The 288,358-nt window shown below is 42.9% G+C and overlaps 2 protein-coding genes across 3 annotated transcripts in view; both read right to left on the bottom strand.

Moving 5' to 3' along the window:
- LOC114432387 (rho GTPase-activating protein 1-like) overlaps window positions 1-529 on the bottom strand; it is a 3,879-nt gene extending 3,350 nt beyond the window's left edge. The window contains exon 1 of the mRNA XM_028400385.1: window positions 469-529. The gene's annotated coding sequence lies outside the window, so the exon portion shown is untranslated. The remainder of the gene's footprint in view (window positions 1-468) is intronic.
- Window positions 530-49,767: 49,238 nt separating this feature from the next.
- LOC114432328 (neural cell adhesion molecule 2-like) lies at window positions 49,768-232,455 on the bottom strand. 2 transcript variants are annotated; one of them, XM_028400269.1, is made up of 19 exons: window positions 232,427-232,455; window positions 232,258-232,348; window positions 224,371-224,676; window positions 100,674-100,748; window positions 96,033-96,239; window positions 93,347-93,490; window positions 91,367-91,504; window positions 85,632-85,749; window positions 81,835-82,004; window positions 76,345-76,490; window positions 71,210-71,360; window positions 70,176-70,363; window positions 69,899-69,995; window positions 68,657-68,830; window positions 67,087-67,206; window positions 66,483-66,604; window positions 65,315-65,489; window positions 57,683-57,890; window positions 49,768-52,209 (listed from the first exon to the last, which is right to left on the bottom strand). In XM_028400269.1, the coding sequence occupies exons 3-19, from the start codon at window positions 224,420-224,422 to the stop codon at window positions 52,095-52,097; spliced, it is 2,400 nt and encodes a 799-aa protein (XP_028256070.1). In that variant the 5' UTR covers window positions 224,423-224,676; window positions 232,258-232,348; window positions 232,427-232,455; the 3' UTR covers window positions 49,768-52,094. The 2 variants fall into 2 exon arrangements, with proteins under 2 accessions (XP_028256070.1, XP_028256071.1); XM_028400270.1 differs by lacking the exons at window positions 224,371-224,676; window positions 232,258-232,348; window positions 232,427-232,455 and adding an exon at window positions 152,224-152,289.
- Between the last annotated feature and the right edge of the window lie 55,903 nt (window positions 232,456-288,358).

The raw sequence follows: 288,358 nt of genomic DNA, 5'->3' as shown, positions 1-288,358 counted from the left end.
TTCTCTTGTCCTTCAACCATAGCTGGTGGTTCTCTTGTCCTTCAACCATAGCTGGTGGTTCTCTTGTCCTTCAACTAGCTGGTGGTTACGTCAGAGCACAAAGGCTCTACAATTGGATGTTTGAGCCCCTCCTGATATTGCTCGATGGTCCGATTGGACACTGACTTGCCAATAGAATATTACAGCCGGGGTAGACATAGGTCCCCGAAAAGCCTAAAGTGTGTGTTCTTTTCGAGGAAAAAAACAGAACGTCTCTACCTATTACCATTCCTGAGATATGAGCGACTTTGTAAGACATACGCTAATTGGTTGGATACGACAGACGCCTCCCTAACATCTATGACCTGGAACAACCAAATGAATTGATGCAACAATACTAATGTGATGATCAGAAAATACATTCTAGTTCAGAACAATTGCAGCCTCCAGGAGTCACCGGATTCACTGCTTGTTTGTAGGTTCACATACCTGTTCTGTGTAAATGTATCTCAGGTGTCAGGATAATGTTCAGTGGGTCCTGATGGTTGATCTCTTCTTTGTATTGGATGACAGTCGGGTCAAAGTGGTCCAGACTGGAACTTTTGTCCTGGTTACAGAGCTGCTGGTCAGACAGGATCTCTCCCTCCTTAAAGTCATGTTGTTGAGGGAGACCTGGAGGGACAAATGGACACAAAGACTAATGTGATGATGGAAACATCTAAAACCTGGAACAACCAAATGAATTAATGCAACATTAAAATACAGAAACAGAAAATATCATTAACATTCAGGACAACATTTCAGACAGAAGACAGGAGCCACAAATCTTCTGTGGATGTTAAGCTGTCTTAACCTGGCTGTGGTCTGTGCACCACGGCACTGCGTGGAATTCAGCTACCAGCCAACATGTAATGGATCATATCAGTGCTGTACTGTTCAATAACTTGGGCTACATCGATAACGCTCAGCTCAAAAACTGATGACGTACACAGTGGTAATGTGCGAGCGTCTTCACCCAGCTTAGCTTAAAGTCATGAAGTCAGTGTCCTCCTGTTAGAAACACCATGTGTTGAATGTGCACTCTTTTCAAACAGAGACGTTGTTGTTCCGTGACATTGTCATGTTTACATACCTATTCTGTGTAACTTGATCTCAGGCTTCAGGAGGAGATCCAGCAGTTTGCGCTGACGGTCCATCTCTTCCTCGTACTGGACGATAGTTTGTTCAAACACTCCCAATATTTCAGCAGCAGCAGCAGTTAGCCGCTCGCTGATAAAACCTCTCAGAAACTCAGCAGCAGCCATTCAGATGTGATAAAACACTCACAGTAGTTACACTTCTGTTCAACTAGCGAACAAACTACTTCTTCTTCACATGTGGTGTGCTGTCGCTGTGCTCGTCTTTTTCTTTCCCCTACTTCCTTATTTTCTTCTTCTTCAATTTATTGGCGGTGGGAGCCACCCTGTAAGGCGCATTACCGCCGCCTACCGGACTGGAGTGTTACAGCAGCAGTACAAATAAGACAATGCAGTGTGCTACTAGAGAAGCATAAAAACTAGAAACAGATAAGTAACAAATAACCTAGAATTAAAAATAATTGTAAGAATTATTTTATCTTTTAATTAAAATATAATTAAAAATAAAAGAATACAAATTAAGAATAACCATGAGATATACAGCTAAGCACTCTTCACGTGTTGTCATGTTATCATTATGTTCCATGTTATCTGTTCCAGAGACAAACAGCATTGGGGGCCAACATTGTGTGGGGATGTGGAGCTAGGTGAAAACCCAGAGCCCAGACACTTATATAGCTGTTGTATGTATATATGTCATTTGTATAAAGACACAAATCTTTGACCTGTAAGCAGCAGGCCTGTCCACCTGACCTTTTATATGTCCCTCTGGTTCTTTTCTGACCTTTTCTATCTGTTCCCGTTAAGCACACTCAGAGTAATGTGTCTCACTGTGCTTCATCACACAATCATCACCTGTGTGTGTATTTACGTGTGCCTCGCCACTACCTGTAGCTTATGTGTGACGTATCATGGAAGTTGTTGTGGCTGTACTGAAATGAATGATAAGTTAATGCTGTCTGTTCAGAGCTGTCAGTAAGAGCTTGTTTAACAAGTGTGTTGTTGTTCGGCTGTCCCGCCGAATATTACACTGTGTATATATGGGGAATATATACATGCTGTTCACAGCTCAGTGTCTCAGTGTCTTCACTCTTCAGTCCATCAGTCCAGTCTGATCCTTTTTATGAGAGTCTGTGTCTGAGTCCTGCCTGCTTTTTGACTATGGAGCTGATTATTCCCCGTGTTTGGACCTTTTCAATCCTTTTCTCCTCCTTGTCCAGGGAGTAATCCAATGTAGAACCACCACTGGAAACTGTAGTGTAGTTTGTTTTATCAGTTTTCATGGTGCATATGGTGCTCTCGATGCTAACGCCATTTGTGGTGCTTTGATGATGCTACGAGAATAAACTCCACCTGTCGAGGCTGCGCCTCATTCTTCGAATCCAAAGGTGCTGCTACAACAGCTCTGATGGACTGATAAAACACTGTCTCATGCACAATAAAATGAGGAAAGACTGAGTCAAACTTACACCTCCTCACATCAGGTTTTAACCTCTGCTCTCCACCATGGTCCACCCTGCAGGAAGAAACACAGTCAGAATGATTTTCTGTCCAACATGAGTCCAAACTGCTGATCAACATGAAGCAGAGTTCCTCAGTTTGTCAGAGACACACAAACAGACTAAAACTCATCTGTGTCAACTCCAGAAGAGTCTCTCCTGATCTGCTGTTTTTATTCATGTCCTCCATTATGTGAAATATTGCTCTCTGTCAGTGCTTTACTTGTAAAATCCTCTTCATGCAGCAACAGTGTAGGTTTGATCTCAGCATTGTGCATTTATCCAAAGCAGCAAACAAGCCACACTGTCTCTGACTGTTTCTTTCACTCTATATGCAAACACAACCCTGGTTCACATGTGTCATGGATGGAAGAGTTTTCAGACACAGTTCAAATAAATACATTCACTCATTCATGTGTGTAGTTTTTACATTGATAATATTGTAGCGTCTCACTCAGTGAAGCTGCTCACTGCTCTCTGTTTCTGACTGAAATAACTCCTCCTTCTACCATTGTGTTGTTGTCTCCTTTGAAGCTTCACATGTGGATTGTTTCAGGAACATTTGTTTGTGGGATAATTCAGTGGTTCTTACAGCTGAGGAAATTAATAAGTAGGGCATCATTTTGTATTTTCTCTGCACTAAATATAGCTGAAAATCAGTCACATTGTAAAAACTGCCAGATGTGTTTTTATATGAAGAAAGTGTAAAAACAAAACTGAAGTTCGGGGTCGACCATATCGTATACGACATGTCTTACAAAGTCGCTCATATCTCAGGAATGGTAATAGGTAGAGATGTTCTGTTTTTTTCCTCGAAAAGAGGACACTTAATGCTTTCTGCTGTAATATTCTATGGGCAAGTCAATGTCCAATCGGACCATCCAGCGATATCAGGATGGGCTCAAATATCCAATTGTAGAGCCTTGTGCCTCTGACAGGACCATCAAATATGGTTTAAGTGACAAGAGAAGTCTCTCCCCTGACTAGCTCGGTCGTCTACACGGCTGAAAAGCATCTCTGAACCCAATAATAGATGCGCAGCGGACCGTTATCTCAACCAGAAAGTGCGTCGATCTGTATACCCGTTATACACCATTATACACTTATATTTCTTACTGGAAACGTTTTATTCGACATTTTAGCGTTGCTAAGGAAGTTTAGTTTAGTAAATAATTGTACAAAGTAGAGCAGTGCAATGACAAAAAACTATTCTACAACATGAAAGGATACTGTTGTCTAGGCTTAGTAATGTCAGTGGTTATAATTTGTAAATTATGTTTGTACATTTTTTATTATTAATCATCTGTCATTTCTATGGCAGAGAACAGGAATCAGCCAATCAGAAAAACTTTACATGCAAAACATGTAATTACATTACATTAACTACATTGATGCCACTACAATTGACTTTTAACTCAATAAAACCAATAGTAATGTCAGAAACCAACTCACGGTGAGGAACCCCTAATGAATACATAATGCATTTCAAACATTTATCATTTTGGAGGCACCCAATGACTCTTATATCTGCACAAACAATGGCATACATTTTAAATCCACATACAGATTGTATGTGATGATTGCAGCTTCATGGCACGACAACATTCACACACTGTGTGTACAACCTTTAATGACAACTAAATAGTAATACACTCCAGATCCACCACTCCCTGTGTAAAACACAAAAATATAACACATGCAATCATGTAAACTTCAAATCTGTCTTTATTTATCAAAACATACTACATTCTTCCAAACTCACAAATATGAGCAGAAGACAAAAAATTCCATCAAACACTTTTATTCAGTCATTTCACAACATGGCATTAGTACAAAAGGAAAGGTCGCAGGCTGGAACACACTGAGGCCAGGGGAGTGACGTCACCGGAACATCTGGAAGACACAAACATGTCAGTGACTCAGTCATTAACCAACGCAAACATACACTGCACTTACAATACACTTCGCTTGCCAGCTCCACTTACCATTCCTTGTTAACGGCGCCCCAATTGTCGACCACGTCACGCTCGTTTCTGCAAAGGCAAATTCTGGACACGGCCTTATTGACTGAAATGGATGCATTACATAAAGCACTTCTAAATCAACTCCTTTTACTTTGTCGTAACGCAAACCTGGCCAAAACTGTCTGGGTCAAGATCAGCCCTGTGGTACAGAAGACCATTGTTAAACAAGGTTAACATGACAAAGTGTGGCAAAACTGTGGAACAAACTGCCTTTGCACCTTAGACAGATTGATTCTTTTATGGTTTTTAAGTCATCACTTAAAACATATCTTTTTACTCTGGCTCTTAACTCTCTTTGAGTTGTTGACTTTTACTTGTTTTATTGTACTTACCCCTGACTGGTGCTTTGATATTCCTATGCTTTATCAAACTTATATTTATGTTATTTTATTTTATTCTATTTTATTAGTCAATTATTCTATACTTGATAGGCTGTGTACAGCACTTTGGCTGACCCTGTTGTCTTTTAAAAAGTGCTCTATAAATAAAGATGGATTGGATTGGATTGAAAACCTTGGAATACACATTTATTGACAAAAACACAAGCAGGTTAACTTTTGTCCCACAGCTCAGATTCTGGTCTTTACTCCACCTCCCACCACCCTGGTGTAAGGTGGAGTTGGGGTGGCAGTGGGTACCTGACCAAAACCAAAAAAGCACAGGTTTCTGGAATGATGTGACCCTGCAATGCTGCCACAAAACGCAAGGGGCGGGACCAGAAAAGGATCTCTGACCCCACCTCTCACCTGTCCAGGTGAAAGGCAGCACGAATCCTTGTTGACAACCCAGCAGCAATCTGCCACACCATGACACATTACACACCACACGTTGCGTTTGAATATCATGTTGGTCACAGAAACTGTACTTGCATTTCCACAGTTCCCTTGTGCAAGTACTTGATTCATACATTGCTGTGACACCATTGTTGTTTTGAAATGCCACAAAATTATTTCCCAGTTATCCACAGCTTTGATCCGGGTTTGGATGCGTTTGTTGTTGCAACTGTGCGTTTTTCATCCTTGCCATTTACTTTAGCAGTCATGCACTGCTTTGTTCCAACACCGTGTTTGTATTTGATTTGTCCACAATGTCTCCTTGCTGTCACCGTTTCCACGCATATGTTACATTGAGAAATTGTTGGTGCCTGTTGTGCGACACATTTGGCGTTCCTCGCTCCTTTTTTGTTGTTGTGTATGCTCTCAGTCACAGTCAAGTCACCCAAACCACACAAAACACACCTCAACCACAACAAAACTAATAGACAAATCCACACAAGCTCAAGTCCAACTATCAACATGCTGGCATTCTAGGATCTAAGCTACAAAATCCACAGTCCTGACCCTACATTGCACAACACAACACCACCCAGACCCTCAGTCAGTCAATAGTCAGGGCACGTTGGTGCACGCCGAATCCATCCAGAGCCAAACTCCTGGTGAGATTTCCAACACAGAGAGTCATTTGAAATTCTGCCCGTCAGGGTTCTGGAGACAGGGCAAAACACTCCAAGTGTTCGGCCAAACCTAAAACAAGTCCTTTCAAATTTCAAAACCCCTGAAAAACAAGTTAAACAAGTACAGTTTCAAAGGTTTTACAGTACCTCGGCGTCTGCAATACACTTTTGGTGCGGTCAGAGAGAATACTAAACCAGTTGCTGTAGACCACGCTGGCAGGCAGATGCTTCGGGGTGATCTTCATCTGCAGAGGAGAGGATAGACCATTTTAAGACAGTAACCTTCCTTTTGTTAATTGCCATTGACAACTGTGACACCAAGTTCATCACACCTGGTTGAAAATAAACTGCAGTGGCCACCGAGTCCCTCACTATTTTTTTGAGGCCTACGGGGGGCAAAACGGTAACAAAGCAATATTGTAAGTTGCTCGGGTAGGATGCATTACCATGACTTGCAGACTGTATGCCTCCTACACATCCAGGCTTCTAAGGTCACACAGCAGTATCGCACCCATCTTCACTGGTAGGTTGTGCTACGATGAGTTGCAGACACATCACCGGCAGAAATCCATGATGAATCAGTGGTCCTGTGAGGGCAAAAAAAAACATTGGTAAGCAAGTTTCTTCACTGAAAGGATGTGTTATAAGTTGCAAACACACTACCTTACTTGCAGAAATCCAGCCTTCCAGGTGACGAATCAGTGGCCGTGTGTAGATAAAAAATATAATAAAACACATTGGTAAGGAAGCATCTTCACTGAAAGTGTTTGTTAACATGAGTTCCAAATATACTACCATACTCGCAGAAATTCCACCCTCCAGGTCACGAATCAGTGGTCCTGCAAAGCAAAAAAGGCACACAGGAGCATGGGAAGTGGCACTGGTAGGATATCTTCACAATGCTGACATATTATATTATATTATATATATTACCGCACTTGCAGACATCCAGGTGTCCACTCAGCAGTTCTGTGGAACAATAAAGTCACAGAGTGATAAGCAGGAATCTTCACTGGAAGCATGTGTAGAGAACAGTTGCAGACACGTTACCTTCCTCGCAGAAATCCGGCCTTCCAGGTAACAACGTCAGTGGTTCTGTGAAGATGAAAACAGCCATGACACACATATTTCCTCCAACAACCCACTGTTCTGTTAAAGCCCGTCCAGTGCTCAGACCGGAACCTCCAAAAAGCCCATTTACAGCTAAATAATAATATAAAGCACCCATAGTGGCTGTGAGGACTGGACAAACACAGCTGTGCTGACACTACATTATCAATTCTATACATACAGGAGAAATGCACAAAAGAAAATTACATTTTACCCACAACTCCCAGTCCCATGACACTGGTACATCGGTCGTTGCCTACATAAATCTGAAGTTATACTACACTTTTGGCTGCCAGTCCATCCTATGTTTCAACTATACTTTCTTTACGCGCTCTACAGCTACACTTTTGTTTTTAGGAAGCATAGCTTGTTTTAAAAATTTACTTTTGTCGCATTTTAACTTTGTACGCTACAACTACACAGTTAAAGGGAACACCGACACCTCTCCTTTAACACATTCTATCTTTACGTTGATCTATTTAACACACTTTAATCTGTCTCAGTTCTATGACCTATTTTTATTGTTGTTGATGATTATCAAGTCATCCAGGTCATAATTCGTAGAGAAGGCCCTAAACTACTATTATTGTTACACTCTGTTAAACACTAACGACGCACGTCTTATCTAACGAACCTCATTTTGCCACCGTTTATGGTGATATACGCAACATATAAACTTCACTTTTAGGACGCCAGGTTTGGGCCACTAATTCTAGCCTCTACACTACCGCTTTGACTAGTTTGCCTGCTAAACTGTGCTATTTAATACTACAACAAACTACTCTGGGCATTCTACACCCAAACAACTCCACAACACAACTAACCCATCGTCAACAACCCACCTACAATCATCACACCAAACGCCCAGCACCAAGAGCTCCTACAACCACTATCTACCAGCTAACATAACGTCTGCATCAGTGTTAATTTTGGCAGCAATTTCTGATTTATTTTTTATTTTAGTCTTGTGACTAAAATCAAATGACATTTTAGTCACAAGACTAAAATAAAAACTAAATCAGAAATTGCTGCCAAAATTAACACTGATGCACTTTGATGACTAAAAAAAATTTTAGTCATCAACATTTTTTAACTTTTAGTCTAGTTTTAGTCGACTAAATATCAAAGAATTTTAGTCGACTAAAATTCTATGATATATTTTTTCATGAAATAATTAAGGTTTGAAGTGCAATAAAAACAGGCACAGCTTTAACTTGTGTTATTTGAAACAAACACCTCTTTATTTAATTGCTATGACCTTTTCACCAAAAAAAACATAACTACAGAAAAATACTTCAGTGACAACTTAGAAACAGGTCGCATGCTGTAAAACCATCAGCAGCGGTGTCTTCATTTATAGATTTTGTCACGTGTATCTTTGAGCGGAAGTTAAGATGACTCGTCTGCAAATGTCGCTTCAGGTTTGTTGTGTTTTTACCGCTGATAGTCGTTCCACACGGTTTGCAAACTGTCTTGTTTGTCTTGACATCAAACGTGTCCGTGTGTCTGTTGTTCTCCTGTGTTGTGTTACCATGCATGAGGACGCCTTCTTCCAGCATCGCGGGGTAACATCCTTACGCAGAGAGATCACTTCTGATTGGCTCTCTGTTGCCGTCTCCTTATTCGTCCCTCCCTTCCACAAACAAAATTTGCTCTGATTGGATCTCGTCTCCATCAATAATTTCGTCTCGTTTTTATTCGTTGACGAAAGTGTCAGTACATTTCGTCTTTGTTTTTGGCACCGCGTGTTAGTTTTTATTTAGTTATCGTCTCATTTTTATCAGCCTACTTAGTTAAAGCTCTAATTTTATCTTCTAGTAAATAAGGTCTAGGCCATGTTTTTCTGACGTCCATTTCTTATGCTGGCATTTTTCTACACTATCCTGCTAGAACGTGGCAACAAAGCACAGACTGTTAAATGCCTACTTATTTACATCACGTTTCATTGGATTTTTGGCTAGCGACGAATGCTTAGCAAAACTAAAGCTAATGACTTAATTTAACTCCTACCTTCCACTATCACTTGTTTGCTTATTCTACACTACATTGTCCTATTTTATACACTGCCTGTCGCATAACACCTAAATGGTTTAATATCCCACCTACTGTGACTGTAGGAATACAGTCACACCAACACCTCCCAAAGCTCCTACAGCAGTTCAGGAGCACCCGTCCTGCAGGCGTATTAAACGCCTGTCACATGGTCCCCATCTCCTCAAACATGGACTCCAAGTTTCCACAACGATTGCCGATTGATTGCAACATTGGTGCGACGCTGCTCTTCATCATGTTGACGTGGTACACACTTGAGTGTATGATCCAGAAGGTTTGTCCAGGTTCCGATACAATTGCTGAAATCATTGATCGTTCTTTCTCTTTAGAGATCCTCACAATGCTTCTTCCTTTTAATGGAGTCATGAGCTGTTTCATTTAATGCTTCCGATTTTCTGTCCATGTCGATTCAGTTTTTACGCGTCCTTTGCTGTCACCATTTTTATTTCATTGCTTCAAAACTGGTCAAGGCTGCCAGTTTTGTAGCATTACACACTATTCATTTCTCCCCTTTGGGTGTTGCCCATTTACAGTCAACAAAAAAAAAAAAAAAAAACATCAACCCACACAAAACCCCCAAAAACCACAGAAGCACATTGTAAGACACAACAGTAAACCAACACCACAACTCTACCACAGAACCACAACAACAACCACACTAACCAGATGCCGGCATCCACACACCCTAAACAACAACCACAACCTACACCACAACCTCCTAAACACCTGTCGTCACTAAGCACTAATTAAATCTAACCTAATCCTACCTTAACACTCTACTACTCTTTTTATATTACTATTATCCGGGGCCAGGTCGGTCATCTATTTTATTTTTGAGCCTATTTTAGTTATGTCTACCGACATAATCCTAACACAACATTTAGGTTAGGTTTATTTTTCGTACCTTTCCACTACGAATAGTTCTAACACTTAATTTATTTTATTTATCAACGCAACTGCTCAGCCAAGCAGCTTCATCAGTTCATCAGAACAAATGAAGCTGCTTGGATGAGCAGCTAAACGTCTTCAAGAAAACTCTACAATTCCAGACGCCTTGCTTCAATCTTCTCTACGTATTATGACCCGGATGACTGAGAATCTTCATCAACATATAAACACAACTGTTAAGTTAATTTATCTAATTATACTATGAATAATATAATTTCTATCACTACATAAGTATACTGCCTGCATGAGGGAAGTAAATATGAGGTATGCCTTACAGAAAGAACAAGAAAACCGATGACCTGTCACAGTGGGACATGAAGACGTCTCCTCAGACCACAGGCAGGGCCTGGTTGTTGGCTGACCAGGTGCAGGCAGAGGCAATGGTGGCGCTGGTTCTGTGATGTGATCATCAGCTGAGGAGGACAAGATAGACTATTTTTAACAACAAATAAAACGACACATAATCTGCAATGAAGATTTCATCACTCTACGGTTAAAACACTGCAAACATGAGTAAAACTAAACGCTGATGGTGCAGCTAGTTGTAGGCCTCGTAAGTAGTCGCATTTGAGGACAGTGGCAGAAGGGCCAGAGAACTACAAGGCCAACACACCTGATGTTGCCACTGTTCCTCCTCACAGGATGCTACTTTACTAGCGCTAATCCTCTGCCAAAGAATGTACCTTTACCTGCTAGGCAGGGACCTCTAGCTGATCTCTTCACAGGACAGCAGCTGAAATAAAAACAGCAGATTCTTCAGGTTAGTGTGTCCTAGTGTGACCATCAGCAGGGAAACTGCCAGGAAACATCCACTCCCCTTGTTGAGTTCAACCCACTGCGACGTCTCCCAGAAAGCACCAAGGGAAGCCTTCAAGGCTTTAAACAAAAAAACTTTTGAGGTGCATTACTGCCACCTACCGTTCTTCTCACCATTCGTTTACACATAAAAACCGGGAAAAACCTCTTCCTAAACACTGACTGTGTTTTTATATTTTTAATTTATTTATTTAGTCAAAGGTACACAGGATGTTGCTTTTATTTAGGGTAAAGTGCATCAATCACACAATTGGTTTTTATACATATAAACAATATATAAATACAGAGGAATGACTTAAACCCTGACTTAAACAGACATATCAGACCCCTTCTCAGACAGTACTGAGCCACCTACCGCATCACGTTGCTCTGCTTCCCTCTAGTGGTCATATTTTCACATTGCAATAATTTATCAATCAAACAAGGTCTGCTATATAATTCTGCACCCTTTTCTATGACTTTGGCAGGAAGGCAGCATTACATCAACACAATTAAACATGTTCAAATAATCTGCATTTGTCCCTCCTTATGGATGATAAACATAAAGCATGCTGTGCAGTATGATAACAAAAACAGTGACAGATAAACCTCAACCCAGGCTGCAAAACCCCAAAACCCAGAGGGCAGAACAGCACGCCTCTTTTCTCAAGCCCTATTGGACGTCAGATATTCACCCATTTCACTCTTCACTTTGAGTGTTGAAAAGTGTAAACTGTGACATTACATATATACATATATGTTAACATAAATAATAAACCACAGACGAGTACTAACAGTCATTAATAAAGAATTTTCTCTTATTCTGAAGACATGTATGTGTTATTGCCACAATAACTTGCATACTACAACTATTATTATTGTCTGTATTATTCACAATGTGTGCAATATAATCACATGATTCACACTGTTTTTGATCAGAAGGCATCATTTAGGTGGAACGTAAGAAAACACTCAGCTGGTCCCTGTGTCTCTATTTGCAGCAGCAACGATGGACAGGGAGAGGGACGCTCCGCTCCACTCCCCTGCACTCCTGGTATATGGATCCTGGATAAATCCTGATGCTGATGTATGCTGTTGTCTGCTGGGGCAGCAGTCTGAGGGTGATGGACATCAACAGACTTAACAGAATCATCAGGAAGGCTGGCCATGTTGTGGGAGAGGACCTGGGACTCTCTGACAGAGAGACAAATGTGTGCGATTTCATGTTGATCCAGTCAAATATGTGGAGATGGTGGCGAGTTAGAAAATAGGTTTGCTCTTTTCCAGTCGCTTCACCGTCTATATAGGCTGTGAATAAGGAAAAGACCGGCACTCTCCCCGAACAGCTGGCTCTACAGAAGTTTCAGCAGGAAAGAGACACAGGTTCTGGTTTAATTTTTTCCCTCCCACACTCTGAGTAATGACATCATCCACTCTGCCTTTGATCATGTTAAATGTGCGGAAACGATTCCGAATTACAAAATTCTGAATACAAGTTTGATAGAGCAGCATCTAATGAGCGTTTAAAGACTAAAATGGAGTCTGTAGCTTGAAATTTGTAGGAAGAGATACATTCGGCAGATGACCCTCGTTGAAGGGCTCTCTCATAGACTTCAATATTAAATGGATTTTGAATTTTTATTAATATTTTGAAACAAATTCGAGTTTAATAGCCCTTGAAGAGCTGAACAGAATGATGTTTGAACGGTTTCTGTAGCTGAAAGCATGTGGAACTAGTTACATGTCAAAGTTGAAGGTGGTTTTGAAGGCTCCTCCATAGATTCTTATGTTAAAAGTGACGCAGAAATTGCTTAATATTTGAAAAACTATAATTTTTTGAAAAAAACTTGAAGTTGACCCGGAATGTCCTCTATGAGATGAACATTTTAATAGTTGAATGGCTGAATCGCTGCGCCAACAAACGTACGGAAGAAGAAGAAGAAGAAGAAGAAAGAGGGTGAAGAACAACAGTGCCTTGCAGCAGTCAAACTAATGATCATGTGATGCAGGGTCTGCTATGTGATTCTGCACCCTTTTCTGGACTTTTTCATGACTTCGGCAGTCTGTACTTGTCCCTCTAAACATAAAGCATGCTGTGTGCAGTAGGCTATGAGTCTAAAAAAAATAAAAAATTAACAACAACAGATAAAACCTTCAAGCTATGCTGCGAAACCCTCAGAAGTCAAGAGGGCAGACCAACACCCCCCTTTCTCCAAAGCCCTCTGAGACTTCAGATCTTCTGCCTCTGGTCTTCAGCCAGAAATTGAATTTGGCTCTTCAGGAACACAAATCGCTCCCTTTATCACCTAAACCACCATCCCAGATACTTGGACATCCTCTTGGCTCACTTTTCACTCTCCACCTGCAGAGTATACAGCAACCTTACCAAAACACAGCACCTAAATTGGCACACCACTAAACTAATACTTTGTTGCAGAACCTTTGGCTTTTATTTCAGCACACAGTCTTTTTGGGTAGGAGCCCATCAGTGTGGCACACCTTGATGTTGTAATATTTGCCCACTCTTCTTTGCAAAATTGCTCCAAGTCTGACAGATTGCGAGGGCATCTCCTGTGCACAACCCTCTTCAGATCACCCCACAGATGTTTGATGGGATTCAGGTCTGGACTGCGGCTGGGCCATTCCAAAGCCTCAATCTTATTCCGGTGAAGCCATTCTTTTGTTTTAGACATGTGCTTTGGGTCATTGTCATCCTGAGAGATCTTCATCTTAAGCTTTCTAACAGAAGGTCAAAGGTTTTGTGCCAACACTGACTGGTACTAGCTAACTGTACATAATTCCCTCCACCCTGACTAAGGCCCCAGTTGCAGCTGAAGACAATCAGCCCCAAAGCATGATGCTGCCACCACCATGCTTTACTGTTGGTATGGTGTTATTTTGGTGATGTGCAGTGTTGTTTTTGCGCTAAATATCCCTTTTGGAATTATTTTTTAAAAAATTGGTTAAATCTGGAAACAGCCACATCCCCCAGTTATAAACGGGTGCAACCAAATTATCTGTTATTTATTTTTACTTCACCTCCTTAAAAGATTTCTGTTTGTTTTTCAATTGCATTGTACAGGTTATAGGTCACAGGAAAGGTGGAAAAAGTTGTGAAATTATTTATCTTGCTGTTATTTTTTTAGTTTTAGTTTTTCACGAAAACCTGCCATTTCAGCAGGGGTGTGTAGACTTTTTATAGCCACTGTACATGTTGCAGAACTGTACTTTCTTTTTTTTTACTAAAAACTAAGTTAAAGGGACAAAAAAACCTTTGAACATATACAAATCATAAATACATAATAAACTAAAAAAGACAGAGAAAAGAAAAAAAACATTCTGTTATAATTTCAAAATATTACACCTACAGCGGTCACTAGATGGCAGCAAAGCCACACAATACTCACATACGTTCTCTGTCTTTTTCATCAGATGTCTCAGTGTTCACCTTTGTTTTCACATCACTTCAATGACAGCTGTAGAAATACTCCAGTCGCTGTTCAGCAGCAGCATCTACCCACAGTGGAAGTGCGAGAACGTTTCATCAGCAAAAAAAAGACTTCTGGTCACATGTCTTCTGATCAGCGAGTCAGAGCTTTTAGATTTAGGACAGAAACATAAGAGGACACATTTCTACCAATACAAAGTGGCTGCCTCGCATGTGGAAGTCTGAGCCACCTGGTGGACGAAAACACAATCTACACCACCAACAGATCTGATTCTAGATCCCTGTCCAGCATGTGTAATCATCGAGTCCAAATCCTGGTTGGCACTCTCCTCGCTTTTCCCCCTCCTCAGATGCAGCGATGGCCGCTGAAGGCACTACAAGCACAGTGTGATTAAAACTGACCAGCCACTGAGGACGTGATCCGGCAGCTGATATGAAGCAGGCCGGCCAGGAGATGAGGCAGGAGGAGGAGGAGGGACACGGAGAGCTTTCACCTCTTGATTTCCTACAATGAACCCATCATAAGTCCAGGTACTAACTGCTGTGCTTGTTGACATATATTCAGATCAATACGTTTCTGAAGTGGGCTATGAATAAAATGAATCAGAGCTGTGCAAGCACATCATATTTATCTGGCATTTAACAGCGTATTAAAAGATCTGCGCACACAACTGCGACCAAGATCTGTTTATTTCTGCTGTAAAATTAAACCTTTTAGTGGCAACCGATTTTCTCTTGATCAATGAATAAATGTAAATGTTAACACTTGTTTACAATTAGTACTCTGTCCATTTGCACCTTCAAAATAAAAGCCTAAATGTTCATCATGTAGTACACATGAAGTAAAATTCCTATAAAAGGCTTTCTATGAACTGATGCTTTGCTGCCGGGACTCGTCGTCGTCATGTAAACAGACACGCCGTTCAACACCTTATGTCTATTACAGTGAACAGCTGGAGGCCCATTGAGATTGTTTTTTTTTATCCATTACAGAGTGTTCCACATACATTATATTCTGCCGTCCTCTATGCAAAACCACTGTGGTGATAGCTTCCTGCTAGCCTCTGGGTGAACTGCAAAGCAGCTAATCCTGTGATCGCCACCTTGCTGCATACTATATGTGCAGAAACTCTGTCAGCCGTTTACAGGCCCGTGGTTGTCCCCTTTAGAATAATACGGGAGCTAGAGTCTATTTAAACACTATCTCTGTGACCTCTTGGTGCACGGCAGCTCTGCTGGGATCTACAGGATTAACCGGCGCCTCTCAGGTAAGCTGAATCATAATAAACAGCAGCAACGCTTTGAAAATACCCATAACGGCACATTAGCATTGAAATGAGGTGGCACTTTTGTCAGTAGGTAGTTGTGGGTCACGGAGACACAACAGCTGGAGGTACTTGAGCACACACTTGCTGTCCTCTCGGCGGCCCAGCGCTCCTACACTGCTAATGTCAACAGTGTGTACGTGCTGGCTCGTTTGCAGAGGGAAGGATTTCTCGCAGACTGCCAGAAGCTGACCATGTTTGGAGTGTAACAGCCCGCACAAACCCATGGAGTCTATTAGATCTGCACCTTATATTCTTCACTTCAAGCTGCTGTTACCATTACACCAACCTGTTGCCTCATTTCCTGATGCGAGTGCATTAAAAAACATGAGAACACTTTTGACTCTGAGAGGCATGACTTTTATTTTTGGTCTTTTCTCAAGCACAATATGTGAATTTTTGCACAACAGGAAACACTTAAGTGGCAGCTGTATTTAGAGTCCCATATCCGAAGTACGTAAGAGCAAAATGGGCCAAGGCAAAACATGGCATAAAAGGTTTTCTGCTCACTAAGATGCACGAGGAGTTGCCACGCTGTGTGCCAGCCCACTCAAATTTAATCCCAGGAGCTAAATCATACCCTCATGTTCCTTACACATTGGTACACCATTTACTACACCTCACATTAATGCAGTCTCCATACAAGCCACCGCATTCTTCTAACACTTACAAGAAGTTTGCTTGGGTTTGAAATTAGCCCCATTACGGCTGCATGGCTCGTTCATGAATACAAATCGAACCGTGCGCCGCTTTAAAAGACATCCCTACACAAAGGATGATGTGACATGTTTCATCACTTCATCGTGCATCGAGAACACGGTGAAGTCATTATTTATGAATGCCAGATACAAACTATTGTTTAGGTGTTGGTGTGCAACGTTGCAAAAATGCTTTATGGCCCATTATCACGTCCAGCCAGGATCACGCTGACTGAGGGAGCTCACGTCTGAGCTGGAACGCTGCTCTTCTTCACACTAACGGCAAAAACAAACTGTCCTTGGCAGATAATGTTCCGTACAGTTTCTCCAAGACGGCAGATTTTCCTCTCCGCGAGACATTTGTCAGATTCTCTGACAGAGGCACGATTTCTGCTCTGTGCACGTACATCACAGTGTACAAGGTGATGAGTTCTTCTCTGAAGATGTCAGCCTAAAATAGCTGTGGTGACATTCCAAATATCACACAGCAGACAGACGAAAACTTTCCCTGTTACCCCTCTGCCCCGCCTGGACTCTGACACCGCTGTGCCTGACCGAACCCTCCGATACGGCACATGTGACTGAAAGGTGCTCTTTAGGTCCAGACACCTGCATCAGGCAGCCTGGCATTAGCTTATGATGGCCGCCGCGGTAGCTGTCACTACAACTGAGCGCCTGCACAACAGAATGCCATAGTCTCCGTCTCTCCAAACCCCTGCTGCTCAGGGTTCACATTAGCCATGAACATTTTGACATTTATCAGGGCCTCCAACACACCTTTTCTCCACCCAGGAAGAGAAATGGTAGGGTCATGTTTAACAGCTACTACTCCTACTCCTTTACTGTATAAAATATCATAATAATCATCAGTTCATCGTGGGTCTCAATATTAGACAACGCCAAGAGGGAAAGACATGTTAAATTACAAGAAGAAGTGCGGTTTGTTTGGATGGGTCACCAGGACAAAGACTCTTCGGTCTAAAAAACACATGAGGGCACGACTGAGGTTCACAAAACTGCAGCTGAACAAAGCACAGCACATGTGGAACACTGTCCAATGTGTGGTACAGTTAGAGCTGTTGGTGTCTTTCCACTGCTGGAACTGTCCAGAGGAACTAGACCCTTTTCAGGCTGTTTTGCGATGTAACATAGTGGGGAATTCCTGCAGTGGCAGAATATCTGTTTCCATGTTGTCAGTGTGAATCTGTAGGTCGTTTGTATCAGCTTTGAAAAGGCAGACAGACTCTTAGCAGATACATTTGCCCTATCAACAAAAGAAGACAACACATTTGCTGTTAAAGGACACCCCAATACAATGTCATATGAATATAAAACAACTGAGAATGGAGTTTGGAGGACCAGAGGCATGTAAATTACCGATATCTTAAAGGAGAAGGATTTCTGCATGTTAAGTCCTCTCTCAACCTTTTGGTAAACATGAGGCGTCGCCTTAGATCTATTTCTCATCATGTCCTCCCCTCTGACTTCCTCGAGGAGGGCTCATTGTTCTGAAGTGATTGGGTCTTAAAGTAGCAGACTCTGTGTATGACTGTTTATTTGTGTGTGTGTGAGAGAGACACAGAAAGTGTGTGAGAGAGAGAGAGAGACCATCTCCCGATCTAGAACCAATTTCTATGTAAATGCTACGACCTGATTTGGATAAAGCCGCCATTGTTCAGCGTGGGCTTAAGGTGTCGTAACACTCAGCAACCGACACACAAAGCACGGCGTATGCTCAAATTTCCTGAAGTGACAAATGCACTGTGTGATGCCTTTTAGTGCAGGAGAATGTGGAAAATATTCATCTTCGCCAATGGGCCTCAAACAGCACCTCATTTCTAAAACCCAGGTAACAAATGTCAGCATCTGCTTGTCGCAGCACGAGAAGAGAGGAGGCGGTCAGCCATTGTTGTCTCCTATAAAAATAGCACATGAAGAGTGAGCTGCTGCAGTATTTTCAAAGGAAACAGACTGCACAGGATTTGCCCAAAGATTTGCCGCCTCGCGTTTTTATTCACTCGCCACACACACACACACACAACTTTGTGTGACTACAGAGGAGTGCGGTGACCCCTATTTCACTTATGTGTTCCTGGATGAGTTCAGACACTAAAGCGTAAGCCTTCAGCAGCTGCAACCTGCATTTGTTATGTGTGATTCGGAACCCATCACACCTTCAGTGAAATATTCCTTATCGCTTTGCAAACATGCAGGGAGGGAAAAAAAAAGTTTTATAGTCTTGCCAGAGTGACCGACTCCTTCGGTTAATTATGGCCTCAGACGACACGTGTTACTGTGGATCAGTGGCACTCAAACTTCTTGCTCAGGGGCCACTCGCGGCCTGTGAAAGACTTCTGAGTGGCCCTTGAACATTTTTCATTTTTCAGCATGAAACGTACTCTCCCTGGGCTGCTGAAGCACTTCATGAAGGCAGCAGGATCCATAATTAATGTCTAACAGCTTCATCTGCACATCCAGTGTTAGCATTAGCATTCTATGAAAGGGTTCTCTTTAAAGAAGGTCACTTTACATGTAATAATAATATTTAAACATGTTTCTTATCAGCAAAAAAGCTAAAGAAAAATAGCAACCTCAGCATTTTTCTCCCAAAAACTGCAAAATTTAAGCAAAAAAACTCTCACAGATTGAAATCTAAGAAGGATGAAATGCATACATCTGCTTAGCGACGCGCCTGGATGTGCAAAATTCCATTCAGTGTCATGCATTAAGAAACATAAAACAAATAACCAAGAGGCATTAGAGCATAGAAATAAAGCATGAAACACACTCTGACACTCTGAATGTGAATTTTACACACAAACACTGACTTGTCCATGACAGGCAGATTGGATTAACACAGACTATTATAGAGAGGAGGATGAGAAGCAGTGACACATTTAGCAGCATTATTCTAAATGCTTCCACTTTATATTTAAACAGACATGCTTTTTAAACCTTTGTTTACACAATTTCACTTTATGGATGCAGGGTTAAAAGGAAGAACACACTTTTATTTTCAAATCAAGGACTTGTCTGCGAGTACCAGCAAGAGTCTCCTCCATGTGATGGCGCTTATTGAACCAACCAGTTCTGTTAACCTCATTGCATTCTCTGGATTAATAAGCACCAGAAGCATCTCAAGGTGCTGCTAAGAACTCCAGCTTAATATTGCTCGACCCTCTAGTAGCTCTCCATACATGGACATTTCAAAAGTCTTATTCAGGCCTCTACAAAAACAGATGTTACATCATAAGGAGTCTAATTAGCACCGAATGGTAGGGATGTTTATGTTTTCTTTTGTAGCCAAGATGGACTAAGATGATGTGTCAGATGCACATGGTACATGCACCAACAGAACATCTCCACACAAAAGCAACCAAACACTGACAAATGACACTTGTGGTGTGATAGTGACCAGCTGGAGGTCCTGCAACAATGTTATCATCAGCTCAGACAAAAACATTTGCATTGGCCCTGCATGCTCGCTTGGCAATTTTTACCCACAATCCTCTGCACATAGGAAGCCGGGTCACACGACTGAGCATTGCATTGCATCACAATTACGTGCATTATAAGTAAAAATGTCAAAATAACATGCCATAATATAAATAAGTTACACTTACATATGTCAGTATACTGTAATATGTATTCAAAATATGCAACAGGAGTCGTCTGGTTTGCCCACTGGTGACAGAGCCCTTCCTTTATCTGAAAGGTCAGTGCTTCTATCCCAGCTGTGTATCCATCTAAAGCCATTCATCCTCTAAAAACATCATCTCTCACCCACTGCTTCCTGAGTGTCAGCTCCAAGCCAAACACCTTCCAACCCCAGCTGTGTTAAAGCTGCAACGGTAAATTCAAATTAACAGGCTCTATTATTTATCTGCAGTCGGATCTGATCGACTGGCTCCACCGCAGCATTCGTCAAATGTCAGCTTCTTCTTCCAATCACTCTGCCTCTAAATTATGCACAATTCCAATATTTCTCCAAAAGCCGATGTATCAAATGACCCACTTTTATACTTTGTAAAGGAGGCCTAACTTCACAAGTAAGTAATGAGAATGACATCCATGCAGCCTGATGTTACAGCCACGCCAGACTGCTGCAAAAGGGGATAAAATATTGTTTATGGTCCCTCTCCATGAGGATTTCATCCAAGGTCCCCAGATGTGTGTACAGTTTTATTTGGCGAGAACCAAACCCCCTCCCCTCTCCAGCTAGAGACCCCGGTGACCCTAAATGCACTACCAAGATGCAGTGGGAGCCAAGCCTGAGAATGGCCCCGCTCCAGATGAAATTATTATTACTAATTATTAATTATAATGACTAATTATTATTCCTTCAAATAGAATACAACAGGGTGCCAGTTGCCAAGAGACCACTTTGGTTTGAACTCTTGGACAAACAGAAGAATCAGCATGAGCACCCAAGGGGGAAGAAAGCACAGAATGTTCCATATATCCAAAAAAGCAAAACTTCATGGCTTATTTAGTCAGTGGAGTTTGTTAGCTTAGCATAAAAAACTGTGGGATACTTTAAAAAACAAAAAATGCAACATCTGATGTGACCCTGTCCTCAACTGCAGTCACATGATCATCTCTAAACAGCAGTCCATCTTCATTACATGGAGTCTAATAGGATCAAATGTCCACTCTGAAATTGGCCATTAGCAGGAAGCACAGACATCACGCTGCCTTTAATCAATGTGTGTTTTTTTTTTTTTCATTTTTTTTTGATCAGCCAAAGGCCTTTTTTCACACACACACACACACACACACAGGGTTTGATTAATACATCTCAGCATGGCTTTTGGTTTTGATCAGCGCGCCTTGCTAAACAAACAGTGTTTTCAATCACCCGTTTTCACCGACACACCCTCATGAAGAGCTCCAATCAGCTTTGCATGATTTTGAATTGTTTGTGACAGAAATTAATGGCGGCCACGACTTTCTTTTAAGTTTGAAAATAGGGAAATGCAAAGAAATGCATCCAAGTCCCCGAGGCGCCCTGCAAATATGCCAAAAACCTGTGACCCCCAAGATGTAGAGAGAACTTCTCATCACGTCTTTCTGCAGAACAACAGATTTTTTACAACTTTTCCTATTCACATGAACGGCAGAAAGCATGCAGATTAGCTAAATACTCGGTCAATTATACCCTTCTACTTGCACAGAGAATCAGGATTTTGTTGACAATGTTTTTTTTCTTACTTAACTTTATACAAAATTTTAACTTTAATTTTTAGTGGAGGAATTTTGGTTCGTATTGTTGCAGAACACACTGGGGGTGAAGTAGCACAGTGTGACCCTCAGGAAAACACATCTCTGCTGGGATGCACACACTTATACACCCCTGTGCGAAGCATGAAGACGTTGTTGACACTGCGATCCGCCACGCAAAGAGGCGGCAGCGTGGTCCTGGAGCACTGATGGAGCACCAAGGGGTGGGGGAGGGGGTTATTGAGTGTGTGTGTGTGTTTGATTGTTGACCCCTGACTCGCACCCGGGGACAGTATAAAAACATACAGCTAAAGAGATTGGCTGGGAGGCAGAGTTGCCCCACTGGGAGAGGGTGATAGTGAACTCTATTACAGAGAGTGCAGATTGAAATGGGGAACAGAGCACAAGGAGGCAGCAGGCCTGAATGGGGATGAGAGGCTTAATGCGTTAGAGAGCATTATGGAAGTGATGCGGTGTCTGTGTGAGTGTATCAAGTGGCTGGGGTGAAGGTGGTGCACACACACACAGACACACCTCAGCAGTGCATGCTCAGGGTGTTTTTTGCTGCTGAACACACACAAATAATTGTTTAAACGGCATCATCATTATTTTTTCAGGAGAAAAACACATTCCTTTAAAATCTGGCTTTTATCAGGTCAAAGGTGCTGCTGTCCTTAGTCTGAATTTATGACCATCTCGTACCAGATGGTCACCTTACCAAAACAAAGTTATATGACACACTATAAAATTACTTCTTAATACATTCAGTATCCTCAAATTACTTTGATTTTCTAGAAAACACGCAGACCAAGGAAACGCTGTTATAGCTGCTCTTTGGAAATATGCACAGCAGCTCTACATCAGAGTGTGGAGAGCCTTGTAGATGTTCTTTACTGTGATTACAGGGAGATAAAAGCCTCCAACAGCTCTTAACCAAACCGCCGACAAACAGTATGGGCAATTACACAAGAACTTTTAAATGTCAATACCCACTGTGGGTTGCTAGGCAACAGGAGCAGCAGCACATCATGGTAAACAGGAAGTCTTAGCCACCCAAAGTGGCCACTCATGAGGCTGACTCAATGGCACATTTGCCCAAACAGTGTATGCAAGATCACCGCATGGATCCCACTGATACTGACTAAACATGAAGCCTGCATGTCACACATATCGCTGTAAACGCTGTTTACAAGGCCTTTCCTCTAATGTGAGGAAGAACAAAGAGCATGACAGGAACTCATAATAAAGCATAGACAGACTCTCACCCTAACACACGCAGACTGGACTCTAATTTCCTCTCTGTAAGGACAAAAAATAAATATGGCCTCTAAAAATACAGCTCTGACGCGGTTAGAGGCTGCAGACATTAAGGTCAGAAAACTGTACATTAATTCATTCCCCTCTGCATGCAGAAATTATCTTATTAATCTCTATTAACCAAGGACAAAACGCAGTGTGGTCCTGTAATTACTCCACGGCACACATTGGATGACAGGCCTCCACTGTGAGGCTTCACAAAGGACGGAGAAACACAGATTTCTATAATTTTATATTAGTCATTGCACTCCCTCTGATCTAATTGGCTGTCGCAGGTCATTCTTCACACAGGTCAGGCTCTCTCTCTATAGCTGCTGTACATCAGCACCGCGTCCATACATCAGCTTCCCCGGTGCCTCGTCTTGTTTGGAAATGAAAGTCTTTATTATTGATCTTGGCTCTGACTGTACATCCATCTCCAATTTGTACCGCGTTCCTCTTCGTCTGAGGTGCACTATATTAAGCCGACCATCCATCTCTGCTCATCGCTGTGCATGTGAGTGCTTCACCAGTGTTTTTAAGCCTCGTGGGTAAAACATATCCATCATTATTTCTGGGCTTTATCAGAACATTAGATGGGTGTCAGCAGTTAATCTGCACTTTATAGACACACTTCACTCATGCAGGAATTACAAGACAATATTCTGAGCACATAGCGGAAGCACCAGACAGGTTAGACACAGTGTGTTTGTCTTTGTTACCATGGCAGCCACGAAAACTGCTGAGAAGGATTTTATTGGATTAGTCACCTACATTTGACTAGTTTGGGTGGTTGGACTTCACCTTAGAGACAGGGTCAGGAGCTGTATCATTGGAGGAGACCTGCTGCTCCTCCACGAGGGGGTTCAGGCACATGTTTCAGATGCCCTGTGGGCACATATCCAGTGTGGTATTCTGGATGACTCCATCCAGGAGGAGACCTCAGGGCAGGCCCAGGAGGGATTATATCTGTTGGCTTGCCAGGGAACGGCTCGGTATCCCCCTGGATGAGGAGGAGGAGGTCTGGGTTTCCCTGTGTAGGCTGCTTTCCCTTCTGATCCGACCCCAGATAAGAGGAAAACCACATGAGGATGCCACATAAACACAGGCTTTATGCTAAGCTACGCTAATTAAAAAAATTGTCACCAATCCAAGCCTGTAAACATGTATTCTACAGAGGTACACACACTTTCAGTGTGTATTCCTGGCCGCCTGGAGCCCTGACAGTAATTTGTCAGGAGATTCCCATCACTGTCTTGAAGGACTCGGTCATTATTGGTTCTGTCGTTTAATCAACGATTTTTTTTCCTAGCTTATTCGAAGACTTCCGTGCTTTAAACTCACTGTAATTACCTCCTATGGGGTCGCCTGCCTTACACTTCACCATCTTGTGGGGGGGGGTTTCACCAGTGCCAAGGGCATTATGGTGAAGACAGAGGACGGATGAGGGATTAACCTCATCACAGGTTTCCTCTGAACGGCTGAATGCCATCATCTCTTATTTGTTTATGAACGCGAACATCCCCCCCCCCCCCCCCCCCCTTCCTGTGTCCTCTCTTTATTTAACGCAGTGGGAGTTAATGGAATTGTTGTGATGGTGATGTATGGGGGATTGTGCAAGCAGACAGATGGGGAAATGTAATTACGGATGTTTCAGGGCTGCGGGGAGAAAAGAAAACTTGTCACAAAGGAGAGTTCAAGAAACAAAGACAGCGCCATTCGTCATGCGAGACAATAGTCAGAGAAAATTAAATCAGCGGATTTTTACATAAATCGCTTTCTCTTAAAATTGTGTTTCACCGCTAGCACAACCAAACAGCATTTTGTCATTTCCTTTAGGAGCGTAACATAATACAGTTGAGTGGAAGCCTTTGTTTTTTCCTATAAAAACATATTGTTTGGATGGAGTGTGAGCTTATTAAACTATGAAAACAAAGAGGAGGTTTAGTTGCTTAATCCTATTTAAAAAAAAAAAACTACATTAAAGGTGATGGTAAAGGTAAAGATCTTATAAAAGCCAACAGCCTCATTTTTCTGTTCATACTCACTCACTTTATTTTACCGATATTTGAAATTGTTTTTTATACAACTAAATACAACACCAAAAAGCCAACAAACTGGTTTTCTAAAAACATACAAACTTTTTTATATTTAGTGATATTTTCAGAAGCATATCAGAAGCCTAAATAAAGATTGCAGGCAAGCCATGAAGGAGACAACAAAGACGAGGTCGCGACACCACTTCTCTGAACTTGTGGCTCTCAGCATGCTCCCCACAGACCAATGAAACTGAAACAGTTCCACATCCTCACTTCCACATCTCAGGCACTCTGTCAATCTTCCTGCCCCGTCCTCTTAACCTTTCATAGGACATGTTCAGAGGAAAGAGCTGCAGGGCCACAGAGGGGCCAGCGGGTTACTGTGAGGGCGGCTGTTTGCAGATATTAAAACACTGCAGGCTCGCAGATACTGTTTCTTATGTAAAATTGCTTTATCACATCTTCACATTGCCGTCTTGTCTCTCCATCACAGATGTGACTTCTAGCCTGCAGCTCATAGATATTCAAGTGGTGTAAGTGGGAGGTCATGAGGCTGCTGCACTTGACTGTCAAATGGGTATCCCTCCACCGCTAAAAATAGTCCAACATGGTGCACAAAAGTAACTGAGAGTGAATGTGAGGTCATGTCACCATGACCAAAAAAAAACAATTTAGCCAAACTCTATATGGTGCTGCATTCAAGACACAGTCCAAGGTTGGAATTTCCAACCTCTAAGATTTATAAGTGCATTCTTGGTGACAACTTTGCTCTCAAGTTTCAGCAACTTTGCTTTTGCTGAAAAAGCATTAGACCTGGAAGGCAGAAAACCCAGACTTCCAAGGGTTCTTGATGCAGCCTAATATAAAGTAAGAAAATAAAGCTCTTCTGTGTATTTTAGCCAACAAAAAGTATTATTTTTCATATTTCCCTGTAAAAAACTATTGTCCATTCCTGCAGACATGCTGCTCACATAAATAAAAAGAAACTATTTTTTAGGATAGTTTAACATGCTCATGAAGAATTCATAGTGAACACTCCGAATGCTGTGAATTGTAAATACTGCAGCAGTGTGGAGGCTCAGCCGGGCCCTCCGTGAGGTGTCCCTGGATAAGAAGGTGAATCTGTACCGCCGACCTCCACCTCTGCCAATTAAATCCTCCAAGAAAAACACATTAGTGGCTTTCTGTGGATGCTCGGCTGGGCTTGTTTTCCATCTTTTGTCCAGCAGAGCATCAGTGTTTAACCTCCGCATGAGGAATCAATGAGGCCCTTCATGTAGATGCTTCAGTGGGCCGGCTGGAGTAATGGAGCGCAGAGAGGAGGCATGCCAAAGATAGATGGAGAATAAAATCACTCGCCATCATTTGGACTCTATCTAGAGAAGCGAGACGTGACTTCGCCACTTTGCGCGTGCACACACACACACACACACACACTGCACAGCAGCAGCAAAGCCGAGAGTCAGTCAACTTTAAGGCGGGAAAAAACACAGCTTGAAGGTAAAATGATAAAAGAGCTCGGCTCATTGAGGTGTATTCATATCTCGTATCTCCTAAAGACAGCAGGAGATCCTGTGAAGAGCCATGGAGGCCGTCAGATAAAACTATGATTTGTAACTTTCACCTTCCAGCCACTGAGACTGTAACTCTGCCCAAAGGATCCACAGAAGAAGACATTGGTATTCATGCATTAGCATGGGAACTGGCCCAGTCATGCTGCATATATTTATGTATAGCAGGAGGTGTGAAGACAGAAAACAGGGCGTCGGGTGCAATTTGCTGTGTGGGTGTGCTGCCGTCTCTCTTGAACTGTCCAGACTGTGCCAGGTTCAACAGCCTGCCAAAGTGCAAATGAACGAGAAAGCTAACGCGCGATCCTCCTTTGATCGTTCTTCCTTCAGCACGCTGCACTCCAGACACAGTTAAAGCTGGAGTCTCCTTGCTCAGCAGAGAGGTAAAAAAGAAGCATTAATTCTTAACCCTGTGGGAGGAGCGGTGGCGAGCGAGGCGGGCAACTGCGAAATCCATCTCTGTCTCGTCCCTCTTGAGAGCCAAAAGGTCACACAGCTGTCAGGAAGTAAAATTCAATACCTTAACCTTTCAAGCATGTCTCTATCCTCTGCGTGCCCCCCCCCCCTCATCAGAGCTACACAATCCCAATGTGATGCACCTCTGACAGCCTGAGCTGTGTGCACCATCCATGTTCACAGCTTCATGGATGACGTGAATTACAGTCAAAAATGAGTCAGTCACCATGCAAATAAATAGGACAGCTTGGCAGGTGCCAGTCACCTATGATGTGGTAACTCAACAGATAGCAGTAGGAAGCTAGCAGTTAGCATGGCGATAGGTGATTTAACACACATGGCTACTTCTGCACAGGAAGTCTGGCTCCCATCTCTGCCACGGGATCAATCACTCCAACTTTGTGACACGTTCGCATCAAAAACGGACGACAAAAAGTAAACCCTAACACCGACATCTCCTGAGTTGCCATGCACTCATCAAGACTGGCCGTGAGTTTTGAAGGGCTGTGTTGCTTTGTCGTTGAAAAGAGTTAAAATGACAACAGCACACCAGAGAGACCGGGGCTTTGGTTGTTGCTCTTTGATTGTCAGGCATGACGGGTGCCTTTCATGCCACTTTGAAGGGAAAGGTTAGGGAGAAAAACACAGAGACAAAGTGTTACAAAAACACAAACAGCATCAACACAAACGCCTTCTGCTGCTAAAAGAAATGTCACTGTGCTAATGTACTTTCAGTCTATAAAGGAAGGGGTAGAACGTGCTGTTCTATCCAGGAAGAGCATGCAGCTACCCCAAGCTTCACCTCCTCTACCTCGCCTGGAACATTACAAATGCAGGCTGCATGCTCAGGATTCTCCGATACTCATTGAACTTTATTTTGAAATTCTGGTCAAGATTTCAGAGAGTTTCCACAGATAAAAAGTGAGCCTGGGTTAGAGATGGATCGGCAGTTTGCGATTGCTGTTGTGATGCTTTACATGAGCATGATTGTCCCTCTTAAAGGACAACAGCTTCACAGCTTCAGCATGAAATAAAGTGTTGTTATATGTGAAATTCATGTTTTCAGTGTTTTTTTTTTTTTTTTAAATCTGTCTCATTTTTTTAAGATACAGTTTCTCTGCACACCTGATCGTTGCTATGGACAATGTTCTGATCACTGTGGAGGATAACATCCAATCATCCAAACCTGGATTTTCAGAATAAGACACTCCTACATCCTCGCTCCCAAGCCAGATGTTAGATGTAACCCCTCCAGAGGGCCCTTGCGGTTTCCTCACAGATGGTGAATGGGTCGCACTACTCTGATGCAACCACAAGAGGGCGCACAGCAATTTGGACACTTTGAATTTTACACCATATTATCTTTGCTAGGTGATGCAGCATCGATGCCACAACCGCTTTTTGGATTGTTGTTGCCATGGCGAAGACACTGCTTTTCACACCTCATGTCATCACTCGTACGAGCAGCTCCGTATTCATGTCCACACTTCATCATCACTTTCATTAGATCACATTCCTTTATTCCAGCCACACAAAGCCTTTTAGTTCCACTTCTATTTTTCGTATCAGATGCTTTAATTACAGCTCTCCCTCTCCGCTGCGACGCCTACGTCTCTTTGATCCATTACCATGGTGGAGCCGTGACACTGACAGCCAGGCAGTCCGGCCGAGGCCCGCAGCCATCTAATCAAACCCCCTCAGCATCTTTGTGTGGATGCGGCACTGGGATAAGCCTATTGGAAATCAAGCCTCTTCCTACAGTTGCTGGGACAAAGGAGAAAGGCCTGCAGAGCAGCTTAAGGAACACTCAGAGCTCTGTGTGTGTGTTTACATCAATATCCCCAATCCTTCTGGAAGAAGAAGGAAACGACAGAGAGGAAGAGGAAGGAAGGGCAGGAAATAAGGGAAATGTGCACAGAGAGTTGAGGAAAGAGGAAGATAAGGACTGATCCTAAGAAATGGGAATTCAATGCTAAAGGCGGGGAGATGGAGCGAGAACTTGGAGATGAAAGGCGGTGAAAAGAAGAAGATGTGGGTGGCACTAGGAAAGAAGAAGAAAAGAGAGAATTCCTCTGGGAAGCGAGCCAGTTCAACTGAACAATGGGAGCGCCGAGCAGTACTGATTAGGGTGGCGAAGTGGGACGTGACAATATGCTTACTGCTGTTCTTTATCCGGACGTAAGCTCTGCCAGTGCAAGACGCTACTACACACTCAGCAAGGCGCTTTCTCTCCAAGCTGCACCGTGGGCAATTAACCCAACCACCTGCTGCTCCACAACAAATTGCCTCTCGTTGCTGCCAATCCTGCTGCTGCCGCCGAGGAGGCGAGTTAAAACATCACAACCCTGCTCAAAAATGTGTCTGAAGGAGTGTGTGTGCACTTAACTACAACCCACAATAATGAGGCCCAGGCTCCTCCATCCTCTAACTGGCTAATCACAATCAAGAAAAGGCAGGACTAAAAACATCAAGACTCTATGGGTTATGTGGGTCAAACACTTGCACTGCATTAAAACAATTACATCACTTCCTGTTGGAGCAACTACTTCCTGTTTTCTAGGTGGGTCGAAATGTCGCTGTAAATTTTCAAATCAAATCTTCAGCGTGCAACTTTTGCTGCTACCACCGGGTGGCACAAGTTATATTATAGAAGCTTTATGGAGAGGAAGCTGAACAAAGGTATTGCAATCATTTTAATATTATTTATTAAGGTGTGATTTTATGAATAACTCATAATTAATCCCACACTGAGATCTAAAAGCAGCAGAAACATTCGATCCTTTCCCCTCTGTGGACGTGATGGCTTCACAAACCCTGTGCTGACAGTCTTTTTAAAGCTTGGGCGTCATGGCCCTTCACGGCCTCTCTGCCGGCCTTGCGACACTTCCTCCTGTCCCTCAGTGTCCACACACTGATGAAATATGACCTGATCTGTCTTTGCTGCACTCGCTGTCACACCTTTCAACCAATCCAATTTCCACTTCTGTCTCACGTCTTTTTACTTTCGTCACCCGGAATCTTCCATTCGGCCTGAAAACAAACTGTGTCAGAGGCTAAGCCCTTCAGACTTGAATGAAATCTCCGTTATTGTGGAGCTCTGAAAAGCACCACATTCTTGTCTATTGTCACAAATACACTTTGCATTGTGATTTTGATGTCTGAAGGTCTCATTCCAAAATCCTTTCACTTGTGATAAAAGCCATATTTAAAACAGAAGAGAAAATCAAGTCAAGGCTACTCTCTTTCAGCTCTGTTGGCTTCCATGTAATTACACCACCAAAACACAAGATGCTAACATGCTAATAAAACAAGCAGTGTCTTCGTCTCTACAGCCTAATCAGATCCATTGTTAATATTGATTAGAGCAGTTTTGTTTCAACACTCACTTCTGTCCTGATGACCTCCATCCTTGCATTCATCCACACAAAGATGTGGAGGAAATCTAATGACAATATGAAGACTATTAGCGGATTCATCATGTGCTATTACAGTGGCCATCATCACGGCTGTTAATTTTTGGTAATGACTCATTATGTGAACTTCACACTTCTCTGCGGTTTCTTAGGAATCTGGGCTCTGACACAGCCCCATCGTTCATCTGTAAACACAGCACAGGAGCTGTCTGGTCCCCAGCAGACCTCGTCCACACCTAAGTCCATACACATGGACGGACAGCAGAAGAAAAGCAGCAGTTTTTAATCCGCAGTGGAAAATTGCTGAGTTTTTTTTGCATGAGGGAGATCAAAGTCTTCGGCCTTATTCGGCCTCTGGTGCTCAGGATTAAAGCTTCCTATAGACTCCTGCATCAAAACATCACAGACAACAATTTAACCAATGAGAAACAAGAAGAAGTGCTAGAATAAACGGTGAGATATGAATAACAACTTTCAGTGAGTTGGCAGGAGCTGCCGCCGAGCGGGGCTCCTCCAAAGGCTTAGCGAAGATCCAGTTGGCAGCAGACTGTCTCTGCAGAGCACAGATGGATTAGAACCCGACAGTCCAGACCACGCTAGCAGACGTCAGAATGACAGATGTGACGCTAAGGCCCAGCACATGCTTTATGGAGGTCTTGGATTAGCCTGGTGCATGGTGGGAGGATGTGAATAGTCATGTCTGCCACATTCACAGTTTTACAGTTATAGTGAAGAAATAATGATTAAAATAAAGTTACAACTTGACAGAAAATAAACAAAGAAACAAATACATCATCATCCTGGGCATGCACACGTGAGCCAGCACCATCAAACGCAGCCAATGTCGCACTGCCAACTGTGACCCGTCGGATTTAGCATCACTCATTAGCGGCGTCCGCTCTCATTAACCGACATCTGTATCTTAATTAAGCAAAAGAGGACAGGAGTAGATGCAGGTGGACGTCCAGGGCGGCTGCTTAAGCATCCAGGCGGTGCTTCCTCTCACCTTTACGGGCATTTTAACAGCTTTTATACAAAAAAGAGCAAAACAGAGGCAACGAGCGGAGGTCTGATTGGATTGCTAATACGGTGGCACCGGTTTATAGGAAGTGACCCTGCAGTCTTTTAAATCTCATGACCCTGACCCCCTTTTACTGCCACTTTGTTTACAACCATTTGGACTGCATGCATGAACTCAGATTTCCATTTCATTCTACATATAAATCAGTGATTTTCATGTAGCATTTTCATGTCACTAAAAGCAAATGTTTGCACAGAATCACCTTTACAACGGTTCTTTTTTCTAACCACAATTCTTTGCACTGACAGCTTAGAAAGTGCTAAAGGCCTTCTCCATGCTAATTAGGGTTCTACCATTAATATTCATTATGTATTAGCAATTAGGGATATTAATCAATAATGCAGCAGTTAGAGATTTGCAGGTTGTGATGAATTATAATGTCTTTTCAAAGACAAGAGCAAATTGGTTTTACGACGTTTATGCTGTACCGTTTGGCCGGAGGAATTTACAGTATGACGTCCAGGTGTGTGCATGTGTGTGTGTGTTGCCTGTTAACGAGCATACAGGAGCAGGTTTACAGGCTTTCACAGCACAGTCACATGCTGTAGCACTGCTACGATGCTAATGCACTAATGGGCATTTTATTATTAACTTTATAGGCTTCTCATGCAATGATGTAAAGTCATATTTTACACAAAGACCTCACCCTATAAAAATGTACACAACTAATAAACATCAGATAAAATACGCTTACACTGCATTTCCTCATGAGACAATAAGGTTATAGCATCACAATACGAGCACCAAAATGACACCGCTAAATGTATTTTTTTAATAAATACAACAGATCGACATCTGTTTCGATCAATAGAAAAACGCCTTCATAAACATGGCTTTTATTGTGCAACATTTGCAATAATAATGACGACATCAACCTCACTGTCTTGCGCATGTACGAGGAAATGCAGCCATAATGCACATAATTACAGCACTGCATGTAAACAGAAGGTTACAAGGAAAGATCCTGGATATGATCTCCAGCATGAAAGGCCACTAAACACACACACACACATCCTGTGTTGGACACATATTATGAGGTGAGGTATCATCTGGACAGGCTTGTGGGCACTGGAGCAGTAAAGTAAAAGCTCACTGGGGTAAGAGGAAGGTGCATGGTGGTGGCAGTATCATGCTTTCGCTGCATCTTAGCTATGACGGCTTGCTATCACTATATATTTGTCTATTTTTGGCTCATATTTATGCAGAATCACCAGTTTCCTTGGTGTCTGCTATAGTGTCGGGCTTCTCTCATGCATTTCCTGTTTTTCACTGCAACATCTGTCAGTACATTACACACCACAGACACTGTTATCCATCAGGTGGAAGAATGCTTTATGAAGTTTCCGTGCATCCTAAACGTGCTTTTGAGCGATGCTGATCATATCTACGCTGCCTCATCAGTCCTGTCCGGATGTGCATCACCTCCTCCACTTCCTGTCTGCCTGCTGTACCGCTCTATCGACGTTCAGTCATCCTGACAGATGCCTCAGTCACCTGGGATTAAAAAATGAGGCGGAGCTGATAGATGGCCTCCATTGTGAAGGATACAGTTTTTTAAATGGCCCAACAAACTGTGTAGTCACAGCTTTCAGAGAGAAGTTTAAGAACTGTCCCTACGGTCGGACTGTCATTCAGCAGCCGCCATGTAAAATCAGTTTTCTCACTTTAAAACCCAGCCAGGACCTTTATTGCTTGTTACTTTTGCTCTTTTCAGCGTACACTCCTTTTTTTACTGTCAACTGTCTAATAAAGCAAAAGTGGCATGAAAATAGTCTTTACCAAGGCATTTACATGGAAACGCCCAGAGGCACCATGTTCCCTTGAGGAGGACTCGCTGGAAAACTGCTTTTAAAAAGGTACTTTGTGGTGAAAATTTGGCACAGGAGAGTGAACGCGTGCCCTTTCAGGGAAATAAATGCTTTCATTTCTGCTCCTTCGCTCAGCAAGGGAACCTATAAAATTACACGGATAAATGAAAAGGTATTAGGAAAGCCAACTATGAAAATATCACATGCAGAACTCTGCAACACAGTATTAGTATTAGTAGTGATAATATGTATGCCTTTTATTGGATAGATGATAACACACATTAATCATAATCTGCAACTACTTCTAGTACTTCTAAACTGTGGGTTAGCTTGTTGCTGTATGTTTTGGCTTATTATCCACCTGCAATATGAAGCATATGGCTGAAAATGAGCAGAGAGTATAGATCTATACACACCAGAATGACCAGTCACATCATCAGTGACCAAGTAACTGATGCAAACACCTGATCATGCTCAAGACTGGACAGAAAAACAGCCGCCCAGGTCAGGAATAGGATTCTTTGGACTAATAAACCACGATGAACTCGTACCAAAAGGACATCAAGAGAAAAGTTGGGGAAGGAAGGGACCAGCTCGTGATCCAAAGCAGCACATATTCAGTCAAACATGGAGGAGGCAGTGTTATGACTTGTCTGTCTAGCTTAACATAGATACCAATAGAAAGCAGCAACTATGGATAACCATGTTAAACAGTCCCCATGTGTACATCCTAAGAACAGGAACTTATGATATGTTTTGCTAGTCTGCCATCTTGGATATGGACACTAGTGTTCATTGAGTCCAACCTGCAGTTAACACAGGGCCTACTAAGGTTTGTTGTGTCTCATAAACAGACAGCAGCACCTGTTTCGGTCGTCTTTTCTTTTCTTTCTTTTAGGACACTCCCGTCATAGAGGCAAAACTTGTGATGGGCAGATTTCTGGCATCAGCAACATGTGCCTCTGTTTACAGACATGAGAGTAATAGACCACTATGTCATTAACCAGTCCACTGAACTGGCTAATAATTTGACTTACATGAGGGGAGGACAAACCGCTGGGTGCCAGTTAGCTTTTCCTAACAATTTCACAGTGCGTGTTGTCAGACTGTGTGCCGACCTGGGATATAAAAAAGGTAATATTTGCAATATAATTTGTACTTTTTTTCCTTACTTAGGAAAAACTTTTGAAGTAGGAGACGCTTCCAGAAAGGTTTAGCAGGCAGAGGAAAGTGTGTGAGCTCAATTTAAAGAATTTCTGAGATCATACCTGAGTCCTTTGATTGCATGATGATGATTTACGAACGCCAAAAACAGAAAAAAACCTTTTGATTCTACATGAACACCGCTGAGGCCGAGCCAGGAAACTTTCCAAAACAACATTCTCCTGCTTGTCAAAGATTCCTCTAATTGATTCCCTGTGTAGTTGTTTCCACACACTGGCATGACATCAGACATGGTGATGCTGCACTGACCTGACGGTAATGAAGGAGTGACGGCTTCCTCTCTGCCCGTCAGTCTGCATAAGCGGCCGTTATCACAATAAGCAGCGCCCTGTGTGCATTCGCTGTGATGATAATTACAGAGAAATCCAGCCTGCCAGCCTGATCGCCCGATAAGGATGAAAATACAACATGAAATAACAAGTTGCTTAAGGATTATAGCAGTTTAACATGATTACCAAAATACAAATAAGTAAATCACAACGTTAAAGCAGCTTCCATCTATAATTTATAGGAGCCTAAGGAGAAGCAACAAGGCTCCGTTTCCTCCTGAGATCCATTCACAGCTATTATCTTTGATTTTCTGAGCATTGTTATTCATAAAACAAGCTCTTACAACACACTGTGATTAGGCAGGAAATAACACCCAATCAAAAATGAAGGTAGTCTCTTTATGAAGCTGCCATTATTAATAGAAATGACTAGGGCTGTAAGAAAAAATCGATTCTGTGAAATATTGTGATATTTTATTTGGAGATACTGGTATCGATTTAAGTTGTGGCCAAATTGATTTTTTATTAATTATTTATGCAATAATTTCAACATCTTACTTTTGTGGTGCACACCGTCTCTTTCAGCATAAAAACAACTTGAATGTGAACAGTACAGTTGCATTGTGCAATGTTCTTATAATTAAGCTTTCCATACTCTTAATATATATATATATATATATATATATATATATAAAATCGCAATATATACCGTCTTTGTTACAGTATCAGCATATATCGTATTTGTATCGTGACATGTGTATCGTGATATGTATTGCCAGAATCTTGCGAATACACAGCTCTAGAAATAACTATGTTTTGCAGACAGAAGGTCAGTGTGCAACGTTCACCGTCCCACCGCCCCCTCCTCAGCCAGAGGAGACGAAGACGTGGACGGGATGTCCCCCTGGTCCCCGCCAGTCTGGCCCTGGTGAGATTACCAGCGACTGTAATAGGATCGTCTATTTTCTATAATAGAACACAGAAAGGCTAAGCCCCCGGCTTGGGCCTTACTAGCACCCCGGATCACCACCAAGGCAACACAAAATAAATATATATAGCTCCGTCTCTCCTCTGGCTTGAAGGAAAAGAAAGCTTAGCCGCCTTTAGATGTGAGCTAAGGTACACAGTGAGTCCCGTGTGCTGCAGAAAATCCCTGCTGAGCCATAATGAGAGGTGAATGGACTGCGATAGGGGCGGCTTCGGCTCCGATAAGTCACATTATTTAATTGGCTCATATACACACAGATGGCGCATGTTCAGAGGACGTCGCTCCACTATGTGTGACTTATTAAGAGTAATTACTTGCTGTGTAGCAACACTTTTTTAATTTCCTGTGATGTTCCACTTCCACCTTTGCAATCTCATTTTAGGCTCCCCAGAGTACATCTCCTTCTGAATTTGTATTGTCAGTCGATGTTGTGCTTCAGCAGGGGAATTTTCAGAGGCTCTTCTATCTAAAAAAAAAAAGATTTATTGATCGAATCATCCTGCTAAAGGGAGGCTCTTGCAAAAATAAGAAAAAAAAATAAAAAGAATCCACCAGACTCTGACGGTCCTGCTGCTGCTGTCTTTAGGAGCGGAGAGGCTACTCCAGGTTAAACTTAATTTTGCCAACTGTCACCTGTCTGCTGGGTTGCCATAGCAACTGCATTTCATTCGTCAAAAAAGATGCAACTACAATAGGACGGAGTCAGATTCACAGAGCTACAGGAGGCATCATCGGAAATACATAAGAAGAAGAAGAAGAAAAGGAACAACAACAACATCAAGTCAGACGAGGGCAGGAGGAGCACCACCTAGCGACTGTAACCATGCAGATTGTTAAGCTATGAAGATGGGCATGTTTTCATGGAGGCCTATGGGGATGGACTTATTTTTGGAGGCACCCTCGAGTGCCATTTAAATTTAGAGCTTTCAGATTTCAGCCCTTGCACAGAGACACCTGTGCTCCCCCATGTGTTAATAATGCATCTCTGATTTTAGCCTTCAGATGCCTTCAGGTGCCGAGTTTCACTCTGGACTGTTGTTTTAAGACATGGGACATGCTGAGCTTGTGATGGAATCCTGCTTCCTGACTTCAGCTTAGTTGCTTCACTTAATTTTGCAAGAGAAACTGCCACATACTGTACATGAGGGAAGACATTGCAAGTACAGATGCACCCAAACTTACACGCTAATGAGCGAACATGCTAAAACCAACAGAAAACACACAAACTGCATGCTGCATACTGCAGCTTATTCCAATGAGTCCTTTGGCAGAAAAATCCACTTTATTCTAGATCATGTGGACCAGCGTTTGATCACACGTGAGAATGAACAATCTGTCACATAATCATGAACATGAATGGATCACCCCGTGTGACCGTGTCTGGCTTTTTCTATTTAAAACTTGAGCAGCGCAGTTCAAGTATCTCAAGGTCTTGAAGGAAAAAGAGAGCGGGAGGTTGACATGGAGAACTGGGCAGCATTTAGCAGTAATGTGGATTCTGCTCAGGTCTGAGATTCTAAATCTATGCTGCTACCCTTATCTATGGCCATGAGCTGTGGGCAGTGACCAACAGAACAAGATCATGAAAACAAGCGACCAAAAAACAGCTTCCCCTGCAGGGTGGCTGCTTTCAGGGCCAGGGGCTTAATCACCCAAGAGAAGCTTGGTGTACAGTTGCTGCTGCTCAGTGCTGGTTGCCCTGGAGGCCTAAAAATTGGGATGAGGCTGGCCTAGAAATAACTCCCTGCCACCCTGGATGAACTGAAGGAGGACAGGGAGAGGGAGATTTGGGGTTCCCTGCTTAGGCTGCTGCCCCCACACCCTGATGTGTGGATGGATGGAAGAAACAACTCCTTTTTCTTAGAAGGAAGATGCTGCTGCTAACTGCAGCCCTTTATGAAATCATAAGGGGCTGGATCTTTAGTCCATGCTGAATCTAATTGATACTCAGTAAAGGCAGACATCTTGGATGATGTACATACATGAGGCTCATTTCCATACTGCTCACTCTCTAAGTGTGATAAATGGATCAGATATTCTCAGATGTTTGTTCATGTAATTATTTTTGGTTGAATTCTCGGCATTAATTAGCTGGTGAGAGTTTTTGATGTTGTTTATCACAAAGACAGAAGCAAAGGAGAGCGAGAGTTGGTGAGATGAGCTCACCACAGGGTGCCACGTCCCCCAAAAACTGGCTCTTGACCTCCATCTTCAGGTGTGAGCGGGTAACGAGCTCCCAGGAGATAAAAAAATAACGTTTAACGTCTTATCTTCACATGTAGGAACAGAGGTAGATTCTGCACCTTGTATTTCACTCACTTATTATTTGCAGCAGCGCTCGCTGCTGAAAGAAAGACATCAGTTGACCTCCGACCTATCTTTGATTCCACCAAAGTACACTCATTACTGCAAACATTTTGTGCTCCCGTGTGTTTTGCAGAAGCAGAAAAATGAGCTCCAATCAGAGTCAGGGACTCTCACAAAGTTTGAAATTAAAGAGGAACAAAGAAAGGTGCTGCAGGCGCAGACTGTCAGACATGCTGCAGGGAGCACAGAAGTGTTTACTGACATCAAGACAGAAGACGACAGCAGGACGGATACATGGAGGAAAGAAGACACCTCAGTCAGTCCCTCAACCCTCGCTTCCACCCCACATACCCTCACCTAACCTCCTGAAGCCTTCATGCTTTCTGGTATACCTTAATGTATTTAAATAGGCGACCAGCTGCTGTGTGAAAACTCTCACATGGATGCAAGTAGACACTCAATTACCGTTTTTAATTATAGCTGAAATACTCCTAAATTCGGCCAACACTTTTGAAGATGCTGCTGCTGCTGCTGCTGCAGACGCTCTCTGAGGTAATTCTCTGATTCCTCTGACATGGCTGCCATACTGAAAACATCTGCTCATGTGTTTAATGATGTGACAACCCTATGCTTTGATTTAAGTGCTACAATAACACAGAGTAAGGGACTCAACAGAATGTGTGGTTAGAGGTAAGTGGAGCGTGACAAAAACATCAAAAAATTTAAATTAAAAAACAGAAAAAGATTCACTCAAAATAGTAGAACATGTATGAGAAAAATAATACATTTACAAAACGTTCACACTATTTTGTGAAAAATGTCAAAATTGAAGAAAAACATGAATTAAAAAAACATTTTAAAAATAAAAATTAGAAAAATAAACCTCTAATTGGGGAAGGCAGTTCCTATGTGACGATCACAGAACTCTTTAATACTCTAACATCCATCTGAGACAACATATTAGTGTGTGTGTGTGTGTGTGGGGGGGGGGGGGGGTCAAATGTGGTCCTGCCAGTATTAAACGCTTGGTTAATTTCTGACACTTCTATTTATCTCAGGAGCCAATTAAATTATGTGATGTGCAATAATTGCAACAGTAATTAGCCTTTATTGTGATTACAGAGTAGGATCCAGATGAATGACCCATCAAATGAGTCTGAGGCCACACAGGTCAAAAGTGTCTCAGCAGAAAAAGATTTCTAAATCTCAGATTTTACATTAACAGGTGTGAGAAAAACAGTCTGAAGTAATGGCGGAAATATTTTTTAAAGTAAGCCACTCATGTGATGCAGAGATAAAGCAGAGCGAGGCCAGATAGTACAGCTCTGCTTGTTTACGTGTGGCAGCTCCCAGATAAGTTGCACCGCCTTATCTGCAGTCGTGCTATCAAAGAATTCAGGAATTTCTCTGCAGAAAAATATGATGATATGTTTCTACTGTTAGAAAGAGAGAAGAGAAGACATTTAGCTAATTAGCATAAAGTGGTTTCCATCCCATTTGAACGGCTGGATGTGAAATCTCATCTCCAGCTTGATGAAGCTGCCGTGTAATGTATTCACACAGAGATGTCATCCTCGTATTTTTCCTTCCAAACGCGCCTTTGTGTTCAGTGTGAAGCTCATTAATGCAAAACTGCAATTTCCCGCTGCACGCCATTAAGATAAAATATTACAACAAGCAGCTGATAAACACATATTATTCATATCATGGGCTTTTAACACTCCCAACATCCCCCCAGGCGGCTGATACCAGATCCTGCTGCTAACTAACCTCATTTAAAAGTACCTGCGTTTAAAATGGCGGCTGCAGAGTCCGTGCTGATTCACTGCTGTCTGCATTTCCATCCCCTACATGAGAAAAGTCTCTGAGGTGCTCTGACATTTCCATATGAAATACATCTGGTCTGCCGAGGTTCACAAGTAACTTCAAGTCCCCCCCCCCACCCTCCTCCTCCTCCTCTGGGCTGCTTGTTGCAAAAAGCATTTGTGGGTTCAAACAGCAGCATTAGATTAGACCCTGAGGACACAAACGCCACGGCAACAGGAGAGAATTGTGAACTGACTGAAAGAAAAATCAATTATGTCAAAACCCCTTATTAACAATTAGTGCTGGTGAGGGGCCTTTCTCCTGCTTTTGTTGTGTCTGATTGTTTGGAGAGTGGCTTCTGAGGCAGCTGGGGTTGTTTGTCTCACTATTGTCTTCTACACTGATTGTCGATGCCCGACAGGGACGTCTTTGGCGAATATAATTTGTGGGTCTGCAAGTTTTCCAGGAGACAAAATTAAACAAGTGGGTCACAAGGTTGACTGAGCTTTACGCAGAGAAATGGGTGACTATCTGTAAAAAACACAGCTTATTACAACCAAGAAGCTCTAAAAATGCACATGTAGCATGTGGAGTTCAGATTTTTCATATGTTAGGTTGATATGTTGTATCTAGAGGCAGCTTCTCAGGACAGTCCATCTACCTGAGGGACAGGGGACACACCCATGAGTCCACATTTTGGACAGAGGAGGGGTGACATCAAGTTGGAAAACCAGTACCTATATTCTTTGCACCTCCAGACATTAAAATAGTGTAAAACTGTCACTTAAATCTGTCATGTTCGCCGTATCAACATGAACAGACTCAAAAGCAATAAGTCTGATTGCAGACACCTGCTTTTTTATCATTTAAAGATGCTATCCATCTACTTTGATGCTGCTCACAGAAAGCTGGCCTTTCCTTTCAGTCTCCCCTCTGATCTACTTTCATGTGGCAAAGCCAGATCACACGGATAAACTTTAAAAAACATCAACTCCTGATCAGCCGTTCCAGCATCAAAGTTCAGCAGCACAGTTCAGCTCACTTATCAGTGTAGAGGACACGCCTGATCCGCCCTGAGGCCGACCAGGCGACCCCCTTACATCCAGTCACAGCTGGCGAGAGGCTGGTCGAGCAGCGATGAGCAGCTGGTTCTGTCACATTAGTCGTGACCCGGCGTGGCTTGGCAGGCAGGCCGCTGTCTCACCGAGAGGGCCCGAGAAGCAGGTCAGAGCGGGGGTGGGGGGGGGGGGTGTGAAATGAGCCGAAGAGGGCAGCATCCGTGGACGACAAGCAGAGGAGGGACACATGGAGGTGTGTGCTCAGCACAGCGTGGGTTGGGCGGCAGCCAGAAGAGAAGCAGATGTTGTGTGGTGGACGCTCCAGGGATGGTATTTAGGAAAAGGAAGGAATCACAACTTCTGTGTCAGGTCCAACCATCAAGATGTCATGTGACATCCTAGCTAGGTGGTTAGCCCAGATGACAGCCACACACAGAAAATAGCACGAGACTATGAGTTAGCATGTCTGCTAACCAGCTTGGATCATTTAGCAGGAGGAAGTGAAGCTTGTGATGATGTCATAGTAAAAGCTCAGACAAATGGCAGTTGGTTAGCTTAGCATAAATGCTAGAAACAAGGGATGTCTCATGAGACTCTGGATCTTTCTTCTACAAATAAGCATATGCTTATTTGTAGAAATATATATTTCTAGATGATCTTTGGTAAAACAGGTTGACCTTAAGACACAAAGGAGGGCAAAAAAAAACCCACAAAGGGCCAAAAGACACCTACAGACTCCTTCAGAGTACGTTAAACAGATGAAAGTTCTGCTTTATCGCCGACTTCTTCACAGTTCATGCGACATCAGGCTGCTGTAAAGCACATCCTACAGCAGAGCTCGTACTGTAAAGTTAACAAGGTGGATTTAATCACCACCTGCTGCCTCAAAGATCTGCCTTTGGTTTTCGAGTACATTATCAGGAATTATTTCCACTAACCTGTCTGTCAGGCACTGTGTTAAAAATGTATTAGAAACACCACCCTGCGTGTCAGCGCCTCAGGAGCATCTCTGAAAGTGAAGTGGGAAAGAAACGACAGATGTTCCACACACACACTGCTGCAGCTCCTCAAGCACACGAGGGGTTCATTTTTATGACTTGCAAAAACACAATTACAAATATAAGTCTTCCTATATATGTTAATTTGTGCACGACAAGCAGAGAAATGCTCGCTTTCATGCATAACAGGAAGCTCCATGTATGCATCAGCGATGGTTCTCGAACAGCAGCTGTCACCCACTCACAGAGTGGACATCTCATTTTAAAGCAGCATCCACATCACATATGGCTGTGTGGTCGCTAAAATTAAGCTTATGTAGCGGTCTATTGAGTCTATTTCCCATCACATCCCAAGGTGACAGCATGATACTCTATAATACACTCTTATGTTCTGAAGAGAGGAGGAGGAGGAGGAGGAGGGCTGCGCTTGCTTCGTCCTTCCTCACACACACCCTGCTATTGCAGCCCCTCTAATCAGATTTGCCGAGCGAGGCCTCGTATCTCCACTGCTCTAAAGCAGCAGGAAAAAAAAGATGTGAGCATTGGAACCCTGTTTAGACCAGGGGGGGGGGGGGGGGGGGGGGGAATAACAGTGATCACTCCTGACAGCAGCGCATGAGTGGAACCTGCACTCACATTTGGCACGGCGCTCAGATGTCATTTCACCTCCGCCGCCACCGCCGCTGCTAAAAAGGTGACGGGCTTCATCCTTCTTGCTGCTCGGCCAGGCAGCTCTCTGAAAGGGGGTGGAGACAGGAGCACACACACTCACAGTGTGAACAGATATGACAATGATACACAAATGTCACACAGGCAGGGGTGAGACTCACATGAGCAGGGCGTAATTAGATGATATCTGAGGGCAGGTTGCTGATCAGGCTGTCAAATCAATGGCAATAACAAGCCTAGGACCAGGTTAAGTATCATCATCGTCCTTCTCACGGCCTGGACACATCCACCAGCCTTTATATTCGTCTAGTGTCCACAGGCTGGTATGTTACATGCAACAGCATCATCGCTAAACTAGCATCATGTGAAGACATGTAAGCTGCTACATGAGTCATCTCTCATCAGTCTTTGCATGCTGAAGGCAGCAGCCAGGTTTCATGAACAGCAGGATGAAGCGTAAAGCCGCCCAGCCTCCTCTCTGATCCCCACATCAAGCTATCAGTGAACCTTCACAGACTGTAGTGGAGCACCGGGCGTATATTCCTCCAGCTTTTTTTCCCCTCTCTTTGAAGAGTTGATCCAACCTCCCACCACACACAGCAGAACCCCCTCCCCCCTCTCTCTCTTCCTCTGATTGGTTCGTGAACTGCTTCTCTATCCATGAACATCTTTTCATATTATTCCTTCCAGGTGATTGATACAGCAGAGAGTGGAGACAATGAGATAAGGCGAGTGGTATCCATCATCATTTGGAGAAGGTCATTGGTGTGGACACTGAAGCCGCTCCGTCCCTTCACTTGGGTTTTAAATTTAGCATCCCGCCAGCTTCAGTCTGGACATTATGGTAAAAGATCTGGAACATTAAGTAACATGACCTTCAGGATTCGTCTCTTTTTAACTATACCAGACATGAAAAAGTTGCCTCGTTCTAATCTATTTATTTTCACATTCTTATGAACATTATTAAACTGAGCTCAGCATAGAGGCACACCTAGCTGAATCCACAACAGAAGAGCTGGCAGCTAGCTTCTCACATGATCCCTCAGTACACAAATACACAGACTATCACACATGACGCCATTCCTTTCCAAAAAACGCCTTCGAGAAATTCACAAACTCCCGGCTAGAGGATCGTAACTCAGTCTGCACAAGCGTATCACAACAGAGCAACCATGAGCTTCAATTAGTCTGGAATGCTGCAACCAGTCTGCTCACAAAAACCAAACAAAAGAGAGCACATTGCTCCTGTTGAAGCCTCCCTGTACCAGCTCAAACTTTTAGAGCTGGCTAAAATAATAATAATATTCATAATTTGGATACTCTTGTCAAAATGAATAAAACAATAGTAAGGATGAAATGATTTTTTCATTAATTAAATGCAGAAAGTTAATTAGATCAATACAGGAATCCTTTAACCCCATATTGCTCAATAAGCAGCTCTGCACATTGATTCAGTTATGCTATGCTAAAACATTAGCATAACAGACCTCATTTTTCCGCCTGTAACTGTCCTGTTTGTGCTTCTGCACATCAAGAGTGTTTGATGGAAATTTTTTTCCATCAAACACTCTTTTTTGATTATTTCTGTACTTCTCCTCCTCAGTAACACTCAGTCGTACAAGCCTAAAACCGTCACATGCTCTGAAATCACTGATGATTCAGGTGACGGGACCGACCGTGGATCTGAATATAGATATTTCATCTTGGCTGGATGCTTCCCCTCCTTTGATAGTCTTATGCATATTCATTAGCCGTGATATCCACCAGAAGGTTATTATCCATAAATGTCACTCTGTAATTAATTAATCCTGTCTGCTGGTTGCTCTCCCTGCCTCATTAATGAGCCAAGTCTTGCTGATTGTATTCATATTCATGTGTCCAAACACACAGCTCTATTTCACATTCAGACGCCAGAATATTTCACTTCATTAGCAGCAGGAATCGCCGGAGGGCCCTCTGACAGGCAGGATCGCCGTTCTGAGCTTCCTGTCAGCGGCGCGTGCACGGGATCCCGTTTGTCTGCTCGGGTCGGTACAGTAATGAGGGAACACGTGGCGGGAAAGCGTGGCGATGACGAGGCAAAGTTTACTCACAGTCAAATGAGAATCACCTTCGACGGGTAACGCGGTCCAAGGAGACAATTATGGGGGTAATTCTGTGCTGTTTAGCAAATTGATTTTTAAAGCTACCCCAGAGGCACATCTATTACCGGCGGTTTGAGTTTTAATAAAAATCCAATATGAATTTGCACAAAGCCGAGAGGAGTAACTCTGCCACATTAGGCTAATAGAGAAGAATACCACGGCTCACCGATGGCTCGCAAACAGTTTGACATTTACCCCACCATGCACTCAATTGTTGGAGAATTCTATCCCGAGGCTCCGCTCAGTTGAGTATGATGCTTTTCTGTGACTGGTAATAATCCATACCAGCTGTAAAGGACAGAGGAACACATGCTCGGCTGATACATGTGTCCAAAGCGTGTGCTTAGCAGCGTGGCTTAGCGCTACCACAGATAGCATCATAATTGGAAACTCACATGTCAAATCCTTCCTGACGCTTTCTGGGTTTAAAGTGTTCTTGAGAAAAACACCACTTCCTGTGATAGGAGCCGAATGTATTACACATAAATGTAAATTGAAAATCCAGAGCTGAGGGCTTCTTTTGTCTGCTCACGAGCCTGCCGATTTAAATCAGCCACAATTTTGAAAGTTAAACTTCAATCCCTCTTTGTGAAAGTTGACGAGTTATAGCCGGCTGTTTGAATGTTATGAAAGTCGCAGGCAGATGGAGGAACAAGATTATTCTTATTATAAGAAGTCAGCTAACCATTGGAGCCACAATGCACTTCAGCTGTAACCCAATGTTGTTGACCAATCATTTTCGTCATAGTTTTCGTTAACAACCTTTTTTTGCTGATAAAAACGAGACGATAACTAAATACAAAATAATGCATGATGCCAAAAACGAAGACGGAGTATTGAAATTTTCATCAATGAATAAAAACGAGACAAAATTATTGATGGAGATGAGATCCAACCAGAGGAAATATTGTTTGTGGAAGGGAGGGACGAATCGGGAGACAGCGGCAAAGAGCCAATCAGAAGTCATGTCTCTGCGTCGTAAGGACGTAACCCCGCGATGCTGGAAGAAGGCGTACTCATGAACAATAACACAAAAATGGGAGACAAACAGACATATGGACACGTTTGATGTCAAGACAAACAAGACGGTTTGCAAACCGTGTGGAGCAACTATCAGCGGTAAAAACACAACAAACCTGAAGCGACATTTGCAGACGAGTCATCTTCACATTCGTTCAAAGATAAACATGACAAAATCTATAAATTAAGACACTGCTGCTGATGGTTTTACAGCATGTGCTACAGCATGTGCTACAGCACAGTTTCTAAGTTGTCACTGAAGTATTTTGCTGTAGTTATGGAGTATTTATGAAGAAGGTCATGCACTGAACAGTGTATCAACAGTGTTGATTGTTGCTTTTGTGGAAGGTAATGGCAATTAAATAAATATTAATTAAATAAAGAGAAATATTTGTTTCAAATAACAAAAGTTAAAGCTGTTTTTATTGCACAATCAAACCTTAATAATTTCATGACAAATATATATCATAGAATGTTAGTTGACTAACATTCTTTGATATTTAGTTGACTAAAACTAGTCTAAAAGTTAAAAAAATATGGATGACTAAAATGTCACTAAAATTAAATGACATTTTAGTCACAAGACTAAAATAAAAACTAAATCAAAAAATTGCTGCCAAAATTAACATTGCCACTAACAATCACGTGTACGCAGAATGAGATCCCCTAAAAAGTGAAAACACACAAATGCTAACAATGCTAAGCTAACTATGCTCACCATGCTAACAAGACATGAGGGGGGCACATAACTTCCTGTTTTTGGTCAGAACACAGAACAAAATGAATGTTTGTTTGCAAGTTTTTTGTTAGCTAATATGTGGCTGTTAGCTAGTAGACATTTGACAAAGCTAATGTTTTAGCTATTGTCTAGTGAAACAACAACCTATTGTGAATATTACAGTGCTATGGAAATGAAATGTCAGCCCTGGACTTGAAGACAAAGCAAACCAATGACTTGATCCTACCTCTGCTGTGACGCACGCTGATCTTTGTGCCAGGTAGAAGTCTCGTTTGACCCCACGGACCAGGTTATATGACTTCACAGAGCCGCTGGGAAACGCCTCTGTGGACAGATAACAGCAACATGAACACATGCTCAGCTGCACAACACACACAGAGATGGCCGGTCATACCTGAGGTCTGCAGCACGGTGCTTTCATGGCCGCTCGGCTCCAGCAGGACTTTTCCAGGAAAGAAAATCTTTCTGGGATTATTTTCAAATATCTAAAATCAGGGGTCTTTAAGAGTGACGTGCAGTCGCTCATTAATCCTAAAAGCCATGAATTAGAGTGATTAGCAGACATTAGCTGCCTTTAATTAGGCTGCTTGCTGTGCTTAATACACTTTCAAACAGCTTTGGAAGGACTTCAGGGCGGGGGAACACAACTGACTTTCAACTTAACAAACTTGGCAAACTTAGTGAGCAGCGCTGCACTTCCTGTATTTATAGCCACGCCTCCTTCAGGCCTGATCAGTGTGAAGTGGCGCCACCTGTGTGAGAGCTCCAAACCTGCCTCTTCTCTTCTGTTTTCTTTTGACTTTTTGCTGCCAACTGAAATTAGAAACATTTTTTTAAAAAAACATCTTTTAGAAAGGTTATTAAGGGAAATTATGAATTTGATGATTTCTTGGTTGATAATAATTGAACACAACCTCAATCAAATAATGCAAGACAACATAATAATAATGATCATAGCTTTAATATTACATATCTAATATTAAAATTCTATTTTTATTCATAAAATAAATATAACTGTAATCTGTGTCTGTGCTGAACATATATATATATATATATCCTCTCTACGGCTGAAAGAGTTACAACCTGAAGTAATTCGGGCCTCTTTGAAAAATCCTCCCGGTGTGTCCTTGAACGGTGAGTCCCGTGGCGCCGGCGGCCATAAAGCTCTCATTTGTCATCTGGATTGTGTCTCTGCTCCCGGACGAAGGAAGAGACAACAGTTTTATTGCCGGGTGTTTAGCTGCTTTTAATAAGAAAAATCCTACAGCACTGTATGGTTCTTTAAAGATGGCGTGACCTCATCCTGGATTTATAAAGATACACGTTCCAATATGGAGGACAAACGTCCCTAAAGTTGAATATATGAGATGTCAAAACAAAATCCATCTCCCAGTATTAACCTGTATGAATCATAACTATGAGCTAAGTGATGTAATGCTGCACAAATGGGCGTGGTTTCACACAAACAGAGCAGATGCCAAAATAAGAGCCCTCAGCTGGATGGCGCCTGGCGGAGCTCCACTCATGTGTGAAAACTTCAACAATGGCGTTCAGATTACCAAACTTTTCTCTCAGCTGGGATTAAGGTGCTGTCAGCGCGCTGTGTCATGGGAGCGTCTGCAGGCGGGAAGATTATGGCAGAAATATTACCTGGAGGCTTACAGCACTATCTTCCTGGTGTATGTTTATAATCACCTGTAGCAGGCTGCCGGGCAACCGCAACCCCCCCCCCCCCTCCTTCTCCTCCCCGGAGCGGGCAGTACGCCCCCTCCCTGCTTCCTCCTCATCAGCAGTGTTTGATGTGCAGGCTTCCTTCTTTGAGCCGCTGTGGGAGATGAAGCTGAAGTTTGTTCCTCTTGTTAACAGGGGCCCCTGCAGCCAGGATCCAACAGGCAGCCCGCTGCTATCTGCTGCCTTCAAATGAGCGCCGGGGAGGGGGGGGCAACTTTGTTAAGGCTCCTGCTCTCTGTTCAGAATTGTTTTAATTCCTCCTTTGAGTTCTCAGACTTCTTCAGTTTTTAATCTTTAAAGAACCATTTCAAGAGAAGCGGTCTGGATCCTGATGCAGCAGGGTTACACAGTAATGATGGTTTTAGGAATGACCTTGATGAAAATAGCAGCCTGTCCTCTGGAGAGAGAGAAAAAAGCAGCTCTACATCAAGACGGAGACGAAATTAAAAGCTATTAGAGTGAGTCTCTTTGTGGAAAAAAGTATTTTATCTGAGAGCACCGCTCTCTTTTACTAAAGGAAAAGCTGCCACAATGCAGAGGATTATAATGAAACGTGCACCCAGTATCACTGCATCGCTTCTCATGGTGGCCAGCTTCACATTACAGCAGAGCTCATTCATAACAAGCTGCTGACATGAAAATGATCAACAAGAACTGAAGAAACAGTTCAGAAAAGAGAAATGTGGAAAAACTATTATCCAGGCCTTTATAAATTGGCCTTTGACTTGTATCAACTAGATCGACTAGGTGAGAGTATTTAGCCACAACAGGCCTTTGTTTTTTTTTGAAGGATGCAGCACCTACATCAATGAAGATTCTCAGTCATCCAAGTGCCGTAAGCTCTTGAATGCAGCACCTAGATTGAAACACACATTAAGTAAACACACATCAATGGTTAGCAGGTGGTTAGCTTAGCATCACAACCAATTCCTTTGACATTTTTGACTTGAGGCCTAAACAAACCTAACAGAAGTCAGAGTAATAACTGGAGGCAATGTGGGTAAAGTGCCTTGCCCAAGGACACACAACAATGACTAGGGCAGAGCTGGGATCAAACCGCCAACCTTCCGATTATTGGACAACCCTGCTCTACCACTGAGCCACTGCTGCCCATAAGCAGTAAGCTGCTAGTCGCTAACAGGAAAGTGCCTTTGTTTCAAATGCAGCACGTTAGCCTGCATGCTATGACTAGTTAATATTAGAGAGCCAGTAAAACACCACAAATGACGACGCCTCCCTCTCTTCTACCAGGACATGTTTATTTACAGCGGCAAATGATAAGGAGTCACAAGTGTTCCACAGGTACGTACAGAGAGACATCAATAGTTCCCACCTCCTGCACAAAGCACACTCAGCGGGGGGACAGTCCAGGGGGACACAGGGAGCGTGGGGACACAGAGGACACATACTGTACACTGAGCTCAAACACACCTGTTACACCCCCCGAGAGACACGGTGGAGGAGACAGAGAAGAAAGGAGGATGACGGAGCGGAGGGGGGAGGAAGGAGTGGGAGGAGAAGGGAGGAAGGAAGGGGGGGGACTCATATTCAAATACAAAAAGAACATGTACAAATCGTAAAGCCTCCAGGCACTGTGCTCCCATATTTACAGTGATCGTAACCGCTCCATGGCAGGACCATCCGTCTGAGATATGCAGGTACAAGAGCTCGCTGTGAGGAAACAAAGCCAGCGCTACGAGGTCTGAGATAAAAACCAGTGGAGTCTGAGAGAGCCGGAGGAGGAGGAGGAGGAGGCAGGGGGTGAGGAGGAGGGGGAGGCAGGGGAGGAGGGGGCTGGCAGACACATGCATGGAGTGCTGCAGCCAAAGGAATTCATCACTGTCAAGAACTACATCATCAGAGCGCTCTCGAACACGCTTGGCATGTGGTCATCATCACTGCTGTGTCATGTGATGTCATCACAGAGCTGGAATGTGATATCATAAATATACTCTACAAAATAAAACAATAAGTTATATCTCCATCCTTTAGACTCTTATTGTGAAAAAATCAAAACGGGAGCAAATACATTCAGCAGACATACATGCAACCTGATTCAAGTGTGTTCACCCGCTAAAGCATGTACGCACACACACACACGCACACACACACACACACACACACACACACACACACGTGATGATGCGTTTACATGCCATTCACACCTGCAGCCCACTTTGACATCAAAATCAGTGTTGTCGACTGCAACCCACAATCCTAATACTACGTTTCCCATAATTCACAGCATCACAATAACATTCGGTGGCAAAAAATAATCATAATCTGAGGTGTCAGGCCACGAGGGAGGGAGTGAGGGAGGGAGTGAGGGAGGGAGGGAGGGAGGGGAAAAGGAAACAAAAAAAAAAAAAAGAAGGCACATTAATGCCATAATTACTGCCTCCATTGAAACGCTGTGAAATAGCCTTCAGCCATGGGGGTTCTTCAGGGAGAGCAAATGACTAGAAAAGCAAGATTACACCATCACTGAACTTTTGACCAAAAAACACAACGTAAGGAGAAGAAGAAAAAACTTTCCATCTGAGGATGTACACAAAAAAAGCCAAGCCTTTTGCATTTGGAAAAAAACACACATCATATTTACATAAAAGCTTTGTAAAATATTCTGTTTTTTTTTATCTATGTACAACACATGACCACGTCAGGAGAGAAACCAAAGAAGAAGAGGCAGATCTGAGACGGAGAAATCGATGGCTGTCATTAAAAACGGTGCCGATTTACCGAGAACACCTTTAACTGGTTTGTTCCCGTGCCTTCAGTGCTGCTTCACCTGCAGAGATCCCTTCAGCACACAAAGCCGGCTGTGAATGGGCTCGCAGTGCAGTTAACCTCTGACAACACTGCACTGTCTGATGAATAAAACATACAGACGCTGCTGCTGGAGGAGGAGGAGGAGGAGGCGACTGAGGAGTGTCAACGATATTCAATAGAAAAGACTGCGCTAACAGTGACATCAGTGTGTTATATTGTTGACTGCGACACATTCTTTTTGTTTGTTTTCCCACAACAATCACAATAAGGTCCAAATCATACTTAACAATTACAACAAACTGCTGATGCTAAGATTAATGCTAGCTTGAAACCCATAGGCCTCTGGTTAGCTAGAGAGCTAGCTTGGTTTTTAAAATGAAATAAAGCCCAATTATTCCAGTGCGGTGACACTTTTTGGTATTTCTGTAACAGTTCCACTGCATTTTCTCTAATTAGCTTAGCTATAATAGCTAAGATGTTTAGCTTTTGGTGCTATGAAACCCAATCCTTCTGGTGCTAAGGCCTCCGCATGAAACACAATGCTACAAACCACATGTCCGTACTCACTCTGACAGAGAAATCCAAAGCATTAGCAACGTGAGCTTAAGCGGCACACCAGCATAAAACATATTATGATTGTATCTTGTTTTTTTTTTTTTAGTGTGTTTGCATGTAGACACAATAAAACTGCATGAAAATCTCAAAAACAAACAGATCATTGAAATTACACACGAAGTGAAAACAAAGGCATAAAGTCATGTACAATCATTGATCAACAGGAGCCTTCCACTGATGCTATGTTTGTCAGAACATGATACATTGATCAGGGCGTCGGGGCCCTTCCTTCCTTCTATTTTCTCTCTATTATTGATATTTACACGTGCCTTTCACTGGGGCGTTGTTATAAACAGATATGGTATTTTACTCCACTACTTTCCAGTGTTGTAGTTACTCTGGGTTTTGGTCTCGTGATCTGAATGTTCTTTTGGTGGCGACCATTTGTAAAACTTTTTTGTTAATTTTACGCTTTGCTGTCGTCGGGCCTCGTGTGGATGCTGTTGTCACTGTGCACTTTGATTTCAATCGTGTCCGGCTTGAGAGATTCTTTCCCGTTTTCTTCCTTCAGCGGTAGCTTCCTGTGATGAAAGGAGGAGAGCAGAGGAGTGAGGCTCGCTGGGTAATTACAAGCACATACAGCACATTAACATCTCATGAAGCACACAGAAAACACAAAGACAAGAATTACTGCCATGAGAGAGAGAGTGGACTTAATGGTTTTCTCCACAAAATGTGCTTTAAAGCCCAGCAGTCATCCACCTTCAGACCTTTTGGTGCATGAATGGGTTGCTTGTACTGGGATTAATAAAGCTGAAATTAATTGAAAAGAAGCGGCAGCAGGGATTAAGTATTACAGCAACTACAGGGCCACACAAAGGGTTACACATATTCACATCCTCGTTGCTGTGGATGGTTGGAGAGCTGATTGGTTTCTCAGATTCAGGTTTCTGTACATGAAACCATGCATGAACAGTCAGAACCAGAACCATCACCGACATTTTTATGAGATTAATTACAACTACCAGATGTAGTTTCTCCATTCACACAATGGAGGAAAACATACGTGCTTGTTTTACAAAGCAGGGGGCCGTCTGATTGGCTGATTGCATCCTCCTGTTCATGTTGAGTGAGGACATCCGAGCTTTATGTTTATGTTAATTTGAGATGAACAATATGGAAAGATGGGCTTTCATCTGCTGTATGAAATAATAACATTTCAACACTAACAACAAATAATGACAAAATGAGGCTTAAAGAGTTTCTTTCAATGTTCCATTTTGAGATTGTCATTTAAAGTAACACATAATTACAGAGGAGCCAGTGAACAGGTGCTGCATTGTTTGTTGCAGCTCGGTTTCAATCAGGAGTGACACTTCAAAATAAGGTGGTCAGGATTAGTTCGGTTACAGTTGAACCCAAATGCAGACAAACTAACTTCAGTAGAAGGAGAACCAGACTTTCAAAATAAAACAGGAAATAACCGCAGAATATCACAGCATGAGGGCGGAGACACAGTTGAAACACATTAAAGGTAATCAGTTGAGAGGGGAGGAGGAGGGTGTGGACCATTGACAGTAAAAACTATGAACAGAGCTTCCGTGACGTCACCCGTTTGTTTCTGAAGAGCCGTTTTGAGGCTCGGTGGGAGGCTCTGGGACGCTCTGACCGCCGCCATGTTGGCAGCGCCACGTCCGTCAAAAACTCCAAATGTGGACAAAGAGGGGGGAGCACGAGCGGAGTTTAGGGGGGGCGGGCGATGGTGGAAGCAGGAAACTATGTCAACCGCCTATCACTCAAGCAGCAACACCCATAATTAGGGGTAATTTTAAGTCTAATATAATTAAAACGAGTGAGTTACAAAACGATTCACCCCCCCCCCCCCCGTACAATTGACACTAGAAGAGAACCTATCATTTGAGACCAGAATGTTTTTTTGTACCAAGCTGTAAACATGTTTATTTCTGCTGTGAAGTTTTAACATGGGAGTCTATAGGAAATGACTCGTTTCTGGAGCCTGCCCCCAGTGGTTGCGGCGTGAACTACAAGTTTTGACACGACACAAAAATTAACAAACCTTTATTAGTCCCACAATGGGGAAATTGCTTAAGGCAGCCCAGCGAAGAGTGCCATACACCAGTGAGTACACTGGAGGCTATGCAGGTAAAGTGCCTTGCCCAAGGACACACAACAGTGACTAAGGAGGAGTTGGGATCGAACCACCAACCTTCCGGTTATTGGACAACCCTGCTATACCACTGAGCCCCTGCTGCCCTACTTCTGCATGGGCTTCAAGTCTAAGCCCCGAAGGCTGCTGCTTGGTAATCAGGTGGGGGAACGAGGGAAAAGGAAGACGAGCTACATCAATGGGAGCAGGGACAGGGACTTAACAAAATAATCCCAACAGAACCAGGGATCATGACACCATGAAAATACAAACAATACTAATATATACAGATAATACACAAGTAAGCAGTAAAATAACCAAGCAGTTACTCAGAGCAGCAGAACACAGGATCATCACAGCCACATTTATTGTCTGCAGCCACTCAAACACTTATTGACGGCTCCGCGGGGACGCAGTCATCACAGGGACCCCATGTGAAACACACAGTCATCTGTCTTATGTTGTTTTATTTCTGAAAATAAAGGACCAACGTTTCAGCGAGGGACGTCTCAGAGCAATTTGTCCCTCAGAAGCAGGCTCTCTGTAAAAATACAAACAATAAACAAAGAGGGTGCAAAATGAGAAACATATTGAATTGTAGCCTTTTTCTTTTACGCTTGATCTTTTGAGGGTTATGCAGATTTAATGCTGCAAATCAATGAGGCGCTGTGGCTCTCTGTGTGTTTGCAGCAGCTGATCCTGCTCGGTGTGCTTTCAGGTCATCTGTCTGTCTGAGGCTGGCCTTACAGCGCTGAGGGCTGCTCATGTCCAGAGTTCACCAGGTTCTCCCTCTGCTCCTGTTAATCATTTAAGAGTCGCCTTCCCACTGCTTTTCACTGCTTTTTCCATCCTGTCTTTGAGTGATAAAGCTGAATAAGTAATATTTTCAACCATCTACTTCACTGGACGTTTTTATCACACAAACAGCCTTAAAATCATCCGAAGCTTACAGAACTCTGAGGGGGTTTTCCAGTGAGATTCCGGTGAGATGATGAATGCTGCACACTAACCCGGCGTGATGCTGTACCTAATAAGCCCCGCTACTGCAGTTGGCCAGAGGGCGGGTTCCTTCTTCTTGGCTGATTGGTGGAAGTTAAAGTTTCTGCACAGAGGAGCCAATTTCATGTCTCATTAGCTTCATGCAAACCCAGATGGGACTTATGTTCAGATGGACACACTTTGCTACTTGCTTCCTCTGACTAAAGAGTAGATGCTAATGCTTCACCCCTTTAGCACCTATATAGCATGAGGACTGCAAGGTAACCCAGGGTAACCTGTAAGCAGCTCAAGACCTCCCCCACATTGACTCATGTTGATGCTGATGAATCCACCATCAGCAGAACACTCAACAAACACAGTGTGCATGTCAAAGCTCCAAGAAGAACCCTGCTGCCTGCCTGCAGCTTGATACAGATCATGTGGACAAACCAGAGGGGCTGCTGGGAAAATATTTAGTGGACAGATGAGACCAGAATAGAATTATTTGGCATACACGAGAAGCCTGACGATGGGGGGAAGGATGGCACTTTATCCCAGTATATGAACCTGTCCCATCTGTTAAACACGGTGGTGGTAGTATCATGGTTTTGGCCTGTTTTGCTGCTTTAGAACCAGGTGGACTTGTCAGCACTGATGGATCAATGAACTCTGAATTATACTGAGCTCACACAGGCGTATGGTAGCCATTAAATGCTAAGCTACATGCAAGATGTCATCTAACATTACATAGAATAATAATTTTTGCAAATAAACAATATAAGAAATTACACAACATAGACTTCCTGTAAAATCGGGAAACTGAGAAAGCTGCCCAGGTCCGCTCTGATTGGTCAGCTGAGTCTGCACAAGGATTCAGGGTTTATTTTACATGGAGCAGGTGAATGTGATAATAAAAAAAAGTAATAAAATGCTCATATTTTTGTCTCTCTGCAGCAATATAAGAACTATTCCTGAGCACTAAATGTTCTCCCGGTTCTGCCTTCCTGACAGGACAGCTGGTCGTGAGGATTTAAGACGCCATAACGCAGAAAGGCGCTTCAGATAGCAAATAACAAAAGACGCAAAGCAGTCTGGAGATTTAGTTTGACGGATGGATGGCTCTTCATCCATCGTGGCTCATCAGACTGGTTTGTTTTTACCTTGCTTGGATTTTACACACACATTCTCATGTCTCGTACACACAATGTACATAAAAGAAACAGCATGCATTTGGAGCTAGCGACATATCAAAGATGTATATGTATACAGGCCAACAAGTGTACAATTAGTTAGGGTGTGTATTTGTAATTTTTCTAGCCTATAAAAGATCAACTGTAACCGTGGATGAATGACGAAATTCAAACATCAAAACTGCCAATCATTCGGTGATGGACGTCAGTGTGCGTTTCTCTGTTTATTCACACTGCACAACTTAAGACTAGAGGCTCAGTGACAGATCTGACTGGGAGGAGGCCAGACTTCCCTGCATACCTGATGAGTTATGGCAGGAAACAGGAAACAGAATGCGAGATTACAGTTAAGGCTGCAGCATCCTGAAGAAAATCTGCATTTCCATTCAAGCGTTTTAATTAAATTTACTTTGTCCTGTGACAATATTAATAAAGACCCACAGTATTTTCCACTGGTGCATCTCTGATCCGCCACTGCACTCATGATAAACCTGCACCACTTATAGAACCCCCCACCCCCCGCTAAGCTTCAGCAAGGTGAGAAAACAGGCGGTGAGCACTGTCCACAACCCAGAATCCTGTCTGAAAAATCTCCAAGTGCACCCTGCAGATTTCTCTCAGCCCACACAACCCAACAAAAAACCTGCTCCACTTATCACCTGCTGAATTTACAGCTCCCTGTTCTCTTCATCACTGAACACACTGTTATCGATGTTGTTATTGATATTTTTTCACAACGTATTACCCCTCTGCACCTTAAGACCTGCACTATTGACACCTTGCAAACCCAGTAGGAGTGTCTGAGCTGCATATTATTTCAAGCGTTATCTCATTAGGTTGACTTCGGCTCAGTGGTATGACTCACTGTGCAGCAGACCGCTGCATTATTCCACTCTTCACTCCACACAAGCTCAAAGCAGGAGCTTCATTTTTGGAGCAATATGGGAGGCAGAGATTGTTCCAAAAGTTTCACTTTATGGCTGTTTATCGGCTTTTTGAGCCCTCTTTTATCATAATGTCCGGTTTACTGGGTGACCCTAGTAATGTCACGTTGATGCAACAAGCTTCTCCGGCATTTTTTTTTTTTTTTTGGTGACGATACCCGCCTTTATCTTGAGATTTTACATGCACATATTCATGCGCCCATGTGAGGGTGCATAATTCTTTCTAAGATAGCTTTGTGGTTATGATTTATGGGCGCCTAAAACATGCCTAGAACTTTACTCACAGGACTCTGACTGGTCCGAACCACTTGGTTCAGCCACAAGCACACAGACTGACGCCTGGCTGGATGGATTTGTGTTTTAACTACTTCCTGTAGATGGAGTGCGGAGCTACGGCACTGTATTTCTGCCTGCCAGCACTGTTTGCATCACTCTGCTGCAGTCTGATACAGCTCTGAGAAGCTGTAGTAGTAACTTGTGCATGATGCTGTTACGGTGTCTGGATGCTGTCTGGGCAGGCAGTCACTCAGCCTTGTGAGCTTAGTGACTCAGCATCAGCCACCCGCCTCCCCCTCCTCCTCTTCCATGCCCCTCCCAGACACACAAAAGCTGGCACCCTGCCAGCTGTTACACAAATATGGCAGCACTCAGGCCAATGACTCAGACTCCTGGCTGGATGAAACAGCAGGGCCTTGTGGGAAACATCAATCGCACGCACACATGCAAAGAAATAAAAGACATACTGTACACCATACAATATATAAACAACACTCACAGGTAGGCGGCCTTGCCTTCCTCTATCTCCTTGCCCTTGCCGCTGGTGGCTGTTTTCTTGCTGCACAGCGTGCGCGTGATGCACATCAGCAGGCCGCAGTGACGCAGGAAGAAGCAGCTGACGTCCACCAGCACGAGCAGCAGCAGCAGCGCTCCCAGTCCGAGGCCCACCACCGCCCCGAGCCCCATCCCGCTGAACAGGGATTCTGCTAAGGCAGTGAAACACACGCACACAGACACACAGACACACAAGGACAAGACACTGTTAGGTTAGATGCAGTCAGAGGTCCGGATTAAAGGTTGCATGCCTGAGGAATCGAAGCCAGAAGTTGGGTACGTGTGCACAAGCAGAACCCCAGAAAACTTTCCAAAGAACGCCAAGGTTGGTGAATTTCCTCCGGAGCCAGCTGGACAGTTTTCAGCTCTGATAATCCACAACGCCTCTCAATCCTCGGCGGAGGATTTCCACTATTAGTCTGAATCCACCAAATTTCCTCCAAAACAAATCAATTTCAGTCCTCTATATGGGATGAAACTTTAAATAAACAAGCTCACCAACGAAATCTTTAGTTGGAATATGAGCGGATTTGTGGCTTATTGTTTGTTTAAGAAATACAAAATATACAAACTTTCTGCAGTATTTGTCCTGAGGCTGTCTGAATGATGCGTCAACATCTCTGTGTGTACCGGCTGCCTCTTGTTTTGTAGCTCACAGACACAAATGAAGAACTTTCGCACACTTTTCTCTCAGAGGGGTCGAAACAAGCAGCCTTCAATTGAAAGTAATGAGAACATGAAGGTGGTGCAGTAAAGAGAAGCTCCCGGCGGGCTCGGCTGAACAGAGCTGTGCCCATAAGTGATCCTGGGGTTGAGCAAACGGAGCATCTACTGTAGGATCAATGCTGACAGCTGGAGGTCAGACCTTGCCAGGAGTAATCAGCGGTGGAGGAGTGAGAATGAACTTTTCTACTTGGGGGTGCTCTCATATTACGGCTTTAGTAGCCTATGAGTTAAGAAGCCAGATCAGATATATAAGGTGTAAGCATGCGGTCTGACACCTCCACAATTAGAAAAAAAAAACCTCCAGTGAGTGAGGAGTGAACGCTGCCAGAACTCTCTTCCCACCATTTCCCTCCTGGCAAAACAGGAAGTCAACGTGAGCTGAGTGCAGCACATGTCCGCAGGCTTCACTCACTTTTTACCTGGAAAAAAAAAACTTTTACCAGATTTTCTTCTTCAGTTCTGCTGAAAGGTGTCATCTCTAATAAGACTTTCTTGTAACAGGAAATTTGGAAGAGTAAAACTTGATAATTGCAAAATTTGCAGGAAAAAAGTTAATCTGTGGATAAAGCTCACAAATTACAATGAAAATATGGACAAATCGAAAAGAAATTGGTAAATTAAAAAAAAATACGTTTGCAGGAGTAACATCAACAAATCAACAAATTTCCATCAGAAAAACATATTTTTAAGAATACAACTTACAAACTAATGCCTAATTAAACCTAATACCTGTGCCTGTTAGGTTAACTGGTCACTCTGAATATATGTGTGAGTGAGGCTGTATCAGTGTGTTCTAATTAAATCTTCACTAAACTGCTGACTCACAACATAAAGGTCCAAACAGAAACACTGCCACAGGCAGACATAACACAGGTGCTCTCTGTATGCATGCATTACGCTGCTCTAATCCTGCACACACACACTGTAAACTGTGTGTGTTACCAGTTCAGCGATACACCCTCCAATTAAAGCCGAGAGCCAAGGCTTCAAACCTGCAGCCGGTGTTTTGTTTCAAATCCAGAGCGCGATGCCAAAGCAACACAAAAATACCCCGACACGGCTGCATGTCACAACCTAAACCACTCTCACGGCGGTGACTTTGTTCCTGACTCAGAGCTGAGGCTGGCAGCCAGTCAAAGAAGCTCTAATTAAAACACTTTTCACAAACCGAGGAGGAAGTGGGATTTAAACTTTGAGGCTGGATCAATACTTTCCCACTGCCATAGGCTACTGTTTTGTATCTCACCTTTTGAAAGTTTATCTGAGTTAATTTGGCTGCTGGAGCCACAGATTTAGAGGCGGTAAACAACAGCTCTGCAGCTCCCTGAAGCATCCACATATTCCAGAATACTAATCCACCCTTTTTAATCATGCAGCTTTCACATCAGTGCTTTTTGTTTTACACAATAATGCTAACAACAAACATAAATGAGCTTTTGATCTGCTGTGCTTTCAAGATAAAAGCGTAATTTAAAAACTGCAGGTTTTACGCCTTAAATGATTTTGGTTTTCATTTTTTATTTTGGGACGTAAGTAATCCATAAACACCCTTGTATTTGATAAAACCAAAGTGTGACACATGTTTTTTGTAGCTCTTTAGTTAAAAGGTGAGTCTTAGCTGCCAGGAAGAGCAGGCTGTACATGATGGCGAAGCTACGGAGGCCCAGAGGTGCAAAATTCAACACATACAACTGCTTTTCTTAGCCATGTTACCAACAGTTGTTGGTGGCAACACGCAGGGCTGGGCAATAAAATTGCAGTTCCATCTGTGAGCTCTTGGGGGAGGGGGGGGGGTGCTGGTGCCCCTAGAGGCTGCAGGTGGAATTGCAGTTACAGTGTAGACTTCAAACTGATCTGATAATAACTCCTGCCTCCCTCTCTTGGTCAGAAATAAGACTGTTTACATGCAGGGTGTAGGTCTGCCTCTCCAGCCCAGCGGGCACTTCATCACTGTGACCTGTGCTGAAGCTCCTCACCTCCTCTGTTGCATCAGTCTGAGTGCAGGTGATCATTCAGTACAGGAGCAGCGTTGCCCTCTATTTTCTCAGAGACCCTCCTACAGAAATGACCTCATTACTTTTCTCTACTCTCACATTATAAATCAACTGAAGGCAGACGCTGAATTTCAAAACATCACCATTTTTTCCCCTGTTTTTTTTTTAAGCAGCTTGACCGGCGGTCGGCCCTTTTATTAGATTCAAAGTTCAGCATTAAATGTTTACTTTTACACAAAAATACCAGCAGTCAACTGTAGAGTCTTATTCTTTCATGCTGAAATTTCTTAATTCATTCATTCTCTGCTCTATTAACCCTTTTACTGATTGCCTGTTGATATATAGACCCATTAGCAGCATCATTCACCAGCCAGAGATCCACCGGAAGCCATTCATACACATCTTTGACAGTACAAACTCATTAGGCATGAGCATTGATTGACTGTCTCCAGATTGGATCTGACTCAATTAATGATGACCGAAGTCATCGATTGTGAAGGTAAACATGATCATTAGAGGGTGAGAGTGAGGATTCTGTCCGCATCTGGGGAAGGCTTAGTGAGATGAGACGTGTGCAGCAAATAAAAATTACTTTAAAGACTACGGCAGTCCTAACAACCAGCTGACGACTTCAAAGAAATTCAGTCGACTTTTCTGTAAACTGTGGCTGTCTGGGGTTATTTAATGGAGCGATTTCACTGTCTGTCTCTGCCTTCGTCTTTGAAGGCCAAGATTAAGGACACTGTGCTACAACTGATCAGGTCATTGAGAGGATCAATACACTGACAGAGAGCTGCAGTTACAAATATGTGGTTTTATCTGCAGATTTGGCTGAGGAGTCCTTTTATAACAACACACGTCTGTCCTAATAAAGGTAATAATCCATTTTGTCCATCCAGTCATGTGCTTTGACTAAAGTAGAGCATCAGCAGAAACATGCAGAGAATTCCCACTGTCCTATCCACAGGGGGCGCTCTCAACACTCTCTAGAATAACCCATTAACTTGTCCTGGTGACATAAATGGTGCATTTAGGTGCAGTTCCTCTAACGTACACATCTAGCTAATCCCCACAGGCCTTCTTGCTTAAAAAAAAACAGGAAGTTAGGAAGGCTGCCCTACCTCTGGAAATGACAAGTCTGCTCTCATTGGTCCTACTTTGGTCCCGCCCACAACACATAATCAAATATGAGCACAGGAAACATTAAATGATCTTAAGAAGGACTTGATCACATGTCAAAATAATATATATACAGTGAGGTCAATAAGTATTTGATCACCCTGTGGTTTTGCAAGTTCTACTACTTAGAAATCATGGAGGGGTCTAGAATTTTCAGCATAGGTGCATTTCCACTGTGAGAGACATCTAAATCTAAAAAGAAAAAACCGGAAATCACATTGTATGATTTTTTTTAACAATTTATTCGTGAATTACTGTGTCAAGATTTCTGGCCCTCAAAGTTTTGTTATTGTGCTTTTAAATAGTCCGGCTACACTCTGTTTATGATTGTAAATTAGTAGCAACTGTTTGAGGTTGTTAGCTGTCATAAAGACTCCTGTGCACCCCACAATCAGCCAAAGTCTTAGTAGCAACATGGACAAAACCTAAGAGCTGCTAAAAGACACAAGAGACAAACTTGTAGACCTTCACAAAGCTGGAAAGGGCTATGGGGCAATTGCCAAACAGCTTGGTGAAAAAAGAACTGTTGGAGTAATTATCAGAAAATTGAAGAGGGGCTACTGATGACTGTCAATGTCCCTTGGACTGGGGCCCCATGGAAGATCTCTCCTCATGGGGTATCAGTGATGCTAAGAATGATGAAGAATCAGCCAAGAACTACATGGGAGAAGCTGGTCAATGCTGTGAAGAGAGCTGGGACCACCGTTTCCAAGGCTACTATCAATTAATTATCAATTAAGTAGAGCATGACTGGGGCCATGTATTGCTAGATTTTGGGGAACAACCTCCTTCCCTCAGTCAGAGCATTAAAGATGGGTCGTGGCTGAGTCTTCCAACATGACAATGACCTAAAGCACACGGCCAGGAAAACCAAGGAGTGGCTCTGTAAGAAACATATCAAGGTTCTGGCATGGCCTAGCCAGTCTCCAGACCTAAATCCTATAGAAAATCTTTGGAGGGAGCTCAAACTGAGTGGTCCCTCCTGCAGTGTGTGCAAACCTGGTGAAAAACTACAGAACCCGTTTGACCTCTGTAATTGTTAACAAAGGCTTCTGTACCAAATATTAAAATGTTTTGACTCAAGTGATGAAATACTTATTTGACACAGTAATTCACAAATATATTGTTAAAAAAATCATACAATGTGATTTCCGGATTATTTTTAGATTCTGTCTCTCACAGTGGACATGCACCTATGCTGAAAATTCTAGACCCCTCCATGAAGTAGGAGAACTTGCAAAATCACAGGGCGATCAAATACTTATTGATACTTACTTAAAATATAAAGTAAATGACCTAACAGAAAGACTTGTTTTTATAATTTTTATTAGACTGCTTTAAAAAATAACGACCTTCATTTTGAAAATTGACGAGGGACTTGATTAATGTAATGCGCCGCCATAAAAGTGTTTGATTGCTGGCTTCACTTATAGAAAAAAAAAAAAGTTTCAATCGAGTCCTCGCAGGAGAGAGAGGACAGAGGCCCGGCTGCATTATTTCCTCAAGTGCTTTGATGAGATTATTACATAAGAAATCGACGGCGCCTCAAAGCTTTTTATGGAAGGAGAGAGAGGATAGAGGAAGAAAAGGACATACAGCAGACATCACAAAGAGACACTGCGTCCTATTCTCAGCTTTAGAGTTGCAGCTGATTCTGTGTTATTTACAGACTTTATCAATTATTAAAATCTGTGTCACATGGCTGATGCTATGCTATCATTCAAACAATGATACAACAACCTATATTGTCTTGGCTAATTTACATAAGTATCCAAGCCACAGCTTAACATGATAAGTTCAAATGAGGTGCATTCAGTACTTCCTGTTTTCGCTTCAAGGTTGTCCAATTCTGATGGACACATTGGAATTCCTATTTCTGTGGCTCAGTGCCAGAGGTGCATTTTGTTAATGTATAAATGCATTCAAAGTGTACAGCTATGTTGGCTTTGCTGGGAGCCTGAGGTTGCTTCCTGCACTGCCTAAGGGCAAAGTTCGCACCTGATGTCACAGTAACGATGCTGACAGGAAATCAATTAAAAGACAAAAAGTCATTTTAAACAATAAAAGCAAAACAAAACAAAACGCTCAGAACACGACGCTGTAATCGGGTGGAGCAGGGAGAGACAGTGCAGTGATTTAGGAGGTAAAAAGAAAAGCTTTGGTTTTTAAGGAAGATAGTAGATTAAAAAGGAACCAAGAGCAGCATTGCAATCAATGGCATTTTTCTTAAAGGATTCTCTGTGAGCAGGAGGGGAAGAAGGTTATGCAGCCTGTTACAAACTAAAATAGGATGGAGGAAAAGGGGAGGAGGAGGGGCGGGGGGAGGCAATTCAATACAGTGTAGATGCATAATACATAAAGAGAGAATTGAAAAGAGAAATTGGGTGGTAGGAGATTGAAGGCACCTTTATGGTCTGAACATATTTTCTGTTTGGAGGAAAAAAGCATTTCTTTCATCTGGTGTTTATATGAGAGGAGACTAGCAGGTCTGTCACATCTGATACTGTGGATTGAGCTAAAATGTGTTTAACCTGTTGGAATTATTAAGACAGATCACTTCATGAAAATGCACCGCACATACAGTAGAGCCCCCTTCTGTCTTTTTCCCACGATGCACTGCTAACAAGAGAGGACAGCCAATCGAAGCGACCGCCTTAAGCTTGCCAGCTCCTGGGCTGTTTAGCCTGTGCCTCTAATGAGTGAGGAAAACACTGTTTTTTTTATTCATCATGTATGAACGTGATGTCTGCAGAGGGGGGCTATGCATGCTTCAAAGCATCGGGTTGCATTTCTGAATTAGCATGTAGCATCCAACTGGACCATTAAGTGTAAAACTCAACAAAGAAGAAGCTCCACAAGTGGCAGGAAACAACATAAGGACAACCATGACCAAGAGCTGAATGAGATGTTACATGACTGCATGTGTGCTGGCCTTCTAAATGAGAGAAGAGGCTGTGCCGAGGCGTTCTGTCTGCAGAATTGCCAAGCAGCACCGCAGGAGGGCTGCGCAAGAAAAACAGAAAGTGTGGTGAGTGAAGAAAAACTACAGCCTTGCAGTATTTGCACTTATATAACATAACATAATTTATAATCCAATTCATTTTTGCAATGTAGGTATGTAGCCCCTTATGACATCATAAGGGGATACACCCATTTGCATTTGAAGCCACATGCACAAATCGACTTGTATTAGAGATATATATATATAGTTCTAAGCTGTACAGTTCTTGAAGAATTAAAGACACTTATGTTGCATTATGGGAAATAAAGCAGCCCTTAAACTACTCACGTTTTTCTTCCTTCTTCAGATACATGAAGAAAAAAAGCAGCTTTCACTGTAACACTAAAAATCTACTTTGACAAAGCACTTTAAAGCCCATTCAACAATAACACAGGGAGAGAGCCACTGCGGGAGAGGCGGAGGCAGCCGGCAATTTCTGCAATGACAGCAGCCTCATTTGTCCAGAAAGAAATGCAGCAACGAGGAATGCTGCTTTCTGCGTCTGGCTTTATCTCCACAGGAACATCTTGCTCTCTTTGCCTTTGTTATCACCAATGCTATCGCTTTTTGCAGCAGCATGAGCAAAACACCATTTAACACAACAAGTTCTTTCAAAAAAACGCATTCAGCAGCAACAAGGAAGTGGATGTCTTTGAGGAGTAATTACCAGCGTTACCTGTGATGTCAGGTTTCTGTGGCATGAAGAACTGGTAGAAGGTGGGCTCCGACAGGCCCTTGACGTTCCGCGCTGTGATTTCCACTTCGTATCTGGTGTTCCACTGCAGCGGCTGCAGCATGGCGAAGTCGTTTACTCCGGGAACCAGCTTGGTCATCCATTGGTCCTCTTTGTCCTGAGGTAAAAGAGTGAGACTTATTCTTCCTTTTTGCAAACAAAGGACTAAAAATGGCAGCTGCACTGTGCTCTCGCCTCCTTGGCACCTTTTATTCCCCAAGTCCAAAAAGCAGTGAACATGGCTGCCCTTCCTGCTGCCAGACACATGGTTACCGGTGTGTGAAGCTACCTTTGGCATCGCTCTTGGCCTTCAAAAGCCTCGCTGACCCTCCTCTCAGCACTGTGTTTTCATTTGCAGTATTATTTTACCCAGAAATGCCTGCTTGGGAGATATGAGATTTAGACCTGCTCAAATCCACTTAGTCCTGCAGAGAGTTTTTGTTTAAGCGCCATCTATTCTGCTTGTCCTTATCTTGCGAGTTTAAGCTGCTTTTACATACACACACACACACGCAAATCAACTACTTAGAAGGATGAGTGAATTCAGAGAGCTGGTGTGCACTCTCCTTTAAAACAAGTAAAAAAAAAAACACATTCATCCAGCCGCCAACGCACCAGCGACATCAAACTATGAGTCATGCACAATCCACTGGGAGGAAAAGTATTCTCAGTGTCACACGCTGGGTGACATCTGTGTCCGACACAAAGGAAAATATCACGTTATGTAAGAAAAAACTGCAGGATGTCCTCATTTTTCGAAAAACAGCCACAAAACTATTTGGACCTTATTAAAGAGGAATATCGAAGTTGAGCAGCTAATTATGAGCACCCTTCCTCTTCCTGTTATGAACAAAAATGCCATATTTGGTCGATAATACATCCACCAGTTACTAATGCTAAGGGAGCATTTTTGTTTTTAATCGCAGCTGGATTTGCCAACTACATAAGGTTTGGCATTAAAAAGTTAAGATGGTAGGTAAGGTCGCCATTTTCGGTGTCCATCTTCCGTCTGTGCCCCTATGCCCACTGAAATATCATGTTATGTTTTCCTGGTGAGGACAGACTGCTATGCCAGCATGCCAAAACAGGCTGCAGTTCAGAAACTACTCACAGTCTTGTACTTGACTATGTACTCCACGATGGGCATCCCTCCATCGTCCTGCTTAATCAGGCCCAGCCTGTAGGCCTTGCCCATCCCTCTCTGCCCGTGCACCGCTGGCGGACTGGGCTCTCCTGCGGGGAGACATGAGGCGTCAGCAGAGAGATGCAAAACAAGCTTTCTTTGTGTGTGTGTGTGTGTGTGTGTGTTTTATGTGCATGCTCCCAGAGAGGGAAGCAGGTGGCGATGTGAGATATGAGATACAGCTGCAGTACAAGGAGAGAGAGGGCTTTAAGCTGAATTAAATTCATATTACAAGGTAACTCCCACTGCCCGGGTGTAATTAATGTCGACTGGAGCTTTTTATTATTCACTGTATCTCTAATTGGGTCTTCTTTCTAACATTAATTTTTGCAGAATATTAAAGGCAGCCTTGCTTGGATTTACTGTGAGAATAAATAAAGCCTGTGCGGTACATAACTGTGATGGAGCAGGTTTACATCGTGAGACAGGATCTGTTCTAAGCCCTGATAATCTGCAAATAGAAGGAGGCTTGTAACTATAACTGCGATATAAACACAGCCTACTTATGACGTCTTCTTTCCTCTGTACTTACGTATGGGTAAAGTCTGGAAGGTCTCCATGCGGCTGAACTCTCCCTGCCCCTTTCCGTTGACAGCCGCCACCCGAACCTCGTACGTCGTGTTGGGCTCCAAACCCATCAGCACCACGGTAGCTGCAGAGAGAGTAAGTATCATGACTCACATTGTCTCCTGAAGACAACAATCTGTTGAAATAACTTAGCACTAAGCAAAAGTTGTTTTTGTCACAAATTAACTACTTAAATAGCAATAGGTGCTCCTGTAGCTCTTTCAGTCCTGGAAGTGAAAACAAATTCTGCAATTTGCAGCCGCCTATAAGCGGACATTTCAATTTGGGTGAAAGCGTTGAAATGAAACGAGTCCAAACGTCTCATTATACCGTGTAAGGACTTTCTGAAGCAGCGTCTGTGATTATAAGATGCCACTTAGTGGTTTGTAATCAGTCCGGCTCAGTTTTAATACCTAATTTCAAATAGAAGTTTTAGTCAGCTCCTTTGTGTATGCTGTGTGTTTAGTATTCCCCTCACTGCACCTCCATACTGTAATTGACTCTGAAATGAGGGATATTAGTGATAAGCCCCTCAGGTTTGTCGGACCTGCTTATCACCCGACCATTCGTCCTCCAGCTTCCATTTTCCATCCATCCATCCCTCACCTCCTGGTGTACAGAAATCAATTTGAAGTCGTAAAGCATACGAAGAAGAGGAGGAGGAAGAGGAAGAGGAGGAGGGGCTCTTTCAGCTCTCTCCAGCCAGTTCTGTCATGACCCAGCAACATCTCAGGACCAAGGCTTTGAAGGGCTGCATGGCAGATCATGCAGTGAGGGCTCTGCACGTGCTTGATTGGTGTCAGTCCATGTGTGGACAGAAATCTAAAGCCAGATGGGGTGTTAATCTGCCATGTTGAAGCACAGTTTCTGCACTCTGGTAAGTGAAGGGTGGAGGGAAGTAGTCCGTTTTCCTGCATTATTTCCAGATTATATAAAGCAGCTGCACTTTTTGTAGCATAACTACCTGTCATACTTGTGGCTTCCTACTTCCACAAAGAAGTGTAGAATTTTTTGCTTTCAACAGATTTGTTCGAGGAATTACTTACTCGAGACACATCCAGAAAATGGTTGACACAAAATATGATATTTAACTTTTGTTAAGGGTTGTTAGAAATTCTCTCATGTTGTCAGTGCCCTGCTGCCATTTTTTTAAAGGGCCAGAAGGTGTCTATATTATTCTACCTCAAAATCACTTAGTAGAATCCTTTGTGAGAAAACACAAAATGCTGAAAACAGTTCCAAGTAAACCATTCAGAGGAGTGAATGAAGCTCACTGCTCCCTCACGGCCAACATACTGAGTAGTCGATTTTGTTCCACTAAGAAAATCATTTTTTTATGATTCTTACCTGCACATAACATGTAATATGAATAGGTAAAAGCTTTTTATTGATTTGACTAATTCAACGGAAAAGTGGGCTCTTAGTTGCGTAAGAGCACATAATGAGGTCCTTATATTGTGCACAATGGATGTACAGTATATTACAGCGATTTTCATCAGAGGTAATGGTGTGTTATCAAATAAAAATGCACTTACTCTGGACACTGTGTGATTTGACGTCTCTCCAGTCCTGCGAGCCCATTTCCTTGTACTGCACCATGTAGTAGCTGATGGGGACGCCACCGTGAGAGTCCGGCTTCATGAACATGACGGTCGCCAGGCGCTGAGAGACGGCAGAGAGACGCACCGAGTACGGATTGGAGGGGACGTCTGGAAAACGTACACAGCATTGGTGTTAGGACAGGTGCAGTGTGTGATTTCTGCCACTAGGGGCCTTGGATTTGGTGAGACATTAGAGAATCACAGGGTTTGTTAAGTGTGTCATGGGTGTGTAATACAAACAATAAAATATACATGTTTAAAAAAGCAGGCTAGCTTGCCAGGGACAGCATTTGTAGTTTTTGGTACAACACATGTCTTACATAAAAACTACATACTAGCATCTTCTTTAGCTCCTTCTTAGCTTCTTTCATGATGCATGAACGAAACAAATATGCTCAATCCAGAGCAGAGTGTAATCCATGTAAATATGAGGCGCATAATTAGTTCTACTTTCTGTTTTTTTTTTTTTAACCAGAAGCTTTTACTGCTGCATGGATGGTGTTTATTCACCATTGCCAAAAAAACTGCTAAAGTTTGACCTTATTGCTATAATAATTCTCGGCTGTGAAAGTAATTTAATATGCAGCACATTCTGAATAAAAGAGCTGCATCTTTTATTTGTCCTTCAAAATAACACATTTGCTCCAAGCCTGAGTAGTGACTCACTACAACGTGTCACACACTCAAGATGCAAACGTTTACTACATCTTGACTGTGTGTGTCAGAACAACTTCCAAATCTCATTGTTTCCTCCGAGTCTTCACATTAGGTCAGCTTTTTGCTCACTACTCTTCCCCTCAGCCAGAGCAATTCAATCTGCACTAAAGATAATTGGACTGCACTATTGTGTATTAGCCCACGCTACCGTAAATTAGGGGGTACTTCAGTAAATAGCGAGGGGTATGGTAAATCAGCAGGCACTATTTGAGATTAGGCTGGACTGAATAGGGGTTGGGAGTTGTAGTGGAATTTATCTTCCTGAGAATTGCAAATAAGGCTATTACCATTAGTAGAGAGGTAGAGGGTTACAAAGCGGTTGGAGTTACTGTGAGAGCGGTGATTCAAAAGGTGTGGGATCCCTGACTCCACACATTCTGGAAGCTGAAATTAAGTCGCCAATTTCATTAGCTCTGGTAAAAGGAGACCCACACAATGGAGGCGGTTCTGCACACTCACCTGCCTGGGCCAGAATGAACTCCTGGTATCGAACTCCGATGTTGTTTCTGGCTGTGCAGTTGTAGCGGCCGAAGTCTCTGTCAGACATCGGGGTCACCTGGACATGAAATACAAAGAAATATCCTCTGTTCATGTTGTGATTAGCAGCTTAGCTAACACATCAGTATACGTGTATAATACATTTATCGGCAGTTCATCACCAGTTTTTGCTGGTCAGAAGTGACCATTGTCCAAATTCCAAACAGTCAGTGAATTATTGCACCATCAGTGGACCCACCTCCAGCACAGACTTGCCCTCTGCACTGTGCACCCGCGTGTTGGCTGTTTCCTCAGCGGAGATGGTGAAGCGCTCTCTCCTCCACAGCATGGTGGCGGGCGGGTTGGACATCACATCGCAGCTTATGTTCACTGGATTCCCCTCCCACGAGTAGAAGATGGTGTGGTTGGTCAGGAACTTGGGTATATCTGTCAGAAAAAAATAGAGACACTGGCTTTGTTTATGAGGCGATAATGGCGGATTGTCTCTGAGTCCAGTTGGTCCAGCTCAGTCAGAGAGGCATTATGGTTGTTTTATGCTCGCTTGCAGGATTTCATTAAAGAGATTGATGCCTGGCTCTCTGTCACAGCCGAGGACGTGCTATCCCCCCTCCAGCCTGCAGTGACTTAGTAAATGAGTTCATTAGCTCGGTGGCTGGCTCAGCCTCACCACGCTCACAGCCTGTGTCTCTCTCTGCAAGAGTCTCAGAACAAAGTCGTCAGCTGTGGCTCCAGAAAAACAAGTTTACAGTGTAATGACAGCCGGATAATGGGGGGGAGTGTGCGCGGGTGTGGGTGCTTTTTTTCAAATGGAACCCAAACATCACCTGAACCAAGAGAGGAGAAAATTGGTTTCCACGACAACAGAGATAAAGTATTCAACTTTTCATGGGTGTAGTTCTAAGCCGCTCTCATAATGAACCTAATCATTCCGAGGCCAAAATGGAGATCTCTGCTTCAGAGCTCATTAAGCTGGGGAGAGAGCACCCCGGATAACCCCAAACAACCGGCGCTGAGGAACGGGCGCGCTCATTGGGAAGTAAGGGGGCTGTCAGAGAGAGAAAATGGAAGGCAACGCATGATCTGCTTGCACTAATTAACCCTTCTGGAGGCCGTGTGTGCGTGCTAGGGGTGAGTTGTTTTTAATAACAGAAAGAAAAAGAGCCAAAATATTAAAAAATAATTATTAGAGGTAAGCACAGAACTTTAACTGTATTACATTTTGCCTGATTTGACCTCAGCTTAAGTGTGTGTGATCAGGTGGTGTATACTTACACTCTATATCCAGGAACATGCTCTTCTGATGGCCTCCGATCCTGCTCAGCGCCTCACAGTCAAACCGGCCCAAGTCGGAGAGCCTCACACCACTGATGGTCAGCACAGACTTGCCGTGACGGCCTCGGACCTCAAACCGCCCGTCCTGGCTCTGAGGACACACACACACACGTTATCAGGCATGACAGTATTTTTACTGCTAATGTTTATAGCTGATGTGACAGAAAACAGAATGCTTATTTACACACCTAGAATTTATGGCACTAAGTGGTTAAGTGAGATTAAACAACCCATTATTTTAGAGCAGCAAAGTGGAAGAATCATCTGGAATTAGAAAATAAATCATACAATTAATTTAAATGTATGTTTTTTAATGTATTAGTTTTATTTATAATATAAATATAATTTAATAATTTTAAATAAATAGGAAATTAAAGAAAAGAGAGGAAACGACAAGATAAACTACAACAAATTTAAAATAAAATAAAATAAAATAAAATAAACCTGGTCAAAAAGCACAATGTTCCTAAAATAACTGTTGGAAAAAATGCACACCAATCCCACTAAACTGTTTTTATTGACACTAACTGGAGGCTTGATCCTCTCCAAAGCCAAGTCTAGATTACATGATCTAATCCGATTTCACAATCACTTACTCTCTTTTGATCTGATCTTATAGCCAAATCCAATCAGATTACGTCTGAGCCCTGAGGTGCTAAAAAAAAAAGATCATAGTCAGGATATAACGCCCTCTGCAGTTTATCCACGATTATGTAAAGCTGCAGGAATCAAAGACGAGGCTTCTGTCACCAAGATATTTACACTGAAGTAGCCTGTTTTAACTTTTCTTGGACTGAATGACATCCCTTGATCCCCCCCCACACACACACACACAGGCAGCCATCATTTGCCAAGCAGCGTCAGGGTTAATGCAATAAACTGTCGATTTATTACAAGGTCATTACATCTGTATGAAGACAGATGGTATCAATTTGAAGCAACGGGTCAATTACATCAGACGAGGCTATCACTCTTGTAATCGACATTCCCTTGTAATGAGAAAAAACACCCCAGGAGCATCAAGACATGATGCAGCCACAGCCTTCAGACTGCTCCCATCGAATAACCTGTGTGACCCGTCAGGAAAATGCTTTCCAGAGGACCTGATGCTGCACAAAGACCTGAAAGACTGGAGCGGAAGATCTGAAGGTCACAGGCTGAAGAACACACCATGACCTCGTTGGATTCATCCACCAGAGAAGTAACACTATTCATTTTCATACTCTCAATAAATTACTTTAAAAGACACTCAAGCCGCCAACATCTCATGTAAAGGAATTTAAACTCGACAAAGTTGAGATTTTTGCATCTACACTTGGAATAGTGGACACATTCTAAGACCTGCCAGCACACAAGTGAAAATACCACACGTGTCAAAAGTTAAAGTCATGACTCTCTTTGCAAAATGACTTTATGCTGTAAAAAAAACAAATGTGTCTGCACATTAGAGTTAGTAACCATTTAGCTTAGCTTAGCACAGGACAAAAACAAAAGGTAATCCATCACTTGTTGCCATGGTAGCCAAGTCGTTGACGGTACATTTATTTAATTATGGATGCACCTCTGCACACGCCTCCAGCTCCTCATTATGTGTCTCATAACCCTTGGCTGTGAAGACCCTCTCCTGACTCTTTATGTTGACTCCTTCACCATTATCCTGTTTAGAATGGCTTATCTTCGCTATTATCACCGCCGCAGTGCCATCAGCCAATGAGGTGAAGCGGCTTTTGAAGGCTCGGTTCTGGTCCCTTTGTGCTGCTGCTGCAGACTGTTCTTGTTTGCCTTTCCAGGCGAGGTCAATGGGATTGGGACCGTGTGAGTTGAATAGGGATGCTGAGGATGGGGAGGGAGGGAGGGAGGAAATCTTCCAGGACAGAGAGAGAGAGAGAGAGAGAGTTTCTGAGTCAGGAAATTACTCTCTAACCCATCCCCCTCCTCCCTCTGCCAACTGACAGTGTCTGTGTCTGGAGACAAACCAGGCCCCCTGCCTGCTTGATATGCAGCTCAGACCTGACGTGAACACAACAGTGCACGCCAGCGGACGTGAACACCACGCGTGCACGTGGACGGACATAAAAGGGAGAGAAGTTGAGGGAATAGAGTGAGATGAAAGAAGGAGCAGGTAAGCAAAAGGAGGGCAGAAAAATAGGAAATCTCCTCTGATGTGTAAGACCTCAAAAAAAACCAATGCCTCCACCAAGCATGAAGCCAAACCTCAATCTCACAAATGGGATTCTGCTTCCTGTTATTTCACTTCAATTGTTTGAAAAATTTCAAATATTCAAAATGTCAGTTATAAATGTCAGCGAGGCCAGAAACACACCATTCTAACCGTCGGCTGTAACAACAACAAAATGACATTTAATAATAATAAAGCTCCACGTCGGAGGTCCTCGGCCAAACATTCACCATCAGAGGATGTTTTTGCAGAACATTATGGTGTTAGTCTGCAGATAAAAAGCATAAAATTCATCAAATTTCCCATGTTGCCAATATAACCTATTATTATAATACTGCCAGAGAGATGCCATGCCGTGCTGCGTTCATGGTCTTAAAAAAACTGGTGTCTAAAGCAGCAACACGCCCTTGTCACCAGCATCAGTACTACAGAGAGAAAGAGAGAGCTGAGGCACAGGAGATCAGTCAGGATCTAACAGAGAAGAGTTGCTGTGAACTCTTTACTTTCACTTTACAGTTTATATAGAACAGTGTGCAGTCACTTGATATTTTACTTCTTTATCTGGAAAAATAAAAAGTGTTGTTGTGCTGGCGTGCACTGGTGTCACTGTGTAATGTAGGTGTTATTTCACCCACCAGCTACCAATCTACCAGAATAGAGGTGTTTTTTTTTACATATTTTTAGACCTGAACCACCTGCAGACACCTGCGGGTCACCTGCAGCACCTCTTTCATCAAAGCAGAGTCAAAAGTCTAGGAAGTCTCAACACCCAAAATCAACATACAAAGAAGTCGATAAGCAACATCCAGGTCACACAAATCCATAAATTAAAGAAGTCCTTGACAGATCCACCCACTGAGGTCCTGCACCACATATAAACACAACTGATGAAGCTGCTTGTAAAACGTCTTCAAGAAAACTCTACAAGTCCAGATGCAGCAAGAAGTTTTTTCATCATTAAATTTCAAATGTTTGCTGTGTGCTCTGAAGGCATCATAACATAAATTGACACTTAAAATGTAAAATATGAAATCACTAGCATTAGCTTCACTAGCACAGGATGTAACACAGAAAGCCTGAGCCTGAGCACATAATGCGTGAGACATGGTCACAGCTACAATCAACACAAACACACTTTCAAGCTCTGCAGGCTGCAAAGGTACTTAAACCCCACAGAACATCACTGTACGCAGAAGAACAGACTTTTTTTTAACGTCAGCAGCCATTTGGCCTTGGGGGTTTTGCATGAATGGAAACAATACTGGAGGAGTGAAGCAAACCACGACTCCAGGGCTTCATGACCCATGTCCCATTCTGTTCTCTCAATAGGGTCACAGTGCTAGCCGACAAAGAACAGGAATTATGTAGAGTAAACTAAGCTTTCTGAAGCTCAGCACAGAGGCCAGTGTACAGGCTGGATATGCAGATTGGAGCGCAAATTGAGAGAAGAACATCCTGCCTTAAAGCTAAATGACTGCAGCCATTCATCATGCTGCACGCTGCACAGGTCCTGTTTGTCTTTGCGTATGTTTAGGTGTGTTGGTTTGGCCTGACGCATTTCCATAATTGCATTTGCTGTGGGAAGAGGAGCACTTACTCTCATTTTCGGCTGTGATTTATCAAGCCGAGTGATTCGAGCCAATGCACATATTCATTTATCTCAGCGGTGACCTTTTTTTTTTCCAAAGAGCGGCCGCTTTTTGTTTTTTTAACTGCTCCTGCAAAGGGGAAGCAGAAGAAGTTTTGACAGTGATCATTCTATTCAACAACAACACTTGTGTCCATTTAAGGCATCATAAATTTATTATTAGGTCCAGGCCCTGAACAGCACTCCTAGCAGTAATTGTCTCTAAATCCACAACACTTTCATTTTTACAAGGACGCACACAACCTGTTAACGCACAGTATTGCTTTTAGTAGCACAAAGATCTCTTCTTAGAGGCATTTTTGTGCTGCTGAAAAACCTTTTATCAACACTTTTTCTGAGTTCATTTTGAGCTTTTATTTATTTTTTTTATTTAAAAGGGAAAAAACTCAGGACTGTATGTGGTGCTGACATTTTGGCGCGATTCTTCACTCAGACATTAATAAACAGCGTTCAAAGACATATTTCAGCGCTGCCACATACAGAATATAGGTTTGTAAATGCCATTCCTTTATTGCAGCTAGTTTGGTTTCTCTCCATAGCAACAGTGCCTGAGGCTGATGGGTATTGTACAATGATAATAGTCTATGAAACAGTGCTGCTTTAACGTTTGTTAACCTTTAGAAGTTCTGTATATTTCTGCATAAATATGACCCAAAACTCCAGCTAAGTTTCAGATAAGTCATTAAACTGGCTGCTGCTGCCTGTCTGCAGTTTGACACAGATCATGTGGACAAACCAGAGGGGTTGCTGGGAAAATATTTAGTGGACAGATGAGACCAGAATAGAATTATTTGGCATACATGAGAAGCCTGACGCTGGGAGGAAGAATGGCACTTTATCCCAGTATACGAACCTATCCCATCTGTTAAACATGGTGGTGGTAGTATCATGGTTTGGGCCTGTTTTGCTGCATCTGACCCAGAAGGACCTGCCAGCACTGATGGATCAATGAATTCTGAATTATACCAGTGGATTCGACAAGGACAAGACAAGCTTTCCGTCAGTTTTATGGTTACCATGGTAACAAGTCTCGTCCTTAGCTAGACTGTGCTTTTAAATTCCCAGACATTCAAACAACTCAGATCAAAAAAAAACCAACATAACATATATCCCAATAATTTATGCATCCACAAGTATGTGTTTAAAGTCAAAAACCTTCACTTAAAGGCACCATGCCAGCTTTTAGTGCAGCCCATGCTGTACGATGACACACACACACAGCCAGATGGACTTTCTGGCAGCTTCTACCTTGTCTCCGTCCACAAACATCTGGCCGTCGCTGGCTCTCCTCCAGGAGATGTCAGGCAGCGGCTCGCCCTCAGCCACACAGGAGATCATGGCGGCGCTGCCTTCTACCGCCGTCACGTTTTTCAGCAGGGTGATGTGGGGCTGGACTGCAGGTCGCCGAGGACGAAGAGAATAAAAGAGAGAGAAAAATGGAAAAAAAGGGTGTGAGGCAGGAGAGAAACTGTCAGAGATGAAGGCCATACCGTGGGGTTTAGAGCTGATGCATGACTTTGCTGCTGACAGCAGAGTGCAGACACACTCTGCGGCCTTTGTGTGCTTTCTCTAAATGGCCTTTGTGGAAACACAAACCTGACTTTGCTAAAGTTTGAAAGCCACTGTTTCACCTGTCTGTTTGTTCTAAATAAATATAGATTTTTGTCTGGAAGGATGCCTCCCCAGCACCGTGTGATTTGCTTTCGGCGCTGCGATAAGTGCTCAAAAAGCATGCCGTTGGGGGCTGCTCGCCTCCAACCGATAAGATGCTATAAGCAAGCCCTGAAACCTGATGCATGTCGAGGGCACAGAGCAAGTCGCATGAATCATGGATTACTTATTTTTCTCCCACACACACACACACACAGCACTTAAGACCTTAACAGGGTGCTTGCAAAGTAGCATGGCATGAAATCAAACAGGAAAAGTAAAGTGAATAGAAAATAGTGACTACTGTACTGAAGGCTTTTAACACCACCCCCAAGAGGAAGCTCTGGCGCTATTTCACATGGCTTCAGCCTCAAGGTGGAGGAGCTGCCTTCAGGCATTTGTCCAAACATGAGCTCAAACGGAGACACACACATATAATGTTTACCTGCAAGGACCTCGAGTAAACAGATCAATGTCCTGTAACAAAGCTTTTATAGATATGCCAACATTCACGTGATTTGTTTGGGCTCCTCAAATCTTGTTTTCCTACAACAAGTGGAGCAGATTTTCCCAGAAAGTGTGGATAATTTCACATGTTTCGAAAACAAATCAGCTTCCATCCAAACTCATTCACAGTCAAGTGTCCTTTTCCTCGATAATAGCAGCAACAATCTGCCTGATTCGTTTTGTGTGGAGACAAAAGGAAGCCGAGCAGGGGACGAGAAAAATTATCTCAGCCCTCCGACAAAGCCTCATAATAAGATTACATGACTTTTAAAGATGATTCTTGCACAGACAAGCACTTTGGAATATTAAATCCTTAGAGACGTGAAACAAAGAGGGATGACTGATAGGTTTGTGACCCTAGAAAGTGAGCCATAGCAGTGATGATGTCATCATTAGGATCAAAACATGAGGTCCTTCTTCTTCGCATTTGCAGTGTGAGGATCAGAAATCAGGTGACAGGGAGATAGGTTTTGGTTCCTAGGTGGCTCTCTTCCCTTTGGATCTTAGAGAAAGAAGGCCGGAGCTCACTGATGGACTTGGTGCGTTACTTTGGTCTCTGCTTGGAAGTGGTGGATAGAGCTTTCATCCTTTCTTCTCCCAGGATCTCCTTAAAAGTGGCAGCTCATCCTTGCATCCAACTTCCATCACGTCCAAGGACCTTCAGCACAAGTGAACAGACACCTTGTTCATTGGGAGTTTGTTGTGTTGTGGATTTCATCGATGGCCTCCGGAGTGATGACAGTGACTGACCTTCCAGGACTGGGGTCGTATACTGTGCTCTCTTATCTTTAAAGTTGAAACTCTGAAGCTGGCTGCTTGACACTGATCTGGAATTCTAGGCACTGCTCGGATGGTTCTTTAGTCTCTGGTTGGAAGTTATTTTAGGATCTTCTAGGTTTTCTCTGCCACATTTGAATTCAACAGCCCACCTCTGCCACCATGTCCTAGTGGACCACCTCGGATGATAAGCCCTTGAGACAAAGGTAGCGGATGGCTGCATGGAAAGCTGATGCTACTGACACTTCTGGCTTGGAAGTTTTAGTTACAAGAGAAAAACATCACAGAAGTTTCTGCCTTCAAACTTTCTGTAATGGAGCTGCACCTCCTTCTACATTAGCCCAAAGCACCACTACATATGGACACAGTCAGGACTACTCCTAAACACACACACAGATAAAAGTGCTAATCACACTGAGACCAGTCTGAACCAGTTCTTCATCACCTTATCTGTGCCTGTTTTGCCCCAGATGCCCTTCATCATGCAAATATTAAATGGGAAATGTCTCATTTATCAAGCATGGTGCAAAAACCACTCTGCAGGGAACATTATTAATAACACATTATCTAAAACATTTCAGCTCCAAATGAGAACGAAGTGAGAAGCATTTGTGCGCTAACAGATAAAAATCCTGAATTAATTTGACCTTCCAGGTTTTTACTGAGCCGACTTTCTGTATTTTCCATTTTTTTGATGTGCAAAATGAAAGTTTCTCTTTTACTCAGTGTAATTAAAAACAATGTTATTTTAATTTAGCATGTTAATACCTACAATTATACTTTATTATATTAATTATAGGTATTATAGTAATTACACTTGCAAATGTTCCATTTTGCTACCTGGCACTGTCAGACCTGACAACTCGCTCATAAAAAAACAGGCTCAGTCTTAACCTCACTGTGCTCGAAAACCATTAACGTGTCAGAAAGAGAACAAAGCGGCACAAATACAGTTTGACTCATTTCAGGCTCGTGAATAAAGACTGTTTACAGACACATGTTTCACCTGATTGCACGCAGCTAAACAGAATTTTCTGTTTTCTATTCCACCTCATAATACACAAATGTCAGTATAGATTCTCTGTAAAGCCTTTTTCTTTTATGGAATAACTCAAACAAAATATCCAGTCAACAGGAAAGAAAACACCACGACATCTGAAAAAGCCATTAACAACGATGCTGGCTTTCACACACTACTAAAGACACTTCTAAAAACAAAACAACAACAACATGGCAGCTGTGTCTGATCAGTCTGTCTCTGTGTGGGATCAGAAAGCCGCTGCTGACATTTTCCACTTTTTGTAGTTTAGCTACAGCTAGCATCTCTGTTCAGCTACAATTTGCTATGCTAACACAAGCCCCGCCCCTTTTTGGGTTAATGTCAAATCAACCAATTTCTAATTCCCTTTGTAACACCTTCTTAAAGGTAGGGTAGGAGATTTTGAAAACTCAGTGAGAGTCGGCCAGATTTCGAAAGTAAACACACGCCTCTTTCTCTCGGAGCTCACCCTGAAACCACGCCTCCCAATCACATGGACGCGCATTACCTGAAGACGAGCTGCGGTCTGTGACTTTGGCCATCATGCACGTACCTCTCTGGTGCGCGCAGAGCAGGAAGAGAGTGACAACCAGCCCATACTACGCGCAGGGTCCACCCGGAGGATTGGCTGATGTTTTTAGCATTTTATAGCTTCCACAGATGATTAATATTCTTCGTTTTAATGCGAAACTGCCTAATTGGTTGCTATCGGATTGTTAAGAGAAGTTACACTAATTTAACAAAAAGTGCATCAGAATGAAATCTCCTACCCTACCTTTAAAGGTCTAATTAAAGGATAATATTGTAAATCAAGACAGACTTCGTTTGTTGTAAGGATAGACAGATATCTCGTAATATAAGGATGCATGCTAAATGCTACAGCTATACTAAAGTTGGTTTTGAAATGAGGTGTTTAATTCGTTAAGCATAAGCTTATACGACACAACTTCACAGCAATGACATGCATGGCGAGATTTCATTAAATATTAAAAGCAAAAGTATCATTTTTGCAGAAAGTTTCATGGTAAGTCTCTGAGATATTTCAGTCTGGACCACATAAGTGGCAGAGTGTCCGAACATACTTCCCTTGAGCCACGCTGCTAGCATGTCTAACCGAGAAGGAGCAATCTCTTTACAGTGTAAATGGCATTTTTTCCCCCAACAGCTGTGCGTGACCCCGAGCATGAACAGCAAGACAAGTTGACATAATCCCTGGAGACTGACAGACTTGTGGCTGTTACAGCTCAAGGGCTGCTGTGGCAGCTCCAAGGCACACTCGGGTGGAAATGTGAAGCAGGAATGAACAGCCTTCAAGCAATTAACTGCCACTTACCTGCTTTGGGTTACAATGTTCTCATAGTGGGTTACACATACACACCTGCACATAACTTAAACATCCCGTTTTCCCCCCCGCCTGTGCTGTCGAGGGTAATAAAACTAACTTACAACCGTGTTTTCCCAGGTCAGAAGCAGAGCTCCTCCCACCCCCTTTTAACTTCATTTAAATGTGCATTTTGAAGAACAAGCGCTGTTCACATCTTGAAAGGATGTTGATGACTAGAGCACAAATCTCCATACATTTTCATGAGACGAATAAAGCACTATCACAGCTGAAAAATAGCCAGCAGGTTTATGAAGACATAAATTGCATTTTTTTATGAGGAGTGCAGTAATTGAAATGTGAAGCAATAAATGGAAGAGTTCTTCTCTTTTTCAGACAAAACATTTCACATTTCATGCAGAAAAAAACATGAAAAAAATCTTCCAAATAAATCTTTATGGATCGCATACAGCGCTGTCATGGACTCTCATTTATGCATGGTGCAGTCATGAACTATTATTTTGAAGGTCTGAAACTGGCATTTTGGATGACGCCATCTTGTTTTATATTTTATAATCTATTAACATGGCATGGTATTAGTGTTTGGAGTATTATTTTAAGGCAATTTGGCCTAATAATCTGTTAGCATAGCAAGTTAGCGAGCTAAATTGACAACATGTCATGTAATTTACTGGATGTTCCTTTATTTTGAAATCTGGCATGATGACACCTCCTGTATCACCATCTGGGTGGGGCTCTGGGTTCTCTAAAAAGTTATTAATGCTAGCGAGTAACATTAGGCTACTACATTCAAAGGTGTCTAAAAATCACTCTTAGCATCAGCTAATCGCTCATAGCCGTTAGTATTCTTAAGCGCAACAAATGATAAAACAGTCCGTCCGTATTAACCATAAACACACATGAGCACTATTTACCTTTAAAAATTCTTAGTATGCATGTGCTTCACTGTTAAACTCCGCATTTAACACAGGAAACAACGGCTAATGATAGCAAGTGCTATATCATCTCTGTTCTCTGTGTCCCACCCCCTTAACCTGTTTGATTGGATGATTCCGTAACTATGACAACTGACATCTGACTGAAAGGTGGTATGAGGATATGTGACAAATGAGTACATCAGATGCTATAAACTGTCATTTTTAACCCCTTTTCTCTTGAAATATGAACTCACATGAATTCTATGTAATTATTTGAACCACCAGACATATATTATGATATAATGAACTTATGAACATGAACATATTTTTTTACTATTTGTTAAAGGGAGCCTTAATTTAGCAGGGCTACAATAGCAAGCTAAGTTAGCATGTTAACATGTAATCTAATTTATGTGTAAATTACATTTTTTGGCTACAAATTCAACACTAATGGTCTTCTTTGAGTCGCCCTCTGCTGGCCATCTTAAGGAATGCATCATCCTTACCGAACACTTTGAGGAAGAGCTCTCTCTCCTGCGACCCCGCCTTGTTGGTGGCTCTGCAGGAGTACATTCCCCCATCTCCCTGCCGGATGTTGCGGATGGTCAGCGTGCTCCGCCCACCCTCCAGCCTGTTGAATAGGTACTGCTCCGACTGCTCCACCTGTTGCCCTTTCCTGCAAAACAAAACAAAACAAAAGCAGCTGAAGGAGTGAAAACACCTGACAGTGACCTCTGTAAAATTCAGCCTGTTTGATGTCACAGATGTATAATCTCAGCACTTTGGCTGCCAAGTGATCCCATAAAAAAGAGGCTAAGTGCAGACAGCTTGTCTTTGAAGCTATTTCTATCACATAAACAGGTGAAAACATGACAGCACTTTTTATAGCAATACCTTTAAGCCTGATAAAAGAACTGCTTCAGATAGACATATCACAGTAAAAATTGAGGGGCTCAGTGAATTATTTGTTGTATGTCATCAAAATTCTTTACACGCTACGACTTCTGAGACTCTGCCACACAGAAGATATCTTCATATACACAGTATTTGTCAGAGCGTTTTGTTCACTGATTGACTCCAGCGTGGGGTGGAATACACTGCCGACTTAATGTCTTCTTCTTATAGGTCCCTGAGGAGAAATTAAGGAGAAAATAGTAACTGCTGAATTGATCCATGTCTATATTTAAGCCTGATGGTGAGGAGCAGGTTAGCTGCCTCCCCCGGCCTGTTTATTTGCAGCTGCCTAACCGGCCGTGTAATCTGTGAGGTTCAAGGGATTGCTTTAGTTTTTCAAAGGGGGAAATATTCCCAAACACACAGATGCAGATAAACTCATGGTGTGTTTCATGCAATCTGAATGCAGATGGAAAAAAAGCTCAGTTGTTGAATAACAATGCAAATGTCTCATCTTTAGATGCAGCCACATTTGTTTACATTTAAAGCTGCACAGCAGAGTTTTAATTTAACTGCTGCAAATGTATTTATACTTCTTATTTTCTGCTCCAGCTATTAGATATTTTAGGGTTTATCACAGGTATTTATTGCCTCTCTTTTTGTTATTTTTAATATTTAAGCATATACTGTCGACATGGAATTATCTGTAACACTTTTGAGATTATCTTTGAAGTCTTTTCTTTTATTTTAATATTAGTGTTTTAATTTAGTGTTTAGTGAATTGATTGGTTGGTATTTGAGGGATAGCTTTGAAACAGAGCGCTATGATTTATGGCAACATTTTCATTTCTCAGTGTATCATTAGTCTGCTCATATAGTGAAACAGAGCAGGTCTGACAGCACATTTTACTTTCTGCTCACACTGGCACCTTGTTTTTTAACCTTATAAGCTATTGTTTAAATTGAATTGGAAAGCGGTGACAGCACTGAGCTTAGAATAACCTCCAATATATTTAGAGGCTTTTGTCGGTGTAATCTCTGGAGTTTCATTTACTGTCTACTGGAATAAAAAAACAGTTATTATTTGAGGGATTTCCAATGAGGAGACACAACACAACACACACACAGTAACACTGCATGAGAGGCCTGACTGTACTGTAGGAAGGGCGAGAGGCAGGATAATTGAAAGTCGATGGAGGAAACACCAAAGCCAAGTAATAATAACCGCAGAGCCAAAGAGGAAATGAAGAGAGGCCTCATCCATGGAGCGGACAGTGCAGGACGTGCTGCGGTGCTGAATGTCATTACGCTGACTGACTGCTGACAGGTAGTCCATTACCCATGATGCACAGAGGAGGAGGTGAAACGACATGATGTGTTGTTTTTGCCTATATAAGCCTGCATTGTGACGCATTTGAATCCTGCTGTTTAGTGCAGGACTGACATGGGAAATGGCTGACACTGAAAGAGACATGCATCCAGCATGACAGGAAGCACTGGTGTGATGTGATGTGACATTGAGATTCCTGATTGCAACCTAATCAATCATTCAGTATTTTCATTGGTTGAAACTTTGAAACAGCTGACTGTTGTGAGCCAGCTAGCTTCCTGCTCCTTAAATGACCTTTTATTGAATTCAGATATATGCAGTGACGAGACAAATGCTAGAAGAAGAGTAGTTTTAAGCTGGTGAAATTGTCAGTGACAACAGAAAATGCTTGATGAGACTCTTTTTGACAAATAAAGCTCTTAGCGCAAGTTCAATCAGGTAGACTATCCTCACATTTTCATCACGTCTCCCAACCGCCTCTCCCTTTTTATCCTCCTCCCACTTTATCTCTCCTGCTCCCTCGCTCCTTTTTCTCTATCTCTCCCCCTTACTTTAATCAGGTGGTTAATATAGAGCAACTCCCCCTCCAATCAGCTGCCAAGCCGTCCCTCTCCTGCCCAATCACAGCTCAGCAAAATAATTTAAAAGTTGTCCGTCTCCTCTCCAGCTGTCTTTGAGATCTATTTCGGCAACCCTCCTCCACCCCAAGCTCCACCAGTTCCTCAACAGCACAAGGCCACTTATCCCCTGCTCTCCAGCTCCTTCACCACCACCAGGTCTAGACCCGGAGGGATTCCTGTTTAAGCGTCCTTTTCCCCCTTTTGGATGCTGGTCATCGCATTGGGGTCTAGAACGCCAAAGCACATTTTATTCAATCATTGTACTTCAATGAATATTTTTCTAATCTAATCATCGTAGTCTCTCCTGATGGAAATACTTTCCCTTTTTAACAATCTCAAAACATCAACTGATCACAGAGCAAACGCGTTTAGCACCAAAGCCTCTTTCTCTCTCAATCTGGCTGGATCTGAATAATACAAGCAAGCTGAGTGTAGATGTATTTCTCCTTGTTTCAACTACCGTTTTTGTAAAATTACCACCTTCACTCCTTATTATGACACAAAAAAGACGCACTGAATCAGATATCTAAGAAGCTGTCACATGGAATGTCTCAACATGAAATCCAACAATGAATCAGTGGCTCTGAGATTCATTAGGCATGCTGGGTAATCACTCAGATCAGAGAATCAGATCTCACTTCTCTATATCGCCATGCGGACAACAAAAGGCCTCTGTCCTCCTTAAAGAAAAACAGCCGTCGTCTATTGGTATTATAAAGACGCTGTGTTCTTCCAGGCTGCCATTGATTTCCATTCAGTCCATGAAAAACAACGCACAGAAACCTGCCTGAGGCTGCCGATGCGTCCCTGCTTAACTACCTCAAAACAACCTAAAGAAGCTGCAACTATAATGGACCTTATAATTGAACTGAAAACACATTTATAGTGTGTGCAGATGAACTGACTGAAACACAAAGAGCTATATAGTAAAAACACCCAGATTTCACTGTGACGCCAATGAAGTGTTATCGCTACACGCGCAGGTGCAAAGAGCTCGTCACGATCGCCTGCTGAGTGGGTGCAAGCTAATTAGCTGAGCTGTAAAGAGGACGGTGGGGTGTCAAATGCTCTCCAGGTGCAAATTTTCACTCTCTAGCTATGTGCCATGTGATATGATTGTGCGGGTGCTGAGGGCGATGTGCGAGGGTGGATTGCAAAGTTCTCATGTGAGCTGTGAAAGAAGACCTGGGCATAGGACATAGGTATATTTGGATGTATAAAGAGGTTTTGGCTGGTAGCAAACATGCTTTACTACTGGGTAGATGTAAAAGATTTCGTCTAACCATTTGTCAATGCATTTAGCAAACAGGTATAACTATACTGTAGGGCAAGGATCAGGCCTCTAGACGATTGGGTGCAAATCCCTGCAACCAGGCTCCACGATCTCATGGGAATCCCTCCCAGAAGAGGCAGATTAATGCTGGGATGGAGTGGGCATCATTCCTGCTGAGGACAGTACCTGTGCCACGTGACCATGGGGTCAGGAGATCCAGACGTGAAGCAGGTGAAGGTGACTGATTCCTGGTAGTCGGCCGTGGCGTTGAAGGACTGCTGGGACACCGTCAACACCGGAGGGACTGTGGAGACAAAACAGAAAGTGAAATGCTGCAGACTAACATTTTCATAGGGAATAAATTGGCCTGCGAGTGCTCAGAGAAAAATCTGTTGGTAATCCCACAAGGATTTCACATAACATCCTGACCCAGCTTTGGTAAAACCACAAAGGAGTCGAACGCAGCGACGTGAAAGCCTAATGCTATTGTCTGATTTCGAAATGCTCGCCTAAATCCACACAAACAATGGTGAGACAGAAAATGTGTTCAACATCAAAAACACAAGCATCTGTGAAAAGGAGCGCTTTTTTCCACTGCTTCTGTGAATAAACTGTTCAGTTCCTGTCAAGTGCTGGAGCAGCAATTGTTCGTCTTGTCAGGGAAATTTAAGCAGTCCAAATTAAAAGTGATTTTTAGGTTAGGAGTTTGAAAGATGAGTACAAACTAAGAAATCGTTTTACTCAAGTCTTTTGACGACGCTGTGCTTCACCCACAGAAAAGCATGTACATGATAAAAAAGGTCAATCGGTTGAATATTATTCACACAGAATTAGGATGAACCTTCCATCCGGCTCATCTTCCACACACACAGCTAAGGTCTTGATGACTTTATCAGGACTCTGGTGTCAGAGACGCAGCATGTCCCTGTCAGCTGGACTGTCATCTTGTCATTCAGTAACAGCATAGCAGAGGAGGAAGGTAAGGCCAAGTATCCTCCTAACTGACAGGGGAATGACAGCATCATGGTGCCAGCATGTTTATCAGGCATCTCAATACACTTCTGAAGCCCATGCTTGCGCTGAAGCAGTGGCTGTGGCCCTCTCCAATCTCAGGGAGTGAGTAAACCTGTTAGAGTGGCTTGTTGGGCCTCTGGAGCGTGCTACTCTTCTGGTTTGGTTTCTGCTGGCGGTGACCATGACACTCAGAGAGGGAAAAATAAGTGCAGCAGTGCTGCAACACATGAGGCTGAACATGTGAGCCAGAAGAGGCTGCAATGATACAATGAGAAAATCATTATACTGCTGAAAAAATAAAGGGAACACTTGAACAGCACAATGAAGTCAATCACACTGATTGTGGATCAGTTTCAGCTGCTGTTGTGCAAATGGAATAGACAACAGGTGGAAATGAGTGGCAGTTATCAAGACAAGCCCTATAAAGGAGAGGTTCTGCAGGTGCTGACCACAGACCATTTCGCTGTTCTCATCCTTTCTGCCTGATGTTTGATCACTTTTTTGTCAGTACTCTCAGCCCTAGAGGTAGCATGAGGTGGTGTCTACAACCCACAGAAGCTTGATGCTTTAATCCAGGTCTGGAAGGAACTCCCTCAGGAGAGAATCTGCCGCCTCATCAGGAGCATGCCCAGGCGTTGTAGGGAGGTCATACAGGCACGTGGAGGCCACACTCACTACTGAGCCTCATTCTGACTCCTAAGGAACTTCCACTCAAGTTGGATCAGCCTGTAATGTGGTTTTCCACTTTTATTTTGTAAATAATAAATAATAAAATAAGTAATAAATAAGATTTATTATGCATACTTGAACCTAAATATTATGTATTCCTTCATTCATTCTACTGCAGGTTTAGTCCTCAGTATAAATAAATCACTTCAGAAGAAGTAAGAAAATAGAATAAAATATCAATAATAACATCAAATGTTATGAGAGGATTTCTGTTCTCAATTTCCAAACAAATTCAGCGCACTATTATATCTGAGTTTGTCCTGACACCATCTGTGAGACTCTAACTGCACCTAGATCTAAAACTGAATATTAAATATTAAACATGGCTAAAAGTCTCATTAAAATGCTGCTCCCCAGGATGGAGCAAAAACACATACTTGGGATAATGAAAAGGGAGTTCTAATCAAAACAAAGCATCATCGCAGGTACCTAATGAAGCAGCGCTGCTCTGTTCTGTAGTCTCTGCGAAAAGATCAATTACACTAACGACGGCTCGGCGCATCAGGATGAAGGAGGAAACCTCCACAGAGCCTGATGTATGTGCTGTCTGCATTTGTATCATTTATCCTACAAAAAAAAAGTATATATTTATCTGAGCCAGAATACACACACACACACACATTAAGGTGCAGAAAGCTTTTCAGGGGGTAGACATGGCCTCAGTAATAATCAAACACTGAGTCCTGTTCAGTCGGCCTGACTCTGCTGGTGAGAGGACTCTGCCGACATGATAACATTCGATTGCCATGCCGATACATCTCCATCCTCCAGTGTCCCTCTTCTTCCTGTGCAATGCACTCCCACATGAGTAAGCCTTGTTGAAACAGTGCTGTTAATGAGCCTCACTGCCAGGCAGAGAGACTTCAGCAGATCAAAGCATCCAGACAGAATCTGCATGAATTCTGCATGTATTAGTCACATGACTCAAAGTTTAGAGACTTGGACAAGACAATGTTAGTTCACAACATCAGCATGAAGGTATTTCAAGTGAACGTCCATCCTCCATCTGAAGCGGTGATGATTGATGTTGCAGCAAACATAAAGTCTGAGATCTTGAAAGACGCAGCCGGTAGTTTCCCCCGACAGCTGAAAAACAAGGAAATTGCAGCGTGCTCCATGTATGAGCGGGTGAACCAACAATTAAGTGGATGAGTCGGGAAAGGATACAAGCAGAATAAGCAAGTTATTTGCATTTTGCATCATCATCATCAGTTGCCATAGAAACTAGCTGTGGCTAGCAGGTCATCAGAATGCAGAGGTGCTCAGTGTACACAAACATTCAGCTGTAGTGAGGGGTGCAAGATGAGACGTTAAGAACTAGTAATTTTTTGTAAAATAGGCTAAGTTAGATTAGCCTAGCTTAGCATAAAAAAAACTACCTACTAGTACCTGCAAAGCTTGCAAGTAACAGGTAGGAGTATATGTGCTGTAAGATGTAATTCACTTTAGACCAGCAGGGGGCAGTGTTATGGGTTTTTTTAATGGACACAGTTTAGCTACACAGGCTAGCTAAACTATTTTGTCAATCACTGGTCCACTAAGGGTAATATCCAACACAATATAACAGTAAGTGAATAGTTAGGACGTACTGATGCCCCTACTGTGCCCTCTAGTGGAATCCTCCAGTGCATATTTAAAAATGTGATCGAAACAAGTATTTCCTTTAGAAATCACACGTTACATCTGCATTTAAACGTGTTTCTTTGTCATGTTTACATATATGTAAGATGACGTGCCTACATGACTCATCTGTGCTTACTTTTGAGAAATATTCTGCATTCTTGAAGCTATTTTGCCTTCAGGTTGATTAGCCATTCAGTGGGTGGCCCCCTTTACTCCACATGCCATCATCCTCATCTGTGGCCTGCTTTGATGATACACTGGAAGCTGGGAGCTGCAGCGGGTCAGCGCAAATTCATTCTCTGCATGCTCATAGGCAAGAATCTGCTCTTTTATCAACTGTTTCATGAATATTTATGGATTTATACGAGGGGAGAATATATACAGTAAGCTGTTTCTGACAGAGCTGTTCAACATGACTGGTCAAAGCTGCTGAAATACAACTGACATGCCGTTATCAAAGGAGCAGCATGACGTGCTACAAGCTGACGCCCAACTAGGCAATGGCGATCAAGTTCAATTGTAGTTCACAATTAAAAAAACCCATACAGATGCTGCAGCAGTCAATCAGCCAATCAACTCAGCTAGCTGTGCAGAAATAATGAGAGAAATTCAGTCTGCTATGTATGCAGGGAAATATTGTTGCAAGAGAAAATCTCTCACACACACACTGATACATGCATCAATAATATAATCGAGTTATTGTGACATTTCTGTGCTTTTTAAGAAATCGGATACTGGATACATTTTTCTACCTGTCAATCTCCTGCTCCCTTTAACCCTCACTCATGAACATGACCTCGAGACATGGACCGCCTCCACTGCTTTGCACTTTGAGAGCTAAACGTCTTGGGTCCATGAAGCCATCAGGACCACATCACCAGCTACAATTCTGTCAATTTTGGATGCATTGTCCAAAAAAAAAAAAAGGCTCGGTCTTTCTGTGGAAACTCATTTTAGGACTGCACATGTGTTCACCAGTCACAGTCTAAGGGACTGAAAGTCAATAAGGTGGTATGAGACTGTAAAAAGTTGATTTCTGTAGAGCAATGTCCAGCCTCAGCTCTCTCCCTGATGGCTTTCACTGCTGCTGCATGGAAGGAGGATCAATGTCCAGCCTGATTTTGGCACAAAGGAGCACTTTATGGCTTCCATGTTGGGCCACAGGAGAGGAGGTGGAGCCCAGAGATGCCACTGTAGCTGCATCTTTTCTTCTGTCCTTTTTTTTAATTTTTTGCCACATCCGGAGGCGCTGCAGTTCACTGTCAGCTAATTGATAAAAAAACACAACCTGAGCCTCAGAGCCAAAAAAAGTTGCTCTCCATCTGCTTGTCTGTGTTGTCCCACTCAGGCTTGTTGATAAAATATCATTGAGAGCCTTTGTAAAGTTTATCATGGCTCACTTTAATGGTTCTTTATGGGTCGACTAAAGTTCACTTTTTATCCCCCATGGGTGTGGCTCCCTCAGACTCTCCTCCCAGCTTCCCGCTCTGCCCTGTCTCAGCGCCACATGGCAAGTGTTGCGTCGCTGCAATAATAGGTCGTGCCTCATTGAGCAGACTTATTGGATCTTCCTCAGAAGTGAGGTAAGTGGTGTGCTAAATTAAATGCAATTCATACTTTTTGGGGCGGAGGGCCGCTCTACTATTTCATTAGATGTGAGAGAATTACATAGGCAGAGACAATATTGCAGCTGTTGAAGCGTTACCAGACGTTCGTGGCCTTAGTGAAATCACATTTCAATCACTTCAGCAGTCTCAGGTGACTCACTGTAAATGAGGACAAATGAGAAAATTAAAATGACATCCTTCGATTTTTGGGCCACGGAGCCCAAAGCCATCGCTAATTGAAAATTTCAATCACACTATATGAATAAAAAAAAACCCCGCACCAAACGTAGCAGAAAGAGCAGAGCAAGTAATGATGTTTATATCCGAGTCAGTGGTGCTGAATCTGTCAGAGCTGACAACTCTGTTCTGATGCTACAACCTGAGGTTCAACATTTCCAGCTCATTGGGAGGTGCTGTTCAAAACACCGCAAACAAGCTCTGAAATCTGTCATCTTCATGTTAGCGGGCTGAACATGATCATCACTGCACTGACAGCTTACAGTGTGCAGCTACACACTGCAAAAAAATATCAGTTATTACTCGTTAATCAGAGGATGTCACTCCCAATCATGGAGGACAGGCACCACTCAGTACTTGTAACTTGAATGCTTGATGGTCTTTGGCCAATCACAGCAATATTTTGAGAAAAAATCGTCATGTCATAAGTAGGCTAATGTGCCGCCATCAGTCTGTTGCTATAACAACCACCTACTGTATATTTTAATTGCTACATGGCTGTACTGGGTTCTGATTGGTTGATCACAGCGTCCTGCAGGGTGTTGCTAAGTAAAACAAAGTGTTGCTATGGATAACAGTCTGTTTCTATGGACATTAATTTTGCTAAAAAAACTGGTCAATTTCAATTTAAATCAGTGTTTCGTATAAAATTAGTGATATTATGTGTGTAATGTGTGGGACAGTGTTCAGAGGGACAAAGGTGAGACTCACCGTTGACCACCACGGCGATGTCCACAAAGTCGATCTCCCCGCGTGCCTCCACGCTGGCCTCGCAGCGGTACACGCCCTCATCCGCCTTGGTGATCTGATGGATCTGCAGGTTGTTGTTTGCCAACACCTGAAACCTGCCTTCACAACAGAGGTGAAGAAGAGGGAAGGTTGGAGAGACGGATGAGGACGAGAGAGAGAGTGAGAGAGAGAGACAGAGAGAGTAGAGAACAGCCAGATAAGAAAGTTTAGAAAACAGCAGAAAGGAAATTGCCGTCTGTACTCTTCTGTAGCTCAACTGTCAATCTTCACTTGGGCACATTTACCTGATAAAGTCCGCACAGATAAACACTCGTGCAATTACAGTTCCACGCCGGCTCCAATTGTGAGATTGCTCAGGACTGCCGAGGCCTCTATCTCTTTCCACTGGAGCCAAGATATTTATAACCATGCATCGTAATTAGAGTGAAATGATTAAAAAAACCTTCCTCTCCATGTTTCATCATTATGCCGTTTCTGAAGATTTGAATTTCAATTAAAACTGTGACAGATTTCAGGGGTCACTCCTTCTAATCAGGGATGCATTTTGCAGTGGGAGGATGGAGGAGTGGAGTAAATCATGGAGGCGGAGGAGGAGGCTGCACCTGCCTTCTATCTGCACAGACTGAATGAGAGTCCACTCTTCCTTGTGTGAAGCAGACCACCCTCCTCTTATTTCACACTATTACTATTAGAATTGCTGGAAGGAGCTTATCAGCATCAGAATTATTAGCAGCACAGCATCAATAGAAGCATTTTGTTCACAGATACAGGCTGCGTTTCATCTCATGGGACGCTCCGAATGTCACCATCCTACTGCTGTATAATCCATCCGCTCAGCCGCTTGTTAACATGCGTTCTGTCCAAGTTCGATGCCTCCTCCTGGGCTGATGGGCTTTCTATTCATAGCATTTTATACCCTTGTCTTATTGTGAAAGCACACAAAAGGAGGAAATAGCATTTCCTAGAGAACAGTATTTTTGGCACATTAGAAGGCCTTTTCAATCAGGGGGAGAGAGAATGAGCATGTTGGACTCATAAGCGTTTCCCCACTCAATAAATCAAGTGTATTTGGCATCTTTACATTGAGAATATAATCCTTCTGTGGGTGTGCAGTGGCTGTGCTAAAGGGAGATACTGTACTATAAAAACATGCAGAGTTAATACAATAATAATGCGTTAAATTGAATGCTTGCAGGGAAGCAGATGCAGTGATCTGCAACCATTCAACTCAGCAAGCGTCAAGTGGCTGTTTAAGGAACTGCATATTAGCATTTTACGTTGACTTTATTAAGTCCTTGGATTGGCTGCTTGGTCGTAGTTGTCTTTTAGGCCCCGTTCACACTGGAGAAGGTCAATCCAGGTAGAGTAGGATTGAATCAGGATAGCCTTTAAACTGGATACGTTTAGACCTATTTTCAAATCTGGCTATCACACACGCGTGTCCACACTCAATCCAGCTTAATCCGGCTTGTTTGCGGTCCTCCAAACCGCTAGGTGGTGCCTCTTAATATATAGAGTCCATTCAGGCTGCGGTAGGACCACGTGTGCGCATGCATTTTTTTTGTCCTGCTGTCGTAGTTCGATAGTTGTTTACATACGGCTTTTGGACGGGACCCGGACGCTGTCCCCATGAACCGGAAGTATCACATCACCAGCCGGATTCGCTAGCTGCGTTCAGACTGGTTTGAGCCAATCCAGCTTGATCAACCTCCGAGAGGTGGTGGGTTCAGACTGATAAAAAAAACTATCCGGATATATCCCGAATCCCGTTCTACCCGGATTGATTTCTCCAGTGTGAACGGAGCCTTAGTCGTTAACTTCCATTTGCCCCCCTATGAGCACCCTCTAGGTGAACTGCACCTGCTGCATAGTAATACTATCAAGTTATAAATACTAACATAGAAGAGGTAAACAATGCAAATACAGGTCATGGCGACTTACTGTGGTGCTCCTCGGTTATCTCTTTGTCCTGGTAGTACCACACCACTAGGGGCACCGGTGAGCTGATGACATCACACACCACCTCCGCTGTCTCGCCGTGGCGGAACTCCTGTGGCGACTGAATGTCCCTGAATGTCAGCCTCTCTGTGAGATCAAACAAGATGGAGATTGAACCTCCTCAGACAATTTGTTGCAGGCTGAAGATCAAAAGAAACTGCTGCACTTGTTGTTGTTTTAGGATAAACTGAAGTTCCTTTTTTGGAGTAGGAGAGCTTGAGCAAACTGGTTGTTTATAAAGTTTCCCAGAAAACCCAACAACAGTGCTTAGACGTCCACCTTTCTGACCTGTCTAACATCAGTCCTTCCTTTTGTGTCTTTATGAGGATGCCACTCCTCTATTTCCAGTTATGTGATCCTGTTTGGATCTTTGATGCAGCTGGCATGTCTCTGCACTGCTATCACCTGCCTGCTGTATTGTGAATCTGTGAATAAATCGGTGACAGCTCCCATATCCGAGGCTTTAGCATTAGCATTAGGCTGTGTGATTTATGCCAGGCTGCTCCCTAAAATGAGCTTTGACTCCCCGACTGCACCCCGGAACGTGCCTGGCATCTCAGTGTCTTCATTAGCTTCAAGGATGCCTTCTTTGTCATTCACTCTGTTGACTTCTTATCATTTGTGTTCTTTTTATTTCCAAAAATCAGCCTTCACTCCCTCCCCCTCCGTCTCTCTCTCTCTCTCTCTCTCCAGACTTGTGGTGTCGCTCGCTCCTTCTGTTTGTATCCATTTCCTGTCTCTTTTGTAGTCATGCAGCTCTACAAGAGAATCAGTAAGGGAAACATCCTCTCTGGTGTAACACTCTGCTGCACACTTGACACTGGCGAATTGAGAATATATACTCAGTGCCTGTGGAGTTCCTCATCCGCCGCTCGCAGACTCATCACTCCGAAGATAACTGTCTCATACAAGCCAATTTCCTTGGACTGGTCCCAACTGGAATGCAGATTTGTTTCTGTCTTTACTGGCCAATTTTGCTAGTTTTGGAAAATGAGCTTATGCAACATTATTGCTTTGTCCATTAATAACCTGAGAGGAAATGAAAGGAGCTGGCTCAGACTTTGCAGTTGGTTTAATCTAACATGAATATGAATTCCTGTCACCTGGTGTAGCTGCAAAAGCACCAAACTAGAGAGCATTCACTTCAAAGCAATTTTGGCTGTGCCACCAGTGAACTGAAGGTTTAATTCAGGGAAAGCTTTTTTCACTGCAGATGCTTCGCTGCTCTGTAAAATGTTACAGAAGAAGGATGGGCAGCCTGAATTGTGCAAGAAGTTTGTGCCGAGTGGCAAGACTTTGATGAAAAAATATCATCAAGGAAGCTCAATTTACTTTACAGATCAATAAGCGGCCCATAATCTGCAAGCTAAGCATGCCCTCATGCTAATCAGTTACATTCACACTCACAGTGATGGTGCTTACATGCTGTACTGCAAAATGTTTGGAGATCTATCTAAGCATAGTGGTTGACTAATTAGCAAGCGACATACGCTTTTGCTAAGATAATGGTAATGATGGTCAGCTAACACGGCACAGGTCACGATTTCATGTCCCACATGGATCTGGAGCAGCCGGAGCAGCCGAAAGGACACCTCTGGCTGCTCCACAGATCCGCTGGCAGGATGGGCCGACTGGAGCTTTATGCAGGTTTTCATCCGCATGCTGCTCATGCAATCTACACCGAGTGAGCGACGTCCGGTCGCCATGGAAACAATGGTTTTTAGGGAAGCTGGTTATGTGGTGAATGAGGCGAGGGCTGAGTGGTGGCAGGTGTGATTGAGGCTGTGATGTCTCCCCTAATGGTTCAGCGGGAGAGGATGAAAAAGCAGCCACGCAGCAGGTGATGAGTTCCAGTGTGTGTGTGTCCTGAAATCAAATCCTTGTACCTTGACGTTTCCTTCAATTAAACTTGGTGTAGACCTGTGATCAAAGCCCCAGTGTGTGGGTATTCGGCTCTTATGTAATCCCTTTCTGTGTGTACATTTGGCATGATAATGTTAATCTGTGCCACCTGTGAACACGAGCCAGGATTTTAAAAATCTGGCTTGTAAGCGAACATAAACACGCCGATATCTGAACACATATTAAACCTGTTGTGTTTGACTAAAAATATGAGGTACTTAAATCAGCCTCTGAGGCTTCATGTTTCCATTGTTGTCCACAGAAAAAACACCATTCAGCTGGATGTCTTGCTCAAGGACAAACAGCAGTGCTGTAAGGGTGGGATCTGTGGAGGGACAGTCCCTGTCAAGCCTCATAACATTAAGTTTTACCCAGGAAATAGTGATAGGTCAGCAAGGCCGGTCAGCCTTGGTGCCACATCCCTCATTATGCCTGGCAGGATCCGAGTCCCGTGGCATTACTAGCTGCCATTATAGTTTAATCACAAGAATGAGTGTAACACACAAAGTCAAAGGTACGCCTGCTCCTAAAATGCATGTGCACACCGAGAGAGAGAACAGCTTGCGGCTGTGGTGAGGATGAGAATATGAATCAGCTGGCTATCCCTGTGATCAAACGTTAATGCGAGAGGTTTATTCTCTTCATGTTCTCGTGTCAAAACTCCCTCGGGGGGGCGAGCATGGGTAAATGTGTAACCATGTATGTGGGTGCACGGCGTCCAGCTCACGGTAGATTTCCAGCACGACCGAGGCCTCCACGGTGTGGCCGCCGGTGTCGGTGGCCTGGCAGCGGTAGATGCCTGCGTCTTCGATGATGGCGTTATAGATGATTAGGCGGGATCGTGACATTTCTGAGTGGAGCGCCATCCGCTTGGAGGGCACGATGCGCTCGCCCAGGGGGTTGTACCACTCCATCCGCACTGGCTCACCGATAGCTGGGAGGAGAGAGAGAGAGAGAGAGAGAAGAGACACAGATGAGTACTCCTTCATGTCATAATCTGGTTTCTATGATTCCTCCCACTCACACCTGGGATTTGTGCAGAAAAAAGTACATGTAATGCCTTAAAATATTCAACAAGTTGCCTCTTGTTGACTTCTAACAGCTGCATGCATTTTACTAATTGCTCTAATAAGTTGAACCTGCAACGCTGTAGCTTGAGGATTATTTGGATTGCCCATGAGGGCCATTTACTTGGCATCTCGATGCATGGAGACACGGTGCCTGAAACATGCTCAGCACACAAGTCAGTGTAAAAACAACTGCTTCCCTTTTTTAGGCTAATTGTCTCGTACCCACAACTCCCTGGAAAGCAAGCTCACGGACTGAATAATATCATTATTTTGGGAGGAAATTCAGCCGTTTAAAGCAGCTCAAAGTCAAGAGGGACATTTTAAAAGCTGACTGACTAGAGGTTGTACCAGCTGGAATTTTGCTGCAGTTCCTTCAGTGGCCAGTAGTGCAGTGGTGCCTTACAGGAGGAAGGTTCCTGGTTCGAATTTGGCAACTGTGTTTTTGTGTGGATGTTCTCTTTGTGCCTCTGTGGGATTGTCTGTGGAGGGTGCACCCCACCTTTCACCCACTTCTGGGATAGGCCCTGAAGTGCAGGAAAAAGGGTTCTGAACATGGATGGCATCACTGACAACCCTGGCGTTTCCAAGCATCTCAAAGGATGAAGAATGACTTCCTCCATTGGGCACTTGAGGCTGAGGGGTGACACTGCAGAGGGATTTACAAGTCAGTCCCTCGGTGTTACTGTTGCTTTGGTCTGCTGAGCCGAGGACCACCTTCGCTGCTGGAGCTATTTGAGGGAATAGACGGCCTGAAACTACATGATTATGTCATAATCTTGGATTTACATAGCTAATAAGTCTGTAAAGGAATGGGGACATATGTAGGATGTAAATTCCGCTCACACTTCTGAGATTATGCTGCACACACTAAAACATGTGGTCGGTGATGTAACACCTTATTATAACAGAGTCCATATGTGATCATGAGGCCTCTGAAGGACATGATTAAACCGGCTTCAAACTCAGTTTCTCATATAAGTGGTAGAATTAGAACTCAGCTTGAAGAGATAGGAAACAGGATGTCTGCAGCATAATAAGTCTCATTCCCTTTGTACCTGTTAGCATTACAGCACAATCACCTCCCTTCCTGTTTGGCAGCAGAGATAGTTAAACGTGTCGCCGATGCTGCAGCTAGCATGGTGACAGATCATTTGTTTCACACATGATGTGAGAAGACAGGAGTGTGTAACACTGCCTCCCTCTGCGCGCCTTTACAGCAGCACGTCAAGCTCTTCTCGGGATCTGCATAAGCTCCGGCATTATTACTGATTCTTGCCGTATCACAATCAGTGAAGCACCGACACTGCAGCACCTTGATTGATCACTGGATGAGCTTCATTGTGAAGATTTGTATGAAGTTCCATCATGTTAAGCAGTGAGGGAGCCGTTTAAAAGCTACTGCAAGAGGCGGATTATCGACTACCTTGGCCCTTAAAATTAGCCAAAACACTCCCACATATCTACCTACATATCTGCTGGGATGATGGTATATTGATTTAGGTCTCCAAAGGAGCAGACAGGGGGGAAGAGTGCTCCTAGACGTGATGTCAAAATTATCGGTTCCATATTCATCTCTGTCTGACCACTGGGTAAATGTGTGTGCACCGGGAGCAGCCGTGTGACCTTCGCCGCTTGGGCTATCTGAAGAAAACCACACAGAAACATAATAGCTTGTTGGATCTGGTTCGACAAGCTTTTGTAGCCGCCTCTGTTTTCTGCTGCAGCCAACACTTGTTCTGGCTCTCTGCCACTGCAGTCACATGGGAGGTTACACACACACACACACCTAAACACTGCAGTTTAATACAGAAAGATCTCAGTGTGTTATTGCTGCTGTTTGTTTCTGAACAATGTCTAATTGCAAATTGAAAAAGCCACTTCAGTAGCACTGCTGTTAGACCAAACAATGGGACACACTTCTATATGCTATCCAATTGCTGGGAATTATCAGATCCATATAGGGGCTTTGTATGGGGACATTTCTGGGCTCGTATTTTGTCAATACAAACACAATACTTCAGAGATTGGGTAAAGATTTGGGTTTGAGCACCTGGTTAGGAAGCTCCTCCTAGAGGATCATCGGCTGCTCCCAGGCCAGCTGAGGATCCTCTAGGAGGAGCTGGAGGAAGCTACCAGAGGGAGGCCTGGGTGTCCTCCTCCTGCTAACCCTGATGGGTTAAACATTCAGGATATATGTTTGTACTTTCTAATGACATTTGCTCCATCTCTCTGCTTCTCATTCAGTGTGTCATCTCTACTTCCTGACCTTCCATACCATCAACTCTTTTTCCGCCTCCTACTACACCATGGCCTCATTTCTAATCTCCACTGAAAAAACATCCAGTAGAGTACCCTCTACAGAAAAATAAAATTATTCTGTAGAGTGATGAATAAAAGTGAGCTGAAGGGATGAAGGGATGACTCACACATTCTCCTGCATGCCAGAAAATGTATGAATATGTGGCACATCTTCACTCCGAGGACAAAAAAATAAAAGATTTCTAGATTTGTCAGAATTTTCAGAGAGAAAATGTCCAACTCTTTGGAGTCCTGTAAACAATCATCCTGCACACACTGCAGAATTCAGCTTGGAAATGGCTGTTAACTTCGTCTCAAGGTTCATTTAGTAGTTTAGAACATGGCATAAAGGTACAGACGGATGCTTTTTACATCAAGCAGGGTGATATAGAGGATTTACACCTAAGAGACAAGCATATTTGATCCAAAAGCAAAGCCAGAGCATATGATAATACTTAAACCATAGTGCCAATCAAGTCCATTGCCAAAAATGTTACTTACACCTAAAGTAAGAGTAAAGCATTTTAGACACATGTGTCCACCCATATGCCCATAGCCTGGAGGGCAAAGCTTTGCAGGAACTCACACCACGGCAGAGACAAGCACCTAGGTGCCCAAAGCTAGATCTATTTATACCAAAGCATGACAAACACCAAGGTCACCAAGGCCAATGATGCTATTTACATCTGAGACCAGCCAAGTGTCTGTTGGCAACAATGTCTTTTACACCAGGTAGCAAAGGGTTACAGAGATATACGTCCACCCACATGTTGATAAACCATGATGCTTACCATTTAAACCAAAATGGCCGAGAGCAGAACCTCCACAGCCTACAAGACTATTTACACCCAAGGGCAAAGCTTTGCAACCAGGTGTCTGAGCTATGAATGCTACTCACACCTGAGAGTGACTAATGTCCATGGACAATGATGCTATTTACACCTGAAGGGAAAAACATGAAAGACAAGCACTTAGGGTTCTATGCCAACAATGCTTTTTTTCTACTGGTTAACAGACAAGTACAAGTACAAGACACACATCTTTTTTTATTTCAATTCTACTTCAAACTAGTGAGAATAAACAGCAAAGACAGAGCACTCCTTGTTCTTCCTCCAGGCTACAAAGCTTTGACCTCATTTTGACCTAAAACTGCTTCTTTGCACATTTTTTATTTGAAAAAGTTGACATAAAAAAAACCTTGACTGTGCTGCCAATTTTTACTGGCAAACTTTTAAAGCTTATTTCATCCAGATACTTTTGTCTTAATCATTATGCAGAACTTTTCTGTTCTTTTAGTTCTATTTATTAATTTAGGCCTGTAGTCCTGTATGTTTTTTATGTGTTTGCACGTTCATTTCCCCTCACCAGGATTTTGCTTTTGTACCTCTGACTGTGCTGCCCTGCTTTTCAGCCCACTCCAGTTGGCAGAAAAGTGTGTGAATATGGTAAAACCAGGCTAAGACTGTCTGCCCGTGGCGGTAAAAGAAGGGCAAAAGAAAGCAACGTGTGACACAAACGTTTCCTCCCACGCACTTTGACAGCATGGCGGCTACTTATCTCCCACCTCCAACTCTCTTTAGCCTCAAAGCCTTTTCATTTCTGAGCCTTTTTTCACTGAGACCGTCTACCTTTGCCTTCCAATTCCTGCCAATTTGAGTCCATTCACCTCCATTTTTTTTCCCAAGGTTCCTGGAAGCTCTTTCTCCTCCTTCTTTCCCCACTACTCTCCTCCTTAGTTGCACACTGAGCAGGCTGGCAGGAGAGAAGCGGCGGCCAGCAAGAGGTGGGCCGGGCCAGCTAGAGTGTGCTGCCACCCCACCGAGCGTCTGGGGCCGATGCACCATTCAGAGAGGACAATGAGGTGGAGGAGGGATGAGTAGAGCGCTGCATCCCCTCCATGGGTCAGTCACCATATGGACATATTATTGCAGATGCACCCCCTCCTACCGCTTTGCATCCAAACACACCCACATACATACACAGTAGAAAGAGCTTCATACCTGTGCAGATGAAGAACTTGGACTCTCCGACGCTTAACTCCACTTTGTTTAAGGATATGGACACCTGCAGGGCGGCTGGAACAGAGAGAGGAAAATACATAAACAAATTGTTTTCATCGTCTCCACACCTTTAAATGCAACAGAACAACAGAGCTTCACACACACAGATTGGCTTGATATATTCTACTAAGCTGTTTGTAGCAGGCTTGTCAGTCAGTTGCACAATGAACAGGATTTTAACAGTCTGATGTAATACTATTTGCTGTTATCACGTTTTGACAATGGTGCATGAATGGAATGGGAATTTCTGAAGCTGTGAAAGAGCACAGAGTCAGTAAATAACACACCAGTGCAGTCACAAAAGACAATCTTGTGCAAGTGTTTCTTTTTTAAATCAGACATCAGTGTGTGTGTGTGTGGGGGGGGTGGTCTAATGTGATGAGAAGTGATTGGCAACCCAGCGGGGAGAGGGTCATTTTAAGGCCAGAGCCTCCCGACGCAGCGGTAGTCACACCACAGAGAGTTTTGATGAGCTGTCATATCTCAACTCCTCAAGTGTAGTTTGGATCAAAACACACACACACACACACACACACACACACACACACACACACTGAATGATACTGTAATGGATGTTAACTCTCTGTGTAACACAGGGAACCTAACAGAAGAGCTCAAGGCGCCTGTCATGGAGGAACTGATTGTGTGTGAGAGCCAGGTGCAGTGACCCAGGTCTGAGCATAGATGGCAGTAGAGAGGCACTGCCACATTAACACAAAGAGAAGATTCATCAATGCGTTTGATCATTTTCAATCCAACATGAAGCAATGAGAATGAAAGCACCCTGCATCCACACTGATTATTATGTGGTGTAGAAGAAGCTGTCCCACATTACTCTGCTCCTGCAGTGCATTGTGGGAGACTATGAACAACCACAAATCATTTGTCATCTACTGTAAACACACACATCTACTGTCTGCACACACACATGCACTGTCTGAAATGAATGCAAATACTGCTCTGGAGGTTGATTAATCATGTCTATTTAACCTCTTGCCCCTCCACACTGCCTGCTTCAGACTTAAGGCAGATTCCAATCAGCGCTTCAAGTAGTCCAACGGTTTTCAATTATTAATTGATCCTGCTCTGCTCATGCTGTATGTGATTGATCACGTAATAAGTTGCTCACAAAACCCAGCAGGCGAAAGAAAAATGGCCTCATCGGCACCAATCGTATAATTAAGTTGAACCTGGAGAACGTTCAGCTGGCATTTATAAAGCAGAGACACACACAACAGTCCCTACAGTCAGCATACATTGACAGTTTAATGAGAACGCTGACTGGATCTGAAATATGACAACTCCTGTTCTGGAGAATTTGTTTATTCAACACTGTCTCACCTGGAGGGGACACAAAGACACATGCTAATTAAATCCATTTTCATGCATGGAATGTTTTCACCTGCCTTATTACAGGGCGTGGGTCAATATGTTATGAGCCTGGTAGCAATTATTGGCTGCAATTATTAGCTCCTTTGAGGAGCGCTGGAGACGAGCAAAATAAGACAACAAACAAAAGCATTGATTGAACTCTGAGGTGTTAACTCGAAGACAAAAAGGTTAGTGCGGGAGGACGTGCGCAAAGAATTTCAATTCGCAGTTTTACATCACAACATTTTAATGTCAGCGGCTAATGACCCTGCCAATAAAAACAATAATTTTTACTTTAGTCTCAGATTATTGTCAGAAATATATAATCTGACTTCTCACAAATGTGACTTTCTGTCTTTTTAAGTCAGAATTATAGTTATAGTTATTCTGATAAGTCACTAAGAACTCACACACATCTGAGATTGAGAAATTATGACTATTTTTATAGAAATTAAAATCAATGGGATTAAAGTCAAAATTCTATTAAAGTCAGGCTTTGCTCAAAATTCTGACTTTAATCTTAAAATGAATCTTAAATCTCAGAGTCATGAGTAAGGATAAAAATTACAATGATGTGAGAATAAAGTCAAACTTTGCTCATACTTCTGAATTTAATCTCAATGACCTAAATCTCAGATTAAAGTCAGAATTCTGTTTCTAATAACAAACATTGTGGAAAAAAGTCAGAATTTTGGGAAAACCTCAATACTGTATTTGAGCTTGAGCAGCATTCCTTTTCTAAATGTCCTGTAACAAGGTTAAATGATGAATGAATGAGTGTTCCTGGAACAGAGGGTCATGAAGTTCAGCGGTGAAGGAGACGCCGACTGTGCTGGCCCTGTGACACGACTGGAACCAGCACAACAGTGTGTAAAACCTGCCAGCTGCTAAGTTGGTGTGACTAAATCTCAAGTAGACTGAAGCGGGCTAAACACACATTTAGCAGCAGGCTTTTGATTGACAGAGTGTCCCATCATCTGGCGGGGGAAGAGAGAGGGAGACGGGGATGTGATCCTGTAATCCTGTACTCCATAAAAAGCCCCATTAAAGCCATGGCCAAATAAAATGCTCCGCAGAGAGCACGCCTTTGTGCGCCTGTACATGTTGGAGGTGTGTGTGTATGTGCCTGGGTGGGATGTGTGTGTGGCTGTTTGTCTGTGTGTTTTAAAAGCACACAGAGCAGCGAGGCCCCCCGAGGCAAAAGAATGCTCTGCTTTAATTGTGTGTGATTTTGTGGAGGAATTGAAGAGAATTCTTCGCTTGAAGCACAGAAACAGAGAGAGGGGGAGACAAAGACGAGTGAAAGAGAAGGCAGAGCGGGAGCAAAGGAAGGAAGGAGATAAAACACTAATTACGGTGTTTTATATTCACCCTAACCTTGTGCATTTCTTCAAAGGTGTTGGTAAAGACAGAAAAAATGTCTTGCAGCAGAAAATACGGTTCAAAAACACTGAGCAGTCAGCGCTCTGTAAAGCTCTTAGGTGAGCAGGAGGGATGGTGAACCTTTGGTCTGATTATTGTTATAATGACACACATTTTATAACTACAGTCGAATGGCTTCATGGTGGATAAATAGAAACAAGAACAATAGATAACAATATTTAATATACATAACCAAAAAAATAAAAAAAAAAGAAGACAAAAAATACTGCCAGGTGATTGGACGAGTCATCTGTCAGTCACATGTTAGCTTCAACCAATCAGACCCTGATAGCTGCCGCTATTGCAAACGAGCACTAATTCACAGGCGACATAATCCCATCTGCAACAAGGGGCTTTTCTGAAAGCAAATTTCACTTATTCAGAAGACCAGAGGTGGGTGCACAGATTAGGATTAAGATTATTAGTCCTTGTAGAGAAATGAATACATTGATACATTAAGAGCAGTTAGTGATTTTTCTTTGAACTTTGAGAAACAAAGTCTGAGATTAAAGAATTCTAATTTCATTTTGAAAATCTGAATTCTACCGAATTCCAAAGCAAATTGGCATAATCCTGACCTTTGTGGCATTTTGACTTTAATCTCTATGTATCCCTCCCTTTTCTTAGCCTGCAGTGACGGTTGGGGTTCTTAGAAACTCTTTCTTTGGCTCTGACTTACATAAAGCATGAATACAGATCATGACTTAATGTGCAGGATGATCTCTGAGTGTCCGACTCCAGGATGGAGCTGCTTTGCTCCATGCACGGTGCCCTCCATCACATTCTTTGAGCTGTTTTGCAGAGTACAGCAGTCAGGGGCACATTATGCACGCACAGACACACTTTTATGCTTAATGTTTCATGTTCATGCTTCTGTCCTGCTCCTGCATGCTGTGTTTACTTGTTAGTTCAGCTTTTACATTGTGTTACAAATGCTAACATAGTTGTTAGGTTGTGTTCTTGGTGTTGTTTTTCAGCCTGTGTTATACAGGCTGGAGACCTGCACCGAACTGACTTTTCAATCCCACTCCTGACCCGATCGCACAGTCTGTCCCAACGAGTGTTAATTTTGTCAACGATAACGTTTCGACAACCTTTTTTGCATCCATTACTTTTACCATCCTCCCTGCTGTTATTGCTTAACCAATTACTCATTTTAACTCAGATGTAAACCCTCAGTCTGTCCTTCTGATTGGATGGCCTCCCGTCTGATGGGGGAGCTCATCCAGTTATGAGCGACAGGCGTCATGATGAGCAGATCTTCACCTGTGGTGCCGATTTGACAAGTGGAGAGGATTTATGGACACAGTCCTGTTACCTTCCAGCAGAACTACGCACTCAGACACCTGAAGCCCCCACTCTGTTGTTAACCATTTCTGTTCTGCTTCCTAACCGTGGATGAGGACACAGTGGAGATCCAACTCCACGGGTGTTGAGGTGGCGGCACATTAATAACGGGTCGTTATTACTGGAGAGAATGGGCCTTTATTTTGGACTGCACCGTAAAGGTGTGACATTCATTCACTCTCCCCGTATGTACACACATCGCTCCCGCAGGCTAGTTCACAGCGGCGCAGCGCCTATTACAGTTTAACAAACTGTCAAATCGCTTAAAAAGACTAAATTGGGACTAAAACTAAAACTGATTTTCCACTAACTAAATTTTAACGTTTAAGACTAAAATGTCTTTGGTGAGTGACTAAAACTAAAATGAAATGAAAAATTCTTGTTAAAATTAACACTGGTCCTAACCTGACCACCTGCAGAGTTCTGTTGGGTCCTGAGAGATGTACATTTTAATGTTGATATGTTTTCTACACAATGATTACCAATGTGTCAGTTTGGATTGGCACACACCGAACATACACATGATGTGCTTGTTAACTGGGATGTTTGTGACTTTTTACTGACATGTCTGTTCATTGATTTGATAACTTTTAATGTGCTATTTGTCTGTAGCTGTGTGTCGCGGTCTGAAAAGTTTGGGAAGCCCTGATTTATAGGACTTGGAGAGGGGGTGGAGCCAATTCTAGCTACCAACTAGCGAGAATCAGGGACTTTAATCTCACTCAACTTCAATCTACAAGAATTAATCCTGTTCTGAGAAAAACTGTATTTAATGAGACAAAAACAGTAAAATCCATTTTCCTTTGTGAGAAGAAAAGTTCAATAACACAGTAAGCTCCTGTGAATCAGCCATTGCCAGCTCTGCTTATGGATTCATCTAAAGCTTGTTTTGAAGTCCGTCACAGCAAAGCTGCACGTGTGCCAATCGATCCCCCTGAGTCCCCACCACTCCTATATATCAGTCCTTCTGCATAACAGCCCGCTTTCATGCTGCAGAGGAGAGGAGAGCGCTGGCTCCACTCAGCCAACCATGTCCAATCGTGCCGACATACAGTATCAGGCACAACCCACAGCTACACCATTATCTTCCCTCTCTGCCGCACACCTTCCTCTCTATCTCTGCTTCTACTTAAGCCTCTTACGCCTCAGACTGCGGTGGCCATGACGGACCTCTGCAGTCAGGAACGCACACAAGCAACATGCAAATATGCAGATGTTTCATATCACATAGATGTGGAATCCTTTGTGAATTAGCTTTAAAAGGCAGCTTCATCTCGACAGGTAGGTGGCTAAAATGACATGTTTTCGCTGCACTGCTTCTGTCTTTCATGCATACATATATGTAGGAGTTGCTTTCTTATTAACAAAGCCCGTAGCAACACACTAAACACAAGATGTGAGAGAGACATGCAGCATGCAGAGACACTAAACACACCCCACGTCCTCTTAATGTCAACACTAGTCACAGTCATTTTGCACAAAATGCCTCCTGCAATTATGGGATATTACAGTGGATGCCTTTAAGGTAGGTTAGCTTTTAGCTAACAAAGTGAGCCACAAATTTTCTCAGCTTAGACACAGTGTTTGTGTAATAACCCTCGCTACCACAAGGGGGAGACAAACATTCTGCACTGTCGCTTTAAATCCAATAAAAACATCCTCTCCTGTCTCTTCAATCCTTCAGCCCTCTTGGGTGCAGTTATCCAAACAGAAATGTGGAGGAAAAGGCAACACAATAGCTCAGCAAGCCATGAGGCGATATGATCACACTAATCGATCAAGCAAAACCTGAAACATCAGAAAGTATGAAGTACCCGTCATGTCAATCTGAGACACTGCAAGACAATGACAGTAATAATCCTAAAGGACCGTTTGATCCACAAATCAATCACCAAAGTCAGGCAGACAATTGAAGCCATGTCAGAGGGCAGATGAGTTACCAGAAGTAAAAGAGCCGCACTCTGAGTGGCAGAGCAATCATCGGCCATGATAGAAATAAAAGGAGTAAAAAACGAACACGGCTCCGACTCAGGCTTTCAATTGCTTCCAGGCAATCAAAGGCTCTCCGTGTCAAAGGTGATGGAAAATGTGGGGGAAGGATTTGCCAAATGATATCAGAGTGTGCAAAACACACAGGCAGGCATGCAAACTGCAGAGTGCAGTGTGAAATCCTTCTTTATCGTCCATCACAATGTTGATTCCTGTTCCAGAAATTGGAGTTCACACTTGGATGCTGTGTTTATTAGGGGTGTAAGAAAAAAATCAATTCTGTGAAATATTGCGATATTTTATTTTATTTAAAGATACTGCTATGGATTTAAGTTGTGGCCAAATCGATTTTTTTATTAATTATTTATAAGCAAAAGCAAATAAATAAATAAAAATAAATAAATATATTATTATATATATATATATATATAAAATCGCAATATATATCGTCTTTGTTACAGTATTGGGATATATCGTATATCGTATATCGTATCGTATCATGACATGTGTATCGTGATATGTATCATATTGCCAGATTCTTGCCAATACACAGCCCTAGTGTTTATATTTATTTACTGTGCTTTTTCTTCATGACATTTTTTACAGTAGATTGTAGAAGTTAGATTGTAATTTGGAGGGAGAGGCAGTCATGTGACATGTTACATTCAAGTGAACAGGACAGGTGTAGGACAATTTACAATCCAAATTCTTCCACCTTTAATTGTAACCACAGCTAAATAACTCATCTCCTATAGCTTACAAACTTGTGTGGTGCGGTTTCAAAAGAGCACTTCGACAGGTGTGTGTCCTTCACCTCGTCATCCTAATGATGTGCACATCATGTATAACACAAACAGCATGAAAGGAGTGACGGTGTTAATGAGTGAGCCAGGCTGCTCCTTTTTCCTGAAGATCACCCCGCTTTCCTCTAATGTATTAATAGGGTCATCCATCAAGATGAAAAGGTTCCCGTCAAATGATTAGGTTAATAAAGCCAATTAAAATGACTGACCATTTCTCTGAATGCAGACAAGCTTATTAAATATTTATTACTGAGCAGCCGCTGATTCAGTGTGGAGTCAATGGGAAAAGGACGCCACCTGCACCTGCCCGGGGATGCATCACTCCAACTGATGATGGAGCTAATGGAGATGGAGTCAAACTTCCTTCCATTCAAACCCATTCTGATCCTGTGAAGGGGGAGGGCTGGCTAAGCAGGCATCACAACACCTCAATCGACTGTATGTTGGGGTATTCGTAGGCTCGTATGGTTCTACCAAACATCAAGCATGTTCTGCTCTCCTCTCTTTGTTGAGCCTCGCTGTTTGCCACCATCATTTGAATTCTGCTTAACTTGTGTTCGCTTGTCATCGCGCTGCGGTGCAGGGAGACCCGGCACGGATCAGAAGGCCAGAAAATAATACAGTGGTAACTGTGGGTGGCTGCTAGCAGAGATGTCACGCTGGGAGCTGAATCTCTAACAGCAGCTCATTAGTGCACCTACAGTATATGTATTGGTGAATATTCACACAGAACATGATTAAAGGCTGGGTGAGTGCTGACCCACAGCCTCTGTACATTTACACACATTCAAGTAGGAGCATAGACTTTAAATTTCCAGGCTGCAACAAACACAGCATGCAGCTTAATAAAGGGCCTCGGTCCCACTTTGGTCCTCCTCTGTCACAAAGGGAGCTCTGCGTTTATTATGCAGCACTGCTTACTGTACTTTCCTCCTCAGAGCTGCCAGCTCCGTCTGCACCGGCGACCTGCGCCGCCTGATTTTGTTAATGCATTTTTCTGTTAACCTCTTTGCTTCTGCAGTTCAAGAATCAAATAAAGATTTGCAATTTGGCTGTCTTCTAGCTCGATTTTGCTTTCATCCCCAACTGGGAGCTACTCTCTGGCTGTGCAATTTTGCCTCCCATGTAGTATTGTGCATTGTCACATGTGACCACACACCTGACTACATAAAAAGCCTCACAGAAAGCTGCTTCGCCTCTAAGGACTGCTGGAAAATGAGCAAAGCAACATGTTATTTTTTTTTTCTCCCTGTGAAGAGGCCATCATGGCCGTGGGGATTGAAATGGCACGGCGGTGGTCTGATTATTCTCCTGCCACATCCTGCCGGTGGCTGTGACATGGCCATTATCTCAGGCCTGTGTATTAATTCATTCACAAAGCAGAGGTCAGTGGCTCCTGCCAGGCCCGAGAGAGGAGCCTCTGGGGGATTATGTGAGGATGGAGCAGGGAAGAAGCTGTGCTGTGATGAAATTCAAAGGTTTAAGGTCAACAGTCTCTCTAATTGGGAGGGTACATCCCATGACAATAGCGGTGCGGGCCATTAAGGATGGAATTCCCTGTTAAATCATCCGCAGTGTAAACTGAATTACACTCATTTTCTGAAATACACAGCTGAATGGAATAACGCTGCGCTCTCAGTTTAAGTCTGAATTGGATTGGATTGTAAATCCCAATTACGTTCAACTGGCAGCAAGACTCAGGAAGGGTTTCATGTGTTGTACAATGAGTTTAATTAAAATTCATCCCATACATGGCTGTATTAAATATATAATAATATATAGGATGATAGGATTTTCTATATTAGAAATATCAATCAAAGACCTTTCTATAACGATGTGATCTTTCAGTGAAGTAGAAGCCCGGTAATGAGGATGTATTTTTCATTATGCCAGACAAAAAAAAGTCGTAGCCTGGGCTAATGTCATTCCCCTCTCTGATCTCAACATCAGCGATTCAAAGGCTCAACCTGTATTATTCACTTTTCAGCTTGTCCGATTCCTCCCACTCCAGCTCACTTTTGTATTTCTATTTCCCTTTCTACCCATCACCCTTAATTTCACTCAAGCTGAAGCCTTTCATCTTCCTCTTTTCTTGCTTCATTGTGCAATGAATTGCCTGCTCACCTCGTCTGTCTGATTTCTTTCGGATATCATGTCTCTGTGTTGTTCCCTCCCTCGCTCGCCCTCTTTCTCTCTCTTTTTCTGACAGTTTCATGGCTGTCCATGCAGCGCTCGTGACAGAAGCCGCCACCAACTGTCACTGTGGCTCGGCCAACTAGAAATGTACAAAGCCAGGACCAGCCATCACTGAGTCACATCACGCCAGTGCAAATATTATTCACAACTATGTGTGACGCTGTCTGTCCTGATCCCTCCAACATCGACACACAGTGTTTCAGGATGAGGAGGCACAACATGCCGAAGTCTACATGAGAGAAATGAATGCATAAAATGGTAATGCCAGGTCGTCTGACTTCATCCCTATCCAATCACTAGCTGTAAGTCCTGTGTGTGATTGGCTAATCAAGCTAAGACTCCACAGGCAGATTTCTGATACACTGAATCTGCAAGAATGACACAAAAATACTAAATAAAAACATGCTGAATACTGTGAATACCAAATACATTTTTTCTGTAGAACAGTTGATTAATAGCTGAAAAATGCAATAGTATCACAAACGGATTAATATCACAAAAAACAACGATCTGATAGAGTATGTGGCCCTCGTCCTCCACTGTATCATCCAGATAAGCCACTTGTAGAAAACACATCACGTCACCCCATGCACAGCTCACCTTCAGTGTCATCAGACATTCAGATAGTGGCCTGATGAACGTGATCAATTATGTTAATGGGTAATTTACAGCCACAGTGACACTGACTGACTCATGTGACTGTGAAGAGCGCCATAAATCAGGTCGATAGACGCCGGTATATTGAGCTTAAGAACACTCGTGGATGTTGCTTTTAAAAAGCTCACATATTGATTTATTTACATTCCTGCCACGTTTCTGTGCAGCGCTCCAAAGGTATCAAATCTGGCACTAAAAACAAAGATTGAATGACAAACAAAGCAGCAAAAAAAGCAGTCGAAACTTCACCCAGTTGCCATGGGAGACAAGCATCCTGATCTGATCTTGTTGATGAATGAGACCTATAGATTGGTAAAAAATTCTGTCTTCATAAATCACGGATAGATTGACAGATAGACACTCAGAAGGTGTTTCAGCTGTCAGGGGTGACACTTTAATGGGCTAATTAATAGGCTGACGAGTGGAAGTACAGTGCATGTGTACTGAATAATCGCTCCAAACGCTGCTGTGCCGCTGAGCATTGCAGTAAGCACATTAAAGGAGAATCTGTCACTGCTCTCATGGGCGAGTTCTCTGGCTCCCCCCCCCGTGATGGATGATAGTGGGGTGCGTATATGCATACACAGACTCAGCTCTGCATGGCTTTCAATTAGAAGTGTCAGGAACATGCGCTCAGTGCCCCATCCAGATAAAGGAAGGCAAACAAATCAATATGCAGGGAGGGGAAGCATTACTCCACAACACACCTGTGTAGAATGCCACACACATGTAAACATATGCTTCCATATCCGTCCTGACTCAGAGAATTGTCACCACTGTAGCTCAAAAGACAACATATTCCCCAGCTATAGAATTAGCATATTCATTATTTAACTAGGGTGCAGCTGGCTAATTGGCAAATTAAATGCTTTCAATAATGTTCACACGAGACGCAGTATTCGATTAAACTGAATCTGGGGAAAATACTAAAAGAAAAAACATGAATATAAATGTGAGAAGTAAGAGTGGATGTACAGTCCACAGGAATGCATCGAAACAATTTGAAGATGCAGGAAAAGATGCAGGAGAGTTCAGGTCTGGCACAGGTACTTCAGTTTTAATAGACTGCCAAAGCAGACTGAGTCATGTCAGCTTTCTAAATCAGAGGGGAAGGAGGAGGGGGTCGTAAAAGTGCCCCCTCGATTCTCGTCTCCGCTCATTCGAGTTAATGACACACACTCAGGCCATATATCAGCGTCTGTTTGATCCAGGTCGGGGATATTAAACTTTGATGGGTTCCCGCATTCACTAGTTCCCGATGTTCCTGTGCAGAGGACAGAGCAGAGTTCATTCAATATGAGCACCACCTGATAGCTAACAGGAAATGACTCATAAATGCAGACTGGAGTCTTGGCTCCGAGCTGACACAGCTTCATCCCCAAATGCTCCACAACCATTTTCGCTATTGTGGTCCTCAACAAAAGGTGACATGTGATAGCAGGATGCTGTGGAATGAGGAGGCTGGGTCAATGAGCTGGAGGTGGCCGTCAGTAAATGTCAACAGGCTGCCTGCTAAAAGCTTCCCAAAAAGACGCATGTACGGAATAGTGACGCGCTAGCAGGAAAGTGCTGCTGTGACCGCTGGCTTGCTGCTGGGTTACATTGAAAGAGTGTGTATGTGGCTGCTAGGGGTGACAGGCTACCATCAGAGATCAGAGTTTATTGATTCAGGCACTGTGACTGTATTTGCAGGAAGCACCATAAAGGGAGCCATCCAGTAGCTCATTGTTATCCAAAACTTAATATCACGCCTGCATCACAACTGTTTCGCTACTTATTTAATCACATGCTTTTGTTAAAAAATCGCATTATCTGCAGTAAATCAAAGCTGCCTCCATGAACAGAGGTGACCCTTTCTGCTGGCATCTGAGCGGGGACTTGTTTCCACACAATCGTTGGCAAAAGCTAATGCTAACACTGAGAGATGTGAGTCCCTGCTGGGTTTGCAGAAGATGCAAATGTGTCCCCGCCATCTCTCCGGTGGGTTTACTTGCTGTTGGTGTTGATAATAGTGTTTGTTGTTGGACCACATGGGGTGGGGGGAGCAGGCTCCCACAGCTGCGCCGTGGAGGCTTGGTGACAATGGGCATCCTGGGCGGCTCGGATGCAGCGCAGCAATTGTTTAAACGGGAGTTGCAATCTCTTTATTTCACCATCACCACTGGAAATGAGTTGCTCCCTCGAAGAAAGCGCTAATCAAGAGGCTTTGTTGAGTATCAATTTGACCATCAGTGTAAATCATGACTTTAGCACTTTCTCACGTTTGGGCTAAAATAACCCCCGCATCAATGAAGAGGAGGGTACGATTTCACTTTTCCAGTCATCCCTCGTCTCACTTCTCAGTGTTAATGAGCTGCGGATTCACTATCAACAGCACCGCCTGTTTAATTATTCATGCCGAGCCTGCTCCTTCTGCCACCGTTGTCTGGGTTCCTCCTTTAAGAAGTTGTGTTTACATGCAGCCTGGAGATGCGTTGAATGACAGCCTGAACATTTTGGCTGGGCAAGAACAAAAAGTAGGAGCAGGTTTATATAAGCTCTGCAAACACTTTGATATGTTGTTTGGGTATGAAAGGAGCTGCAGTTATGAAGGCTGCTGTGGCCTGATGAATAAATAACATCCACGTGAGAGCGTCGGGTTTATATACCTCCTCTCATGAACAGCTGTCTCAAAAACATTCCAATACACCCTCCAGAGCGAACTCCTTCTCTCTCATCACCGCTGCTCCTCTTTTAGATTTCCTTTGTTTCCATAGAAACTGGGTCTTGTCCCATGCATTCTTCTCTCATGGCAGCTTTCTTCCCCGCTGGAAAGGCTTCTGGAAGAGTATCATTCCTCCCAAACAAGCAGCCTCGCCTGCAGCTTACGATATCTAATGAGAATTTTCTCACTGCAGAGATCCATCAGTCAAACATGAGCAATAACATGGTGTAGATATGCAGAACCGATGCGTGCATGTGCATGTAAATCATTAAGAAAGTGCCTGCAGAGGCAGTGAAGTGCTACAGCCACAGAGGCTGTGCTCTGGATTCTGTTTGGAAAAAGGTGACCACAACACTTAACATCAAACCACGCAGGAAATTAAATACTTATGATACTCATCGGGCTGGAAATCAATAAAAAGGAGGATGATGATAACAAAGCTGAAGCAAAAATAGGAAAAGTTATTCGAGCATCTCTCAGGATTATGCAGTTTCATCCAAGACTACTAATCGTTTCCATTCTATTTGTCTTGTGTACACACAAAGCCCGTGCATGAAGCCTGATTAATTAACAAATTCTTATTTACAATGATGGCCCTGTGCCCTTTCTCCAAAAAGGGCAAGGCTGCCAGTGAAATTTAATGGATGGGATAGAAGAAATTGATTCGAAGAATCTAGTTTGAAACGAGATACAGATCGGCACTCGGATGAAAATTTTGTGTGAGGTTGGAATAATCAATGAGGGCAACACACACACTCTGACATTCTGAGCTCAGAATAAAGGCCAGATCAAACCTGCTTCCTGTTTTAGCTCTCTTGACCCTGCTAATGCTGGCGGGCCTGAAGTGACCCAAATGCATTACTGGGTCAGAGTCAAGTTTCTGAAGTGTGGACTTTAATGTTGGATGATAAATATTCTTGGCCTGGCTTCATGAGCGGGTCAGCTAGAGCGTCATAGGGGAATGATATTTAAAGTAGCCGATTTTCAACCTTACTGCAATTTTAAGTTTGTTTTCAAATGTTGGGCAACATGCTTTAAATGCTGCTACAATAGTCTCAGAGAACATGGATGCTTTGTACTTGTTAGAGCTCTTCTGACAGTCTTGCTACTCCTGATACCTTTTTGTGCCACTTCTAAAATTTTGCCGTTTCATCGTGCCTCCTTGCTGTCTTTAAACCCTCTGTGCCACTCCCTAAACCTGCCATGCCACCACCAAGTTCCTGTCCCACTCTATAAACTTCTATCACTTCTTAACCCTCAGGCGTCATTGTGAACTTTTTTGTCCATTTGGGTAATTTTTGGCTCTTTACCTGGCCACCATTTTATCTGTGTTGGTGCATATGGCACAATTTTTTGTAACATAGACTCTCTCTAGACACATTTTAGAATTCAAATTTAAATTTTCCAAATACATCACCAGAACACTGTGACACAAATTAACTACTCTTTTGTGTGATTCATGGACAAAAACGTCCACTTCCAAAAAACTGCTGTAAAAAATTAACAGATTCATATTTTTTCTGCTTTTTTCTGCATAAATATGTTAAACAACTTCAGCCCTACTCAAAACGACCAAACATTAAATCATTTTGAGGAATTTAACCCTTTAAATGCCAATTTGATTACTTGATGTCAAAGTAATTTTTTATGAAGAAAACATAAAACGTTATTTTCCATAAAACAAAAGTTAGGTGGCTGAGGCATTATTTTTAAATCTGTCATGGAAATGTCAAAGATTAGCCAAAATATTGAGTTTGATGCATTATTAGTTTTTGTGTAGTAGCAGTTTTAATTTGTATTTTCCACTTAGGTCCCATTAACTCCTATTATAATACTACATTTTTTTTAATATCATAGCTATAACAACATATAACCATGCATTTCTTGATGTTGTTTAATTTTTGAGAAAAAAAGTTACATTTGACATTTTCACTGTTCACCACTAAAATCAGCCATTAAATTCCTCAATGTGATTTAATGTTTGGTAGTTTTGAGCAGGGCTGCAGGAGCAAAAAAAAAAGCAAAAAAAATATTAATCCGTTAAGTTTTTATAGCAGTTTTTTGGAAGTGGAAATTTTTGTCCCGAATGACACAAAAGGGGAGTAATTTAAAGTGACACCTGAGGGTTAAATCAGTTAAATCATCTGTGCCTGTCTTTAAACCTTCCGTACTGCTCTTTACACTTTTGAGCCAGTCTTAAAAATATGCCACTCTTTAAACCTTCTATACCATTCTCTAACCCTTCTGTGCCACTCTTTAAACTTTCGGTGCTGTTCTTTAGACCTTCTGTGCCGCTCCTTAAATCTTCCATGCTGTTCTTTCAACTGTCTGTGCTGTGCTTTAAACCTTCCGTGCCGCTCCTTAGATCTTGTGTTTGCTTAAGACTCAGCTTTCCCTGTCAATATAGCATGAACTGAAAAATGTAATGCTTCATTTACCACTAACACATAATATGTGGCAAACCTTCCCTTTAAGAGCAAACCTCACATTTTCCTAATCCATAATCACATCTTTCTGCAAAATACTATTTGCTCATGTCCTATAAAAAGGGGCCATTATGAGTATGTGATTCTGAGTCGTGGATGCACTTCAGCTGCATAAAAAGTGAGCTCTTGGTTCACCTTGTGCTATATTGTAACATTCATGAATGTTCCTTCAGCGGCCAGATTTACAAAAAGAGGCTGGATGAGCCTGCCCAAAGTTGAGGGACCACTCAATAGACCTACTGTATTTAAGTTTACAGGCTGGTTCTTGTGGATTAATTGCTAAGCTGACACTCTTGGCAGTGTACAGCCAGGTTATTAAAGCTTCAACCCACTGTAATGTCAATGAAGTCAAACCATTGTCAGCTAATGATTAACTGTATCTCAGATTCCAGCAGTGTTCAATTGACACGACTTCTTTCACTTAACAGCTCATTCAGTCAGTCATTTTACGACTCACTAGGGTGAATCCCAAACCACTGAAAAGATGGAAGCAATCATTCACATCACTAATCAGAAAAACACTGCACCCATGATTTGAAAAGGCAGCAGTAGGATGACTCAACCGAGCAACTCCACTACATCCCCAAGCCCCTACCCACCCTGTGAGAAAACAACAAATGTTTGGTTACTGAATGTTTGAACAGATGGAAAAGAATCCCTTCTGCCAATCTTCATCACCTGAAGGCACCCAAAGCAGGCAGGAAGCAGCCTGACATACGTGTACACACACACACACATCCTGCGTCAAACGCCTCCTTAGTAACTCCCCGAGCTTGTTTTGCAGCAGCTCAAGCTGCACCTCCCATGACACTGACCCCGACCACCGCCACCACCCCTGCTTCCTCCACAATCCTCTCATTATGCCAGCTGTTTTCTCTGCAGAGCCTCGACTCCTTCATTACAGGGCCTCGCAGCGCTCGCTGGCAAGCCCCCCAGGGCTCGTTATCGATAGCCCTGCTCTGAGCAGCCCAGTCGATTGGAAAGACTCGCTGCTGAGGCTTGGTGGACATGCGGGGGCGGCCAGGGAGAATTCATTAGAGCCTAGTGGCACCACTAAATCTGATGCAGCCACTGCGACTTATGCCTCAGTCTGATAGAAACAATTTATTGCAGGGGAGTCTTTTTCCCCCTCTCCTGTGGTGTGGGGATGAGAGGGGCCATAAACACACGGGGCTCTCATTGCGGCGCGTGAAGATAACGGTGGCAGAAGGTTATCTGGAAATGATGTATGCACGGCAAATATGGCAGAATGGCGTTGCATCTGCCTCCCTCTCCTCTCTCTCTCGTGGCCTGATGTCTCTCATCTTTGCTGATCCGATCTGTTGTTGAACCAGAGATCTGTGATAAACACTGAGAGCTTGTGGTTGTCCCAGGTGATTCAGCACACAGGAATCACCTGCCTTTTGTTTTTGGTCTCAACACAGACACACATCTAAAAAGAGAATCTCAGCCTTAGAGTGGCTCGTCATGAAATTCCACTGAATATTGATTAAAGGCTCGGCCCTTCATTACCTTTTACTCTAATTTACTTTAATTGGGACAGTGTTTGCATCCTTTCCTGTTCTTTTAACCCTCTGGGCCAGTCCTTGAAGTACTGTGCTGCTCCTTGACCCTTTCATTTCACTCCTTAAACCATGCATATCACTCTGAAGATGTGCCTCCTGTGTCACTGTAAACTCTTCGTGCTGCTCCCTAAATGTTCTGCGGTGCCTCTCTGTTATGTTTACTACCTTGCTCGGGTGACTAAAGCAGTGCTCTGGCCTAGGGACAAAGGAACAATGCCCCTGTTAAAGGCTGTTTTGCTTGGTGACAGCACTCTGGCGAGCAGAGGCAGCTCCTCCAGCAGCTTGGCCTTGACTGGGTGTCCACTGGCTGAGAGTAACTGTAAGAAAGCGACGATAGAGGGAAAGAAAGAGCTGTCTCCGGGGGAACAAAGTGGACAACGCCGGATGTGTAAGCAGATAGCAGCTTATGAGGAGTACATGCATACAACCTGCATGTACAGACACACAAAAAAACACTCTGCTTGCCCTCCTTCACCTCAATTTCTGTCGCTGAGCTGTGAAGCCCTGCAGAATCTGCTCCATCGATCTGTCCGGTCTGAGTAAATGTACTATTCACAATCTGTCTCCTTGCTACTAATTTCCATTCGAGCAATTGGCCGGCTTGGCTGGAGCATCGCCCAGAGGCTGAAGCCCACGGAGAGCAACTCGATTGTCTAGTGCTTTATTTATTTCTCTCTGGGCTAGAAAACTATGGCCCCATCGCCAGCCACCACCCTCCAGCTGGGCGGGAAGCAGCAGAGGAGCAGAGGGAGCTGCAGCCACATGAGTTGGAGTCAGTCTCATACAGGCTAGAGGGAGTTGTGGCTTTTTTAGAAGGCCTTCCACAACTCTTGGGCTGCTTTCAGCTTCATTGGCAACTGTTAACACAAATGAAAACAGGCATGTAACTAAAATGTTCTGTGACACATTAGCATTTCACACTTATTTAAACTACAAACACTGAGGTGATACTAGGATATCCTTCCACCGAGGATCAGAGAGGAACTATATAGCATTGTGAAAAATGACTTTCTCAGAGAAATAACACACAAAATACCTGAGCACCTTGTTAGGAAGTATTGTTCTTATGATATAAGACCTCAAATCAGCCCTTTGGCCCCTTTTTTTCTTGCCTAACAGATCCCTACAGGGTAAGTTCTACAAACATGCATGAAGGTGTGAGCAAACTAAAAGCGACCTCATAAAAGACATTCAACAGGGGAAGTTCCTGTAGTAGCAATATGCACTAACATTAGCCACAGTAAAACAGAACTTCTTGTGTTCAGAAGACACCTATAGCAGGCCCTATATAGCCCCATGTGTGGTGAGATCCTGCTCTAGAAACATGCACAAAGCTGCAGGCCCAGTGTTCCTGCAGTGGGAAAGTACCAAATGTTCAGACACATTGTTGCCCTTTCCTTTTCCCTGCCATAATCTGCTAGACAGTAGCACCAGCAACCATCCTCATATTATCTTTACTCTTCTCTGCTGTGCTAAAGACATTGTTATCCATTGTTGGGGCCTCTTTTTTAATAATACAACAAACACAGCAGCATTGATAACAAAACTAAAGATCATGAGACACAAAAATGGTACAAACACAATTTCATAATACAGTTTTATAACATTAGAGAAAGAAGAAATAAAACTGTGTCATGTGCCTGCAAAACAACCAGTCTCATATCATTTTAAATATACAGCGTAAATGATCCATCCCTTAAAGCAAAATGGAATTATGCATTTTCTCATTTTCTTTGTGGAAGCACATGAAGAGAACTTCTTGGTGAGAGCACTTTCTTCCTGAAAGACTTAATTTGAAAATGATTGGAGTTTGTCAGAGATGAAAAGCAACGCTGACACCAGCCTATCTCACTGAAGCGCTGCTGTGATTGATGTCACATGGCACGCTGGGGAACAAGTAGCAAAAGTGCTATCAGACAGGAGGAAGGTGTGTAGATCAAGAGGAGTGGTCAGATGAGACTTTGCTTCCTTTTCTAATAACTCCCATAGTTGTGTGTGGCCATCTGCCTGCAGATCACTGCGGTGCCTGCAGACGTGCCTGTCTGCCAGAACCCCATGCACCTGACCTGCTAAGGAAGTCCCCATCTGGCTCAATTAGGCCCTGTGTGTGAATATAGCCAAGCAAAGTAAATGTAAGTAAGCATGATACCCAGGTGTCAGTGGAAGAGTAGTCAAATGAGGTGAGCTGGGGACGTTAGCTGTCTGTGAAATGTAAAGAGCAACAACCTCATGCTCACTGTCCTTCCCAGTCGACCACTGCTAAGCAGCCAACAGATGGCCTGCTGGCATAATAAGCTGTATAATGGCCACACACACAGTTAGCAAGGAGATAGAAAGACACAAGAAAAAAAGGGAAAGGAGCTGCAGCTGCATCACCACTGACCAACACCACAACTTCAGTGATTGATCACACAGATAATCCATGCATATTTTCACACACATCTGCATGAAACCAGCAAATTCATTGCTGGCATTGGTAAGCAACATTTAACCATAATCAGCCAGATGGTAGTTCCAAAACTGCAGTTAGCATTTATAGATTTGTGATGTAACCTCCTTCAATTCACAATTATAGGATTTGAAGAACTAATGGACTTACTGTCGCCAGGGGAAGAGGCAGTTATTGCCTTCAACATTCCCTTCATTAGGTGGAAAAAAAGGCAATCCACTAGACCCCCCCTGTGGAGCACAGCTGAGTCATAAATCACATGCTCCTGATGAGGGATCGCCCCACAAGTGCTCTGTGACCTTGTTTTGAAATGCTAACACACCCCGCCGGCCATTAGCTCACAGTCAGGCCTTCGGATTTGGTGAGTCATTAACATGAGTGGGCTCTTAATCCTCACAGTTCAAGGAGCTCTGTGTTTAAAGCTAATATGAATGGTCTCATGAGATCCTCTTTAACATGGAGGACAAAGAGAATTGATTTGATTTGACACCCTCAAGTGGTCATGTCAGAAACTGCAGATTTTAGGTTGCCATATTTTAAGATTGCTTGGATGCAGCATTGCAAATGCTATAATTCTCCTTACCCTGGTTGGGAACTTCCATTAAAATGAATGGAGATTGAAAGATATGATTGAACACAGGCATGTTTCATTAAATCAGCAGTTTCTCTATTAATTTTCTGCACATGATTGTCGTCCAGACTGCACAGATGCACTTGTTAATGACTCATTCATATCTGACAGGGTCTCGTTAATTTCTCATTAACACAGATCATGGTGCATGTCAGTTGACACGCTTGAATGTGACATCTCCCCATGTGTGTCATGATCACTGTGACAAACAGCAGTAAATCTTGCAAGCATAGTGTAAAAAACAGTGATGTAATATTATTAGGGTAGGGGGAAAAAAACGCACTGAGTTCAGGTCTCTCGCTGCACGGTGCCAAAAAGTGCTCCAGAGCCTAAACCTGAACACAATCCAGCTTCATGGGAGGGCCAATGCTTGACACAGCGCCATGTCCGAGCTGATTGGCTCAATGGCGCGTGACAGCCGAGGTGATTGGATCAACAGTGCGTGAGATCCAGTTCGATTGGGTGAAGTGACCACCAGCTGAATGCAGAGGACACAGCTGCTCTGCACACTCGCTACTCTCCGTCCTAAGACCACACACACAGACATGGTGAGCATGCTGTAGCTCCATATGTACTACCATGCTGCGTTGCCCTAGGGAGACATTACCATTTAGAGTAGGGGGGATGATCCAACACTGCTTGAAGGAGCTCATGTGGTGGCTTTAGACTCTCTCTCAGGAAACAACACTTCTCGACCACTGCCTGATGTTGCTGTCTGTCCCGGTGCCAGATAACTATTAGCTGGAGAACTATCCATCATAGTTTGGTCACAAAATGCATCCTCTCCATCTCTGTCCTGAGGTTAATTTGTAAACCAGCACTCAAACCCACACCATTCTCCTTCAAACACCTACACACACAAGTTCTGCTGCTCTATGTTATGTCTAAGACCGCCTTCTACCGCCGTAATATTGCTAAAATCAGCAGCATCATCTCTCGGGGTGATGCTGAAAAACTTGTCCATGCTTTTGTTACTTCTAGACTGGACTACTGCAGCTCACGATTCTCAGGATGTCCACATTACTCCAACAGTCAAGAATAAACTTCAAAATCCTTCTCCTTACTTACATGAACTAGCTCCATTACATCTGCAGGACCTGATAGTACCACATGTTCCTAATAGAACACTCAGATCTCAGAGTGCAGCTTTACTTGTAGTTCCTAGGATTCATAAAAGTAGAATGGGAGGACAAGCTTTTAGCTATCAGGCACCGCTACTATGGAACCCGTTATCAATCTGGGTCAGAGAGGCAGACACCGCCTCCACCTTTAAGACCAGACTTCAAACCTTTCTGTTTAGTAAAGCATACAGTTAACCTTAAACATAGTGTGTAGGGCTAATAGGTATAGATACAGTCACTTGTTGACATGGCCTCAGCCAAAGGTATCACAGGTATCATAGGGCTGATAAATTCCTAACTTTTAGCAAGTGTCATCCTGCTCAACAACATCAACAACCTGTCATGTTTGTTCTCTGTAAGGTTTGATGTTTGCTGCATGTTTGTTCCTCTCTCTATCTCCTTCATCCTCTCTGTTCTGTCTCCCTCCTCTCTCTCTCTCTCCTTCATCCTCTCTGTCCTGTCTCCCTCTTCTTTTCCTCCTCTCCTTCATCCTCTCTGTCCTGTCTCCCTCTTCTTCTCCTCTCTCTCCTTCATCCTCTCTGTCCTGTCTCCCTGCTCTCTCTCTCTCTCCTTCATCCTCTCTGTCCTGTCTCCCTCTTCTTTTCCTCCTCTCCTTCATCCTCTCTGTCCTGTCTCCCTCTTCTTCTCCTCTCTCTCCTTCATCCTCTCTGTCCTGTCTCCCTCTTCTTCTTCTCCTCTCTCTCCTTCATCCTCTCTGTCCTGTCTCCCTGCTCTCTCTCTCTCCTTCATCCTCTCTGTCCTGTCTCCCTCTTCTTCTCCTCTCTCTCCTTCATCCTCTCTGTCCTGTCTCCCTCTTCTTTTCCTCCTCTACCCGGCCGACTGGCATTCCTTATGAGCCGGGTCCTGTTCAAAGTTTCTTCCTGTTAAAAGGGAGTTTTTCCTTGCCACTGTTGCTCTTAAGGGGGTTCAGGCTCTAGGTCTCTGTGAATCGCTTTGAGACAATTATGATTGTATTTGATTCTGATTGATTAAGAAAAGCAACAAAAAGCCACATTGTCTGCTTTGCCTGTAAATCCTGTTCCAACACAGATGCACAGATGAAATAGGCCATAAAGATACAAAAATGTAAAAATGGTAAAAAATACAGGTATCCAAAATAAATTCCATATTAAAAATAAATAAACACATGACAATAAATAAGACGGGAGGAAAAAAATGAATGAATGAGCCACCTCTGAGTCAGACCCACCCTTTCCTCCCAGCTGCAGTTCGGTGCCACGGTGTGTGTTTGACATTTTTTAGCTCTGTTACAGAGCTGGAAGCTGACACTCACACACACAAAAAGGTGGGGGGACCCAAACTGTCATCATGCTGCCTCTGTAATTCACAGCAGTAATGGGCAATTTATACATGCTCATTTCCCAGGCTAATGTACTAATTGGACCTGGTAGGGAAATTGGTCTGAGAGGGGATAAAAAGAGAGAATGATAGGGTACAGAGCAGGCCACTGATAAATGAGTGATTAATTGCAGATTAAATAATTGGCTTTAACTGATACTAACATTCGAGTTCAGCTAGTTATTATGTCACATGTTTTTGCATTATTTTAACTTGTGTACCTACCATCCTGCTGTTGCAGTGCACAGACACACACAAAACAGCAACCACACACACTTTTTTTCTCTCGCTTCTTCAAATCTAGGCACTCAGCAGGTGCACACATTCATGAATTAACAGCGAGCTCACAGCTTGTACAGTGCAGCCGGCTATCTGGCTGGCATGAGGAAGGACTGAATGTGCTGTGGTAGAAAGAGATCACCCGGCGCAGTGTCCCTCCGTCCTTATCGGTGGCAGAGTGCTGGTGGCAGGCAATGGGGGCCCGTCACGGCTCTTTGGGCTGCCAGGAGATGGCCATTATCACTGGCACTCCATGGCCGTCTGCGCCACTATCTCCACTCTGCAAGGTTCCTCTTTATGTGGTGGGGGACATTTCTCCCGTGTGTGCGAGGAGAGGAAGGCATCAAGGATCGAAGCTCCATGCATAAGAGAGCTGCTTGATACAGAGATCAATACATGCTGAGAAAGAGGTGCTGGTGCTGGTGAAGCTTTTACCCGTCAGGGGGCTGCTAACACTTTTCACTATGACTTCTGTGCCTGAACTTTGGCTCTAAGTGTAATGAGGTTCATCCTTACAATAAATTGAGTAGGATTGGCTGGGCACAGTGTCAACAGGTTTGCAAACACCTCCAAAGACATGAGTGAAAAGACAACAAGGAGCTTAGAGCTGGCAGCCTCTGCTCGATTCTGTTACAGCACAAAGTATAAGCAGCAAATTTACACAGAGGGCTGTTCCTCTGGGGACCATGAATGGATGTAACATATTTAGAATCAGTGCGGGCTCATCCTCTCATATCAAATACTGGATACTCATCTGTTAATTATAGCACAAAGGACTTACCTTAACAAATGAAGGAAATCAATAAAGGAAATAGGGTTCATCCTCAGGGTACCACGAACAAATGTAATATTATGATAACTCATCAGTAGCTGTTGAGCCATTGACTAATTCTCTAAAATGTGAACTACATTATGGTTGAAGAAAGTTTTAAAGATCAAGAAAACTAGTATGGTCTAGTATTGATCAATGAAATCAATAGGGTTCATCCTCTGACTACAATGAAATAATGTGTAAATTACAATTCCACGTCCTCTTGCTTCGACATAAATAATTACAGCAGCAAAGCTGACACTGTGAGAGTGAGACTGGGTGCAACAACCATTTTGTTTGTCATTGTCAGCCACTTACAATAAAGTGGTCACTGCGTGTTCGGCTAAGTGTGTTCTCTAATTTTCATTTGGCTGCTACACAAAGTGAATCCTGAAAACCTCCCTGCAGTGATTATCCCTTTTCTTTTAATTAACACTGGAAGCCTGACTGCACCTTTGGTCCAAACCACTGCAGAGTGAAGGATGCAAACAGAGAAAATCCTTCACAGATCCTCATACTGCACGACAAATATATGTAAACACGAATCCTGGATTAGCTTCCTTTCTTATGTGAGGCACAGATGGATGTAATCAGCTGTTTGAATCTATGCATTGCAAATTAAAAGAACAGGCAACTCCGACATGAACGCTTGACATTGTGAAAAGAGTCACTTAACGAAAACTATGGATGGGCGGTTTTGTTGAAGTAGAGAAAAGAAATGTACTTCTCATTATGTTGATGAAAAGTCTCACTTCTCATTATTTGCCATTAACTATTTAATCATGTTAAAAGTACTCAGAAGAACACACTCCTATATATATATTTCCATAATTACCTGTACAGAAGCTGAATGTGCTGCTGACTCCCTCCAGTTTGTTAATTAGCAAAACTCACCTGTCAACTGAGCTCCTGAATAGCAGGCTGGAGGTGTCACTTTGCTCATATATTCCCACTAGTCTTACTTACATTGTTTGTTTCTCTAATCGGCTACTTCCAAAACATGTGACTTTATTAATGTCAGGCTAATCTCTGTGTCCTCGGTGTGAAATGGGACAGGAGGTGGGGCTGCTACTTTCCATTGCGTGCACGCTGTTGTTTGGGGTTGCATCAACTTTGCATAAATTCTCCATTTTCCTCACCTAATGCAGGCGTTGATATTCATGGCAGGGAATGGTTGCGTTTCCCCGTAAGCCATTAAAAGAGTTCTGTTTACGTGCACGCTGACAGTTTGTATGGATTTTGTGCACCTTTTTCCAGCCTCCTCCCACTCCAGACTGTGGAGCTGCTGCAGCATTTTTTTGTCATCGCCTTTCTGTCTCTTAGGAAATAAGAACTGCTGGGAAAATAAATAAATAAATAAATAATGGTTGTGACAGCTTAGCCTGTGCGTGTCAGTCAACGTGTCAAAACACTGTCCGCCTGATCATAAAAGGAGCAGCGCTGCTACAGGGAAAATGTGCACGTGTAAATCGACAAGATGTCATGGCTCTGATTTGTCAATATTAGCGCAATAACAATTCAGGAAAGACACTCATGTCATGTCAGCATGTGAACCCTCTGGTGCACCAATATGAGTTCGCCTTTGGAGCTACAGCCGGATGGATAAACCAACATTTAAATTCTGTACGATATTTTATGAAAAAATGGTCTGTGTGTGACCTCCACCAAGAAATTCAGGTGCGCAATATACAACAGTGCAAAAACAATTTCAGCATCTGAACCCTCACTTAAACTCTGCAAGACAGATCTTCCAGTACAACCTCAAAAACACACAAAAACAAGTTTCAGTTTGAAAAAACTGATGAAAACCTTCAAACTTTAGCATGCTAAGGTGCTACCCAGGATGATACCTTCATGTATTTTACCACTAGATGATGCATACATGTAGGTAGCTTGCAAATGGACCTTAGCTGTTCTGACTTTGGCCAAACATCACTGGCACACAATGCATTTTGGGATAGTGCTAATTTGGTACTGAAATACTACTAAATGAATGTTAATGGCAGCAGCTTTTGGTACCTGACGATGTCTTTGTTTGAATAACAACAGGCTTCATCATCTTGCAATTGTTTGGTCAAGCAGAACAGCAGATTTTTGCCATTATTGCCCAGACACAATGATTTAAACACACTGATTGGTGCAAATACACACTTGAGCTTCTCGTGCAACATAACAAATGAAACTCTGTGTCACCGACAGACTGTCAGCAATACCTGTTCCTGATACCAATAAAAAATCATGGCTCATTAGGAGTCATTAGAAACCGATACGACTATGTGACCTCAGAAAAGGCAGCAGAAAACAAAGTGGATCAAAGTGGAGGAGCTGCAGATTCTGCCATTGTTGGACCAAGATAATAAAATCGCTGCCTAAAAGAGCTGTAATCTGGGGTGTGTTCACGCCAAAAACCTACTGTCAGTGCCTGCTCTTGCTGTGTGTTTGATGTTGACAGGAAGTGAGACGTGCCATGAGCGCATGGCTGTGTTTGGAGTGTGTGTATATGAGGAAGTGAGTGTCAGGGGACAGGAGGGAGGATGATACAAAGGCAAAGGGGAAGGCAACAATCAAGGCTCAATCTGCACATCCTCTGCCCTCAATTAGTGTAAGAGGAGTATAATAAGCAGCGGCTGACACCTCCCAGTGGAAAATGGCATAAACAAAGAGACATGAAGTGAGAATCTGAAAGGAGATGTGAGGGAGTAAAAAAGGAAAGAAAGGAGGAGGGGAGTCAATTCTCAGCTTTGTGCCTCGGGCCGCGGCATGTCATCACATCTGTATCAAACCTGTCAGCAGCTCTCGGTCTACCTGTTGGCTGAGCTGAGCAACTGCTGAGAAGAAGTGAAGGAGACAGCGGGCGAGAAAGACAAAACAGGAGGAGCAGGAAGGAAGATCACGGAGATCTAGAGATGGCGAGATGGTAGAGGAAGAAAGAGCTGCAGAGGGGGATGATGCTGGCGACATTCCCACTACGACCTGCAGTTATATAACTATCCATGATGCTACTCCACCTTAGTACAGGTGCCTGTCCTAGGTCCAAGCCCTTGGGGGACATCAAAGGTTTAAAAACCTGACTTTCTGCAGATACAGGACCAGAAAATGTGGACCAGAAGTGAGTCAGTCCCTGGTCCATGTGTCTTTCCTGTAGCATACAAAAAGTACTGGCTGCAGCTTCACCAGCTGTCTTTGCCTGGTACCCTGCACCCCCAATGCTCATAGTTTGTGATGAAGTACAACACCCCTGCAGCTGGCACGTCCTTCTCCGAAAAAGAATCCGCAACATCTGCAGTTTAACATTCGAAGCAGAACGTGTGTGTGCACGAGTACGTTTGTGCTTCTGAAGGCCCTGCAAGGTGTCTTCTGTAACAAATGTATCAATCAGCTAGCTTCTTTTGACAAAATCTAAATCTCTCTCTCCCGTCTCTATCTAACTCTATCTTACTTCCTCCAACGCACCACCAGTGAGATGTTGTTTTTTATCTCAGCGTCTCTGTTGGGATTCTCCCCTGGGCAATCCTCCTTCTTCGCTGAATCTGACAACTTCACAGCCAGATGCTGAAGACGAGATCATCTTTTAATTAACCTGGGACGTGCTGGAATTTCCTCCTTCCTCGCTGCTAAGCACACAAACTTTACTGTCTGACAAAACACAGAGAACTGCAGCCGAGCTAACCTTTAATTAACCTACATTAATCTGCACTGATGTAAAAACAAATTTTGCAAATTGCTAGCTGTCCTTCATGTGTTCCAAACACCTGCTGCGTGGTAACAAGACACATCAACCACGGATGATGCACACCTTCATAAACTTCTGTGAAGCAAAGGTGGACGTGATTTGGGACTTTGGTGACAAGCCAGACTCCCACAATGTCACAGGCATGTGGCATTTGCCTCAATTGTCCCGGTTTTAATATCAGCACTGACAGTAGCCTGGGGGGCCAGAATGTGGGGACTGGTTAGAAACTGTATGGGAAGAATGATGGGCAGACAAAATGAAGCAGAAATGCTCTGCACACCTCCAGCTGCAAGGTTCCAAAAGCACACGTGTGAGTGCAACTTTTAACACTTTCATCACTCTCATGGTGCCCTTTTCAGGCGGATATTTTCAGCAGCTCTGAAATATTAAATGAATATTATGTGGTGCATTTAGCAGCTGTAGGAGTACATGGAAACCAAAAGGTAGGTCACCATCCAAACCATGGCACTTCCTGTTTAATGTCTGGTCTTTTCCCAAAAGATAATACATCTGCCAAATATGACATATAGTTATGTTTATGCTGGAGGGGCATATGGACTGATGACATCTTAGCATGGGAACTTCCTTTTTCCTTCACCGTTTTTGGTTACCATGGCACCCTCATTAGGAGAGAATCGTATGTTTTGCATTCTGTTTTCTTGGTGAGGATGGGCTGGAAGACCGCCTCATTATATTGTCACTTCAGGTCTGCCTGCTTAAAGACAGAACAGTGTCACACAGTTGTTGTTATGGGACTTGTTACCCTGGCAACTTAAACAATAGAAATTTCAGGGGTTTTTCTAACTTAAAAAAAAATCAACCATCAAAACTCGAGTCCCCTGGGTAAGAGACCTACGTGTGACTGGACTCTTCAACCCCCAAAAATAAGAACAGTGTTGTGAGATTATTATTGCCAGAAGGAACTGAATAAAAAAAAAACTTGTTCTGACCAAGAGTCAAATTCCTCCTGACATAAAAAACACAATTGGAAAAAACATTCTCAGCAAGAGGTAGAAACAAAGGTTGGGTCATGCATTATGGATTCATGAGTTCAAATCTGTGGCAGCTACATGTGTTTATTGTCCGGTGAGAACAGAGCGGCTGTAACAGTGAGAGAGAGATGGTATCACAGGCATTTTGCCACCCACAGGGATAACTATCTGCAGCAGCCAGGAACACACAGAGAGGAATATCTGAGGAAGACACAAAAACAGGCAGAATAAAGGGCAGTGAGCGAAGGAGCGAGGAGAATAATAATCAGACATGTCTGATGCATCTCATTTGGCACTTTTAATTGCCCAGACAAAGCCTACAAACTGCCAGTAAAACTGAAACTGATCATCAAAAAATAAGTAAAGTTTCCCACTCCTATAATGCAGCAACCCTCCAGCAGTCTCCATCTGAACAGGGGATGCCTCTTTGTGCATGCCTTGTGGCATCCTCCATCTGAAACTTGGCTCACCCTTCTCAAGGAGGAAATGTGGCACAGAGCTAGCCATTAGCGTAGCCAGTGCTGAGCAAACGTAATTAAAGCAGCGGCAGGCTGGCTAATGCTGAGCTTAACACAATCCCTAGCCCCAGTCCCCCCATGCTAATGTGATGGAATGTTTGTCGAGTTGTCCCTTATTGGCTCGTTAAAGACACAAGAGCCCGCAGAAGCCAAGAGGAAGAGAGACAGAAGGGCAGTGGCGGAAACAAAGCCGGGGAGGGCGAACTGCTGAGATGAAAGAAAGAGAGCACGTCTTGTGGAACATCAATAAAAAACAAAGAAAGTAAGAAGCAAATGTACGAATGTGAGAGTCTCTCGTGTTCCATATGGTGTAAAACCTCTGAGGCCAAAACACACAGGAGTTTTTATTCATTTCAAGAGTTCCTTCTTGTGGGGAACATCTGATATCATGTACTGCTGAGACATGATTTTCCTCAGCTTACAGACCTAAAAGACCTGCCTGCTTTCTCCAAACCCTGCACTCCTCACACCAGCCCAGACCTCCATTCATCTCTTAGTGATCCTGCCTCCCAGAAACACCCACACCCTTGTCTTCGGCAATTTCCTCCAACTCTCCCTGGAGAATGCTCAACAACTCCCAGGCCAAAGGGGAGATGTAGCCTCTCCAGCAGATCCTGGGTCAGCAACTCCACTTTGAGTCCTGACCACCCGATCTTGGAGAGTAAGCCCAGCAGCCACAATGGGCAGAAATCTCACAATCTTGTTCTTTAAAAATTCAGTGTCTATATCTGAAGGTAGGGACTGTCACTCTGGCATCATGCAGAGCCTGCAGCCAGGTCTCACTGCCTAACATCCCTGCCAAACGTTCAATAATATATTAGTGGCAGAATGGCAGCACATCCTTGGAACTGGACTCCAAAAATCACATGAAGAGCCTTCCAGGAAGTGTACATAGTACTGCCTGTGTTAGTCTGAGACAATTAAACATAATGTAAACTGAGAGGCCATAAATAGTTAAACACATCCCTGCACTACAGCTCTGTAGAGCTTTTTCACTACAGACACTTTGACTTGTCATAGTGGTGAAAAGGTGTAATTAATGACTCCCATTAAATGTCCCAGTCAGCGAGCATGAATAGAAAGGGCACTGATGTTATCAATTACATCTGCAGCTCAAGTATGTGTGGCTTATTCTGAGGAATCAGTGGGACGGCACCATGTCAGTTCTGTACCTGCTCTGAACTGAATCCACAGAGTGCTGTGATTTCATCTGTATGACTATGAAAATGGAGAAATGGAGGGCAGGCAGGCATTGGATCTGCTCAAGCATGTTCTACTGGTTGCTAATGGACTGGACGGGGACTGCAACAATAAACCCCAAGAGCTACCATGAAACATTAACAAGGCCAAACGCTCTCCACTGAATCCCCACGGAGGAAAGGAAATGTAAAAATTATGGATATTCAACATGAGCTAATAAAAAGCTGCTGTGTTTGTACTCAGCATGATGCTGTCTTGGTCTTGTACTGGTTGTGTTTATTTAGCTGATAATGAAAAGTGCTTTGATGGTGAAAACAAACATAATATAAATCAATAAACTAAAGCACATTTGTCTTTCCATTCAGAAGAATATAATAAAGGGTCAAAATACTGCAGAGAACGCCTCTGCAAAAAAAACACATGAGCGTACTATTGCTCCAAAAAGTCAAATTGATGAATGAGTCACCATCTTCAAACCATCTCTTCTTGTTAACGTGAAAATGATGAGACCCAGAATGGGGAACAAAATCCTCAGTCTGCTGTACTGCATTCAGAGAAGATGACTAAACTTTAGACTTCAGTTTTTGTATCGCCAAAGAAACACAACTTTAGCCAAGTTTGCTGGTCAAAATAACAAAAATAGTAGCACACTCTGTACAGAAATCTAAGAATCAATGTGTCCTTGAGTGTCCAAACAGTTTTTAGCTAAGCTAGCAACACGAACTAGTAGAGGACAATATGTCTGAGTACATTTTAAATGTGTGTAGCCATTGAGAAGCCCATGAAGGCAAACACAACAAGTGAGCAATAGTTGATAGTCCATGTAGAATAATGATGAGCGAGTGTCGCCGGGTGGATGAGGGTAGCATGTGATGTGATGTCGGCTTTGTTCAGGTCCACTGTGATAAAGACAGAGCTGAGCCAAAAGGCAAAGCCCATCCTCAACTATGGCCACCACCTGTGGGTAGTGACCAAAAAAACAGTGATCGGACTCTCCTGGACCTCAGTGCACAGTCTCCGCCTCCCTGGTGAAGTGTTCTGAGCAAGTCTGACTAGACGGAGGCCCTAGGGCAGACCCAGGACGGATGGCTGGATCGATTATGTCTCTCAGCTATCCAGGGAATGCCTCAGTGACGCCCAGTTTTTACACCCCACCCTAAGGTATTCATACAGCAATGCTAAAACCTTTAGCTACAAATTAATGAAGCCTCTGATCAGTCTTTCCAGTCGGTCACAGACCACAATGTTTCCAAAGGTTAAAGCGCATCTCCTCCCTAACCAGAATTCTCATTATCTGCTTTTGTTTCTTAAGAAGCAGCTGTACATCCAAGTCATCGCTGGATAAATGAAAGCATCCTCTGCCTGGAGAGATTGCAAACAGACGTGGGAAAGTACAAAGCTGCAGATAATAACAGGAACACACTGTTCCTCTGAGCTAATCGCTGTAAAATCAGCACAATCCCTTTTAGCCCCATGAACCCTTCACCCTGCATGTCTTCATTTCTTTAAACGCTGAACATCAAGGCTGCAGGATTCATCTTTATTAGCAACGTACCAGCAATTAGGCTGTTCTCTAAAACTTCCAAAATATATTTATTTATCTGTTTTGTGTGTGCAACATCTACTGACTTTTCAAGGTGTGGAACTGAAGCAGTACAGTAAATGCTACAGAACAATGTGTTTATTGTAGAATGTATAAAGAAGCTGTGCTGGTTGATTTAATCTTCTGCGTGACCTAACCCTAATTATCTGTCTGTGCTGTTGATTCTTGTGCAAGCTACTCAGGCAGAGTGCTCCTCATGTTTCTGTTAGCGAGCACTCCAAAGCTAAATGATTCCGACTCTTTGTACTGTATAGTGCCTGCTCATTAGCTCGCTGCTACTTTGCTAATTTGCAGATATTTTTGTGAAGCCACATTTTCCAGGGATCTGACCTTCTCCGCTTGGATTAGTTAGGATTAGATAATAGCTTTTCAAACTGAAAGCATGTTTACACATTTAGTTTTTTTGCATTTCAAACTAGCTCAATGTAGGTGCTGTTTGTTTGCACGGCCTCCCTAACTTTACACAAATATTGCCATCATCACTGCAGCTCTTTAGGCGTAAACCCTGCTGAGAGGGGCCCTTGCAGGACAGATGGCACCCTCACATGATGTGCTGGCTCTGGCTCGGCTCCTGACAGCCGTCAGCCGTCACAGATGGGATGTAAACGGAGAGGGGAAAAATAGAAAAATTGAACATTACATGCGATCAATGGCATTTTTGATGGTGAAGGATTAAGGTATGATCCCTTCCTGACTGAAATCGGAAGTTCTGTGATGAAGCCAAGGCGGCTGACAATGAGTGAGAGTTAGAGAGGAATTTTTCTCTAGCCCGAGAGATTTGGGTTGCACCTGGATGCCTGTGACTGCCATATGTGTAGCTTTGAAACGTAAGCTTTTGACAACACGTACACACTCACCTGCACAGGTTGTGTAGCTTCCTGTTCTATTTCTTCAAATGCAATTGTAGAAAACACCTTAGCAGGCTCACAAAGGGGTGTAATAAATCAATATTTTATTCTCACATTCCCTAATTCCTGTAAAGTTTACCCTTAAAAGATCACTTAAAGATAGGGTAGGAATTTAATTCTGATGCACTTTTTTGTTAAATTAGTGTAACTTCTCTTTTTAATCCGACAGCAACCAATAAGTTAGTCAGTTTCGCATTAAAACGAAGAATATGAATCATCTGTGGAAGCTATAAAATGCTAAAAAGTTCAGCCAATCCTCCGGGTGGACCCTGTGTGGAGTATTGGCTGGTTGTCACTCTCTTTCTGCTTTGCACGCACCAGAGAGGTACATGCATGATGGCCAAAGTCACAGACCGCCGCTCGTCTTCAGGTAATGCGCGTCCATGTGATTGGGAGGCGTGGCTTCGGGGTGAACTCCCCGAGAAAAGGGGCGTGTGTTTACTTACCAAATCTGGCTGACTCTCACTGAGTTTTCAATATCTCCTACCCTACCTTTAAGGGGAAAAGTTCAAGTTGTGGAAACGTGCATTTAGGTGTCAAATCACTCATTTTGATCAGAGAACCTGCTTCAAACAGGAAGGAAGCCACGACACATCAACAATGAACAAGGTTTACACACATTTGTGTAGAATCTTGGTGCGAACATTTTGAGATGATGCTGCTAACACACTTTCTGCAACCATTAAAAAGGCCCATCACTTCTTATCCATGCTTTTATTGTGAAATGCATATTCATATGACGGAGGTACGAAAAGTAATACTAACCAACAACAGCAAAAATTGCAGCAACCCGGGCTGTATTTGTTTCAGTTGCATCCCAAGGTGGTATCAGTGAGTCTGTTTGTGGAGTATAGAAACAGTACAAAACCTCCTTGTATTACAAACATCTAACAATTTATCCTGCACAAAAATAACATCTGAGAGAAGACATTAATAGCAGCAGCTAGCTGTCAATGCCTCAGCCTTTCTTGTCTTAATTGTTTCAGACATCCAGCAGATATGGAGTGGAAGTGTGGAAGTGCTGTCACTACAGTCCTCCATGTCTCCATCCTCTGGTCAGTCACACAGGACAGCTCATCCACCAATCAGACCACCGCAGCCATACGAGCAGGTTGGATAGACACCCTGATGAAACATCATGAAAGAGCTCACATAGCCACATGCCTCTATCATCCCGTGATGAATTCATCTGGCACAGTGTTCTATACCTGACAGGTCTATTTGTCACGTCCTATCACTGCACACTGAACAAACACAAACATCATGTCTAATGAATTTACACACAGAGTCCGTGTGGAAAATAAAGGCGCCTCAGGCACTCTCTTAGAAGATCTGATGTCACTCTGAGGTCTGTGAAGACATGCAATAGAACTGGTCCCCAGATTATAGACCTGAATTATGATCCCTTAGCTTCTTCTTTGTTTTTATGTTTCAAAAGTGACCTGGTCTCAGGATGATATACCATGAGGTTCTTTCACTTAATATCACAACATTTCTAAGGAATTCATGCGACACCCGTATGACTGGTGATTCTTTGGCTTGTTTTTCTGTTAAGAAAGTGGCAAATATCACAGATGATCAATTTGTTCAATATTTTTTTGGTTTACTAATTAGCATAATAAGCATGCTAACAGGCTAAGATGCATCCTTGGTTCTGCTATGATCACATTAGTATGCAGTGCAGCCTCACAGAGCCACTGTTTCCTCTGCCTCAGCCCTGTGCTTATCTCAAAATCCAAACATTTATTCATAATGTAATTTTGGGCAAAGCGTGCATGATATTGATATCCACTGGAGGAGCATTAGTCCCTTGATCAAGTGGACAAACAAATACAGATTTATTTTTTGTGATTGCTTTTCAAGTGCTGGTTGTGAAATATGGCGAAAACATCTCTCACCTGTGAGAGATGTTTATTGCAGCTTTTCAAATGATGTCCTCATTCTGTGTAGAAACAGTTTTAGGTTAAAAACAGACAGACTCCTCTGCTTAACTGGACTCACAGTAATCAGCACCACAGCTCCAGCTGCACCATATCTAATCTGTATCTAATCCTGAATCTATAACTTTGCATTCTACTTTTGCCCGTCAGCCAGGAAAGTGTCAAATTCTTTCAAGTGGCTGGAGCTGTGCAGACGAGTGTAATCACAGCATCTGAGAATGCTAACAGATTTCAACGCTTGTCTCTCTGATAAAGCTCCCAGATAGTGAGCTAGCAAACCCTCCTAATTAAATCCAGCCATCTTCCGACTCAGAACACTTTCATGTTCCACCATGTTGAAAATGGATTAAGACTGACCATAATGAATCCTCCTGGCAGCGGCCGAAGTTTACATCACACCAGGAAGGTGGTGTGGGGTTGGGTCTCTGATTAATCTCATTCACTGAGGTGTTAATTGAAATGTTCCGACTGCAGCCAATAATCTAACAACCTGGAAATATCTCGGCCAGTTTACATTTATTACCAGGATAGGACTCTTTGCTCAGCACACTCTCTTTATCTTTCAGCAGCTGAAATGGCTTTCTCACACGGGCTTGCAACCCAGAGGAAGAAATGTCACAATTTGTCTCTGGGTTCTGGTTACCTTAAGCCTTTAGGATGAAAAATGCAACGCTCACCAGCGAGCAAACCATTAGCCTCGAACCTGATTCCCTTCACATTAAATCCTGAGCAGAAACTTTTCCAACTTTGCTTAAATCTGCTTGTCTCTCGGGTAAATGCACTTTTGATGCATGTTGAATCTCAATGATTTGGATTTGCATGAATGAAAAGCAATTTTGAAGGAACCTTAAACACACACATGCGCGAGCGTCTTTTAAAACAGCTGGAAAAAGTTGATAAGAGCCATTTTGTACTTCAAAGTCCTTGTATATAAACTATTTTTTTTAAAGATCAGCAATTTGCTGAAAAAGCAGGCTGCACATTGCCCCACGGACATCCACTGTGAACTATTTTTGGAATCAGTTTGTTGGAAAACAAACCAGAGGGGGGAGAACGCGCCCTAATACGTTGCATCACTGTAAATGATCCTGCTGTCTTGGGATATGCTAACCTTAGGGGAATAACAGGCCCGAGCCACTTACTGGTTTAATTAAAATGTTTCAATGTTTATTTATGAGATTGATTTCATAAGTGAAGACCTGAGAATAGCACTGATATGGGTATGAAAAAGGACACAGTGTAGCTATAGCAGCACGTCCTATATACATCTTGAATGAGCACTGCAAAGAGATCCAAACAAACAAGTCAAATTAAATGGATTTTGATTCACCACACAAACATTTACTCTTCCTGTGTTAGATCCTGCATGCGCAGTACAGCACGGAGCGACACAAGGACACAAAGTGTTGGTTAAATCCTGCGTAAGCTGCCACACATCCACTGGAATACACAGCGTAATCTCAAACTCCACTTTAAGTGTGCCCATGGGTGCATAAATTAATGCATTCTGTGTGTGAGCACTTGCATATTTATATGTTGCATTTCCGCTTTAAATTAACGATATGAAATATGCACACTTGTCTGAAGCCCAAAGTGTCAATAATATTCAGCTGTAGTCACATTATAAAACTATTATGTAATAATGGCTGCATTTAAATTCCATTTATCATGCAGCAGTACAGTGCCTCAGAATATTATTAAACACTGCTTCTGAATTCATTTTATGCTAAAAAGGCCCAAACAAGCTCAACTCAGGATCAGGATCAAAGCACATCATACACACACATTGACAAATGTCTAAACACCAGACTTTGCACTTTATTTTGAAATTCCACTGTTGGTCCTGTTTTCAGCTATGGATGCACAAACCTGGTGCATTCAATGACATCTAAGAGCTGAGTCTTTTGATTACAAGTACAGTTCTCGCTAGGGTTGGGCGGTATCCAAATTTTGATACCGTCAAACGGCCTCCACATTTTACCCCGGTATACGTGAATACCGTGCCGTGCTGTGTGCCGTGCAAATTAAATTTTAAGCTGGCAGCAGTGTTTCTGTTTGTTTTTGTAATTTTATCATGTTAAGAGCCTTGTGCAGTATTTATGTTAGAAGTTATGCATGGTAATAAAAACACTTGTCCGGTAAACTGAAAACCTGCCGATCACGTCTTCTGCTGCCAAGTTTTTCTAATGGTAACAATTAAAATGATAAATGTAGGCTCAGACGGCACCAAACTGTTGGCTTGTGCCTACACCGTTCAGAAACTAGACACCATCTCAGCTCTGGCTCGTCCTCTGAAGCGCAGCAGTGTTCTTCTAAGGGACCAGGTCACAGGTGCGACTACGGCTCGCTCTCTCTCTCTCTTCTCCGCGCTCCGCTGAGCCGTCATGTTCAAAATACATTATACTACTGAAGTAAAACTGAAGATTCAACCTCACAAGGCATCAAATAAAATATGTTTAATATTTGATACTTATTATTCCTTTTTATTTTTTAAGTGGATTGCATTTTTTTTATTGACGGTATTAAAAATGACGTCGCTACCTGTGTGCCCCGCCGGTATACCTTAATACCTTAATACCTTAATACCACCCAACCCTAGTTCTCGCAGTTTATCTTAAAGTGACTGACAGCTAGTGGAGGTGGAAATAATTTGATTGCACCAGCAGGTAATTGAGCAGTGTTAGAGCAGTATTTTATATTTGACAATTATTTAGGGAGTGACTTCACCAGGCGTCTGGTTAAGCTAGTGTTAGCACATTTCCAGTGAGAGTATACTGTTGGCAAGTGTTGATTGGAGTGTTGTTTGTTGCTTGCCACGTCTTGCCAGTGTTAGCAGCGGGCTGCTATGAATAGCTTTATCGCACTTTGTAAGTTCAAAGAGTGAGTCATGAAACTAAGTTCAAACAGGTGCTTCAGTGTGTGTCAAAACACCAATGGAACATAAGAAAAATGCACCAACTGTTTTTATATTAATCAAATAATTCATATAAATAAGCAATGCAGGCTTACAGCCCCTTATGACATCATAAGGGGACCTTATCTGGTTGAAGTTAAGTGTTTTCATCACTGGAATCGATAGCTTTCCTACCCTGAGAACACTACTGGTGTGTACCAAAGGTGTGTGTTCACTACACCACAGCAGCACATTAGCATCCACAGCTACAGATGCTAACATTAGCTGTTGTGCGAAAATCTGAACACATTCAAATTTTTTTTTTTTAATGTCATGGCTTACACATTCCAGGGTGATTTTGTGGACATCTGATTGTCACCATGATGCTGTTTGTAGTTGAAACTTGTGTATTCATTCACACATGCCACACAAATTATTTCCTAAATGACTCGGAGTAGAATTTCCAGCCTCTCATTTAAATTTGGAGGCTCGCTTTATTGTGTGCCATGTGCCATTTTTCTCTCGGAGTCTCTTCAGACTGGCATCTACAACCCATATAATGAACAAAATGGCTCAGAAAATGAAAGGATTACCATAAAATTACATCCAAATAGTGCTGATTGCTTGATGAGCATCTGTGGTGCCAATTTCAAGCCTTCAGAATCCATGTCATCTCTCTACCGTAATGTGCTTCATTAACTACTCTCTGCTATATTTCCCATCACAAGCCACAGAGTATCTTTGATGTGAACAGTAACAATGGAAAAAAAATGACCTCAATTTTGCCATCACATGTTGATGGTGATGATTGGCTTTTCTTAGAAACTAAGTGGCCTGGTAATGTGACCTTGATCTGATTGCTATGGTCATGATGGTCTCCAAAACAGAGCAGCTCAGGGGAGCTACGTGAATTAGCCACAGAAGATCAGCGAGTACAGCAAGCTTTGTCTCTTTAACACTATTTCATATAGAGCCGGTGCGCATGGATTTCCAAAAATCAATATTCAATTTGGCCTGTATCACGTTGGGTTTGCTTACTCCTCAGTGTGTGAGCTGTTTGTCTGGATCTCTCAGCTTGTGGTGATTGTTGGATTTAAAGCATATATAGTATGAGTATGAAAAATAATGCTGAAGGCTTCAGCTGAATCTGTGTGAGAGTGGGAAGCGCTGCACCTCCCACTGTCTAAATCAATAGCTTTCTCCACCCGGTGCTTCAATTAGACAGGGCCCACTGAGGTGTTTCCTACCAAGAGCGCCAATCGCTTCCTTCCATTCTTGTTTCCTCAGAATACTTTAGAGAAATCATCTTTGCCAATGTGGGTGGAACCCTGTCTGAACTCCTGGATGGATTACAGCCACAACTTTTTTTTCTTGGACTTTTTTATTACGACGGGATTGGTTGCTTCACAAATACTTGAGTTTTAACAACATGCCTTTTGAATTAACCCTAATCACGGTGCAGGTACTAAACCATGACTGCTAAAAGGCCAAGCCAAGCTCAATCCAGACCACAGTTTGAGGTAGGCAGTAGCTTAGCATGTTTATCTTACAGATATTTCTGATGTGTAGTTTCTTCATCCATCCATCAGGGTCGCATTAGCAACTAGGAGCCTCTAAAGGAAGGTACCCACACCACTTTATGCCCCTCCTGGAATTCCGAAATCCTCAACTGATCTTAGAGAGTACGAAATCTAACTTCTAGGACCAAGGCCTTGTCATAGTGAAAGCATGCCTGGTTCCTGGTGGGCTATGTTGTTTGAAACTACATTCTCCAGACTGGGCCTCCCAAGGTAAACAGGTATCAGGCTAAGATCCAAACAAACAGGATCTACAAAAAGACTCCAGTGAAAAAAGGGGAAGTACTTTGCCTGGAGCAGAGAAACCAGGGCCGGGACAAATACAGCCAAGCCTTTGGGTAGAGTCCCTGAGTCCCTGAGAGTCCCTGAGAGTCCCTGAGTCAGGTAGAGTCAGGTAGACTCACCATCCACAAAGTCCAAGGCAATTCCCGGCTTTAGCAAGAGAAGCTAAAATGTGTTCCTGGAGTATGACTAATGCTCAGTGTACAGTGCTGACATGTTGCCAGATTAGGAATGCTAGCATGGTAGCCTCTGGTGGTATCTACTGCTCTCACCTGGTTCACATCCTGAAGACTGTGTTCCACTATAAATAAATAACAGCATGTGTGGAGTAGTAAACAAACCATTATGACAAACCACTGAGTAGATACTCTGTATGAGAGGGAGGCAGGGAGTGAGGCGGGGGGAGCATGGGGGGGCTGAGCAGAGACACCTAATGTCAGAGTGACAGGTGATAAAGATAAGCTTGTCAGGCTACTTGAGGCTCACTCACTGCACCGGTGCACACACCTCACTCCTTGCTGTCAGTTACACGATGGAGCCATGCAAGTCAAAAAAAAAGGGGGTCCACTGTAATTTTCACCCCCTTTTATTCATCGCTGCACTCTCCTCCTCCTCCTCCTCCTTCTCCCTTGCAATTAGCAGACGAGTGCATTCACTTGTTTTATCTAATTCTTGTAGCACAGCTCCGCCAGTGCAGCATAGAGACTAATGAAGTCTCTATTGAAATCAGCTGTGTGTGTTGCCATGGCGACGGCGAGACCACCGTAAAGATCTGCCTTTTGTTTCAGCCTGCGGTAGCCTCCTCGGGCCTGGAAGAACAGCTTGTTTCTGTCGGTGCCACGCAGCCTGGCAGACCCAAATATATCTGTTTAATAAATATTTGGGTTGCCTGGCAACAATGAATTGATTAGAAGAGAATCGTGAACACACTTCTGCACGGCTGGCAGATTAGAGTGTTAATGGCACTACAAAAGGTGTGTGTCTGCCTTACTGACACATCTTTGAGGACTGTTTATTGATCCATCCAGCTGATATACAGTGGTCATCGCTTGGTATCAGGAGAGAAAGGTCACCGTCGTCCATCAGCTCCGGCTGATACATCAATGTGTTATAAAACATGAGTCGGCCAGATCTCCCTGCCAGCAGGGAACAAGAGGAGATCTATTGACTGAAATAGTTTGACGGGCTGGTTTCAGGAGTTATGTATGGGCTTTATGGTATCAGAGTGGGCAGCGGGAAAATCAATACAAGGCGGTATCAAAAGGCCCATAGGTTCTAATATATTATGTTGAAAGCAAATAGAGCCAACAGCATTTCCTCGATGAATTTTTAAGATGTTTGTAGCTCATTTTTCAAGAGCAGAAGTTACACTGAACAGGCAGCATGACATTTTTATACACATCTATAATTAATAGTGCAACAAGTGCTCACAGTAAGAACTAGCGTGGTGTTATGGCTGCTGCGAGGTTGGAAATAAAGCAGCAAGAAGCCAAGGTGTACCGCACATCCTCGGGCACGAGGCGAGAGCACCAAACATAGAAATGAAAGAGCTGCTGCTGCTGCTGGTGGATGTGGGAGGAAGGGAACGGTGTGTAAATGAATTGCTGTATGCTTAATTAACGCAAAAATCCCTTTGTCTCCGGGCTCTGACCAGGGCAATTTGTGGGTGTTCAGCTGAAAATGTGGCGAAATGATTAATTAAGTAGTTTGAATGAAAATGAGTGCAGGAAATGGTGCAAAAAAATGAGTAAATGTGAGCTTCTAGGCCTCAAAAAGAGGTAAGGACTGATGGTGTACTCACCTCTAAATGACTGAGACCAGAGGCCAGGCTCTAACAGCTCTAATTACGCTCTGGAAATCACAGTCGTCGCGCAGTAAATAAAACAGGCAACAAGGTCAGCGTGCATGTAGGAGAGTGTGTGTCAGAGACAGAGAGGGACTGCAGGCTTTCGCTACTGTACTGTGGGGGTTCCCATAAATCTCATTTTCTTTCAATTATGCACACACAAATTAAAGCAGGGGTGATAAAAAACCCTGCGAGTTGAATTTGAAATGATGAGAAGGCCATTAGGAGGTCCGTGTTATATGGTCTGTAGGGGATATGAAACCGCACGGTTATGAGCCAGCAAATAGACTCATCCCATTCACAGCTCTTTCACGCCGCGGCTTATCTGCACCGGTCTATTTACAGCGTGTCAAACGCCTGAAGGCGCTTTGATTTCCCCCTTTGATGGGCTGGTTGGTTGGAAAGTGGATGTTAGAGAAGTTTGACAGATGCAAAAGGAAGATTGATGCTACTTCAAAGCCGCTTTGGAAGCTGTTTATTGGAGTGGGAGATAGCACTAGTTAAATGAGCCATCTTTGAAGTTGCGCAATGAGCTCAGGTGGACGGGCTGATGTGTGTTTGTCCCTTTGTGTACGACGCCAGCCAGAATCAGCACATTGTTATTGCACGGATAGCTTTCAGACCTGCAGCCTGTTGCTGGACAGGAATTGCAGCTTTGTGTGCAGAAAGTCTCAGAGAGAGGAAGTGAGGAGTCACCTCAGAGTTGTAGGTCACTGGTATCTTTGGAAAACAACAAAGGGTTTGTGTATGTGCAAAAACAAACCGCCTCACACACCATTTGATGCTGGCAAGTTTGCAAGTTGTACTACAAATGGACACTACATTTCAAAATAAATGCTGCTCCGAGAGCAGAGAGACCTGGCAACTGTACACACACGGGAAGAGAAAACAAAAAAATGCAGCCAAACACTCTAATATCATGTGAAACCTGTCTCTGAAAGCAAACGCTGCACAAAGAGCAGCAGCTATACATCAATAACTATCAGAACTCACGTAAATGTTCAAAGTAACTGCTTCTTCTATTAACTAGAGCAAATATATGACAATTCAGAGAACTTTTATTCTGAAATTGTAACCCTAATAAGCCTAATGTTGTTTGAGGTATACCAATCTGAAATGATATTAGCCTGTATCAACAGTAACTGTAGTTTTTAGAGAGAGTTTAGGCAAGCTGCGTCAAAATGTGGGCTTTTATTTTGAAATTGTAAAGTGACATCAGGTGGTGTTCCTGTAGGTCTAATGTGAATGCACAGATAACCATATTATAACACATCAGAGAGCTGGTCATCATATCAACACCATTGCGGTGTAACTGCTGTGAGACTGTGAGAATATGAGCTGGTGACAACGTGTTTGGCCCACATGGCTCCTGCTTAACTCTGATTGCAAGACACAACTTATTCTGACATGGAACACAATGGAGACCCAATGAGAGGTGGTCACTGTATGAGAAAAGCTCATTTCCACTACAACCCATTCATTTCTATCTACATAAGTGTTGTCATGTACACACACACAGTGGCCGCTGCAGGTCCTCTGTTCAGATTGATCTCAGATAGCCATGAGTGCCGGCCACATCTATTCACTGGGTAAGTGCAAGGACAAGCTGTTATTTCAGGGGCCAGCGGGGCAACAATAGGCCCTCTAATAGCTCCAGTTTGTCTCCGTTAAGAACAACCTCCACACCACCGCTTTCTCTGCCGCGTGGACACACACACACACACTTCAGCTCATATCTCCTCAGCCTCCCTACCTTCTCTAAATGTGTCATTTTCTTCACTCTATTGTGGAGCTGCTTAACATACACAAATCTATTGACCCGACCTTTGACCTCCACGCACGTGTGGATGACGTCCATGATTACACTTTGCACGACCTGGAGCAAGACAGCTGAAGACTCAGACGTTAATCAGCATGTCAATGTGGGCTCACAATAGCCAAGTGATTCATTGATTTCTGTTCAGAGGCCACCGTGACGACCAGCTGCATCACTGAAAACCAGATATGACATTTCCATACTGCAGACTCACATATAGCAGAGAGGCGCTAATTGACAGACGGGTGGAGTTTTTTATTTATTTTTTTTACTCGCTGAGAGTAAAGAAGATGGTTTCCCCTGCGGTGTAAAGTACTGTAGGATAAAAAGTAGGGCGCAGCAGGCATCATAAGTAGAAGAAGGGAGGAAAAAAGGAGACAAACAAACCACTTACACGCTTCACAGAGAGGTAAGAATAAGCCCTGTGCACTGTGCCCTAATTATGCCTATTATTTATTTCATGGTCAAAAACCTGCAAACATGCAGCAGTCTAGTCACTGGGTGGACACCTTTTATATTCAAAATGTAACTAAAAACAGGCTCAGGGTTTATTGATCTTTCAGGTACCAGCTGGTGCTAGCAGGCTGTTAGCAACGAGCTAATTTTAGTCTCTGCTTTGGTCATAATGCAGACCTGCAGTTGGATTTGGTAAATCTAACTGCAGGTCAAATTTACATGTCTACAGCTGATGGTTAGTGAGAGATCAGGAGTCAGAGCTGATAAGGACACATCCGAGAGACAATTAAAAATTCATCAGGCGAGCACGACAAGCTCAATAACGGCATGCAAAGGGGGAATTATTGCTATAATTACCATCCACACGGGCTGTTTTTTCTGTTAAATGATGACTGGCAGACTTTTTTCAATGACTTCTAAGCAGATTTATGTCTGTTGAGATATTAGTAGTCAAGCTACATTTAAAATATTTATGGCACGTCTGTATTTAGAGTTAGAGCTCAGACACACTGCCACATTTAAATAATTAGCATCCAGGATTCAAAAACACCACAAATCTGAATCATCAGCATGCATTAATAACCACATTTAAATGTTGGATGTCCAGTGCTTACTTACACACACACACACACACACACACACACGTCGACCTTGCCTCTTGATGTGTTTGATCTAGTGAGAAAAATCTTTGACTCCCTAAGCCGCTGTGCATTAGCGGATGAGATCAGACTAGCTTCATCCACTTTTAGCTGCCCAGTCGATATGCTAACAAAAACACCACCCTCCAGCTCAGGTGTCATTCACATATGCACAAACATACTGATGAATACACACACACACACACACACACACACACCCCTGGGGGTAATTTGGGCTTTTCCATCACTATTGCAGTTGTTGACTCTGGATTCAGCGCTAGGTTGTCATTACCACACCGCTTCCTCTCCATCTACCTGCATGTGGAGCCCAGCTGAGAGGCCACTTGACACTTATTCCTCTGACAACGTTGTGTTTACAGCCATTTTTCCTGTGCTTGTGAAATACAGCGATCCGTTGTGTGTGCCAAGAAATGCATGAATGGAATTAAACAGGCTTGCAGGAAAATGGACAGTTTATTTAAATACCTTTGATACACCCACATGGATTAACTTAAAGAACCATAATCATGCATGTTTTAGCCTATTATCTGAACACTGACCTGTTTTTAAAGCGTGCCGCACATTTTTCAGATTGCCCTCCCACCTCTGAGGCAGAAATGAAAACCATCCATGGAAATTCCTCTAATGCCTGTGCTCCTGCTCATCTGTTTATGTGAAGCCACACACGAAACCTCAACAACTGCCTGCAATCAATATCTGAGATGACCAATAAGCAAGCATGCAGCCCACTGAAGCAGCCTCCACCCTCTGCAAAGGAGGACATCCATCTGAAAACTTGCTTATTCCATGTTTTGGGGTAAATGGAAGACTCTAAAGCAATTTGTACTTAATGGACTAAAACATGTAACACTGCTGGCATGTTCCTTTTAATCACACAAACACATCGCATTTGGTATTTTTGCTTCACTTCACTATTAGACTCATGGCAATTAAGTTAACTGGCCCTCAGTGGCTGAGCAAACAGCAGAACCCAGAACATAGCCTTAGCCCCTCAGTGATCATGAAAACAGCACTTTGTAACACAAAATGTGTATTTTTTTTATTTATTTTTTGCAAATGGAGTCAGTCTCACACTGCAGAGGCTAATTTACTGTCCAGTAGGGGATTCTGTGATATATCGCGATATTTTATTTGGAGATACTTCTATCGATTTAAGCTGTGGCCAAATCAATTTTTTATTAATTATTTATGAGCAAACATTAATTTCAACATCTTACTTTTGTGGTGCACACTGTCTCTTTCGGCATAAAAACAACTTGAATGTGAGATTGCATTACAGTTGCATTGTGCAGCTTTCTGCTCAATTAAAATAATTCTATTTAAACATATTGTTATTGTGAAAGATGTATTACTAGTATTCAGATGAGGCTTTCCAAACAAGCTTTCCATACTCATATATATATATATATATATATATATATATATATATTAGGGGTGGGACGGTTCAGGAAAAAAATCCGATACACGTGTTTCGATTCGCGGCACGTGTTCTGTTCGGTTCTGGACATGCGCATCAAGTTTTTACCACAGCATGGAGATGAGTGTTGGCAACTTGGCATCTCTCTCTCTACATTTGGTGGCTTTCCAAACTTTTTTAATCAAAAGCAACTAGTGACTCTCTCTCTGGTGACTCTCTCTCTGGTGACTTTTGGAGACTGACGTGAAATCATTCTGCAGTCAGGCTACTGTCCTCGACAAGCAGCAACCGTCCTCCCCCGCCTCAAAAACACTCAGCCGGTCAGTCTCACTGTAGCTTCACGCAGCAGGTTCAGCTGCAGGCAGAGAGACCCACAGCACTCTGCGTTCAATCGTGCGCAAAGTTGCTGCAGGTCCTGTTAAATATGTTGGATGTTGGATAAATAGGATACATATTGGATATTGTGTAGTGCTCATCTATGGTATTTCTAGATTGTTAAAAGTAGAAAAATCCTCAACAATGTGAACCGAACCAAACCGAAAACCGTGACCTCAGAACCGTGATACGAACTGAACCATGGATTTAGTGAACCGTTCCACCCCCTATATATATATATCGGTATATATCGTACATCGCATTGTATCGTGGCACATGTATCGTGATATGTATCGTATCGCCAGATTCCTGCCAATACACAGCCCTACCGTCCAGCAGCAGATTACCTGCCATCCTTTGCTGTTAGCCTAGCACACATCTCTTGCTAGTCTTGCTAGTCATGTGATGTCTAAAGGTTTGTAGAGCCTCTTCCCCGCAACAAGCCTGCTTATCTAGTAGATCACTGTCATCACAGCAGTTGTTTGAATATGAACTCCAATCCTACATTGGCTCATTAGCATGCTAACTTTATCTCTACAACACAATACATCCAAGTGTTTGACACATGTCAAGCATAAAGGCAGCTATGTCTGCAAGTTAAGTGTACAAACTCCCACTACAGGTTGCTATTATCCCAGCACAGATCTGTGGACTCTGCTGCTTTAATATATTCCCTTCGTGTCACACGAGTGCAACCGCATCACATCTTAGGTGGCATCACAAAGTTAGAGTGGCTTAGAGGAAGATGGGTGATGAGTGAAATGACGATCTAACCGGCAGGCTTCCCTCTCACCCGGTCTATCGAGAGCCCATTACATTGTAATCCTGAATGTGGGCTCTGACATCTGCGCTACCAGCATACGTGGGTGGAAAGGAACAAGTGAACAAAGGACAATGCAGCTTGTAATCCTGTTAAAGGATTAAGGGCTCGGCTGCAACACACACACACGTGCACACACACTGAAAGACACATTTTGTTTGGGAGCATCCTCCTGACTTACACATGTGTTACTAACCCCAACAAAAACAACCACAAACTCTGGTAACCTCAAAAAACACCTTAATCTCAGCGCAGAGTGTTGACCATGAAAACGCTGGTTTTAAAAGGCTTTTCTCATTATGGACATGACTGCAAGCAGCTCCTCACTCAAACACAAACACAGTGACTCATACACAGCGTGAGCCTTTGGGCTGTGCACTTGTCTTTGCGATGTTTAATCAAATCTGTGGCGGATATTACACTTAAATCAGGAAAATGAAAAAACACAGGGCACACACACAGACAGGAGAAGATGTGCACGACACAACGCTGTCCTGTGATGCTCACACAGAAGCTCCTGAGGCCTCAGGCAGCAACATATAAAGCACACTTTAACAAGCGTGTGTGGGTAGTGACATTGCTAGGGGCTGCGCTTCTGAAACCTCCAGCTTGAACTACAGCTCTCGTCGGCCATTTTGGACTCTTATTTTTCAAAGTTCATATTAAACATCCCAGCAACAAGTGAACACTGGTAACACAACCTGCTTGCTTGTCTTACCTGGAATGCAGCATCGCCATTGGCCAAGAGAAGATGAGAGCATGGAAGAGAGAGAGAGAGAGAGAGGAGATCATTAGTTAAATCACTCATGTTGCAACACATGCTTTTATTTTGAAGCCATCTGCAGATTGTAACTGCTTCCTTTCAAAATAAGTCACTACTGAAAAAGTTCATTCTGTCCACATAAACTCAAAGAACTTGCCCCCTTCGACATCACACTTCCTTCGAATTACAATATAATTCAGTGGACATGTGTCATGACTCCTTTTCATTTCCATCACGGCTATTTGACCGGGCTGCACACAGGTGTTTCATAAAACCACATCAATCATCGGACGAATAGGACGCACGTTACTTTACAATAAGCTACAGCCTGATAGTGCACATGGAGTCAAGAAGGTGTCATCCAGAGAACAAATAAATACGGTAAGTAAAACATCCTGGAAGTCGCTTTAATGTGAGATTTTTTTTCATGATTATACACTCCGACTTAAGAAAATTACACAAAGATTACATAGAAAGTTTCATACCAGGCATGGAGAACTTGCAGGAGGTATGCTCAATTTTCATTAATCTGCTATTATGAACTATGTTCTTTTCTGTTCATAAAAAATGTTCAAATTTGACTCTATTATTTGCTGATGTCACGGACGGGGCTAGAACATCTCACCTCTATAGATCTGGTCACCATAGCGACAAATCTAACTTTTATTTGTCCAAAGCAGTCCAAATAATAACAACAACACATCCTGACCATCAGTGACAGCTGCAGCCAAGGCCAAGACTGACTGCTGTGATCCCCACCGCTCATCACCCTGAGACAGCCCACGTGTCGAATGAAAGGAAAAAAGAAATGATGCCTGCTTTCAACACTGACTCCACTTCTTGACAGGATAAAGCAGAGGATGTAAGCCCCACTTCAAAGTGCGGAGTAAGGGGTGCAAGCTTTACATTGACTTAATCTGACCTGTGGGCAATGCTTTAGCCACTAGCTCTAATGTTAATCCCTTTGACTGTGCCGCTCTTCTGCTCTGCTCTGCACACCGCGCTGATCCCGGTGTCAAAAGGATCCTGAACCCCCGAGACATTTTAAGTCGGCTTGTTGTTTGTTTCAAAACAACACAGACAACGCTTGTTTCTGCGAGATACAATCAGAGCGAAGAATACACCAAAGAGGCTTTATTTTAAAGATTGATTGCCCTGGAGATGTGTGGGTTTAACAGGAACTACAGGCGCTTCACATGCACGGCAGGGTGTCGGCACATTGACACTCCCTGCTAATCGCTGAGTGTGAAGAAGCAGCCAGATGGAGAACGTCTGTCTGCACTGACCTCAACAGAATCCATGTATTTTTTTCCCACATCAAACATTGATTTCTAACAAGCTTTGGCCTCTCATCCTCTACTGGATGTTTATCAATCTAAGAAAAGAAAAAAGACACTTTAGTGTGTTTAAGCTCTTCAAAGCAGTGAATTTTAACCGTTTTTTGACTGTGAGGTTTGGTATGACTTTGATTAGCTTAGCTTAATTTAGCGATCTTGTTTCCAAATCACCCACATGCATCTCTGGTGACAAAGATAACATTTTTGAGAAGAGCCATGCTATTTCCAACAGTTATGCTAAACAGCTGCTAGCTTAGCCTCTTTCTTTTAAAGGTAGGGTAGGAGATTTCATTCTGATGCACTTTTTGTTAAATTAGTGTAACTTCTCTTTACAATTCGATAGCAACCGATTAGTTCCGCAGGTTCGCATTAAAATCAAAGAATATTAATCATCTGTGGAAGCTATAAAACGCTAAAAACCGAAGTCACAGACCGCAGCTCGTCTTCAGGTAATGCGCGTCCATGTGATTGGGAGGCGTGGCTTCGGGGTGGGCTCCGAGAGAAAGGGGCGTGTGTTTACTTTCCAAATCTGGCTGACTGAGTTTTCAAAATCTCCTACCCTACCTTTAAGACAAAGTGAGATTTATATAGTGGCAAATGACTCTAAAAGTATTTAAACTATTAAACAGCTGTGAATGTTCCTTCAAATATTCCTAAAGCAAAGACATATTTATGCCATTACAGCTCACCTTGTCCTCTGAAGTACATGACAAACATGCAGTGACGTGCTTTAACCATTTGTGTGCAAGCCTTGAAGTGTCACAGATGATTCATGTAAGCTCGGTTGTTGAGCTCCTGGCTCACACTCAACTGTTTTATAATTTCACAGCAGCTTTAAGGTCTGATGTTCCACTGTATCATGTTCAGCACTTTAAATGGCCTCAGTTCCTGCAGGATTTTTAATGCACTCTATATGAGTCCTAGTAGTTTTGATCGGCCTGTCTTTCTCTGTGGCTCATATGGAAGCACACACACACACACAGTGCTAATGCGGCCTGGCATTTACTGCAAACATGTGTCTACATTCACAAGGAAAGCTGTGACAGCCTGAGCAGACATCAGACACGTTGACAGAGCAGGACATCAGTCTCTCAGTAAAGGACTCACCCCTGGTAATAGCCACACACGCTCTCAGGCCACAATCACTCAAGCCTACGCACACTCCCACACTGTGAATATTAATGTCGCTACCTGCTACATGTCAGCTTGCATCATGTGAAAGAGGCCAGTGATGCAGATGGAGGGAGGTGTGCACATTTATTTAGTGCGATGACTTACACTGAAGGTTGCACACACACACACACAGCCTCTCTGTCACTGTTAAGGGAGTCCAGGAGGTGCTGAGTGAAACTGCTCACTGCTGACTGTTATTGGAGGAAAACAGTGGGTGTATGTGTGTGTGTGGGTGGTGTTATCCATTTTTGTTTATAGACAGCAGAGCTAATACCGGCTAATGAGATAGCAGTTAACTCTTGTGTTGTTCAGGGACTGGGGCAGTGTGACATCAGATAAAATAGCAGCGGACAGGAAGGTGTTAGCTTCCAAACGAAGGGCTGTGAGGTGTGAAATGGACAACTCTATACATGAACCTCAGCCAAGTGTGCGGGCTGTGCAGACGGGGTGCAGCAGTGTACTGGCTGACAAAGGAAATACTGATATTAAGGCTGTCAGTGGTGTCAGTGTGTTAACATGGACATTACTATCCAGATTGTGTGTCATCCTCTAACCTCATGGTTAAGTTATCCAGGCTTATGGAACCAGGATTCAGCCTGACACTGTCAAAACCTGATCAAAACTAACACACACTGTAAAAAATGGTCAACAATGTTAGCATGTCTGGCTAGCAGTTAAGCCTCCAACTCAATGAACTACTCCATTTGATGAATCCCTTCTTGATTGAGCATTTTTAAAGTGTACACAGCGCAATCGTGTCTCTCCAGAGAGTAGATGAGATTACGCACACCGGCGTGGAAGAGACAAGGAGGGTTGGAAAGATGTTACCGGTTATGCCGTGCTCAACAGCTGACTTTTACTGCCTTTGTTTAAAATTGTGTGCACGGTCTACGGGCCGCATTGAAGATGCAAGCGGGCCGGGTGTGGCCCGCGGGCCGTGCTTTGCCCAGGTCTGTCCTAGATGCATGCTTATAAATGGCACCTCTATAATAAGTTTAGAATGTAAAAATGGTTCAAACTAACCTGAAGTACATGAAACATAAACTGAATGTTTATGCCAAAGAGTGTGGTGTAAACATGTTTATTTTAAGAACTAATCAAGTGATGTTTTCTCAAGTGTTTTTTATTTATCAGCTTAGCTTGGCAGCCTGTTAGCGGTGTGTCTAATAAGAGCCAGACAGGAACATATATCACAGCTCATGTGTGTGTTTTAACATGTTGCCTCCACACGTCACTGGCAGCTGCTCTCCCCTCCTGAACTGCCGTCTCTACCACCCATGTTCCTGCACAGCCCCTCTTTTGGATAGCGCTCCCATTATAAACAGCCAATGACATTTCCTTAGCATAGAGCTGGCATTTAGTTTGATGGATTTATTGACATTTGCTGTTTTGTTTTCTTTTGAAATACCGTCCACATGTCTGACCCCAAATTCAAATCATCTTCTCCGTGTTCCCCACCCTCCATCTGATTCTGCATGTTCTGACAAACAGTTACGATGTGCAGCTGGTAAGCCGGAGCATCAGCATGCAGAGAGGGCTTTGCTGATGCCACTGGATGCATACTGAGCCGCTGCTGTGTTGGCTTATAGATATTTCAGAACCATAGACTCATAATTACAGCCTATTTTGATTATCGCAGAAGCATAAAGTCATAATGGAAGTTGTATTTCAGAGAGCAGGCCAGCTTGAATAGTAATAAGCTGTGAATCTAATGGCCTCTGAAGAGGAGACATGGAGTCCATTAATTAGTTTCCTCGCTCTGTAACTTGAAATAAAGAGGCGCGGGGGGGAGATCTGAGGCATCGATAGCTAATGTGGCAGAATTAGCCAACCAGCATCTATCAGGTTTGGGTAGCGTCTCTTTCTGCATGTGCATCATCCAACCGCGGCAGGGGTTTGGAAAGAGAGATGTCCTTAATGAGAGAGCTGCAGGCAAACACACACACACACACACACACACACAGGCATCCTCTATCAGTGCTGCTGTCTCACCTCATTTTGCTCCTTGCCGCCTTCTGTCTCTGTTTATTTGGCACTGACCCTCTGTGCAAAACTACCCATCACACACTGCTCGCTTGCTTTTACTTCCAGCTTTCTGCCGCAAATTGAAGCAACACCTGGTAGCTTTACGGCATTTACTACCATATTTTACTACGTTGTATTTCTCCATCAGGCCGCTGCCGAGTTATGGAGGAGGAGGCGTCTGCATCGCACCTTTGCGTGAAGCTACAAAAATACCTGCTGGATCACAGCGCTGAGGAAACAAAAGCAACACTGGACAAGAGAGCTAAAAATGCTAAGGTGCCATTTTCCACTTGACATCAAATATATACTTTTATCTCGAGATCATGACAAGAATTGTGTGAGGAAAAAAGAACATTTTGAAAATGTCAGAGATGTCACTGAGTCATGGCTAATGAGCTCTCCTTCACCTCTACATCTGAAATATCACTGCTCCGCTGTGTTTACACTGAGAAATTCATCTGAATGTGGAGCAAAGGCATGGACACATCCACCCAGACGAATGTGAGCCTCAAGGATTAGCAGTTATTGTCCTGTTTTACTATACTGATCTAATAGATCTGATCTGATCTTCACAACATGTGTTTGTGGACGTGTATAATGTCAGAATCAGAGGACATTTCTCACACAAACACTTGTTGCTGCTCATCGGGCTGGAAAAGGTTACACAACCATCTCTAAAGACTCCACAAATCCAGACAGACTGTGTACAAATCCAAGTCCGTTCAACCAAAACCAGTCATGTAACAGGCTGCAAGGTTACAAGTAAACCCCTGTGCGCAGCTAAAGACCTCTCTCACATGTTAATGTTGAGGAATCCACCATCAGGAAAGCACTCAACAACCTAACAATGAATTCTGAAGTTAATGTGTTGATGTTATGGGTCATATTTTTGAAGAAGTACAGAAAAATCTACGGGGTTCACAATCTTTTAAGCAGCCCTGCATTTGAAGGTTATGTGTGATATAAAGGACAGCTGGGCCCTGGAGTGTAGGGCATTGTTCTGCAGTGATAATAGGGAAAAGAGCAACGCAGTAACAAGTGGATCAGGACAGGATGACAGGGAGGTAAACAGGAGGGAAATGTAAACAGGTGCAGGTAGCTGATGCAGGTGGGCAAATGAAACAAAAGACATGATGGGCTAACAAGTGAGGGAGCAGCAGAAAGGCTGAGGCAGAGATAATATTAGAAACAGGTCAGTGAGCAGCATTCCCGACCCCCCCCCCACCCCCCCAAGCCCTTCTCCTCCCCAGGCAGTGATGCTGTCACTTCCCCTTCCTCCTTCCTCTCTGTCTGTCTGCCTGACTTCGCCTCCTTCCTCCCCACATCAGTCTTCCTCCTCCTGAACAGTGAATATCAAACATGCTCCTTCCTGGCTCCCTGCCCACACCTGGCATCCCCCTTGTGCCCGGGTCTGAGCATCATGTCAAGGTCACATCACCCCAAAGAGACCCCTGAAAGCGTTCCTTACACCCACCTTTTATATGTTGCAATAAACTGATTGATCTGCAACACAATCCAGGAGTGATTTTTACCCACAATGCCTTCTGGAGTAGCAGCACATGCGCACAAGTATTCTGAAACGCGATTCACTTTATCCCCTCTGCTTCGGCCCAGTAGCAGCACAGTGTGCCTGTGTTTGTCCTGATAAATTCAAAATAATTACATGCAGATAAATGTCAAATAATCCGCAGCTAAGCGCAGCTTTATCAGCAGCTATCGTAAAAACAGTGTAACGATAACCGGCCGTCATCGGGGGACAGAAACTCCCCTCATAAAGTCCGAAGCTTATTCTCACAAGCTCCACTATCTTTAAGAGCTCCTGTTCACAAACCATCACTTATCCTTATCTCGCCTTTAGGGAAGCGAATGCTTTCCAGGCCGTGGTGGACAGGCGTCTCTGTCAGGTGGGACAGTAGATGTTGTTTATCTTGTCATCTGAGATGGACAGGGGATTTACTTAAGGTGTTAAGGATGGCAGGAAGGATGGAGGGCGTTGTTGCTTTATAAACACCTGGGTGGGATGTCCTCTGCAGGGAGGGACTATTTAGCAGTTTTATGCTTTGGTTATTAACATTTATTTTTTTATTTATATTCAGATGAGATTGTTCAATTTAAATTTGAAGTGTGATCTTGTGCTAAGTGCTAAACATAAGCGCAGGATTTCGTGCTCGAGTTCTCTACAGATAGTGTGCTAATTCATAAATCGATAATACTGATCAACATCAGAGGGACAAAACACAACTGTCTTGACATCACTGTCAATGGTCAGCAGTAAGTGGTTCCTACCACAACAGCCTCAGCCGCTTAAACATGACTCTGGACTCCAGGTTCCAGCATCATTGTCTGCTTTCCCTTTATTTATTTTTTACTTTAGATACTTTAACGGAGGCAGTGCCTTGCCCAAGGACACACAACAATGTCCTTTAAAATGGTGTCATACAGAAAACCTAAAGACACAAACAGCCAAACACAATGGGCTGCAATGTACTCTTTTCATGCTACAGCTTCTTACAAGAATCCCCCCATCCTGAGAAGTGCATCAACGTTTATGTTGTACATCACAGCAGGTTTACAAAGGGATGTAATAGAGGAATGTATTTTTCCTCTCTGTGGGAGACACAAAAACAGATAACAATTTCTGGGCAATTTAAACAAGCACAATATACCAAGTGAAGCAGAGCATGGCAACTTAAAAATCAGAAAGAAAAACAGATAAAACTCCAAAGACTGAGGAGCTGAAAATCCAATATCTCTCCATCGTGGTGTTTGTTGCTGTTGCTCCAATCTCACTCTGAGCTTTGTGTCAATGACGAGGTCGCAGACTGCCGAGTTATTTTGGGCTTTCCACCAATCAGCCGCTCAACACTCTGACCCCTGTATTGTGGCAGCCTGCTGGGTATCGATCAGACCGCCTGCCGCTCCAGGTGTCCTTCTTCTCATCCATTGAGTCATTTGAGTGCAGCTCAAGGAAGAGCAATGAACCCCCAGAGAAAAGTGAAAATTGCCCTCTGCATTCCCTGACTCCGGGTGGGCGTGCTGTTGCTGTGGCATTTGGAGGTTACACATATTACTTTCTCCGTTTTCTTTTTCCTTTTTTTCCTTTGATTGTTTTTGTGAGAGAGTGATGTGTGTGTCTGTGCTGCCACGGACATGAAGATGGAGAAATATTTCAACACTCTGACATCATTAAGGGAAAGTGTCGTGCTTCCAGGCTCAGATTAGACAGGATGACCTCCATTTCTTAAAAAGAGCTTTGGTCTAATTTACTGCATGTGTGCAATGTGACATTTTAGCTTATAACCTACATCGATTGGATGCCGTCCACAAGCTCTCACTGCAGTTATTCTGCCTTAAAAAGCACAAAATCTAAATCCTGCGTATTTAGCATTTCTTATGATCACACTCATTAGAATTTATTACATTTTACACATTGGAAATATTTTGTATCTGTATTACAAATAATTTTATTATTGCCCTCATTAATTTTTTCGTCTGTTAGAGTAAATTAATCCTGAAATTGTATTTCCAGCTGGTGTTGATTTACAGTCCTTTCCTGTATGAATACAGAGCGCCGAGTGTCACTCCATGACAAAAGGGGCCTGATGATGCAGAAAGAATCCAAATAAAGAATGACTCATCAGTTTTTAAAGCATAATCCAGAGCTATATCCATATTTTTCCCCATTGTTGCTAAATCCCATGAACCAACAATGAATTGACTGAAGTATTAAAGCTAAAGACCGATACACTGCAGCTTATTCCTCTTCACCATACGCCACCATTGTGGTGCACAATGCAGTGGAATAATGTGCAGTGTGGAGCCTTAAGTGAGCTGGAACAAATAGGATTGAAGCCACACACAGGGGTGGGCGAAGAGTTACAAGACAAGCTGGCGTGCTGCAAGCCTTATCCTCCATCACAACATCTACATAAACCTGACAGTCATCAGCATATTGTTCAAACAACAAGCACTCAGGACTACTCTGGCGTAAATATTGCATGGCTGCAAACATCCAACTGCCACATCTAAAGGTGTATTATACATACTACTAAGTGGAGAACAAAGAAATTTCAGACACAGTGGTGATTGCACCTGTTGTTGCCATAGTAACAGACAACAGTTTTGTTTGGAAAGTCCTGTAACTTCTGGCACATGCATGTATCTGGTTGTTTCACAATAAAAGCCACCCAGATGAATACTTTCAAAATAAAGCAGCAGCTTGCCCCACTTGGGAGTGGACACTTAGGCATGCACGCATCGCTTTACTCAGAGTTAGTTGGTGTCTATTCAGAGGTACAGCCATCTTAATGCGACCCTTCTTGCTTCAGGCCACCATGATTACAACATCTCTTTATTCACAGAGTTTCAGACAAACAAAGGATCCTTTCACCATGCCCTCCTTTCTCTCCCGTGCTTGAGGACTGACAGTGAATCACCACTGAAAGCTAATCATTTATTTGCAGACAGACTGTTAAGATGTAATTATATTGTGCGACCCTGACTCGGATAGTCCTGCTGTATCGCTGACAGCGCCTTCTTATGTTTCTTTTCCTGCAGCTGATTTGTGTGCATTGTTCTGTCACACAAACAAAATCATCCGAGGGCTGAAGCAGCCTCTCAGCTGCCGCGCCTTTTCTCCATCGACTGACACCTCCTTGAAAATCCTCATTCTGACTCAATATGCGTCCTGTTTTCCTCAATATAACGCTTTCTTCTTCATCTTATAGTGTTGATACTTAGGATGTCATCAGTGCAAGAGATATTTGAGACGTCTACAAAAACACTGTGCCAATGAATAAAGGGGGGGAATCAGACAGAAGGCTGCTTGTGGAAATCAGACCGAGCTATGAGTGTGTGAATATTGGCAGCAGTTTGGCACAAACACCACTTCCACCTACACCCTGCTTGCAAAATGAATAGGATCTGCAGGCTATTATGACAAATAAAAAAAAGGAAAAGGAGGGAAGTAGTAACAAGAAGATGAGAGGAAGAGGAGGGAGAGGGGGTGACAAAATGGAAAAAGGAGGCGAGTGTGTGCAGTGCAGAGAGGAGACGCTGTGATTCTTTGTTTTGCCTCCCTCCTACAGGTGTGCTCAGGTGTGCGTGGGGATGGGAGAGCTACGCTAAATCCACAACAGATGACTGTCTTTCAGGTTGCCTATCTGTTCATTAAGCCCTTTATTCTGTCCCGCACAATGCCATACACTCCTGTGTACTCTTTAGCAGGGGTTCATCCTTAATCCACCCACCCTCTCGGTGCTTGTTTTCGAACTGTAAGCCCATGTGGTGTGCTTTGGATTCCACCCCAGCCCAGTCTCCTTGGTAGATATTAGAGCTAATCCTAGCAGGAGGAGAAAAAAAAGGACAAAGCAAAGGAGAGAATCCTGACAGAGCAGTAAAATACAGAGAGGAGTGTGTGTGGATACCTCGCTGATCCTGCCTGACATGTAGTGTACAGTCCCCATGGACAGCAGTGAAAACCCTCAGTGTTTTAAATCAAACTACAAACATCTGCCTTTGTCATTAGTCATTAATAGTCATTAATACCTGTGATGTGTTTTATCACAGTTTGTGACCTGCGGAGATATGGAGCCTTTCAGCTGTACTGGTTATTGATCTCAGTTGCTAAGGACACAGAATTAAATGTTTTTATGTGAAGTGCTGCAGCTTTCATGGCCATGGCACTGTGGAGTCAAATATTTCATCTATGTGGGGAAAGAAATGAATATCTTTATTACAGTGAGTGAAATATTACGGAGACATCTTTCTTTTTTTTCCTCCCAGGTCACTTTCAAAGCGAGCGTGAAGACAATTTGCATCATTCAAGCGTCAGCAGTGAGCTTGAGTAAATGTTTACTTTCCTTATACATTCCCTGCATTCTTACTTTAGTGTTAATCTTTCACATTCAGTCAGAAGTGCAGAGCAACTATACTGTGCAATTCACAGAAACTGTAAGTGTGATTGCTGATTTCACTCACAGCTAGCGGAGTTAAGAGCGACAGCAACAAAGCATGGTGACTGTGTGACAACATGCAGCGAGTTCACATTACGGTTATTAGCACAGACTAATTAGCACCTAGCTACTGAGCATTCTGTGTGGATGAAAGTATTTATCCTGACTCCTGGGACACGTGGTTAGGTCTATAAACGATGACGATCATTTTAACGTGCCATCACTGCTCCTGTATTTGACATGTCGAAGATTTAATGCTGCAGGTTTCATATGAGCATTTTCTAGCTTACTCAGAAACAAATACGCTGAAAGATGCATGTATGCACACTTGAAAGCTGAATAACAAGAGCATCCTGATCAAAGGCTGATCTTCTACTTGACTGATCAAAACAAAAATCCAGGCAACTGCACAGTGGAGGACAAACACTGCAACGTCTCATCAGAGGAAGGCAAAGAGAGAGAGATGCTGTCTTTGCTCTGTGGTTAAAAATGGTCTCAGTTGGCAACACCCCTTTCTCCCACATCAGCCAAGATGTGTTATTGATTTCTGTTTTTGCTTCTCGCCAGCAATCCCTAAGAAAGTGGAAATGTGGATCAGAGGCTGTATGTATCCATGTGTGAGGGCAGGCATGTGAGCGCAGGCTGGTTAGTGAGCTTTTCCCAGCAAAACCTGCAGACATTTTCTGCTGAATTTGACACAATTAGAAATGCACATTTTTTTGTGTGTCTGTGTTTCCTGGGAGCAAAACAAGAGTGGATGGAACGAGATGGTCTCTGCGCAACAGTTGGGAGTCTGCATTAGCTTTATCGTCTCGTTCTTCCCTGACGCACTTGCGACTTATTAAAGTAATTACCGACTGACAATAACATACAACTGAGGTGGAGAAATCAAAGCTATTCCGGGCACTGATTCAAGGTTGGTCTCATGTCAAACACTGTGGTTGTCTTTTTTATAGACCTACCTAATTGCCTGTTCTTATGATTCTAGAGGCCAGCGTGCAGCACAGCCCAGCTTCAGTTTGTTGTGTAATAATTTAAAGACAGCGCATAGCTATATGTCATCATGTGGTTATGTGTGGGGCAGGACTCATCACCACAGTTGCAGAGAAAACATATTAGCATTACTTCTGCTGGTGGGATGCAGGGCAGAGATATATTCACAGCAAGTATTTAAAAGTTTCACTCTACAAAACAGAGACTGTGTCATGGCATCAACTTCTGACACACCTCTAAAGTCAAAAACAGATGATTAAGTGCCATCTGCAGAGTCATAATGTTGCTGGAGGAGGGAGCAAAAATGAGAGGCATTGCTGCTTCAAATTCTTGGGTCCCTTCCCTAAAGCGCCTTGGCAGAGAAAATGCCAGGAGAAATTTTGAGATGCTCCCATCTTCCACCCATTTGGATGGTTGGATGATGGATGGATGGATGGATGGATGGAGGGATGATGGATGGATGGAGGGATGGATGGATGGATGCTGGATGAATGATGGATAGATGGATAATGGATGATAAAGAAACTTGTTCTTTGTAACAAGTTTGGTAAAAAAAATATTATTTATATTTAAACATATTGCCCAACTTCTAAGACTCCATAAACCTACTGTACAAAGTAGAGAAAATCTGTGACGAGGTCAGCCCAACAAAGAAAATGGGAACCAAGCACCACCAAGGTTCCACTGTGTCTATTTTCCCAACAATGTCTGTTGCACTCAGCGCTGCAGCAGTCCTGCGTTAGCAGAGGACAAAGAAAAGCAGCACTAGAGACTGACCCTCGCCCCGAAGTGTTCTCACAGCTGTAGCATGCAAAAGACAGTGTGTCCCATCTTCACCTGGGAACCACATGGTTAAATAATACAGCTGATATGGACATACATCTTTGAGGGCTACATAAAACTCTACATGCATGTATTCTGACCATTTCCTCAGAGCATACACAGAATTAGCCTGGCCTCAAAAGCCCTCAGAACGGCTGTTCTACCCTCAGACAGAATCATTAGACTTTATGTTGCTATAAAGCAGAGGCTGCTCATATCTTTTTTTTTTGTTTATGACATTTCCTGCGCTGTGATTTACAGTACCTACAGCTGTGATACGGCCGTCCCTGGAATATTCACTGCGAGCTTTAAGAAGAGGTCCAGCAGGGTTTGAAGAGGCTTTATGGCAAATCGAGTTTTCTCATGCCGGGCAAACAGGACGACTCTATCAGCTGTGAATGTTGAAAGTATTATTCTCTAAACAGCTTGATGAGAAAACATGCGTTCAAACCCGGACTCGTGCTGCTTTTACCACACGACAGCTGAGACCTGAGGCCATTTTTGGACTTTTACAAATTAGATTCATATGTGGACCTCATTTTCTCTTCACATAGGAAAGTTAACTTTTTTTCCCCCATTTACTTGGATTTTCTTTTTGAGAAAGTTAATTCTAAAAGAAAAAAAACAGACTTCTGAGAAAAGTCCATCTTTATTTTTTTTAGTTGAATCTCAGAATAGAGAAAATACACTAATTCTAAATTCTCTATATTTTAAAAGATTTTAGAGATTGAGTCAGAATTTAAAGGAAATAAAATCTTAAATGTGAGAAGCAAGAAAAATGACCAGATTATCAGGAGGATAAAAGCTTCGAGGCTCTGAGATTAAGCCAGAAATTCCGATCTCAAAGTCACAACATCTGACATCTGAAATGAAATAAATGAGAACTTAAGTCAGAATTCTGACTTTAATCTCAGAAGTATGAGAAAAATAATGAGTTCAACATCTGTTTACTAATCCTCCTCTGCACAGTCCAGACCTAATATTGACTTCCAGTAATGAACAGGGTTAGTCAGGGGCAGCTGGGAATACATTTTTAACTATTTGCTAACAGGATCAATGACCTATCGTCCACACTGTATAGAGGGGTAGGTGCAGCGCTGACACAAAAGACCACAAGAGCCGTGGAATCACTGTGTGTGAGAACAAAGAACAAACCTAGAGTAAATGACATAGACAGCTCATTGTCTCCATATAAACAGCCTGGTATACACAGCTCAGCAGTGATGTGTAGAATCCACAGATGATGTGTAACTGACAGCTTCAGTGTAAATATGATTCAAAACACTTTGTTTCAGGCTGAGCTGCCTTCTCAGGGGCTCAATCGGTACGCGGCTGATTCTCATTTAATTGTTTCTCTTGTCATCTCTGATGCCCTCTGAAAACTGTCTCTATGGCGACGGAGTCTGAGACGCAGCCTGAGAGAGCTGCAGAAAGGGCCCGCACGGTCCACACCACCTACAAATCAATCAATGATGAGTCCGTTCAACACAGGAATTCTCACCACCGATTTCTGACAAACTGACAGAATATTTACGTGGTGGACAGGGTCAATAATGCTACATCCTTCACTGATCCTTTTCACACCGCAGCTACACAGTAACACAATGTTGTGACTGTGACGAATGTGAGGGGTGAAAGATAGAAAATCTCTGTTGCAAATAACATTATGAATGATGACTGTCCTATTGTAGATCAGCATTAGCCATGCTTCTTCTGCGTGTGCACGATTAAATGGTTGCTGCGACGTTAGGTGCATTCATATGCAGCCACACACACACACACTCGCCTGCTTGTTATGAATAACATGACACAGCGCCTGTTTCACTAGCGGGCTAATAACGGGGTTTATTTTGTGTGAGGGAAAATGAATTTGATGCTATTGGTATTCACACTCAGAGCAGAGAAAAGGTGCTGAATCCTAACCAGCCTCACTTACTGTAGAGGCTGGTTAGCGGCTTTTTAAGTGCATTCAAGCATCCATTTTTGGAGACAAAGCAGATCAGTTCCAAATCTGGTCCACAAGCCTATTGAGAGCATCTGTGGGTTTAACAGGCTTTGTAAAGTAGCATGCATTCCTGTCACAACACAAGTTCCTTATGGTCACAGGATAAGATCACAGGTTTCTTTTGAAGAATCGATGAAGGAGCTTGCCCTTTGTTTCCAACCCTGCAATATCGTAGGCAGTCACTTGGGCCATATTGAGTTGTCGCCAGAATGCGCTCCCGCCAAGAGGAGCCGCTTTAAGCCCAATTAACTGATAAATGTTAGCCTGCAGGGAGCTGGCAGACAGAGCGATCAATGGGGCTGAATTGAGCTGAGAAGTGTGGGCTTCAGAGACCATCCTTCATCCCAATGCTTACAAACTCCCTCCGGCCCGGCTAAAGGGTGCTCTTGAGAAACACGAAAGACGCCGGCATGTGGACTCCTGCTCTTGCTGATGTCACAACTGGTCGAGCTTTTGGTGCTCAGTGGAAGGCCACAAGTAGACTGAGCAACCAATCAAGGAACCCTCATCAGGCTCCACAAATCCCTTCAACTGAGCTAAAATGGTGGAAAACCTACTTCCCAAAATGTCTAAGACTAATGCTAACAAGCAATGCAATATGCAAAACTGCCTACAGATGCTAGGTGGCAGCAGAGAGCTTTATTCCTGTGACAGGCGTGTCCATATTAAGGTGTACTCAAGTGCTGCCACATTGGAAGAGGTGTTGTTTTTCCAGACAAAGCTGCAGCAGCATGATATCATTCAGAAATTAAAAATGATTTGATAAAAAAAAGGAATAGTGCTTACAACAGGTTATATGAAAGATAGCTGGAGCTCTGCAGAAGCTCCTAAACAGCTCTCCCCCTCTCTACAAATCAATCTGCAGCACAAAGGAACCACACAGCCTATCAGCACTCCCAAAGGAACCCAACAGAGGCCGAGGCAATCTGTTTGGGTAAGTTCATTAGAAACGCGTTTTTCAGCTATTTTCCTTTTGTCTTGGTGGAGCCTGAGGAGGGAAAAATCTATTGTTATTGTTTATCAGCACCACTGTCTTTCATCCCATCAGTTGGTCATCTGAGCGCTGTAATCTTGCAGTTTGCAGTCAAGGCAATTATCCAAATGATTTCACTAATCACTCAGCGGTGGCTCAAAGTTTTAAGGATGATTAGCGACAGATAAAAATCTGTGAAAGATGAGAGGAAGTTTCACCCCTGCCACTTCCCAGAACTGGAACATTTGCAGCATGACATTGGTGAATTTAGCCTTATTCACCCTCTTGCACTTCCATCTGTTTGTACAGTAGCCACCAGCTTTTTAATTGAAGGCCGCTGGGTTTCTATTCATACACTGTGACCTTTGCCTGGTGAGGAACAACGGTGACAAGTGCTCTCAATACAACAGCCACCTTGTCTTCATTGCTTAGGACTGGGAGGACCAGCACAGGGACACAAGCAATGGGGACTGTCTATAGAAGTCTATAGATGCTCAGGAAGTTTATAGTGCTGCTTGAAAAAGTTCATTTGTTCAAGACAAATGAGACAGAATAGAATTATTTGTGTTGGGAGTAAGACTGACTGCATTCCAGTATATGATCTTACCCCATCTGTTAAACATGGTGGTGGTAGTATCATGGTTTAGCCCTGTTTTGCTGCATCTGAACCAGGAGGACCTGGAACAATGAATTCTGAATTACACCAGTGAATTCAACAAGGAAATGTTGCACACTTGTGAGGTCATCCTGCAAGACAACCCCACAAGTTATTTTATAGGAAAATGGTTAAAGAAGAGAAAGTTCTGAAATGATCAAGTCCAACTAAAATGTTTGTGAAGAACCTAAAACAAGCAGATCCTATCCAGGATTTAATCAGCACCAGATTTAATCAGACTGCCTGGCACTGTATTGAGTGCCAGGCAGTCTGGAAGCAGCTTTGATGCAGCCGTGCTGTGTTCAGGTAGGGCATTCCACTTCAATGGACCTCATTTCCTGAGAAGTCTTTAATGTTAGAGAGATTATTCTCCACCTCATCATAGAGGAACCTTAAAGAAGGGAGCGTCTCCTGTGGGAAAATATTTTTAACTATCAACATTAAACACAACAAAAATCTTCAAAGCAGGCGAGTCGTCTTGTTACCTAACAAAAGTTGTCTCCCAGTGGACAGAATCTGCATGATTTGCTGTTTCACACGCTGTCTGTTTTACCCCTGACATGGCTGGCCTGCCTATTATATAATTAGATCAAAAAACAAATGTTAAACCCTCACATCAAAGACTCGTTTTGAAAAATCCATCTCTCCAATTGTGCCTGATTAGGGATCCTCCAGAGGCTGTTGTGAGGCGAGCGTGTGCTGGGATGTAAATGAGCTTGGTCTCTCCTGTTTTTTGCAGTAGATGGGAAAACAGACTAAGCAGAAAGATTAGAGGTTTGCTTTTCTCTCTTTTTGTGCATTCCTCAGCTTCGCTCTCTAGCTCACTTTAAAGCCCCTCTCTCCGGCTCTTTCTCACCTCGACTGGTTTGTTTTGAATTCGCCTGAGCAAACAGATGCTGCAACACCATGAGGGCCAGAAGACAGGATGAGCCTGTGGGTGGCTGCTCGGCCGAGACGCTGGCTGACCAGTAACTAAGAGGTTCCTGCCTCCATCTGCACCAGTAAAGGGACTACCCACTTTCATCATTTTTACCTTTTTCGGATTTGGTGCAGTAAAGGGTTAAAAATAAAGCATTTGAGACATTATTTCAGCTTATTTCAGTAATAAAAAATGATTCCATTGAATTCCTTGGGTCAACATTGTATGGGCAAATGTGTTCATTTATTTATGCCACTTTCTATATCATTTTTATATTTTTCTGGTTCGGGTCTGGCGCAGTAAAGGGTTAAAAATAAAGCGTTTGAGACATTATTTCAGCTTGGTACCCAATATGATCTTAAAATATGAATGATAAAGAAATAACAGGTGTTTGGGAAAAAAGCAACAAAAGAACTTGAGAAAATAGAAAGATAGTTGGTCGTCCACGCATCTTTTACATATTTTTTGCAGTTTTTGTCCAGAAAGAGATTCAAGATATAGTTAAATGTAATAAATAACTATTCCATTGAATTCCCTGGGTCAGAGTTGTATGGGAAAATGTGTTTATGGGACTTTATGGGACAACTGTATGTTGTTTACATCAAAAGTTATGCCACTTTCTGTATCATTTTCCGATTTTTTGGGGCTTGGGTCGGGTTAAAAGGGCTAAAAATGAAGTCATTGGGACATTACTTCAGCTTGGTTCCCGGCAGATTCTGAAAATAGACACTGTAAGGTTTAAAAAAAAATCAGGTGGCATAAAAAAAGCTAGTGGTGCGCGTGACCCCTATTTTCATCTAGACTTCTTCTTCTTCTAGCATCTTCAAGCTCTCTTGAGCAAAGCATTGCATCATCTATACCAAGCTGCAGTTAATCAAACGGCCACTTGAGGGCGACTCCAAAGGGCCCATAGAGTTTTATGTGACAAGTGACATAAAAAACCAAATGCTACATTGTATGTAACACCAGCATTGTTAATGCTAACATGCTAACATGTGGCACTGATACAGGAAATAAACTTTAGGCTAATGCTAATTCAGGTAAAAATGTTCTGCCTGCAGAGCCCATTCTTTAAAAATGATGTTTTTAATTAGCACATGGGCTACACAGGGGCAGCTCTCACTGGTTTATATTCCATGTGGCAACTTTAATTCATTATATGAAGCGCACAATTTCAGGTGCTGGAAGTCATAAGTATGATGCTTTTATTATTGCCTTTACCCTCTCCCACTGCGTGTTAGAAGCACTCCAGTTGCTGTTTTTACTTTCAAATTAAATTATCCTCACTCTATTAGAAATGGGATTTCATTTTTCACTCACTGATACAACACTATTGTTCAGGAGTGGGGGGGAAAAAAAAGATGCTCATTTTCCCACGCACCTATATTTACTGTTCTTCGTGTTTATTTTAGACTATTCTAGTCCAACATCAGCCACCTCACATAGACACGGCTTCCTATAAAAGCTGTGATCCATCACTGCAATAAAGGACACAGAAGCTGCACAAGAAATATGACTTCTACACTCGTATTTGCTACATTAAGTTTATTTTGCCCACTTTAAAAGTACTGGGAATAAATAACAGTGTGGTGGTGTAAATAGTCCCCAACAGACATGTGAATATTAGTGTAATAACAGCATGTATGTTGCCCACATTCATCTTCTGTACTGCTTTTTACAACAGTAGATTACAGCTCTCCAGCTCGCCGTGTGGCTGTGCAAGTTGTCTTTGATGTCAGAGTGGGTGCTGAGTGGGAGAGAGAGTGATGCATGGAGGGATGAAAAGTGTTTATGTGAAACTGACCGGTACTTTTCTGCTACTGTGCTGGATGCAAGCCATAAACAGTCATGCTGCTATGTTTTTAAAGCTGCTCAAGGCAAGCCTGTCATGTAAAAGAAATGCTAACATTAGTATTTTAGCTGCTTAAATACACAAAAGAAAGTGAACTGCTGGACAAACATGCTGTAAAACACCCAAAGCCTCAGCTGTAAAGCGTTTTTCAGCTGCTTGTTTTGGTTTCCTGCCTGCATTAATGTGGTTTCACTGTTATTTTTGGCTGCTTCCTTAGTAATAGGTGCAAGCTTCCAGAGCATTTAAAAGGCCAAGTCAAGCTGAAAAATGATGCTAATTAGACATGCTAAAGGCTATTGTTCCTCAAATGGCAGGATGGACTGTAAGGCCCTGTTCACACTGGGGAAATCAATCTGGCTAGAGCAGGATTCAGGCCGTATCTGGATATATATAAATATATATATATATATATATATATATATATATATATATATATATATATATATTTATAGCTTTTTCTGAGTCTGAACAACGCGAATCCGGATATATCCAGATTGTCAGGAATTGTGAGATGGCGGACACTTGGATTACTCACAAGACAAACTGGCAACAAGAGGGAGGAAACACACAGACTTTATACACAGGAGGGCGGGAAGACAATAGGACACAGGTGAGGCACATTAGGGCGGAGCAGGTAATCAACAGGAGAAGGGAGCACACACACGAGGAAGGAAGTCAAAACACCAGAAACAAGAGGGAGACAGTGACTACAATATAACAGGAAATAACTGGTAAAACTGGAACTAATGCAGCAGAAAATGAACTCCTAAATGAAAGACCTGGCTGATACCATGACACGGATAGACCTCGATGCACCTCTAGGAGGTGGATCTAGCCAAATGGGGATCAGGTCTGAACACAAAAGTGGCTAGTGAATTTGGCTAGCGATGTGATACTTCCGGTTCACAGGGACAGTGTCCGGGTCGTGTACAAAAACCGTATGTGTTAACAACCGCGAACTACGACAGCTTTGTCCCGAGTTTATTTTTGACAGGGCTACAAAGGAATAAACTGCTTTTTGAACCAAAAAAAAACGATGTAACGAGCGACATGGGACAAAAAAACACACACGTGGTCCTACAGCTGCCTGAACGGACTCTGTATATTAAGAGGCGCCACCTAGTGGTTTGGAGGACAACAAACGACCCAGATTAAGCCGGATTGAGCACGGACGCGCATGTGTGATAAAATAGGTCTGAATGTTTCCAGTTTAAAGGCTATCTGGATTCAATCCTACTCTAGCTGGATTGACTTTCTGCTAGCAATTAGCTGTTAGCATTAAAGCAAAAAAGGGAAACAATAATATTTTGAGACAGTTGGTGCGGACCAACCCATAGTATGGAAGCAAGTGCGTGACTTGAAACCTGGAAAGATGGATACCAAAGAGAACCTTAAGTGTGACAACTAGCTGCTTCTTCATGAACAATTTTATCAAAGGCAGGAATATTACACAGAAGCAGGGAGCCATCATGCTAACTACAAATGTGGACATGTGCTTTCATACATCACAAGATAAAGTATTTGAGTACAGCTGCAAAAGGAACCTTCCATTATGGGAATCCTGAATGACAGCCTGATAGGCACCTTTGTTCTTATCTGACACTTCCAGCAGGTATAACATTTGCTTTGCACATCATGTATGGACACGAGTGAAGGCTTGCATTAGAGGCCGGTTTGTTCCAAGGCACTCAGCAAACGATTAGCTTCTGAAAGTGTGTGCAGGCACAGCATTCAGATGTACCGCTCATATTTCAAGGTTAACTTCTGTTGTGAGGTGTACCTGGTTACACACCTCTCTGTACTTTTTGTTCCTCTGATTCTTATTAAAAGCACACAATTAGAGAGCCATTAAACAAAATGAAATAAAGAGCACGGAGGCGCTGTTAGTCTTAGATTGAGTTGTGTGTAAATCAGAGTGCAGATTAAGCAGCAGGCTGAGTGTTTCTGCCGTTAAAGCTATAGGACTGTGCTGTCTTTTGTTTTGTGGACAGCAGTAAAACAATAGGGCACCTTGGCTGCACTGGGAGGCCCAGTGCAGAAACCCCACATTATTACATTAGCGGCAACACAGACTTCTTCTTGGGGGCAAATCCACATAAAAGATATGACTCACAATTACTCACGTCTGGAGGCAACGCTACAATTACAGCTGTCAGAGAAAAGTGACGGCAAAGTTTTGCATATGTATGGTGAGGAATGTGATGAAAGACTGCAATTATTTCAAATACACATTTATTAGAAGCTAAAGTACATGTTAGACTGACATTCGTCCACCTACTCTATGAAAACCGCTATTTAAACTCACCTCTAATGCATGTAACATTTCCTTTAATGGCTACTGCAGCTAATCTCCAGTATAATTTCTGCAATTTTAACATTGCAGCCTTCGGTTCTGAGAGGAAAAAAGTGGGCATCAATTAAGTTGTGCTCCTTCTGCCATGGTGAATAATAATAATAATCATAATAAAAAACAAACAGCGATGTTTTTTAAGAGTCGGGATCACAGAGAGAAAGCAGCATATTTCTGTGCTGCAGTGTCAATGAAAATGCAATCCTCATACACTGGAGGATGAAGCAGAACACACTGTTCCAGGACAGGAATATGAAGGAAAGGAGCCCACAGGAGAGGGATTACCTCAACCTGGTTATACAGCAGACCATTATCACTGTTGTTAGTGAAAGGATTTTATCTACGCTGGATAAAACACCCTGTCTTAGCAAAATAGCTGTGGCGGTCATTTTTTTTGGTTGATATATAACAATAGCATTGTAGCAGATAAGCTTTTTATTTGAATGATATTACAAATCATTTTTAGAACAACACAGATAACCGGCAAAGCCTGTTTGGTATTTGCTGCAAAGTGAAGCAGGCACCTGACAAAAATGCATTAACCCTTCCCAGCATGCAGTGCTGTTTGATTAAGGAGAAGCATTACGTGTTCAGTTTTGGCTTTAATAGGCCAAAAAACACATTGGTTAGGATCAAGTGGCGTATTGTCAACATATACAAACACTGTTTCAACAGGTGTTCATGGCAAACGGCAGGTTAGCCTGTAAGAATCTCTCCTCAGAGCTTATTGAATAAATGCAGCAATCACATGGCAGCAGTTTGAATAGACCTGTCTATCTGTACATCCCTACCATCACAACATGCTCATGGCACTGGCCATCCAAACAGCTGGAACCAAAAACATCTGATAACAGTGAATAAATGAGACAGAAAAGAAGCTCAGTTATGTTCTTTGGATGCAGCAAAGCTCCATTTCAGCTCAGAGTAGGTAGTAAATCATAGTTAATGTGCTGCAGACTCGCCCTCTTGAACTTCACCCTAAGTATATCATAGTCTTATCGTTACAAATGCCTCATTCGCTGGATGTCCTCCAGTGATAAATGTATATTTCATCACCCGCAGAGATAAATCTCAAAGCTGCTAGTTCTCATCTCTACCCAGAATGCAGTGCAGCAAGCACTGATGGACTTATGACACTTAGCATGCGTGCGTGTTCAGAGAGGAGGAGGATCATAGGCCAACATAAGCGCCAAGTGTTTGCATGCTTTTGGAGATGAAAGCTCCAGTAAGAGGCAGCGCGAGGAGTATCTGTCACTGCTAATCTCCTGCCTGTCCGTGCATGGCAGAGCTTCACAAACACTTCATCAACACCAGTGAGTCAAACGCTTCTGACTCAAAAGGAGAGTGTGCTTGTATCAACATTGTTCCATTTGTTAGTCGATGTTATTTCCAAGAGATCTAGTGTGAAACTGTCCTAATATGTTTATCAAGGAAGAACACCAGAAACTGGATCAGCTGCATCAGCCTTTAGCCTTGCTGGCCAAACGGGCACACGAGGCACTCTGAGGTTCCACCCAAACAGCAGCACCAGGGGGTGCCTGCCTATAGATTTCACCACAGGGTTATCAGACACACTGAGGGGGAGGAAACAGGCCACTTTCAGGGTTATCGACCAGCTGGTGGAGCTGGAGCAACCAGTGAGGAACTGGCTACCTTTAGCTTTAGCTGCCACAATAGCAGTCTGGCATTGTCACAGTAGGTGACCAGAGAGACAACTGCTATCTAGCAGCATGGCCACTTCCACAGCCACGTCCACTAGCTGTGAGGAAAGTCCCACTCCTTCAATTTTCACGCTGTTTCCACTTTAAGCTGTAATGTGACCATTATCCGACACTTCACGTTAGGGAGGTCCAATCAAGGTGCACTTATGCCGTCGGTGATCACCATTAAGACAAGGCCAACAACCTCAAGCTGTGCTAAATTGAGAAAACCCTCATTTTGAGAATCAAATCTGATTAAACCCTCAGCAGTGCCTATGCCTTATCTAGGTGAAATCAGACCTGGAGATACAGCAGAGCGAGCAAAAGAGCCTTGTTCAGAGACATGAGCATGAGAAGTGTCCTCATGAATATTTCAGTCCTGGTGTCATTTATGCTCCACCTGTCTCCAGAGGATCCCCTTCTATTTTATGACTCTTCCCATTTTACAGCTTTTAGGCCAAAATATCACAAGAGGATTTGGAAAAAAATGAAATCAGTTTCAAAAATAAAAATTTTGTATCAGTTGATTCTTGCTATAAATTCCATTTCAGCAAAACCTCCCCCTCAAAACAAGCTTTTGTTTAAGGCTGTGTTATATTTTTATCTGTGTAATTGTAAGCTCTGCAAAAACAGTGCACCATACACATAAAGGCCACATTACCACGTAAGCATCAAACCATTCTGTAATTATTTATAATTGTGCCTCTGTCTAATGAGAGAGAAGAATACGTCGGTAATTAAAAGTGAAACGTGGCGTGTTTACACCGTGGAGGTCAAGGGAAAATGTGGCAGACACATCAAAGCTGTTTGAAAGAGGCTAAATGGAAAAGTTTGAACAAAGGGTTTGATTAAAGATTACTGGAATTAGACATAAACATCTGTCCTTATCATCAGGTGAGTTTGTAGGAACGTTTCCTTTTAGCTCGTAAACAGTAGCAGCAATCACACAGCAGCAGTAATAATCGACTTGATTATGCAAAAGTTTCATTTCAGCACACGTTCTGATGACAAAATGTGGTAATTTAACCCTCAGGCGTCATTGGGGACTTTTTTGTCCATTTGGGTAATTTTTGCCTCTTTACCTGGCCACCATTTTATCTGTGTTGGTGCATATGGCACAATTTTTTGTAACAAAGACTCTCTCTAGACACATTTTAGAATTCCAATTTAAATTTTTCAAATACATCACCAGAACATGGTGAAACAAATTTACTCCCCTTTTGTGTCATTAGGGGACAAAAAAGTCCACTACCAAAAAACTGCTATAAAAAATTAACTGATTAATATTTTTTCTTACTTTCTGCATAAATATGTTAAACAACTTCAGCCCTGCTCAAAACTACCAAACATTAAATCATTTTGAGGAATTTAACCCTTTAAATGCCAGTTTGATTACTTGATGTCACAGTAATTTTTTTATGAAGAAAACTCAAAAAATTAGTTAGTTTTGAACAGGGCTGAAGTTGTTTAACATATTTATGCAGAAAAAGGAAGAAAAAATATTAATCTGTTAATTTTTTATAGCAGTTTTTTGGAAGTGGACTTTTTTGTCCCAAAAGGGTAGTAAATTAAAGTGACGCCTGAGGGTTAAGTTTGTATGAATCATTCCTACAAACTTAAATTCCTATAAATAATTTACCTGATTATGCAAACTGCAAAAATTCCAGTTCAACACAAAGGCCACTTAAGGGTGACTCACTGAGTAAATCACTGTTTAGGGAGTCAGATGTTATATATGTAAGAGTTTAAAATTATACACAGCTCCACGTACAGTCGTGGCCAAACAGTGGCACAAATTCTGTGTTTTAACCATTATTTAACAATGGCTACCTCCAAAGAAACTTTTGCAGCCATCATTGCTCTTCATCAGTGGCCTCACATGCCAGGAAAGTGATGCTAAGTGATGCACCTGAAAAAACTATTTACCAGATCATCAGGAGAGAGGTTCAACTGCTGTAAGGAAGGCCTTAAGGATGTCCAAGATTGTCCAGCAAGTGCCAGGACCACTTTCTTCTGAGGACTCAGCTACAGAATTGTGTAGTCACCAGCACAGAGCTTGTTCAGGAGTGGCAACAAGCAGGTGTGAGTGCATTTGCACGCACAGCGAGGCTAATACTTTTTGACAATGGTCTGGTGTCAAGGAGGGCAGCAAAGAAGCCACTTCTGTCCAAGAAAAACATCAAGGACAGACTGAAATTCTGCAGAATGTACAAGGATTGGACAGCAAAGGACTGGTCCAAAGTTATTTTTTTCTGACGAAGCTCCCTTCAGACTTTTTGGGATGGCTAGGAGATCAGATGTTCGGAGAAGAATAGGAGAACACTACCATGCTTCCTGTGTTGTGCCAACAGTGAAACATCCTGAAACTATGCATGTGTGGGGTTGCTTTACATCCGTGGGATTCTGCCCAAAATCACTGCCTGAATAAAGAATGGTACCAAAAGGTCTTGCAAGAGCAACGTCTGGCAATAATCCAGGAGCAGTTTGGTGGAGATCTGTGTGTTTTCCAGCATGATGGAGCACCATGTCACAAGGCAAAAGTGATAACCAAGTGGCTTGGAGAGCATGCCACAACGAATTGCAGAAGTTATGAAGAAAAAAAGTCAACACTGTAAATATTGACTCTTGGTACAAATTTGATGTATTTGGCAATAAATATCTTTGAAAGTTATGAAATTATTATAATTCTTCAATTTACCATAGAAACATGTGTAAAAATAGTCACAAGCAGCTGAAGCAGGAAAGTGCCAAAACATTTGGCCATGACTGTACTCCTAGTGTTGGTGGCGGCCACACTGAGCTTCTATGGGGGTTCCTCCATCTTTATTTAGTGCCTGGCGCTGCTGCTTCATCTCTCACAGTTACCACCCAGACCTTGAAGCCTGCTTGTGAGCTCTTAATGTTTTCCATCCAGATCAGACTTGTTCCATGCATATGCCAAAAGACCACATCGCTATTTCTATTAGATTTAGTCACACCGCTGTGGGTCCCCCGGCCCCCCCACCCCACCCCCCTTGCTTTGTAGCGGTGTTTGCACTTTGTCCTAATAGAGCAAAAAGAGCACCCCTTGTCGGAGCAATTTAAAAAAGCAATTTGTTCTTTTTCTCCCTCTGTTTGCTTTTACTGTGTTCTGGCCCAGTGCACTGGGAGCAGCCTAACCTTACATAAATTACTCCTAGTGCCTATGAAAATGTCAACAAGATGTGGCTAACCCCCCATCCTACCCCCACCCCCTTCCTCTCCATGTGGAGAGAGAAGGAGATGCTGCTGTAGGAATATGCGGCAGCTTGCGAGGACAGCCGGGTGGCGCTGACGAGGATGGATGGATGAATGTGAACATCTCTTTCACGCTCCTTTCACAGCGACTGGGCCGATTCATCTGTCTGAGGTGCCTTTGTCATTTCGCTTGTCTGATGTGTGCTTCAACCACTCCCACTGACGGATGATTCCTCAACACTATGACTATAACTGGTCATCTCAGAAAATGTTCCCACTGTGTGTGTGTGGGTGCATGAGAGCCTCCGTGGTGCATAAATGTGCATTTGTCAACACGAGTGGACGTCCAGCTTTTGCTACAATTGTATTCTTCATTGAGACAAGTGGTGTTTTTCGAAAACAAGTGCGGAAAACAAGTGCAGAAATATGGTCTCACGCTGCTCCTGCCCGCCACAAATGGTTTCCTCGCGGCAGGCGGGTACCTTCCAGTCCCCATCACCTGCTGTTTACTCGCACAAACTGCCTCTTAAGCTCCTTTTATCTGCCGCCATCATTTAAGCAGACACTCTCACACACAAAGCCTCCTTCACACTTTGTTTTAATCCTGTGCCAACCACAGACAAAGGCCACTGTGGAATGGGAATTAAAAAGCATCAGTTTTTGCCGTGTTCGCTGCGCGGATACACCAGTGTATGGGACACAGATAACATGTGACAGTGGAGGGAAAAGGAAGCCAATCAGAGTTGACCGTTTGCCAGGATTGTAACAAAAGTGGGTATCTCTTCTACCTCTGTGAACGAGCCAAACCAAAACATGGATTACTGCAGATCTACTCCCACAGTGGGCAGAAAGAGGCAAAAAAAGGCTGCCATGGGATTTGATGTCAAGTCCACATAGTAGATAGTAAGATGGAATGAGGAAAGGGGATGTGCTTTAATCATCAGCAGCCTGTGAGTGGTGGTGTCAGCACCACGGACAGCTCCAGCAGGCTTCAAGGAGCTGTAGTTAGACATTTCTAAGAAGACGGGACTCTTCTCATAAAACAGCTTTCTATTAAGCATCTAGAAAAGAAAAAATGACGCGTGCTTTTATTTTGAAGGTTTTGGATTTCCAGCTCTTTGGCTCAATAAAAATATCTCCCCATAACCTGATTTATTCTCACCGTCTTCCTGTCTCGTTTAATTCCACTGCAAGCCGCATACGGCGCCTCAATCAGCTCAACTGAAGGCAAACACATGCTTCCTTAAACAACGCTGAGAAATGGGCCGGATGTTTTGGCGTCGGAAGACAAAAATATCGCAGCGGAGAAGAAGACTGACACCACAAGCTCTCTTTTTTTTAGACAAGAGCTGTAATTACAGCCTTATCTACTTTTCTCTGCAATTAGTGAAATGGAGGGGAGCCCGTGCCCACACACACACACACACACACATTAACACATAATCTACATAATCACCCGAGGGTCAAAAAGGCTGCGTGTGAGTTCCCCTGTCTTTAAGTGACAGAATGTGTGAACAGTTTAACCTGCGTGACCGCAGATGTGGCAGCTGTATGAATGGCGGTGTGATGGCCGGGGCAGCCACTCTTGAATTACTGTCCTAATTGGGCTGGCAGGGACGAGGGCCCCTGATGACAGGCCCGGAGGGAGGCGAGGATGCGTAAAACCCTCACAGCACGTTCGGCTCAAATGGACTTTGCAATGCTGGTCTGAGTGTTTGCCCAAGAAAAAACAGAACAGAGAGCTCGTAATGAGAGCGTGGTGAGGCTTAATTAGAGCAAATTTACAGAAATCAGCAAGAATAACAAATATTTGACAACTATTTAAAAAAATGTTGATGATGTAAATCCTAGCTAATGTGAGCAAAGAGGCAGAGCCTGGGCTGAGGTGAAGATCTGTGGCCGCTCCCACCTGTCAATCAAAGCAGCCACACCTGTGTGTATGCTTTCCTAGAGACCATAAGATGAAGGGACTGACTTTCAGAGCCACCCTCAAGAAGAGCTGCTCCTTCTGCTCTGACCAATCACAGCAGAGTGGGTCATCCAAACATCCACTCCTGTGATTGAACCACATCCCCCTTTCTGTCGAAAGTGTTCTCACAGACACCGTGACTGTGGTGACAATTTTAAGCCATCACATTAAGCGTTGCTTTCATCACTGGAGCACATCATTTCTGCTGACAAACCACAAAGGAGGAGCGGCCTCCGCTCTATGATCCACTATCCAGGAAGTCAAGAGCTGTCAAACCAGATGAGAGAAAACAAGCTAATTGGCCGACATCACACACCCCTAAAAATTATACGTGTTTCCTGCTTTAACGTTTGTAGGCCTGATATGAGTGCAGATGTGTTCTGGCTGCTCACAGAGGAGCTTTTTTTTCTTTTTATCAATTTTCTCACTTCAGAGATACACATGCGTGGGTTTGTGACAGAGAAACTCCCAGCAAGCTTCACTTACAAACACACATACTCACACACTGAGGACCAGCAGGGACTTTACGGTTCACTGAGCAAGTGCATAATAAGATTGAGCTCTGTATGTAGAAGTGTATATGTGCACGGGGAGGGGAGTCAACTGGGAAAATCAGGCGTCTGTCTGTCTCCTGGGTACTGATGTGTGCGCTAACCACTGCCGGCATTTCCCCTCACTTCCAATTGCAGCTCGGGTAATTGGATCCCCCCGCCGAGCGGATGGCGTCCTTCTGCGACACAGAGGAGTGTGTGTTTACATCACTGCGTGTCGGTCAACCGGGTGGCCCTGGTGCTGGTCAGGGAAGGTGTGTTGGCTCGTCTCTCAGAATGCAACAGAGCGTGAAGATGATTACCTGCAATGATAGCAACTCCACTCTACACAACAGGGGACGAAGGAAGCGCCTGACAGGCCGTGCTGTGAGGGAAAAGGGAGTATTTCTGCCTGATAAAGGCAAACATGATGTGTCATTTGAGGTGGAAGGTGAGGAAATCAAACACACAGATTTTTTTTTTCTTTCAAAATAAAATACAAGAAAGTTTTGGAAATGCACCACACCATTTATGCTTCATTACAGGTGATGAAATTACTTTTCCTTTGATTCCTATCACAAGTTAAATTGGCCATCTCGCTCTGCAAGGCGACAGCAAGTCAATTTATTGTTTATCTAACAAGCCCTGCTGTATCAATTACCACACTGTCTCAGAATAACAGCGTCTAATCCACTCCTACAATAGAGAGCGACTATCAAAGTACACCTAAGGCTGTGTGGTCCTCTAAATGGCGTGTAGCTAAACACATCTCTGGGTTTATGCCTGTAGCTATTGTGTCTCTGGAAAAAAGCACAGATTCAAATAATATAGGAACCAACAACAATCATGTGTTTGGTTGTTATCTCATCAAGTCTCACTCCAGCTTTGAATCACACAGGTGAGAAATCCTTCACACAAACAGCAGCCCCCGGTGGGCTCCATGTGCAATCACACTACATGTGTTTTCAGCGTGAAACTTTTTCTTTTACAAATGACATGCATTTCCTGTGAAATCACATTCTGTGTTAAATATAAAAATTGATCAACAATCAACCTCCTGTGGGCACACCACCTGCAGGAGGAAACGTAAGAGGATGGTGCGAAGTTGATCGGGCGGCAGTCGAAGACGGGGGCCTTGGCGACCTGATCACTGGACAGAAAACCCTTACCCTAACCCAGAAACTGGCTCTGGGAAGAAGCCTAAGCTTGTCTGGGCTCCGGAACCCAACTCCTTGAGAGAGAGGTTGGACTCTCTTCTATTCGGGAGTTGCCCACAGTGAGAGGCGGCAGGCTGGTGTGGTCCTCCTTTTCACAAAAGGGGATCTGAGGGTGTGCTCCAACTATAGGGGGCTCACACTCCTCAGCCTCCCCAGGAAAATTTATGCCAGGGTACCGAAGAGGAGAATTTGGCATCTAGTCAAACATCAGATCCAGGACAAAACAATGCGGTTTTCGTCCTGGCCGTGGAACACAGGACCACCCTTCACGGAATACTAGAGCTAACAAAAAGCTAGTTACTAAATAATAAAGATTGCCTTACTAGCAAGCTAGCAAATGTATATGGTCACAAGTACAGTTCTTGCATGTGGGGATTCTGGATCTTCCTCTGTAAAGATTGTTTCCACTGTCGCCTCTCACTCGCTCTTCTGCTTTCTTTGGTATGAATCTGTGCAGGGTTGACCTGTCAATCATTCTCTCTTTTGCCACTGCTCTGATGGACACTTGACCTCAGCAGCTGCTCTCTCCATCTTGTCAAGAGGCGTTGATGCCCAGTGTGTCTTCCTTTGGTATTGTTCCTAACATGATGGCTGTAATATTCAGCCATCAGCCTCTTCTGGCTAATCAGGCTAAGCTTTCGCTAAATGATCCACATGATTTAATACACTACTAAACCATCAACATATATGAGATATGTTGCAGCAACCAAACAGCCATCATAGCTGACGTGTGTATTGCTCTAAATGTGGATGCTAAATTCAGAGCTAACTGCTAAATAGTCAATAAATCTCATTCAGCTGAGAAGAAATGGGAACACCAAAAGTGTTCTATTTAGAGTACCTTTAATGGCTCTTCCATCTCCATTTTCTTCATTAATAACAAGCTAATTTCCATGCAAAGCAATATCCACCTAGGCCGTTTCATTAAACGTTTATTGTTAATTGTTGGAGTTAATGGTGCAGGGTACGAGGCCTGTATACGTGCACAAACTATCAAATTCAATCAGATGTAAGTGAACATATAGCAGTGTGCAATGTTTAGTGTGGAAGCATTTTAATTAGCATCCCATGCGTGCTGTCTTGGTAACATCTACTTTGATATCACCGATTGGCTGGAAGTGTGCAGCAGTTTTCCCCCTCGTGTGCCATTTTTAATTAAAAGAATAAGAACGTCACAAATAGATACAAGCGTCATTATCCTAATTCTGACAAAAACACATCAACAATGGCTGCTAAGTCGAGGCCCGCAATCAAAAACCTGCGCAGTCCGAGCCCCGCTGCGTTTTTTTATCTGGTCTCTTCTGTTGACTGGGGTTCGATACAAAGAGCCACTTCTCTAAATGACTTGGATTTGAAAGGGACAGGAAAAACAAAGCGGGCAGATGGGACAAAAGCCGCAGCTAATCCAAAGCTAATCATTTGTAATAGCAGACATTAAACACGATCCGTTGACAGGCGCTGAATGTGAAGCAAACATACCTCGTTTATCTGCTCCGAGTCAATAGCAGGGAGATGTGAGGACGTACAAAAGGCGTATCTCAGTGCCTGTGAGGAGCCGCACTGCATTTCCTGCGTATAATTAATAGAAACCCTCGTTCATCGCTAAGAAAAAAAACCAACATAATTAAAAGTAAACACCCTGAATTGCTTGATCCTTTCCTTAAACACACATTCTTAGTGTACACCCACTCAAGACACCCCGCAGAGGGGTAAACAGCACAGCAGCTGGCGTAGCCCTCGGCTCTGGGACTCTGCGTGGCCCAGAGCGCTGTGTTTAAGACTCGCTGCCCGCGGGCCATGCCACCAGGAGCTGTCACTCAAAGCCACAGGGGAGGGGCTAAGCCACAGGAGGGGAAAGATGTTTACCTTCTCTACAGGGGGCCAGCTGCGTAAGAGGGCGCACATCCTGACTAATACGCCATATAAGGCTCATACATGGGCACTGACACTTTAAAAAGCTGCTACAAAATGCAGAGAATAAATCATCAGGTTCCCATCTTTTATCTCCAACAAACAAATCAGCAGCTGTGAAGTATTTCTTCTCTTTCCTTCACACCTTTTCTGTTGATTTTCCTGTTGTTTGTCGAGTGTGGTGAAGGGTAGCGAAGGGCACGGTGCCCCACTTCCTGCACGTGTGACCTTGGGTAACAGATTGTTTGGAGGAAACAAGACGCCATCCGCCTGAAGTGTCGTCCGGCGTATCCTACTGTTGAGATTGCACTCCGGCATTTACATACATTCACGCCAGAGATAGCAACTTTGGAATACATTTGGCGAGGCATGTGTTACCTTTCAAGTATGAATTATTCAAAGATTTCGTCAGAAAAAGTCACACTGAAGTGGTGATATTAGTGCGATTCACTCAGTCAGAGGTTAAACAGGTCAGTGTGAGCATGCATCCGGCTCCTGCGTGTGTCTGTGAGTGGGTAAAGTGGGAGTTTACAGCCACTAGAGAACAATCCGTTTCCAGTGGAAGCCTGAAAATTCATATGACAAATCTGTTTGAACCTAAGCATGACCTAAGGGAGAGTTTGAATAGAAGGAAAATGTGGAGGGTTAGCACATTAGCCACACTCTATATCGGCCCTGTCACACTTAGCATCCCCTCAGTGTTTCAGAGACAGACAGTGTTTTACAACATACAGCTATTATATTACTATTTAATTTGTGTTACGACATAAATTGAGTTTGAGTGCAGATTGGTGCAAACTATCCCCCAGAATGCACTGCAGAATGCTAATTAAACAGGCATAAATTGAGGTTTAAACTCCATGTACGCACGCATACAAAATCACAGCCACAAAAGTTTCAGTCAAAGCTCATATCCTCCAGATCCATCTGACATTTGGTGGAGCATCCCTTTAAATTTGAGCGTAATTGTCAGACGTGTCGAAAATCTAAACAATTCTACCTTTAATTAGCTCCAATCTTGTACCAAATGTTGCAGCAGTTGCACTGTACGTGACAATTACCTGTGCTTCTGCTTCCATTATCTACCTGACAGATAATTCTGCTTTGCCTCCTCAAAAACCCACCAGGAGGCCCGACTGAGGAGCAGAGAGTCTAAGTGAGGAAGACAAGGCCTTCCTCTCAGGTCTGTCAGCTCCATCTTCCTACCAATAAGACCAGCAGCTGGACATTTCCCACAGGGCTCTAGGTTGAGGTATAGGCCTATCAGGATTGTTACCTTCTGTCTTCTTCTTCTGCTTCTTTTCCCTCTGAGCATGAGCTCTGTCACATCTCCCATCCACACTGACAGTTTCCAAGTTTTATAGTTTCCATACAACATCTTAAGGCACACTTGCAGAAGCCCACTGGTAAGCGGCATGAAACACTCTGAATCTACAGCGATGCATAACACAACGCGTCTGCTTAAAATGACAAAAATAGAGACGCTTGCATGGAAGCCGGAGCTTCCCACTGGATATGTAGACTGCAGCCTGACACACATGCACAGCTTAAAAGAAAACCTGATCATACAGTGAAGCACAGGCAGCCAGGATGCTGCCACACTGCTTTCACACAGGTTTATAACAGCCATTTCCATTCACTTTATGTCATTTATTCATAATAATATATAATTCATAATTATCACGTCACATCAGTGAATAGAAATAAAACAAATATCTAACTAACAAATTACAGAATTTATTAATATATTTAAAATAAACAAGCTACCATGGTGACAAGTCAGATGCATGTAACCCACTGCCTCGCACCTTCACTCTCGATGTGTTTTTGATGTTGTATAATGGTGGCATTATGGCATGACATCCTGGAAAGAGGGCTGAAATAAGAAACTACTAAACAACAACAAGAGGTTATTAAGATTTTCATATTTGCTCTTCAAGTTAAGCACTGACTGAGTGTGCAGCCGGCACCTTGATATTCAGTGCTAACCTTGATTCAGGGAAGTGATGTGAAGGTTGCCCCGGCCTCCCCTGGGGGTCACTGACATATCTCACATCAACAGAATGTGCGAGCCTGTGGGGTGCTTTGATTTATTACTGCCCTAATTAGGTCACCCGAGGCCAGGATTCATTTGACAGGAAGCAGAATCAAAACTGCATCTTTCACCAGCTTCCGTCCCTGGCACCAAGCTCCCATGACCCCCCCCACCCCCACCCCCTCCTTGCCATGCTAATAATACTGCACATTAGCTCCTGCTGCCTTGGCCTCTTCTGACGAGTCATAATATATGAAGATCTCCTCCATACATATGGAAACCTATGCTAATTGGAGTCTAAAGCTGCACTATTACAGCAGTAAAGCTGGTGGCGGAGGCTGTGCTACAAATCACTGTGGTGCGGCAACAGTAATGACCCTCGCCGTGGGGGAGTTAGCATGATGTAGTGGAGCTGAAGAAATCACAAAGACAGGGTATAGGGTGGGCCATATGGAGGGAACAGGGCTCTGATTACACCCTCGCTGAGAAGAATCTGGCTTGTTGCACACAGAGGTGCATCCGTTTAGGAACAGATAGAGGCTATTCTAAGAGCTTGATTCTTCAGGTGATGTGAGGAGTGTGCACACAAGGAGAGCAGAGCAGATAATTATTCGTATCTGTGTGTGCAATAAGGGGATTCAGGCCTTGCAGTAGCAGCAGATCCCTCCTGTTCTGCAATGAAGCACCAGCCGTTCCCATCACTACTGCCACCAAGAGTCATCAATAACCGTGCCTCAGGCTGCCAGGAGTGCGCCTGTGTTCCCACCACATGGACAGCTGCCCTTCATTCCCTAGCAACCCGCAACAGGAAGAGCTGGTGGAGGCATATTCAGGTGCACGACTTGTGCATTTGTCGCCTCTCTAGGAGACTTTGATTTTGCTGCGAGCGACGCTGAAGAACTGCTGTGCTGTGTGATACGCTGGAACAGGTCTGTAATTATTATCTATCAAAGCAGGTTTTCAAAGCAGCGCCAGGAAACTTTGCATGCTGGCAGGTTGTACTGAAACCTGTTTCTGCCTCAGTGCCTTGAAGATGTACAACATGATGACAGAGAAATGGTTATGGTTAGCATGTGGTACCACATGGGTATTCAAGGGAAGCAAAAACGGTGGATCTTGACGCAACATATCCCAAGATTCATTGCAGTCTCTTCAAAATTGAATACACTTGAAATTCTAAGTGCAAAAAAGTAAAGTGTTTGCATCATATGCAGGTTGCTAGGCAACAGAATGGTACAGGAAGTCATTTAACCAAGCTACACACTGGTTACCATAGTAGTGCTAACCATTAACTACATGAAATACAAAATGCTGGGCATAACTAACATAAGAGGCACCTACTCTTCATATATCTACATATATGAACATACACATATACATATATCTATGGTGGTGATGGTAACGCCAGAGTTCGTTTGTGGCTGCAGTTTTTCTGTGAGTGCACTTGCACATGTTAAACCTTGTTTTTTTCTGTGAATGTGTCGACAGGGTGCAAATTCTTCAAACAGCTATTTGTAACACCAAGATCAGCTTCTTGGCAGTCAGCGGATTCCAGAAATAATTTGCTAACTACTCCCTGCTCACAAAAGTTTTAATTAGCGTGCCCAGTTAATATTCAAAAGGGAAAACAGGCCGACTTCCACAATAGATTTTTAATCCATCTTGAACAGACCTGATGATATGCAGAGATGTACACGCATGTTCCAGAAAAGAACATGGCGACTTGTTCAGTTCCCCTGAGGATCCAGGCAGCAGTGGCGTGTGCGGCTGGAACAAAGCCGTGAAAAAGAGGCAAATCACTTCTTTCAAAGTCGCCCTCAGGGACTGCTGCCTGGGATGATACAGTAAGAGAAAAAAAGAGGCCACTGAGGAGGTACCAAAGCTTCTTTGCTGCCACAACACACTTCCCGCCGCAGCTCCCGCCCGTCACCTCATTCTTTTTCTCTTTTCACCCCATTTCTCTACCCTGTCCTGCCATCCCTTTCATCACCACCCTCTGACTCACTTCCTCCGCTCTCATGCAGGCCCAGGTGGGCAAATGCTGCTCACTTCTCCCGCAGGGAAGGGGGGATAAGACACACGGACACCCACTGTGGTGCTAAAGCCACAGGAGTGTGTGGCTTCAGAAGACGCCTTATCGACTAACAGTCAAGCAAAGAAGAGGATCTAATCACTGTCACAGAGGAAGTGATTTCTGTGGATCTTTTCTGCTGGCAGACAGAGACAAAGCGTATGAATCTGGAGAAGGCAGAAACAGAAGAAACTGGCTAGCATCTGTATGCATTATTCACAAGCCTTTTTAATGGTCATTTACAGGGTTGTGAAATTTGGCACAAAAGCAGAGTAAGAACGCTGTCTTCGTTCCAACAGCCTGTGGCCATATTTCAGCTATCACACACGCTGCCAAAAAGCCACTTCAGACTTTTTTTTTCCCTCATTGTTTTCAAAGGCAATTGTGTTAAATTTGTGAGAACGTCTTCATCTTCAGCTGGCTGACTCAGAATCTGTGCTGTCTGTCCAACTATAAACCACCATTTGCTCACAAGAGTAGGTCATCTTTAAATGATACATAACGTTATTCAAAAATCGCCCAAATTCCCATGCATGAAGACAGATTATGGTGTCTTTCAATCAATATTAATGTCTCCAGTTCAAACTCCAAACATTACCATTAGTAATGTTTGACGTTCTTCTTCTGACTCTTGGCCCTTCGTTCAAATAGATTTTCCATCCCCTCGCTCCAGTGTCCCATTTTTCACATTAACGATGTGACACCCCCATAGTTTAATCTAATAAGAATGAATCAGTTGATTGATACGGTCCTGTCAGGAAGGGGACTTCTAATGTGACAGAGACGATGGCTAATTCAATACAGCAGCCTTGCGGTGCTCGATGGCAAGAGGTTGGTGGCTGTTTTGGTATGAGAGCATGTGTGTGTGTGTGGGCGGGTGACTTTGTGAGACGTCTGACTTTGCGCCGTCCTCTGCGGCATCCGCAGCTGTCGGGGGGGGAAGCGACAGGCGCTTATCTCCTCCCGTCTGCTGGCTTATCTACTGCTCACCTACACGTCGATGGGAAATCAATGGGAAGCCTTCACTGCGCAGTCAATGTAACAAATGACCAATTCAAACTAGCACTTACAGCACTCCTGAAGGGAAAGCGTCACTCATTGCTATGGGCCTTGATGCTTATTGGTGACAAACAGGGTCCAGGAGTGCATGCACATGCAGGCTAGACAGTGCGTCCCATGTGATAATGTGGGAAATGCTGCAGGGCATGATATATTTAGATGGGTGGAGACAACCCTTCAGACAGCCTAAGGGCTGGGGCACAAGGCTGTGTTGAGTATTTCTTACCCTACGATCTTGCTGTGTGTATTTTTGAGCACCGCTCAGGTTAGCTCTGTTTACATGGATACTAAGACTAAACCCAAGCCACACACCAGTTGAAGTTTGAGCACAGTGACCTCCCCTGACTCTTTAGGGCATAGGTGTGAATGAGAGTGGTCGTTTGTGTCTCTATGCTACCCCTGCAACAGACTGGGGACATGGCCCTACATCGTGCCCATTGACAGCTGGCATAGTGCCCTGACCTTGGACAGGACCAAGCAGGTTCACAAGATGAATCGTCAAGGGTAAGGTAAGGCATGGTCTCTCCACCTGAAGAGTGGTTAAAGGGCCTTGATGTTCATTGGTTGCTCAAAGACACATTTTTTTCCATCTGCTTGTCAAGTTAATTCCTTCATATTTATTTCTGCATCTACCTAAATCTCAGCTGGAAATAAACTCTGCTTAATTTACTCAATTTATTCCTTCAATTATTCCAGATGATTCATTCATTTGAAACCTACTGATCGTGGCAAAGTATAATTAAGTCAGATTCTTCTACTTTATCGCCATGCCAACGACGTGAGCTTGAATTTGCTGCCCAAAGCACTTTGAAAGAAATGTCACCGACCCCAAAGGGCCGGCCAATTTCCAGAAACCTCTCCGGTGAAATGTGCCCTTCATTATATCCTCTCTACCCTCACACATCCTGCCTGTCTTTACCCCTGTCTATTTCATGGCTTGATTTTCTTTCTTTTAACATTTCGGGAGAGGAGCTGTCAGAAAATTGCTCCCTTCGATCCGTTTCCCTTCGCCTGCCGCAGAAACATTCCTCAAATCATGCTCCCTTTAAATGTGTCAGACTTAGAAAGTCAGGCCCCTTCGCAATTGACCTTCCACGTCTCAGGGAAGAGAAAAGCAGAAAGCTCCACGACAAGACGACACTCCAGCTGAGGGCTCAATCAATACAATACCTGGGGATCAGAAAATGGTGAGTGGTTTCCTCGCTCGGTGGCAGAGGTGATCTTGAAACCTTGACTAGCTCTGATCAGGTGCATTTATTTTACAAAGAGGGGGTCACAGAAGCTTTGAAGAAACTAGTTACTATAAATTATGAATCACTGCTTGTTTGTGGTTAATGAGGCTGCCACAGGTACATCAGGGAGATGACAGCAGCAAGCCAGTTCATGTTTCATATATATCAAATTTGCCGTTTACTGCCAACCTGGAGGAAACTTAGACACCCCAGTGGCTGCTGTAGTAATCAGCCAATCACATAACAGTGCTGCATTTAGGCATCAAGGCTTGCTGAAATTCAAAGTGAGCATCAGAAGTGACTTTGATGGTACAGATTTCTTGGGACTGTGACGCACAACGCTCTCCCAACTGGCAGTTACCTGAGCCAAGTCACTTGTTGATGCCAAAGGCCAGAAGAGAATTGCCAGACTGGTCAGAATAAGAACTGTGACAACCAAGCAGCAATCTCCAGGGCTGAGAGTTAAAGCCTGTATCTGGAACTTAGGCCGACTGTGATGCTGCCAACATAGCGGCAAAATGAGCCTCCTACTCAAAATGACTCAGTAACCTATGGGTGATGGATGCAGCACATGAGCACACCAGGCCCAAAGCTAACAACAACAAACGGAGGGTAGCACAGGCTCACCAACATCGGACAAAACCTAAATACTGGTGTGAGTAGTCTACATTTCTGGTCAGAATTGGGCAGCATGGAGCTCCTGCCGAACATAAAGAGTGTTCAAATGGCCTCTACAGACAGCAGATTTCAGTCCTTCAGCATGCAGTGGATTGGAAGAGTCACATTAAGGTTGCAGCAAAACATTTCTGAGGGTTTACCTTGTTAAATCTATGCCAGAAGCTACACCAGAGCTAAATCAAAAGGGGACTAGACCTGGTACTAGACAATATGCCACTTATTTACCATTAGAGGACCTTTGCTCTCTTAGCTGAGAACACCAGCTGACTTATAATAGTCGCCTTGTTCATAACAACTCACACATGGCTTGCTGATGTCATAATGTCTATTTCAGGTCTGGGATCTTAACCCTCCGAGCTATCATGGCTCCACATGATTTGAAAATGATGCTCTGATCACTAACCTAACCTGCAGTAGAGTCAGACTGTCTGGTTTTTACATCACAATCAGCCATTAATGGTTGAACACTTGGGTTTTATGCATCTGCCAACACACGATAAAGACAAAAATCCTTATCGACATGAGATGTTCTCTAAAGAAAATAAGGGTAAGAAAAATCGCAGACAGAAGTGATGGGAGGAAGAGATTGCCGTAGTTACAGCGCTTTGCTGAAATGACCCCCCCCCCATACTTAATATATCTGCAGCCAGTTTAAGCTTGGATGATAGCTTGTGGCAGTAAAAAGAGCACTTAGCGAAGTAATGTGCGATCTTTGAGGATAAAAGGTAACCTCTCTAACTCCTGGGGAAGGAAATTACAGGGCAGACAATAAATTCTGTTCTGGTAGGATTCACTATTACACTGGCTGGTGTTTGAGTGAGATATGGCAAGGGAGGAATGGAGGTGAGAGTGTGGGCTGAACGAGTTTTATCCTCAATGGAAGCGATGCGGCTATTAGTCCATCATCAACAGCTTCTCCTGGCGTCTCCTTGTGTGTGTCCCTCAAAGCACTGATGTCAGAAGCCTAACAAATGTCTCCAGAACAGCTTGCAGCCCATCCAACCATGCTGCCAAATGAGCGCTAGTGGCGGCTAAATTACTGTTGCTAAAGTAAAGCACCAAAAAAGGATCTGATCACTCTTTTGGCTCAGCTCAGGAGAAGTTACTGATTATATTATTGGACAAAAATGTGCACGATACACCATGAAATAAAAAAGAGAAACATTAGCTTTGAGATTCTCTGTTTATCTCTTAAATTGGCACTTTAGGGGCTGTTCTAATACGGCTTTCAAGGACCGGTGTCCAGAGTGAGTGACATGTAGTGGTGGAGGCGCAACAAGCGGTATAAAGACACAAAAGCCTGTCTTTCACAGCCTCTTTCCAAGCTACACCTCTAAATGTAGTATTGACTAGCTTGGCAGTGCTGGACAAATGCAAAAATAAAACGTCTGAACCCACTCACTCACTCCTCACCACATGGGGAGTTTGTTGTTGTCGCACCAGCAGCTCAATAAATCCATGCACATTTTGGATGAAGGTGGCAAAATGCATGAACCTATAAGCAATCATAGCAACAACATGTGATCATCTTAGCCAAAATCCAGCAGTTTGTTACGTGTTGCGTAGTGAAACAACTGTAAACAGTGTGCCCTCCAAACCACTATGTAATGTGCTCCAAACCAGAGCAGAAGCAAAAGTATGAATAAAAAGCACGCTGCCTTATTTGCAACAGCTCCTTGATATAAAATGCATGAGCTTATTTCTGCCACAAAACCTCCAAAATATAATTCCATCCACCGAAAACATGTTCAAGCTTCACCTGTTGATCTCCTCTTTTTTTCAGGAGGTGATAAAAATTCATTACATGTGAGAAGACAACACAACGCGTGCACCGGAAATGTCATGAGCCTCAATCAAACGGCCCTCCCACTCAGCCACTGAAGCACCGCCGCTGTCAGTGATGAATTGCCTTCTGCATGCATCAGTAATGTCCCTGCCACGGGACACGCCTATCTGTCACACACTTCAATGTGAACAACAAGAGCTTTTTTACAGTGGTGGCTATATGCAGCAGGTGTGAATTAGTGTACAGACTGTAGTGATGGTGGCATTTGATTGGTCAAAACACAGAAAAATAATGGCTGACTTACCTTTGTTGATAATCCACACAGGGAAGGAGGCATGAAAGAGAAACAGAAAAGCAATTATTAGTTTAGTGATAAAATCTTTCATCACATTATCAATACCTCCAACAAGAACACTGTGTGATGCACTTTGCAAATATTAGCTCATGTTTGATCTAAAACTGTTGTTGGAAGTCCCACAGGTTCAGCAGAACCAGCTTTGTGTACATGTACCCCCCTCCCATACCTATCCTCTCCTCCCTCTCCTGGGTGTTGAGGTACTCCTTAATGATTTTTACTCCACTAGTCAAGAACAAATTAGCATCTTTGCTAGCGCTCCTACAATCAGGTCGCTCAACTGGGAATCATTCAGGGTGGAGAGGGAGAGAGCGAGAGAGAGAGAGGGAGGACTATGAAGCACTTGGAAAGTTTACTTTTCCCGAGTTGTGATCAATGGAGGAGGAGAGCAGAGAGTGAGGGCTCCAGGGGGAAATGGGTCTATGGCACAAGTGGTAATTAGCAAACTTGTAAAATAAAGCGAGGCAGGCGGGATAATGTCGATATACAGCTGATGTCCTTGTGTTGTTTGGCAGATCCAGAGGGAGAGGGAAGATATGTACAGAGAAGGCAGGAGGAGCTAAGACAAGGATGGGAAATTCTAAGTGGGACAAACTGTAGGCGTAAATCAAGTGTGAAAATATTAAATATTAAAAACCTGTTATTTTTTGTTATTATAATATTTTCAAAATAAGAGGTGACCATTAACGGAGGAAAACCTAGCCAGAGCAGACTGCGCCCACCCCTATGCATCAGCTCTGCCAGAAGCTAGCAACTAGCTACTAACTGCAAAAGTGAGGCCATATATATTCAAGTTAAAAAAAAAAATCAGGATACACCCAAGTGCAGGATGAGTCATTAAGCAATTATTTTGTTTTTTGTCTTTGATGCCCCAAATACTACCAGATAGAGAAGAATGTTTCAAAATACAATCTATAAAACAACAGAGACCATCCATACACATGGGTCCTTTAAGTTTAAAGGACCCTTTAAGTTTAAAGGACCCATGTCACCTAGTGGTGAGACTCCATATTACAACCTCTGTCAGCCCTCATACTGTTGGATTTAAGAAGAAGCAAAAATGGCAGCCACTTCAACGTGAAAATGTAAAAGGTCTGGGTTTGTCCAGTCTGGGTTGCCAACCCAGAACATGAAACATGGCAGTTCATCTTAAGTCCCCTTTACAGCAAAAATAAAGACAAAGATGGACGCCTTTTGACAGAACATGTGTCTGTCAAAAAGCTAAAATGATAAGCATATAATCGTGAGTCATCAGGTCAAGGGTTCTCCAACAGCTTCCAATGGATCAAAGCTGACACCTACACTGTCCGTGTGTCTTTTTTCTCGGCCGTGACACAGCTACAGGCCTCTCCCAATCATTCCTGCTATTTCCTCTATGATGGCTGTCATTCGTCTTCCACCTGTCAGTCATGTTTGGTGATTTGATGGCCCTGGGCCTGAGGTAATGCTGGGAAATGAGCAAAGTGGCAGGGCTGCGGCTGAAATGTTCCCGCTGAGCCGCACCGTGCTGCTAAAACCCTGTTAAAGAGTTGCTTTTTTTTTACAACACTACCCTGACCAGTTTGCCCTTGGGTGTGATTTTCCCATTTGTTTTCCATCATGGCAATCATTTCTGACCAGTGTGCTGTCGGTGGGTTCACTACAGCAATTTACTGTGCATGCTCGCCGTGCTCAAATACCATTCAGGAAAGCAAAACTCACACTCAAAAGAAGTCACAAAACACAACTGCACCCATCAGGGCATGGGCACCCACAGTGAAGTGTTCACACATCAACCTCACATCCCACTTGGTGCGCAGTTGACACATAGGCGGGAAATGAAACAACAATGACTCTAAAATGGTCACTTATGCACAGATTACAAATGAGAATAAAACAAGCATGCATGTCACTGCTAATAATTCACACATCCTATCAAATATGCTTGTATTTGAACTGCAAAAGTTATTTTATTTTGAAGGAGGCTAAGACTAGTTTTATTTCCTTATGTTTATATTATGCATAATCAAAAAACTTCTCACTTCCTGTTTGGATTTCAAATTAAAAGCCCTGCAGCACAAACACGTTTCTAGGACTAATTAACTCTATTATTAACAGGTGTCTGCAGCCATAGAACAGTGGATCTGAGTCTGCTGTGTACACATAGGAGGAAAATGCACCACAATGACTCTAATATTGGAACATGCATATATCACTGCTAATAAATCCAATTTTTCCTCAAAAAATGTTTATTTCTGCAGAGGGTCTTTTATTTTAAAGGGTGCTTAGACTTTTATTTTTATTGTATATGTTTCTTATACAGGGCTTTTATTGTGAAATATAACACATTTGAAAGGAACAGTTAACTCTATCATTGAGCTAAAAATAAAAAGGTTTCGGTTTTGCGCCTGCCGCCTGTGTGTGAAGCTGCGGCCCTGAGATAAGTGCAGATTACAGGGTGCCAGCCATCACTAATCACTTTAGAAACACCACGGGGGTATCTCCATTCATTTGAGCAGTGAATGTGGAGGTCAGATGAAGAGCAATATTCAGAAGAGGTTCTGCTATTCAGACCTCTTTCCTCCACTAATGGGCCGCAGAACACATTATCCTCCACCCATCTGGCGTATTTGCTTACCTCCCCCCCCCCTGCGCATTGAGGGGATATTAAGAGAGAGCAAACTTTTGAGGACACCACGGTGTCCTCTGGGGGGTAATAAAGGCAACTTGAGACAACAGCTCATCCCAGCAATCGTAGTATTTTGGTGCTGCGAGCTGCTATTGATCTGGGCGGATAATTGGGTCTTTAATGGAAACAATACTGCAGGTGAAGCTCCACAGAGCGTGGATTTAAATTTTGATGAAGTGCAGCGCTGATTTCAGAAGCTGTCAATGTGTCATTTCGCATTTTCTCCTCTGCCGTCACCCGTCCTTCCTCGTGCAGCTATCAGCACACGACAACTCATTATGTCAAAATCCACTTATCATTACCACAATATTATCCAAATAAAGAACAAGAAGCACAATCAGATAACCAGTCAGACACACAATGGATATAGGGCTGCATGATTATGTCACAAATACTCTTCTTGATTACATTTCCACCTAATCACAGCCATTTATCTTCATTTCAAGAACAGAATTATTTCATTATTTCAGTATAAGCTCGGATCTGACTGCAAGATGCATTGTGACTGTGCTCCTATGTATTAATGCCTCTCAAAACTTAGCATTACATCGCAATAAAACGCAGCCCAGAACATTCTCCTCTACAAATAGCGGAGAAACTGTGAAATCCTGTCTGATACCACTTAAAACTCCTGGATCTATTAGTTAAGCCGGCACTTGAGGATTTTATTTTATCATCTCTAAACCTGAAGAAGCACACCCACAGGCTCAGAGTGCAGTCAAGTTAGGAGTTCTTGAGGGTTTCCAAACACAATAGCTATGTGAAAATGAGGCACTGTTACTGGGGGGAAACATACAGTGACACTACATGCTATCTGTGATACATTAGAAATCCAATGCAGCCACAAAGGGTTAACACACTGCTGTCACCTATTAAGACTCTCTTGACATTAGAGGAGACCAGGTTTACATTTCAGGTTAATGTTAACATCAGCCAAGGGCGAGCCGTGGCCTTTGAGAGCCAAATGTGTGTTTTACAGAGAAGCAATTCAGCTCTTTTTAAAATGGGGGGCTGTGTGTCCTTGATAACTACAGTAAGGACTCAGCTAAGTGTGACTCAGTTTCCCTGAGGGCAGAGTAGGAGCTGATACAGAGAATGACACAGGGAGAAACAGAGGAGGAGGAAGAAGAAAGCTCAGAGTGAGAGAAATATGATTTAACAGAGACAGATGGAGGTGTGGTGCTGAATGAGAAAATCTGAGAAGGCAAATATTTTTTTTTTGGGGGGGGGGGTAAAGAAGGATCTGTGCTCCAATTGGAAAATGACAGAGTGTTTGCAGAGGCTGAGGTGATTACTCAGTCCTTCCACGCTCGCAGTGGCATGCCCACAGACACCCATCAAGGAGCTGCTTGACAGAATGCATTAAGTATTAACATGTTGCTGCGGTGCAATAAGACCTCTCTAAGGGGCGCTACGCTACATGCTAATTTCATTATAGCGGCTATGCAAGAGAGACATCTTTGTATGTAAATGAGGGAGCTCAGTATAAGTAAATTACAGCCCGTGCCTGCCAAGTGTGTGATTATGGATCTGGGGTGTTTGCGCTGTAACACTCATCCAAATGTGTAAAGCCGTTTGAGTTGAATCCTGCAATGAAAGAGTGCAGGATTGTTCAGGGTTTCACAGAATGAAGCGCTCTGGTTGTGGAGCTTTCTGTGAGGACAGTTTGCCATTTAAAGGGGCAGATTTTCATTATAAATGTTATATATATATGATATATGAACTAAATCTGCTCTTCTGCTGACAAAAAAAAATGTTAAGAAGTCACCTAAGTTAAAAATCTGGTTAAAAGTTGTGAGAAGAATCCCTCAGGAGGGAAGCTGACATGCTTCCAGTGTTTTTCATGAATATATTCTCTTACCTTTGAAAAAGTTGGACAACTAATTAAAAGAGTGTGTTTCTCTTTGGATATTTTATTTATTTCCCCCTGTAATTCCACTGAGACTGAAGTTTATTTGAGGCAGGAACAGAGGAAGTTTTGAATCTTTGAAGGGCACCAATCTGACCAATCCTGAGAGACCGTTAGGTACTGCACCTATTTTTAACAAGGTACTCTTAAGTTGGATCCATACTCCGCGAGACAAAGACATTTTTCCCCCGTGCAGACGTTACGCCCACAAAATGACGTCATTTTTTGTCTCTGACCGCCCGCTGATCCGCACTTTTGTGCACAGGGTCCGGGCCGAACTTTGTCTTTCAAGGCTGTGCGGCAACCATGCTGTGATTGGTCGGAATTTATTGTGGGCGTGATGAAAGTGGAGAAGCGCAAGAGCCTCTCCAGGTATATAGGTAGGTGTATAAACAGCACTGATTCAACAGATACTGGTTTTGCATGATGAGCAATAAAAGAAAGAAAGGCAAGTCAGGGTGATTTGTCACCAATAACTCCAGACAGCCATTCACACATACCAGATGGTGACTGTTATTACCATTCTATATACTCCTACATACCCGGGCATAACAGGCTCAATAACAATGTCTGTATATCTTTGCTGTTGTTACTTTTAATGTTGCATTTTCACAACTGAACGCCGGACATCTGACGCTGTTGCAGGCACCCTCTCTGTATAATGCCCTCTTGCCATGGCACACGTCCTTGTGGTGTGTTAAAAAACTCAGTAAAGTCTTTCCTTATAGTGTAGTGGGCGGGCCGTATGAGGAGTTGTGCACACACGCGTCTCGCGGAGTATGGTACCACAGTGTGGAAAAGACCTTTTTTTTGTATCTCTTACCACCCGTGGAGCGCGTTCTCCGCTCTTTGTCTCGCGGAGTATGGAACAGCCTTTAGTCTCTTACACTCTAGTGTCTGTAGCTTTAAATGCAAATGAACGGCTGCAGGCAACACCCCTTTAATACGTCACAGGAACTCAGGGAGTTCAAGCTTACACATTTATGCCAAAAAAAAAGGTTTATCCCTTTGTGACATCATAAGGGGAGCACTTCTCTCACATTCCTGTAGCATGATTGCCGACCTGCTGGACAAGGTAGCTTGCAGTTTATGATTTATGTATAAATTAAATGGCAACATGGCATTGAATAGAGAATGGATTTCATGCACCCATGGTGTATGCAGCATGGCTTATCCACTTCAGTGACACAATGTAAAGGTCAGCGTAAAGCAGCATGCGGTGCACTCAGCTCAATGTGACACAGCGTCCCCATTGCTCCCACACAAAAACACACTCATGTTTGCCACTCATCAAGTGTCATTCAAATGCAAATAATCAGCGAGGTGTGGTGTTTTTCAGATGTCACTAAACTGTGCTGTGGGTGGAGGGATGACTTGGATTCTCCCAAAAGCTCATGGCAGGTCTGTGGATGATCACCAAGGTCTCTCTGCTATGGACGCCAGTACGTCCTCCATATTGGCAGAACCTGAAGTCTGCCTGTCCTTGCTCTTTTCACTTTATTCAGCAGGATGCTCACGATGAGGCTCTGCTTCCAAAAACACGTTAGGCTAACAGGGTGTTGTTTCTGGTAGAAAAAAATCCCTCACTGCTATGACGAGGATTTGTTTTTCCCCCACTGTGACACTGTTTGATGTTGGAATCAGGCAGCTTCCACCTGTGGGTGTATGATTAAAAGGTAAGATTTGGAGATTTTTTGGCCCTGTACAGTGACTTTTCGTATCCAGACGTAAGATCTGCACCCGGTGTCCCCATTTATTAGGTCTCAGCTCAGGCTTAGCACTTCTAGAAGCTCTCTCAAATGCACAGATCTAATCTTTAGACCATATTTTTAGACTGGGACTTTTACATCACACTAAGCTAATGTCTTGTTAGCAGCTAGCCTTACTAAAAAAAAAATCTGGAGAAGAGGAAGTAGTGCTAACTCTAGTGCACATTTAGCCACCAATGCACATGACTCCACATGTATGATCACATGCTAAAGAACAGCAAGGAGCTACAGGTCAATGCTAAGCTAATAACAACTACCATAGTGACAACTCCTGCCTCCAACCCCACAGAAAGTACACATGATAAATTCAACGCCTCAGAAACAGCACTTCGATAACATGTCATGTTTTCCTCAACTCCTGGAAGCCTCAGCACCAAAAAGCAAGCCTTAATTGTGCCATAAATATCCTTACTACTTCCCCTGGAAAGCTGCACCTTAACAGTGAACTATATACCACTGAGAGGGATTACACACAGGAGCCAGATGGATTAACCTACAATATCACTTAACTGAAAGTTTCTGTTTCCCTGGAGGTTTTCTCTTTTTATCCACAGGCTGCTGCGGGGCTCTTTGTCTTGGAGGAAAAATGTAGCACTTGAAGGCAGCAGTGAGAAGAAGCTTAAGCGAAAGACATACTTCTGGATGCATTTGAAAGTTTTTCTGCCACATTGTCATGGCTTCTTTGTTCACAACTCAGAATGATCTTTAGGATTGAGTGTCTAGAGGGGAGAAAATAAAGGCTGGCATGCATTTTTTGTTCATCTTATTATCTTCATTCAATTGTGTTTTAACAAAAAAATGTGTCCAAATTATCCTAAAAAGCACAATTCCAGGTCTAACTAATTGCTTCAACGACTTGATTCCCTCACAATGAGGGGCAAATGAGATATAACGCCACTCTGTCGCACATCTTTAATGACTAAATGATTTAACAGCACCTTTTACTAATCAGCTGTCACAGCTTTGCTAACCTGGGCTACGTTTGTGTGCGTTGAAAGATAACAATAAGGTAGAGTGGAAACATGCTCCTCACCCAGAGGTCGATGACGCACAGGCAAAAACTTTAACCATTCCCCCCATGGGAACCATTAGCGCCTAATTTAATCTCATTTGTTGGGAATGAAACAGCTGTCAGGCTCCAAAGGCCCCGAACATTTGTCTCAGTCGATAAATAAACATCAGATCAAAATAACGCCACGATCGCTACAGGCCGGCTCTTGTTATATAATATTTAAATTGGACTTTTTGTGGCTTAAAGCGTGTTGCCTGATACAGAAAGCTCTTCCTATCCAAACCCATGAATGCAATGAATACAAAATGAGAAATATATTGCAGCCAGAAAAAGTCTTTCTATGGTATGAATCAGTGTTTAAATGCAGAATCATCCAGTAATTAACAAAACAAAGGTTGAAAATTGAGACTTCAAGGACTGCTCCCTGGCATGGGACAGAGTCTGGTGCTGTGGGAAGAAAATTAAGCTTTTTTTTTCCACAGAAGGTGAAGCAGCATGGTGGTGGTGGTATCATCATTTGGGTCTGTTTTGCTTCATCTGATTCAGGATGACTTGCCAGCATTGATGGAACAATGAATTCTAAATGATACCAGCAAATTCGACAAGGACACTTCAGACATCTGTCTGTGAGCTCAGGACAAGACAAAAACAAATGTTTCCTGTCATATCTACAAAGTCACCTGTTAAAATAAAAGCCCGAAAACCTTTTAAAGGTGAAAACAAGGTGGAAAAGCTGCAGTTCCTCAAATGGCTCCAACAGTGAGTCAATCTCATCGACACCCAGCTTTTATCACAGCATCACAGCCTTTAACTTTAAGACAAACCGACAACATCTCTCCGGGGACACAGAGCAAACATTACGTCCACAATGGCCTCTGAAAGTGTCCCCCAGCTGTCTGAGGTGGGACGGGGACCAGGCACCGAGTCCTGCAGCCTTTGATTGCCTGTATGTTTGCTGGAGAATATGTCATTTCAAAACAAATATTACAAAATATCTGATTCAGTCAGTGTGCAGGAGCAAACACGTCCTCTGTCTCCACTTGAAAAGACAGGAAATGACAAAGAAAAGCCGAAGAAAGGAATCAATCTTTTACCTCCCTTTGCAGGGTGGAATTGGATTTTGACAAAAAATGATGTTTTAAACAGGAAAACATCAGCCCTCTGTGCTATTGTAGTGCTGACAGCTTGTTTCTATCACATGTTGTATATAAGCAGATGATTGAGAGGATGGTATGTGTATGTTTTCGATAAAAATGTGTTGACGTGTGACAGCGCTGCAGAAATCTAAAACAGAACAGAGGAAGTGAGATAAAGCTCAGGTTTCTTCTCCTCATCGCTCACTTTGATCTGACATTGACGCCTTATTCTGAGCTGATGTGCCACTACATTTAATGAGAAGTTCCTTTGTGTGTGTGTGTGTGTGGGACCTCCAGCTGTGCTGCCTGTGCGTCTTCAGTTGTGTCTTTTCACAGGGTGGAACTTGGGAGTACAGTGACTCCATCATCGATCGATTTCGCCCGATGATTCGTCTTCATTAACGCTGAGCTGTATTAAAGCGATCCCCGTGGATGCGCTGCTGAAAAGAGCGACCGCAGGGACTCTGGGACACGCTGCGCTGCACGCCGCCAAATGTGCTGATTCATCTGGAATGCAAAGAGGGGTCAGAACGCGGCCCGTCGCGCCATATGCTGGCACACTGACTTTAGAGGCGGCCATGTCTGTGCTTGTTTATGGAATGTATTTGATTAATACCTTCTTCGTCAAACAGGTTTTGTTTTTTTTGTATCTGCAAACATATGGTGGCTGGGGGTCATCATCCTTTAGTCCATGGTGTGTATCTATCATTACTTGCTGATTGGTCTATGGTTTGACAACAAGCCTCTGCCTCCATCACCCTCCAGCTTCTAAACACTGCAGACAGGTTTCCCGCACTTATGTGACATCATCACATTTCCCTCCTGTACTGACCAGTGTAGGGCAGGCTGTCACTGCTGATCGAGCTAACTGACGGTCAAATGCGGCGCAGTCAAGCATCAGAATCTATTAGCGACCTTACAGCTCTCCAAAATGTGTGTGTGTGTGTGTGATGATGTGATTGACTCAGAGCAGTGTAAAATGTGTGTAAAATGTCAGCAGGGGAGAGCAGGGTTCACTGGGAGTTCAGGGCAAATGTCTTTCTCTCTCTCCGTCCTATCCATCCTGCACACACCTGACAGCAGGTTGGACCTGGTTGTGAGGCCCCCCCTCCCCCGAAACTCCACCTGCTCCACTTCATGTATCTAAATCAGTCATGCTCGTCCTGTCACGTCCAGTGAAGCAAGAAGACGCAGTGAAACAGCGGTGTAAAGACACAGCTGGTTTGTTTTTTTATTTGGCCTGTTGTCAAGTTTATCTACCAGCTGTCAGTTTTATATTTTGTTTCTATTCTGTATGACCATGAACTCCATCTGGGAGTCTGTAAACAAATCATTCTTAGAGCAGTTCTAAATAATCAAACAAAAAAAGGTTAGGGTAATCATGAGTTTTTAATTTTTTAAATCCTAGTACACTGGTTTGAAATGCCAAAACTACACCCAGAAGCAATAAAGACACCAAAAAAAGTTTTACTATAGTCTTTGAATGCAGCACATTGCAAAAAATCTACGCCTAAAATCATAGTATTCACCAAATTAACTGTGAACTGTAACTACATTCTGTAAAAAACTCAATATTCTGCACCCCTACACATCGAGCAAACCCTTACTGATGTGTGTAGGTGCAATTAGCAGCAGAGGTAGAGAGAAAAACTGTTTAGTCGAGGGAGCAAATGATTAAATATTTATGTAATATTGAGCTTTTGTTTGTTTGTTGGGTCTTAACAAATACATGTTGCCCACAGGTATCATTCATTGCAGTTGCAAAAACCTACTGATTCTGTTTTGTCCCTTTTTTAAATAAAAGACAGATTTTTTTATGAGCTATAGCTTTGTAATCCTGCAGCCGTGACTGTGCTGCTATCACAGATCCTGCAGTGAACAATGAGCCCACAGCCGTGAAAAACAGTGAGAAGGATTCAGGAGGCCTAAAGCCTTTCATGTGATTACACTGCTTGTGATGCACCTCTGATAACAGCAAGACCTTCGAAGAAGCTCTCTTTTTCACCATGATTTCTAAATTATTTATTCAACATTAAGCAGTAATGCTTAAATGCTTCTTAAATTAGTCATGAAGTCTAAATTGTGCTCACAAAGTCTACACTGTAAATCATTTATCAGTACATGTGTAGAACAGAACTTGTTATAAAGCTTCAGATCAGTGGAGCTGTCAGCAGCCAACTGTGGCCCTAAATGAGCCACTGCTTGATGCTTAGCTCTGGGGGAAAATCCAGTCCAATTCAAGATCAGGTTTAAGTTATATTTTATCAGGAATACACATTCATCGGCGCTCAAGCACAATTTAAAAAAATTAAGGTTAAAGTGTAAGCTGCTATTGCCAAGGACAACAGTAAGTTCAAGCTGAGGTGGAAACAAAGGTCCCTGAATGCATCACGAGTCATAATCTCTAAATCAAAATCACCTAAAAATACACTGATTGCAATAACAAGAGGAAATTCCAGCCTCCACATATATATATATATATATACATATATATATATATATATATGTATGTATATATATATATATACATATATATATATATATATATATATGTATGTATATATATATATATATATATATATATATATATATATATATATATATATATATATATATATATATTTATATATATATATTTATATATATATATATATTATATATATATTTATATATATATATATATATTTATATATATATATATATATATATATATATATATATAAGCATTATGTAGATAAACCAAAACAAAGACACATAACCCAGAATGATGGGTTGTATGAATGGGAATGAATCATGAAGCATGATGCTAATTAGCATTGTAATGCTGGCTGTGTTAATATAATGTTTATCCAACCTCCCTCAGGCTGTTTCATAGTTCATAATTTCATCTATTTTTTTATTATAAATACGGTATTTCCAATAGTATTAGTAGTAAGGTCAAAATTTTAAACTCATAAAGACACCACAAAAACCTTAATCTGTGCACTTTAACATCCACTCTCTTTCACACAAACACTTTTTCCCACTTCACATGCTCCCTCTCCCTCTCTCGCCCCAGGCAGTCCACTCTAACGAAGCTTAATGAGCAGGAGGGTATAACTGCTGGGTCATCGGTGGAGTAGAAAATCAGCTCTTTGCTCTCTGCCTGTGTGGTATTAAAGTCACCTTGGCCGTGCAGACGTGTGGGGCCCCGGCTCCTCCATGGTGTCACCTTGGCCTCGGAGCATGCACACTTCACCTCCTTCCCAGTCATGGGGCCTTACAGACAAACGCTAGGGCTTAGGGGGTAATAATATCCTACACATCATATCATGAGGGCACCGGGGCCATATGGCCATGAGAACCTTGTTGGCCTGATTTATGGTGTGCCACTGATTCCTCTCTGATGGATGGCTAATGGAGGCTGCTGAGCAGGGATGGGAATTCTCTATACATGCCTCTAAAGGTGCGTGCATCTGCATTTGGGCGTGTCACCCCGCCACTACTGTACAGCGAGCATGCACCCTTCACCCTTTGATGATTCCGACTGTTTACCGCCTCGTGTGCATTGCATGACTAACAGGAATTTTCTCCCTGTACGTTTATAGCAAGCCTGTCAGAGCTCCACCGAGGCAGTGATGTATCTGTCCTCTCAACAAACTCCACCCTCCCCACTGAGCCTTCAATCAAGTGGTCGAAACAGCTGGCATGCAGCAAAAGCATAACACAGAAGCAGTGGAGCAGACACCTGCAGCTCACATAGTACAAGCTGAAACTTTAATCATGCACAAAAGTCATCAAACCCTGGTTGCCATGGCAGTACACAACACATGAAAATTCCCCAAATCAAGCCAACATTGGTGGTAAAACACAAGTAAAAAGTCTGGTCTACCATGGTGGACACAACATGAATAACCCAATGGTGACCTAATTTGGTGCAACTAGTGAACAGTGCTGACACAATATTCCTAAAAAGTCAACTAAAACAAAAAAATCAGCTGACATGGTTCTAAAGAATTTGCAAACCTTTATCCAGTCATCCAGCCTACAATGGTGGCACAACACAACACAACACAACACAACACTAGCTTAAGATTCAAACATCAGCCAAAACCTCTACCATTATAACATCCTGGTTGAACACAATGCACCCAATACACCCATACAGTTGCATAGTGTGCATTAAAAAAATGTGGGCGCAGGAAAAGGCATGAGACACTTGACAGCTATGGTGGTAAAACATGCACAAAAGCTTGTGTGAAACAACAAAGAGTGTACGTCTGCCACAGCCCTGTGTGATCTGATATCAGAAAGAGATGCATTCTAGAAGGTGTCGTCTTTCTTTTTTAGAACACATTCATAATCTTGAATGTGTAACTACCTGCAGTATGTAAGCGGCTTACCATAATAACAGCAGCTGAAATTCTTTGTTTGAATATGAAGCAGCTTTAAGGCACCGAGCTGCAACGTTTATCTGATCCCTGGTCGGCAGATGCTCTTTGCTGGCGAGGAGGAGTGCTCTCTTCGTGTTGTTAGCATCTTCTTGTGTATTAAATCAGTATGAGGTACTTCAATATGTTCACAGGTTCCTTTTATGATGAGAAACAATAACAACGTTCCAGATGGGGAAGTATTGGAAGGAAAAGGTGACTGATGCTGTAAAACATTTGAATATTCTTGCTTTTATCCAGCTCCTGAAGGGGACGCTGCACGCCATTATCCTGCACTGATGTAAAGGTGCTCCTAATGAGAGCTCGTTAAACAAAAAGAAACAGCATGACGCTGCTTCTTCCATATAAATCTGACCTTTTTTCATTTTGCTTTTGTCTGCCCCAAAAACCTTTCAAGTAATTCCGCCTATTCTTACCGCTCTAAATCATGCTGACATGGCGGGTGTCTCTCTTGTGTTTTGTCACCCAGGGTTAGCGGCAGACAATGGCTGGCCGTCGAAAATTTCACTTGAGGAAAGCACGAGTAGCTCACTGGTTTGACAGCAGCTGAATGAAACAGTACATGCAGGAGTGGAGCAATGGTGTGCTGTTATTTTTCCTGCCCTGCCTCCATTTTCTAACACCTAAAAACCACACACAGCATGCAGACTGTCCTCGGTAACCCGAGATTCAAATATGGATGAAGACTATGGTGGCTACGAAGCTCCAATAGTTCTCGCTTCTTGAACATCAAACGTGCTAACGGTTGAGTTAAAGGACCACTTTGTAGGAGTGAGGCTGCAGACACAAACCACCATAGGCGGAGCTGCTTTAATGTAATGTAATCATGGCAGGGCTAATTCTAAGCTAACAAGAACACAAACCCTCTGTATGCATGCAGGTTGTTGTTTGAAAAATGATGACATACTCTTAAAAAATCTCTTCAATAATTAATTTCAACCTGTTTTGTGGATTGCACATAAACAGCCTCTGTTCACGGGAAGTGGTGTCAAGCAATTTCACCCAAAACATCAGCGCACGCTGACGGCGAACAAACAAAACACGAGTAACCTCTCACAAGGCAACAACCAGAGCACGGGCGTGAATGGGTAATTGGGGTCACAAAACATGCGGCTGAACCGCTCGTCTCCGCAACGCCATGTTTGCGTGTGAGTGTCTTTGGGCTAACGTAAAAATTGAACACAACTCCCAGGTCAGACCCCACCTCTCCATCTCTACCATCGCATGGATAAATATGCATGCCTGCACTCAGCTTCATTTGCATCCTGTCTTCGTATATGCTAATGCTGGGGGAAAAAATGGAGACAGGAGGGACGCCGTGTGTGTGCAGTTATTCCCAGCGATGGCGTGCTAGTGTTTAAGCTCGGCTTCCCCTTGAGCGGGCCAAGGTGAGCGCTGTGTTTGACTCCGACACCTCACCTTCCTGTTGCAGCTCTGCAGCAAGCAGGAGAGGAGGCGGAGGGGAGGAGAAGGAAAAGGATGGAGGTCAAGCCGGCACAGAAACAAACACCTTCATGAACTGATTTCTGCAGAAAACAATTGTGCAGCCTCTCTTTATTAGTGCTTTATTGTTTCCTCTTCCTCTGCGGATGGCTGTTGATTCAGTTATTTGCTGCAATAAAACTGAGAATATTGAGATAAAGAGAGGAATGCATGGCTGAATGGTTTAATATCTGCCAGGGATTTTTTTTGGCATCAACAAAAACAGGCCTCTGACACTCTTTTTGTTCCAACTTTTACAACCGTCTTCTTGGTTTATCAACGCCGGCGGGCGGGGGGGTGGGCCATGCTTTCTAAAATAAATGCTGCATATCTTTTACGATAAGACGCAGTGAAATAATCCTCGTAAAATAAAACAAGATTAAAGGGTTGCGTTTCATTGCTAAAGTGAGAGACGCGCTTGTCGCTGACATTTATAGAACAACATAAAGTGTGAGCCCTGCTGGACTGCCAGAGTCCATTCGGAAGTTATGAGCTCAAACACTGAGTCTTCTAATTAAACATTCAAACAAGGGCTTTAATATAAATGGAGTCAGCTCTTCTTCTCTCACACGTGTGAGCTGGCAAACAGCTATTTTCCGTGGATTACCTCTACATGAAGAGCTACCATCTGAATGAAAACACTAATCTCTTCTCCGTTTGATCTTGATTAAACATCTTGTCAGATTTGTGCGATTATGCTAATCACGCCAGCCACTTTTTGATTTCGGCAAAGGGAGGAGGGAAATCAAACGCGCCTGAGCCGATTACACAGCGATTTCCTTGAAAACTTCATCCCAAAGTGATGTTTTCGCTGACGCCGTGGCAACATGATGACACAACACGGGCTCTGCTTTGTACACATCTAAATGGATAAAAATAGCGGGTAAGAGCTGACTGCAGTTCAAAGTAAATCAAAGTTAATGGCATCCTGTGTGTTAGAAGGGGTTTTTGATTAGCAGCAGGGGGCTGATCTGTCATGGCTCCCTTTTCCCCTTGGATTGCATGTTTTGCTTTGTTTTGCAATGAAGAAAAAGCAGAGCAACCCAAATAAGCGCTAATTATGTTCCCATATATGATGCAAACTCACTTCCTGCTTCCTCACTCATTCCAGAAATTACATGCAAAGGCTGCTTCATATACTCCAAATAAACACACGCACACACACAAGCAACACTGGACACAAGTGGGAGTGCTCTTCCTGTGAGAGAGGTGTTCTGCTGCTGAGTCCTGAGTCTCAGCAGGCAGGAAACATTTTCGTTTCACCTGCCTGCCTTGAAAAGCTGTATTCCTGTCAGAGTCACACTCTGCTGTCACATCTTTAAGCCTTTTTTTTTTCTGCATGCCTCTTGTTCAATTGAGACCGACGTGCCAAAAAAAATAAAGAGATTCAGCCTGTGTTGCTCATGTCATGCACACGGTTACATGAAAATAGCATCACAGAACATCCACCCATATCTGCCGTCATTACTGACAGGGACAGGCAGAGGGGGAAGCACTAAAAAAGGTTTCAGCACCACGGACAGCTCTGCATGCTCTGTGCAGGGTGCAGGGGGTGTTTCAGCACTGGCAGCTGGACAGCTCCCCCACCCCCACCCACCTACCTCCAGCCTGCCTCCTGGCCAGCTCAGGGCGGAGAAGAGGCCAGCTGGGCTCAAGATGTGTAAGTCTCAACCTGCCGGGTGCCCCGGTGGGAGTCGGGGGGATGAAACGACAGGATCAGAGTTGAAGACAAAACAAACAGCTGATGTGTGGAAAAGAAGGCGAGAAGAAGAAAGAAAAGGAAGCCTTCCCACTTCCTGTCTCATTGTATCTGGCACAAAAAAGTTGTTATTCAGAGTTAGAGAGTTCCTAGTTTCGACCATGCTGATGCAAACTCAGGTAAGACCTTCTGCTTTTCACTTAAATGTAGCTGTTTAGCCTCAGTAACTTGTCCAAAGTCAGATAAGTTCACACAAGCATGAAGTCTGACAAGATGTTACACCATAAATCATAGATAGCCTCCTTTACTAACATGAATTCTGTTAGCAACCATATGTGCTTCATGTAGTGTAGCCTCAACATTTACTCATAGTGCATGATGGAGGCTAGCTTAAAAGAAGCCGGAAACAGAAACGATGTTACAGAATTCTGCGGAAATTGTGGAGTCCTCCAAATTTGCTAAATGCTAGCCAGACTCTCCATTGCAAGATACAATGTGCTAACTTTAGCTGACACCTGCAAAATGATACAGAGACATGATGTCTTCACATTCTGTTGGTAAAACAATCATCATCTGATACACCGTCCCTTTTTTTGGCATCAACAAAAACAGGCCTCTGACACTCTTTTTGTTCCAACTTTTACAACCGTCTTCTTGGTTCATCAACGCCGGCAGGCGGGGGGGTGGGCCGTGCTTTCTAAAATAAATGCTGCATATCTTTTACGATAAGACACAGTGAAATGATCCTCAAAAAATAAAACAAGATTAAAGGTAAAGGTAAAGGTTACAATACCATCAGCAGGAGTTCTTCAAACTGATTTTTATTGCCATCAGCTGTTACTCAACAAACATTCCTCCCTCCATCCAGTGTCAAACAAACATTTATTCACTCCAAGGTCAGTATTAGCACCCACACATGCGGATATACATTACTGTCACTACGAACCACTGAGCAAGGTTAGCCAGTATCTCACTCAGAAGAAAGTTCACACACACATTCTTCTACACACACACACACACACCGAGTGTCCTTCCTGTGAACCCTGCAGTCGCAGTCGAGGGACGATGGTACAGTGGGACAGTGGCCTGGAGGTTCAGTGGTGAGCTTGTTACGCCAAGGTCGCCTTTTTCAGTCCCAGACCAGCTGGGAAAAATCTATGTGTGGAAATTGAGTGAGAAAGTCTTTCCGCTCCCTTAACATCTTCCGTAGAGGTGCCCTTGAGCACGATACCAAAGCCCCCTTTGCTCCAGGGGAATAGCCAAACGGCCGACAGTAGTAAAAGGCGGTTATAGAGAGCAGCAACAGTGTCACTATGTGTTACAGCATACGTGTAAAGCAATACTGCTGTTGTTGGGGGGGGGGGGGTTGAGAGTGTGGGCAGGGTTTCATTTTTTCCCTTAAGTCACTGAGATGAGAACTAGAGAGTGAATTTCTTTGGAACTCATGAGTTCAAATAATTTCAAGGGAGCGGTGGGTTCAAGAACAATCCGTTGCACCACAGCTGCCTGCCAGGAAGAAGAGAACTGAGGAGTCTGAGCAGACTGGAGAAAGAAGTTAAAATAACTGACAGGGAATACTTTGAATACAAAGAGCTGGATGCTGAAGCGAATCCTGGAACCTCACCTCTCCTCTGCACAGACTCCTCAACCCTACTGTACCAAGATCAAGGCTCCACCTTGGTGAAATTGAGCAAGCCAGACTAATCACCGGAGGCAGTTAGACAACAAGAGTCCGTGTGCGCTCTGATGCGAGCAGACAGGTCCTTTCACCGAGGCATTCTCGTGAATTAGGCTCAAAGTGAGGCTCAGTGCGAGCTGACACACCTGTTTCTGAAGCGCCGTGATGACCTCCTGCCGAGCCGACTACAGTAACCCCTCACAGGCAAACGTGTTCATTATTCATCAGAGTTTACAGCGCTGTCTTGGAATACACAAACTTGAAGCTAAAGCTGCAGCCTTGCGTGTGTATACAACCATGGAAGATGATTAAAATAGGTGAGTTTTCTAAAAAAAAAAAAAAATCCAACCACTGTACAATTGTTAACAGGCTGTAAATGTGTTTATTCCTGCTGTGGAGTTGGACATTTTAACATGGCAGTCGAGGGGATAGACTCACTTTTGGAGCCAGCCCCTGAAGGCCGTGGTGGAGACTGCAGCTACTGACAGCCTGACAGTCCAAATACACAATGCAATTCAGTGCTTTCACATATAATTGTGTGTCAAATGAGCACAAGTGTGTGTCTTTACTCCTAAGCCGCCTCTAAGTACATTGAGCTGCTGCCGTGTGATTGGCCGATTATGTTTTGCTTTAAACACGCATAACAGGTGTATCTAATACAGATTCACTGCTAATCCCGCACTGCAAAACGAGGGATTAAATCTGCGGATTAGACATCTTGCTGAAGGGTTTGTGCACAGAACTTGCTGATGGAGAAGAAAAGTCATTTTTCCCCCTACAGCTAGTCTGGGATTTATTTCATGCATGCAAAATGTGAAGAATTAAAGTTTACACATCAAGGATGAGAGACAATGCTCTCCCCTTCTTTTCTCCCCGAGGAGAATTATTTGAATATCAATACCGTCTGTTTGAAATATCCCCACAATGACACGTGGAATGTTTTCAGAGGTAAGAAAAAAGGAAGCGGAGATAAAAGGAAAGAAAGGGGATCAGGGATGGATACATGGATACAGATGTAAATAAGATGAAGGCGGAGGAAAAGAATTAAAAGAGAGACTCGGTTTTGAGCTCATCATTTGCGTCGTCCCTCCCTTCCTCCACCTCCTCCTTTGTCATCGACCACCACATCTGCATCCGAGCATCTAAACGTTATCGAATGGCCTCGCGGAGCTATGAAGCGGAGAAGACAGGTGGAATTGCATTCTAACGCCTCCGATTAGGCTGATCGATAACGGCCTGTTGGAGGTTCGCCGAGGGTGGAGAGAGGAAAGGATGCAAGCTCAGACAAAAGGATGGAGGAGGGTGCTGTGTGAGTCTGATGAAGAGAGGGAAAAGTTTGATTACAGCAGATGGGCAGATTATTGTTGTGAGCTGAAGGAGGGCACAGGTGGACAGAAAGCAGGGGTAACACAGCACAAAAGAAAACAACATCTTTCCTCTCTCCCCTGCTGCTGATTTCCCCTGAGAGGAGGAGAGGGGAGCGGTGGCAGGAGGAGAATTTGCTCGTGGCTGAAGATGTCTCTTTCTGTCTGGCTGCAGCAGCTGCTGCATCTTTCCTCCTTTAGAAGTTAAACAGATCCAACATGCCTGAACTGCACTTAAAAAATCTTCTATTGGATTTGTTTGTGGATCAGCACATAATGCCAGAGCAAACTAAAGATGTACCGAGGATACAGAGCCGTGTACATGCAGAGGCTAACCATGGCGACCTGAACATGTGAAACACATAATAATAAGCAGCAACTGGAGCATAAGCTACAGGTGTTGAGCTGAATATGCACACATCTGTGCATTAATGAGCACCTATAAATGCAACATTCCAACATTAAAGTGACGTCGGTGGGCAGCTAATTATTACAGCAAATTTAATACAATTAATGAATCACAGTGTAGCCTCCATGTCCTGTAAATTCATGCAAAGGTATTAAGAACCTTAGCACTAAGCAGATTCCTGCTCTCTCTGGAAAACATGTTGAGATGTTGTTGTGCTTTACCAGCTGATGTGCTAACCCTGAGGGGAAGCTTTAAAAAATGAGCGAGTCTCCTATTAGCTGCCTAAAGCAGGACACAGTGGACTAAATTTACAGCAGAGATTTGGTGTACATGTTTAAACCTGCTGGGGGCAGGGATTATCCCCTTGTGACATCATGGGAGGGTGGGGGTGGGTAGAGATGGAGAGGTGAATGAAACAGGAAACCTAGAAGAAAAGTCCTGTCTCTCAATTCAGGTTTGCAGCCCCTTGTGATGTCATAAAGTGTAAACTCTAGTAGCACTGATAGCAAACACAAACATGTTGAGACTTCCTGTCTCTTAAGATTAATCATCTCCAGTTAGGGATATTAGGTATGATATTTTAACTTTACATGTGTTCACTAAAATGTGATCCCTTATTAGCACAATTAAGGTTTAGCTTTTGTAATAAAGCATCAGAAGCAGAGAGATGATGTCCATTTTTACCAGAGTAAAGTTTTAATACAGGTTGTCTGTTGTGCTGCTCCCTGCAGCCTCCACTCTCCATGACATGTCACTGTGGGACCTGCTATCTGATTGGCTGCTTGCCAGCAGCGCAGGATGAGGGTGGATGGTGGAGGGGAGCACGCAGCTCTGAGAGCCTTCCAGATGGCTGTGATTTATGAACCTCTCTGGACGGTGGGACTAATGAACGCTACTCGACACATGTTTGGGATGGAGGGACCATGTTCGGCCATCACTCTGTCTTTGTATTGTCTCTGCCAACATGCTGTAGATGCAGGCTCACAAATAACCCCTAAAATGAGCTGCGTTTGGGCCTATGTTAAAAGTAATATGCATAATTAATTAATTATGACATCACAAGGGGCTGCAAATCTAGTCTGTTAGCCTCTCTTTTTACAGGATATTAGCTTTACACCCACCTTCTCAAAGACAGTGATAGCCAATTATCCCAAAACACATGGCGTCTTATGATATTAGGTTCCCCTTATGACATCACAAGGGGCTGCAAACCCTAATGGAGAAATAAAAAAAGGAATCATATAGGAAGGGGTCCTTGTGATGTCATAAAGGGACATGGCATAAGACATGTTTTAGATATTCAGCCATCACTCTGTCTTTGAGCTAATGCTAATGTCCTGTAACTGCAGGCTTTGGGTCTATGCTACAAAATAATCAGCATAATTACCTGATGTTTGCTAGTCCCTTTCATCATTTACATCTTTTCATGTTAGGCCAAATATCAGCGATAGAGCAATCCAACCATGATTATTTTTGTCAACTACTTATGTGATTATTGAGCTTTTTTCAGCTGCAGAGATGATCACAGTTACCACGTTTCCCTCGTAGATCAGTGTAATCCCATTACATGGCTCCTGCACCCTGGCAGTGTGCGGCGAACGCTCCAGGTGGAGCATTAGGTAAAAATCGATAATGCATGGCTGCATTCAAAAATGGCAACTTTTAGGGAATTAAGAAAATCAGCCGTGTTTATAAAGAGGTGTGTGTTTTTTTCCCTAATGTGAAGTGGGCCCACATAATCCTCCGAAACATCAGAAAGGCTTTCAGGATTTTCACCTGACGATGGCTCCCCTGCTGCTTTCATGTCTTCACTTAATGCCTGGCATGGAAGCATCTTAAACTCTAGCCATAAATAGCCGCGTGTTTGTTTACTTTTTTCACCCGACCTGCTGTTAGATAATCTCCTGACATGTTTGAGTGCCTGCACACCCTGAAAAGCCTCAGTGTCAATGACGAGTTAAAACCATTTCTAGACACTCAAACACATTTTTATCTTCTCACTATAGCAGCAGACTGGTCAATAAAGGCCGAAATCAGCCGCTCTCTGTGATTCATTCGCTGCTAAGGACAACAAAGTGAATGTTTTTTTTCCACAGTGGCTCTGGGTGAATGCAAACAGGCTCTCTGTGCACAGCAGGCGCTGGGAGGCTGCCACAGATGGCTTTTTTAACGGCACATCCTGCTCTCTGAGCAACGTTGATCCTTTCAAAGACACAAAGTATGCCTCTATGTGTGCATTGCATATGCTCAGATCTCTGTGTGCACATGTCCAACTGCCTAATTGCTGTCTGTTAATATAGCGTGGAATACACTTAATGAAGCTGTTAACATGCACAAAGGAAAAAGAAAGTAAAAACAGGCATATTCCTGTTAAACTGAGTGAAAAATCTCCTCAGCTCCCCTAAGTTTTAAGCTGCGTCAATCATTTCTCTCTGCCCGTGACGTGCAGTCATAGTGGTCGGGTTGTAAACACACCGCATCAAATGTCAGAGGAAAAGAAATTGAGGTAATAAATAACCTCATTCGTCTGATTTATTGCATTACAAGTCATTATTTTTCTGTGCTTTCTTTTCCTGACACAGACATTGGATGAATGTTAATGTGTCTGAGCTGAGAAGGTAAAAAATATAAACTTTTTATTACAAACTTTGAATTTGAAGAATATAATGAATATGGTTTTTATTTAGGTACCTTCACACAGTAATACACGATGCAGCTCTTATTATGATACTAATAAGTACTCTTCCCTATATGCTCTTTGCAACACTCCCTCATTTGCACAGAAATGCTACGATGGCGATACGGTCTGTTAATCACCAGACGGCATCCCCAGTGGCAGCCGTCATCAGACTCAGACAGAAAAGTTTTTAAATTCAAGTGGGAGGAAACAGGAGCGCCGAGGAGCAATCATGAGGATATTACTGTGCAAAAGACCTTCTGCAACGGCAGCCGAGGGTAAGAGGGGTGTAATTTACCGAGAAGGACAACGACCAGATAACACCTTCAACCTGTCACACCGCAATCAAAGCACACACTTCGAAACTACTGGAGAATATTTGGAACTACTTTCTCCAAAGTCAAAAATCATGAGATTAAAGGACATTCGGGAAGGGGACCAGGTGTGTCCAAGAATAGAGTCCAAGGAGAAACACAGGCTTACGCAGCTGCACTTTGTGTCTTTGTGCTGTTCCAGGTAGACTTCCATTGATTACCTGGAAACACAAAGGCTGCACTCACCTGAAAGGGTAATTTGTTATGTCTGGGAATGGATTTACTCACAAACAGATCAGAAAGAGAGTCTGCATGAGCCTGTAATTATGATAAATCTTTGATGTCAGGTGAGGAAAAGTTCACTGACGAGCAAAAATGCTGCAGGGGTAAAAAAAAGAAAGTCTGGATCCAAGTTAGTCTACTTGGCTATGTTATTTACAAGAGCAATATAGTTGATGTAAGCACAAGGCAACACTCAGACAAAAGGTTTGGCTGGCTCAGACCCAATTACGCAGAGCCGTGACGGCAGGAACTAAGAGATCCGGCAAACAACACGCGCGAAGGAGAAGTCTGATGCCAACATCTCTTCATGCAAACAAACACACAAGAGGCAACAGGAAAAGCTGAGACAGGTGGAACCCAAACCACAGCGAGGCTCACTGAATATTTCATCATGTTTTTACTGGCCTGTCAGGAGAAGTGCAGCGTGTGTGTTTACAGTATCCGCGCCTGCATATGTGCACATTTAAATTGTGTACACGTGTGTGTGTGTGGCTGGGAATGACAAGCTGCTGTTGTGATTGGCTGTCAAGGCACTGAGTGGAAAGCCCGTGGTCAGCTACAGTCAGTTCATCAGGGCTCAGTGAAGCGCCGCAGAGCAGCCGGGTCACATGATGATTTTGGCAGGGTGGCCAGATCACTTCAGAGTTGAAGAGGCAGAGAGGATGCTGCAGTGCTGCACTTCATACCACGGAAAAAAGTCACAACACAGCAACATCACGCACAATACTGAGAATGCATACGTTATTTTTTTTGGCCACTTGGGGGCAGAAGCAAAATTAGCATAATTAGCAGCTGCCCCCAGTTTGTATGTTAATCACCAGAAATGTTGTTAGCATCATACGACCATCGGAGCTAATCCTAGCTATACACACTATGACTGGATATTCATGTTGCCATCAAAGCTCTCAACTTACTATTAGAGATGTAACGTTGCTTTACTATTCACAAGCTAGCTGCTTTTTTCATCCCCATGACATTTAGTATTTCCTCAATACTAGCATCAATATTTCATATAATGAACATAACTTTATTTTGCCTCTTGCCGATACACTTGAAGGTCAAGCAATAAACAAAACTTCAATTGCAGCACAAAACTATTGATATCTGCTGCTAATAGTGTGTTAGTGAGAGACAGTTCTGCTGTGGGTCATCATACTCTGTGTATAGACACAAATCATGCAGTCCTACAATCACAATCAAATGATGCAGAGGAAGAGGCCTGGAAAGTCCGCGAGATGCTGGCTAGCTTGTTAGGAGACTGTAGGGGTGTGGAGGTCCTCTCCCTGGGCATCTCTTCGTCCTTGTACCTTCTCCTCTTCCTCCTCTGCCCCTCCCTCACTCTCCTCTCTGTCTGTTTATCTGTCTGCTTGTTACCCTCTCACTCCATCCTCTTTTCCTCACGTCCCCTCGCTCACCCCCCCTCCTCAATCTCGCTCAGTAACAGGTGAGTTCCCAGAACTAATTACAGAAGGCTATCCCAGGGTGCAGTGGGGGCCGGCTCATTTGCAGGCGGAGGGAGCGCGAGGAGGCTGTCTAATAACATTTTCTACCGCCTGATTAAAAACAGCCCATAAATCACTTGTTCACATGCACTTGCACCAGCACACACACACTCTCAAATAGAGCCATCACGCCTTTAATACACAATTTGAGAGGCTGAAGGACACACACACACACACACACACACACACACTGTCTCACTGTCACGTAAAGCCAGCTCAAATGAAGCTGTTTATACCATCATACTATAATATTATAGTGTGGTCATAGATTTTATATAGTTTGCTTGTATCCAGTTTATTTTTCATTTTAATTTAGGCCATAAAAATGCAAAGAGGACGCTGATGATCTCCACAATGTTATCAAGATGATGCAGATCTCATTAATGCATCCCACTCCAGAACACATTGATTTTCTCCCTTGAGCCGCATTTACTGTTTACATCTTCCGTACATGAGTGAACAAGAAAATGAAAACAGGATGGACGGAGATCTCCAAACATGTGGATGACAGAGGATGCATGAATGCAAACACAGACACACACACACATGTCATTTTGTAGCAAGGTGGGAACACAGAGGAAGGGCAGAACTCAGCTACAGCTCAGCACAACTAGGAAGCCATGACTGATGCAGGTGTGACCAGCAGTCATCTGACCAAACTCCTTGGTACATCTGCAGACAGTCTGCGAAAGATATAATGGCTTATAGAGGCTGTGTGTACTGTGTCCCCATCAGGATGAAAAGACAAAAAAATGGCTTCACTTGTAGAGTTCAGCCACTGGAATCCACAAACAAAACCCTGCAGCTTCCACAAATAGCCCCATGCTAACTGGAAGGTCAGCCCACTAAGCGTTATCTACACATACACACACACACACACACCGTCAGCACATATGCACACTGTCACACACTCTGATCCCTCTAACCGGCCCCCACTGAGGTTCATATGCTGCCGCACTGTCGCTCCTGGCAGCTCTCCGCACAATAAACCCAGTCAGTTAGATTAGCGTTGATAGCATCTTCAGCCTCGCACGGCAAACAATGGCCACTCTCTCTGTGCCCCGCACGCTGATGGTGCATGACTCTCACTGGATTAAATGAGTAAATGGGCACATTTGTACACAATTTGCTGGATTTTCTTGTGAGTGATGTGACAAGATAGGTGTCAAAACTCTGAAGCAGAGCAGGATAATCAGCAGATCCAATCACATGCAGACATCTTCTAACATCCAGTTTGACTCTGGGATTGTAGAGAATAATTGATTCTTCGTTTTTGTATATCACATTGGACTCAGCGGCGCTGCTCATTTACTTTCTGCAGCTCAGTGCAGTGGGGAAGGCGCCGCAGATGGCTGAGCATGTTGAGTGTATCTCCCTCCCCCTGAGCTGCTGATGGACTTTCAAGCCTTCTCATGATCACTTGCTGAAGTAGGAATCCCACCAAGAGATTATGATTGGACCATAATCACCAGCTAGCTGGGAGGTCCTGATTTCGCTTGAACTTTCTCCTCCGCTTATGTGATTTTCTTGTCATCTCTGGGACCTTGCAATGCATGGTTGAACATTAAACTAAGAACTTTTGCAATTATCACAAGATTTTAAGCCTGAGACACAGAGATTCCAGGAAATCAGTGTGTGTCTGTGTGTGTGTGAGACCCTGGCTTCCCTGCATGTGTGTGTCGTTTTGCATACGGTTTTGCTGATGTAGGCAGATACGGGACGCTGCATCTTCCCTCAATGTTCCCGAGCCTTGAGCGAGAACCCAAAACGGGGAGAAAAATCAAAGCGTAAGCAAAATCCTGAAATAAATACGCACACAAACAAACACACACACACACACACACAGCCCCGGCCTCGCACGCATTTTCCACTTTAGCCTCAGATTTGATTTACGCACAGATGGTGTTGGGCTTTACGCTAGGATGACCTGTGAGCTCGCACAAAAAGATGGTGTGCCGAAGCCTCAAATCCATAACCAGCAGAAGAATCCCATTAAACAACCTTGGAGTGACACAGTGTCCGCCGGAGCCTGGGCAATGACTCACACCATGCTGTAGCACCCGGAGCGTAGCTCCTCTAACAAATGGGTCACCTGCGGTTACTGTACTTCCAGAAGAAGTAGTCATATTTGTACCCTCCTTGTTTTGAGGAGAACAAGAACAGTTTTTTCTAGATTTCTTTAGCAGAGATCAGCATTCATGAAGCTAACAGATACTCATTCTCAGAAGACAGTGGACTGAAGTGAAAGAGAAAAGCTAAATTGTTTGCTGCACTCTGAGACAATAGATCAATAAGGCCAGTCTGCAGCGTGTTGCAGGCTGGTAAACTGTGCTGAATCTCAAACAATATAGAGAAACACGGCTTCTATCTACCACAGAACAAAACAATGGGTTTTATTTTGAAAGGCTTGAACACCAAAGGTGACAGGATATGCATGGGTTAATTCCTTATTTCTGTATCAAGACTTCCTGGATTACTATGCCAAAATAAATGAGCAGCATGTGATTAAAACCCCATGACCTTGGCGGCAGCCTGCAGTCATGTGATTTTCATTAAAATAAATAAATAAAAAATCTACATTAAAAATCCTTTTGGCAATGAAACCATCATTTCAAAACAAGCGCTGCGCCGTTTCTGTGTTTTTATATTCTCACGGATAATTGGCCTGACAGTGAGGTTTGGACTGCAGGCATATTTTCAGCAAACATCAACAGTAAATATCTTTTTTTTTTTTTTTTGGGTGTCAGGCAATATGAATCAAAGAGAGAGTTGTTGATTTATTCTCCTCCATCACTGAAGAATCACAGTGCGATGAATTCATTATGGATGAGGCAACTACTCCGCTGTGGATAAACTCAATAGAGAAGAACAAAACAGAAATGTATTCTTTTTTTATTGACACAATTGTTGATTTTGAGTGGAGGAAGAGCTCTGAGGTTTATCATGATAGGACTTTGCAGAGGCTGGGCAAACTATATGTCTGATGTCAACAAGAAGGGTAGCCGTATCCTCTTGTAGCCATGGTAACAGATACTTAAGCAATGATATTTTATATTTTCCCCTCCAAAAACATACCTTATAATTTAGCCTATTAATTGACAGATGCGTCCAAAAGCCTTTTATAAGTGTCCATATCCACTAACATGGAGGAGGACTGGTGGTGGATACTGCAGCCCAGCAGGGGGCGATCAACGTTTGGGCCTCACTTTTTAAGGAGCTGTTCCAGTGTCCATCTTCATAAAGTCTCATGAGCGCCCTCTAGGTGAACTGCAGCCACTTTTAGTAGACTGGCATGAACAGGAAGTGAGGTAGCTCTCCTAAACGGCTCTAGTGAGAATTGGCTATGTTTACAGTGGACTCTACTAGAAAGGGGGCGCTAGGCATGTCACGATAAGCAATAAATCAATTAACTGCACGTTTTCCTCTCTCTCTTTCTCTCTCTCTCCCTGCCAAAGAGACTGGATGACAAAAGGCGACACTCCGGTGCGTCGTAGCGTATAAGGTCCGCCCGTCGGTTTTAATATGACCCGCGGCTTCTGTCTTAAAATGTGTCAAATTAACAGGTAGTTCTTATTTTTAAACTCATTGTGTGACGTTTACGTGATGTTCTGAGCAGACCACTGTCAGCTCGCTGTCTGCGTCGCCACGGTGCGCTGGTTACAGTAACGCAGAGGGCTCTGAAGGTGCACAACACCGGTTCAACACTTCGCCACAATTCACAGCGAGACTAAGCTTACATATACAACCTGCTATTGTTATTACTTGAAAATGGTCTGAAAAATGACAATATTATTGGCTATCGCAATAATTTTCTGTGGCAATTAATTGCTGAGCAAAATTTATCATGACAGGCCTAGAAGGCGCCTCCTAGTGGCTAGCAGGAAGCTGTATGTTCTTCTGCACCCGGCATATTGCATAGCTTTGCTATCTATAGCATCCTTTGGCTACTATAACGTTGGATTCATTAATGAAGAGGCAATTAGTAAGTGCCGAACTCAGACGTCCTCATTTGAACCTGTTTAATGAAGCCTCCAGCTCAGGATTAGATTTTCATACAGATTACACCCGTCTGAAAGATGTCAAAAAAACAAGTTCTCATTTGAATATTTTCTGAAACACTTTTGTGCAGATTGCTTGCATGACACAAAAGATGATTCTTCATATATATTTGAATGCTCTGTTACGCCAGAAGCTAGTTTTTAATTAAGCAGACTTTGTGGCAAAGTGTGAATCAGCGCTGTATGTGTTTGTGTCCAGTGAGTTGAGTGATTAGTCATTGTGTTAATCCTGGCTCCGGGGTGCGCCGCTGTTAGAGGAGTTGGTTTGCTGTGTCTAATCTGGGGCATTGCAGAGATAATGATAAGAGCGGAGTGGGCCTCGCGGGCGCTTCGCTCTCCACGTCTGTCACTGAGAATTTCACGCCGACGTCAAACGAGTGAATGAATTAGAAAAAATAAATAAGTGTTGAGACGCGCTTGATAAGTCAGGACAGGGAGGGCAAATTTAACATGACCACATGCTGGATCAGTCGAGGCCGCGTGTAGTGTTGTTTGTAGACGGCCCAGGAGCCAAAGGTGTTAGAATCACACAGGTTATTTGGGGACTCCGGTGGAAGTGAGAGGGACCTCGGTGAACTCCTCGTTTTCTGGGCTTTATGTAGCGTGACGGTTCCAAATGAAACTCCCCGATCATGTGGGAGCGCTCTATTAATTTGTGGCTCGGGCTGCCTCCTTGGGGAGAGAGAGAGAGCTGCCATAGCCAGTACACTGCCCCCCACCCCCCCACACACCACTGCCTCCCACCTCACCTTCTGCAGCTCCCAGCAAAGCTCCTTGTTGCTTATTGACCGAGGAGCTGCACTGCAATGTTTCTTCACGTCGACGGCTGCAGCTTTCGCCTCGAGAGACGAGACGTTCCATCATTCCTTCGATGCGTTTTTTTTTTTCTTCTTTTTTTACAGGATGGATGAAAAGCAGCGTGAAATAAAAGTAATCTGGGAGCCATACAGGCCGGAGCTAGCCGGAATACACTCTGTACTACAGGCTGGCATGCTCTGAGAAATCTAATCTGGAGCAAAATAACAAGAGCTAACACGATGCTGCCAGTGGACACCAGGAAGTGTGCAACTTCCTGACTTTTACTGGATAATTTGCAATATTCTATCAGCAAGAACCGGGCTACAGAAGCCCAGATCACAAGGCTCTCCTCAAACTCACACCCCGAAGCGTTAACATCCACATGAGCCCTGGCATCTTCCAATCACTTCCGTCTTCTTCTACACAAACTCAGTCTGATTAACCCACAGAAACCAGCTTGCTATGGCTAGAATTACACTATAACACCACCAAATCGAAGTGTTTCAGTTAAAAATTAACCAACAACAGACTCTAAGAAAAACAACTACTAGGCAGACATAGTTAACTCACATATGACCAGCAGGCATGTGACAAACATTCATAAAGTTATATATGGCTTTCTACGAATCTAATCCCATTCAATTTCCATAAACAATGTTACTTTTTTTGCATTAATGGTTTTATAAAAACACAAAAATGGCCTCCATGGAGGTGCAGGACTTGATATTGCAGTTGAAAGAGTGAAAAACCTGCTTAGAGTTCTGAGGGGAAATGAGGAATTTCTGATTTAGATGACTGTGATTGGACTTCTGCATCCAGCTGAACAGAAATAGGAAGCAAAAGTAGGTAGGACAACAAAGTTTATCCAAAAATATCCTCTCCTCGTGAGAATCAAAGGCAAAAGAAGGGCTGTGGAATGGACACGTGAGGAAATGTGTGTCTTTTGTTTACCTGGAGAGCAGGCACGTCAGTAAACATCCGATCTGAGTAAAGATAAGACAGCATTTTTAATTACTGAGAAATCCTTTGTGCATTCTCACAGAGGCGAGCGTCCTTGGGAACTCTTCGGATGGTGGGCGGGAAGACAACAATCCCGGCATGGCCGCATTGGATGCAGGCCGACGAGGAGCGCTGTGCAGATACATGGAGTAATTAAAAACACGCCTACAGTCAGCCTTATGAGTGCGATCATTAGAACTTTGAGACACAATAACACGCTTGATAAGACAGGACCAGCTGAAAATTCCTGACCTAGTGCAGGAACATAAAATCCATAGGTGTTAATAACTATATTGAGCAGCAGAACAACATCATTAGCTTTCTAAGCAAACAACATTAAGCATGGATGCAGCTTGAAAAGCTTCCCACGTAGAGGCGGGGGGGTTAGGATATCTTCCCCCTACAGACGGCGAGTGTGGGAGGACCACGAACACATGAAAAGAGGAAGGAATGACAGAGAGGAAGAGAGATAGAAACAAATATAAGCGGGCCCACATGGCATTAGGAGATTCTGTTTGAAGATGGAGAAGCAATCAGCAGAGGAGAGGCTGTCTGGCCTGACTGCGAGCTACGCTGCAGCGCCGCGGTCACATCTCCATCCTCCCATCACTCGCTCTCATCTATTCCTCATCATAAACAAGGACACCGGCCACGAGGCAAGAAATCTGAGATCTGAGCCTCTGCATCACTTCCAAGCAGACCCAATCCCGCAAGGACAACCCGAAGTCATTCCAAAGGAGGAGGAGGAGGAGGAGGAAGTGGGGGAGGAAGGGGGGCTTAAACTGGGATATGGACTCGGTGCTTACAACACCATTAGGTATTGTGAGGTGTGATTGGCAGGCAGGTTGATCTCCTCAGGCGGGTCAGCGGCGCTATTCACTTGAGAGTGTATCAATCACAATTTAGCTTAATTAACCAGCAGGAATGACAAGGAGAGGGCCTGGCAGCCTGCACGGCCGGACGCACGCATGGATGGATACAAGGAAATATGATAGATACAACACAATACAGCACAAGTTAATTAAATACTGTCAGGCCAGAGAAAGGCGCAAGGCCAGCAGGGAGGAGGGTTCATAGCAATATTCCGCAGGCCTCAGGGTTTAAGATGGTGACCATGGAGTCTCAGCTGGAAAAGGCAAAGACTCCCGGTTTGTCTCATCAAACTGAGAGGTGTGTCCAAAAGCCTGCACCACTTTCTCGTTAACGTCTGCTAGCCGGCAGAGCTACAATTCGCATTAGTCCCTTTCTCAATCATTGTGATGGAACACATTCGGCCGCAGTAACTAATGCGCCATCGACGCAGGGCCCGCATCCAGCAGGAGGAAGAGGAAGCTGAAAAATGTTGTGCTTTGGCTGTGGATAGACGGCTCCTCTTCATTATGCTTCTATCTGCATCTTAGCGTTAGCACATTCAGCTGTCCTTTAATCTGTCATCCAGCCGCCCCTTCCTGTCATCCGTCTGCGTCCATCTAACTGCCTTCAGAGGCCAAATTTCATCTATCACATCGCTGGCGCCACTCCACCTGCGACAGGCTCTTATTTCAGCCTCTTCTATGAAAACTCCTTTTAATGGTGACTCACTTTCACTTCCAATTCCCAATAAACCCCAATGAGCCCGTCCAATATCTGCTTTCCATTTCATTCTTAAAGGGTCATCCACAATTTTTTTTCAGCAGAAATTTTACTGGAGGTGTGACTAAGTTAATTTTCCTTTATTACTTGCTGTTTAAATCTTCTTCTCTTCTTCCCACTGCTGTGGGTTTTTTAAAGTTACTCTGAGGACTTTTTACCGTCAGAACACCAGAGCACGATCTGATATTTTGATCTGACAACAAATATGTCAAAAAGATAAAATAAGCTACTATAGTTGCTATAACAGCCTAATTAGCTAATTTTTGTTGTGATAAAAATGATCCAGTTTTCTTTGTTACATATCCTATGGTGATCACACCAGCATGTGCACAACACCTATGCCACAGTTAACACATCGGGTAACAGCTCTGAACCTCCGACACAATTTCAGCTGTTTGAAACCTGGAACCTGTCTGGCTGTCTACAGCTGGTTAGAAATGGTGGCGTCATGTACATTAGCCTGCTGCAAAGCAAACCCTGAGGCTTCAGTGTAGTTATTAATAAGTGGGTCAGTCAAAAAGCACACAGCTTCTCAAGCTCTGCCTTCCCCCTGTCTTCATTTAATCATGCCTGCCAGTGCCCGAGCCCAAAGCCCGGACCATCCGCGCTGCGTCCCGTGAGAGGACGCTTCTTTGGAGGAGCTTTCTCAGAAGTGTGCAAGATATAAAACTGAGCGCGGGAGAGTGTGTCCTCCGTCCATCTGTCAGTCAGCCAGCCGCTGACTCTGTTGTCACCCTGGCATGCTGGCTCTGTCTATTAGCCTGCTAGTTAGACTGGCATTTAGACTGGCAGGACACCCGTACGCAGGCGCCAAAGGGTCTCCTGCTTGGCCCGTGCCGAGCTGATGTAAAACAGTAGACGGCCCCACAGGAGCGCACGGCAACATGCAGCAGCTGCCTCCTCCAATCACATCAGTCTGGCCTAATTTGATTCCATCTCGACAGGATTCAATTACATTTTATTAATTTTGGCACAGTGCGACTCCATAGAGTTTGATTCAATCTCTGGCGATGCGATTTAACTAGATTCACTTGAATTGAATGAATTTTTAAACATAATCTCTTCCTGCCTTCCTCTGTCTGTGTAAATCTTGCCGTCACTCGCTCCATCCTGCCTAATTTTCTCCTTTCTGGGATTCAGAATATAGAATTTAATGAGCGATTCCGACCTCCTCCTGAAAGAGGACCCCGACTGCTCGGCTTTTTCTTGGCTTCTGCTTGGGAGAGAATCCCTGAGGAGAACATTAGTCACTTCCATGATAATAGTAGGTAATTTGAGTGAAAACACATGGAGGTTGGCAGAGGGCATTATCGAACATGATGCTGGGTTTTTTTTTCTTCTTCTCTGTACATCACAAATAACTCTTTTTCAAAATATGCCAAACGCTCACCGACTGGAGCTCGCTGCCGGGCCGTCATCTGTTCCCTCTTCTGCTGCTTTATGGGCATATGCTCTTAATCCCTGATGCTAATCATGTTAGTATTTGAGCAAATACATGGAGAAGAGTCTGACTAGAAACAACAGGAGACTGTAATATAAAATCCACCTGTAAAACTTGTTGCCATGGTAGCCAAAAAAAGTGTTGGAGAAGCTTCTTGGAGACAAAAACCACCAAAGAGTACGAGACAATTTCATCCAATTCAGGGGCTGAATCCTTCAAAGGACACTGGCTACACTAGTGTGTCGCTCCAATTTACTGTTCGTCAGCTAACAACCTACAATGGATTACACTTTGCTTTTTGTCAAGGTTCCACCTGATGGAAAATCACTGCCCAAAAATAAAAGGATGCATTTGAAGTAGGCTTCAAAATGGGATGCAATCATTCCACATGTCCTTTGAAGGACATCCTCTCTTTTCATTGGCTGTTGACAACATGTGTTTGCAGGTGACTTGGCTGAAGTTATGGCTTCTGGTGGCACATGGAGTCATTATTTTTGCTGTTTAAATATGCTGCTAGTCTCCTTGTAGTGATTTTAACATCATTTTTTCATTTTCTGGATGGTTTGTGCCAAATTTCCTGCACGAGACAAAGCCCCTGGGTTCTTATCTTGTATCTGTGTTCAGTATAGATGATGAGGTTATTTAAGCGGAACACACACAAGTTTCCTGGAACCAAGCATTCCAGCGCTTTTTAATAATGTAATACATCGGGAAACAGACTGGAATATACACACTGTGTTTCATTTCCCGCAGGCTGACAACCACCCTGCAGTGCCGCCACCACCACTTATACTGGCTGCAACCAAGTGTTTCAAATGCAACACCTGCCATATAATGCAATGTACAAACTCACCAACTCGGCCCTGAACCCGAGAGATCGAGCACAAAAGGGCACACAAGAGAAATCAAAAGTTTGCAGGCGAATAAATGGCATATCTATAACACCGAGATCGCCCTTTGTACGATCCAGAGCCCTGCTGACTCCAGTCGTTCCTTAAATTGATTTCTCACACGCAGCTGCCTCCAGGGGCCGATTCCATTTTCATATATACACTGGCTTTCCATTCGTGTGCTCTCTCTCCCAGTCTATTAATCAAATAATGCAATCAGTTTCACCTTACAGGAACACCACACAGGCCAGTTCTTCTGTGAGCAGCTTTCCATGTATTTAACAGGGACTTGTAATGAGCATTGTTCTGGAAACTTTAAGGCTGGTGACAGAGATACAGCAAAACATCCTAATTACGCCACTTAACAACACATCTGCAAGTCACCGGGTGCATCAGCAAGCATGTGTAGAGGCTGAGCTGGGAGTTGGAAAGCAAATGTTTTCCTTTCCTCTCCACTGTGGAGCAGGTCCTGACAGAACCCGGTGCATGCATTGTCTAACAGGTCAGTTTGTGTCACAGATTCAATGATGTAATCCTGCTGCAACAAACTGAGCAATGAAAATTCCAGTTAAGTCTCTTTGTTTGACCCTCAGTAAAACTCCTCTTCCTCATATTGATTAAGCTGGTGGAAATATGAGCTGCCAATAGACTACAGTCCCTGTAAAATGCTGTGGACAATGAAGCGCAGCTGGAGGCGTCTCACTCAGGGATGTTGCAGATGTTCATGCACACAGTCTTTTTTTGAATCTTTGAGTTTGATTAAAATTTACAGAAACCATCTTTAAACTGAACGACATTTTGCTTGTGTATATATATATATATATATATATATATATATATATGAACGTCCGGTGGACTGTGGCTTGGCACCACTTTGCAGCGCTCTACCCCCACCTGCCGTTGTGCGCCAGGACGCCAACGCGTCCCGCTGCACTGCTCTCAGTCTTTGAAGTATTAGTTAAATCTGGGTTTAGCTGCAAGTATGTGGACAGTGAAAAAAAAAACATCTAAGAAATGCTCACATACACGGACAATACAGCGGGGTGCGCGCACCGGACAATGACATCAGTCCAAATCCGGATCATGTGCGCCTGTTTCACAACTTAATTACCGCGCCTTTGTCACTCTGCTGTGCCGCTACAGAGCCTCCCAAACTTTTCCACAGTGGAGTCCGCATCATGAATGTTGCGTTACGCCGCGCTGTCTTCTACCTACTCTGTTTTCCTACAGTACACTGAGAGCAGCCAGAAAGAGGCGGCGGTCCAAACACACTTCAATGGATGCTTTAATTCGCATTATAAAAAGAAGAGACAGCGCAGCAGCGTAAAAAGATGCTCCCGAAACACTACACAGAGAGCAGAGAGCCACGCCGTGTCAGGGATGTCAGGGAGAAACTGCGCTTCAGCCAGCCCTAAACAGGGACCCCCATCATAATCCCCCTTTTCAGTAAGAAAGCATTCTGGACCCTGCAAGACGTGCTTCAACTACCAAACAACGTCCAGTTAAACAATCCAGCCCTCTCTCTCCCTCTCTCTCCTCCTCCTCTCTCTATCTCTCGCTCCCTTCTGCTCCCTCAGCCTGGTGCAGATCAAGATGGCAAATAACACTCAACTTGTCCACAAAGTCACCAAGCTCGAGGTTGGTTCTCACACACACACACACACAAACACACACAGTTCCTACCTTGGCTGCCGCAGACGAGCATCCCGAGGAGATGGACGAGTTGGAGCATCATTTTCCCGGCCAGGCTTTCTCTCGGGCTGCCGGATGTTGCTGGTTATTTATCTTTTATATATCAAAAAAGCGACAAGGGGCGTCACACACGCTCTGCTCCGTTCGTCCGCTGTCTTGGGCTCCGCTGGCGACTGATCTGCTTCAGCTCCTTCCCTTCCTCTCTTTCCTATACGCGCGCTCCCGTCGCGCCGCTCGCTCACCGCGCTTGCTCTGCGCTGTGGACCCCAACAGCATCACTTCACTCCAGCCTGACTGCTGGAAAAAAGACAAAGAAGAAGAAGAAGAAAGATGGGCGACACTGTTAAAGGTGCAATCAAGAAAGAGCTTCTGTCAGCAGAGGCGCAGCCAGGACAACGGGTTTATTTTTCAAAATAAGTCGTGACTATATATGACATTTTACAAACAAGCCTATTGGCTCTACAAGCCAATCTTATGTTGCTGTGAAATGAAAAAATAAGTTTGAAATTCATATTTTATCATCTGATTCCAGCTGCTAAAAGGTAGCCATTTCTCAGTGGCAAAACTCCAAAGACCAGAAAAACAGATGATAGAAGTGGCTTTAAATACACAAAAACTCAAGAGGCAGCCTCCAAAAGCAAGAAAGCCTCCATCTTAAAGTCAACGGAAATAACGGGATTATTATTTATTATCCAAACATTCATTGAGTAGGAACCATCATTTGTGAAGACAGTGATTATCCCCTCTCATGGAGTCTCACTCCATGAGTTTTAGACTTGTGAGTATCCTTGCTGGGAGTGAACATGAACTGTCCAATTAATCCAAAAACAAACAAAAATAAAAACATTTTTTTTAAAAATGGAAAGAAAACTGGAATTAACATCAGCTTTACTACTGATTTTCTGGTCAGGATCATTAACTGGTGGACGGCCCAAAAATAGGCTCCATGGCTGCAGTTCACCTGACAGACTGATGCAATGAAGGAACAGCGGCAAACTTCCCAAGATGCAACTTCTTGGGGGTGAGAACTGGCTCCAGAGCAGCCTGGAAATTTATGTTTCTAATTGTTTTAGCCCCATGGCTCCTGGAGCCAGTGAAACAGCAAAGTTCAAGTCTTTTTTCCCCTGATGTAAAATATCTACCTGCCCTTTAACAAGGTGATGAGAAAACGAAACCATCTTGTAATGCAGAATAATCCAGCCTGACATTAACCATTTGGTATTTAAAATGAGAATGTCTTTAAAGCAGAGAGTGTTTGCTTGCAAAGAAGTGGAGACTAAATTTAATATGGGATGCTTTCATAATGCCAGATATCAAATATGTCAGTATACCGCTCTAATAAAGCAATTTTTCCACTTGCTTTAAATGCATAATCCCATAATGACTGCTGTCAGGCTGTGTCCGACTGCATTTAAAAGACACACTCCATTCCATAGCTACACACTCGCCACTTCACTGTTGCACCGGATTGCATAATGCGTCTCCCTTTGTGGTGGCAGAAGTGTGTGTGGAAGTGGAAGAACTCGTGGCCTGTCTAGAAGTCATACTGTCAGTGATCGCTCTATCATCCCAACTCTCGCTCAGGTGCAGGCACCGGTTGCTATAGCAACCCTATTTAAATGGTCAAATTGTGGAGTCACATGCATGTTCGTTGTTGGTGTCTGCCCAAACAAGCGCCCCTTATGATGTCATAAGGGTATCACCCGAGCACACCCAGCTTCAGAGTATTACACACAACTGATTAGATGATGTGGGTCATGATGTCAGCACTTTAAACTTCTGGTCCATCATTTTTGCATCTTAGAGAGACATTTTTCATTTAGTAACATTGTTTTGGCAAGTTTTCTTGTGATGTCATAAGGGGCTGCAAACTTCAATGGCTTATTTAGACACTATTGAAGTAACAATGACATCATTAAGGGTCAGATACTCAATAGAAATGTTTTTGTTGATCTGTGTAAGAAACAATCTGAGTGGGGTGTGGAAGAGGCATCCCCTTATGACATCACAAGGGGCTGCAAACTTAAATAGCACACTTTAGTCTGATTACTAGGGCATAAAAAATCCATCTCTCAGTGAGTTTAAGGGATTGAGGATTTTGAGCGATCACTTTTCCCATCATACACACATCTACGCTGTCAGAACACTGCCCCTAGTGGTCGTCTGTGAATTACATTTTGCTAAGTTGATAAAGATTCTGAATTATTTTCATTCAAAGGGTTGAAGCGAGGCATTTTCCTAAGATTGAAACCAATAAATGACAAATTGCATGGCCGTCTAATGTATAATAAGGCATAGGTACAGCAGCTTTTACATTTGTTCAGAAGGCAATTTAAAATAATTGCCTATGATTGCAGTGGTTAGGTGCATACAGGTTGATGAAGATTCTCAGTCATCCAGGTCATAATTAGGTGCATACAGTAAAAGCCACTTATAGTTTGAAATACATGTAGCTGTATTTACACTGTGCATAAGAAACCTGTGCAAGTGATTTTAAAAGGCTCCAAAAAGGAGCTGAAATGGTTAATCTTGGTTCTTTTTCAATCTGCTGGGAGACATTAGAGGGAAATGTGACAGGTCAACCCTGAAAACTGCATATAATCAAGACATATTCTCATGCAGTGTCTTCAGGGATTTCACACACGTGTACAGCACTGACCTGAGCGAGGGGAAAACATTCTCTTTTTTAAAAAAAAAAAATGATATTAGCATTTCTCTCAAGTCTTCAAATATCCCCGCAGAATAAAGCACTTCCTCTATATTCCACAAGGCATTTTTTATACATTCCTCTTTAAGCGAGGAGAGGGTGGGCGTACACATCATATGTCAAAACATCAGCTCCCCTGACGTTATGTCACTCTATCCTTCATAACACAGCACCGGAGTGAGCTGCACTCTTCTTTCATGAAACAAATAGAGACAGAGTCTTTTGAAGCGTCTTTTCATGCAGCTGAAAAGAAAACATTGCATTTGATGAAGATGCTTGCCTCAGCAACTTTAAACACACTTTATATTCAACACAAGGAGAGCGGGACTATTATGATTAATGTGACTGTAAGCAAATGACACAGCGGAACATTCAGAAGGATTACACACGCTTACAGTAGTGTAAACAGTATATGGTGATGTGGATAAACTGAACGTCCGTCAGCTCGGAAGGGGGTCCCAGATGCCCCCCCCCCCCCCTTCTCCCGCATCCGAGCAGCCTGAAGTAACAGTGTGAGCATCTGATTCTGCAACCGTGGGTGTTACAGAATGTTTACACATCACGTTGCAGCGCTGCCCTTTTGGAAATTTGTTCCGTGACCTTTTCTGTTATTTCACCTACATGCAAAACAGAAAAACAAAGCCAAACTGTGGTTGTGAATTATCTGCAAACAGATACTCCACCTTGTGGGAATTAGCAATTCAAACTGAATTGATTACCAGTACAAACAAAAACAGGGGGGAAAAGGTGAAGCAGACTCCGAGCTATGTGCTGGAGCTGAAGGTTTGTCATCCTGTTACTATGAAATCTGACATAATTCTGCACAGATGAATGATGATCTAGGTCTTTATAGCAAGGTAAGCTAATTGTTTTAAATTTTATAGTGTTTACAGACACAGTATGCCATCCCTTTATGACATCATAAGGGATATCGTACACAACCAGGCTCTTTTAAGACCATGAAACGTGGAGAAAAGGCTAAACTATGAATCTAAGTTTCATTTTCCATAAAACATGCACTAATTATGTAAAATGTGCGGGATGCTGGGTAATTGCAGCAAAGGTGACAGGCTCATAGCAGTTGGCAAACATTACTACTACAACAAATATGAGAATAAAGACATGAGGACACGGCAAGAAAGCAAACATAAAACAATGTTAGCATGGAGCTATTAGCAATGTGTCGCTCTGAGCTGGTGTAAAAGTAAAAAATGAAGTAAGGCAGGAAGTGAGAGTTTTGTTAAGCAGACAAATGCATGTATGAGGCTTCTTCCAAACAGCCCTGTCTTTGGCCGTGAGGGGAGATGTGACACCCCTCCCAGGCTGTGAGTGAAGGCCTCCTGACTCAGCACACACTGTGGACACTTTAGACGAATCACTGCATCCCCTCCCTGGTAATAAAAAAATAAATCCCAGGATCCGTCTGAAACACACCCTGTCTGTACCCTCCTGCTTATACAGATCCGCAAAGCGCCTGTTGATGTCTTAGAGTCGAATCATGCATACACAAATCAATTAAAAATCCCTTGGCTAATTGTAATTTGAGTGCTGTGTGCTACAAACAGATGCTTGTGGGAACTGCTGGCAGCGGCCTTCTCTGTTGCTACGCAATGACTGCAAACTCATTCTGGTAAAATAGTTGCGAGCTACAGAAAATCCCGTCATACCACCAGATTCAGCTAAAAGTCCTCTTCGTGATAGTCCACAGCATACACTGCTATTGATCCAAGCCTCATAAATGTGTAAACATTACCCTGAATCAGATTATTAGGAGGCAAAATAAAGAAAAAAAACTCAAACCACATTATCCAAACATGTACATCATAGAGACCAAAATAACTTTTAAACAGGCTGTTAATCAGGGGTGCTCACTACTTTTTACAACGACCAAGTCCAAACGATCTGCTGACTCTAATCAAAAAACGGAAGAACTTGTCAAGGTTTGATGAAATGACACAAGTGCAAAGTGCAAAGGCAGGTGACAGTTCAATGTTTAAAAGCAAAGTCCTTCTATTTCCAGGCCAGGGTTCTGTACACAAGAAGGCAGTCCAGAAGTGCAGATGAAACGGAAGGGCTGAAGGTAAGGCTGGTTGAGAACAGGCTGAGGTCACACACAAAAAGGCTATCAAAGACACTAAGGCTAAGGCTAAGGTAATCCAAGAATCAACCTACGGTTATTCTCAGGTTTACAAAGGTCTACAGAAATCTGAAGGCTGATAAGTGTGGAGAACCACTAAAACAACCAGGACCTCAAATGAACCATCAAAACCCACAATGAAACCCAAAATACACTAAAATCTTGCATACTTTCTAAATATTCCAATACTAATTCTACATGTTGTTATTGGCTGTGTAGATATTTAAAGCTAATATTAATATATTATAATGCTAAAAATATAAAATATTTTTTAAAACATCCCAAAAATGTTTGGTGCTGTCAGAAGTGTGCATTTCACAAAAAGAGTGTGTGATTTAACATTTGATCATATTGTTGAAAGGCAGGATTCATCATTTAGCATGTCCTAAAGAGCATCAAACGTGGAGCATCCCATCTGAACATTTCTTATTAATTTTGTCAGGCGTGGCTTTAAGCACTTATTATTCTTTGAAAAGAACAAGACAGGTGTCAAAGGATGAAAGTCTCATCCTGAAGGAAAGCCTTTCATTATTATGTTAGCAGACACTCCTGTGAGACAGCAAAGGGAAGATGATTTGCAGCTTAAGTCAAAAGCATTACTTAAACCCATCAAACGCCCATTAAACATCATTTTTAATCTCAGCCCATTGATCCAGAGTGCCGCAGATCAACAACTGCATCACAGCCATTATATTAAATGGGTTTTAAACTGGAGGATGCCACAGGACAGGTCATGTGGCGAAAAAGGAATTTGAAACATACTTTTCTGGCAGAAATATAGATAACAGGTAATCCTGCTTACTCTCTGAGGATCAAGAAGAAAGCAGCTGGGGAGCAGCCAGTGTGGATTTTTTTTCTTCTTCTTCTCTTCCTCAAAATGTTTGTTATAAAAGTGAGTGACATCAGACGGCCAAATCCATTTTGCAGTGTGTGTCAGCTGAGCAGTGAAAGCCTCTATTTACACACTTCAGACCTTGACTATCTTTGACTATCCTTGGATCTTCCCAACACAATTCAGCCTTTCAAATCTATCAATAACAAAACAAAAAATGTTTATAATATTCACTGTGTTGTGTCCAAACACACAATGCTGCACACACACTATTCACATGTACAAATGGACTCAGTGAGTAGAGAACAGGATTGCTCACAGATACACAAGGTCAAGTCGCTCAGGCATGCACGAGGTCAGCACGAGCACGCACCCACTTGCATGCTAGCTAGGTGGCTTATACATAACCGTGCTCAGATGCCTGCACGAGGTTAGGTTAGTCTCAACAATCCGTTGTGCATCTGCACAACAACTCAACAACTCATGCACATGCACAATCTTTGCTCCGTCTAACAACAACTTGGTTAGCTTGGTCGCTCATACTAGGTTCAGCTCAGGCCCTTAAACATGCAGCAGTTTATCCACTATGCACAAGCTTCACCTGCACATTATGTTGTAAACAGCGTTTCCAGAATCCCCAGTCAGGTCAATCATTCACGCCTGTTCCTGCTATTGACTGTGTGGTTTGCAGTTCCATTCATTAGCACACGTGCGCAGGCTGTTCCTGAACATCCTTGAAGCAGCACTGAGTGTGTGAGCAGCAGGGCAGATGTGAGGGGTTAGGTGTGATTGTGGAGGGGAGTCTTGCAGAAAGTAATCCCCCAGCGGCGTGCCAAGCGAGCCTCTCGGTGGTCAGAGGCTTTCGTCAGCTCGCTCATTAAAACCTCCCTATCTCTTCTTCTCTCTGCTCTAAATTGCCTTCCCAGCCTCATACTGCGCTGGGGCCAGAGGGTCAACAGATTATCTTCTTAATCCCGTTAATCCGTCCTCACATCAGTCCGGGATGATTCTCACCATAATTGTATTCGCTGCCGCCTCAATTAGAAAGAAGCATGGGTGTCAGGAAATGAGGTGGAATGAGACGTCATGACGGATCAGTGGCGAGGGTGCACACATGTGTGCGTTCAAGTTCACGTCTGTGGAAGAGGTTTCGCTCTGGATGAAACGGCGACAGCAGTTCAGCGAGGTGAAAAGGCGACGGCTTGACCGCTCTGTGCTCCTGACGTCTGCGGCTCACAGCTAAAGAAGTGAACCACAGACTGCAGCGATGTGAACACTGACTGTACATCTCTGAAGTGGTAAACATGGTGTTATTGGTGTGTGAACACATGCTCAGACCATGTGAAGTGATTTGTAAATAAAGGGAGTTCAGGGTGCATACTCTTTTCTATTATCCCTGTCAGTGTGATGAGTCAAAGGTTAACTGCTCCTAATGGGTGGACATTATGTTCATTAGAGGATCTATTAGCGTCCTGTCGGATTAGCCTCAGCCAACACCATGCGCGGTCACAGGGCCGAGAGGCTGAGGAAATCAAACAGGGGTTTTAGCCCATGGAGAACTTTTCATTCCTAATGGCTCCACACTGTGTAGCAAGTGTCGTCAAGCCGGGAGAAATGTAACAGGTAATGAGCAGGAACTAAAGACATCTGAAGAACGAGGCATGCCAGAGCGAGAGGTTTGTTTTTGTTTGCTTTCAACCACAGAGAAACGTCATCTGTTGGTTTTCTGGTTCCTGTTTAAGGTGGCCCCTCAACACACGGGATGTGTCAACCCTTCAGCCAGCAGTTGAACATGCTTTATGGATTGATGGAATATTATTAATGCAAATGAGCTAATTTCACATGTCAAAGGGTACAAAAATGTCTTCTCTGTTGCTTAGATTTTTATCAGACGATGCACCAGAAATGTCAGGGGTGACAGGGGCAGGAAGAACATCCATGGCATGAGACTGGATAAACCTTGCTTCCAGTGACCCAAGCTACACAAACAAGCGGGGAGTCCAGAGCAAAGGTCTGGTTGCTCAAACACAGAAATTGGCATGAGGAAGACCTCATCTACCAAGAGACAGCAAAACCTTTCCATTTCTCTGCTGCAGGTTTGTTTGCATCCAACTCTGTGTTACACTGCATGCTATCAAATGTAGCGTGCAGCGCCTAGGGGCCCCATTTATCCACGCTGCTCCACTGGAATTAATATGCTACCTGATGCTAGCAGGGATCAGTGCGCCGCCTCAGGATGCGCCGCCTCTCTCATTGTCTTGGCTACCTTTGTGGATGGGCTGCGGTTGTAATTCTGACATAAAGAAAACACAAAGGATCAAATCTGATGGGAGAAACTAAAGTGAAGGTGTCATTCTTGCAAATGATTTACCCCTTCAATCTCTTTGACCTTCACTGTCTCTGCGTCTGCTGGTGTGGAGTCAGGCTTGGCTGACCTTTGAGTTTTTTTACACAAGACTCCTGGCCCACCGATGTAACTCTTATCTTTCTCTGGGGCTGATAGTGCCTTTCCTCCCCTCCTTCTACTCATCTTGATGTGGAAAAGTCAGCTTTTCTCATACTGCTAGATGCACTGAGAAAGATTATGATGTGTGTGTGTGTGTGTGTGCACAAAACCTGTGTGATTGTGAAGAGAAACAACATGAAATGTGTTAAACTGCAGTGAAAGAATAATGGCTTTTACATTTGAATCAAAGTGCAGTAATAACCTCTTATTCCTGAGCTGGAAAAAAAACTCATCTAAATGCAAAAACACACATAAAAAGGAGCGACAGTAATGACTGCAGAGCTTGTTGTGGCTGATCAATAGCTGAGCTGCAGCAGCTGCATCAGTGTTTGTGTATCTGGGTAATAATCAGGATTTGAAGGCGTTGAGTGACAGCACGTGTTTTTTTTTTGGGGGGGGGGGGTTGTGTTATTATTTTATCAAACAACAACAGGAGGGTGCATTGAAGCAAGTGCCAAAAACTGCAGTTCCTTAAGTGGCCACTTGAGGCCAACAGTGGCCAATCCTCATCACATTAATGAGCTTAGCACACACTTGACAAAGATAGCATGCTACAAACATGGTGACAAGAGAAAACATTACTAATAAGACAAATGTAAGTTACGTGATTTGTTGTGTTACTTTGTGTCTCATTTGACTTCCTGATGCACCAGGCTAATGCTAGCTTCCCTTTTCAGCAGTGCTAATTTTTCCATAAAACACCTGACAAAGCTAGTCCAAGTCAATCCTGTCTCACCACCTTCTGCCCAATATTTGGATATGTTTCTTTGCTACCATGGCGACAAGTTCTTAAAAATGTACCTGCACCACAAACACTTCAGTTAATTAATAAACATATGCACTTATTGTTTTATTAAAGCCTAGAAATATTTGGTTTCCTCCACCTGCTGTGCTTCCTGTCCCCACACTACGTTTACTCTGTAGGCCTTTGTTACAGCACATTGGCTGCCACCAGCATCATCACACAATGCAGCGATATAGCCTCACATTTGATGACAATGGCCTGTTCAACAGCTTTGCCATATCTGGCACACATTCAGAGACAACCATGCAGAACAACATTATACAACAGCAGGAATATCTGTGATGAGAGAATGCTGAGCACTTTGTTCAAGATGAACAGAGCTGATGGAGATGAAAATCTAAAAAATTAGATCACACACTCGACACCACAACACCTGACATAACAAAGCATGTGAGCTTGTTTGGAGCTTAACATCTTGATTGATCCTCGTTCGTGCACTAATGGGACTAAAGTTTTCTATAGACTTGAAACATACACATTTTTATAATGACACTTATTCAACTATTAAAATACACAAAGATGGAGGCTAGAACAAAACAATGATGCTAAAGCTAATTAGCTAAGCCGTATGAAGGGGGATTCATCAAATATAATGTATTTCTGTGTATGTGTGCTTTGGAGGTGTATTAAATAGTGTTTTTTACACATTTCTGTGTGATTTCAATAATAGAACACCCCTGGAGTTGCTCAGCAGCTTGCTAACATCAGACCAATTAGCAGCAACATCATATTTCTTCTGCCACCTCAAACACACACACACTACTATATCTATGTTGTGTGCGTGTGTGTGCATGTTTTATATTCAAATCTGATGAGCAGCTTCAGTTTTACTGATCAAACGCCCCTCTGTTCGGCTCTTTGAACACATAAACCTGACTGGCACGACGTTTGGCTCCCCCGTCTCCTTCAAACACACAAACACTTTCCACTTTATTTCATATTTTCCTACATCTTGTCAGTTATTTCTCTCCTTCTCTTTGAGCTTGATAGATTTTTACAAGCATATAGTGTTTTTTTTGTTTGTTTTTTTAAATTGTATCAACAGACTGATCAAATTCTTTGATTTTTTTTCTTCTTCCTTCTCTGGTGGTTAATGAAGGCTTGAAGAACGGGGCTGTGCGTCTTTACACGCCTTTGTTATTGATCAGTCAATCGAAGTCGTCCTTTTAAAAACGCTTCACAATAACATTTTTATGTCTTTGGTTGCAGCAGCCAGTTAAAACTGGTGTGAATTAAATGTGGATTGAAAATTTCTCACACATCTGTTCCGGTTCTGTTCCAGCTTTACAGGCCCCACAGAGGATGATCTTTTAGAGAACTGTTTTCTCAGTTTCTTTCATCAACTTCTGCACATAGCAGTGAGATAAAACACAATTAAAGGGACAGTTACTACTATTTTTTTGTGTGCAATTTCATGTAGGAACTATTTTCTGAAGGAGGCATGATCTGAAATGCAACTTGTGGGCTTCCAAACTGATAAAAGCAGGAAAAGGGGTCCTTTAATCTGCATTAAAGCATCATCTTGTTCCTTTATGTGGCATTACAGGCCGATGTCCTTCAGTTTAGGTTGAAATAGCCCTTTAAGACTGAGTTTTAAGCCTCCTTCTGTTTCTTAAATGGCACAGAATAAAGCAGGAAGTGTTGGCTGAGTTGTATACAACCTGCACCATTTCTTCCCGGGCTATAAAACCCAATGCAGCACTCTCAACATTGATTTACAACAGCCATCAATCAGCCCTCCCCAACTTGGAGGAACTTTCACTCATGGCTGACATAAAATGATATTATTGTGGTAGGTCTGAGCTGGATTGAGCCTCTGGGACCTGGATGCGGCAACAGCCAGTCACAGTCCCTAAACAGGAGAAGCAACGGGACGGGGATGAAGCACCCCGCCAGGGGAGCTGCCCCCTCAGCGACCTGCTTCTCCAGCCATCGATCTCACTCACGGGCCTCTGTGCCGGCCCATGGATCTCCCTGATTGAATTCCTGCCAACCAGATCTGCCAGCTAGCATGCTAGCAACAGACGACATGTTATTTAATAGGTTTGAAACTTGATGCATCGTCCTGTCTGACACTAAAACAGCTCTTTTGTTTATCCTCAAAAAACATAAATAAGTTAGAAAACTTGTTTCCCCTGCATATTTGTGTGTGCCAGCGCACGTGATTTATCTGCAGTAAAACACTTGTTATGCAAAGCGCTTATTAAAGCGTCAGCGGGGAGGATCGATAAACCATTCTTTACGACAACAGCTTAAGAAAATCTGGTCACAGAGATACGGCGTGCAGTGGTTTTCTGTGATTTACGGCGCCGGCGGGTCAAAATTAATTTACTGATGCGAATGTGAGAAACACCATGCCAATAAAACGGCCGGGAGAAACTATTATGAATCAGCTTGGTTGGCTGTCTGTAACCATAAATACTAAAAACATCATTAGAGGCTCAGAAGGAGAACATCCATTATAACCATTATTAGCAGAGGAGAGAGGACTGAGGTGGAAGCAAAGGAGCTCAGGGACTCTAATGACATGTGTGTTTACAAAGGACGTGAAGAACGCGGCCTGGGACTGCTATCACATGATGGATCTGAGCTCATCAGACATCATCACTGTGACTGTAAAGGGTCACTTCCTCTGGTCAGCAGCCAGCAGAAGCGTTTCCATGGCGATTACAGAAAGCATCTGATAAGCACTGGCAACAAACTATCATTTATGTGGGGTTATTAATTTTATGTACAAGGCTCAGAAAATGTCAGACTCCAGCTTTGTTCTGGGACGATGTGAGAAAATGGTTCTATGAAAAGAACTATGATAAACAGAAAAGGAGAAGAATGAAAAGGAAGGGGGCGCAAGAGGCGGAGCAGGAGGAGAAAAGATAAAGATGGAGGAGGAAAAAAAAGAGCAAGCATGACAAGAACAAAAAGCAAGGAAGGAAAGGAGAAGATGAAGCAGGAGCAGAGGGAGGAGGAGAAAAACTATAAAAGGAGAAAAGAAGGAGGCTCGAGGAGAATACAAAAGGAAGAGAAGCAGATAGGAGGAGCAGGAAGAGGAAGAGGAGGAAGGGGGGGGGGCAGACAGAAGAAGAAGAAAAGGGGTCAAGACGAATGGGAAATAAGAATAAACCGAAAGAGAAGGATAGCAAAAGGAGCAGGAGAAGGAGGAGAAGAAAAAGTTGAAATAAAGGAATAAGAGCAAACACAGGTCACCTCCGTCTGAGTAAAGTGCTGTAAAGTGCTCCTGAATAACACAACAACCATTTGAAAGCAGACATTCACATCTAAGCAGCAGATTACTGTTGAGACTGGCTGAGGTGCCGCTGATTTCTCCGCTCTCTCGTCGCCATAGGAAGCGGCCGCTGGTTCTGCTGCAGCTCTTTGTTTGCTTTTTCTTGAACAATCAGACATTACAGTGCTGCAGGAAAGCACAACTATTAATATGTTTAACAAGGCCGGAGCTAAAGTGCGTAAATGATTCACTCTTTCTAAAAGTTTCCACTTCATGGCTTGGAAACAGTGAACTTTACTGCTGATCAAATTACTCCCTCAGAACATGTGTTAAACATAAAAGCTACTTTTTGGAGAAGATTGTTATGAACGCCAGCCGCTGACTGACAGACGGGCCGGCTGCTTTATGCTTAAATTATATGTTAAGAAATCCAACAGAGGGCATTTAGGTCGATGAAAGCTTGACTCGCACCAGCGTGGCTGTGAAATGCAAATGCTTTTAACATCACAGCAGGTGGGGGAGTGCAAGAGAGAGAGGCAGTGGTCCTGATGAGGCTGAAACGCTGTCTTATTAAGGCTCGGTGGAAAACAAAAGGCAGGACGGCACTGGTGCTTTGAAGCGCAGTTCCTCAGGTGGCCACCTGACAGAGGCTCCAAATAATGATGACTTCTTTTCACCTTTATTCCATCTTTTCTGCGAAGATTGGCCTTCATGCGTGAGGACGTCTTCGTCCAAGTGGGGTCACTCGTCCAACAATGAGCTACAAAAACCTCATTTCCTGGACACTCCGTTCCATTAGCTTTTCCTCACCCCTTCAGTATATTTACAAGAAAATTTTATTTACCCACCTCATGTGGTCCAAAAGGTTGGTGAATGTATGTGGGAATAATTATATGGAAATGGTATTCACAGGCCGCTGTGTCGCTCTGGAGCAGCCAGCGTTGAATTGACAGCAGCGGAGTGAGTGGCAGCAGTGGGAATAGATTGTCCTCCATGATTTGCTTTTCCTCCCGAGCCAGGCGTGTCACCAGTCGGACTCGGCCCTTATCTAACGTGTGGTTAGCCTTCTGTACGAGCCGCTTGGAGCGTGCGCTCTTTTTTTTTTTGGCACGCAGACCTCGACAGGAATCAGTCATTCTGAATAGGGAGATGTCATTTTCTGATCTGCTTTGCTTTATAGCGCTGCAGTTTCATCAGGCTCTGGTTGTTAGAGGCCCAAACAATTTCTCCTTTCTTGGATTTAAATTACAGGAAGAGTTCACTGAGAAAACAGTGGGTAATTTCAGCAGGGGAAGGAGTGGAAAATTACTCACGTACATGCCCTGATAATAATCATGGACCTGGAAAGGAAAGGTGAATCTACAATCACCTCACCTTTCTTAGAGAAATAAAGCCCATTGATTTTACACACATCATCCCTTTCATGTTGTTTGTATGGTACAGTGCTGCTCAATGACAGCTGAGAGTAGATAAAAAGAACCCAATCAAACAAATGAAACAGAAACTTGAGGATATTTATAGTATTTAGAGTCTTGTAAAGGACTCAAACTTGAGCCCAGCACATAAATCTAAATCACTGTTTTATCCATATTGGTCAATTCCAAAATTGGAAAGGCTACATCAGAGAAACTACTACACAACAACTGTCCAAGTCCAAGTCAATCAGTTAATATAGTGAAGGGAGCACTTGAATGGAGAGGAGAAGTAGATGAAAAGATATGGCACTCAAGAGGAAAATATGGATACCATAAAATAATAATAATGCTCACTTGTTTCTGTAATCCACGTCTGGCAGAATCATGAGGATCTGGCAGCAGAAGTGTTTACTGCCTGAATCCATCCATTCCACTGTGAAGAGTCTCTCAGTGCTGCTTATGTTCCAGCAGACTTTGGACTTTTTAGTCAATTAGAGAAACGCTACATGATAAAAGGCTGAAACAGACAGAGCTACTCGGAGCTAAGTGATTGCTAGTCAAAGTATGCTCATGCACAATGATGTACAGTCTCCTGTTTAATTACAAAGGCACAGCGTGGGCGGGGCCACTTTGTTTTTAACTTTTATTTTCAGCACCTGAGAGGTTGTCTGGGAACATTTTTTCCCCTCCTCAGATGCGTGTTAGCTTCTAATTTGCCTCAAGAGAAGCGGAGATCTGCATAAACCTGATGCTGAATAATTAAAGGATGAGTGTGTCAGGAGTAGCTAAATGTAAACATCACTTGTTTACATCGAGGAGCGTCCATGAACACAGAGAGATGTATAAACCGCAGAAATAACCTTCATGTGGTCTCTAACTTTGGCTTAGTGTAAATTGTTGTATTAAATCAGTGGTTCTCAATTATTTGCTGTCATGCCCCCCCTCAGAATTTATGGAGCTTAAAATGATAAATGATATGCAGGATATATAAGAATGATATCAAAGCATATCAATTAGAATCTTTTTAATGAAAAGCAGGCTATAGGCTATATCGAACAGTGTCATCAATTGACACCCATGCGTAACTTCTAATACAAATATTGCATTTTACCTTGAATTAAAATCTAAAGTGCGCGGTGTCTCTACAACTTGCAATGCATATTATCCGATATGGGCTGTTTTGATGTGGTTCAGCAGACAAGCCTCTCTCTCTCTGCAGGGACACTGGAGACGAGACCACGCAAGCTATCTTGCCCAGTTTAGCGCACTCAGGGTAAATTTAGCTGAAATATAATGAGGAATTCATGCTGTTGAGATGTTCGAGCATCTAGTCAAGGAGAAGCGACGGCAATTGTTGTGCACTTGTGGCATATAAGCGGGGCTGTAGATGCAGGAGACCTGTTGTCACGTGTAATTTATTTGATTTAAAATTCTAATTGTACTTTCACCGGACATTTTGATGGGCAGGGGCAAACAAAAATACCTGCAGATTTTAAGGAAACCCAGGTTAGTATTTCCGTATACCGGGGTAAAATGTGGAGGGTGTGGATACCGCCCAACCCTACTGTAGGTCCCCCTGCCTCTCGCGCTTCCCTTGGCACCTCACGCGCCCCACTATTTAAGAAGTACTGTATTAAATAGTTTCTTCCACCAACATGTACTTTCTAAATGCAGCCTGAAAGAAAACCTTAGCATCAGGGTACTGGTGCAGCAAGTCAATTTTAAGTTAATCACTGTAATCGTCCTGCTAATGATTTTCTAATGGACATATTTGTGTAACAAACGTCAGCATTTGCATGATCCTCTGGATTCTTCATGCCCTGGCTGCATCATTTCTACTATCACAGTCATACTGAATGCATTCAGCAAACCCATGCTGTTACTGCTAATATGTTTTCAATATTACGTGCTGTTTTTTAATCTAATGGGATTTTCTCACCCCTGTGGTAAAGGGGGCTGGGAGTCAATCTCTAAGATTTTATGGCAAATATGAAGCGCGACAAAAAAAGAATAAAATGTGTCTGATTGCTTCAAAGAGCGCCGCCGCTCTGATGAAATTCTTTGTCCCCTCATGTGTGACATTGGAGTCTATCCGAAGGGCACCAGTGTAATCTTTTCCTTTTACATCGCTGTGCATTTCTAGAACCTTTAAAACATGAACATGAAAATCAGTTTTGTTCCTGTCACAGGAAAAAAAAATCTGATTTGTTTCCTATCAGATAAAAAAATGATAATAGAATAAAGAGGGAGCGGCGATGAGGGGGAATATGTATAGGGTGCTGAATGAGGAGTCTTATGAGCTCATAAAGCATTGCACTGCATTTAGATGTGAATGCTCATGTTTTGTTGCTGATAGGAGGTGAAAGGTGCCTTTGAGAAGTCACACATTAATGTCATTCACTTGGATATGGTTGTTCAATCATGTCAAGATGGGTTTTTTTCCTTTGGAAGGCTGTCACTCACTGCACAGCTCCAGTGTTAAACGGTCAACTTTATCCTTAAACACTTGTTTCTTTAGAAAATTAACAGATCAGGAGCTGACGGGAATCTGCTGAGGGCATGTTCAAGCATGGCTGACTCCCTCAGAAACAGACCTCAGGTTGTGTTGTATTGCTCGCTCGTGCAGGTGGGTTGGGCGATAGATGGCATCATTCAGTGGTGGCTTGTGGGTACAAATTAGTCTCAGTCCCTCAACCCCCCCCCTTTACTCCTGCTAGGAGCGAGCGAGGGTCGCAAATGACTGCGGTTGCCAGACGCTCATATTTTACCTTCTCATTAGCAGTAAAGGAGGACGAGGTAATTACTGTGCTGGAGTGGCAGCAGGGCTCTGAGGTAAAGGTAAGGAAGCAAATGATGAGATGTGTGTGTTTCTGTCAGCCAGTCAACAAGCCCACAGACTAAACTAACAGTGAAAAGAAGATGTGTGCTTGCATGTGTAATAATGATTAGAAATGATACAAAAGCTTTGACGTGTAAACAGCACAGAAGTTCAATCCAACCAATTATTTATGTCGAGAAACAGATTTTTCCAAAACCTGAGGGAGCCTCATACAAAAAAACCCTCTCTGCGTATTGCTGCTGATGAACACACCAGAGTACCGCAGAGCTACACTAGCAGTACATGTTGTACTAGTTGTGCTAGTAGCTAACTTGTTGTGTGCCAAAACTTCGATTGTAAGAGAAGAACAGTGTTCTACTCCAGGGATTGTTAGCTCCCCGTCAAGAGAAGTCAAAAGTTCCACAGTGTCTAAAATCCGTCTGCAATGTAAAAAAGTCTAATGTCTAAGGCCCAAAAAGTCTACAGTGTCAGAACTTTTTAATGTCAAAAGGTTTACAATGTCAGAAAAAAATTCTATAAAGTCTGCACTAAAAGCCAGAAAATCCTTTCTCATGCATGAGTATCTCACAGTAAAGAGACACTGAGTTCCCATGGCCGCCTCCTGAATATATATTTCTAACTCAAAGCATCCATTTTTAACATTTGTATATAAAATTATGCCGATTTCATTCTATGGTCAGTTATTGATTTTTTTGCCTACAGGAAGCAGCAGAACTTCAGGATTCAAACTGATGTGTGTCAGTAAGGCCTGTTCACACTGGAGAAAGTCAATCCAGCTAGAGTAGGATTGAATCCAGATAGCCTTTAAGCTGGATACATTCAGACCTTTTTTTTTTTAAATCAGGCTATTACACACATGTCCACGCTCAATCCGGCTTAATCCGGCTTGTTTGTTGTCCTCCAAACAATATACTTGTTTGTTGTCCTCCTCTTAATATACAGAGTCCATTCAGGCCGAGGTAGGACCACGTGTGCACATGCGTCATGCGTTTTTTTTGTCACTTGTTCTTTATTTTTTTTCGGTTTAAAAAGCAGTTTATTTCTTTGTAGTCCTGTCAAAAATAAAGTTGGGGCAAAGCTGTCGTAGTTCAACGGTTGTGTACATGCGGCTTTTGTACACGACCCGGACACTGTCCCCGTGAACCGGAAGTATCACGTCACTAGCCGGATTCGCTAGCTGCATTTGTGTTCTAGACCTGAGCCACATTTGAGCCAATTCAGCTAGATCCACCTCCGAGAGGTGGACTGAAATCAATCCAGATAATCCAGATACGGCCCGAATCCCGCTCTAGCCAGATTGATTTCCCCAGTGTGAACTTCCTAAAGAGAAGTCACTGATGATGTGTGTTTGGAGCCACTGTGACATCCTAGAGGTTTCTGACTGAGATCTCTTTCTAAAAGTTACTCTAAACTGTAATTTATTCATAGCAAAGAAGGTTCTGCAATGGAGGAAATGTCTTTATATCTTTCCTTCCTGCTTAAATTGTTTCTAATTACGACCACTCTCTAGGACGTGAAATGGAAAAAGTTACACAGCTCCTGCTTAGCTGTCCACAGACGCTTGGATGTGAACACTGCTCAAGTTTGAGTGTAGTTTTTGAACCGCCCAACCTCAGCTGTTATGATACAGTAGTGACACAGCCTCATCGGATGTTGCTGATCTCTGCAACGGGTGCTGGAACAAATGTCAGAGTTTAATTAAATGAGCTGTGATTAAATTAAAATTGATTATATATATTGCACAGGCTAGTGAACATGCTATGAAGTCTGCATTTGGGGTCAGAAGACAGAACGACGGTGCGTGAAGATGCTGATCTGACCTTTAGCATCCCAGAGAATGGATAGAATCATTAAGATGTAGCTTATAATGAGGCTACTGTGCAGTGGTCTTTACAAGTACAAACCTTAACCCTCATCATTCACCCACCTACACACACACACACACAGCCCACCACTACATGGTGATTGCATAAAGGCCATGCAACAATAACTGACTCTGTGTATGTATACAGCCAGGTAACATAAGGTGAGCCATCATCTATACCTTATATACATGATATATTACTGTAAACTGCCTGTTGAATGTAAAATATGTTTCCTGGGAGCAACCCAGCACAGCTTAAGGTTTGTTTTTATGATAAATTCCACTTTAATATCAGCTGTGCTGCATAATTTACATGTAACCAGGGATGATTTACAGACCGAACACACCCCACAGGTATGCAGTGACAGTGGGTACACCCACAGATGGATTTCAGCGCTGTGCTTTACCAGATATATTATTGGTAAAGCTTATGCGTTTGAAACAAATTACAGACGGCTGAATTTAATTCGCAGATGAAATTGGATTTCATTGCTTGCTCTGCACAGCCACCAGCACACTGGCATTGTTCAGTCTGCAGCGCTCTCGGTATCTGACACACTAACTAAGAAAGCGTCTGCATTACATCAGAGGGAAGCCATTATTCCTCGGTTGTGAGTGAGTGTTATATGCGGCGATGACTTGTGTCATGTCCCATTAATAATGGTAATGATAGCATTAGAGGGGGTGCTATGGGATGTAATTCAAAGATCTGCCGAGTGTAAGTGACAAGGTCATTGTAAATGACAGTGAGCAGGCCTGACAGTCCCTCACAGGGAGGAATCTGCACGTTTCTTTTTAGATCATGACGCCTGCGCTCAAACAAAGTCTATTGTCTCATTACCATATGGGCTGTCTGAGCACATTAGCCGTGCTAATTATATTTTTTATAAGATTCAGCAATCTCGTCAAGCAGCAGACAGACACTGACACCGTTTTTCTGCCAGCTCATATGTTTATCTCCACGTTTCCTCAAAATCATATTGACAAAATGTATTTTCCCTCTTCCTGCTAAGGTACATCACAGCTTGAATTTGCATAACTAGTTTCCAGCAGAGCAAACAGTGTCCGAAGACTGAGCTAAACTCATAATTACAGATAAACATGCTGCATGAAAAAAGACACACCAGTATTTATTTATTTTGTTTACTAAATCAATGTGCATAAATTAATTTGAAATTTTATTCAATTTTGTTTCTATCACAAGATATTAAATGTTTTTATAGTTTCTTTTTGGTAACTGTCTTTAACCATGTTATCACTTGATTATTAGAATTAATATTTTAATTAATTAATATAATTTTTTTTTTTTAATAAACATTCATTTTTAGGTTTTAGGTTAAATTTAATTCAGTAATAATAACATCCATGCCTGCTAATTTCTTATCATACTAATTAATGGGGTCCTGTGGTCTGTTATTTCATAAGTACAGACCATTGCTACGCATAACAGACCGTTGCTATGGGCATAGTTCTGATTTCAGAGGAGGACTTTGAGCAATCTGCTTAAGAATTTACATTTTTTTTATTTTAAAATGAATATTATGTGCAAGAGTATTTGGTTTTTAGTGAGTAGCTGAATAATAAGGGAGCTAGCAGTGGCTAGCCGAGCTAATGTGCTAATAACAGTAGGTGTGTTATCAATACAAACTGTGCTATTATGGGTCAAAAATGTGCAACATTAAACTGTGCCATTGTGCAGTGATGTATCATGTTAAGATTATGTGGTTAAGATTATATTTCATTCCTACTGGATGGCAGTGGCAGCCTGATCTTACTGCTATAATTAAGCCCTATACATCACACATGACTCATCTGTCAAAGTGCTCCCAAAAAAATGATGGAAAAAAAAAATGCACACACAATTAATCACAACTACGGCTTCTTTTTCCTGGAGATCATTGTGTTGTTTTTTTCTTCAGCATGTGATTTGAGCTGAAGTGGATGCTATCTGAATGAAGTTTTCAATTTCAAACACAAAGCCTGAAGATGTCATCAGATAGTTACTGAGTGGGAACAAAGAAAGAGAGCAGCTGCTTTTCACATGGAGATGCTGATCAGTCAGCCATAATGAAGGCAGAGTTAGGAAAACACACACATTCATGCAATTTATACTCTTAAGACACAAAGCAGAGCGACTGCTGGAGGACACACTTCTGAATAAATGATTCTTTCAGATAAACACTTCACTCCTTCAGCCACATGTTACAAATAACGTGCCAAAAACACACCTCAAGAGCTGGGATTCAGCTTCAGATACATCATGTGGGGAACACAGAATATGACTGGATCTTACTATATTTCTTTTTTGACAAAATTTACAATATATTTAACCCTTTCAACCCCAAGCCTATTTTTTTTAAAACATCAGCTTGAAAATGGCATGCTGAGTATATCTCAGCAACCACAAGGTGTATTTGAATACTTTTGGTGTCATAATAAAGGGAACACCTGGGAGATTTGCACAGTTGTGTAAGTATTAATCTGTATGCCTCAGGCCCTTTGTAAATTAAGATGGCACAAAGCAAAAATGAAAAAAAAAATTCTCATATGTTAAAAATTTACACTTTTACAATGAATATCTCCTTAAAAATGATGCAGTTGAAGCATCCAAGTTATTTCATGCTGTAGCTAAGCTTGTGGACATTATCTCTGCCAAGTTTCATTTCATTCTAATTAAGGGAAACAATATTACAGAGGGTTTAGTCTAACCTATGTAGACATAATTTTCAAGATGGCTGCCATGTGCGGAAAAAAATGATTGAGTTTAAGCCTGGATCAATCAGGACTATTAGGAGTGCAGGTTGCCATGGTGACCTTTTTTTATGCAGTTCACTCTACGGCCTATAGGGGGCTTCAAATGTTACTTCTCCACCTCTTTGCCTGTATTTGGATTAACCCGTTTAAATGGACCGACATGGCCTATGGGTAACTGATTTTTTTTTTTATTGTTTCATTCTATAATGTAAATATTTGAGTCTAAATAAAGGTGATGCCATTTGTCTTTTATTCTGATATGTATTCTTTATATACACACACAGAATTATGATGATGGGACCATCTTTCCTGTTCCTAAGCATTACTTTTTGCATTATGTATGATCATGTGTTTTATTTGTATTTATATATCATCACGCCTGAGAAATGATTTGCAGTATTTCCTCATTGTGTCCCCACAGAGTAACAGTAGACGTCCTTTTCTGCAGAAGTGATACCTCCACATGTCAGAGTAACGGCTTCTCCGAGGGGGAGACATCTTTCTAATATCTGTGTTTCTGCACATCGCACTGTCGCGGCTCCTAAACATCTTTTATTCAGAGCAACTTGAAACGCAGCATCCAGCTGCAGGAGCTGTTTCTATCTGATTGAGTGAGAGTGCCGTTGACCTTCAGCCATTTTACTGAGACTGTATTAAAAAAGGCCCGGCCAGAGCCCTGTTTTATGGCCGAGCCTTCCCAAGGTCCCGCTGACCTGACGGATATTACCAGGATAAATCAAGCTTTCATGCTCATCCACAGCAGCTGAAGAGTGTCACAGCCAAGGAAGTGTGTGTGTAAAATGTATGTGCATAAATTCAGCATTTAGACGTGTCACTCAAACACTTTAAAAAGTTTGTTTGACAGCCGCTCTGTGTGGACTCCTGAACTTAACATTAACAATGCAGGGTGAGTGAGAGGACAGCTCTATTTCCTGACTGACCACAGTCTCATATTCAAAGGGCAGCCTGGGTTTGTTATTCTGGGATTTAAGCCTCAGTGTGTGCTGACAGCTTGATAATGCTGCCCTGACTCACACACCAAGCTGTGCTCCTCTGGATTTACTAAGGGCACATAGTCCTAATGACACTCTGACTTGCTGTTCCTCGCTCTGAAAGCCTCTTATTATCGCCTTCATGTGGCAGCAAAGTGTTTCATGATAAAAGATTACAGTGTGTTTTGTCTTGTACAGCTCTAAAGGTTTAAAGCAAACTAAAAAGCGTCAGGCGGAGGGAACAAAACGCCACAATTAAAGGGACGCCATCTGCTGTGTGTCATACTGTATTCACACACAAAAACAAAACGAAGTGCTGGATGTCATTTTGATGCTTTGATGATCCACGATTCTATACTTAAAATAAAAATGTTGAAACAGAAATCTGTGACCTACTTAAGGAACTACAGTGTCTTGACGACAGCTTCGTTTTTAGCCAACAAAAGTCTTTGATCAGCGGCTATTTAAAATGCCACGAATCATCAGTGTAGATTCTTTTTGCTCAGTTTTTGGCACATCGGTTCTACAAACCTGCTAACAGTGACGCTAACAACAGCAAAAGAGACGCACGTTTTCTCTGTCAAGTCTCAAACTGTAAATGTATTAAATGTTTTCTTTGCAGCTTTACTGCCCCCTAGTGGTCGAAAATTCTTCTTAAATATGATGCGCTTCACTGTACACAACAACATGAGATAACATTTCTATTCATTCACACTTCACAGGGAAGGCTGTGAAATACAAATCCAAACAGCTTTTCCCTGAGTTGCTCACTTTCCTGTATTCCCTGTGCCTTTTTATCATAAATCCATTTCTTTTGTTATTGGGTCAGACTTACTCTCCAATGGGACTTCATGTTGCTTTAAAAACCAATAACCGACAGCCTCTGGCAACTTTCCACACCATTTATCATTGGTGCTAAATGTAAGCGGGGCATGCTGCTGATGTTTACAAATCTAAAGGCAGGTTACGGCAATGTGTGTGTGTGTGTGTGTGTGTGTGGACTTTCTCACCTGAGTTAGCCTCTAACAAACAGCATAAACAAACAGCAAGTCATAGATGTCTGAAATATCAAATATAACTCATGTGAAGTGTTAAAGGTAGGGTAGGAGATTTTGAAAACTCAGAGAGTCAGCCAGATTTCGAAAGTAAACACACGCCCCTTTCTCTCGGTGCTCACCCCGAAGCCACGCCTCCCAATCACATGGACGTGCATTGCCTGAAGACGAGCTGCAGTCTGCGACTTCGGCCATCATGCACGTGCCTATCTGGTGCGCGCAGAACAGGGTTGGCTGTTTTTAGCGTTTTATAGCTTCCACAGATGATTCATATTCTTCGTTTTAATGCAAAACTGCCGAACTAATTGGTTGCTATCGGACTGTAAAGAGAAGTTACACTCATTTAACAAAAAGTGCATCAGAATGAAATCTCCTTTAAGTGCATGATAATTAACTAATAATGTTAACTTAAACATCAACTTATGTATTTTTCACAGAATTGCCTTTTCAAATTTAAATGCAGAATTTTAATTCTGAAAGTAGAAAAAACATAAAAAGAGAGAAAAAAGGTGCAGTGTGCTGCTCATTGTGTGTGGGCAGTGGGATGAAAATGCCATGAAAGGAGAAAAAATTATGATAGGGAGTGCAGACAGGTCCATCGTGCTTAATTAAACACAGGTTGGAATTGAATTTGTTTTGACTACGCCTGCCAAGAAAAATCGTCTAGTTTAAGCAGGGTGGCTGCTTTCTAAACTCTAATGAAACAAGTCCTGGTGCTTTCAGTTCTATAAAAGCTGTTTTGCTTTTTTAATATGGCAAAAGTAAATGAATCAAATCTAAAAATGATACACAGGAAGCGGCAGCAGGTACATGATGCGCTGAAATTACACAGATGCAAACTCGCTTTGACATTTGAGTAGAAACAACGCTGAATGACTGTAAGCATGACTGACAGGAGGGCGTGCTTTGTGAGAGCTCCTCTGATTGGCTGCACAGTTAGAATGTCAAGCTGCTGGAGGATGATGCGATGTGTGGAAGTTGTAGCTAAAATGAATAAAAGATCAAATGCATGATTATATCTGGTCTTTACGGCACTGTTATACTACACAAGGATCCCAAATATTGAATGTGAAATGTCACCGAGACTAACTACTCCATTTCCAGTTACTGTGAACATTTTCAGCTCATGATGGATGTGTTTATAGTGTGGCAAATGACCTTGACAACAGATGGTGATTATACTTTCTCTCCTTTTCTCTCTCTCTCACTCAGCAGCCTTCTCTCAGGCCAACAACGCTGAGCAATTAATAGAAACCCCGAGTACGAGATGAGACTGAGGCCTGATAGATCTCAGAAATAAATATGCTAATGGTGCATCGCCAATTTGTGCCTCATGTTGTTACAAGTATGTGCTGTGATACCATTAAAAGCAAAAATAAAAACCTCTATGTTACTTTTAGATGTTATTAGTGAGAGAAGTGACAGCCATGTTAGCTTAGCATGGAAACATCTTGTGCACTTCCTGACATTTAAAAGGTTGCAAATGAAGCAAAGGATATTCTCACCCTGAACAGTCGCCATCTTGGCTACAAAAGTTTAAGGGACCAACAAACTTCACTGCTGCTGCTGCTACATGAAGCCATGTCCATAAAAGAAACCTACATTTTTTTTTATTTGTTTATGAGGTTAGTTTGGCAATATGCAAACATTTGGCAATGAAGATAACATTAGTTTGGTGAATCAGCTAAACAAATGTTGCTAACTGTAAAATGAAGAATAAAACAACACTGCAAAGTTGCTACGTTAAGCCAATGCTAAAGTTTCGCCTACTAACACACTAACTCACATTTAGAGACTTTAAATTTAACTTTGGCAAATCTGGCATTCTAAGAGGAAGAACGGGATCGACTTATTTTTTGAGCCAGCCATCAAGTGGCCGTTTGAGGAACAGGTTTACTTTACTTTTTTCAGGTGTGTATTGCTGGAGAGGACTGGTCGAATACAAAAATGGGCAAATAAATACAAATCCAAATGAAATGATTAAGAAGGAGAATCTTAAAATGTATTTACAAAACAAAAGTATGTATTGAATTATAAGTCATCCTCCATTAATTAGCATTGTGCTATCACTGATTCAGATTTAGTGCTCTGCCTGTGCTGTGATGTTTGAATAAATGTTGCTTTATTACTTCGGCCTGCTTCTCTCAGCTCAGCAGTGCAGATGTTTGTTGCTAACTGTAGCCAGTTCACCAACAGCAGGTAATTAGTTTCTTCAAACCAAAGGGCTTAATGGATGAAAGTCAGTTACTTAATGGTGTGTTTATGTGGAACAAGGTGTTTCAGAAAATGAAATAAATAACATGCACTCTTTTAAGGGACAATTCAGCTGTTGCTAGGCATCTCCATTTATTTAACAATACACCTCCAGATCAATTTAGATTCAAAATGTACTGAACATTTATTTAAAAATAACACTGAAAGAAAAGGCAGCAGGTTGCCATGATGCTTTTCTTTGTTTTAGTTTTTTTAGTTTTTTTTTTTTTGGTCCTAATCACACAGCCATTCATGTCCCAGGAATAGCCATCTTTATAAGAGCAAGCACAGCATCCACCCGCCTACTGGCCCGTGTCAACAACACAGCCAAAAAGGCCTTTCACTGCAACAACAACAACAGGAGCTCAAAATACACAGCTAAGAAGATGGTTCATAAACATAAACACAGTCAGAGCAGAAAGCCTGATTCATATTATTACCTTTATTTGAAACATTTTCACCAAGCTGCAGCATGTCTGACTTCATACTGTAAACTAAAACTAAAATATTACACCAATATTAAACTCTGACTGACTGAGATTTTAGAGCCACCCTCAAGTGGCCAATTGTGGAACTGATAATTGAAACATGTAGCCGTCGTGGTTACACGATGCTATTTAACAGTACAATCATCCCCTCTGCACTCTGAGAAGAGAAGCCAAACAGATGGTTTTAATGGGGCTGTCATTTAAAAAAAAGGACAATAAAATATTTAAATATTTGTTCAACAATGTCTTTGAACAAAGAGGCACTGACTTTGGCCCAGTTGGTGTGAGGGCGTCGCTACCGGAGAAGAATAAATAAAAAAATCTCTGCAGGTACGGCAGGTGCAGCTGGCTGGTTTTGTAAATATTTTATGTAATCTCTTTAATAGACAAAGAAAGTAATCTATTAAAAATCTATTCTTAAAAATAACAAGGTCAAAATTATGACCCCGTTCAATGCAAATAGTCCTCCTGAACGGACACTGAAGCATTCCCACAGCATTATACTGCCACCAGCGTGTTTGACTGTGGGAGCCACCTCTCCTTCATCCTCCATCTCTGTGATCAAAGAGCTCTGGCTTTGTTTGACTAATACCACGTTCACACTGGGGGGAAAAAAATCTGGCTAAAGCGGGATTTGGGCCTATCCAGATGTTTTTTCTGAGTGTGAACACCTCGAATCCGGCAGTATCCAGTTTGATTTCAATCCGGCTAGATCCACCTCTCGTGGGTGGATTGGCTCAAATGTGGCTCAGGTGTGAACGCAAATGTGGCTAGAGAATCCGACTAGCGACATGCTACTTCCGATTAACGACATGCTACTTCCGGTTCACGGGGCACGACACGGGACAAAAAACTGCACGATGCATGCGCACACGTGGTCCTACCACGGCCTGAACGGACTCTGTATATTACGAGGTGCCACCTAGTGGCTTCATCCAGCGTGTCCAGCAAACACGCTGGATGAAGCCAGATTGAGTGCAGACACAAGTGTGTGCTAGCCAGATTTGAAAATAGGTCTGAACGCATCCAGCTTAAAGGCTGTCTGGGCTCAATCCTACTCTAGCTGGAATTATTTTCTCCAGTGTGAATGGGGCCTAAATTCACACAGGGGAAATCAATCCAGCTAGAGCAGCATTTGGGCTGTATCTGGATATATCCGGATAGTTTCTTTCTGAGTCTGAACAACGCGAATCTGGATATATCGATTGGCTCAAATGTGGCTCAGGTCTGAACGCAAAATGCAGCTAGAGAATCCCGCTAGCGACGTGATACTTCTGGTTCACGGGGACAGTGTCCGGGTCGTGTACAATAAGCCGTAGGTAAACAACCGCCGAACTACGACAGCTTTACCGAGTTAATTTCAGGTCCCACGGCGGCCTGAACGGACTATGTAAATTACGAGGCGCCACCTAGCGGTTTGGAGGACCGCAAACAACCCGGGTTAAGCTGGATTGAGCGTGGACACACGTGTGTGAAGATTTGAAAATAGGTCTGAACGTATCCAGCTTAAAGGCTATCTGGATTCAATCCCACTCTGGATTGACTTTTTCCAGTGTGAACAGGTCCTAAATGACACACTTCCTGAATGTAACACACACAGGCCAATACACAGAACATAATAAATGTGTGTGTGGATCATGCAACAACAAAACATCAATCTAAAGAAACACCAGAATGCTCTGCACATCTAAGAAGAAAGGTAAAGCCACCCAGAGAATGGAATTGTGACGCACTGTTAAATGTATGTAAATACAGGGTAAGACTGTGTTATTTGCCTACTGCATATTTCTGATAGAGCGGCAGCATCAGAGTAGAACAGGCTTCAGATGATGCAGATATGAACATGTGACAAGCAGCTAGAAAAGCAAGGGCACCCTTCCCACCTTTTATCCCATCTCCTCTGAGTCCGCCTGAACAACAACATGTCCGCCGGGGGCCTGCTGCTAATGCGACAGCCCCTGTAATCAGCCTGGATGTATTTTCCTTTACTGAAGACAAATTAGACATTAGGCCTTTTATCGCCACTTAGCCAAAATTATGTAGACAATCCCTCTCCGACAGAAGAAAAGCACAGATAGAGTCTGCACAACTTTTTAATTCGGAGTCGATCACCATCTATAATTAGATGCCAGTCATAATGATGTGAATCTTTGTAGTGCTGTTTGAATTAGATTAAGGTACTGTGTGAATTAGATCTCAATCTCCAAATAGCCTGGTGTAGGCGAACATCGTTAGGCCTGATTATGAAGCTTCAGCCACTCCATTAAGCTCCTTACTGATTAATTTCTGTGTGTCAATATCACAGGAAAAGCAGGTATTCTCACTCACCCTGCTTCCAGCTGAAGACATATCTGATGTCAAAGACATATTGAGGTGTTTTACATAAAGGTGCAGTCTGCCTCATCCATCAGAAGCTCATATGAAGCTGCTTATTACCCAAAGATAAACTGGAAGTCGAAAACTTTGGAATTAGAAATGAAGTGTAAAAATGCTTCCATTTGGTGGTCGGTGGTGCAGATAATGTGCAAAACATGACAACATTTCGAGATATTTCCAGCGGGAAAAGCGCTGCTATTTCATACACACATTCAATGATCACACAGGGAGACATTCATCACGCACAAGGCACAGATAGCAATTTCCTGCCTGACAGTAGCCTCTACAGACCAGCATGCAATGCAGCAAAGGAGTGTGAAAGAATCCAAATTCCTATCATGATGTCATCATTTTCTGGGAATGTGAATTAATTACTGTAATGAAGGGTTAATGTTGCTCAGTGCATAGCTTAGCTTAGCATAAAGACCTGCAGCAATAGATGTGGGAGTATTCCTTTAAGCATTGGGACATTTACCTGGTCATTGGCAGCTTGTAGCTTAATAGCCGTCTTGCCTCTTTATGCAGTGTGTTTGATTTATGCTCGCATTAAGGTGTGTTTGCATCCATCAAGCTTTTAGGCTTAAAAAGGGAAAAGAGCCAAAACAGGCTTTTAGGCTGATTTATGTACATTTATATGTAAAAAGTTTGACTAAAAACACAAAACAAAGCAGGAATCTGTTTGAATTTTAAGACAGAAGTCAATGTCAGTGATGCTCTGTCACTAAATATGATTCTATGTCATACAAACTGATGAATATTTCATTTTTTTTCTTTACTTTCACTCCATCTGCAGGATTTTCATGCATTTTTTGGTAAGAATTAGTTTATATCCGTTTTCAAAATAACACAAATTGTATTGCAAACACTTCAGGTTGTGGGTGCCTATTATAGATTTAATGGGGAAATAGAAAAAAGTGCTTGTTCACTTCTTTAAAAACATGACAGGCACTACCTTTAATAATTCTTGACCGAACGTGATTTAAAAATAGAACCTTGCTGCCAGGTCTAGGTTTCATAACTGGAAGGTGATTAAAGCGGAGAGCTGTATTCCCTCCCTGTGGCCACTTGGCTGTTTTGTAAAAAGCAGATACCAGAATTAGAGGGTATTCTATCAGGAGCCGGGCTTCCTCGGGGCCATGTCTGTTTCAGTGTGGCTGCCTGAAGGCTGAGCGAAGATAAAAGTCTGGAGACTGGAGGAAAAAGCAGAGGAGGACAGATGGAGGGGAAAGGAGATGATGTTGTTTGTCATTGCTTGTTAAAAACAAACTGTTGAAGATCATTAAAGGTCCCATGCTTTCAGAACTCACATGCACCTCGGGCCTGGAGGAAAACAAGTGAAGGGAACCAGGTGCCCCTAATCAAAATGAGAGTCCTCTCACCCCCATCTTGTCCCCCCCTCTCTCTCGGGTGGTGACTGATGCTGGACGTACCGCGCAATCCATTACGAGGCATCCTCGGGGCGCTTTGCCATCATGTTAGGGGGTCAGAAACAGCTCTCAAAACAACATCTTCATACATTTGGAGAATCATTAGAATGTCCTGGACACTCAGAAAGGTTTTTTTTTTCCATCGCAGCCCTCTGGGTTCAAAAAGAAGAGGAGCCGTCAGGCAGAAGCACAGCTGAGGTAAAAACAATGTAAATTATAGATAAGTGCTGTTCGGAAGCGCCATCCAGAATCAATGGAAAGGACTTTCAGGAACATTATCTTGATACGACTATATGTTGGTTAAAAGGCAATTTCCATTAGCGTGTGCTTGATGTGGGAAAAACCTGCCCTGTCAATCTGCATCAGCGGGAGATTCATAGACATTTAAGCCATGAAAGTGCAAATGGGGAAATTTCCTTTTTATTAAATGCTTGTAATTAATTTCTTAAACAGTGGACTTCTTCCTCCACGCATTAGTTTCAGAGGCACATCGTAGCCATTCCAGAATTAGCACAATTAAGACGATCACAGGCCCATTTGAGATTGCTTCTGGCTCTTTCCTCTCCATTTCAGCGACATTAGATCTAACTGCCTGACAATACTGAGCCCATATTTGTTCAATATATGAACGCATGAATTATTGATTCCGCCTGCTCTATGTATCGCCACATCCCTGGGGCACTCTTCATGATGTTAGATAATAAAGAGAAGCACATTCGCCCAGCTGTCGCTTTTAAGAGTTCAGTCTGTCTCCTCTCATGCTAACGAAGCAGCAGCAAGCTTCCTCACAAATATGAAAACGGATACTGTTGAGGCAGAAAGGAATATTTTTACTGTCACACTGTTGACTATCCATGAAGGGACAATCTATTCTGTGGTATTGTGTCCCGCATGTACATTGTTATTGGTGCTGTCATGCTTCAAAGAAAAATTTTAGTAGGATTTTGAATGTGTGAGAGCGCACAATAACTCATAAATATCTCACACGGTGGCTGACCCCGTGATATATGATATGCAGACAGGGAGTTTTCTATCAAGAGACGTGGACGTGTCCTTAGAAAGTAGCATAAATGCAAGATGCAATATATACATGACCACTAGGGGCAGTGTGGAGACGTGAATGCTGGAAAGAATTGAGCTTATTATTGATTTCTGCAGTTACAGTGTGACTGCTGCTGCACATGTGACAAAATCTACCACAAGACTGGGACCTTCGTGCCTCGTGTGCTTCCACTTTGGCAATCTGATGAGTGACATATGGTTCGTCCAAGTGTATTTTTGAAAGCTATCAGGCTATGCAGGCTAACTTCAGGTGAGATTTGTCGCCGTGGCAGCCAAGAAAATGGTGGATGAGGTTAATTTGGGTGAAAATGTGGCCTTTGTTGTTCAACTTACTTCTCTGTCTGTCCTCCTGTTCCAGGAGCTTATAGGATTATCACCTGCTTCTCAGCCACTAAAGTTTCATCTCCAACATCAAAGATAAATAGCAGGCTTTGACACCAGCTCGTCAGAATAAAAGAGCCGGGCTATCTTTTCAGACTTTACACCAGTACTGATGCAGGGAAGGATCCATCTTAGGCATGTGTTTCCTCTGACAGCTGCTTCAGTAGACCATAATGCAACACAGCAACAGCATATCTTAACTGATCCATCATCCGCTACAACGGAGACAAAAGTGACAGCTTTTCTTGTAATTTGAGGAACCCGGCGCCACTCAGCGAAGCTTCCCTCCTTATATTCTGACTTTGGAACTGTCATTCTCCACCTGTGCAACACATTACGCTTCCCTCTTCAGGAGCTGGAGACAGAGGAGGGGAAGTGGAGCACAGTTTAGGTCAACACTGACAATGCTCGACGGTGGCAAACAGGTGTCAAGGAGGACGTCTGTGAAGCACTTGAATTGAGGAAAGTACAAGTCACTGAGAGGCTTCCATTGTGGCTGAGGTCAGTGCTATTAGCCTGCAGCCAATGAGGGAAGTAACCTCGGGGAAAACAACTTTGTCTCCGAGTGGATTTTGTGGGCATGTGGCAAGAAGTGGTCGGGCACAAATAAAACTCTGCTTGTATGTAGATCTACCAGCAGTGTGGGGTTAGTATTAACAGCACGCCTCCCCTTATTTCTAACTTCCACAGCGGCTATCAATTTGAATATATTTATAAGACTTCAAATAAAGAGATCCAGCTTTGTAAAAATGTGCCCACACGTTTCTTCAGAATTCTAATTTATCATAATCATGCTAAAAATCTCCTCAATGACTCCCTCCACTTATCTCCAAATGCCTGTGAGTTTGCGGCGCTTGTGTCATTATGGTGTTATAAAGTGGAACATCATTTTAAAATATCTAGACATAAAAAGGAAAAAGAGCTCTCAATCTCATTTTACCCAGCTTCTATAGATCTGCTCCCGCAATCCATTTTTTCATTTGTCCCCGAGGAACCTGGACCTTGATAGACTCAGACAAGCGTATCAAGCTGCAGAGTGACACAGTCTTTATTACATGCATGGCGACTCGGGAGGCTGAGGGAGGGGGACAATGAGTTAATGGCAAGGAACTAGGTTTGATATGAGATGGCAGCTGTTGTTCAGAGCTTTGAATCCGGCAGAGGGAGGAGTGCTTCATTTGTTAAAGGTGGAGGATGATCTCTATCAGCTGCTGGATTCAAACATGAATGATGGCCCCTGTCCTGGAAGGCTAGAGGAATACATGGGAGACAACATCGCAACAAGGTTCAAGGCCCCCTTGGGTGCCCATGACCCTGATGATTAAAGCTTGCAACGTTGTCACCTTAATAATACAGAGTTCTTTATTATGTGAAGTCAAGGCGGCACACTGTGTTCCACAGAAGGCCTTTCTGCTGTTGTTCTATAAGAAGTTGTGACCATAACTTTATTTATAAAAAAAAACATTACATGCTCAGATACAAAGCCTCTTAGATCGCTGTTATTACAAGACACTTATCCTCCATTCACACCAAAGCTTTTAAAAGTTTATGTAAATGTAGAAGTTTTTACCGTAATTACAAGCAGCTATGAGAGCATTCCTCCTGACAAACAGTCCTCAGAGGAGAACATAAATTAGATGTTGCCTGTATTGTGTTACTGGATGAACTTTAAAGTGGCGGAGTTAGAGAAAGTCCATTTTATTTCAAAGTTTCTCCAAGGACACAGTCAAACAGTGGTGACCAGGGCTAAGTCTTTATCCAAACAAACCTCCAGACAAGCAGAACAAGAGAACGCAGCACATCCTAATAACAGGAAAACACATATAGTAAAGCCAAACTAAGCCCGGTGGGGTAAGGACAAGCAATGTTTGTTGTGCACACACACACGCACACAGCACCTGTGTCCAGGTGGATGTTAGTCGTGGACATTTATTGTAGTCCTCACTCTCCCTCTCTCTTCTAGGCTTCCCTGTCTGCATCAAATCAAGGCGTGAAAAAAATATTTCCCAGAAATCATAAGGGAAGCTGCAGCACTAAGAAATAGCAGCTTTAGAAGCCCTAACCTTCCTCCCACAGCACCACATGTCACTTCTGTCCAGAACAGCCCGGGTTTCTTTGCTGCAAATGTGAACCGCATCACCCCGAGTGAGAGCTTCACTTTCAGAAGAGAAGTCAGACCAAACCTGCTGTTGAAACCTTTACCACTTTTATAGGCAGCTTATGGCAAAAAACATGCACATATCTATAGAGAAGGTGCTACTTACATCCTAGCTACCAATGAAGCACACACAAGGGCCGCACTGCAGTTCCTCATGCAGCCACTTGAGGGTGGATTTGAACGTAAGTCACTCCTCACAGACCTCCATATTAATATCTCATTTTTTTAGTACTTTTTGCAGGAAATGACTCTAAATCATTCTTTGTATTTTGTTTTTATCATTGATGGTAGGACTCCTGCATATCATATTTAAAAGGATCTTCTCCTTCGGCATGCAGCATATGGTGCAGTGCAGAACATTTTTATTTTAAAAAAAAGTCCCTCCCGCTGGCCTGCAGGCTTGGCTGGAATTCTGTTTGAGAGCCGTGAGAAGAGAGTGGAAAACACATCACACACACAAAACTTGTACTGGTGGCCCGGGGTGGAGTTGTTCCAGGAACTATACAGTCAGAGAACACACTTCACTAAAGTGGCAAAACACCTACTGAGAGGCAGCAGAGGAGAGGAGAAGGAGATGTAGCTTAGCAGCGTGTTATGATGGAGTAAGATGGGTGCAAAAACTGTGACACGGAGGGAAGGTTTGGAGAGGGGAAATGTGTTTTTAAAAAATCAGGAGGAGCAGAAGCAGAGATGGCTCGTGCTGAGCCAGCAGAGTTTAGAAGAGACGGTGGAAACACATGATGCTGCTGGAAAGCCCCTGGTTACCGAAGCCCTGGAGGGTCATTCATTTCCATTCTCACAGATAAGATTTCATTTCTGGGCTTCACTTTTTTTTTTTCCCCCTGCAGCTGACCCCGTGCTCTGACCTTCCTGCAGAGAGGGGATGTGAAAAAAATGACGCTCACAGCAGGGATCAGTAAAGCATGTAATTCATTCATTAGTCCTCCTCGCCTGTGATTAAGAATACGTGTTTGATAAGTGGGTTAAATATGCATGTATCACAGATTTTATGAAAATGGCCCGGCCTTTGTATTTGCATAGCTGGTAGGAGGACCTTTTCACACTGCATGGATCAATATATTCTCAGCAGCAATAAAGTTAGCATGTAGGATCTGCTCTTTTTTAGGAGGCACCTTTCTATATTTAATGTGTGTCCTGCTCATTTTATATGCTATACCTTGTTTTTATCAGCACACTCTAGGCTCTCCACAGGTACTATAAACATCTATTATAATAAATGCACATTTTGTATATTAGCCTGTATATGTTTATCAACCAACAACATGTGAAAATGGAAGAAAACTACAACTGGAAGGTTGTGCAGCTAATAGTTAATTAACCTCAGAGTAACATGTGTGGAGACAGATGCACAGCTGCCGATTATTATAATTCAGTGCGACACATGTTTATGACGCTACATATCGCTAACGGTTTGCCACACAGACGAGTAGGAGGGCTCACTGGAAGGGGCAGGTTATGGAGTTTTTGCAGATATCTGAAAGCACCATGCTGTGAAGAAGACTTCCAAACATATTGTGCTGCCAGGGACGGTTGATATTAATGGTATGTAGACACAAGTAACCTATATGGCACAAGGTCAGGACAGCAGGCAGATGGTTCCCTGTGTGAACTGGAGTCAGCTCCAGTTCTCTCCCTCCCAAACCAAAACCACAGACAGACATCAATAACCTCCACCCTCCGGGCTGTGTAATGGTAATGACTTTGCAACACACGACACGTCACTGCCTTTGATTTAATTAACTTCCATCTTTGTTGTGCTAATTGTTTGTGACAAGACGTTCGCCGAGACACTGGGTCGGAGGATGACGGGGTAAATGATACGGCGATGAGTAATTAATGTGTTTCTTAATGGAACTGGAAGCTGCTGGGTTATATGTGGATCTGGATTAAGGGTCTCCCTCGTTGTGTTGTTTGCATTAGTGGAGCACGCCGGGCTGCCTGCGGATGGCTCGTTTGTGATAACCCACGAGGACTGGAGCACAGCAGCTAGCAGGTTTTCGCCTTTTCTTTAATTAAAGTCTATTTTCTCATTAAGAAAAGCTTTGAAACTATTAAATTGTGCATTTGTCCTCAATTAATGTGATTATAAAACTTACCAAAAAAATACTTCTCTGAAATGCATTTATTATGAAAACTAGGGGAGGCATTTATCAAATATGTAGTCTGTCTGAGTGCTACTCGCATGATTGGTTTAGTGTTTAGTCAGGAGAAAGTGATTCTAATTTAAACTGTCTGGGTCTTAAAGGGGAAGTGGCACACAATTACACAACCTTTTAATCAAGAAGCTCCAATAAAGGAAGCAGGTGTCTATTTACACCCAGGTGAGAAGAGTCACACTACACACGTTTACACACAGAGAGTGTAAACTAAGGCACAAACTCATATTCATTCATACACATGGTGGAGTTTCTCAGGAGAAATCTAAAAAAAGAGAGAGGCCATTACTGTTTAATGTCTGCTCTCCTCATGAATCAGCCCCCCAGCCCCGTGCTGGGAATCATGGGAAGGTAAGGGAGTACTTATGACTTCTTCCCCAGAGGGCTTTTTCTCAGTGTGGCATCCCCAAGGTGAACATCCTATTAACCCCTCAATGTTTGTGTGGAGACAGATTGGTTCATTTGAGTGCCAATGGACCAGGAGGCTGTTTGGAAACTAACACACACACACACACCTAGACACACACACACATGGAGTAATATGGTAGCTGCTTGACTAAAAAGCTCTAAAAAGGTTTGGTATCGATGTAACAGGCAGATAATTGAAGTTCGTCCAGAATGAAATAACAGATTTGTTTTACTTGGGTAACTTCTGTTTTTAGTCCTTTCACAATAAAAGCATGCTTCATCCCTTCCCTTCATCCTACTTTGAACCAAAAGTTGTGGACCCACTTAAAAGTTAGAAAACTCATTTCTGCAGTGTGGATTGGGGAAATTTGCTGAATGTTCCCTCCTCTTATTCTCACCCACACAGTAACAATGTGTCCAAAACACTGAGCAGAAAACTAGTTTCAGTCAAAAACACGACTTGCTGGCAGAACTGCTGCACTGTATAATGTACCTAAATCAGCTTCCTATTGTTTTCTCATCCCAGTGTGATCGCGGTTTGAACAAGTCTGCAGCGTTTGATCCTAAATGGCTCTGCTGTCGGCTCGTCTTTATCCGAGCCTGTCATCGAAATGAAAAACAAACTCCTGGCTGCTTGTTGAGGAGATGTCACAGCTTGCACATTCTCGCATCCAGCAAACACAGTTAGATTTGGATTCAGAGGCTAGGAAACTGGTAATGAGAGAGGAGCTCCGAGTTCCCTGCCATTTTTCACCTTGGCTGTCTGTCAGGAGCCTCGTTATCTCAGCGTTCTACAGCCGCTCGGCCTTGTTATCCTTAAGTCCTGTCTGTTGTCTTATTACTTCTAAGGAGGAAGAACCGGTGTCATATTAAAATGCTGGACAGTATCTATTCATAGAGGCCGGGACAAAATATAACTCCTGTAGGGATTAGCTGGTGCTCTTGCACCTGTTGTATTACAGCGAGGGAATATCAACGAAGGCTTGATAACACTGTCAGGATGGAGCCAGACGTTGGATCTTCCAAACCAGTGATCATCTGTCCAGTGTAGCGGGAAATTTCCCTTCTGACACCGGATTAAATGCACCGCTGTGATGCTGGACACTGTAATAACCTCAAGGTGGAACACAACACTGTGGTGATAGCACAAACCTAACCACACAGACGCTGCCCTTTATTTTAGGCCCTCTGAAGACTTCGAATTCAAGGCTTTAGCAACATCATATAAAATGTGCAAAGGCGAAAGTGATTCATTTGTTTGTGAACGTTCTTCACCCTCCTCTCCAGCAGTGGCCATTTATGTGCAGCTGATAATCTAATCTGACCTCGCAGCGTGTCTTTTTCGCCTCTTATATTCATGAATTAAATTAATTTCACCTCTATGTCAGGATGTTCATTTGCTCTAATCACTAACTGATGTATAGAAAGTCAGAGATATGATTAAACAGTCAGCAGAGTTAATAGCGTTTCTTTAGCAGGTAACCAAGCAGCAGTCATCTTGGTGAAAAATCCCAGTGACATTTGTGCTTGTAATACAAAGCCACTGTACACACAGCAAATTATGACTGTGATGGCCACAAAGGTCAGTGGAGAAGCAGGAATAGCTGCTTATTTCAATAATGACAGACACTCTAATGTTATACAACAAAAGTTTAATAACCTACACAGGGTTTTATGAGATCTGAGCGTCATTAGCTCTCACAGGCACTGATTTACTAAAGCATCCCGGCTGAGGTGTGAAAGAGACGGAGGGAGATTGATGGAGCAGAATCCTGCGACAAGAGTGCGCGTAAATCAAAAAGTGTCCTTCTTACCCTAAAATGTGTTCACAACCGATATGATGGCAAATTTTAACATGGGTTACATAGTTTCTGGATAAATGGCGCATTCAGTGTAAAGTGTGAAGGGAATCCAAATTTTACAAGTCCTGGAAATATCCATACGGCTGGGACTGACTACCATGGTTGCCGGGGTAACCCTGCTTTAACCCTGAACAAGGTTGAGTTTATTTGTGTACTTATTAACATTGTTAGCATATACTACCCAGCACCTTGTCAGCAAATGCTAATGCACGTCTCTCCAACTTGTGCAGGTGAAAGTTCCTGCTGGGAAACTGGTAATCTGGACATCCTGGTTTAAAAGGAACAGACCTTTATTTGGGGTGTTTGTGGAGCGAAGGGATCGCTCTACTTGATAAGAACATTTAAGGAGAGTAATCTGAATGTTTAAACAGGCATCGAAGTAAACAAGACTTAAATTTATGCCAATAATAAGCAGCTAATTTGACGCCCTACATGCTTCCTTTCACTTCCTGGATTCTGAGCACTGCTTGGAAAATCCCCAGCTCAATCCACAGAGAGCACTTCTAACAAGGGAGCCCTACTTTTCCTCTAGTTTTGGGACTTAGGCTGCGCGAGGAGCATAATGATCACCAAGCTGCGCCGGTGCCAATGTTCCAGGCTGCCGTGCCAAGTTTTATAAAAAAAAAATAAAAAATCATGTCGGGCTTTCATATGAGCAGGTGCAATAATGTTTTATTGCCCGTGGAGGCTGTCGTTGGTTCTGTGATTGCCATGTGAAAGGCAGAGACAGCATGGCTGAGTGTCTGGAACTGTGCCCACTCGGTGCAAATTACACAGCCTGTGATATTTATACTGGCTAAATATCTGTGTACAGAAACACCTTTTTACAATTCGACCGATATGTCGTCCTCCTATCAGTGAGTGTAGCTCAACTGTAGAAATAGTTGAAGCTATAATCAAATAAAAAACACAATTCAGCAGTGAAGATGTGACCCTTAATAAGACTGTTTTACTTAGGTCTGATGTTGAGTGCACACTTAGTCTAATATGTTGCCTTAACTCAGATGTCATTATGGACTTTTTTGTCCATTTGGGTAATTTTTCCCTCCTTTATTGCCTCCTATTTTATCTGTGTTGGTGCATATGGCACAATTTTTTTGTAACAAAGACTCTCTCTAGACACATTTTAGAATTCAAATTTAAATTTTTCAAATACCAGAACACTGTGAAACAAATTTACTACCCTTTTGTGTCATTAGGGACAAAAATGTCCTTCCAAAAAACTGCTATAAAAATTTAACAAAATAATATTATCGTCTGCTTTTTTCTGCATAAATTTGTTAAACAACTTGCAACAACCTGCACAAAACGACCAAACATTAAATTATTTTGAGGAATTTAACCCTTTAAGATGCCAATGTCTCAAATTCAGAGTTAAATTTGCCCATAAGGTTTATTGTTACACATTTATTGGATGCTTTGATTTAATTGGTGAATAAAAAAAATAATGCACACACACACACACACATATATATATATATATATATATATACTGTGTAGTACAGTATTTAGATAGAAGCCCTCATCCACTGTTGTCATCGTAACCCTCTACTTCTTGCAACAAATCAAACAAACAGTTTAAGTCAACAATCCGAGACAGCATCTGCCACACAGATAGCTAATGTTGCTTGAAATTAATTACAGCAATAAAAGTTTTATTAATCAGCTAAAAAATAAATCTGTAACATGGAAGTGGGATTTTTGCACAATTTATTTTTATAGGCTTTTAAAGACGCTGCATCAGCTGATCTTCTCACAAAACATGATATACCGCACATTTTTGAATATTTAATGTAGATATAGATCTATAATCAGTGTATTATCTACATTAGAATAAACTCTGGGAGCTGCATATGATATAGATATTAATAAATCAAAATTATTATTATTATTTATATTTTTACTACCTCTTAGAGGGTTAAAAACAACATCCAATAAGTAAGTATAGTATAGTATAAGTAAGTATTTATGTGTGAATCAAATATATATATATATATATAAATAATATTCTATCATTTCCATTTCTGTGGAACTGATCATCTCATGCACCAACAAAACACATTTCTTCATAATCCTTCAAACTTGTGTTTTATGAATTAATCTCTCAGTAAAATCCTCCATTAAAGAAGACATCAAAGTCTTTTTATTAAGTGTTATATTTTTAATTGTTTTTCTCTCTATCAATTTCCATTAAAATGTGAGAGGGAAAGAGGATCAGCTTAAATAAAGAGTTCATAAACTTGCAAGAGATTTGTAGCTTTTAATAGAGATTAGATAAAATGAATTTTTGATTGAAATCATATCAATATCTTCTTTTACACTAAATCAATTGTGGGAATGTCAGGGATGGTTCCAATGCAGCTTCAACCTGTCCCTAACAACAGCCCATAATGTGGCCAAGGAGCTCTCCTTGCTTGAATGAAAGTGTAATAATATCTGTCATCATTCATTTGGACTGGACCTATCATTTGTAGCCTGTGTTTTATGTGCGGCTGCAGAGCATGACCTCTGTTGGAGACAGGCACCTAAGATTTACTCAGAGACTTGGAGTGGAAGCTCATGTCCACGCAGTGAAAGACAAAATTTTGTGACTGATCAGAGGCGTCCTCTGGTTCTGTCCGCTTGCTGTCTGCTCTTTGGACATCAGTTTAAATCTGACTTATGCTGATATCTTTTGTTTTGTTGCTAACTCCTTGGCTACCTAGTATTTGCACTCTCCCAAAGCCAGACTCCATTTAGAAAAACACAAAAGTCAGAGTAGAGAGGTAGACTGTGGATGGTGGGGGGAACATGCAATATGGCGGACTTCAGGAGTACAAGTCCGCCTGACACCGCTAATTTGTTTTTTTTACCTGGGAGTAAGTTTTAATCGCAGCAGGATTTGGCACAAGAACCTACATCGTATTGTTACGACTATAAGGCGCACCTAAAGGCTTATAATCCGGTGCGGGTTATGTACGGGTTGAGTACCTGACACAGGGACTTAATTGACACTACATACGTACGGGGCCAGCATGGTCTTGATACGTGTCATAAGAAGTCGGCTTTCACTGTTGTTCTCGGTTGCCATGGTAATGGACAGAAACCAGCGAAGCAGATGAATTCAGAGCTTGCCATAATCCCGGGAGGGTTAACAAAAGAACTCCAACGGCTGGACATTGGCGTAAACAGGGCATTCAAAGTAAAGTTGCAAGCAGCCTGGGAGCGATGGATGGCAGACGGCGAGCACAGCTTTACTAAGACTGGGAGGCAGCGCCGGGCGAGTTACGCCACCTATGCGAATATGTTTTAGCGTAGCATGCGGCTTATAATACGGTGCAACCCCGTAATTGAGACTGCGCCTTATAATGTGGTGCACCTTATGGTGGCGAAAATACGGTACTGGTTGAAAGTTTTAAGTTATAATTAGCATTAGTGAGTCTTATTGTTATTACTGATGCACATGTTCAGCCTTCTCAGAAAGTAGTTTTGCGAACATCCTCTGCACAAACAAATGCTCTGCTTCTCCATGCTCGTGGTGTTAAAGATTGTGTGGTACGAAGAGCAAATTACCGGCAGTCTGGAGGGAAAACTGATTGTAAGTGAACTGCACTCGCAACACAATTAGATACAAATTGCCTTTTCGTTGTGATCTGATGGTTTTTAATTGGCAAAAAGCAGAGTCAGTCTCCAGAGACCTGCTGCGTCTCTCTGCTCGTCACATGATGTTTGGGGTGGAGCTCGGCCTCTGCGTTGCCATGTTTGCATTTTAAATCACACGCAGCAGAGGTGACAGACTTGAGGCTATGAATTTATCAATCACAACACTCCTTCTATTCATCACAGGGGGTTTTGTGCAGCAGGTCTGTTGTCCAAACTTGAATCTAGAGTCTCCGCATAATGAACTGCACCGCTGCCCTCCTTTGTCATGCCAGCGCCATAGATCTGTTCTTTATCTTCCACATTCTTAAAATAAATTACACCGCGCTGTAAGTAAAGACAAGCAATTCTGCCACCGAGGAGACTGTCTGTGTTTGTCCAGCGTGTGTGTTTGTGTGCGTTTGTAATGGTTTCGTTTGGCAGCTCTCTCTGACTTTAGTGGAACAGCTGGAAATCCATTTCCCCCTCTCCAAAGTTAAACATGCAAAGTGTTTGTTTCTATAATTCATGTTGTGTTTGCTTTGACAAACGTGTACACACAGATAAGCAAACAGCGCTTTCCTCCAACCCAGATTAAGCCAGTGACTTTGTTCATTTTTCATCAGCGCCGACTGAAACTCAAAGTGCAGTGTCAGATCAACCCCACAGACTGCTTTCATTTATTAAAAATTGGCGCTTTCTATTTGGTGCTGATAATGTGCCATTTTTTTCAACAGTAAGGCTAAGTGGCTAAGATAGTGATGGCACCAGAAATTCATAATGATTGTTGATTTTTTGATTTTTTTTAAGCTAAACATAATACTACATCCTGGATGTGATGACAGAGCATTAAAGGTAGGGTAGGAGATTTTAAAAACTTAGTGAGAGTCAGCCAGATTTGGAAAGTAAACACACGCCCCTTTCTCTCGGAGCTCACCCTGAAGCCACGCCTCCCAATCACATGGGCGCGCATTACCTGAAGACAAGCTGCGGTCTGTGACTTCGGCCATCATGCTCAGAGAGTGACAACCAGCCAACTATACACGCAGGGTCCACTCGGAGGATTGGCTGATGTTTTTAGCGTTTTATAGCTTCCACAGATGATTGATATTCTTCGTTTTAAAGCGAAACTGCCAAACTAATTGGTTTCTATCGGATTGTAAAGAGAAGTTACACTAATTTAACAAAAAGTGCATCAAAATGAAATCTCCTACCCTACCTTTAAGCTAAATATAATACTACATCTTGGATGTGATGAAAGAGCATTAAGCTACAAGTGCAAAAAAACAACAAGAAACAATACAACTCTAAATTTACAGCTTGGCAAAAAAACATTTTGCTACTGACAGAAAATTTGGACACATTTGGAGTGCTAGCTGTCTGATGCTAGGTGGAGTCAAGCGCTACCAAGATGGCAGCATATCTGAGCTTCACATCCATCACCCCAAGGGTCCAAATTTATAGCAGAAACACACATGCTAATGCTAATTTGACAAACTCTGGGACTGCTGTGCTGTGACTGGTTGGAGGTCTGTGTTGCATCGCGTCTTTCGCTGCTAGATAAAAACATCTAAAAAGCAGTGTGAGCGCAGCTTACAATAACAAGTGTCTCTCTCTAATTAGAGCCTCAGAAAACAGAAATTCAAAGCTCAACAGAAGTGATGCCTGACGCCTTGTTAAAATATGCTAATCTACGACCGGACAATCTCTTTTTTGCAGGCTGCAATTAAAAAACCTGACCTGCAGATGTTTGACAAGAAACCGAGCTTTACAGCATCATTTATCACTTCAAAGTAAACAGAATTAATATGTGTTTTATTTTTTATACTTATAATAAATGTGTTTGTGCAACAAAGTCAAAGGTGTGCTTCAAAGAAATAAAGCTCCAGCCTGCGCCTGACTTCATCAGCCTCATATGAGCAGCGGGGAACTTTACACAGAAAAATAAATGCTTTTTTTTTAAGTTATCTGTCATCCGTGTGAGTCACAGACATGCTGAGGGGAAATAAAGCTGACACAGGTGTCAGCTTCTTCTTCAGAATTCAATTTTATGCAGCCAATGAAATGCCTCCGTCTATTTTAGATAGCATATATGCTGTATTTACTCATTTCCAAATGCAAATGAGTCCATTAAAACAGTTATGAGGGGAAAAATCCATTATGCCTGCGTTACAATGACGGAGATGCACACTGTTGTTAACGCGGGTCAAAGTTTTTGGTGGCGCCATTATGCTGCTGCTGCTGCTGCTGCTGCTGCGCTTTCATCACATCCGCTCATTTGCTAACTTGTAACATCGTGCTGTTTATTTCCATGTAAATAAAGCACATCCGTTTAAATTGGGGGGTGAATTTAATCTTGAGGAAGGTTTATCTGCAATATTTTCTCATTATTTGTGAAAAAAACATAATAATAATGCTGCCTGCTCGTTATTTTTATTATTATTATTATATTCGATGCTGGTAAAAAAAAATAAAATAAAAAATACAGCTGTGTGATGGTGACAGAAAAATGCATCAGACTATGTCCTGCTTTTGTCTTCCTCCACAACAGGTGCACCACCTCCACCAGTTGACTGTAAAACAAAGACAAGCCGGGCTCAGTACCTCCAGCCTCTCTCTGCTGCTGTCCAGTACAACCTATCAGTTTGTTTTGATGTTTTGAGAGCGACATCTGTTGCATATTTATGCCTCGCCATGTTTTTGTTTGTTTTTAAGACAAATGAGAAACAAGGTCAAGAACTGACTTTTGTTGATGTTGCTACACTTCATAAAACTCCTTAATTAGTTCATTTGTTTCAGTCCATAAGTGGAGAGAGAATCTGTCGACACTTCATATCAAAGTGAGTAAAGTAAAAGCAGCTATCGATGTGAGAGTTCTGGTGCTCAGCTCTAGAATATAGTTATTATATATATGTAGCATGAAGGAGGTGGGGTGAATTTTCATAATGCACAATACAAGAAGACGGCATGATCCGAACCTCCCATCTGTGCGGTGGATTTCTTCTGACCCATGGGCATTTTAAAGCCCGGTGTGAAGGCTCTGAAGAACTTTTAAACTCGCAGAATAAATAAATAAAAGAACACGCTGTTAATATTTAATGCACCACACGCGTCCGTCCTCAGCATGCTACTGGCACAGGACGAGGTTGCCGTGGGCCACTCGAGGATAGCCGACAATCAGAATATTTATGGCGTGTTTCCACCGGGCGAGGATTCTGGGCTTTAAACTGATCTCTTTTCATGGCACTGTTAAATATCAACATGTGTTTATTGTCGCTCATAATAAACCTGCAACCATAAACCCATCAAAACTCTGCAGAGGCTTTGCTGTAAATGGCTGAAACAACACAAGAGGCGAGGGCCAGTCCAGACAGGCAGCCTTGTTGCATTTCTGGCAACACGCTGCTCCGCCTGTCTTTCTAATGAACCTGCCGCATATTAATCCCTATCACTAATGAGGCCATTCAGAATGATAAGCTTCCCCGGCATCCTCTAATGAACACATGCTAAAGCTGCCTGGGCCTCCGCTAAGCACTCGTCAGGCCCGAGCCGAAATCACACAGCTGCCCGTCACTGCAGCCAGCACCCCGAACAGTGCACTGCTCTGCAGTTTAAACACATCATGTACATGTCGCACAAAATCGAGCACAGTGCGGTCAGGATATCATTTTCCTATGCAGGCAATAACACAGACTGTCTGTGGACCTATAGGGCCCAACACAAGAAGCAGACAGGTGTCTGAAACATGTTTTGTTCTGCAGTATGAAGCCATAAATGTATTTAAAAAATAAATAAATAAACATTTAAAAAAACATGGCTCCACATGCTACATAAATGTAACTACTTGCATTTTTACAGCCTTTGCAATCTATTCTGCACACAGTTACATAAAGCCAGCTACATTTGGCTGTAATGAACCCTGATGCATTCAAGGGCCATGAGATATTTCTAATAAATCTTCCACGAGAAAATGTCATCTTCACGACTGTTACCACTTTCACACTTTACGCATGGCTTCCCTCTGCGGGTGTGTGTGACACAGCCCACCGGGTGCTCTGTGGTGCAGTTAGCGATGAGGTGCATGCCAGCAGCTCACAGTGACTCCCTTCACACACTGGATGCACTCCCAAACTGCGCATAAACTCCTCTTAACATCTGAACACGCTCCCATCACTGCTGTGGGCGACCATCTGCGCCGCCTAATGCAATTTACAAGGCCGCCAAATGGAAGCTTGTGAAAATCCAGGAAAGTTGCACTCAAAGAAGCAGATGAAAACATACTCTACGAGGTGTCAGTCCAGAAACCCCGCAGCTGCTCTCCCTCGACTGCAAATGCAGCACGAGGAGGAAAAGAGCAGAAGGAATGCCAGAAAAGACACACATCAATGTCAAGACTCCACACCTGCAATACAGCATGAGGATCACGGAGAGGGCTTCAACGTAAAAGATGCTGACATTTAGAAGTGATCATCGACTACAACATCAAAGAGTGTTGTTTGTCTATGTAATAATTGGAAACTATTCTGGTGTAAATGTGCCATAAACAGATTATTATTTAGGTAGTAAACAGGAAGTGAACATTGCAAGCACCTGTTGACAGTAAAACTATGGACAGAGCTTCCGTGACGTCACCCGCTTGTTTCTGAAGAGCCGTTTTGAGGCTCGGTGGGAGGCTCCGGGACGCTCTGACCGCCGCCATGTTGGCAGCATCATGCCCGCCATGGACAAAGAGGGGGAGCACAAGCGGAGTTTAGGGGGGGCGGGCGATGGTGGAAGCAGGAAACTCGCGCTGTGATACGGCAACTGTCTGTCGCTCAGGCGGCAACGCACATAATTATGCATAATTCTAAGTCTGAATATAATTCTAAGTCTGAATATAATTCAAACGAGTGAGTTTTATTGACAATTGACACTAGAAGAGAACTTATCATTGGAGACCAGAATGGTTTTTTGTACCAGGCTATAAACATCTTCATTTCTGCTGTGAAGTTTTAACATGGGAGTCTATGGGAAATGACTCGCTTCTGGAGCCTGCCCCCAGTGGTTGCGGCGTGAACTACAAGTTTTGACACTTCAAGTTTGAGCCCTTAAGGCTGCCGCTTGGTTAGTACCAGTTAGTTTAAATGTCACTTGTAGTTGCTATGTCTGGCCACTTGAGGGCAGTGTTAGCGACACAGATCAGCTTTTCATGGAGTTGTACTGGTGAGGCCTGTGCAGGAAGTGGATCAATTTTCAAAATAAAACATTACTAAAAGCCAAATTATTTCCCTCACTGACACTGAATGATATAAATATTACTCACTGCACTGCTGAAAATATCAATTAATCAACTAATTATTGAAAATATGAAGGTGCTGGTTACAAGACAGGCAGTAATTATACACATGCCAGATGTGGAAGCGTCAGATTTCTCTCTGCTGTGAATCGTGAATAGAATTTCAGATGTCATGCTGAGAGAGAAATGAATTCCCTGAATATGCTTCCATTCTGCTGTATGTGCACATATATGAGATAAAGATGCCACTGATTTGTATGCAAAGGGCCTGGTGGATGGGCCAGCGTCCTGACATTTCCACTAACAGGAGTGGCTGCAGGCCAGCAGGGTCAGGTCATGTTGCAGCGACTGAAACGGTCAATCCCAGATATTACATTCTCTACCAATAACTCTGAGGGTTGTTATTCAAAAGCAAGACACCGATCTGCACCAAATGTCAGTGGATACTGCGGAGTTATTTCCGCCCGTGGACAATGTTCAGCGTTTAAGCCGCCCTGCGCGTTGTGATACCTTGACATTTCCACACCAGAGTCCAAGCATAAAAAGCAGTGTTAAAACACATTTTAACCAGAAAACAAAATGAAGAGGGTGGAACTAGAAGAAAAACATTAAGCCAGTCGCTAAATGAGTGACAAATCTCTGACAACAGACCTATATGTCCTTGTGCCTCCATTTCAAAGTCAATCGTTGGTTAAACACATTTTTTGCTAATGCACCGCAGAGGAGGGGGGAAAGGTGTCCATGTGAAAGTAGGCCATTGGGAAGACTGATGGATAGCATTATGCCAAACGGGCCATTATGAGAGAGCCGTGGATCATAAACAAATGACATAACGATCAGGATGGCGGCGTAGGAGTGGAGGGGAAGATGGGTGTTCACTCCGGCTACACTAAACACAACAGTTAACGTGCTCCACTTATGATAAATCAAGGAGGCGCTGAAGGGAGGCCGAGCTGGTCTGCGACACGCACCGGACAAAAACACCTTCTTCTTCTCTGTCTTTGCATCTGCAGTTAGAAGGCGGCAGAGCGGCTCGGTCACTCCGAGGGAGCTCCGTGATCTATGCTGATGACACTGACTTGCAAGCACCTACAGTCCCACCAACTCCATTTGAAGTGACCTTAGTCATAACCCGGTCTCGCACCGCTGGCTCCGATAGATTCCATCATTTATCACCAAGCATCCTCAAATTGGCCCCCCTGACAACGGCTTCCACATCACAAATTAGTAAATCAACAGCTACATACATACGGAAATATACAAATAGCTGTAATTATCTGCAGGGACCGAGACACCATTAATCATGATAATGGGTCACGCCGAGGTGGCGGCGCTGTGAAAGGAAGCGTGCCATTATGTGCGTGACTTTTTACAAGGTGTCTTTCAGCGCAGCCAAGCGTTCACATCGCACATTCACAGAGGATTATTGAGCGTGTGGAAGTCTGATGCGTGGACTTTAAAGGGACAGCCCAACCAAAATCCAGACCAAACAAAAAAGGGTTTCCTGTGGTTTATGGTGCTATTTAGACCTCATTATGGGTGCAGAAGCACAATTACAACATTTATTTGTTTTAATGGTGCTAATGTAGCGGCTAGCCCACACTTAGCCCAACACAGGGACAACAAATGAAAAAAAATCTATGTTTATGGACAGGTACACAAGGATTAGCAGTGTAATGTTAGCTTAGCATATTGCTGTGCATGTAAAATAGGGAACTACACTGTATTTATCAATGATCACACAAACCGGTCTTGATTTAAAAACTATTTAGTTGCATAAATGCAATAGACATGGTGTAAATTATTCACATTTGGGTAATTTTGTTCTCTACTTGTGTCAATAATTGCACCTTATTTGGTTTATCCATCGAGTAACTAATGTGCTACACTTCTTTAAGCACCTTCTTTACTCTGAAGATGGTATTTCTGGAGGTTTTTAGTAAACAATTAACTCGGATTTTAATGCAAATGAGTTCAATTAAATACTGTAGCTCAGGATCAATGTGTTTTCAAGGCTTAAAACACTCGTAGCATCCTCTCCACGCTCTCAACCAATCGCTGCTGGTAACCCCGCCGACTACATTTTCCTCTAACTTCACAGCACAAGTTTCAAGATGGAGAACTCCACCGAAACCAATTAAGCTGTGATTGATGAGTTAGAAACTCTTGAAGGCAGAGTGACTCAGCAGCAGCAGGAATAAATTACAGCAGAACTAATTTACGATAACATCATTAGGAGGCTAAATTGCTAAAGAAATGTGTAAAGAGAAGCTTTGCTTCTGCCGTCAGATACATGACTGATCCGCCGCTCATCCCTTTGATCTGTAGATGGACAGGAATCAATGTCAATGTTCTCCCTTCCTCATGCTCCATTTACAGGATTGTTTGAAAATATTTTTGATTTTTGTACCATTAAACATGTCCTTCCAAGACTCTTGCACCTCTCTCTACCATTTTAAACCTGGAAGTAAAAAAAAATGTCCTTTTAACACAATAGGCTCATCATAATTAGAGTGAGTGAAGTTTCTAATGGCCAATTATTCCACTCATCAGCACCACACACACTGTGTTCCTCCTAAAGCCTAAAATAAAGCTTGTATTTCCATTTTTTTAATTCATTTCAATTAAATGAAAAGAAAGCTGCGCTGTTTGTGTGATTTAATTGAAGAGTGACAGCAGCATTCAGGGATGGTCACTTTGAGAAAGATCAGTGTAATCACGTACTTGTTGTAATTGGCAATCTGACGCGACAGCAGTCTCAATCAAAGCGCAGCCAATTTGTTTATCACACGTCGACTAAGTGTGTGTGTGTGTTGGGCTTTGTGACAGGGGTGGACTGAAGCTGATGAAACTGGTGTTTAAATGCAATTTCAGCCGCACTTTACTTCGCATTTGCATAATTTGGAAATTGATCGACGCCCAAGTTACATATACACAATTTGTCCGTTCTTCTGCTTAAGAAGTGACGGACTTAACGCCACATTTTTTTCCTTTCAATTATTCATCATTATTTATAAAACAGTATAAGTTTTCTTCCTCCATTCTTACTATTGATGTGTGCACAAAGGTTTATCACTGTCTTCATTATGCCATACTAAAAGTCTAAATAAAAGTATTGCATGTCTCCATGGTGATGAATGATGCACAGCTGCGTCTGCCTCTCATTCACATAGCGTCCGACCATCCTGTCAAAGTCGCTCAGATCCTCCTGATGTCCATCTTTTAAGACAAACTGCTGCCTAATGTACCCATACAATGACGGGTGCCATGGTAACCAGATAATGAGTGTTATTTCTGCCATAAAACAGATTGGGGTGTATTTTCTAAACTTTATCAACCTTGTTTAAACTAGTTTCTCTATTCTTACTTTATTTTCTGTTTTTTTTACTGTATTTAATATATTTCTTCAAATGTATTTTTTTCTGTGTAACTGTATTATTATATTATTAATTTTACAGTATTTTCTGCTTTACTGGGTTTTTTTTTAGTCATTTTAATGCATTTATATAATTTTTCCACAGTATACGATTTAATTACATTTTCTGATTTTTATTCTATTTGTCACGTCTTTGTATTTTAATCTACAGTACTACTGATAAAATGTACTTTTTTCTGTATTTAACTACTTGTCATCAACATACTTAACAGCAAAATTAACTAAAAAATACATATATGTTTTATAAATATCAATCCCCAGTGTTATTTAAGCAGCTTGATAATAATAATAATAATAGGTATTTGGAGTTGTTTAGCTACAAATTCCCATATGAGGCATCACATGAGATGAAGCTGCTTTCTTAGCGCCTGTTAGCAGCACGTTCCTCTGTCAGTCCGCTGTTTATTTCCTCGCCTGAGGCCATTTGCCCCGAGCACCCTGCCTGCCCGCTGAAGTGTTAAACCTGAGTCTGGGTGTGGTCCAAACACATACAAACACAAACTGGTGTGTATTTCCTGCACCGCATGTGAGAGCCATCAGACACCGAACAATGGTTAAATGAGCTGTCATTACACATTGAGAGTCATTAGGGTGCAGCAGAAATCATCAGAGGAGTCTGCTGAGAGAGACGCTCTGCTCCAGGGTCCAGACTATACGATTCAAAGCTGCACTATAAGGGTCAGTTTGATGACAAGAGGATCAGTGCCAGGGCCGGCAGCATCATATATACCCATATATAATGCTTATATATTTTTCAGTTCTCTAGCCCACTGTATATATAACTCTACATATCTTATTTTCCTTTACTTTCCTTAACTCTTTCTATGATCTGTTATGACTTAGCGAGCTGCTCAGACCTTGAGCACTCTTTCAGAGACTTTGCCTGTGTTTGTGACTGCTCCTTCTTGCTAGAAGTCATCAAGAGTTGGTTTTCCTGCTTTATTCCTTTAGACCTCCAAAGTAAAAAGTCCAACTTTCCCTGTTTATGAACAATATATTTATGTCTTCTCAATGGAAAATGGAAATTCAAGACCATATTAGCATCATGTTAATACATTCTCACTAATTTTTGTGGCTGTTTATATCAGAATAGCAGGCACAAGAAGCTGCTGTGTTGCCTCATGTACCTTCACTTCTGCCTGTTTGTTCTGTCACAACACATTTCCATTTATTCGTCACACACACACACACACACACTGTTGTAAAAACACAGTTTGCCACAAACCCTCCACATCACTGTGTGAAACCACTGCGTGGCACTTTGTAAAATAGGATAAAATGCCCCTAATAAATCACTCAAGAAGGACAGCATGCTTGTTGTTCTCCAGTTCTAATGTACCAATCAGTGCAAAGTCATGAGCAGCATTACCATAAAACAAGAGCTATTTGCAAAAATTGTAGATCTGCCAGATTTCGAAGGGAAAAACTCTGCGGGATGTTATGTAAATGAGGAACAGCATGAATACTTAACTTGATCAAGGCAAAAACATTTGACATGTAATAAGAAGAAACGCTGAACTCTGTTCTTTGAGACTGGATCTTAGAAATGTAGCCGTCGCTCCCTGTTATATGCTTTCACACTATATAAGGCTGTTTATCTAATTTTTCATCTGTACACTTTATGTTGAAACGACCTCTCAGCTGTGTCAGCAAATCTGATGGGATTCTGCTGGTCTGCAGTGATTGGAGGAACCATCTTCAACCAATTAGATCAATGAATCTTCAAGGAGGAGGAGTAGCAACATGCTACTCAAAGATAGACACTAGCAAATAACAATTAGCATAACTCAAGACAATCTGTTAAGTGAGCAAAGTGATCACAAAGACACAGAAACCGATGCCAAACAATCAAACTGAGAGAAAGCCAACAAGAAAACATGCATAGCAGTCAGTAAAAAATGCACTGCAACCAGACACACAAGCAAGTTTATTTCAACTATACTGCCAATAATTTACATCAAACTAGTTTACACACTCACTCAGAACATTGTGGGATTATTTTATTAACTACTGTATTTGCTGTTTACGTCATTGTAATCTAAGCTAATAAACAGATGGAGCAGCGCTGAGAGCAGAAATCATCTCCGTCTGCCTCTGATTGATTAAATATCAGGTGATAATTTTCTGAAGGCAGCTTACATCAAAACTGATATTATATAGGAGGCTGTGTGCGGCTGCAAAAGCAGCATGCATAATAAATGGAGCTTCATTCAACGGTTCTCCCAGTGGGTTATGTAATTCACCTTAAAAAGAAAAAAAAGTGAAAAGAAAACATTTAAAATGTCCCCTGCTGTTGAATCCACCTCCACTTATGATGGTGTTTGTTCTGGGTAACATTCAAAACGCATCATAAATCCATTCACACTCGTTTCCGTGGTGATAGGACTAATGTAACATCTGCAGCACGTCCCTCTGAAACACCTGTACCCTATCACAGTGATGCATGTCAACAAACGGACACAGTCCTCTCCAGGAGTGTCTCTGCTGTCTACTTTCAGGGTTCAGATCATTCCATAAGCATGCAGCCAAGACTGCATCCAAGCTAAAGAAAAAAAAAAGGACTGCAAAAAGTTCCTACTTTACGGCACATGTCACCTCTGCGAACAAAGTTGGCAGCAAAGTGAACACACAGACAGAGCAAATAATAAGAAATTAATTAATTGAATATAATTACTGTAATCATTTATTTATTTTTAAAGGTTGTAGAGGTTATAACTACAAGAAAATGGACCACTTCTTGCCAGTGGTGGAAAGTAACTAAGTATTTGTACTTTGTTACTGTACTTAAGTAAATTTTTATGCATTTCTACTTTACTTAAGTAAAAATAATAGTGCATACTTTATACTTTTACTCCATTACATGTTGCAGCTGTTACTTGTTACATTTGATGAACACAGTGCTGGACTGATGTGAGGTCAGACTCTGCATGGAGGTGGTGTCACGCTGCCAGCTGTGTTTCTATAATGAGCCTCAGTCATGACGCCGGTGCTCTGGCTCAGTTAGCGAACTAGTTAGCTACTGTCTGCTAACACAGGTCCATCCATTAATGTCTGATTAACATGAATCATAACATGAATCTACAGCAGGAATACTGACACAGTAAAAATGCTGAATGCCTGTTTGTTATCAGCAGCCTCTCTCTCTCTTTCTCTGTTCACTTGATGCCCACAGCCTGCCTCATGACACACAGACCTGTCCATAGCTGCTTCTGGACTGAACATGTACATTAACTACACATGGTCCATTTAAATTTGAAGATGATTTCTTTGATTATTTTAACCTGTTCAGATCCTTTGCAATAAAAATCAATAATATATGTTCGGTGCATGAGTACTTTTACTTTTAATACTTTAAGTACATTAAAACATACATAAAAGTACTTAAGACTTTTACTTAATTATGATAATTGATAATCTACTTTTACTTGAGTATATATTTTGCTGGTTATTTGTACTTTTACTTAAGTACCAAGCTTCAGTACTTCATCCATTACTGCTTCTGGCTGGGAGAATAGTGACACAAACATTGGTGGGACTAGTGTCACACAAATACCCGAAGACATACCTGAACGTCCTGTAAGTGTAAAATCAATGTAAAATCAGATTTCTCCCTTGAAGCAGTACCAGACACATCACACCTCCTAAAATATTCCTTATCTCTTATTATTTTAGAATTTTCATACATTTCTTCTGTCTGGTGTGATATTTTTAAACCTACAAGTGAGAAGAGAGTGTCGCTGCTCCAGAAAGAAAATAATAAAAACTGCTGGAAAACAAGGGGAAAAAAATGATGTGTTTAACAATTATGGCACACTGACAGAGAGAAAAATGCAACAATATTTACCGGGAAGAGAATTATATGGGTTAATTTAAAGAAGAAAAGTTTAATGTGCTTTCAGAAAAACAGCTGGCGGTAATGCGACATTAACACAACCAGCGGGGGTGACAGGAAATGGAGTGTTGTGTGTAAAGGAGCTCTAGTTTCTCTCATCTCACGCTCAACATTTACCAAGGCTAACCAATGCAATCACAGCAGCTGCTTGTTAATACAGGGGGAAAAGTTGTGTTTACATTGCAGGTAACCTGCTGCCCAATTACCTCCAATCCAAAGTCCATTTTCCTCCCCAAGGCCTGTCCATCCCTTATTCATGGGAGTTATGGCCATTTCATTTGGCTATCACTGTGCACACACACACACACACTAAAAAATTATATTATTAATATTATTAAATTAATATTCGAAGTTGTGCCAACAAACACCATTTTTATTTAAATAAAACTTTAGTTAGAAGAACTGTGAAGAGGTCAGAGGTCACAGTCAGCTTATTTCCTGGCACAAGGACAGTAAGCCTGATATAGAGGTCAGTGCTTGATTCTCCATCCAGGATGTAATTTATCCCCACGTGGAAGCGTGATGTACACAAGTGCTGGCAAAGGGTTACAAGTTCACTGGGTGGATTATTGTAACAACCTTCACGAGGCGGCTGGCAATTTTCTGCAGAGACTAAAATAACTCAACAACCATTGAAAACGTACACAAACACTCACGGTGCACTCTTCTAATATCACCGAGCTGCATATACAGCGCTGCTTGAAAGTTTGTGAACCCTCTGGAGACTAATGAAATATGTTTTTATTCATAAAAATAATAATTATTTATACATTTCATTTTTGTGGAGGATTAGCGAATCCAGAACACTGCTGCCAACCACATCTGCAGTTTTGCCACAGGTCATGTGGACAAACCAGAGGGCTGGTGAACCAGAAAGAACGAGCGACACAGGACAAACACGGTCCTGCGGCGGCCTGAACGGACTCTGTATATTACGAGGCACCACCTGGCGGTTTGGAGGACAGCAAACAAGCCGAGTTAAGCCGGATTGAGCGCAGACATGTGTGTGTGATTTGTGATTTGAAAATAGGTCTGAACGTATCCCGCTTAAAGGCCATCTGGAATTAATCCTACTCTAGCTGGATTGACTTTCTCCAGTGTGAATGGGGCCTTTGTTGAGCAGAATTCCAGTATATGAAACTATCCCATCTGTTAAAGATGGTGGTGGTAGTATCATGCTTTGGACCTGTTTTGCTGCATCAGAACCAGGAAGACCTGGAAGACTGATTTCTGACTTGAAGGGGATGTCGGACATCTGCCTGCGAGTGCATCTTAGCACTACACCAGGCTAATATGCTCACTTACATGTTAGCCTTACACATACTGCACTGAAATATCTGGAATTTTATTAAATCAAAGGCTGCTTCTCTTCCTCAGTATACTCCTGGGATTCTGTATCTCCTCCTTGTTCTCACCTCACACTGTGCACACCTTGACAAAAACTTCATATTGAAGCGCTTTCAGAGTTTAGAAAAAAAAAAGGTACATTACAGCAGAGAATACGAATGAAGCTCCTTTCACCTGGGACTGACGCAAATAAATGAGAACAAGTTTGCCTTCCATGTAATTATGTGCCAGTGTTAATCCTGCATCAAGGCATTGCAGGCCATCAAATGGAACGTAATTGTGTGTGAAGCGTGCTCCATTCTGTTCATGTAATAATAAAGGTATTTGGAGATGCAGTTAAAGGTGGACAATCTAAATCGAATCTCGTAGTTTCCCCTTAAACGTTTTCCCTCGCAGCCCTAACTCTCCACGGAGCAGCTGATACAGATCAGACAGAGCTGGGCAGGATCAAGTTCAGCAGCGTGCACTCTCACTCTCATGCTTTTATACATGGCTCCCTGCTATTTACATGACCATATTGCTCCACTGTAATCAAGCTGAGCTCATTTCCATTCATCCTGCATGGTGGCAGCTACAGCTTGACTGCTGTCACATCAGATCCAACACATTGTGCGTTTGAAATGAAGGCAGCAAACATAAGCAAATGGCTAAGAGAAGGAGTTAAAACACAGACTGACGGGCCCTGGACGTGTCATGGACGGATGAGCAGGCCTGCTGTGTGCAGACCAAAGATGCTTCCACTAAACAGATTATCTGTTAATATTCATATTGGAAAGTTAATGAAGCGAGTTAATAAAGATGCCCCAGCAGGGAGAAGGCCGACGCACACACAGTCCTTGCTGCTGTTCACACTGAGGCCACATCCATCCATTGTCTGGCCTTTAACCCCACCATTACCCATAACCTTGCACCACCTCTCTGTCAAACCATAAATCTGTCCTCACAGGAAACCGCGTTTCATTTCTCTTCTTCTTATTCAAAGTGACAAATGTCGCAGCCAAAAAACAAATCCTGATCATTCATTCTAGAAGCTTTAATTCTGTGAGACGTGTCGTCCATGTTATCAGCTTCAACACCCGCCGTGTCCGTCACAAATGAGAACTCTGCTGGGGACGGGGGGGGGGGGGGGGGGGGGGGGGTTTGGCTTCCTATTAGTGTCTCGCTCTGAAGCAATGATCCATGACACAAATGATTCATGAGAGCGTGACATGTAATGTTTTATATTGCTGCAATGAAACTTTTATAAATGTCACCCAAAAAAGGGACAGCTGGGCTGAGCAGGGCTATTCATAGATGTAGATATCAGCTATAGGACTGAGTGTATGCAGGAAAATTACTGATTAAAAACAGGAGGAGTTCTGACACAAGGTTAAATATAAGAAATCACCTAGCGACGTGTTACAACACGTTAAAATTCAGCAGTGAGATTTTTCACAGTACAATTATAAGTGCTTGAACAAGATAAGATGATGCTATCATCATGCCTGTCCTGATGAATGCTGCATTCAAAGACAACTGGGAATTCTAAATTGTCTCTAATAAAGCTACCACAAAATGATGCCAAACAACAACTAAGCATATGCACATCACAAAAAATGTGAAACAATTCAAAAATGACATCAAAATATGCAAAATACCACAAAGATTAAATCAGAAAAGTATGCAATACCACCTGCAGCATACGATTAACAGCATAACTGCAGCTCCAACACCTGCCACATGTGTCTGAACAGTGTTTTTGCGAAGCTGAATCCACATTCTCTGCCCTGAGATGAAGAGGAGAGAGCTGATGAGTCACAGATTGACTTTATGAACCCTCTGAATGTTTGAGCTCCTCCATCCAAATGAGCTTTCTTTAATTACACTGCTACAACTTTTTTGTAAAACCAGAAAATGTGCTCACGTCCCTGTAAAATCTCCTCAGGCGGATTCACTGTATCCACAGAAAGTTGCCTTCCTCTGACAGCAGCTCCAGTTTTTTTCCCCCTCCTTTTGATGATTTCTTGGCTCTGGAGCTCGTGTTTGCAAATCTAGGCTAAGATTACAAAAATAACACATTAATTCTGCTATAGATGAATTTCCTTTCACATTCAGATGTGCTCTAAAATATACCTGTTCTTTGACGTCACATTGCCTTTACATGTCAAACCTGATCATACAGATCTGTTCGCATCACGGTTTCTACAACACCTGGCCAATTGCCTAAAGCCCCGTATTGTTCATGTAAACACCACCAAATTATTCAATCTACACAGCTCCAATTATTTATAATAAGCATGTCATTTGTGCCCGGGGTCACAGTGATACTGTGTAATTACAAACCTCATTTTGCAATGAAGCATCATTTAGTCAGTTATCCCAGCACTGCGGCTTTAAAGTGCTGTTTTTACAGATCTCCCACTGACTCCTCTTCAAAGATTGTATTCACAAACTCGGCATCAAAACACTTCCTGATTAGGTTTAGAATAAAAGCTACATGTTTGGGCACAACGACAACAACATTTGTCACCATGGTGACCAGTCACCTCACTTTACTCCACGTGTGTGTGTGTGTGGGTGAAGCACTTCCACGAGCTTTTATTGTGAAAGTGTTGGTCCTTTCTGAACAGGGGAGGCTAGCTAACATTTCCTGAACAGCACTAACAGTATTTATATTCATAAAATCAGAACTGTAAGCCAGAACTGTGGATCCTCTTACACAGGATATCAGCAGCCTGGACACAGGCCATTACATATTCATGCACACAAACAGCAGCTTTTGCTCATCCAGGCATTTCATATCAGCTGCACAGTGTTCGCCATAGAGACAGTGTTAATCTCAAATTCACGTGGTTGTGAAGGAGTCTGAGCGCCTGGCTCTACTAAAGCTTTAATTACGGGTGCATGAAAACAAAATTCAATTTTAGTTAAACCTTTGCAAAAATCAAATTAACCCCCTTTAGGGTGTAAACAGGCAGGCCGATGGTTAATGTCAGTGACTTTTTTTAATACTGAAACAGTGTGATGCTCTTATCACACACCAGGAATAAATCACTCTCTAATTTTCATAATATAAAATCAATGGATGGAAGCCAGAGTTTGAATTTTTTTAAATCTCAGTTCTGTAAGCAGCGTGCTCTCACCCACACTAACTAACATAGTTTAAATAATTCAGAGACCTGGGCCACTGAAACTCAGCTGAAATATTAATGACATAACACAAGTTTCTGTATTCCAGCAATTAGCTGGAGTCCTATCAGCTCTCCTGAGTGGAGCTTGAACCTAATCTCTTGCAGCATTTGTGAAAGTGCAGGTCTGCGTAAGTACGTGCTGCACTGAGTTTACTATGGCTCTGTATTACAAAGTGTAATAAAAGTAATCATATCCAATTATTGTTTCCCCACAGAGCACAAAGGAAAATGTAAAACGATTTGCCCGCACTGTCAGTGATGACCCAAGGTCGCCCCAGATAAATCATTAGCCAGCTGAAATGGAGAGGGGCCAAAAGAATGCCTGCTTAAAAAACAACAGGAGCTGTTTATTCAAAGTTTACATAAGCAAAAGTTAGGATGGATGGATAGATAGATGGAAGGTGGAAGAGGAAGCAAGGAAGGAAGACATGAAGGAGAGAGAAGGAAATAAGGAGGGGTGGATGGAAGGTGGAAGAGGAAGGAAGGAAGGAAGACATGAAAAAGGAGAGATAAAAAAACTAGGAAGGATGGATAGAAGGAAACATTGGCGAACAGATGGATCAAAGCAAGAAGGGAAGGAAGAATAACTGGAGTAGTGTAGAAAGAAGGAAATAAGGAAGGAAGCATAATTGGACAGGTGAAAGGAAGGGTGGACACATGGATGGATGGACGGAGGGGTGGAGGGAAGACAAAGGGAGGGATGGATGAATGTTTCCAATAAATTCTAAGACATGAAAACATGAAAATGCTGTAATGTTGTAAACCTTTTGATAAAAGCTTCCTGTACCCTCCCCTCCTCCGCCTGCTGCCGTCACCACTGCACCATCTCTTTTGTTCTGGGTCTAACAGACAAACATGTGCGTCCCTGTTATTAGCTCTCCGCTGCGACTCCAGCCCATCCCCGGTCTTTCTTCGACTGATGGAACGGGACGTTTCTTTGATCCGACGCGGCGCACTTTTATCCTCCATAGACACTCTTTTGAAAATCTGAAATATGCATTCAGTGTGGGTGTTCTTCAGCTAACACAAAGTTGAAAAGATTCGGAGCTGCAAATTGTCCAGCATACATATATATATATATATATATAATTCTGAATAGAAATTCAAAGATAAGGGCCCTCTGGATGCAGAAGCCAGATCACTGTCCAACAGTAACTTGGCAACAGAGGGTTTTTTGCCTCTTGGATGATCTGACTCCCGCCGCGCTGAGGAAAGTGTCAGCCGAGATGACTTTTTGACTGGCAGGTGGAACAAAATGATGAGCTCAGGCTGGAAAGCAGAAGTGTTTTACTAAGACACTGGAGAAGTTTGAGGGTAAGCACTTTTCTTTTGACACAAACTGCTAGTCAGACAGGGGTCACCTTTAGACAAGAGCATGTGGACTCCCCGCCAGGCCGTCGGGCACCCTGCCGTCACCTCAGAAGATGATCCTCAGACCCACACCGGTGCTGATTAACTCCCTTGGACATCAGTTGTTTTTGGTAAGCTGCCTTTTGCTGAGTCCTGAGAAACCTTCCTTAGGGCAGTGCCAGTCATTTTTACAAGTGCTGATCCTCCTCCTCCTCCTAAGCGGATTGGGAGGGGATGTTTTGACGTTCTGCCAGCCTCGGTCAGTGATAAGGTTGACCCGGTCATCTCACAGCGAGCTCTCTACACGATGCTGTCTTTTCTTCAGGGAATACACTCTGCCCTCGCGCAAGACGAATAACAGTGCGATCCTGTCTTCGGTGGCACAAAAAGACTTCTCTTTTGCAAACATGTTTTGATTTGTCGACAAGTAGAGTGTCTTCTCCTAGCCGATAATGATTAAAGGAGTAATCAGGAAGGTGTATTGTGACACCAGGAGACAAAGCTGCCGGTACACTGGCAGCTCTAACCAGTCGGCCTGCAGATCGGTCCAGTTTACAAAGTCATTTAAATTAGTATGTAGTGGAAATTGTGCACATTCACATCAGGGTGCATGCTCCTTTATGCTTCTAGATTTGATTTGATTTAAAAAAAAGCAGAGAAAACAGAGCCTTTCAACGCTCAGCAGCATATCCTCCAAGTAAGTGACACTAATAGTGGCCTTGTGTTGAGACGTCTGTCAACTCTGCATTTACCGCAATTGAATAAGTTCCTCACAAAGAAACATGTCTCCTGCTGGGTTTTTTTTCTTTCTTTTTTTTTTTTGAATGCACCATCTAATTTGTTCAATATTCACCACTGAAAGGGTTGCAATTTGTCAAACCGCAAGAGGCATTTTAAATTTAGGTGGAAACTAGTTCGCTGTGCCGGCATCAAACTCAGCCGGGTGAAAAACTTGAAACATGTGACGGCGTTTGTGTGTTTTAAGTCAAACTATAGTTATTTACCTTATTTAAAACAGTTTAGAAGTTTATACATTACTTTTTAAAGGCAACTTTCCGACACTTTGGAGTCCAGGCATACAGACAGAGGCTCCCACAGACACTCAGCTGAACTACAGCTGATGGCAAAGAAGCTTCGTCCATAGTTATATTGTCTATAGTGGACACAAAGCTTGTGGTGTCAGGGGACTCAAACCTTGGACTTCTATGTGAAAAGCCCAGACTTTGGCTGGCTATATTGTATGGTAAATGTTATATTATATGTCTTCAGGGATTCAAACATTCATTTTTAAACACATGATGAGCCTTTCTTTTCTGCGTACATACTGATGCACTGTTTAACTACCTGAAGAATGAGCTGCTTTTCACAGAAAAAAAGCTGCGTCCTTGGTGGCTGCAGCTTCTGTTAGTCTTTCGCCATGCTGATTGATAGTGGCGGATGCTAATTCCATGGCAAATGATGCTATTATTCAAGGGCTCAAATTGAATTACTTCATCCATTGGATCTGCTTAACATTTTCCCCGCGGAGAGTTTAGAAACCAGTGTAATCTCCCCGACTTACTTAGGAGTCCCGTTTGTCATGCCTCTGTCTCCTTACCAGCGGATGTTTTTCGCTGCAGAGGAAAGCGCATAAATTACAATGTGCTGCTGTGTGTCCACACGACTGGAAACAGTCCAGCTGTGTGGCAGGTTTTATCTTTAAGTCACCATCCGGCTTCACTAGGCTTTTAGCTACAATGCTACTAAGAAGTGAGCTAAAAAATATATAATGGCAGCTGGATGAGGAGCAGAGATTTGAAGGACATATTTTCTTATGCTTTTGATGGATGATACAAGAAAACCAGCTAAGCACTATTACTGTGAGAGGCTAATTTTCTACAAGAGCTGTGCAGTTGAGATTGCAGTCTGAACTCCGGTGATGATGAGATACAACTGAAAAACTATTTCAAAGTTGTGTTAATCCATATTTTTTTGATAGTTTAGATAACAACATAAGGAGGGATTATAATCTTTTGTCAGGGTGGCCCATATTCCGATTGCACTTGTTTGTCAGAGTTTCCTCCACCAGCCGCTGCGAGAGGTATCCGAGAGTGATGAGGCGGGACAGGCGAATATAGCCACAGAAACCAGCGAGAGGCGCCCTGTCAGTTTCATCAACGGCGGGATAATCCCAGAAAAAGCCTTTTTATTGCCCTGTGTCTCACTCCAGTGCCAACACCACACAGTCTAATAAGTCAGTTATACTTTTATTTCTCTTCTTCTGCTCAAAATCCCAGAACGCCTTTCAGCATCATGCAAATTCTTCATGTTTAACAGCTGGTACTTTCATTCACGGCTAATATTGACTAATTAGCCAGTCAGTTAGTCGGTAAGGCAGCAGGTACCTGGAGTACCAGTGATCTCCAACACCCACATCCAAATCTCATTACAGCAACAGAATCAGCTGACAGCAACAATAAATGCAGCTTCAGTGAAGACTACAGTAAACAATTTACTGGAACTCACTTTTCTGCCTATGTTTTATGGAACTCTATTAAAAATATATTGTTAGATCTGAGCCAATTCTTTTATCACAGCCAGACTTCAAAGCACAGATACAATACTCTATTAAAAAGGGTCCAAACCTGATCCACCATATATTTAACTGCTTTACTGAGTCTGATTGTTCAATATATACACAACACTATAGCAAGCAACTAGTGCGCAGGACAGAAAGGACTTGGCCCATGTGGTAAGACCGGCTCAGGGGATTGTAGGACCAGGTCCAAAAGAAGGCTAGTATTGCTGCAGATCCACCCAGGCAACCATCTGTCAGACTTGTGTAATGACTCGTTTAACGCGGCCTCCGACGGATTTGAAAATATAGTCTGAACATATCCGGCTAAAAAGCAATCCAGATTCGATCCCACTCTAGCCGGATTGACTTTCCCCAGTCTGAACAGAATCATGAATACTCAAACCAGGAGGCAGGAGGAGACATAACTTCTATCCCAGAGCTGTGAAATCAATCATTCCCCCTGCTCACACACACACACACACACTGCACGGTCACTCATGGGCAGACCATCAAATCCCTGCAGTCACACACTCACACCTCACCCTAAAGACTGAGATTTGCACTGAGTTGCACTTTATACCCTGCTGCTGACGGGACTGTGTTTTTTTATATCTTTATTTTTTCATTATTGTCTATTTTGCATATCTATAGCCTTTCTAGTGTGTAATTTACATAATAAATACATATATCTGAGTAAGTACTACGCCTTTTAAACCAAGAGCTGCTGGAAGAGTCTTGATTGTTGAAGTAAACATGGTGGAATATTTTGAAGACAAACAATTTTGAAGACTAAAAAAACATTCCATCATTAAATATGTCCATCCATCCATCTATTTTCTTCCACTTATCCAGGGTCAGGTCACAGGGGTTTTCCCTTGCCACCTCCTGCAGCTCATCCTGGGGGATATCAAGGTGATCCCAGGCTAACTGAGAGATATGATCCCTCCAGGGCGAGACCAGCCACCATGAGGATGAAGCTCATTTCAGTTGCTTGTATCCACGATTTCATACTTTCAGTCACTTCCCACAGCTCATGGCATAGATGAAGGTGTGAACATAGATCAACTGGTAAATTGAAAGCTCTTATTTCATCACATGGGACCTGAGGAAAACCCTCATTACTACAGACCCTGATTCATGAACAAGACCCCGAATCACTTGCATCACAGCTTTTTTTTTTGCAGATGATGACCTGCAGCTCTCACTGGAGAAGTTGCAGTTCAGTGCAAAGAGGCGGGACGATAATTAGCACCTCTAAATCGGAGGCCACGGTCCTAAAGCAGAAAAGGGTGGCATGCCCTGTCAGGATGGTGCTACAGCCTTAAGTCATATCTTATACTGTGCACAAGTACAGAAAGTGCAGCGATTTGTAAGCACAAAAGCTGGGAATGGCTTTGCATTTTTACATATTCAGTACTTAGAGTTCTGAGGAGAGGGCAGGGAGGTCAGGAGTGTTCCGATTTCCTTGGAATTTGTTAATAATAAGAAAAGTAAAAACCTTATCTATGAATGCTAAGCTACTCTTTACAGCTCAGGGTATTCTCTCTTGTTTTTATCCCCTCTGTGTGATCTCTCCAGTGTTATCAAAAACCATCATGTTGGTTGAAATACTA

The sequence above is a fragment of the Parambassis ranga genome, chromosome 2 (assembly GCF_900634625.1).
Source record: "Parambassis ranga chromosome 2, fParRan2.1, whole genome shotgun sequence".
NCBI lineage: Eukaryota > Metazoa > Chordata > Actinopteri > Ambassidae > Parambassis > Parambassis ranga.
Note: the sequence above shows the minus strand (reverse complement) of the source record. Positions and strands in the feature narration are given on the sequence as shown.

Excerpts from the sequence above, each read along its gene's own strand:
- LOC114432328 (XM_028400269.1), bottom strand. The coding sequence starts at position 224,422 with ATGATGCTCCAACTCGTCCATCTCCTCGGGATGCTCGTCTGCGGCAGC. Across the intron at positions 93,491-96,032 it reads GGTCGTGCTGGAAATCTACC|AGAGGCTGACATTCAGGGAC; the intron begins GTGAGCTGGACG and ends TTGATCTCACAG. Across the intron at positions 69,996-70,175 it reads AGGGCAAGTCTGTGCTGGAG|GTGACCCCGATGTCTGACAG; the intron begins GTGGGTCCACTG and ends TTTCATGTCCAG.